This window comes from Pteronotus mesoamericanus, unplaced genomic scaffold (genome assembly GCF_021234165.1).
Source record: "Pteronotus mesoamericanus isolate MK-2021 breed Mesoamerican mustached bat unplaced genomic scaffold, CSHL_Meso_final contig_56, whole genome shotgun sequence".
Classification (NCBI taxonomy): Eukaryota; Metazoa; Chordata; class Mammalia; order Chiroptera; family Mormoopidae; genus Pteronotus; species Pteronotus mesoamericanus.
This window is the reverse complement of record NW_026555201.1, coordinates 31018129-31306486: the sequence shown is the minus strand read 5'-3', so window position 1 is coordinate 31306486 and position 288358 is coordinate 31018129. Positions and strand designations below refer to the sequence as shown.

General features: G+C 37.2%; 2 protein-coding genes across 3 annotated transcripts; one reads left to right on the top strand and one right to left on the bottom strand.

Annotated features, from left to right (window-relative positions):
- Positions 1-80057: 80057 nt before the first annotated feature.
- EEA1 (early endosome antigen 1) lies at positions 80058-208267 on the top strand. Of its 2 annotated transcripts, XM_054580197.1 has the most exons (30): positions 80058-80350; positions 109979-110071; positions 117040-117165; positions 123654-123781; positions 129283-129337; positions 129431-129496; positions 131363-131402; positions 132278-132391; positions 133008-133129; positions 134069-134224; positions 141149-141265; positions 149121-149459; positions 155002-155151; positions 155614-155733; positions 161835-162038; positions 165580-165780; positions 167172-167285; positions 169415-169570; positions 171282-171421; positions 175308-175638; positions 176731-176832; positions 178560-178754; positions 191705-191887; positions 198517-198702; positions 199969-200100; positions 201493-201678; positions 202576-202814; positions 203095-203215; positions 203800-203898; positions 204586-208267. In XM_054580197.1, exons 1-30 carry the CDS (start codon positions 80327-80329, stop codon positions 204706-204708), a joined length of 4362 nt encoding a protein of 1453 aa, XP_054436172.1. In that variant the 5' UTR covers positions 80058-80326; the 3' UTR covers positions 204709-208267. The 2 variants fall into 2 exon arrangements, with proteins under 2 accessions (XP_054436172.1, XP_054436173.1); XM_054580198.1 differs by lacking the exon at positions 117040-117165.
- Positions 208268-210505: 2238 nt separating this feature from the next.
- On the bottom strand, positions 210506-251270 carry PLEKHG7 (pleckstrin homology and RhoGEF domain containing G7). The gene is made up of 15 exons (XM_054579849.1): positions 251144-251270; positions 245190-245317; positions 242279-242319; positions 237822-237920; positions 236972-237115; positions 233653-233748; positions 232986-233087; positions 229685-229798; positions 224395-224569; positions 222758-222873; positions 222314-222407; positions 217224-217303; positions 215152-215305; positions 212085-212182; positions 210506-211093 (listed from the first exon to the last, which is right to left on the bottom strand). Exons 1-15 carry the CDS (start codon positions 251266-251268, stop codon positions 210986-210988), a joined length of 1674 nt encoding a protein of 557 aa, XP_054435824.1. The 5' UTR covers positions 251269-251270; the 3' UTR covers positions 210506-210985.
- Between the last annotated feature and the right edge of the window lie 37088 nt (positions 251271-288358).

Genomic DNA, 288358 nt, shown 5'->3' with positions numbered 1-288358 from the left:
TCTACCCCATGATTTCTTGTTACATGAGGTGGTAAATGTTCCTTATTGTTTATAATGGTGATTATAAATTGGTGGCTTTTTGTCCAGAATTTTTCTGAAGATGGACATTTAAATCTCCCTTTCCAGAAAGAAGTGATTCCAGAGAATGGAACAATATTCATTTGCAAGCACCTAGAAAAAGAAATAGTGAACAGTAGGATTTTCTTTCGATTTCATAAGGTCAAGTGTGTCAAGCTAAAATTATTTATTATTTTATAGAATTAGTAGATTACATTTTAGAGAAAGTCATGGACATCAAATATTTGATTTCAGCAAACATTGGATAAAATTGCTTATAATATTTTGGTCAACAAGATGGGAAAATATTGAAGAGAAGATACAAACGTTGAAGAAAGACAAGAGCTAGAAAAAGACAAGACTGGTCAGTTGGCAGATCATGGCACTTTAAAGCTACTATGTTAGAAAACAAACAGGTGATGGTATAGGCAAGCAGTCAGCATGAAAGTTGCTGACAAGTGTCCAGTACAAATGGTGGGGCACAATGAAAGGACAGCGTGCAGGGAATCAGGTGCAAATTAGAATCAGAAACCCAGGCAGGAAAGAATTGGCACCACAGAAAAATTGATAGGTGATAGGCTTTCATTTTTGTTTTGGAGTTTAGGTTAGGGAGGAGGGGAATCCTTATATGGAGATTTAGGGGAAATAGATAAAAAGACCACAAGTTTAACTACTTTTTAAAGATGGAAACACTCCAATCATAAAATGACAGGGATTAAAAAGCAGGTCATCGAGACAGTAATTTAAGAATGAGCCACATGGCAGAAGCCTAGTTGTTGCCCCTGGATAAGAGCCAGTTTTATTAGAAGGAAACATGACCCAATGCTGAGTTCTCCAGTTTTGGTCTGGAGACTTCAGATTCCTAGGATTGTTCTATATACAATGGGGAGGCCAACCTCAGTGATGGAAGTCAGGTGGCCTCAGCTATAGGGAGAACAGAGGTACCAAGGCAGGGAATCAGGAAGTGCCTTACCCAAAATTGTTTATTAATCAACAGATCCATATCAGCTTTGTGGAAAATCCCTTAATTATTTGTCTGAGACCTTTGTCCATGGCCCTGACCTCTTCAAATATTTTTATTATAAACTTGAATAAAAGCGAAGAAGATCTGAAAATCAAGTATGAGGACCACGGAAAGTTGGAAAAAGTGCTAATGTATCAGACTCCATAATCACAAAGTTGAGTGTGGTTTAACTTGTATCTGGTTATCAGCTCCTATTGTCGCTTTTTTCTAACTTCACAATAAAATGTCTATGAAAACAAACAAACAAAAAATCTCAAAAACTCATAGTATGGTATACTGGGACTATATCCAAGAGCTGGCCCATTGTGAGTACGTTGAAGAAAGTTCCATGAATTACAAGGCCAAGAGAAAGCAACTGAAGGGGGTTAAGTGATAAATCTCATATAGTCAGGGGCGGAGTCAACCTGCCAGAAAGACTCTGTCCCTCCTCTGCTTTTGGCTTTGGATCAGAAGCCCCAGATCAGTTCCAGCCAGAAACAGATGACTGCATGTTTTTGCTGTACGTGTGTGTGTGAGAGGGTTCTAATTTTTATCCTCTCTATATGGTGAGCCAATTTTCTCCACACCATCTACCAAACAACTGACCTTCTCCTTACTAAATTTAATGATGCCTCTTTCATAGATCAAGATCCTGGAGTCTATTTCTGGACTTTATTCCTTCCATTATTTTATTGTGGAGCTACCAAATTTATGTTTTTTAATTACCTAGGTTTTACAATATGTCTTAATATATGGTAGGAGAATTCCCATTCCCCCACTTTCTTCTCTATTTTTCCAAAAAACAAAAAACATTTATTGTCATGTAAATTGAGCAAATATTCCCTTACCTTCAAGTTTTACTGGAATTTTGGTAGGAAATGTATTTATATAAAGTCATAGACTACTTTAGAGAAAATAAGAATCTTTATAATTGTTAGGTTTTCCCTCATGAGCTTGCCTCATATTTTCATTTATTATTTAACTGCTTTAGTAATATACTACTCAGAAGTATGGTCCATGGACCAGCTGGCTACATGAGCCTCACTTGTGAGGTTTTGAAATGCCAACTCTTAGGCACTGCCCCAAAGCTACTGAATCAGAATCTGCATTTTAAACAAGGTTTTCAGGTGATCCGTATGTACATTAAAGTTGGAATAATACTACGTTAGTAGAATTTTAAAGATTTCTCTGAGACTTAATGCACATTTGCTAGGTTAATTCCTAGGCTAGCACAGTTGTCCCTCAGTATCTGCAGCAGATTGGCTCCAGAACACTGCTTGAGTAGCAAAATCCAAGGATGTTCAAGTCTCTTGTATAAAATGGAGTAGTGCCCTGAGTGGTGTGGCTCAGTTGGTTGGGTATCATCTGCTAAGTGAAAGGTTGCTGGGTAGATTTCCAGTCAGGGCCCACTCCTGGGTTTTGAGTTTGGTCCCAGGTAAGGGCATGTGTGAGAAGCAAATGATCGATGTTTCTCTCACATTGGTGTTTCTCTCCCTCTTTTCCTACCATCCTTCCCTTTTCTCTGAAAATAAATAAATAAAATCTTTTAAAGAAATGGAATTGTATTTGCACCTAACCTACACACAGCCTCCTATATACTTTAAATCATGCCTAGATTACTTATAATACCTAACACAATGTGAATGCTATGTAGATACTTGCTATACTGTTTGGTTTAGGGAATAATGACCAGGAAAAACAAGTCTGTACATGTTCAGTACAGGAGCAACCATTGTAGGCCTAGCTACATACATGGTACACGTCAGCCACAACATAATTTTTTTCGATCCAAGATTGGTTGAATCAGCTGATGCAGAACCCACTGACACAGAGGGCTTGGCTCTGCAGTCAGGAAGGAATCCAGACCCTTTGCTGAACTTCATTAACAATACAAAATAGTTTTTCTATCAAATCTCTTTGGAGTTTTCTGTAAAAAATGACAACCGAGCTTCTTGACTCTCTTCATTTCCCACCTTATACTTCTTTTCTTTTGATTTATTTTATTGGCCAAGACTTCCAATATCACATGGGGAATTAGAGGGAGAAAAAATATCTTGGTTTTATTCTCAACCTTAAAGAAAATACTTCTAATATTTCTTTAAAAAATACTAAATTTGTTGCTGAATTTTAGTGGATATATTTACCAGGTTATGAAACTTTTTCTCTATTCCTAGTTTTCTAAACACCTTTTTCAAAAGTTCACAATTGACTTAAACATAATTTTCTGCACATAGAAGATCTTATGATTTTTGTTCTTTGGTCCATTAACATGAATATTGCATGTAACTTTTTATGTTAATTAAATTATAGGCTTGAAAGTGTAGCTTAACTTAATTTTGCTGAAAAAATGATTTATTCTCATTCTCTGCCATTTTAATCTAAAAGAACATGGGCCAAAGCAGAAACATCTATCTTTTCAGGGACATAATTGTTCTTGTTTGTGACCTTTATAAATATTTGGGGTAAAGGAATTAATATAATTGTTGCTTTTTCTTGTAGTTTTTTTGTTTAATAAACTAGATGAACTTTGAAACTGATCTATAGAGATAAATTTCCTCACCATCCCTGACACATGGTTATTTCAGTTGAGGACAATTACCTGTGCAACAAACAAGTCCTCTTTGTTTTTTGAATCAAAAGTTGATGCTCTTAACTTCAATTACTGTCTCTGGGCAGATGTGGCACAGAAGACCCAGGCACAACTATTTAATATACTGCTTCTACAAGACCTTTTCTTTATAGCCCAAACTTCTGATTAATAAAGCCCAGTGTGGTTTACAGTTGTGCATGGAATAGACTGAGGCTTCCACTCCAAAGACACTCCATTGTTCATGAGTAACACACCAGGCCAGGACTGTCTATTCCTTTGAAGCCAAAGAGCTGACAAGGCCCTTGGAAGTCAAACACCTGTGGAATCTTCTCTGTTGACTGATTATAACTCCTCTGTTCACAGTTATGAATATCTACTTGGAGAAGAGGTTTTATTTATTTATTTTTATCCTCACCCAAGGATATTTTTTCATTGCTTTTTAGAGAGAGAGAAAGAGAGGGACATTGACGTGAGAGAGAAACATTGACTGGTTGCCTTCTCGTATGCACCCCAACTGGGGATCCAAAACCACAACCTGGGTATGTGTGCTGACTAGGAAACATACCCACAACCTTTCAGTCTATGCAGCGACACTCCAACCACACTGGCTAGGGCAAGCAGTGGAAAGATTCTTAACCTTTCAATAATCCACTGAAAGCTCTTTCCAGTAAAAAAAAAATGCCGCACATTATTTCCAGAAGTTCATAGCCCTGGTTTCAAAGGGGTCCATAGGCTATAGAGTAAAACCCCTGAGACAGAGCCAGAATATAAAAAAAAAAGGGCTGGAAGCACTACAGTATGGTTGGCTTTTAGTTTTAGTAGAGCCACTCAAAGGATTTGCTTATTTTCTTGACAGTTCCAGTTTTTTAGGTGAATAGTTCAGATAACAAAGAGCTAAACTGAGCAGTAGCTAACCAGGGATTTTGTGTTTGTAATATGGTTGGGCATAAGGAGTGCAGAGTTGCACAAGATACTATCAGGCCTTCAGGCCCTTAGAGAAATTCTGCTAACAGCCCAAAACATACAAACCTTTTACAGATTTACTTTTGTACAAGCTTCTAGAAAAAAGTGATCATGAAATACCTCTCGAAGACAGAACAAGGATGGTGGACAACTTTCAGAGCCTTCCCACTACTGGACATCGATTGTAACATCAGTTTCCTGATCATTTGTTACATCCTGGGATATGGCCATACTCATTCATCTGCTCACTTGTACAGTCATTTATTTACCAAATATTTAATTGATATCACCATAAATCCAACTAGGCTTGTTAATGGTAAATTTCTATCTTCTTCTTTACCAAAAATCATATAATAAAAAATCTATTGGGGTAAAGATAAGCTAAAGAGAAATGAATATTATTTTCACTTAACTGCACAGCGTGAGTCTTCCTTTGGAGGAGTAGACAAGCACTGTAGCAGAGAGCAGCATGGAAGATCTGCAGTTCACTCTTTATGTTTGATGTGATGTGGGGGGAAAAATAAAGTTACAGTGACATAGTGATTTTCCATCTTATCCTAATCTTAGATTTTAAATATTGAACAGTTGTTTAAATTTTAAACAAAGCCAAAAAGTACACAAAGGGAGAAAGGCACATTTTTATGTTTTCAGAGAAATGATAAGTGCCAAAACATACACCCTTAATTAGATTTTACTAAATCAAATTATACTTTAATCAAATCCATTTGTTGTTTCAAAGACCTGAAATAATTAAAACCATTGAATGTGTTATCCTATTATTTAAAACATAATGATTTATATTTTTAATTAACATAAGGGCATGTGGTTATTTTATTTGGGCTCTGAAGAGTTTCTGTACCTGGGATCTGAAGAAAAACACTACTAGAAAATCCCAGCAAGGTAAAAATCTAAGCCTTACTTTGATTTAATCTTGTTTTGTTTGTTTTAAAATTAAAACTACATATAATTTTTGAATTAAGATTAACTTTTTTTTTAAATTTTGGAAAGCTATTAGTAAGAGATTTTTCAGGGCCCAAGTATGAAGAAATATGGGAAAGGATGCATCTTTTTGTCATGCTCTGGATCTTTAAAAATGTAAGACCACGATATTACAGCTCCAGTTAAGGTATCCATGGCTACCAGTTACTAAAATGTAATACTGTTTCTGTTAAAATTCTGCAACCATAAAAAGTACTGACAAAAATAGTTCTTACCGTAAAAATAGAACATGTATATTACAACAACAAAACGTAGTATTTCCCTGGACCTGCTTTGTCCAATATTGAAGCCAATACTGTATGTGGCTATTGAGTGCTTGAAATGTGTCAGGAAGGAAAAAAATTTTCCTCTCTCCTCTTAGGTTCAGTAACTAGGGTCCTGCAAAATAAACTAACAAAATACAGCTTAACAGGAGAAAATGTACACAATTTTTATTTCTATTTATGTGCACAGATCACAAAAAGGAAGTGAAACTGAAAGAAGCGGTTAGAGCCCAGGGCTTCTATACCATTTGAACACAGGAAAGGGGTTTTGGACTTTAAGGGATGATAAATCATGGGCCATGACTAGGAAATACATGGAGGAAATGATTGGAAGTAGAGGCTTGTCTTAGGAAGTCTTGCTGATGCAAATTCATGAGTCTCCAAAGATGAGTTGCTCTTCTCTTCCTGATAAAGGGAGGGGGGCACCTTCACAAAGGCAAATGTATACCCTGCTTTTAAGCAGATAAGGGAAGGACAGAGAATCCCTGCATCTGTTGATTCTCATCAGAATTGAATTATTTTCATTTCCTTATAATCCGTATGCCAACATGGCTTATTTTGGGGTGGCATATCCTGATCCTCTTCAGTAGCAAGCCTGAATTTTAGATGTGCTGTAAGCATAAATTACACACCAGATTTTGAAGACTTAGTATTAATAAAAGAGAATGTGAAATAACTCCTTAATAATTTTTATATTGATTACCTGCTGAAATTATAATATTTTTGATATACTGGACTAAAGGAAATGTATTACTAGATTATTTCATGTTTCTATCTACTTATTTTTTTCAATGTGGGTACAACAACATTAAAAATGGCATGTGGCTTACATTATATGACTATGAGACAGTTGTTGTCTGGGAAATTGAATGACTCAAGCTGATGGTGAATTCAGTTTTTAATAGAGTGGCCTTCATTGCCAGGTGGACAGCAGATGTTAGCTAATTTACTAGAATGACAGCAGTTTAAAGTCAAAAGTGATTTAAACAATGGGAAGATTTCCTGGGATGCTCAGAACAGTAGAGAGCATTTCTTGTTGTTGTGTTTGTTGTTTTAAACTCAAAATAATATATGGGCAGTCCATTTGGGGTGACACTTCTCATGTCTACTTCAAAGGCAACCCTTGATTCTTTAGAATGCAATACAAGGACAACAGATACTGAGTTGAATGGTATGAACGATATCAAATTATACAGAAGGAGAATCTGATGAAATAAGTTAACTTAAGAGCATTCCCTGGTGGCCAATGTCCATACAAAGCATACGACCATGTATGCAAACATAATGTAGCAAACATTATCCACCAGGTCACATCAGCCTGACATAGAGTGAGGGTGTAAGAGAATAGTTATTAAAAGAAAAACTATTATTTCACACTGGCCCCCATCAGCTGCTCCCTGAAAATTTTCTGAATCTTTCTTGATTCATCAAGATGGCCACGAGGATGGCTGTGAGTGAAACCCAAGGAGTCTTTTTGTCCCATGTTTTCTCTTGGATTCTCCATCCTGATATAGCTTCCAATCATTTCCGGAGTCATATGGGATGAGAGAACACTACATCTATGATCCACCAGTTCTGTACCCGCTTCCTTGACATTAGTTGACCAGATGTCATTCCTCACAGTACTGCCTTCAGAAAACCATGCTGGCCTCTGTGCCCAGGGCCAGGCACCCTGAGTCTCTGCAACATCTTTTTCCTCTCCACAGGGAACCAGGACATTCTGAGCTTCTTTCCTTCCCTCTTTCCTCTAGGGAAAGTCAATCTTAGACTTGACTAGCCTGGGCCTAGAGTGATCCCACTCTCAGCCTTTGTTTATCTTGTGCTTGTGTTTGGACAATGTTGAAATTTACCGGAGGGTTAAGAAAGAACCTCATCCTCTTGTGTCCTGGAAAGTGGCTTACCACAAGAAACTGCCCCTCCCCATGTGACTTGCACAAGACTCACAAAGCATGCTTATCTATGAGAAGGCGGGACACAGACTCTTCAAATTCCTACTCTTTGTCTCCTAAATGATTAATTGAACTCCTTGTCTCTACTGATCAATCAGAACAAAGTGTTTGTCAACTAAACTTTGGTTAAGCTTCTCTCCTTGCCCCAGGCCCATGAACTTTGGCCCACTTTCAGCAGGAGCCTGTATGTAGTCCTTCCATGAAGGTCCTTAAAATAGGCTAGCTAGGCTCAGGGTAAACCTTCTCTGATACACTTTCTCATCAGCCACCTTTGCCTCTTACTTCCCAACACCCAGTTCTTTTTTTTTTTTCTTTTTCTTTTTTACTTTTTATTTATTTATTTATTTATTTATTTATTTATTTATATTGTTCAAATACATTTGTCTGCATTTTCCCACCTCCACCCCCAACTCCCACCCTCAACCCTTCCCCACTTTGGCTTTGTCCATTGGTCCTTTATACATGTTCCTTGACTTGACCCTTCCCCATCTTTTCCCTGTTAACCCCCTCCCTCATTCCTTCTCATTACTGTCAATTTGTTTTTTATTTCAGTGCTGCTGGTTGTATTTTTCTTACTTGTTTGTTTTGTTGATTAGGTACCACTTATAGGTGAGATCACATGGTATTTGACTTTCACCACCAGGCTTGTTTCACTTAGCATAATGCTCTCCTGTTCCATCCATGCTGTTGCAAAGGGTAGCAGCTCTTTCTTTCGTTCTGCTGCATAGTATTCCACTGTGTAAATGTACCATAGTTTTTTGGTCCCCTAATTTATTAATGGGCACTTATGTTGCTTCTAGCAATTGACTACTCTAAACTGTGCAGCTATGAATATTGGGATGCATAGGTTCTTTTGAATTCATGTTTCGGGATTCTGAGGGTATAATCGAGCAGTGGAATTGCTAAGTCAAAAAGCAGTTCCATTTTTTACCTTTTTAAGAAAATTCCAAACTATTTTCCACAGTGGCTGCACCAGTCTGCATTCCCACCAACAGTTTACTAGGGTTCTCCACAACCTTGCCAGCCCTTCTTTGTTGATTTGTTTCTTATGGCCAGTCTGACTGGTGTGAAGTCGTATCTCATTGTGATTTTAATTTGCATCTCTCTAATGACTAGTGATGCTGAACATCTCTTCATATGTCTCTGGGCCCTGTGTATCTCCTCCCTGGAGAAGTGTCTGTTCAGGTCCTTTGCCCATTTTTTAATTGGATTGTTTGTCTTCCTGGAGTGGAGTCAAGTGAGTTCCTTATATAATTTGGAACTCAAACCCTTGTCTGAGGTATCATTGGCAAATACATTTTCCCATACAGTTGGTTCCCTTTCCATTTTGCTATTGTTTTCTTTAGCTGTACAGAAGCTTCTTATTTTTATAAAGTTCCATTTGTTAATTCTTTCCTTTATGTCCCTTGCTCTAGGGGACATATTGGTGAAAATACTACTGCATAGAATATCCGAGGGTTTTGTGCCTATGTTCTCCTCTAAGACTTTTATGGTGTTGTGACTTATATTTAAGTCTTTTATCCATCTTGAGTTTATTTTTGTGTATGGTGTGAGTTGGTGGTCAAATTTCAATTTTTTTGCATATAGCTCTCCAGTTCTCCCAACACCATTTGTTGAAGAGGCTATTTTTACTCCATTTTAGGCTCCTGCCCCCTTTTTTGAATATTAATTGACCATAGAGACATGGGTTTACGTCTGGGCTCTCTATCCTGTTCCATTGTCTATGTGTCTGTTCTTATGCCAATATCAGACTGTTTTGATTACAGGGGCCTTGTAATATAGTTTGATGTCAGGTATTGCGATCCCTCCTACTTTGTTCTTTTTTCTCAAAATTACAGCAGATATTCGGGGTCATTTTATGGTTCCATATAAATTTTTGAAATGTTTGTTCTATGTCTGTGAAATGTGACATTAGTATTTTACCAGGGACTGTGTTGAATCTATAAATTGCTTTGAGTAGTATGGAGAATTTGATGATGTTAATTCTTCTAGTCCATGAACATGCTATATACTTCCATTTATTTGTGTCTTCCTTAATTTCTTTCTTTAGTGTTGTATAGTTTTCTGAGTGCACAATTTTACCTCCTTAGTTAGGTTTTTTTCTAGGTTACTTGTTTTTCTTGTTGCTATAGCAAATGGGATTTTTTTTCCTGATTTCTGATTCTGATATTTCATTGTTGGTGTATAAAAATGCCTTCAATTTCTGAATATTGACTTTGTATCCTGCTGCTTTGCCAAATTCACTTATTAGGTCAAGTAGTTTTTTGGCAGAGTCTATGGGGTTTTCTGTGTACACTATCATGTCATTTGTAGACAATGAGAGTTTTACTTCTTCCTTTCCAGTTTGGATGCCTTTTATTTCTTTTTATTGTCTGGTGGCTATGGTTAGGACTTCTAAAGCAATGTTGAATAGAAGTGGCACAAGTGGACACCCTTGTCTTGTACCTTATCTTAGTGGGAAAGTTTTTAGTTTTTGCCCTTTGGATATGATGTTGGCTGTAGGTTTTTCATATATGGCCTTTATTATGTTGAGGTATGCCCCATTTATTCCCACTTTGCTGAGTGTTTTTATCATGAATGGGTGCTGTACCTTATCAAATGCTTTTCCATATCTATTGTATGGTAATGTGATTTTTGTCTTTCTTTTTGTTTATGTGATGTATTACGTTTATTGACTTGCATATATTGAACCATCCTTGCATTCCTGGGATAAATCTCACTTTATCATGGTGGGTGATCTTTTTAATGTATTGCTGGATGCAGTTTGCCACTATTTTGATGAGGATTTTAGAATTTATATTCATCAGCATATTGGCCTTTATTTTTCTTTCTTGCTTGTGTCTTGATCTAGTTTTGGGATTAGGATAATGATGGCCTCATAAAAAGTTTGGGAGTCTTCCCTTTTCTTGGATTTTTTGGAATAGTCTGAGGACAGGGGTTAGCTCTTCCTTAAAAGTTTTGTCAAATTCTCCTGTGAAACCATCCAATCAGGCATTTATGTGCCAGGAGTTTTTTGATTACTGCTCCTATTTCACCAGCTGTGATCGGTCTGTTCAGGCTTTCTGCTTCTTTTTCATTCAGTGTTGGGAGGTTATATTTTTCTGGAAATTTGTCCATCTCATTGAGGTTTTTCACATTTTTTGGCATATAATTATTCAAAGTAATTTCTTAAAATTCTTTGTATTTCTGTGGTATCAGTTGTTATTTCTCCTCTCTCATTTATCGTATTATTTATTTGAGTCCTTTCTCTTTTTTTCTTGATGAGTCTGCTTAAAAGCTTGTCGATTTTGTTTATCTTTTCAAAGAATCAGCTCCTAGATTTATTGATCCTTTGGACTGTTCTTTTAATCTCTATGTCATTCATTTCTGCTCTGATCTTGATTATTTCCTTCCTTCTACTTGCTCTGGGCTTTGTTTGTTGTTGTTTCTTCCGTTCTTCAAAATGTAGACTTAGGTTGTTTATTTGAAATGTTTCTATCTTTTTTATGTAGGCCTGTATTGCTATGAACTTCCCTCTCAGGACTGCTTTCACTGTGTCCCATAGGTTTTGGACTATTGTGTGTTCATTTTCATTTGTTTCCCGAAACTTTCTGATTTCTTCTTTGATCTCATTATTAACCCATTCATTCTTTAATAGCATACCATTCAGTCTCCATGAGTTTGAATGTTTCTGAGTTTTTTTCTTTGAGGTTAGTTTCTAGTTTCAAGCCCTTGTTGTCTGAGAGAATGCTTTTTATGATTTTAATTTTCTTCAATTTGTTGACTCTTTTAACTGTACCTTATTGGGAGGCACTTTATCTGCCCTTCTATTCTAAATGATAGCTTTGCTGGATAGAGTAATCTTGGATGTAGGTCCTTGCCTTTCATGACTTTGAATACTTCTTGCCAGCCCCTTCTTGACTGCAAGATTGGGGAAGTTCCCCTATTATTTTTTCAAATGATTTTCCAATTTTTGCTTTCCTCTCCTCCTTCTGGCACCCTTATGATTTGGATGCTGGAATGTTTAAAGTTGTACCAGAGGTTCGTAAGTCTTTTCTCATTTTTTTTAAATATTTGTTTTTTTTTCATTCTGTTCTGGTTGAATGTTTATCTCTTCCTTCCACTCCCAATCATTGATCTGAGTCCCAGTTTCATTTTCTTTCCTGTTGGTCCCCTGTATACTTTTCTATATTTCACTCTGCATAGCCTTCATTTTTTCCTCCATTTTTCAACCATACTCAACGAATTCAATGAGCATCCAGATTACCAGTGTTTTGAACTGTGCATCTGATAGGTTGGCTATCTGTTCATCACTTAGTTCTATTTTAGAGCTTTGATCTGTTCTTTCACTTAGGCCATATTTCTTTCTCTCATCACACCTGTTATGTTGGAAGGGGTGGAGCCTTATGTATTCACCAAAGCGAGGCAACTCAGGTCATTGCATTGTGATACTGTATGTGTGGGAGGGGTCTGAGAGAGAACAATGCTGCTTGCTTGGCTCTTGGCCTGCTTTCAGTCACTTCTGCCGCTGCCCAAAGCAAAGTGAGCCCTTCTAGTTAGTGCTCATTCCCAGGCGGGTGGGTTTGTGTACATTCTATGATCCTGTGGGTCTCTCCAAAGGACTCTTCTGTGAGGCTGGAATTTCTCCCGCTGCCGAATCCCCCACAAGTTTTTACAATCAGAGGTTTTCGAGGCTTTCTTTTCCCCACACTGGAACCCTGGGTTGCACAGTCTGTCTTGCTCCCCAGCTGTTCCTCCACTTTATTTGCATGCAAATGTGGGACTGCCCAGGCTGCCAGCTGTGCCTCACCTACCTGGTCGTCCCTGGCCACTGCCTTGCTGCACGTCCTCTGTACCCTGGCTGCCTGTCTCTGCCCCTCCAACCAGTCTGGATGAATGTTTCTTCTTTAACTCCTTGGTTGTTAGACTTCATACAGTTAGATTTTCTGGCAGTTGTAGTTATTTTTCGTTTTTAAATTTGTCATTATCCTTCTTTTGGTTGTGCAAGGAGGCAAAGTGTACCTATGCTTACATCTTGTCTGGAATTCCTTTTTTTCCTTCTCCCCCACACCCAGTTCTTGTTTTCTCTCTATTAAGGGAAACCACTTTTTGACTGATTCTTGAGATACATGCAGAACTTATAGTCAGAGCTTTCTTTCTATTGCAGTAGGCCTGTTCTTCCCTTATTTTTGTGAGTTTACTGTTTATTTTTTTGTTTTTATTTTATTGTTCAAATACATTTGTCTCCATTTTCCTGACACTGCTTTCCTCTGTCCCACCCACTCCCACTTCCCACCCTCACACCTTCCCCCCTTTGGCTTTGTCCATGGGTCCTTTATACATGTTCCTTGACTTGACCCTTCCCCTTCTTTTCCCTGTTACCCCCTTGCAATAATCCTTTGGATTACCCCCTCTTTACTAAGTCTGGATTTGTTTTTTATTTGAGAGTTTTTACAGGCAGAGGCAAGGGTCCTCAGGAGGATCTCAGCCCCAAGCTTCACTCCCTTCAGAAATCCATGTACTTGACTTCATTTACCTCATGCTAAGTCAGATTGCCAGTGGATGAATTTTTAAGAACGAATTTTGTTATATTGGCATGCATTAAAAGGGCTTCATAGATGTAATCCACCCGCAGCACGTGTCAGTATCTAAGAATAGTATAGTCAAGAAATCTTGGGCTCTGGGCAGCACGTGCCTGTCTGTCACCTGCCACAGCTGTGCAACATTGGTGTCATAGTCTTTCTCACACTTATTTTCACCAGTTGCCAAATGGCTGTTAGTGGGCTGGGTTCAGCCTCATGATATTGAAAATAGTTCTATTCATTAGTTACCACTAATTTTTTTTTTTTGTTTAATCCGGAGACTTCATATAAGCCTTCTAACCTCTCTTAAAAAACTGGACTTGGAAACTTTGTTTGCACTCTCCCACCCCTTCAGGGCAGCTAGTCCTTATAACACTGACCTCTGCTCACTTACATTACTTATCTGGCCAATGTCCTTGACCTGTTAACCTTGATAATGGCATGGAGCTAACAATGTAGTTGTTTTGAGGTTGAAATAAGATAAGGTGTGCCTTGACCTGTGTGGCACATCACACAGGTTGGGTGTTATCCTGCAAAGTGAAAAGTCACTGGTTCGATTCCCAGTCAGGGCACATGACTGGGCTGCAGATTTAGTCCCCAGTCAGGATGCATACAGAGGCAACCAATCAATGTTCCTCTCTCACATTGATGCTTCACTCCTTCTCTTTCTCCCTCCCTTCCCTTCTCTCTAAAAATAAATAAATCTTGAAAAAAAAATAAGATAAGGTATAAAGTGACTCCCAGTAAGACCTTGATAATTGTTCCTCTCCTTCCTTACTTGATGGCATTAAGGCTTGTGAACTTACATTGCCTATTAATCATTTAAATAATTTTTGTACTTGAAATGCATGGCTAATTATTAAAAATAACAATGAAAGAAAGTTTAGAAGTGCATCTGAGGTTGAAGGAAGTCCTTAGGGGGAAAGAAGATAACTTCAGAATCTTGAAAATGTGTTTGAAAAATAAACTTTTTCTTTTTAAGGTTAAAATCTTAGATTGTGGTTGTGTCTTCAAAATGATCATTTAATCAATGAGATCGGTCGTTGCAAAATAAATGTCCCTCCTACACTATTCTTAAAAAAACTGACCCAACTGATTTTACAATTAAATTGAGGGAGGTGGGTGATTGTTTTTGCAGTCATTCCTTGCCGTATATTAATTTAGCCATTGAACATTAAAGTGACTAATCCACCTTGAACTTACAAAAGCAAGGACAGTCACCAATTGAAAGCACCACTGAGGGCAGACAAAAGTAAGTTTAATGTTGTGGGTATACAAAACACAGAATTTATTCCTGTATTATTATTTATTATTATATTATTTATTTGTATACAACTGTAAACTGATTTTGCCCAATCCTATGCAGTAAGATGTGTCACAGTTCCTATGGATTTTTGAGTCTAACTTTTTCTTGAAAATTTGCATGCATCTGATCCCTAAAATATGTAGGATTATGAACCTTTTCCTTGAGGTTAGCTCTAGACCATCAAAGCTGTCTATCTTAGAGGGCTCACAAGTTTTCACAAGAACTTCTTCCCAGGTTCCATTTCCTCTCTTGAAGATTTCTTTGCAGATCCAAATCTGAAGAGACTGCTTCCTCCTACCAGGTTCGTTTGTGGTCATTAAACAGACGGTGACCAACTACATATTTCAAACTTCTTGGGTGGCTTACCTCCCCCAAATGTTGCTGAACACTGAAACCCAGGGTCAGTTTCAAGAATGCTGTGCTCAGTTAGACAGCTGTCAGAAGTGTCCTCCCTCACCACAGAGCCTACAGGAGTCTCACACCAAGTCTTAATTCCCCATTTCCCAGCATGACGCGCAGTGTGGAATGTGGAAGAGGCTCACCAACCTCTCCTGTAGGACTTGCAACTCTGTCCTGCCTCAGGTTTATCTTTCTCAGTACAATATTCTCTACTTCTAAAAGCTTCTTATAGGTTTGCATTTAAAAAATGATGTCTCTTCTTTTCCTTAGGAAAGGTCTTAGAATGCTTCTGGCGTTTCCACAGGTTGCATTTTTATTTTCTTAAATTTTGGTATTGAAAAAAATGTGGCTAATCTAAACATTTTGATAGCTGTTACTAAACTGCTTCCCTGCTTGCTTTGTAAAATGAACTTTCTAGGACCCCATGAAGTTCAGGCACTTAGTTTTTGGAAGTGAACTAGCACCCTCTATAGGCCAATCTTGTTATGAGTGTAAGAAACCACTTCTTACATTCAGTGTTAAATCTCTAATGCCAGAGCCTAGGTGGCTGTTTAATGTTTCAGGTTTTCTTGCATTTCCCTAAATGCCTCTTCATTCTTTTTGAGTATTTTTTCATTTTCTTGCATTTGTCAAAATTATCCTTGAAAATTCTTGACATTATCAGACAGAATAAAAGCCAAGAATTAGCTCCTCTTCTCTTTTGATGTGACGGGTGCCTCTGTTTAGAGAAGGAATATTAGGTTAAATAAAGAGGTACTGTTTCTCAACCTTTATTTTTGTTTCGTCCACCTGCCCCCTTCCTTTGAGGAGTTTGTATCTCTTAGTTCCTACACAGTATATTCATTCAGCAACATTTATCAACTGTATACTACGTGCCGATCAGCATTATAAGTTTTCTTTTTTCATTTTTTAAATTTTCTTTTTAAATCATATTTATTATATTACAGTTGTCTCAATTTTTCCCCCTATGCCCTCTTTCACCCATCCCACCCCACACCCCGCTCAGCCAATTCCCACTTTGTTGTCCATGTCCATGGGTCATTCATACATGTTCTTTGTTTATCCCTTCTTTCCACCTTTGTCCTCCTTCCTTATCTCCTCTGGTCACTTTCAGTCTGCTCCATGTTTCCTTGCCTCTGATTTATTTTGTTTGTAAGTTTATTTTGTCGAATAGATTCCACTTATAGGTGAGATCATATAGTATTTGTCTCTCATTGACTGGTTTATTTCACTTAGCATAATATTCTCCAGTTCCATCCATGTTGTCGCGAAAGGTAGGAGTTCCTTCTTTCTTTCTTTCTTTAAATTTCTAAATTGATTTTTAAACAAATTTTAAAATCATCTTTATTCTATTACAGTTGTCTCAATTTTTCCCACTTTACCCCCTTTCTTTTTTAAAAAATGCAGATTGATTTTATTTGTTAGTTTTTTAAATGTCAAGATCCATTATAAAATATTAAAAAATTTAAATCCATTATAAAGTCTCAGCAGTTAAAACAACATGACACCAGTACACGAAAAATCAGGTAGATCAATGAAATAAAATGAGCATTCTAGAAACAAACACGTATATCTGCCTAACAATGTAATATATGATTAAACTGATATTTCAAATCAATGGGGAAAACAAGGCTTATTCAACAAATAAGGTGCATGGACCACTATTACTTGAAATAAAACAAATATAAAGCCATATTTCACACATTCTACAAAAAATATTCAGGTGAGTTAAAATCAATATGTAAAATCTAAGGAGTTTTAGGAGAAAATACAAAATAATGTTTTTCTTAACCTGAAGTAACATATTCAAACCCAGAAGCTATAAAATAAAATATTGGCAATATGACTATATTAAACATTTAAGACTATACAGTAATATACATATAAAAAATTAAAGGACAAGTAATAGAATAGGAAAGATTTGCAACACATCTAAAAGAGGGTTAATAGTTGTTTTTATTTTTTGTGGGGGGGGAATTTTACAAACCTTTCATCAAAAAATGGCTAAGAATACCAAAAAGTCATTTAAAGCTTCTTAAAAATAATAGAAATAGGCAAGAAATATACAAAAAGAGGTTTAGTTTCAACAAATAATAAAGGAACAATTAAAATAACATATCGTTCTCACAATCAGATTAATAAATATTAAAAATATTGATAATACCAAGTATTGGTGACTGTGAAAGGAACTGGGTATTCATAGACTCTTTTTCTTCATCTTCTTAAAGTAGTCCCTTTAGCTTATCTTGCAATGCTGGTTTAGTGGAGGTGTATTCTTTTAGCCTCCTTTTGTCTGGGAAACCCCTTATTTCGCCTTCCAATTTCACTGAGAGCTCTACTGGTTAGAGTAGCCTTGGTTGCAGGCCTTTGTTTTTCATGACTTGGAATATTTCTTGCCATTCCCTTCTGGCTTGTAGTGTTTCTGTTGAAGTCACCTGCTAGCTGTATCGGGGCTCCCTTATGTGTTACTACCTGTTCCTCCCTTGCTGCCTATAGGATTCTCTGTTTCTCGTTGATATTTGTCATTTTAATGATAATGCCTCCTGGCATGGGCCTCATTGGGTTCCTCTTGAATGGGACCCTCTGTGTTTCCTGGACTTGTGTGACTTTTTTCTCTCCTCCAATTAAGGAAGTTTTCCATCATTACTTTTTCAAACAGGTTCCCCATCCCTCTCTCCTTTTCTTCTCCTTCTGGTATCCCTATTATACGGATATTGTTATGGTTCAGGTTGTCTTGCATTTCCCTCAATGCCTCTTCTTTCTTTTTGAGTCCTTTTTCATTTTCTTGCTCTTTCTGGGAGCTTTCTTTCTACCTTGTCCTCCAGTTCGCTGATTCGATCCTTGGCTTCATTTAGCCTGCTTTTGATTCTTTCTACTGTGTTCTTCAATTAGAAATTATATTCTTCATTTCCTCTTGTCTCTTATTGATAGTTTCTATGTCCTTTTTCATGCTGACATAGTTTGCAGTAAGTTCCTCGAGTTTTCCTGTAGTTTTTAGTAATTCTCTCTGAGCTCACTGAGTTCATTGAGCTTCCTTAGAACCCTTGTTTTGAACTTAATATAATAGTTTACTTGCCTCTTTTTCATTTAACTCTCTTTTTGGGGATTCCTCCTTTCCCTACAACTGGGGGGTGTTCCTTTGTCTTCCCATTATTTGTGAGACTCTTCATTTTTGCTTCTGCTCCTTAAATTGATCTGTCTTGATTTCCTGACTTTGTGGTATGAACTTCTATGGTAGGAGACCACTGATTTTTTCTTTCTGGATCCGCATCTGATGTCAGATGTTGTCCCTGTCTGACCTTAGGCAATCTATTCGAGACCTCCAGCCACTGTATGTGGCTGTCTCCTTCAGCTGTTAATCTAGTCACTCTGTACTCAGCAGGCTGGCTTAGAGACACCACAGGGTCGGGCAGAGTCCCTCCTGAGGGCAGGGTCATTGGGTCCTTTCACGCTGCTGCTGCTCTGGGGAATGGTCTCTGCCTGAGCAAGATGGCTGCCGCTTTCTGGGGGATGAGTTAGCACCAGGATCCCGCTGGCTACTTTTTCAGTTCTCTCCCCAAAACTTCCTCCCTCAGTCTCTCCTCAGGCACCTCCAGCCCACCCTGCCCCTACCTCTGCTGAAGCCCAGGGTTAGTGGGTACAAATAAAAATGTATACATTGGCCCTTTAAATGGCTCTTTGCATCTCCAGCCTCCTGTGTCTGGCAGAGAGCAACCCTGCTGCTTTTCGCAGCTGGCTGTTATCTGTGTACTTTTTCGGCTCTGGTGCTGTAGGCTGGAGATCCCCACTTATGGTTTAGACCTCACTCTTCTCAGGGCGATGCAACTGGCCATTTCAATATCCTGGTGCTGCCACCCATGGTCGCCCCACCTTCTTTTTTGAGTCTCTACCACACTCTTTACCAGTTAAAGCTGTGCTAAAGCTGATTCTTCTGTCTGTCCACGGTTATAAGGCTCTTCTCTTGCTATTATCCAGTTGTTTGTTCCAGGTGATTTCTCCCAATTTAGTTGTATTTCCAGGTTGGTCCTGGGAGGAGGTCTGTGGTGACTTGTACTCACTCCTCTGCCATCTTGACTCCTTTCATAGCATTACAGGTTTTAACACAGAGTTACCCCTGCTTTCATGGAACTTATATTCTAATGAGGAGACAAGGGAGATTAACATCTAGATTTTGAAGAGATTCTTTTTCCAGAGAGTGGTAAGTGGTCTGAGAATTATAAAACAGGAGAGTGGCCGAGAGAGTGATGGGGCAGTGGGGCAATCTGTTTTAAATAGAGTAGTCATGGAGGGCCTCTAGCAGGAGGTGTCTTTGAATAGAATTTTGGATGAGGAGACAGGAATATAAGTTTGACGATTTTTACAAACTATGAAGTGAGCCATTAATATATCTGTTCCTTGAACACATAGCTCATATCTCTGAACTCAGAAGTTTGAGTTTGTTATTGAATTTCTTCTTCTGGTTTGTTGTATAGCCCTTCATTTAACTTAACACATTGTTAGTAACCTTAAACAGATTATTCTTATTTATTTTAAATCATAAGATGAAGTTAATGATTCTGAGCTGTTCTTATCTGAAAGAAGTAAGGGATGGGAGTTAAAAAACAATATGGGAATGCTATTTCGGGTCCAGCTTTGGGGTAAAACAGCAAGTCTTCCTTCCACAGTCTCTCAACCCCCATCCTCAGAACACTTCCACAAGGTAATGTCTAGCCTTTACCATTCTTCTCTAAGGAGGCTCTTCTAGGACAAGGTAACAATGCTGTTCTGACCCTGAAGAACCCAGGAAATAGGAGAAGTAGCAACCTATTGATGGTGATCATTTGCAGGTGTGTTCCAAATTGCGCCTCTCTAACAGTGATACACAGAACTCTCCAGCAGAGTGAGAATGATGATCCAGTCCCAAAGAGAAAAGTGACCAAAAGAAGAGAAAGTATTTCAGAGGGGAGGTGGAAGTAAAGCCATCAGACTGAGCATCAAGCCTAAAAGGAACTAGGATACTATTATAGGCACTGGGGATATTACAGTGAACAGGACCTAGTCCTGAACTGAAGATTCAGGGACTGTTCATGCAAAATGTTGTCAAGTCCATCAAGAGGGCTCTGTGATGCCACAGTCCTCAGTCCCATATTCCCTGCCCATAAGGCTGCTGTTAGGCTGCCAAGGCTCTCTTAGTTTGGAATGTACCCTAATTTAGACACCTCTTCATGTTACCATCTTCTACAACCAAACACTGGCAGGCAGAGAGAGCAGTTTAATGTTTGACAGCACAGGCTTTAGAATCTAAAGGTCTTTGTTTCAAGTTCTGACTGCCACTTACTGGATGCCTGACTTAAAGCTTTGTGTCTTAGTGTTCTTATCTTAACAATGGTGATTAAAAACAACTTATTCAAAGGACTTCCATGTAGACTAAATGAGATCATTTTGTACAGTACTGAGTCAACTATCTGGCACAGAGTGAGGGTGGTGGGCTGAAAAATGACCTCTAAAGATAGATACCCAGGTCAGAATCCCTGCCACTAATGACTGTTACATTATATGGTAAAAACATTTTGCAGATGTTGTTAAATTAAAGACCTTGAGATGGGGAGATTATCCTGGACTATCTCAGTGGATACCAGATAGAATCACAATGTCCTTATATGAGGAAGATAAAGGGAGATTTGACCACAAACGAGTCAGACAGAAGGCATTTGGATGATGGAAGCAAAGAGAGATTTAAAGATAATATGATAACAACTTTGAAGATAGAGGAAAGGGCCATAAGCCAGAGAATACAAGACATACAGCTGTAGAAGCTGGAAAAGTCATGAAAATAGATTCTCCCCTGGAGCCTCCAGAAGAAACCACCCTTGCCAGAATCCTGACTTTAGCACAGTAAAACTGATTTCAGACTTCTGGCCTCCAAAATGAAACAATTTCTGTTTCTGTTGATTTAAGCCACTAAATTTGTGGTAATTTGTTATAGCAGCAATAAGAAATTAATACAAAGAATACTCAGTGAATGGTAGGTATTCAACAAATTCTTATGAAAGGCAAACATGGCACATTGAAAATTTCAGTAACTACAAATTTTGGAAGAACTTATTATAGTCTTTGTTATAAGTACTCTAAGTACTCTACATAAACTAAGTCATTTAATCTTCAGAACAACACTTAATTAATTACTATTATTATTCTACCCCTCATTTTTTTAACTTTAATGTATCAATTGTTTCCTCTCTGCAGCATGTTTTAGTGTCCTATATAAAAACTCTTTACCTAACCTAATGTAACAAACATTTTATGTTATATTTTCTTCTAGGCATTTTAGAGTTTTACATTTTACATTAAAATTTATTGCCTGTTTTGAGATACTTTTGGCATAAAGTGTGAGATAAGGATTAAAGTTCATTTTTTTTTCCCACATGGAAGTTGTTATATATATAAATACCATTTGTTTAAAAGACTAATCCTTCTCCATTGAGTTGCCTTTGAGACTTTGGAATTAATAACCAGTTGACCACATTGTGTGGTTCTCTTTTTGAACCATCTCTTGTGTTATATTGCTGTATATGTCTTAGCATTTCATCATTATCACACTGTCTTCATTGTCTTGGCTTTATAGTCAGTTTTGAAATCAGGTAGTATATGAATCCTCCAACTTTTTCTCCCAAAATCATCTTGGCTATTCTGGTTATTTTGCCTGTCTATATAAATACTAGAAACTGTTGACATCTACAAAAAAAATTCTGTTGAGATTTTGATTGAGATTGTGTTGGATTTATAGATCACCCTTTTTAACACTTGAAGAAACTGAGTCATAGAGAGGTTAAGTAATCCACCCAAGATCACACTGCTGCAACCGTGAATGAGCTGCGGTATAATCACAAGCAGTCTGGGCCCCTCCACCTCTACTCCTAATCTCTCCCTGCTTACTGCCCCGACAAGTTGTATGTGGTGCTACACCACATGGATCCCATAAAATTAATTTAAAATGTTGCTACTGCCCAGCTTTAACTCCATTAAAAGACTTTGGAATTCATGAGAAAAAAATCTCATGAAATTTTGTGAATGGGGGACCACAATGGTGGTGATGGGGTGAGGGATTGCTGGCCTAGGTAAGGATATTTGCAGTTTGAGAAAGCGGTCTTTTCAGATCCTCCAAGTTCACAGATTTCTCTGCTCATGTAGAGTGGATCCTGTTGCCCACAGCATTATGTCTAAGCAAGGAAATTGGTTTTGTTTTATGCACATTTGATGCTGTCTCCCCTTTCCATTTAGCACTTACACTGAAGATAATGAGCAGCTTGGGAGAAAAATTCTGGTTATATTTCTAATAAAAGGAGGTCTTGTGTTTAAGTAATTAGGCAGGAGATTGAAAATGTCGTTTCCTCCTGACTGATTGCTGCAGAGAGTGATCTTTTGTGGACAACCTGACACACCTGTTCAAAAATGGGGCTGATCATGGAGGGAACACTCTCCTCTGTCTCTCCAAACCAGCTTCCGTTCTGATATTGTTGATCCTGTGACAGTGGCTTGGGGCAGTGTTTCAGAGAGAAGCCAGAGAGAAACAAACGGGGTAGTCACGGGAGCCCTTGACGTAGGGTGGGAAGAATGAGAAATAAACCATTTGACAGATCGAATCTGTCTCTTTGAGGGCTCACTATCCAGTTCAGAGTTGCCCATTGTAGTAATAAAATGAAATGATTGATCCCTGAAGTGAAATGGTTTCTGAAAAGATATAATGACAGCACAATACTTGATACATGGTATGTGACCAATAGTTAACAAAGAAATGTGTAAAGCAATTGGAATTAGAAATAGTATCTAAGTTATGTCATGCCATTTGTTTTAATTTTTTAATGGTACTCTGAAACTGCTTTTTGAATGATTGCATAGAGAGTCCTGCAGTGGGTTGTGACTGTGTATGATTGGAGGCAAAAACTGTGTTCTAAGACCCAAAGATGTTATCCAAGGCCTTAACTGTGTCTGTAGGGTTTGTTTTTTTTTTTTCTTCTACACTTGAAAACACATAGTGGAAGAGATTATTTTCTCTTGAGCTTCTGTCTTGCTTGATAACAACTACATTCCAAAGTACACAACATTCTGTAGACATTGATTTGGTAATTGATTGCTATTAATGAATTTAACATTTATAGTATGGAATAAATCATAGAATGGTATTTACCTGATCTATATATCTGTATTTATATCTATCTATCTATGTGTCTGCAAATCCTTGACTTTACTATGGAGTAACTTGTTTTCCTGATTTAAGTGTCCAGTTTTCTGGAGACATTCATGAGTATTTTTGGTCAATATTTGTATTTTTTCCCCAGGAACTGAACTGAACTTAAATTCTGGTTTTACATATTAAGAGCCTTGGTTAATATTTATAAGCAGATGATCTTAAATAAAATTTCTGAATGTCTGAGAAATATGAATAGTACTGTCACCATAAAAAATTGGCATATATTTCCATAAGAGAACTAAACCTACATTAGTCATAGCTTATTATCGCTTATAAACTAGAAAAAGGGTGTTTATGGAAGAAAGAAGAAAATATCCTTATGAAGCTATCTGAGAATGCCTTTACAGGTCTTTTTCCTTCCTTCCTTCCTTCCTTCCTTCCTTCCTTCCTTCCTTCCTTCCTTCCTTCCTTCCTTCCTTCCTTCCTTCCCTCTTTCTTTCTTTCTTTCTTTCTTTCTTTCTTTCTTTCTTTCTTTCTTTCTTTCTTTCTTTCTTTCTTTCTTTCTTTCTTTCTTTCTTTCTTTCTTTCTTTCTTTCTTTCTTTCTTTCTTTCTTTCTTTCTTTCTTTCTTTCTTTCTTTCTTTCTTTCTTTCTTTCTTTCTTTCTTTCTTTCTTTCTTTCTTTCTTTCTTTCTTTCTTTCTTTCTTTCTTTCTTTCTTTCTTTCTTTCTTTCTTTCTTTCTTTCTTTCTTTCTTTCTTTCTTTCTTTCTTTCTTTCTTTCTTTCTTTCTTTCTTTCTTTCTTTCTTTCTTTCTTTCTTTCTTTCTTTCTTTCTTTCTTTCTTTCTTTCTTTCTTTCTTTCTTTCTTTCTTTCTTTCTTTCTTTCTTTCTTTCTTTCTTTCTTTCTTTCTTTCTTTCTTTCTTTCTTTCTTTCTTTCTTTCTTTCTTTCTTTCTTTCTTTCTTTCTTTCTTTCTTTCTTTCTTTCTTTCTTTCTTTCTTTCTTTCTTTCTTTCTTTCTTTCTTTCTTTCTTTCTTTCTTTCTTTCTTTCTTTCTTTCTTTCTTTCTTTCTTTCTTTCTTTCTTTCTTTCTTTCTTTCTTTCTTTCTTTCTTTCTTTCTTTCTTTCTTTCTTTCTTTCTTTCTTTCTTTCCAATCCACCTAAACATGGGGTTTCCAGATAAAATATAGGACACTGAGTTAAATTTTAACTTCAAATAATCAACAAAAATATTTTTGGGGTATAAGTATGTGCCATACAGTATTTGAGACATATTTACAGTAAACATTATTTTGTTCCTTATCTAAAATTTAAATTTAACTGGGAATCCTGTATTGTATTTGCAAATTTGGCAACACTACTTTAAGACAACTCAGTTTACAATCCTAAAGGATCTTTTCATTTCAATACTGGGAAGAGATAGATCTCTTAGCAAGAATTGCTTGGTGTCCTCTGAGATCTGATCATCAGGTGGAAGCATCTGGGGCATGATCTGGGTCATACAGACAGTTCCACGTGCTGTTGTGGCAGTTATTTTGAACTGGCTCTCCAATATCTGCTCTCTTCTAAGTCTATATCAATAAAAGTTGTAGATGAGCACATGGCTTCCCATCTAGGGTCAGCTCTTCCCAGTCTCTGTGGCAACTAATTGGCTCTGTGACTAATTTCTTGTCAATGGGATGTGAATAGGTGTTGTATACCCCTTCTAGACCTCATTGAAGGGCATTCCCTTGGGACTGGACTCAGTTTATACAACTATGAACGTTTACTTACTCTCCTCCTCTAGGCCTGCTCTACCTGCTTCTGACACGTTGCATACCTGTGGCTGTCACCTCCCTCTTCTCAGTGGTTGCTTCAACCTCCCAGGCTCTGTTGCCTCCACAACTGGGAGGCATTTTTCACGTCCAGGTCCAAATAGGTGAGGCTCCCTGAAGGGGCAGTAACATGACTCAGGGATGTGGGCGAATAGTAACACCCCAAGGGATGAACTTGACCGTGAGCAACAACATTATCAGAAATTGCTGCCAGGTAAATTGCTATGCTCTGGTTCTCCTCCAGTGCTCTAACAGCTTGCCTACACTGCCTTCACACAGCAGCTTGTTAGAAGTGCAGAAACTCAGCTGAACCACAGACTATTAAATCAAATCTGTATTTTAACTGAGAGATTCATATGCATATTAACATTTGAAAAGACACAGCTGTTCAACCAACAACTAGCACCTATACACATTATAGGCAAACTACTGAAAACCAAAGATAAAAAAAATCTGTAAGGCAGATAGAGGAAAAAGACATATTCTGGTGGCATGCAGGTAAGAATTACAGCAGTATTCTTGTCAAAAGCTATGCAAGTCAGAATAGAGTGTGACATCTTTCATGTACCAAAAACAAAAAAAGTTACCAAAAATATCTTTCCAAATAAATACTTTTCCCAACAAAAACTGAGAAAATGAATTATAAGCAGTCCTGCACTCCTAGAAATATTAAAGGAATTTCTTCAGACAGAAGTAATGTTATATTAGATGGGAACTTGAAATGGCACAGAGAATGACATAAATAAAAGTAAATACAAAATTCTTTTTTAATTCTATTTTGTCTAAAAAGATAAATGATTTACTAAAGCAAAAATAGAATCACTATAGTATGTGTAGATAGAACATGTGAGGTAAAATGTGGCACAGCAGTAGCACAAAAGATGGGATGTAGAAATTGGGAGTATATTCTTGTAGGATATAATGTTATTTGAAGGTGGACTATAATTAATTCAAGAGCAATCAACTTAACTAACATTTGTAGAACACTTCACCACAAAAGGCAATAGAAAAATATGCCTTTGAGCCATAGCAGAAATAAACTAGACATTAACAACAGGAAGATATTTGGGAAAGCTTTAAATATTTGGAAATCAGACAACACACTTCCAAATAACCCATGAACCAACAAAAAATATCATGAGGGAAACAAGAAAATATTTTGAATTAAATGAAAATGAAAAATATTGATAACGTACAATCAGTGTTATAGAGAAATAATTAAACTATGAATCTAACCTATTATCTAAGCCCATCTGTTGGCATCTAGGTCATTTCCTAGGTGCTTCTTTGTTACGTAGAATCCAGGTGATAGCTAAATACACAAAGAAAACTAAAAAGTTCTAAGAGCTTCAGTTAACATCCATAAAAGTAAACTGAGGCACAACTGAAGGAAGATGTCAAGTAGATTTTTCTAAAGTAGAGAGATAAAGTGGAGAACATGATTTGTGGGCAAGACACTGAAAAGCACAAAGGAGAACTTGATGATAAGAAATGTATCTAAACCCTAAAATGTATATCAAGGAGTTTTGTTGTATACTAAAAATACACCCCAACTTTAATATTTTATCAAGACTGAGCAAAGATTTACATGTCTTCTGATTTTCTTTCTCTGAAGATGGCTGCATCTTTGAATGTGACTGAAAGACAGAGCCTATACAGCCAGAAACAGCCCTCTTCATTCTCTTTCCTTCCTCCATTTCATGGAAGAGTGCTTTCTTCTTTCACAGTCTCCTTGGGTTGCAGGTTGTTTTTTTCTAATTTATGCCTCTCTGGATATTTATTTTAATTTCTTTACTTTACAGGGATAAACATTTATGAGGAACAGGGCCCATGCACTCCCCTGCCCAGGAAGGATTAAATCCCCCAAGCTCTCTAGAGATGGCCCTTGACATCTCCCCTGTACTCTGAGAATATATAACCTTTTAGTCATAGTAAGTATCTGGATTACTCCAGCAACTTGAAGTCCCATACATCCTCCCTCCACCCCCACAGATAATGAACACATGACCCAAATTATGCCAGGAATTTGAATTCAGAACATAAAGACACACAGTGGAAAGGTGGCTGAGGCTGACTCATTGTGCGGGCAGCCTCCAAACTGCACTATTCCAGGAATTCCTGGTACTGAGGTTCCTGGAGCTGGTCTAGTCTGGTTCTCTCTGAGACTTTTTTTTCCCATTCAATTCTGCATTTTCTTGTATTACTCCCATCAGTTCTCTATTGCTTGAGTTAACCAGAATCTGCTTCTGTTTTTTGTAAGCAAAGGACCATAACTGAAACAAGTGATAACATAAAAATGGTACTGGGTGCTGTGCCAGATTCTTCTGAGCTGGGCCCGCTTGCGCTGATGTAGGCTGTGGGATGACTCAGGGCTCCCACATCTTTTTCTACTTATTTTGCCATGAACCTCTCATATTACAGTGGACAATATGCTGAGACATCATTTGTTTCTCACTTGGTACAAAAACATTATTTATTTTTTAAATTCACATTTGTTCCTATTAGTCCCTGTGCCAATTAGTGGTAGAATACTTGACGCAATAAGAAACCATCTGGACCATAAAAGTAAATAGCATCCCTCACTTATAAAATGACCATTCAAATGATCCAAAATATGTGTGTATTAATTTTTTGACATTATCATTGAAATGAAAGCACATCACTTAAAATACTTCAGAAAGTCTATTGTGGTAGAACTGACTTTATGTTGTATTACACAGACTTCTTCATTCTCCCTGCTACAACATTAGTGGTCAGGTTCAGCCTTGACAAATGTGTAATTGAGTACCATGAGCTTAGAAAGCTAAAATTCAAGGACACAAATAGAAAATTCACCAAAAAAGGAGCACAAATAGCCAATAAGCATATGAAAATGTGTTCAATGTCAGTAAGATCAAAGATGTTTACTGTACCAGTCATGATAGTCTGGGTAATGCTATAGTAACACTCAATACCAAATCTCAGGGGCTTAAAACAATAAAGGATCATTTCTTGTTCATCTCTGTCATGACTTAGCTGAAGGCTTTGTTTTACAGAATTGGTTAACATGGCATGTCCATGTTAATTGATTACAAGACCCAGGCCACTTTCTGGAATATTGCTGATAACCAATAGCCAAAGTGAGAGAGAGCTTTATAAGGGTCTTACACTGGAAATGAAATGCTCAGCCCAGAGTGACGCCTATCATTTTTATTCACAACTCAGTGACCAGAACAGGTCATCTGTCCCCATCTAACCTCAAAGGCCATGAAATTCAGTCCTGCTCTATGCTTGGTAGGTGGAAAATCGAAAGTATTTGGTGAACAACATTAAAGACTGGAACATGTAATCAAAACAATAATAAGCTATTATTTTTTCAACTATTAGATTGGCGACTTTATAAAGAGAAATTAAACCTGGCTCAGCAAGTTACAGGAATGTGGGGAAACAGGCATTTTTATACATCAGGAATGAAAGTTTGTACATTATTTCTTGGGGCAGTTTGACAATATACACAAATACACACACATGCACACATACATTCACTGTACATATACTTTGGCAGATAATTTCATCTCTAGGAATTTAACCTAAAGAGACAGCTATTCACAGTTGTGAAAAGATAGGATTATGAAAACATTCATTATAGCATTGTGTATAACAGTGGAAAATGGGAATAACCCATAAATGTAACAGGAGACTAATGGCTTATGTTAGATCTGTTTGATCAGATCTTATGGATCCATTAAAATTATGCTCTCAGAGAATTCATAACTAAGTAATATCTTTATTTTACAATGGTAAGCGACAAAGCAGACTATACATACCCAGTACAACTTCTTGCTGCACTCTGTAAATTCCCCTTCATTTCCCCTTCAAGTATCACAACTCCTTCATCAGAGCCTGAATATCTACTACTAGGGACCCCAGTGAATACTGGCCTTCCTTGGGTGAGTCTTATGCTATTTTATAGCTTAATTGTATAGCTTCTACAGAAGCTATGCTGGAAGTGGGATGGTGGGTGTTGTCAGAGTGGCTTCCATTTCCCCAAAGGCTCACTTGCACTCAGGACCAGGGAGGAGATGGAAGTACTGACACTACTCCCAGAGTCCTCATTGACTCTGCTCTCCAGGGATTAGCAGAGCCTCCCGATCTTCTCACTTGGGTCCTTCCTCCCTCCCTCCCTCCCTCCCTCCCTCCCTCCCTCCCTCCCTCCCTTCCTTCTTTCCTTCCTTCCTTCCTTCCTTCCTTCCTTCCTTCCTTCCTTCCTTCCTTCCTTCCTCTTTTCATATTTCCTGGAAAGAAACATTTATTGAGCAGTTTTAAGGTTCAGATGCTGTGTGCAGTACTGGGAACACCACTGTAAGCAAGATACTCTATCTGCCATGATGGAGCTTTCTATCTAACCATTGGAAAAGGGAGGCAATTGTAATATATCCCTGTGGTAGGCACTACTAAGATGCCCCAAAGAGCCCCCAACTCCTGGTATTCATTCCCTATCCTGAGCATTGGCTAGACTTAGTAACTTGCTTCTGACAAATAGAATATGGCAGAGCACCTTCCAAGATTAGGTAATAAAACAACTGGCTTCTGTCACAGGTCTCCACCATCACCTCCATGTCTTTCTCCTTCTTGCTCTGTGGGAAACAAGCTGCGATGTGCTTCACCAGTATGCTGCACAATTAGTGTCATTTGTCAGAAATAGAAGGCAATTGCAAAAATAATCACAAGAAAAGAAAAACAGAGCTGTTAGATCCTGACAGAACAAGATTGTCCACTGAAAACTCTGAATCTAAGACCTCCTTTTTCCTTCTCCCTGTGTCACTCTTAAGAAGAGAGGTGATAAAAACTTACTATCGAACTGAAATTTTTTCTTTGATGTGATCAGAAGGATTAAAGGGAATTGTATGGTTCTATTTTAGTTACTGTTGGTGTTGATCTCTTATTCATGAAGCACTTTGAAAACATTTCCCTACACTAACAACCCAAGACCCTTGGCCACAAATGTGGGTTAACACTGCTTAGCCAGGGAAAGCTGTTTTTTTAAAATATATATTTTATTGATTATGCTATTATAGTTGTCCCATTTTTTCTCTCCCCTTTATTCTACTCCATCCTGCACCACCCCTTCACCCAGCATTCCCTCCCCCTTAGTTCATGTCCATGGGTTATACATGTAAGTTCTTTGGCTTCTCCATTTCCTATACTATTCTTAACCTCTCCCTGCCTATTTTGTACCTACTACTTATGCTGCTATTTCTCTGTACCTTTTCCCCCATTCTTCCCCCTCCCCTGCCCCTCTGATCTCCATTTCTATGATTTTGTTCCTGTTCTAGCTGTTTGCTTAGTTTGTTTTCATTTTTGATTTTTTTTAGGTTCAGTTGTTGATAGTTGTGAGTTTGTTGTCCTTTTACTATTCATAGTTATTGACCTTCTTCTTTTTCTTAGATAAGTCCCTTTAACATTTCATATGATAAGGGCTTGGTGATGATAAACTTCTGTAACTTTACTTTATCTGGGAAACACTTTAACTGCCCTTCCATTCTAAATGATAGATTTGATGGATAGAGTAATTTTGGATGTAGGTCCTTGCCTTTCATGACTTAGAACTTCTTGCCAGCCCCTCTTGCCTTCAAGGTTTCTTTTGAGAAATCAGCTGATAGTCTTATGGGAAGTCTTTGGTAGGTAACTGTCTCCTTTTCTCTTGCTACCTTTAAGATTCTCTCCTTATCTTTAATCTTGGGTAATGCAATTATGATGTGCCTTGGTGTGTGCTTCCTTGAGTCAAACTTCTTTGGGACTCTCTGAGCCTCCTGGATCTCCTGGAAATCTATCTCCTTTGCCAGATTGGGGAAGTTCTCCTTCATTATTTTTTCAAATAATTTTTCAATTTCTTGCTCTTCCTCTTCTCGTTCTGGCACTCCTATCATTTGGATGTTGGAATGTTTTAAGTTGTCCCAGAGGTTCCTAAGCCTCTCCTCATTTTTCTGAATTCTTGTTTTTTCCTTCTGTTCTGGTTGAATGTTTATCCCTGCTTTCTGCTCCCAATCATTGATTTGAGTTCTGGTTTCCTTCCCTTTACTGTAGGTTCCCTGTATATTTTTCTTTATTTCACTTTGCATAGCCTTTACTTTTTCCTCCATTTTGCAAGGAAAATTGTTCAATCTATTCAGTGAGCATCCTAATTACCAGTGTTTTGAACAGTGCATCTGATATGTTCTCTATCTCTTCATTGCTTAATTGTATTTTTTCTGGAGTTTTGATCTGTTATTTCATTTGGGCCATATTTCTTTGTCTCAGTGTGCCTGTTATATTTGAAGGGGCAGAGCCTTAGGTATTCACCAGGGCAGGGCACCCCAGGTCACTGGTTGTGATGCTGTATGTGGGGAAGGGGTCAAAGAGGGAAGAACACTGCTTGCTTGGCTCTTGGCAGGCTTTTGATCACTTTCCCCGCTACACACAAGCAAATTGGGCCTTTCTGGTGCTGATTACTGGGTGGGTGAGTTTGTGTACATTATAGAACCCTGTGGGTCTCTCCAAAGGACTCTCCTGTGAGGCTGAGAGTTTCTCCAGCCACTGTAACCGCAACAGGTTTTTCCCTTGAGAAGCTTTGAAGCTTTATTTTCCCACACTGGAACCCTGGGTTGTGTGGTCTGTCTCACTCCCTAGCTATTCCTCATGGTTTGTCTGCATGCAAATGTGGGACCGCCCGGTCCTCCAGCTACTGCCTTGCTGCTCATCCTCTCCACTCCTGGCTGCCCATCCAACCCTCCTACCAGTCTGGATGAAAGTTTCTTCTTTAACTCCTTGGTTGTTAGACTTCCATACAGTTTGATTTTCTGACAGTTCTGGTTATTTTTTGGTTTTAAATTTATTGTTGTTCTTCTTTAGGTTGTGTGACAAGGCAAGTTGTATTTACCTACACCTCCATCTTGTGTGTGTGTGTGTGTGTGTGTGTGTGTGTTTATTTTTTTTAAAGCCAGACCTAAGGCAGTAGTTCTGCACCTGGGAGTGTGGCACAGTGGTATTTCATGAACTTTCATGATGTGTTACCAGATTTTGATCAATATATTAAAGTACTTTCCCCTTCCAGCTGAGGATATACATTTCTCTGTGTGTGTGACAGAGGTCTCTGAGGAGTGATTTAGCAATGTGTCTCCTACTCTCCATACCTAAGAAGCATCACTTCTCTATGGGAACAGTGAACTGGAACCATTGTCAGGGCTATAACCACTCAAAGGCAACATAGCAATAAAGAGTGACTCAGTGAATAGTACAATAACTCTAGAAACCTTTTCAATTTCCCAAAACTTACTCTTTAAAGACCATCAGTCACCTTTTAATAAGGCTTTTGAGCACAATGTCCAAACTCTTAGAATTCAAAAATAGACCTAACCTTCCCACTGTCGAGTTAAGACTATCAACCATAAAGTGTGAGAAATATCATAGTTTATAGGTTGGAGGAAGTCTTTTCCACTAGCAAGTTAAATTTCAGAATTCTTGCAATAAGGGTTTTGCTTTTATGGGAACAAATACTTCTTATTCATTTCCTGTCTCAAAGCAATACATTGTGACTAGTGATTTGCAGGGATAAAATTTCTGAAATGCTTCCTATCATGCAATGATTGCTTTTTTTCCTCTCTAAGATATATTATGAAAACACTTTGAGTTTGCAAATGATTTGTTCCAAGTGACAACAAAGAATAACACTTCCTAAAGGAACAGTGATTTCCTTTCTCAGAATTTTGGGATCTGCCTGATATTTTTCTGGATAGATGGGATCAAACAGTATAGTGAAGCCATGGAAATGCAAAGGTGAGGAAAGAGGATGCATGGCAGCAGTTGGGAGTATAGTTTCGTGGATAGAAACAGAAGAAGAAGGTACAGGGTGAGAGAACTGTTATTATTTCTCCTTCACTGCAGAACTGGGTCATGCCTGGGTGCCTGGAGTGAGCTTGGCAGAAAATCACTTGCTTTCTCATGCTGTTATGTTCCACAGGACTTTCTGTCCACATTACTGTCTTAGTGAATGGCCTATTTTGTAAACTAAATACCACAGTAGTTCCCATATCCAAGTCAGAAGAAATCTGCTGACCTAAAATATGAAAATCTACCGAGAGGTCAAACTTGATTCTTTTCTTGTTTAAATTTCAAAAGATACTTGCCTACCATCACAAAAATGGTTTTAAATAAGTATTTAACTGGGATTGAAATGTTTGAGTCCAAACTGGAAAAAATAAAAATAATTCATGAGAAGAGAATGAATACAGAGGGATCAAGTTCCACTTCCTTTCTTAAGAAAGATTTGTGACTCACCCATCACCATTTTCTTGTCTCTAAGGAGGAACATTGGCAGAAATAAAATGTTTTATTTGCTTAAAAGTTAAAATCAAGAGCAATTATATTTAATTGAAATCTTAAACATTAAGGGAAAAGGACAGATTGTCATATTCTAGAAGGCCGGCCTCAGAGCACGCAGGACCTTAGAGATTGGCTGTCTGGGAGGAGATGGAGGCTAGATTCAAGCTCAGGAACATGATATGGCTGTGGCTCTGATCCCCAAAAACACTGAGTGATGGTCCAGGCTGATGTTGGATAAACAATGCGATTGCATCCAATGCTGCTGATATCTAAGGTGGTCCATTTTATGTGTGGTGCATGTCACCAAAAGTCTCCACAGATAGGTGATGCTTCAAGTTAGCCGAGAACTAATGTTACACTTACAAATGGTTCAACTTTTGGTAGCCCTTGCCAGCAACTGGAAGATCAGTGGAGAGCCTTTAGTCCCCTAGGAAGAGGAATGGCAAAGCTCGCCAATGCTACAGCAGAGCAGAGCTGGTCTCTATTTCTCAGAGAAATTGAGGCAGAAGTCCAATCACATAAACTCGAGTGCATGATGAGAATTCAGGAAGTGTTACAACCCAGTGAACCCACAGCAGGCCTTATAGACACTGGTCTACAGAAAAACAGCTATTTCTAGAACCTGCCTACTTGCAAAAAGTGGGCTTCAGTGATGCTAAATTAGAAGGTAGGAACTGACATTAGTGTTGGAATACAAAGCAACTTTGCCATGGCAAGTAGGATCAGCAATACTCATGGAGGATATACTCTGGTGATAGCTTGGACTACATTTTAGGGAAAGGACATGTAAAGGAATTTATAGAATCCCATATGGCCAAAAAATGAAAGGTGCCCAACCTCATGGCAATCAGGGAAATGCAAATTAAAATCACAGTTGGTACCATTTCACACCTATTAGGTGTACATAAGAATGTTACTGCAGCATGGTAAAAAATAAAAAAGTTAAAATTACCTAAGTATTCACCAATAGTATGGATATTTGATTTAGTAACAAATATTTATGATAATTTGAGTTTTGTATTATATTTTGCAATAAAGATGCTATAAAAATACTATAAAACAGTGAACATAAATGAACATGAACTAGTGGAGAAAATTGAAGGCACATTCATGAAATACTTAAATAATATTTCTAGAACAACACATGCTTAGGTTATAGAGTATATCTAAATAGCTAAGTTACTGCAGAAAAGCATTTTGTCCCTTTTTCTAACATAACACTCTTCAGCTTCTTTTTTCCATTTTTATTTAGGTGTCCAGTAGCCTGATATAACAGTAAGTTCTTTGAAAGCAGGAACCAAGCAGACTTCCTTAACAGAGTAGGTGCTCAGTAATAAAAGTTAAATGAAATAGTAAGTGAACGAAGAGTTAAAGACCCAATTGTGTCTCTTGCTTAACTGTCATTATTTGGACCAAGGTCAAAGCCATCATTGTTAATCCTGGTTCCTGCTTTTCCTCCTGATCATCCTAACTTTTTTTTCTGGAACTCCTTACCTTCCCTCCTTACAGACTTGTTGGACCAGTCAGAGTAAATTGGGAGCAGATAATCAGTCCCCACCTATGTTTTTCATATCAGCTTGGACAGTTCGAGACTACCTCCAAGAACAATCAGATGCCTTTGAGGTGACCCTGAGAATACATGGTGCTTTCCCACAGTATGTATTCGTGTATGTGCATGTGTTCTCATATGAATGGGCATAAAATACCAGCATGGGCTGAATATTGAGCTTTTCCTTTGCATTATCAACCCTAATTTTAGGGATCCTCCAAAGACTCACACACAGAAAAGTACGTAAAACAAATGAAACATAAATACTGTGGTCGCTCTCAGGACACTTTGATGGGCCTTCACTACAAGAGGCCTTTCAGGGATACACCTAAAATAAATTGAAAGACTAGCGTGTGCCAGGAGGGACTGAAACCTTAAAAAATTCTAAAGTAGATAGTAACTAAAATAGTGTTCAGGTGTATTTTAAGTAGGAGAAATGAGATAAAAGGTAAACCCATTGCAAAGGGAACATGATGCAGTGTTAACAGATGTCAGAGAGAAAATGGAAAACTTTCACTACCATTTTGCTTTGATTTTCAAAAACAACATTTCCCAAAGTGGGTTCCACTAGATGTTAGTTCTTAAAGAGGTTTTGCAAGAAGAGTTGCATGACCAGATAATTTTGGGAGACATTGGGAAAATCCACAGAGTTCTTTATTGCAGGATTTTTCCTTTGCTTTAAGATGCTACAATGTTCTTTGAAAACCATTCACACTTATGTTCTACTTGACACCTTTTCTCTGGAAGCAACTGGTGGTACTAGTGTTCTGTGAAGCACATTTTGGAGAACACTCTTTAAAAACAAGGAGAATGTGTCTTTGAAAAAAATATGTAGAATAAATATGGTAAAGACCAAACTTCACTAGGAAACCGCAGTTTTGTCTTTGAGAAGAGGGAGGGAGAGAGAGAGAGAGAGAGAGAGAAACTATTTTCAAGGATCTCAAATGTTTTAGCCCAGGAAGTATATTCCAAACTACTATAAACAATTTTGAGAAGCAAAAGAAAATGTTAAAATTCCATCAGATTGGAAGTAAGCAAGTAACATATCCAAAGAAAGGTCTTAAAACTTGAGACCAAAATGCAATAACCATTTACGGCTAAAATGGATTTTTATTCCATTATGATTCTTCCATTGCAAGTGACAGAAACCAACACTGACAATTTTAAGGAAAAAATGAATGCACTGTTGGGACTTTTACTGCGAAGAAAATGAGAGTCTAGAGACTCAGGCTTGAAACCAGGGCACAAACCAGGAAAGCTGTAGACACCGGAGCCTGAAGTACATGCTTATCTTTTTAAACTACCTTGGCTGAAGTGAGATCCCTTAAATGCTTTTTCTCCTCTATTAATTACTCCACTGGGGACTCTTAAGTCCCAGGAGAGAAAGTCCAGTTGGAAAACTTGTTTCTCATACCTGCCTCTTGGCCAGTATGGGACGGCTGGGCACCAAGAATGCGCACAAAAGGGAGATGCATTACATAAAATAAAATGGAGGGGTGGGGGTGTTGGTGGAAAGGGAAAATGAGCTGAGAGTACCTGAATATCAACAAATTCCCACTAAGTGTTTCCTAAGAACAAGCTATATCAAATTAGTCTAATTGTGTGAGGTTGGTAAAACTCTGAAATAGCATAGAAGAACTGTATCATTGATTCATTGTTTATGTTTAATTCATCCATTTATTTGTAAATCTTCAATAGGCAGCAAGCAAACATAATACCCCATTGTACACAAATCACATTGGTATATTGCTAAAAGCCTTTAGAGGTATACACTTAGGATAAAGTACAAAATCCCTAATGTGGCCTGTAAGACCACATAGCCTATTGGCCTGTCCCTGTCCTTTCCCCATCCCCTTGCCCAGCCCACTCCAGCCCCAGTTCCCACGCACTGTGCGTTGATGGCACTCTTCTCACTTGAGCCTGAAAAACTCACATAACTTCTACTTTCTAGTCATTGCAGGCCTCAAGTTAAATGTTCGTTCCTCAGAGAAATTTTGCTAAACCCTCAGATCAATGATTTCTCTCCTGTTCTGGCCCCTGGAGGCCTGGCTTTTCTTTCATAAAACAGTTTGCCATCTCCTGTTTTTCCTGTTGATTTATGTAATGATTCTCTTCCTCAGAAGATGGCATTCTCCAAAATCCAAGGACCACATCTAGTTTGTTCAATTCTGAATGTGATGTCTTGACCAGCGTTGGCACTCAAGAAATACTGTTTAATGAGGTTTCAGAAATGAATAGGCACTCTGTTTATATGGAATCTGTCTTTTAGGAACAAGAAATTATGACAATAGCTGTGTTAAGTGCAGTACTAGAGGGTTGGAGGAGGTACCAAAAAAAAAATCCCGAAAGGAAGGGCAATTTCACAAGGTCTCCTTTCATGTCCCTGTGGATTTCTTCAAGAGGATGAAATAAGGGGTGGATGACAACACCAGGTAGCAAATGCACAGAAGGAAGCAGAAGGGAGGGGAAGTGCGAGGCATGCACCTTCGGGTGAGTGCCAAAGGGTCAGGGATGCGACCCCTTCTATAGCATTTGTATCCAAGGCTTGGGTGAAGACAGAATAATGATGCAGCTGGCACATGACACAGAATTGGGAAGAATGACTAATGCACTGGCTTGTTGAAAATTCTATTTCATCAGGTTTGTTTTAAACACAGATACTGCATTGTGTTCCTTAATGGGACATTTATTTTCTATTAATGAGTAGAGTCTTCGTGTTTAAATACGTTTTTGATTGAATTTAAATGACTTGGAAAATGGGCTTTTAAGAGAACAAGTCGATGACTTGATATTCTGTTAAAATGTTAAATATGTTACAAAGTTAATTCACGATGCCAGAGTTAAAAATGAAAACATCAAAACCAAACATTCAACATTCCTTTTTCAAACTCATGTGTTTTCAGCCTTTCAATGATCACCTTAACATGATTTTTATTAAACTTTTACTTTTCTTTCATTTGCAAAATTAGGTTTAAATTCAATATTTTACAACACCATGAAAGGACCATTAGTTAATTTATGGTTACTTGGTTGTTAAAATGAGGTAATAAAAACCAATTTCCTTTTCTTCCTTCCTCCCTTCCTCTCTCTTTTCCTTTCTTTCTCCCTTCCTCTTTCCATAAGCATTTATTAAGATTCTAGAGCTAGACCAGAGCTCTGCTAGGTGCACATATTTTGAATATATATAGTACTTGGATTCAGGTTTTATTTAACTAGCTACATCCAGAGTAAGATTAACATGACTCAATTGGCCCAAAGAGAGTATGTGTCCAGAAACATCTCATGCATATTTAAACTCCTTATTTCAGCCCAATATAACGGAACAGAGGTGGCCTTTCCCCTGACCTCACATTCGTCTGCAGATACTGATTCACCAACATATAGCTTTTGGTTAGTTTATCATTAGCTCCTACTGTAAGAGCAAAATAAAAAATGTACTTAGCTGAGTCTTTAGTGAGTCAGGAAGACTTTCCCTTTCCTAATTATACCTCTAGTTAATGCTGGAATAAGAAGTTCCCCACCTCAAAATTGTACTTAAATACATTAATATAAAAAATAGGCATAGACCATAACACATCAATTAAAATAGTTATAGATCGTATTTAATATAACATGAGGGTCAAACAAGTACATAGTTCTATGTATGACATATGAAACAAAACTGGATGATTTAATTTAGCTGATTAATCACTGTGGACCTGCTTCTTTGTCTTCTGTTATTTTTTAGAAATGTTTTCCTTTTCTTACTTTGTTGTTGTTGGTATTTAGTGGACTGCCCAGGTCTTCTTGAGTAGGTACAGAGGGCAAGAATTTGTTAGTGCCTTGACTGGTGTGGCGCAGTTGGTTGGGCATCATTCCACAGAGAGAAAGGTGCAATTCCCAGGCAGGTCACATGCCTGGGTTTCGGGTTCAGTCCCTGGCTGGGATGCTTACAAGAGGCAATCGATTGATGTTCCTCTCACATACTGATGTTCCTCTCCTTCTCTTTTTCCCTTCCTTTCCCTCTCTTTAAATATAAATAAATTAATAAGAATTTGGTAACATTGCACATGAAAGATATTCACCAATGTCCCCCTGACACATGAAAAAGTGTCCCAGAGAGTGCTATTTAAATTGAATTTTCTTTAACTTATTTATTTTTATTTGATTATTAAAAAATTTTGTTTATTGTTGTTCAAGTACAGTCGCTTCCATATTCCTGCTGCCACTTTCCCCTGCCCCACCCACACCCACCTCCCACCCTCAATCCTTCCCCACTTTGGCTTTGTCCATGGGTCCTTTATACATGTTCCTTGACTTGACCCTTCCCCTTCTTTCCCCCCCGTGATTCCCTCATTGCTCCCCTCTGGTTACTCTCAGTTTGTTTTTTACTTCAATGTTGCTGGTTATATTTTGCTTGCTTGTTTGTTTTGTTGATTAGGTTCCACTTACAAGTGAGATTATACGGTATTTGTCTTTCACCCCCTGGTTTATTTCACTTAGCATAATGCTCTCCAGTTCCATCCATGCTGTTGCAAAGGGTAGTAGTCCTTTCTTTCTTTCTGCTGCGTAGTATTCCATTGTGTAAATGTACCGTAGTTTTTTGGTCCTCTCATTTATTGATGGGCGCTTGGTTTGCTTCCAGCAATTGACTACTCTAAACTGTGCTGCTATGAATATTGGGGTGCATAGGTTCTTTTGAATTCGTGTTCTGGGATTCATAGGGCATAATCCCAGCAGTGGAATTGCTGGGTTAAGAGGCAGTTCCATCTTTAGTGTTTTGATGAAATTCCAAACTGTTTTCCACAATGGCTGCACCAGTCTGCATACTCACCAACAGTTTACTAGGGTTCCTTTTTCTCCAAAACCTCACTAGCACTTGTTGTTTGTTGATTTGTTTCTTATGGTCATTCTGACTGGTGTGAAGTGGTATCTCATTGTGGTTTTAATTTTCATCTCTCTGATGGCTAGTGATGCTGGGCATCCTTTCATATGTCTCTGGACCCTGTGTATGTCCTCCTTGGAGAAGTGTCTGCTCAGGTCCTTTACCCATTTTTTAATTGGATTGTTTTTCTTCCTGGAGTGGAGTCGTGTGAGCTCTTTATATATTTTGGAGATGAAACTCTTGTCCAAGGTATCATTGGCAAATATATTTTGCCATTTGATTGATTCCCTTCTTATTTTGCTGATGTTTTCATTAGCCATGTAGAAGCTTATTTTGATGAAGTCCCATTTGATAATTCTCTTCTTTATGTCTTTTGCTCTAGGTGACATATTAATGAAAATATGACTGTGTGGAATATCTGAGAGTTTCCTCAGATATGCTTATGTTCTCCTCTAGGAATTTTAGGGTGTCACGACATATATTTAAATCTTTTATCCATCTTGAATTTATTTTTGTGTATGGTGTAAGTTGGTGGTAAAATTTCATTTTTTTGCATGTAGCTGTCCAGATCTCTCAACATCATTTGTTGAAGAGACTATTTTTGTTCTATTTTATACTTCTGCCCCTTTGTCAAATATTAATTGACCATAGAGACATGGGTTTATCTTTGTGCTCTCTATTCTATTCCATTGCCTATGTGTCTGTTCTTATGCCAGTGCCAGACTGTTCTGATTATAGTGGCCTTTAATATAGTTTGATATTAGATATTGTGATTCCTCCTACTTTGTTCTTCTTTCTCAAAATTGCTGCAGCTATTCAGGGTCATTTATGATTCTATATATGTTTTTTAAATGTTTGTTCTATGTCTGTGAAATATGTCATTGGTATTTTAATAGGGATTGCATTGAATCTATAAATTACTTTGAGTAGTATGGACATTCTGATGATGTTAATTCCTCCAATTCATGAACACGGTACATGTTTCCACTTTTTTGTGTCTTCCTTAATTTCTTTCTTTAATGTTGTGCTGTTTTCTGAGTACAGGTCTTTCACCTCCTTGGTTAGGTTTATTCCTAGGTACTTGATTTTTCTTGTTGCTATAGCAAATGGGATTTTTTCCCTCATTTCTGATTCTGATATTTCATTGTTGATGTACAAAAAAATGCCTTCAATTTCTGAATATTGACTTTGTTTGCTGCTGTTTTGCCAAATTCACTTTTTAGGTTGAGTATTTTTTTGGTGGACCCTACAGAATTCTCTATGTACACTATCATGTCATCTGTAAACAATGACAGTTTTACTTCCTCCTTTCCAGTTCGGATGCCTTTTATTTCTTTTCCTTGTCTGATAGCTGTGGCTAGGACTTCCAATGCTATGTTAAATAGGAGTGGTAAAAGTGGACAATCTTGTCTTGTTCCTAATCCTAGTGGGAAAGCTTTTAGTTTTTGTCCTTTGAATATGATGTTGGCTGTAGGTTTCTCATGTATGGCCTTTATTATGTAGAGGTATGTCCCCTTTACTCCCATTTTGCTGAGTGTTTTTAAAATGAATGGGTACTGGACTTTATCAACTGCTTTTTCCACATCTATTGATATGATAATGTGATTTTTGCCTTTCCTTTTGTTTATGTGATCTATTATGTTTATTGATTTGAGAATATTGTACCATCCTTACATCCCTGGGATGAATCCCACTTGATCATAGTGGATGATCTTTGTAATGTATTGCTGGATGAGGTGTGCCAATATTTTGTTGAGGATTTTAGCATCTGTGTTCATCAGCAATATTGGCCTGTAGTTTTCTTTCTTGGTTGTGCCTTTACCTGGTTTTTGGTTTAGGATGATGCTGGCCTAAGAAAAGAGTTTGGGAGTCTTCCCTCTTCTTGGATTTTTTTCAGTAGTGAGAGGGACAGGGGTTAGCTCTTCCTTAAATGTTTTGTAAAATTCTCCTATAAAACCATCTAATCCAGGACTTTTGTGTGCCAAGAGTTTTTAATTACTGCTCCAGTTTCAGCAGCTGTTAGTCTATTCAGACTTTCTGCTTTGTCTTCATTCAGTGTTGGGAGGTTATATTTTTCTAGAAATTTACCCATTTCACCAAGGTTTTCAAATTTCTTGGCATATAGCTATTCATAGTAATTTCTCACAATCCTTTGTATTTCTGTGGTATCAGAAGTTATTTCTCCTCTTTCATTCCTGATACTATTTATTTTTGTTTTCTCCTTTTTTGTCTTGATGAGTCTGCTTAGAGGCTTGTTGATTTTGTTTATCTTTTCAAAGAACCAGCTTCTGGATTTATTGATCCTTTGAATTGTTCTTTTAGTCTCTATGTCATTCATTTCTGCTCTGATCTTGATTATTTCCTTCCTTCTACTCGCCCTGGGCTTTGTTTGTTGTTGTTTCTCCAGATGTAGAGGTAGGTTGTTTATTTGAAGTGTTTCTATCCTTTTTAGGTAGGCCTGTATTGCTATGAACTTCCCTCTCAGGACTGCCTTCACTGTGTCCCATAGGTTCTGGACTGTTATGTGTTCATTTTCATTTGTTTCCAGAAACTTTTTGATTTCTTCTTTGATCTCATTATTGAACCATTCATTGTTTAATAGTATGTTATTCAGTCTCCATGAGTTCGAGTATTTTTGATTTTTTTTTCCTTGATGTTGGTTTCTAGTTTCAAGCCTTTGTGGTCTGAGAGAATGCTTGTTATGATTTCAATTTTCTTGAAGTTGTTGAAGCTTGTTTTGTGTCCTATCATGTGGTCTATCTTTGAAAATGTTCCATGTTCATTTGAAAAGAATGCGTACTTTGCCTCTTTGAGATGAAAGGTTCTATATACGTCAGTTAAGTCCATTTGATTTAATGCGTCATTCAGTTCCAGAATATCTCTGTTGATGTTTTGTTTGGAAGATCTATCCATTGTTGACAGTGGTGTGTTAAAATCCCCTACTATCAGTGTGTTGCTGTCTAAATCTTTCTTGAAGTTCTCCAAGATTTTCCTTATGTATTTGGGTGCCCCTCTGTTGGATGCATATAGGTTTACAAATGTTTATGTCGTCTTGATGGATTCTTCCTTTTAGCATTATGAAGTTTCCTTCTAGGTCTCTTTTTATGACCTTTGTTTTGTAATCTATTTTGTCTGACACAAGCATTGCTAACCTGGCTTTTTCTTCTTTTCCATTTACTTGGGATATTTTTCCCAACCATTTATTTTCAGTCTGTGTAGGTCTTTTGTTCTGAGGAGGATCTCTTGTAGGCAGCATAAGTGTGGGTCATATTTTCTTATCCATTCAGCTACCCTATTTCTTTTTATTTGAGCATTTGACCCATTTACATTTAAACTTATTATTGATAGGTAGTTATTCATTTTTTCCCTTTGTACTTGTGTCCCTGTCTTTCTCACTCTTCTTCTTCATCTTCTTAAAACAGTCACTTTAGCATATCTTGCAATGCTGGTTTGGTGGAGGTGTATTATTCTAGCCCTCTTTGTCTAGGAAACTCCTTACTACACCTTCCATTTTAATTGAGAGCCTTGCTGGGTAGAGTAGTCTTGGTTGCAGTCCTTTTGTTTTCATGACTTGGAATATTTCTTGCCATTCCCTCCTGGCTTGTACTGTTTCTGTTGAGAAGTCTGTTGCTAGCCATATTGGGGTTCCCTTATATGTTACTACCCCTTTCTCCCTTGCTGTCTTTAAGATTCTCTATCTTTGATGTTCACCATTTTAATTATGATATGTCTTAGAGTGGGCCTTATTGAGTTACTCTTGCATGGGGCTCTCTGTGCTTCCTGGACTTGTGTAACTATTTCTCCCCTCCAGTTAGGGAAGTTTTCCATCATTACTTTTTCAAACAGATTTTCTATTCCTTCTCCTCTTCATCTCCTTCCGCTATCCCTATTGTATGGATATTATTACATTTTTTTAACTTAATTTAAAAAATTTTTTAAATATATATATTTTATTATGTTATTACAGTTGTCCCATTTTTTTCTCCCCTTTATTCACCTGTGCCCTGTATCCCCCACTCCCACAGGAATTCCCCCACCTTTAGTTCATGTCCATGGGTCATACATATAAGTTCTTTGGCTTTTTCATTTTCTATACTATTCTTAATCTCCCCCTATTTTGTACCTGCTATTTATGCTGCTTATGCCTTGTATCTTTTCCCCATTTCTCCCCACTCCCTTTCCCCTCTGAACTCCATTTCTGTGATTCTGTTCTTGTTCTAGTCGTTTGCTTAGTTTGTCTCAGTTTTTGTTTTTTTTTAAGGTTCAGTTGATTGTTGTGTGTTTGTTGTTATTTTATTACTCAGAGTTTTTGATCTTCTTTTTCTTAGATAAGTCCCTTTAACATTTCTTATAATAAGAGCTTGGTGCTGCTGAACTCTGTATCTGGGAGGCATTTTATCTGTCCTTCCATTCTTAATGATAGCTTTGCCAGATAAAGTAATCTTGGATGTAGGTCCTTGTCATTCATGACTTTCAATACCTCTTGCCAGCCCCTTCTTAACTGCAAGGTTTCTTTTGAGAAATCAGCTGATAGGTTCATGGAAACTCCTTTGTAGGTAACTGTCTCCTTTTCTCTTGCTGCCTTTAAGATTCTCTCCTTATCTTTAATCTTGGGTAATGTAATTATGATGTGCCTTGGTGTGTGCTTCCTTGGGTCCAACTTTTTTGGGATTCACTGAGTTTCCTGAATCTCCTAGAAGTCTATTTCATTGGCCATATTGGGAAGTTCTCCTTTATTATGTGTTCAAATAAGTTTTCAATTTCTTACTCTTCCTTCTCTCCTCCTGGCACTGGTATGATTCAGACATTGGAACACTTAAAGTCATCCCAGGGGATCCTTAGCCTCTCCTCATTTTTTTGAATTCTTGTTCCTTCATTCTCTTCTGCTTGAATATTTATCTCTTCCTTCTGCTCCAAATCACTGATTTGAGTCCTGGTTTCCTCCTCTTTATTTTTGGTTCCCTGTATATTATTCTTTATTTCACTTTGCATAGCCTTCACTTTGTCCCGTACTTTGTGAGCATACTCAACCATTCCTGTGAGCATCCAGATTAGAATCGCTTTGGACTGTTCATCAGATAGGTTGGCTATCTGTTCATTGCTTAGTTCTATTTTGGAGCTTTGATCAGTTCTTTCACTTGAGCCAATATCTTTGTTTCAGTGTACATGTTACATTAGAAGAGGCGGAGCCTTAAGTATTCACCAGGGCAGGACAACCCAGGTTGCTGTGTTGTGATGCTGTCTGTAGGAGAGGGGTCTGAGAGGGAACAGTGCCACTTGCCTGGCTCTTGGACAGCTTTCACTCACTTCCTCCAGTACCCATAAGCAAATTGGGCCCTTCTGGTGCTGATTCCCAGGTGAGTGGGTTAGTGTACTTTCTAGGACCCTGAGGGTCTCTCCAATAAACTCTCCTGTGAGGCTGGGAGTTTCTCCTGCTGCCACCTCCCCCACAGGTTATTGCTGCCAGAGGTTTTGAGGCTTTCTTTTCCTGCACAGGAACCTGGATTGCATGGTCTATCTTGTTCCCCAGCTCTTCCTCCTGGTTTACACGCACACTAATGTGGGACCTCCTGGTCTGCCAGCCACCGCCTTGCCATGCATCCTCTCCACCTGGCTGCCTGTGTCTGTCCCTCCTACCTGTTTGGATGAATGTTTCTTCTTTAACTCCTTGGTTGTAGGACTTCCATACTGTTTTATTTTCTGGCAGTTCTGGTTTTTTTGTTGCTGTGTTTTTAAATATGTTGTACTTCTTTTGGTCATGTGAGGAGGCAAAGTGTATCTGCCTATGCATCCATCTTGGCTGGAAGTCAGATATTATTACATTTCATGTTGTCCTTTACCTAAACACCGCTTCATTCTTTTTGTCTTTTTTCATTTTCTTGACCTTTTGGGGAGTTTTTTACTACCTTGTCCTCCAGGTTGCTAATTTGACCCTCTGCTTATCTAGCCTTCTTTTGGTTCCTTCTACTGTTTTCTTCAATTCAGAGATTGTATTCTTCATTTCTTTTGCTTCTTGTTGATAGTTGTTTATGTCTTTTTTCATGCTGATATAGTTTGCAATAAGTTCTTCATAGTTTTCCTGTTGTTTTTGGTAATTCTCACTGAGCTCAATGAGGATTCCTCCTTTCTTTTCAAATACGGGTTGTTTCTTTGTCTTCCCATTATTTGCGAGACTCTTCTTTTTTTCTTCTGCTTCTTAAATTACTTTGTCTTGACTTCCTGACTTTGTGGTGTGAACTTCTGTGGTAGAAGACCTGTGAGATTCAGTGGTGCAGTCTCCTTGATCTCCTGAACTAGCTACTCTTTGGATTACTTTATGCTGTTCATTTTGGCTCTCTGGAATTAATTTGTGTTTTTTTTTCAAATACATTTGTCTCCGCCTACCCCCCACCACTTCCCCTTGTCCCCTCCCTCCTTCCCTCCCTCAGCTCTTCCCCTTTGGTTTTGTCCATGAGTCCTTGCTATATGTTCCTTGACTTTCCACTTCCCTTCCTTTTCCCCGCCCCCCCCTTCCCTCTTGTCTCTGTTGATTTCTTTTCCTTTTAGTGTTGCTGGACTTATTTTCCTTGCATCTTTGTATTGTAGGTTAGGTTGCACTTATAGGTGAGATCATATGGTATTTGTCTTTCGCCCCCTGGCTGATTTCGCTTAGCATAATGCTCTCCAGTTCCATCCATGCTGTCGAGAAGTTTAGTAATTCTTTTTTTCTTTCTGCTGAGTAGTATTCCATTGTGTATATGTACCATGATTTTTTGATCCAATCATCTACTGATGGGCATTTAGGTTGCTTCCAACACTTGGCTATTGTAAATTGTGTTGCTATGAACATTGGGGTGCATAGGTTCTTTTGTATTGGCGTTTTGGTATTCTTAGGGTATAGTCCCAGCAGGGGAATCACTGGATCAAAAGGCAGTTCCATTTTCAGCTTTTTGAGGAAATTCCACATTGCCTTCCACAGTGGCTGCACCAGTCTGCATTCCCACCAACAGTGTACTAGGATTCCCTTTTCTCCACAGCCTCGCCAGCACCTGTTGTTTGTTGATGTGTTTATGATGGCCATTCTGACCGGTGTAAGGTGGTACCTCATGGTGGTTTTCATCTGCATTTCTTTGCTGGCTAGTGATGCTGAGCATCCTTTCAAATGCCTCTGGGCCCTCTGTATCTCCTCCTTGGAAAAGCGTCTGCCCAGGTCCTTTGCCCATTTTTTGATTGGGTCATTTGTTTTCTTGGAGTGGAGTCGAGTGAGTTCTTTATATACCTTGGAGATCAAAGCTCTATCTGATGTATCATTAGCGAGTATATTTTCCCATACGGTTGGCTCCCTTTTCATTTTGCTGACGTTTTCTTTAGCCGTGCAGAAGCTTCTTATTTTTATGAGGTCTCACTTGTTTATTCTTTCCTTTATGTCCCTTGCTTTAGGAGACATATCAGTGAAAAAATTGCTGCGTGGGATATCTGAGAGTTTCCTGCCAATGTTCTCCTCTAGGACTTTGATGGTGTTGCTACTTACATTTAAGTCTTTTATCCATCTTGAGTTTATTTTTGTGTATGGTGTCAGCTGATGATCCAGTTTCAAATTTTTGCATGTAGCCATCCAGCTCTCCCAACACCATTTGTTGAAGAGGCTATTATTGCTCCATTTTAGGCTTCTGCCCCCTTTGTCAAATATTAGATGCCCATAGAGACCTGGGCTTATTTCTGGGCTTTCTATTCTGATCCACTGGTCTATGGTTCTGTTCCTGTGCCAGTACCAGATTGTTTTGAGTATAGTGGCTTTGTAGTAGAGTTTGATGTCCGGTATTGTGATCCCTCCTACTTTGTTTTTCTTTCTCAAAATTGCTGCGGCTATTCGGGGTCGTTTATTGTTCCATATAAATTTTTGAAATGTCTGTTCTATTTCTGTGAAATACGTCATTGGTATCTTAATAGGGATTGTGTTGAATCTATAAATTGCTTTGGGTAGTATGGACATTTTGAGGATATTAATTCTTCCAATCCATGAGCACGGTATATGCTTCCATTTATTTGTGTCTTCCTTAATTTCTTTCTTCAATGTTGTATAGTTTTCTGCGTACAGGTCTTTTACCTCTTTGGTTAAATTTATTTCTAGGTACTTTATTTTTCTTCTTGCTATATTGAATGGTATTTTTTTCTGATTTCTTCTTCTTCTATTGCATTGCTGGTGTACAAAAATGCCTTTGATTTCTGAATGTTGACTTTGTATCCTGCTGTTTTGCCAAATTCACTTATTAGGTTGAAGAGTTTTTTGGTAGAGTCTACAGGGTTCTCTATGTACACTATCATGTCATCTGCAAACAATGATAGCTTTACTTCTTCCTTTCCTATTTGGATGGCTTTTATCTCTTTCTCTTGTCTGACCGCTGTGGCTAGGACTTCCAATATGATGTTGAAAAGAAGCGGTGAAAGTGGACATCCTTGTCGTGTTCTCGATCTTAGTGGGAAAGCTTTCAGTTTTTGCCCGTTGAGTATGATATTGGCTGTAGGTTTTTCATATATGGCCTTTATTACATTGAGGAATGCCCCATTTATTCCCATTTTGCTGAGTGTTTTGATCATAAATGGGTGCTGTACCTTATCGAATGCTTTTTCTGTGTCTATCGAGATGATCATGTGGTTTTTGTCTTTTCTTTTATTTATGTGATGTATCACATTTACTGATTTGCGTATATTGAACCATCCCTGCATCCCTGGGATGAATCCCACTTGATTGTGGTGGATAATCTTTTGAATGTATTGCTGGATGTGGTTTTCCAATATTTTGTTGAGGATTTTAGCATCTATATTCATCAGTGAAATTGGCCTGTAGTTTTCTTTCTTTGTAGGGTCTTTATCTGGTTTTGGGATCAGGGTGATGCTGGCCTCATAGAAAGAGTCTGGGAGTCTTCCCTCCTCTTGGATTTTTTGGAATAGTCTGAGAAAGACAGGGGTTACCTCTTCCTTAAATGTTTTGTAAAATTCTCCTGTGAAACCATCTGGCCCTGGGTTTTTGTGTGCCGGGAGTTTCTTGATGACTGCTTCCATTTCCCCAGCTGTTATTGGTCTGTTCAAGCTTTCTGTTTCTTCCTCCTTCAGTGTTGGAAGGTTATACTTTTCTAAAAATTTGTCCATTTCATCAAGATTTTCAAATTTCTTGGCATATAATTGTTCATAGTAGTTTCTGACGATCCTTTGTATTTCTGTGGTATCAGTTGTAATTTCTCCTCTTTCATTTCTGATATTATTAATTTGGGTCCTCTCCCTTTTATTCTTGATGAGTCTGCTGAAAGGCTTGTCAATTTTATTTATCTTTTCAAAGAACCAGCTTCTGGATTGGTTGATCCTCTGAATTGTTCTTTTTGTCTCTATGTCATTCAGTTCTGCTCTAATCTTGACTATTTCCTTCCTTCTACTTGCTCTGGGATTTATTTGTTGTTGTTTCTCCAGTTCTTGAAGTTGTAGTGGTAGGTCTTTTATTTGAAATGTTTTATCTTTTTTAGGTAAGCCTGTATTGCTATGAACTTCCCTCTCAGGACCGCCTTTGCTGTGTCCTATAGGTTTTGGACTGTTGTCTGTTCATTTTCCTTTGTTTCCAGAAATTTTTGATTTCTTCTATTATCTCATTATTGACCCATTCATTGTTTAATAGTCTACTGTTCAGTCTCCATGAGTTTGCAAGTTTTTGAAGTTTCTCTTTGAGGTTGATTTCAAGTTTCAAGGTCTTGTGGTCTGAGAAAAAGTTTGGTATTATTTCAACTTTCCTGAATTTGCTGAGGTTTGCTTTGTGTTCTATCATGTGGTCTATCTTTGAAAAAGTTCCATGAGCATTTGAAAAGAATGTGTATTTTTCTTCTTTGAGATGTAAAGTTCTATATATGTCAGTTAATTCTATTTGATTCAGTGTGTCATTCAGCGCCACAATATGTTTATTAATGTTTTGTTTGGAAGATCTGTCCATTTTTGACAGTGGGGTGTTGAAATCCCCTACTATCAGTGTGTTGCTGTCTATATCTTTTTTGAAGTCATCCAAAAATTTCCTTATACACTTAGGGGCTCCTATATTGGGAGCATATAAGTTTACAATGTTGATGTCTTCTTGATAGATTCTTCCTTTAAGTATTATAAAGTGCCCCTCTGGGTCTCTCTTTATGGCCTTTGTTTTGAAATCTACTTTGTCTGATACAAGTAGGGCAACCCCGGCCTTTTTCTCTTGCCCATTTGCTTGGAATATGTTTTTCTATCCCTTTACTTTCAATCCGTATAGGTCTGTTGCTCTGAGGTGGGTCTCTTGTAGGCAGCATATGTGTGGGTCATGTTTTCTTATCCATTCAGCTACCCTGTGTCTTTTGATTGGGGCATTTAGTCCATTCACATTGAGAGATATTACTGATAGAAACTTACTCATCTTTTCTCTTTGTACCTGTGTTCCTCTCTCTCTCATTCTTTTCCTTCATCTTCTTAAACCAGTCCCCTTAGCATATCTTGGAGTGCTGGTTTGGTAGAGATGTATTCTTTTAGCCTTCTCTTGTCTGGAAAATGAAATTAATCTGGTTTTGATTGTTTGGTCATTCTTTAGTGGGTCCTTCTCTCCAGCTGGTTGAATGAGGGTTGCTCTTCCCACCACATCTTGTGTGTTGTTGTGTGGGTGCTACCAAAACACAACCACAAAGCACTGGAAGGAAACCCACATCTGGAAAAATATCTCGCCCCTGCACTCCCTGTATCAACAGCAAGTGAACAAGTATTAATAAGGCTGAAAAGAGATTAAGACTGTTATATGAAAGGAAAAAATAAACTAGTATAAAATCGAATGACTTAATATGCACAAACTTGATGGACAAGAAATGAACTTTAAAAAGCTATGTAGTAAAAAAAATATTGCAAGTCATGGAGAAGACCGCAGTGGATTTTGTCCTGGTGGCCTCTAGTATTTACTGCTTTTTTTCTTTTTGCATTCACCTCTGGTGATGTCAGACATTGACCCCGACTGACCTTAGCTAGTGTGTTGGAGACTTCCAGGAATTTACTGTCTGTGGCTATCTCCTTCAGCTGTTAATCTAGGCACTCCACACTCAGCAGTCAGTTTTAAGCACCATAGGGTAGGACAGGATCCCTCCTGGGGTTGGGGCTCTTGTTTCCCCTCTGGCCCTTGGGCTGGTGCTGCTCAGAAGAGAGTAGTCTGCCTGAGCGTGCTGGCTGCTACCTATGGTAGATGTCTCAACACGAGGGTCCTAGCAGGTACTTTTTCAGTTCTCTCCCCAAAGCCTCTATCCCCAGTTTCTTCTGAACCATCTCTGGTCCATTCTCTTCCACCCCACCCCAGGGATCTACTGTCTGTGACTGCTACTCTGCACTCAGGAGACAGGCTTAAGCACTACTGGTCCAAGATAGAGTCCCTCCTGGTGGGGGGGGGGGGGGCGGGATATCGTGTCCTCTCATGCTGCTGCTGCTCAGGGAAGTGGTGTGCCTGAGCAAGATGGCTGCTTCTGTATAAGGGCTGACTCAGCACCAGAATCCTGCTGGCTACTCTCTCAGTTCTCTCCTCAAAGCCTCCTTCCCCAGTCTCTCCTCAGGAATCTCTAGCCTGCTCTGCCCCAGCCTTTGCCGGAGACCAAGGTAAGTGCCTGCAAATGAAAATTTATCCATTGGCCCTTTAGATGACTCTTTGTGTCTCCACCTGCCTGTCTCTGGCAGAGAGCAACTCTGCCACTTTTCACAGCTGGCTGTTATCTGTGTGCTTTTTGGGCTGTAGTGTGTAAGCTAGGAATCCCCACTTATGGTTTAGACCCCACTCTTCTAAGGGTGGTCCAAGTGGCTGCCTAAATAGCCCTCTGGCACTGCTACCCGTGGGTGCTCAGCCAGCTTTCTCAAGTCTCCACTGCACTCCTTACCAGTCAGGTTGTGCTGAAGCTGATTCTTCTGTCTGTCTGAGGTTATAAGACTTCTTTCTTGCTATTGTTCAATTGTATGTTCTGGGTGATTTCTCCACAATTTAGCTGTAATTCCAGATTGGTCCTCGGAGGAGGTCAGTGTGACTTCCATTCATTCCTCTGCCGTCTTGCCATATAAAACTTGGAACTTAGTCATTTTTAAATAATCTAGGAAATTCTGTATGTTTAACAGAATTACTTTACATAGTGAAGTCAAGAGTAGATCTAAGAGACTTGTATGGATGTCAACTTGGTAAGAATTTAAGATATAAACTCAGGTGTAGACAAGGGGTGAGAAGCAGCCCCACATTTTAAAGGGTCCTCAACACACATGCACAGGTTCTGCTATGAGATGAAAATCCAGGTCCACTAACCATCTCTCCCAACAGCCTCTAACAGAGAAAGTCAGAGATTCATTTGGGTAGATGTGTTTTTAGGGAGACTTCCCAAGAGGAGAGGGAACAGTGGTATTTTTTCTTTGTTCTTCATGGGCCATTGCTCCTCCTGCAGAGTAAAGGGGAGAGAGGCAGTGAGAGAGCCCCTTAGAATTGGGAGTGCTAGCCAGGAAGGGATATGGGAATTTCTTTCCCTGGCCATGTGTTTGCTGAGCTGGAGGAATGTGTATGTATCTTCTGTGCTGCTATAGAAGAGAAAGACAACCCAGTTTTAGGGAGACCAAAACAAGGGTCCCCTTGAGTTTGAGAGTTTAGGGAAATCTGCAGACTAGAGGCTGGCTGGAGCTGTCCCTAGTGGCTGGGCAAGAACAGAGGGTTGCAAGTTATACTTCCATCATTTGGGTGAGAAGGTCAATGTTTCCTATTGACTGGAGGAAAACTGCAGAGACTGTCTCTACCAAGTGGAGTGAAACGAGAGGACATGCTTGTGGCTGTAATAGGAGTGAAGGGGAAGGAGGGCGATTTGAAAAGGATGAGAAATTAAAATTTAATTTAGACTGTACTGAAATTTCCCATAGTTAAAAATGAGACTCTCTTCCCATCTGAGAGTGACCCCAAAGGTCTGAAATGTCATCGGGAACAGAGAAGTTGTACCTGCTTGCTTGGAGAAGAAAAACTAGTTTATTGATTATATTCACTGATTCAGCACACTGAATAAATCAATTACACAGTTTATTTTAAAAGTAAGCTATTTGACCACCTATGGAGTGTTCCTGCCAAAGAACTATTTTTTGAACCTGAATTTAATCAAGTCTCTTGAACTAACCACCAGCTTACAAGAAAGACAGGAGATGGAAGAACTTGTTAATGACACCAGGAGGACAGTGTCAGCCAAACCCAGAATGTAAGAAATTCTAAAGGACAAAGGCCCCTTTTTTAATTCAACAAACATATAACATAGGAAAAAAGGGGAGAAATGTCATGAGTTAAAAGAAACTTAAGAGAATATCTTACGAAATCATGACATACGTGATGTAGGCATTGTGTTTGGATTTTTATTATAACAAAGATATTTTTGAGACAATCAAGAAAGATTGAACTTAGATCAAATATTAAATATATTAAAAAATTATTATTGATTTGGGGAATATGATGTTATTTTCTTTTCTTTTACACTCTCATGCACTAGAAAAACACACTGAAGTATTTAAAAGTAAAGAGGTGATTTCTGGGGTTTGTTTTTAAATATCCCTGGGTAAATTAATAAAAAATAAATTGAAGGTTTTAAAATATAAAATAAAATCTCCAGGATAAAAGGATATGTAGTGTCAATTTGGGAAAAGTATTTACTTTTAAAAAGTGGTAAATTGGGGATAATTGTTAAATCTAAGTAATGGATACATGAGGCTTTATTATACAATCCTTCTATTTTTATATGTGTGAAATTTTTCATAATAATGTGTTAAAATTAAAAATAAAATTAAAAAGCTCTTTAAATAGATAATATTTTTATTTTTATTATTTAAGTTCTGACTGAGGTATAGCATAATGATGAGCTCAAATGTTGAAATAAAACTTCGTTTGGAATGCTGGCCACAACTATTACAAGTCATGTGACCTTAGGCAAGACACTTAGCTTTATGGTTCCATTTTCTCCATATGTAAATGAGAATAATAATAATGCCTATTATTATTATGACAAGGATTTAATGAGAGAATATCTGTAGAATGTTAACAGAGAGTTGCTGCAAGTATTAGAATAAAGAGTAATCTCTTCAAGTAGATACAGAGCAAGGGCAAGTATTAGCCTAGTCAGGTTTAACTGTTACTTCGATTTCTGTTTCTGTTTTAAGCTACTAACTTTGATGTCATAGTTGTCTTGTTACCTTAAGTCTGAGAACTGTAATGCAAAAGTGAAAATGTGCTTAGACAGAAATCCTCAGGGGCGGAGAACCGATTTTGTGCTTCCTCACCTTGAAATGTATCCAGACATGATCTTGAGCAGTTAGAGTTCTGTGACTGCAAGTCACACAAACCAATTCTGAACAATTTAAGGAAAAAAGTGTTAAAAAGTCCAGGGAAAGTCTGGATCTGGGGAGGCAAACTCAGGAATCAGAAAAACTCTAGACCTCTAAGTAGCATGAAGCCATGATGTTTAGCTTTTTTAGGTCACCACAATCAGGATGAATGAACTTCAGTTATTTTAAATCTCTTTATCACTTTGCTCATCATTTCAGTTTCAGAGAGAGGGGGTCTCAGTAGCCCAGTTTGAGTCACAGGCCCACCTCTTGGTTGGAATGGAGAGGTGAATTAGGTTCCTGTAATGATAGCCCTACTCAGACTGTCTCAACAGATACAGAGATTGTTGTCTCTGTTGGGCTACTAGTTTTCCTTCTTCCATAATAATAGTGTTTTAGCTGGCCAAATATCTGCCAGATAAAGACTGCATTTCCCAGCCTCCCTAGAAGCTCTGCATAGCCATGTGACTAAGTTATGACCATGGACTATAAGCAGAAGTAATATGTGACATGTCCAGGTTCTGTTCTCAATAGAATTGTATGTATGCTCCTTCAGTCTTTTCAATTCTCCTTATTCCCTTCCTATGTCTGAGAGGAGGCTAAATCTCTCTCTCTCTCTCACACTCTCTCTCTTTCTGTCTCTCTCTCTCACACACACACACACACACACACACACACACACACACACACAGAAGTGCTATTGTTCTTTCCATCTCTACTAGGAAAGAAGCTAAGTCTTAGAAAGATTAAGTAACTTGCTAGCTTTTCAGTATTTACATAGGTGGCATTTCTAAAATTTAAATGTTTCCTAAACTCCTCATTCTTAACCACTGTGCTATACTTAATGTATGCATACACTATTAATTAACCATCAAGTATTAGGTACTAAATTAGAAACTGTAAGTACAATAGTCAATAATAGTGAACAACAGAGAAGTAGAGATAGGAAAGTAGCCGATTATATAACGCCATATGTTGTCTAAAAGACACATACCTAAAACCAGCAGGGTACCAGAGCTGCCTTGTATTGGTTCTTACCAGCTTGTAGAAGCTTACTGTTACAGCAACATTATTCATAATAGCCCCAAAGTGGAAATAACCCAATGCCCATCAACTGATAAATGGATTAATAAATGTGATCTATCCATACAGTGAAATATTATTATTTAGAAAAAGAAATGAAGAATTGATACATGCTACAATATATATAGACCTTGAAAACATGCTAAATGAAAGAAGATAGTCACAAACAAACACAAATTGTATGATTCAGTTTAATGACATGTCTAGAAGAGGTAAACTTATAAAGACAAAAAGTAAATTAGTGGTTGTCTATTAGGAATGGGGCAGGGGATGGTAAGAGGTTAATGGCTGTTAATGAGTCTTTTCAGGGTTGTAAAAATATTTTAAAGTTGGTTGTGGTGCTGGTTATTGCACAAGTCTTGAATATATTAAAACTATTGAATTGTACATTTAAGTGAGTGAATTATATGATATATGAACTATATCTCAATAAATTTATTTTAAAAACAAAGAGGTGTGAACATCTTCCAACTTTGCATTCAATGGCATTATGTTGATTGAAGTGGAGTTGCTAGATTTAGCATGTAAAATACAAGACAACTAGTTATATTTGAATTTCATATAAATAGAAAATACTTTTTAAATATGTGTATTCTGTGAAATATTTGGGACATACTTATACTAAAAATTATCCCTGTTTACCGGCAATTTCAATTTAACTGGGCATGCTGCATGATATCTGGCAATCCCAGGTGGAAGTATTTATACAACAGGAATCAGTAAGATCTACAAATCAAACTGCCTCCCAGGAGCTCCCCAGAGAGATGGTTGTTAAACACTTGGCAGCCAAGCCATTGTATAAGCCATTAAAACAAAGAAAAAGACTAAAAGTCAAAGACTGTAAAAGGATATAGTACTTATCAAATACTAACCAAAATAAAGGCAGTATGACTTAATCCGTATCAGACAAAATAAATGTTAAATTAAAAAATTATGCAGTAAGGATAAAGGCATTGATAGTAGAGTCACTTCATTGAGATTTAAAAATTCAAGATTTGTATGGGCCTCATAGCACAACTTTAAAACATGTAAAATAAAAGTTGCCAGAACTATATGAACAAGCCACAAATCTACCACCATAGTGGGAGATCTTGCTATATCTCTATCAATAATTAATGAACCAATCATAAAAGGTATCAGTAGGACTATAGATTTCAAAAAGCTTAATTTCAAAAAATTAAAAAGCTTGATCTAATAGGCATAAGTAGACCCATACCCCTGACAACTAGATTATACACATTCTTGTCAGGTGCCCATAAAACATTTATGTGAAAGCTGTCCAGAGATATGGCTAAAGAGCATGTTTGAATAGCATTTTTAAGAACAGGTATATGCAAACCATATTTTCTAAATACAATGTGATTGAATTAGAAATACACTTTAAAATATTGTATGCTTGGAAAAATTAAAATGTAGAAATATATGTCTCACAGAAGAAATTATAATGAAAAATTTTAAAATAAAATAGGTTGGTAATAAAATTACATATCAAAAATTTTGGAAAGGAATTCTTAGAGGAAAATGCATAGTTCTCAGCGCTTATATTAGAAAGGAAAATGTACCTAAAAGCTAATGAGCTAAGCTTCAAATCTAAGAGATAGGAAGAGAGAAAAAAGAATAAAACCAAAGGTAGTGAAAAAACAGAAATAATGATAAACAGAAATTAAAAGGAGAGAATACACAAATCAACAAGTTTAGGAAAACTATAAAAAATTGAATTGGTATTTTAAAATCTTCCCATGCATATAAGAAAAACCCACCAGGCCCAGGCAATTTTACAGGTAAGTTCTAACATACTTTCAAGGAATAGAAAATGAGGAAAATCATAACTTGACTCATTTTTCAAAGTTGGGTTTAATGGTGATATCAAAAACAGACAAGTTCAGTGTAAGAAATGCAATTTATAGGCCTTCTCACTTATGAATATGGATACTGAAATCTTAAAACAAAATATTGGTAAACAGAATACCATAAGATATAGAAAAAGACCATTCTGCTTTATAAAATTGATTTGAAGGATGCAGGATTGGTTCAACATTAGAAAATCAATAGTGACATTTGCTGCATCAAGATGTGAAAGGCAATATGATCACCTCAAGATACTTTAAAAAAATCAATAAATTCAGCAGAAATTCATGGTTTAAAAAGCAATCATAACTTGATAATACATACCTGAAGAAAAAGGCATAGATCAAAACAACATATATTTTTTAAGTTTTTATTTTTAAATCATGTTTATTCTATTAGAGTTGTCTCAATTTTTCCCCTTTTTCCCTCCTCCACCCATCCCCTCCACCACTCCCACAGTCAATTCCCACTCTCTTGTCTATGTCTGTGGATCATTCATGCATATTTTTCGTCTAGTCCTTTCTTCTTTCCACCATTGTCTTCCTTCCCTATCCCTTCTGGTCACTTTCAGTCTGCTCCATGTTTCCATGCCTGTGATTTATTTTGTTCGTTATTTCATTGAGTAGATTCCATTTATAGGTGAGATCATATGGTATTTCTTTTTCACCAACTGGCTTATTTCACTTAGCATAATACTTTCCAGTTCCATCCATGTTGTTGCAAAAGGTAGGAGTTTCTTTTTCTTTCTTTCTTTCTTTCTTTCTTTCTTTCTTTCTTTCTTTCTTTCTTTCTTTCTTTCTTTCTTTCTTTCTCTCTTCTTTCTTTTAAATGCAGACTGACTTTATTTAATTACTTATTCTAATGTCAAGATACATTATAAAATATTAAAAAATTTAAATCTATCATAAAGTCTCAGCGATTAAAACAGCATGACACCAGCAGAGAAATAATTAAGTAGGTCAATGAAATAAAATAAGCATTCTATAAACAAACATATATATCTGTCTAACAATGTAATATTAAATTAATATTTCAAATCAATGGTAAAATAAGGCTTATTCAACAAATAAGGTGCATGAACCACTGTTACTTGAAATAAATATAAAGACCTATTTCACACATTTATAAAAAAAATATTCAGATGAGTTAAAAATCAATATGTAAAACCTAAGGAGTTTTAGGAAAAATACAAACTAATGTTTTTCTTACCCTGAAGTAACATATTCAAACCCAGAAGCTATAAAATAAAATATTGACAATATGACTATATTAAACATTTAAGACTATACAGTAATATACATATAAAAAGAATTAAAGTTCAAGTAATAAAATAGGAAAGGATTTGCAACACATCTAAAAGAGGGTTAATAGTTCTTTTTAGGGAAAAAATTCCACAAAGCTTTCATCAAAAATGGCTAAGAATGCCAAAAAGTCATTTAAAGCTTTTTAAAAATAATAGAAATAGGCAAGTAATATACAAAAACAGGTTTAGTTTCAACAAATAATAAAGGAATAATTAAAATACATCATTCTCACAATCAGATTAATGAATATTAAAAATGTTGGTAATATCAAGTATTGGTGACTGTGAAAGGAACTGGGTATTCATAGACTCTTTTTCTTCATCTTCTTAAAGCAGTCCCCTTAGCATATTTTGCAATCCTGGTTTGTTGGAGGAGTATTCTTTTAGCTTTCTTTTGTCTGGGAAACTCCTTATTTTGCTTTCCGTTTTAATTGAGAGCCTTGCTGGGTAGAGCAGTCTCGGTTGCAGGCCTTTGCTTTTCATGACTTGGAATATTTCTTGCCATTCCCTTCTGGCTTGTAGCATTTTTGTTGAGAAGTCAGCTGCTAGCTGTACCAGGGCTCCTTTGTATGTTACTACCTGTTTCTCCCTTGCTGCCTTTAGGATTCTCTGTCTTTGATATTTGCCATTTTGATTATGATGTGTCTTGGAGGGGGCTTCATTGGGTTCCTCTTGAATGGGACCCTCCGTGCTTCCTGGACTTGTAGGACTTTTTCTCTCCTCCAATTAGGGAAGTTTTCCATCATTATTTTTTCAAACAGGTTCTCTATCCCTTCCTCCTCTTCTTCTCTTTCTGGTGTCCCTATTTTACAGCTATTATTACATTTCAGGTTGTCCTGCATTTCCCTCAATTCCTCTTCGTGCTTTTTTGACTCTTTTTTATGTTCTTGCTCTTTCTGGGAGCATTTTTCCACCTTGTCCTGCAGCTCGCTGATTCAATCCTCAGCTTCATTTCACCTGCTTTTGATTCCTTTCACTGTGTTCTTCAATTCAGAAATTGTATTTTTCATTTCCTCTTGTCTCGTGTTGATAGTTTATATGTCCTTTTACATGCTAATACAGATCACAATAAGTTCCTTGTAGTTTCCCTGTAGTTTTTTGCAATTCTCTCTGAGCACGCTGAGCTCATTGAGCTTCCTTACAACTGTTGTTTCAAACTCAGTATCTCAGAGTTTACTTACCTCTATTTCATTTAGTTCTCTTTCTGGGGAGTCCTCCTTTCCCTACGACTGGGGGGTGTTTCTTTGTCTTCCCATTATTTGTGAGACTCTTTTTGTTTGCTTCTGTTTCTTAAATTGATCTGTCTTGATATTGTGACTTTGTGGTGTAAACTTCTATGGGAGGAGACGACTGTGTTTTCTCTCTGGATCTGCCTCTGATGATGTCAGATGTTGACCCCATCTGATCTTAGGCAGTGTGTTTGAGACTTCCAGGAATCTACTGTCTGTAGCTGTTTCCTTCAGCCGTTAATCTAGTCACTCTGTATTCAGTAGGCTGGCTTAGGCAGCACAGGGTGGGCAGAGTCTCTCCTGAGGGTGGGGTTATTGTGTACTCTCATGCTGCTGCTGCCCAGGGGAGTGGTCTGCCTGAGCCAGATGGGTGGTGCTGTATGGGGGAGGAGTCAGCACCAGGATCCCACTGACTAGTTTCTCTGTTCTCTCCCTAAAGCCTTTGTCTCCAGTGTCTCCTCAAGTGTCTCTAGATTGCTCTGTTCCCCCTTTAGCCAGGGATCTACTATCTGTGGCTATCACTCTGTACTCTACCATCAAGCTTTAGCACTACCAGGCCAGGGCAGAGTTTCCCCTGAGGGTGGAGCTATTGTGTCTTCTCACTCTGCTGACGTTCCAGGGAGTGGCCTACCTGAGCAAGATGGCTGCTGCCATATGAAGGATGAGTCAGCACTGGGATTCTTCCAGCTACTCTCTCAGTTCTCTCCCCAAAGCCTCCTTCCCCAGTCTCTCCTCAGGCATCTCTAGCCCACTCTGTCCCCGCCTTTGCTGGAGTCCAGGGTAAGTGGCAGTTAGGTTGTACTAAAGATTATTCTTCTGTCTATCTGAGGTTATAAGGCTTCTCTCTCGTTATTGTGCAGTTGTTTGTTCCAGGTGATTTTTCCACAAAATTTAGTTGTAATTCCAGATTGGTCCTAGGAGGAGGTCAGTGTGACTTCCATTCACTTCTCTGCCATCCTGGTTTTCCCCAAAACAACATATTTTAATAGTGACATTAAAGTCATAGTTTTAAAATCAGGAGCAAAAACCAGGATGCTTGTTATCACCACTTCTATGTAACATTGAAATGAAGGTCTTACCCAAAAACAATCACAGGTAAAGAAAAAAATGACTGAAAATAAAATTTTAAACACTGCCATTATTCACAAAGGAAATGATAGCATTCAAGAAAAACACAACTGCATATATTGATTTCTTATTGGAAATAAAGTAGCGTTAACCGGATCATTAGATTCAAGATCAAATAGAAAAAGGTAATTAAATTTTGATACAGCAGCTAAAGTCAAAAAATGCAACAAAATATATTTAGGAATAAGTTTAACCAAAGATGTATAAGGCCTTTTTGTAATAAACTGTAAGACTTTACTAAATGGGATTAAAGAGGATTGAAGTAAATGAAGTATTGGAAGATTCAATAATTTGAAGATTTAGTTCAAATCAATTTCTGTTAAAATCTCAACAGGATTTTTTAGGAATTTATCAAAATATTTCTAAAATTTACATTAAGAGCAAAGGGCCAAAAAAATTAGACTAAAACAACAAGCTGATTTCAAGACTTATTACAAAGCTATAGTGATTAAGATAACATGTAACTGTCAGACAGACAAATAAACCAATATAACAGAATAGAAGATAATCTACTCAAATGACATATATGTTTATGTAAAAAGTTGATATCCAATAAAGCTGGAAATGCACAGCTATGAGAGAAAGGAGAAACTATTTAATAAATAATACAGGTACAACAGTTACTCCTATGGAAAACAAAATTGAAAATTGGATTTCTAGTTTATATCATGCATAAAATCAATTTTAGATGGATTAAATAAATAGAAAAGACAAAGCCATACAGCTTTTAGAAGATCATATAATATCTTATAACTTAAGGATAAAAAAAGATTTCTCATGCACATAAAGGAGGATATTAATACATTTAAATTCATTAACATTAAGACATTTATTTATTAAAAAATAGAGTAAAATGACATGTCACGACCTGAGAGAAGATATTTTTGGAACACATGACAAAAATACTAATATCCAAAATATGGAAATGGGCAAAAAACATAAATAGCGATTTCACAGAAGAAACTCAGATATCAAATAATATATGAAAGAATGCTCGATCTCCCTAGAAAGTGCAAACTAAAACCACACCAGTCCCCCCTTGACCTGGCTCTACATATACCATCCAAAGTAGGAAGATTCAGACTTTTGGGGGCCACATGAGCCATTCATTGTCACATTGGCAAACGCTGGAAGCACCAGGAAGTCATGGTAATGCTGGTGTAATGCCTCATCTCAATGAGTGTTATGACTTATCAGTGAGCCGTCAAAGGTAAAATGCTACCAAAATAAGATGGAAATTGCCCCTACTATTGATTTGCTGTAATCAGACTATTGCTAAGTTCTGGAGAAAGCAAAGCAACTAATGCCGTAGCCGTAGTAAAGATAAACCCAATTAGCAGAAGAGTTCAGGAGACTAAAGAAGCATGTGTCCTGATGATGGTGTGAGGTCACACTGGTAGGTTCATGAATTGTTACACATATGCACACATACAAATTCAAAAATTTAAATTCCATTTCAAAACATCTCATCGGCAAAAAGATTAAAACGGCTTACAGTATCAAGTATTGGTAAAGATACACAGCAAAGATAATTTATTTACACTGCTGGTGGAAACATAAATAGAAACAACTGCTTTGGAAAATGATTTGGTATTACCTAGTAAAATTATAGATGTGCATTCCAAGTAGAAATGGAAATTATGAAGATCATATAGTTATAGGGGATGAAAAATTATGAGACTGTTTTAAAAATATATAGTGTTGAAAGATAAACTGATGTGAATAAAATTTTTTAAGCAAAATCCATTTGAATCTGGCAATGCCAAACCAGTTGGTTAACAGTACTCCACCAGTAGAAGCTAGGGGAAAGTATTTTACAGAGGAGGTGCAGAAGCAAAGCAAAGTAATTATTTGATTGGCTTAAGCATTTGCCTTATTTGGAAAAGTCTAGTTGATTGTTTGTGATTGGTTGGCTTTTAGGTTTTGATTTCTTAACCTTGGGACATTTCAGGCTTCAGTTTTGGTTTGCTTAGATAGGCTGCAAAGGCATTGAAGCTACCTCATCAATGGCCTGCCTGTTTAATTAATTTAGCAGTAGATAAGTAAAACATTTAAGCTCCTAGAATAATATTACCTATTTTACTGTGTTTTTTTCCCACCGGTCCACTGGGCATTCAAGTGTTTGCAATCATTAACTGTATAGGCTCTGGAGTCAGACTTCCTGGCTTCAAATCTTGGCTCAACCAATTTTTGGTTTGGGCAAGTTATTTAATCTCTCTAAACCTCAGTACCATCTATCCCAAGATTATTTTGAAGAATAAATGAAATAGTGTAAGCAAGACGTTCCAAACAATGCTAGTAAGTGCATAATACATGTTAACTACAGGTTTTTGTTTGATTATTTTGTCCTTGCAATGAAAAGTTACAATATATATGAAGTAATGTAGAGAAATTTCATATCATTATGTAAATTACTTTAAAAACAATACACAATGTTTGCAATGTTCAATTGAATAACATTTCTCAATATTGAAACATTCTACTTAGTGGAGCTTTTTTCAAATAAATATGGATTCTTATCCACTAAGTCTTATATCTCATCTGTATTTTATCAAATAAGAGAATATTTTATAACCATGAATAAATTTTGTTCTCTAGTCAAACCTAGGTCTCAACAAATAGCATTTCTTTTGCTTGGAAAAGAAACTTCCTAAACTAACTGTTGTTTGAGTAAGCAACTGACAATACACACATATACACACACATAAAGATCTGGCAAATATTTATTTAGATGATTTATCAGATTGATTGTTGTTATAAGAAATCCACTTCTCCCAAACTTTAGCAGTTAATAATTTTCCAAAGAACAGAAACAAGCCAAAAAATTAAATACAATGAAATAAAACAAAACAAAAATAGATATGGTTTTCTGCCCTGACGAGGTGGCTAACTCAGTTGGAGTGTAGTCCTGTACACAAAAAAAAGATTGTGGGTTCCATCCCAGTCAGTGCACATACTTAGATTGCAAGTTTGACTCCTGGTTTCTCTCTCTCTGTCTCTCTCCCCCAACCCCTAAAATCAATGGACATATACTTGGGTGAGGATTGAAAAAGATAAGTATGGTTTTCTTTAAACTGTTGTCACAGTTACTGAAGCCAACTTCCTAATCAGGGTCAGCAAATACTATGCATATGTAAAAATATGGCTTGATCTTTCCAAATGGTGTGGGTGAGGAAGAAACTTTCCTCTACCCTCCTAGGTTAGGTTGATTGGACACGAACAATTAGGACATGACCAAAACATGATATATGGCAGTCTGAACTAAGGATGAGCTAAGGAACACTGGGATTTCAGAAGGGGGTAAGGTCACTCACAGGGTTAAATATTTGTACTACCCTATAGATAGGTCATAAAATGTTATCTCTGGTAATGTAACTCTTAACTATGTGCAAGCCTTAATTAAGGGAGAATTAAAAGTTTCCCACAAGACTGCAGGGTCTCAATTGCTTTCAGCTCAAAATAATTTACATGCTAAAGTGGCACATCTTGAGGAGGCTTGTTCTGAGCTCCTTTAATGGCTTGATCTTTCCAAGTATCTTCAACTATCAAAGTCAGAGTAGAAAGTACCACAGATTCCTTTATTCTATTCTACCTCACAGTAGTTAAAATTTCCTAAGATTGTCAACACTGGGAGACAGAAATATTAATTTATCTAACAATTCCTTTAACTTATCAACCTAAAATTACTTCACTAAGTTGGTTATATGCTATATTAGAATTATTTTTGGAATACAAAGGGATTTAGAGATGACTTTGTCACTCATTTCTCACTGCAAGACTTAATTATTTATTATTATCTTTAAACATCATCTTACAAACATATAATTCAATTTCAAAATATGTAAAAATTTTTATACCTTATTGTTTAGGCACTAATGACAATAAAACAGTCTGTACATGTTCAGTACACATGCAACTGTCATGGTCCTAACTACATAGTACATTTTTTTCCGAATATTTTTTTCAGCTCATGTCTGTTTGTTTGCTTGTTTGCTTTTTCCTTTTCATTCATCCCCAAACCTCCTCCCTTTTGGAAACCATCAACTTGCTCTTGGCATCTATGGGTCTGTTCCTGTCTTGTTTTGTTTCATAATTTGAGGTTTTTGTTCTTTTTTTTTATTCTACATGTGAGTGAAATCTTATGGTATTTGTCTTTCTCTGTCTGACTTATTTCACTTAACATAGTACTGTCTAGTTTCATCCTTGTAGCTAACGGCAAGATTTCATTCTTACGTTTTTATCTTAGCTTTTCAGATTTTATTTATTGTATTATTTTATTTTTTATTGTTGTTCAATTACAGGTGTCTCCATTTCTCCCCCATTACTCTCCCCTCCCCTACCCACCACCTACCTCCCACATTCAATCTTCCGCACCTGTTTTCTTTGCACATGGGTCCTTTATATATGTTCCTTAACTTAACCCTTCCCCTTCTTTTTATTGCTGAGTAATATTATCAGTGTGTGTGTGTGTGTCCATGCACCTGTGTGTGCTACATTTTCTTTCTTTATTCAACTATCGATGAAACACCTAGGCTGCTTCCACATCTTGGCTATTGTAAATAATGCTGCAGTGAACATAGGGTGCATATATCTTTTTTAATTAGTGTTTTTGCTTTCTTCTGATAAATACCCAGGTGTGATATTGCTGGGTTGTTTGGTAGTTCTGTTTTTAAGTTTCCTAGGAATTTACATCCTGTTTTCCATAGTGACTGCACCAATTTACCAGCCCTTTGACAGAGCATGAAGGTTTCCCTTTCTTTACATACTCACCAACACTTGTTAATGATTTTTTTTTTATGACAGCCATTCTGACAGGTGTGAGGTGGTATCTCAGTGTGGTTTTGATTTGCATTTATGTGGTGATTAATGAAGTTGGGTATCTTTTTACATGTCTGTAGACCATCTGTATGTCCTCTTTGGAGAAATGTCTATTCAGGTCCTCTCCTCAATTTTTAATCAGATTGTTTGCTTCTTATACGTTAAACTGTATGAATTCCCTGTATATTTTGGATATTAACTCCTTATGGGATGTATCATTGGTGAATAACTCTCCAACTCAGTAGGTTGTTTTTTTGTTTGTTGATAGTTTCTTTCGATGAGCAGAAACTTTTTAGTTTTATACAGTCCATTTGTTTTTTTTTTCTTTTTTGCTCAATCCCTCCCTCCCCCACCCAACACCTCACCTCCTGACAGCTGTCAGCCTGCTCTCTACCAATGAGTCTATCTGTATTTTGCTTGTTAGCTCATTAAATTCCACATGAGAGTATAGGAGTGAAATCATATGGTGCTTGTCTCTCTCTTAGTGGCTTATCTCATTTAGCATTGTGCTTTACAGGTCCATCCATGTTCTTGCAAAGAATAAGATTTCCTTCTTTTTTTTTTTACATCTGAATAGTATCCACTGTGTAAGTTTAATACATCTTTTTTATCCACTCATCTACTGATGTACAATTGGGTTGTTCCAAATCTTGGCTATTGTAAATAATGCTGCAATGAACATATGGGTGCATATATTCTTTCAAATTATTGTTTTGTGTTCCTTTGGATAAGTTCCCAGAAGTGAAATCCCTGGGTCAAAAGGAGTTCCATTCTTAATTTTTTAGGTAACTTCCTACAGCTTTCTTCAGTGGCTGTACCAGTCTGCATTCCCACCAACAATGCACTAGGGTTCCCTTTTCTGCACAGGCTCCCAACACTTGTTGTTTGTTGATTTATTAATGACAACCATCTGACAGGTATGAGGTGTGGTTTCGATTTGCAGATTTCTGAAGATTAGTGACATTGAGCATCGTTTTATGTCTATTAGTCATCTGTATGTCGTCTTTGGAGAAACGCCTATTCAGGTCATTTGTCCATTTTTTAAATTGGATTGTTTATTGTTTTGGTTTGAGCTTTTGAAATTCTTTATAAATTTTGGATATTAGCCCCTTATCAGATGTATCAGTGAATGTGTTCTCCCATTCAGTGGGCCATCTTTTCATTTTGTTGATGGTTTCCTTTGCTGTGCAAAAACTTTTTAGTTTGATGTAGACCCATTAGTTTATTTTTTTCTTTTATTTCCCTTGCCCAAAGAGATATCTAAGAAAAAAAAAAATTGCTATGAGAAATGTCTGAGATTTTATTACCTATGTTTTCTTCTTAGGTTTTTATGATTTTGAGTCTTACATTTAAGTCTTTAACCCATTTTGAGTTTATTCTTGTGTATTTTGTAAGAAGGTGGTTTAGTTTAAATTTTTTTTTCATGTATCTCTTTAATATTTCTAACACCATCTATTGAATAGGCTATCTTTATCCTATTGTATGTTCTTGCCTCCTTTGTCAAATATTAATAAACTATAAATGTGTGAGTTTCTGGGCTCTGTAGTACATTCCTTTGATTGATATGTCTGCTTTTATGCCAGTACCATGCTGTTTTTATTATTATGTCCTTGTAGTATAGTTTGCTATTGGGTAGTTTGCTGACAGTTCCTCCAACTTTTTTCTTTTTTCTCAATATCACTGTTGCTATTTTGGATCTTTTGTAATTTTGTGTAAATTTTTGGAATATTTGTTCTAGTTTTGTGAAATGCACTATTGGTATCTTGATAGGAATTGTGTTGAATCTGTAGATTGTTTTGGGTAGTATGTACATTTTTTAAAAGATTTTATTTATTTTTTGAGAGAGGAAAAGGGAGAGAGAGAGTGAGGGAGAGAAACATTGATGTGTGAGAGAAACTTTGGTTACCCCTTGCATGTGCCCCAACAAGGAACTGAGCCCACAAATCAGGCATGTGCCCTGAATGGGAATTGAACTGCCCTGCTGGACAACGCTCAACCAACTGAGCCACTGCCCCTGAGGGTCGGGGCAGTAATATGTATATTTTAATGATGTTAATTCTTCCTATCCATGAACATGATATATGCGTCCACTTATTTGTATCTTCTTCAATTTCTTCCTTTAGTATCTTATAATTTTCCAAGTATAGGTCTTTTCAATCCTTGGTTAAATTTATTCCTAGGTATTTTACTTTTTTTGAAGTACTTCTGAATGGGATTGTTTTTTTAGTTCCCTTTTCTGATAGTTCATTATGGGCATATAGAAATAACTGATTTCTAGATATTTATTTTGTATCCTGCAACTTTGCTAAATTCATTCAGTTCTAGTATTTTTTTTTTTTTTGGTGGAATCTTTAGGGTTTTCTATATACAGTATCAAGTCATTAGCAAATAATGACAGTTTTACTTCTGCCTTTCCAATTTGGCTATGCCTTTTATTTCTTCTTCATGTGTGATTGCGGTGGTTGCAACTTCCAGTCCTATGTTGAATAAGAGTGTTGAAAGCAAACATCCATGTCTTGTTCCTGATCTTAAGGGAGACCCTTGTAGTTTTTGCCTATTGAGTATGATGTTGGCTGTGGTTTGTCATATATGGCCTTTATTATGTTGAGGTGTGTTACCTCAATTCCCACTTTGCTGAGAGTTTTTATTATAAATGAGCTAGATTTTATCAAAAGCTTTTTCTGCATCTATTTTTCTGCACGTGATTTTTATCCTTCATTTTGTTTATGTTGTGTATCATGTTTATTGATTTGTGGCTATTGTACCAATCCTGCATCCCTAGAATAAATCCTGTTTGATCATGGTGTATGATCTTTTTAATGTATTGCTGGATCTGGGGTAGTCCCATTTGTTAACTTTTTCTTTTATTTTCCCTGCCCAAGGAGACATATCCAAAACGATATTGCTAAGACTGATGTCAAATAATTTACAGCCTATGTTTTCTTCCAGGGGTTTTGTGGTTTCAAGTCTTACATTTTAGTCTTTAATCCATTTTGAGTTAATTTTGCATTTGGTATAAGAAAGTGGTCTAATTTAATTTTTTTTACATATATTCCATTTTCCCTACACCACCTATTGAAGAGACTCTCTTTACCTATTGTACACACTTACCTCCTTTGTTGTAATTATTGATCATATAAGCAAAGATTTATTTCTTGACCATCTATTCTATTCCATTGATGTATATATTTGTTTTTATGGTAGTATTATACTGTCGTGATTATAACAGCTTTACAGTTTAGTTTGAAATCAGGGCGCATAGCTCCCATTTTATTCTTCTCATGGTTTTTTTTGGCTTTGTGGGGTCTTTTGTGGTTCCATATAAATTCTGGATCAGGTGTCTTAGTCCTCAGAAGAATGCCATTGGTATTTCATGTATTTATTTATTTAATTATTTGGAAACCCACCTGGGAAGATTTTTAAAAAATTTTAAAGTATGTTTTATTGAGTATGCTATTACAGTTGTCCCGATTTTTTCCTCTTTGCCTCTCTCCACCCTGTACCCCCATTCCTTCCAGCAGTCCCCTCCTTTAGTTTATATCCATGGGCCATGCATATAAGTTCTTTGGCTTCTCCATTTCTTATACCATTCTTTATACCTTCCTATCTATTTTGTATCTATCAATTATGCTTCTTAATCCCTCTACCTTTCCCCCCATTCTCCTCCTTCCCCCTCCTGGCTGATAACCCTCCAGATGATCTCCATATCTATGATTCTGTTCCTGTTCTTGTTGATTGCTTAGTTTATTTTTGTTTTTTAGATTTAGTTGTTGCTAGTTGTGAGTTTGCTGTCATTTTATTATTCATAGTTTTGATCTTTTTCTTCTTCTTAGATAAGTCCCTTTAACATTTTGTATAATAAGGGCATGGTGATGATGAATTCCTTCAGCTTTACCTTGTCTGGGAAGCACTTTATCTGCCCTTCCATTTTAAATGATAGCTTTGATGGCTAGGGTAATCTTGTTTGTAGGTCCTTGCTTTTCATCTTTTTGCATACTTCTTTCCAGTCCCTTCTTGCATGCAATGTATCTTTTGAGAAACCAGCTGATAGTATGGGAATGCCTTCATAGGATATTCTCTGCTTTTCTCTTGCTGTATTTAAGATTCTTTTTCATTAACCCTTGGCAATTTAATCATGATATGTCTTGGTGTGGTCCTCTTTGGGTCCAACTTGCTTGGGACTCTCTGTGCTTCCTGGACTTGTGTGTCAATTTCCTTCACTAAATTAGGGAAGTTTTCTTTCATTATTTTTCAAATAAGTTTTCAATTTCTTGCTCTTCCTCTTCCCCTTGTGGCATCCCTAGGATTCGATGTTGGTCCTTTTGGAGATGTCCCAGCGTCTTCTTAAATTCTCTTCTTTTTTTTGAATTCTTGTTTCTTCATTCTGTTCTGGTTGATTATTTCTTCCTTATGTTCCAAATTGTTGATTTGAACCCTCACTTCCCTCCGTTCCCTGTTGGTTCCCTGTGGATTTTTCTTTATTTCACTTACTGTAGCCTTCATTTCTTCCATTACGCTTTTGCCATATTCATCAAGATCTGTAAACATCCTTATCACCAGTGTTTTAAACTCTGCATCTGATGGGTTGGCTATCTCCATTTCACTTAGTTCTTTCACTGGGATTTTATTCTGTTCTTTCATTTGAGCCATATTTCTTTGTCTCCTCAATTGGGCAGCCTCCCTGTGTTTGTTTCTGTGTATTAGGCTGAGCTACTTTGACTTCCTGTCTTGGCACACCTGTGACATTGTATGGGACAGAGCCCCTTAAGCAATCACCAGGGCAGGGGCAGCCTGCTTCACCACTTGTGGCTTTGTATGTGGGAGAAGAGTCAGAGAGGGGGCAATACTGCTGCTTGGCTGCTGGAGGCTTGTTTAGCACTTGCCCTGCTTCTAGTCACTTATGTGACTGATGCTCCTCTAGCTGTTGCCCTGGTGGTGATTCCCAGAGGGGGTGAGTTTGCATATCTTCTAGGACCCTGTGGGCCCTTTAAACAGACTCTCCTGAGAGACCAGCAGTTTCTTCTGCCACCCCAAACTGCACTGTTTTTTACAGCTAAGAGTTATGAGGCTTTATTTTCCCAGCCCTGGAACCCTGGGCTGTGCAGTCTGGCCTGGGGCTCGCTGCCCAGATGCCCCTAATGTGAGACCCAGGAAGTTTACTACCAACAACTGATCTGAAATTTATTTTTTTCTTTCTCTCTTTTCTATCTTTCCTTCCTTCCTTCCAAAACTCATTTACAGATGTTGTTTACACGCTGTGTCACCATCAATAAACTCCACATTCAATGCATATATTGCTCATTGAAGAGGTTTGGTTTTTTTTGTTTTTTTTTTTAAACAACACAAATCACATAGTTCTGGGGGCCAGAAGACTGCAATCAGTTTCATTAATCTTAAGCTAAGGTGTCTTCAGGGACTGGTTCCTCCTGGAGACATGGGGGAAGCTGTTTCCTTGCCTTTTCTAGCTTTTGCAGGCTACTTGTGTTCCTTGGTTCCTGGTTCTTTACATCATTCCAACCTCTTGCTTTCATCTTATACCTCCTCTTCTCTATCATATTTCAATCTCTTTCTTTTTTAAAAAATGCAGTAAAATATAACAACAAAAGTTATCATTTTAATCATTTTTAAGTGTGCATTTCAGAGGCATTAAGTACATTCTCGTTATTGTACAATCATCCCCACTATCTGTTTTTGGAAGCTTTTAAATGAAAAGAGGATGTGCTGGGGCACAGTAAACAAGGGTAAGGTTTTTCTGCAGGTATAAGTCATTGCCTTCTCTACTGATAAGAGTTTCCAGAGACTGAATCTTCCTTCTCTTGCTACAGAGACGGAGATACCTTTATCAATGAAGATTTCCCTTTTATACATAAATGTGTCTTGCACAGGGTAACTTCTACAGTACTTGGTTTTTAGAGCTTTTGCTATATCTACTCTTTCTTAAAAATGACCAGTCTAAAATTACTCTTATGCTGAAGTCATAATTTGGGGTGGCAAATTTTGCTCCCATCTAGTTCCATTTCTACAATTTATCCACACTGCCCTTGATGACCTAATACATTTGATTGGCTGTTCAGCTAGGGGGTCCACGGGTTGTCTCAGAAGGCTGATAAGAATGATAATATGATTTGATTTAGCATCAATTTCAGTTTGATTTACTAATGATTCTTCCTTTTCTCCTCCTCCTCCTTCATCTTCTCCTTCATCCTCCACCCTCTCCTCCTCTTCTTCTTCTTTGGAAACAGGCAATGTAAAGATATTTGCAAGATCAAAAAGATGAGTTACGCTAGATCCCCATTGCCTTCATACTTCCCAAAATGTGTGGTTTAGAAAACCCACCTGCAATGAGAAGTCTACCAGGTCAGTAAGTCCCAACTTTCTGAACTTTCTGAACTTTCTGTATGTGACTAGGGGAGCCACATCAGTGCTTAAGAATTCCAGCCTATTATCATAGGTGGAAATTTATGTGCCATCTTTACATGATTCCATAGTCTATTTTGTACTCCACCAACTTGTGGTTTAAATGCAGTAGGCTTAGTCGTGGTCTATCACATATATATTAGGAACATTATTTTTAATATATCCTAAAACATAACCATTATTTTGGATTTTCCCTAAACCTGCCTCTAAAGAAATTCAGTGGAGACCTGATACTTTTTTCGAGGTCAAGCAAGTCAACTAGAGCATGAAGAAAAACCAGCAGGGATATTTGGAGAATTCCTCTATCTCTTCACTCCTTTGAAGTCTTGGCCTTTGCCTCTCCACTCGTCCTGCCCTCAAGGGCTGAAAGAAACACAAACTGGTACTAGGCTTCAGGTAGTTAGTTCAATAACACTAACACAATTTGTTAAAAGGTAATACTTAATTAAGAAAAAAAAATCTGCTTGATGCCAAAGAGTTGCTTAGTAGTCCTGTGTATGTTTGTTAGAATCCCTAAATTATTTTTGCCCTACTTATACAGACCCACCATATGCACTTTGCTTGTTTTATTGTGATTTTTTTATTGGTTTGCTTCTACCTGCAAATGAATTATTTGGCTGCCACACAAGAAATGAACAAGAAGAAAAATGTTCTAATCTACAGAAGGTTGGGAATAAGTTGTTTCCTATAGACTGGGAAAATTTGAATAGTCAAACATACATATTATCCCAAAATAGAAAAGAATATCAAACTGTATCAAAAAACTATAAAAAAAATTTCTCTCAAGATTGTTGGATTTGACCACATCTTCACAAGTAGGAAGATATTAGTTTGAGGAAGCCTCTAAGGCAACTCTTATAGGAATAATTATTTGCTTCCTGTTTTAGTCAATTTGAGTGACAATAACAAAATTCCACAGACTGGATGGCAGAAATTTATTGCTCACAGTTCTGGAGGCTGGCGATCAGAGTACCAGCATGGTCAGTGAAGGTTTTCTTCTGGGTTGCAAACTTCTTGTATTCTCACATGGAGGAAGGAACTAGAGGATGCTCTATGGTCTCTTTTAAAAGAACAGTAATTCCACTCATAAAGGCCTCACCCTCATGAACTAATCACTTCCCAAAGGACCCACCTACTAAAAGTATCATCTTTGAGAGTTAGGATTTCAACATATGAAATTTGAATTAACACAAACATTCAAGCCACAGCGCCTTTGTTCCTTTCTTCTTTCCTTTCTTTATTCATTCTTTAACAAATATTTATTACTCACCATGGGTTGAGCTCTATTTTAATATTGAGGATACAGCAGTGAACAAGAGTTAAGATCCTTGTATGCAGGGACTTTACATTCTTGTTGGGGAGACATAAAAAGGCAAAAAAGAGTCAGAAGTGGTAATTTCCTGTGCTATGTAGAAAATAAAAATGGGGGATATGATAGATTTGAGGTCACTTTATTTTTTTATTTTTCAATTACAGTTAACATTCAATATTATTTTGTATTAGTTTCAGGTGTCCAGCATAGTGGTAAGATAATCCCCTTATGAAGTATTTCCCCTGAGGTTTCCAGTAGGCACCTGGCTTTGTACATAGTTATTACAATATTATTAACTATATTTCCTATAGTACTATAGTACTTCCTGTACTTTACATTCTTGTGACTACTTTGTGACCACAAATTTGTGCTTCTTAATCTCTTCTTCTTTTTCACCCAGCCCCCAACCTTCTTTCCCTCTGGCAACCATTAGTCTAATCTATATCTATGAGTCTGTTTCTATTTTGTTTATTTTGCAATTGGAGTCTTCTTCAGATGAGGTGATCCTTGAAGATATCTCTGAGGAGGTGACTTTTAAGGTGCAGTGTGAATGCCACAAAATTAACCACAAGATCTCAAGGTTAAAACATTTCCTAAATAGGAATTGGTTGGTGCAGAGGCAGAAATAAGAGTTGTGTAATTATGGTATAAAAGTTCAGGAAGGTTGGATCATACTAAGCCAAGGAAAGAACATTGTAACTGGAAGGCAGAGAAGAGGGCAGGGTCAGATAAACAGGATGCGTGAGCCACAATAAGGTATTTGGATATTGTGATTTTGATGGCATTTTGTGATTTTTGATGAGAAAGCTACAAACAAGGAGGATAATGACGTTACTTGATTTGCATATTTAAAAGTTGTTCCTAGATGCTGTATAGTCAATGGATTATAGGGAAACCAAAGTAAAAGCAGGGAGATCAACCAGGAAACTATTATAGTAGCCTAGACAGGAGGTGAAGGTGCTATGGACTAGAGTGGTAATGGAAAGAAGGAACAGATTAAAGGTATGTTTTGGAGGTAGACCTGTCAGGGTTTTCTGAAGGATTGGCTGGGGGCAGGGGGAGTGATGAGACTAAAGAGAAAACTCAAAGATAACTCTAAGAATTTTGGTTTGATTCCTCTAAGTACCTAACAGTGGAACATACTGAGACAGGAAAACTGGTGAAGAAGCAGTTTTAAAGATAAAAATGAGAGTTTTGTCTGGGCCGTAAGTTTGAGATGCTCATTAGACATCCAAGAAGAAACATGAAGTAGATGGTTTGTTATGCAAGTTTGGAAATCTAGGGAGAGGTAGCGTTAAAGGTATAGACTTGGGAGTCTTGGGTAAACTGATAAAATTTAAAATCAGAAGCCTGGCTGAGATCGCTCGTAGGCTGTGTGTGATAGATAATATGAATGGTCTTAGAATAGAGTGGGGGCACCTAACACTAAGATACATAGTAGACAAGATTGAGTGCATTCAGGGTCAAAGTATATAAAAAATTCAAAGAACTCAATAACAAAAAAACAGGCAGAAGACTTGACCAGACACTTCTCCCAAGAAGACATACAAATGGCCAACATATATAAAAAGATGCTCAACTTTACCAGCTGTTAGGGAAAGGCAAATCAAAACTATAATGAGATACCACCTCACACCTTTTAGAATGGCTACTGTCAGCAAGACAAGTAATACTAATTATTGGAGATGTTGTGGAGAAAAACAAACTCTTATTCACTGCTGTTGGGAATATAAACTGGTACAGCCACTATGAAAAACAGCATGGAGCTTCCTCAAAAAAATTAAGAATAAAATTATCATATGGCCCAGCAACCTTTCTTCTGGATATCTACCTAAAAAATTTGAAAGCATTTATTTGCAAATACATATGCACCCCTATGTTCATTGCAGCACTATTCATGGTGGCCAAGACATGGAAACAACCAAAGTGTCCTTCCATAGATGATTGAGTAAAGGAAATGTGGTGCATATATACAGTGCAATATCACTCAGCCGTAAGAAAAGTTGCAATGCTGCCATTTGCGACAACATGGATGGACCTTGAGAATATCATGTAAGTGAAAGAGAAATCAGAAAGATGGAAGTGAAATAAGTCAGACAGAAAAAGTAAAGAACCATATGATTTCACTCATATGTGGGATATAAAATTGAAAGCAACAATGAACAAACAAGACAAACAAACAAAAACTCATAGACACAAACATCAGTATGGTGTTTACCAGAGGAAATGGAGGATGAGGGGTAGTAGAGAATAAAGAGGGCCAAATACATGGTGATGGGAGATTTGACTTTGAGTGGTAAAAACACAATGCAATATGCAGGTGATATATTATAGAATTCACACTTAAAAGCTATATAATTTTTTTAACCAATGTCACCCCAATAAATTTAGGAAAAAAGTAAGTGGAGAAATTATCAAATGAGTCTGGGAAGGAATGGTCATTGAGGAGAAAAACCAGAACGTGAATTGTCAGGGAAGCCAAGAGAATAAAATAATTCAAGGAGAGAGTGCTCAACTGTTTTGAAAATAAATGAGAGCCAAAATTAAAAACAATAAAGTTGTCACTGGATTAGGCAACATGTAGGTCACTTGTAATCTTAACATAAGCAGTCTCATTGAAGTAGATGAAAAGGAGGCTTGACTGGAGTGGGTTAAGAAAATGCAAGAGTGGAAAAACTGCAGGTGTGAAAGCCATTTTGACGATTGCAAGAAAGAAGACAGGAGGAGAGTGTAACAGGACTGCTGTTAGACTGTTTTGAGTTTCTACCTGAGGTCTGTGGCTACAATGTAAAATGAGCCCAATAGCCCCAGTTGTATATCGTATCTCTACAGCGGCTCCTTTGCAGCACAGAGTAAGTGGATAGTTGGGTTTGGCTTCTGCTAGATAAAAATGGGGATGAGAGGTGAAGCAGTTAAATATATTTGCAAAGGTCAGGGTGAGTATAAAGTTGGATCATGGACAGCTGGGTTTTGATGGAAATGGGGACTCCAGGGAAATGGCTGACAGTAAGAAAGTAAGAGAGGCCAGTGGACTGTAGGTTTTGGTGGATTCAAAGAACTGATGGATATTAAGATTGCTTAATAGTAGGAATTAGCCAGATAGGGTAAGCAGAACTGTTATGTGTGGAAGCTGCTAGGTTAGTGAAGGGTATTTTTACATGTTTATGTCTCACCCACTGCTTATTTTCTTTTGCAGTAATCAAGTTCTCTAGTGTATTATTCTAGTGACAAAGTTACCGTAAACTGCAGGGGAGCACACAGATTTTTGAATAACCCATCTGCTAAGCAGCAGAATTCCAATAAAGATGGCCTAAGCATGTGACATTATAAGCAACATTAAGCAAATTAGTTTTTAAAATTTATTTATTTATTTTTAATACTCACCTAAGGACATTTTCATTTGCCTTTGAGAGAGAGAGAGATGAAGGGAGAAATATTAATGCAAGAGAAGCATTGAATGGTTGTCTCTGTGTGCACCCAGACTGGGGATCTGCACAGGGATCTGGGACCAAGGATGGTAGACGTCCAGACCGGAGGGCCACACACTCCCCTGCCTGGACCAAGGATGAACTCACAACCTAGGCACATATCCTGACTGGGAATTGGACCTGCAACCTTTTGGTTATGGGATGACGCTCCAACCAGTAAGCCACACCAGCCAGGGCTAAACAAAATTAACGTTTTGAAAAACAAAAAAGAGAAACAAATATCACTTTAAATGGAAACGTGTTTCCTTTCTCTACTTTTAACACTTCTGACGCCAAATGAGTGGGGTTTTATTCTGCCTCAAGCAATTCTCCAGTTTTCTGGACACCAATTCAGTTTGGTTCTAGTACTAACTACTCAGAGTTAGCATAGAGCCCACAGGGTAAGAGGCTTAGTCCTACAAGAATACCTCTCATTTCAGATGGCAGTTTGTTACAGATATAGTCCCAGGTTGTCACCTTTTCTCATACCAACTGGCTATAATTTGGGGGTTCCCCTAATACCAAACTCAGGTTCAATAATTTGTTACAACAGCTCACAGAACTCAGGAAAACACTTCACTTACTATTTACCAGTTTATTATAAAGGACACAACACAGGGACAGCTAAATGGAAGAGATGCATAGGGCCAGGTATGAGGGAAGGGGTGCAGTGCTGCCACGTTCTTTCCAGGTTCATCATTCTCCCAGCACCCTGATGTGTTCACCATCCCAGAAGCTCTCCAAACCTCATTGTTGAGGATTTTTTAAAATGGAGGATTTTTTAAAATGGAGGATTTTTTAAAATGGAGGATTTTTAATATGCATGATTGATTGGCCATTGGTGATGAACTCCTCCAGCCCCTCTTCCTTCCTGTATGTGGAGTGGTGTGGGTCTGAGAATTTCAATCTTCTAAGCATGCCTTGGTCTTTCTAGAGATCAACCCCAATCCTAAAGCTATTTAGGGAGTCCCAACCACCAGTGATCTCATTAGCATAAAAAGACACTTATCACTCTGGGGATTCCAATGATCTTAGAAGCTCTGGTGTCAGAAACCAAGGTCAAAGTTCAAACATTAAAACAAGATATTCCTAGCACTCTAATACTCAAGAAATTATTGGGTTGGCCAAAAAGTTTGTTCAGTTTTTCCGGTAAGATGGGTCTAGTAGTGCTTAGTTGTCTTTAAATTCATTCAAAACAATTTTGTTAGACTGTGACAGCTGTCATATCAGGGTGCATTAAAAAAAAACTTATCCAAATTGAATTTTTGTGTAGCCATTTTAATATTGAAGATGGAAGAATATACACATTTTCAGCATATATGATGACTTATTTCAAGAAAGGTAAAAATGCAACTGAAACACAAAAAAAATTCATGCAGTGTTTAGGGATGGTGCTGGGACTGAACAAACGTGTCAAAAAGTATTTTGTGAAGTTTAGTGCTGAAGATTTCTTGCTAGACAACTTGCTCCACTGTTGGGTAGACCAATAGAAGTTGAGCATGCCCAAAATGAGACATTAACTGAGAACAATCAATGTTATACCACACGGGAGATAGCTAACATACTCACAATAGCCAAATCAATAAAGTTATTGGTGAAAATGAAAAATGTGTCCCTTATTTTACAAAAACAAAACAAACAAAAACAAACCATATGGACTTTTTGGACAACCCACTACAAGGGTTTTAGAAACTCTGTGCCTGGAACTTGGGGCAGAGACCAAGCATATATTTATTATGTCACACAGTTGTATCACCCTAGTCCATGTGTGTCCAACCTTTTGGTGTCTCTGGGCCACACTGGAAGAAGAGTTGTCTTGGGCCACACATTAAATACATAAACACTAACAAAAACTGATGAGCAAAAAAAGGTTTTAAGTAAATTTACACTTCTGTGTTGGGCTGCATTAATAGCTATCCTGGGCTGCATGTGGCCTACAGGCCGTCTGTTGGACACCCCTGCTAGTTGATGAAAATACTTCCCATATTGCCTGAAAATAATGCACTTGTGTCCGGAAAGATGGAAAAGTGTGAACTTTGCTATGTTTGCCTGGAAGTATTTAAGTGTCCTATTATCAATACTGATTAATAATGTATTGTAGGCAAGGCTGTTTTGCAGCACTATAGGGACACATGGTAAAAATAGAATGTTTGGAACAGAAAAAGTATATTACATAATATTTTACACCTTACAAAACACTTTTACATTAACTCATTTGAGAATAATATTTGCTGTATCTTTTCAAAAGATCTGTAAGTACTTTCCAATAAACACTCCATTCATTGCTCCATAGGTTTCAGTCCCACCCATGCCACCCAAAATTAGTTGCATTATTCTCTCTAGTTCCCTATTTAAACAATATTAAAGGCTTTTCTCGTCTTCTCAGGATAAAAGTCAAACCTCTTGGACTGTGAATAGTAGCAGAATGGCAGGACTCTGAAGCTGTGATTTTTGAGTTTAAATAAGACATTGTTTCCGTTCTAAGTCCACGTCTTTGTTTTGGCACGCTGTTTACCCGTGACCTCACCATTTCTCTTAATCTAAAAAACAGACGCATTAGTGCTAATTTATTTCATATATCTATTCAAATTCCTTAGACTGGGCCAAACACAGACTTTAGAAAGATAAAGCACAACATGTTAGCTACGTGAGTCGATGAAATAATGTTGCTATAGTCCAAAAGACAACCCTTAACTTCTCTGCTAATTACAATTTCAGTTTCTTCCGACCCTTTCTTCTAATTTACTTTCTGTGTGGCTGAAATTGGAAGCAGGAAGAGATTGGGGATAAGAAATCAGGAGTCAGACAGGGCGCCGAAGCCCAACAGACCGGTTAATCGTATCTGCGTTTCTCTCCTTTGCCTTCACTCAGGGGCTAACCGCTTCCAGCAGAAATGATGATCCAGTCCAGACTCAGTCCAGAACAGGATCACACTGACAAATGCTACAGAGCTGCCTGAGGTGCTATAGCAGGTTACCCATCCCGGAGCCCCCTCTTCGGGTCACGGTCAGGGACACCCCCAAGCACGCCTCGGGGTTCCTAACCACCTCCCCGGCAGGCACGAGGTCTGCGCGCGGGAGTGGCCTCTGACGGAGCGCCAGCATGCTCTCCTCGGCCACCGTTTTGCCCCGACCGCCGGAAGGAGCGGCGGAGCCAGTATCCAGCCGCCTGCCCATCACGTAGTCGCCCACGCTATGCCGCTTCCGATTGGTGCTGGGCCTGGCCAGGCCCCTTTCAGCCCCGCCCTCCGCGGATGGACAGGCTGGATGGGCGGGGTGGCGCAGGGCGGCCCGCCCAGCTGTCAGTTACAGGGGCGGCCCGGCGGGCGGCGGGCGGGCGGACCTCCCTGGCTACCTTGTCGCTGGCTGGCGCGCGCTCCCTCTCGCTGCCTGTGGGGAAGTCCGGGCCGCTCCAGCGGTCACCGCTACCATCTCGCCCCGACCTCTTCCTTTGGTCACCTCCTGGCTCAGTCCCTTCCTCCCGCGCACCCTTGAGTAGTCAGTGGCCCGGCGTAGGGTTCGGAGAGTCACCGCGGCGGCGCCGGGCGGTGTTTAAACCATGTTTAGGAGGATTTTGCAGAGGGTAAGAGAGTGAAACCGTCTTTCCAGCAGCACGTGAGCGGGAGAGCCCGAGTCCGGGGCTCTAGCGCGGGCGTCCCGTCTTCTCCGAGGGCTCCTTCCTTCTCTAGGCCCTGCTGCCCGGGAGGAGATTAGGCCGCGGTTGTCCGCCCCGGGGTCGGGCTGTGGGGGCGGGGAGAGCGGCTGGGGCGGTGGTGGGGCGACAGGCCCGAGCCCCGGGCCTGGAGCCCAGCCTTTGGTCCCGTGCGCCCAGGCCCGCCGCCCAGCTCCGGTGCGGTGCGGGGCTGTCAGGGAGAGAGGGCGGCGGGGCGGGAGGGTGTGGTACCAGCGCGTTCCTCCCAGATCCTTGAATGGCAGTGTAAATGGGGAGTTAGTGCCTGCTGGACGGGCGGCCGCTGCCTGCCGGACTGGAGAGTGCCCCGTGGGAGATCGCGAGACGCTTGCTGAGCTCTAACCCCACTCTTCGCACCCACGGTGCCCCCAACTTAGACCTCACGCACCTGCTATACAGGCTTCAGTTTCTCCTCTGGACAAGGTTGGCCTAGCATGGGCCCAATCGTGGTACCGACACTTACTGGCAAAGTCAGCTGAGAAAGAAGATATTACTCATGGTTGGAAACTTTTTTTCCAATTAAAAATACGTTTCCCCTCCAAGTCAGGCCCTTTTTTGAGCTGTCCAAGACTAAATCTGCAGTAAGCTTTATCCAATGGTATACGTTTACTCTTCCATTTTCTGCCAGTTCTATCTGTGTATGAATCTGGAAAAAAACCCTTAAGATATAAAGATTAGGGCGTTGGAAAGCTGTAGTTGTTCAGGAATCAGTTCCTATAATACATAAAATCTATTTTTTTATGAGTTACTGTACTAAGTTTTTGTTTTGAGTTGCTTTTTTATATTTGAGGCTACTAGGGTGCAACAAAATGTAAATGACTGTGTAGTTGGTGCCAAACCCATTAGTTGGTTATTGAGTGAGTTGGATAATTAATTCAAAGACAGAAGAAATTAGTGAATTTGTGATATTCAGCCAGTGTGCCAAAGACTTGAGTCAAAGAACAGTACAAATAAAGGAAGTGTTCTTGCTTTTGTATAGCTTTTATGAAATGTTCAGGTCATGAGAAACTTGGTCATATATCAGGTGTACGAATAGTTAACTTCTATATCTGCCATCCTTTATTGACATTTGATGGTTTTTTTGTAGTGGTTTTGTCAGAGGCTTTTTTAAATTTAATCTTAATAAGCTGGTGATTTTGTCAGTGGCAAGGGCATGCCCTTTGCTCTTGCCATCCATGGGTCCCTGTGTTCAACAGTAAAGACATCTGTGCATGATAGATATACTTGTAGTACTTAGAGATTTTTCTTTCATCTGTCCTGGAGGAATGGATTACCTTATGCTTCAATTTTTTTTTGACATAGATCCATAATTGAAAATTAGTTTGCCTGTGGCTTCTTTTAAAGTTTAGTTTTCAGAAATATGGGATGCCTTCCAGTACTCTTAATGTTGTTAAGCATTACAATTACATAAAGATAATTTTTAGTGTTGGTGCATACATGTCAACTGTTACAGAAGTTTCAGTTGAAACTAGAAAATTTGAATTTTTTCTGGTTATAGCTGAGATGAGAACCATCACATATGAATAAGTTAATTGACATTTGAGTTCCTTGACCATGGTACTGTTGATATTTGTGAATGGATAATTCTTTGTTTTGGGGGGGCTGTTCTTTGCACTGTAAGATATTTAGCAGGATCCCTGTCTTCTACTCATTTGATGCCAGTAGCAACCCCCTTCCCTCCCCATATCCCCTTCCCCTTATGTGACAACCAAGACTTTACCAAATGTCTTATAGGGGCTAAGTTGCCCCTTGTTGAGAGCCGCTGTGTCAAATGTACATACTCTTTTATAGGAAAGTTTGAATTGTTTCCCACAGTTAACTACTTAACTTTTTTTCCATTGTACTTATATTGAGTGTCAGTAAATGCCAGTTATCTAAGGGCTGGGAAACAGTGAAATTAAGGTATGAGCCTTCCATTTAGAACTTACAACTTGTTTGTTTCAAGTGGACATTTGAAAGTAATTTCAGTACTATGTAATAATAGAAGAATGAAGAGTGCCTGGGAGCCACTGTGTAGGAGGGTGTTGGGGCAGTCATGAAAAACTTCAGGAAGGAGGACATATTCGAAGATCAAAAGAGGGAATGGCATATCTGGCAGAGGGAACAGCAAATGCCAAGATAAGGAGACATAAAAGGGTGGGTAATACTAGGGGGAACATCAACAATCAAGTTTAGGAAGTGAAATGTCTAGGGATTGGTGGGTGATGAGGCTACAGAGGTAGCTACACCAGATCAGCAGAGTCCTGGAGTGCCTACCAGAGTTCAGTTTTATCTTGTTGATGGGTCAGTGTTAATGTTCAGCATTTAATAGGGGCATTTTGATAAAAGCCTTAAAGAAATCTTGTGCTTTTATTAATAGTTTAGAACCTAGACTATGTATTTAATTCCACAGGTGATATTTACTAACAAGTATAACTGGAATCCCTAAATTATGTAACGTAGTAACCATTTTATTTTATCCCACCCTAGTAATCTTTTCAGCAGAAGTATTAAGATGTAAGATAAAAACTTACATCTTAAGTTTTTAAGATAAAAAGATAAAGTTGCTGATTTAGAGATTTGTTTGAAATGGTCTTCGTGCTTTGAAATTATATTGTATTCCTTAAATATTATGTTTTTAGATGACCTTTTCATTTTAACTCTTGTAATTTTCTTTTGAATAGTGCCCTTTAAATAGCATTTTTGAAAGAAGGAGCAGACAATGTGCTTATAATCCATTATAAATCAGAGCCTTGAGCATCATCAGGTCCCAGGGTACTTAACAGAAATTTTTTTCTGATTCCTTTCCTCCTGCTCCTCCTCCTCCTCTTTCTAAAGGGTGTCTCTCAGAGGTTTGAAAGAGTCTGTAAAAAAAATTTGAGGTGGCTCCACTATGTGTGTATTGATTATTTTGCTTAATAGTCCTTTGAAGAGAAATGTGAATTTTAAGTGCTGGATGGCCAGAAAGTTGATCAGCAGTTAGTAGTTTAGGCAATTTATAAACTTTGTTGCAATTTCTTAAGTAACTTACTGTGACTTAACAGCTTATTTGATGTATTTTTACTGGTACATATCAATAATATTGCTAGAGAAAAAAGGATTTAATTGTCCTAGAATTGTAGAAATAGGAGGCTTCCAAATGTCAGCAGGCCTATCTCTCTGATTTAAAAAAATGAGGAAGTAGAAGCAGAGAGATTCAGTGATTTATCTGAGGCAACACAGTTAGTAGATGTAAAAACAGACTACAGTCAGATTTTTCAACTCCCAATCTATTTCTCATATTTTGGCATCTTTTTGCCTTGGCCCCCCTCCCCTACCCCTACCCCCACACCATCAACTGATATGGTTAACACTATACTAGTCACTGTGGAAGATACAGGAAAAATATTAGATCAAACTTCTCCCACAAGGAACTTATATGATCAAGTGTCAAAGTAAATGATACAGCCTATGAAGATTATAGTAGCACAGAGGCGGAAAGATCAGAAATGAACCCGTGTGAGTGGGAAGTCTCCTTGGAGAATATAGGCATGTGAAAATGGGTTTTGAAGAGTGTGTGTGATTAGAAGAGGAAAAGAAAAGTTTCCTTCTAGGAAGGAGTTACAGTATAAGCAAAGACTCAGAGATGAGAATGCGTACATTCTCCCTGCCCACCCTTCTTCCTTTGCATATTGCCTTTCAATAAACAAATAGTTATAACACTTGCTATGTGCTAGATATTAGGGATACAATCAAGACCAGATCCCTACCCTTAGGAAGCTTAAAACCAAATGACTTAGAGAGAGGGGTATGTTTAGAGTACAAAGAAATTGAGAGACAAATTTATAGAAATAGTGTAATACCTCATTTTGGAGATACTTGTCTAGTCCAGCCCTTTCCAATTCAGATGAGTCACATCTGAGAAGTTCCTAGTAGCCACATTTTTAAAAATTAGAAAGAGGTAAAATTAATTTTAAAAATATATTTTCTTTGACCTAATAGATCTAAAGTTTTCACATGTAATCTATAAAAATTATTAATGAGATACCGTTCATTCTTTTTTATACTAAGTTTTTGAAATCTGGTGTATTTTTTGCACTAACAGCATATATTGATTTGGATTAATTATATTTCAGCTGTTCAACAGCCTCATGTAGTTAGTAGCTACTGTAATGGGTAGTGCAGGTTTAGTTGAATACATGTACATTTTAAACTTTTTATTTAGAACTAACTTAAAGCTTACACAAAATTTCAAGAATAAAACATTGGGCTGGCCAAAAAGTCCGGAATTTTTTTTTAGAGAAATAAAAGACACATTTTTCATTTTCACCAATTACTTCATTGGTTTGGATATTTTGAATACGTTGGCTATCTCCTGCATGGTATAACATTCATTGTTCTTGTCTAGATTTGGTACTGTTAGCTTCAACTGGTCTACCTGACCGTGGAGCATCTTCCGGTGAGAAATCTCCAGTGCAAAACCTCACAAACTACTTTTGACATGTTTAGTCAGTCCTAGCACTGTCTCCATACACTGCGTGAATCTTTTTTTGTGTTTCAGTTGCGTTTTTACCTTTCTTGAAATAATAAGTCATAATATATGCTGAAAATGTTGCCTGTTTTTTCCATCTTCAATATTAAAGTGGCTACCAAAAATTCACCAATTTTGATGTTTTTTTTAAATGTGTGCTGATATGACAGCTTTCACAATACAGTCTAACAAAATTGTTTTGAGTGAAGTTAAAGGCAACTAAGCATTATGAGAGCCACCTTATGGAAAAAACAAGCAAACAAACAAACAATCTTTTTGGCCAACCCAATAATACAAGGAATACCTGTATATGCTTCATCCAGATTTACCTATTATTTAACATTTTATCCTGTTTGTTTTATCATTTGCTCAGTTCTTCTCTTCCCTTTATGATTCTCCTCCCTTCCCTTTCCCCTTTTCCCTTTTTTCCTCCTCTTCCTCTTCTGTGATGTTGGTGTTCTTCCTCCTTCTTCTGTCACTGTCTCTCTCTGTAATTTTTTTTTTCTGAATCATATCAGAATCAGTTATAGTCCTTTACCTCTTAATACTTCAGTGAAGATTAAGGATATTTTCTTACATAACCACAGTATAGTTATCAACTACATAAGTTTACATCGATTCATTTTATTATCTATAATTTCAATTTTGTCAACTGATCCGATAATGTCCTTTGTAGCATTTTCCCTCTCTGGTATAAGGTCCAGTTAGGATTGGATATATTTCATTGTCATGCATTTCCATAGCATTTCTTTGCAATTTATGACATTTGTGAAGAATACAGAGTCCCCCCTTGCTTCCCCCTGCCACCCCCAGTATGTTCCTTATATTGTGTTTGTAGTTTTCTTGTGATTAGATTGGGCTTATACATTCTTGGCCAGAATGTTTCTAGAATATGTTGTGTCCTCAGGTTATCACATCAGGAGGCCCATGATGTCTTTTTGTCTTTCTTAGGTGGTATTAACTTTAATAACTTTGTCAAAGGTCAAGGTGTAGCCCAATCTTTTGACTGGGTAATAATTTTTCTTTTTTTGCATCTAATAGGCAGATATTTATAAAACCATGCAAATATTCTACTCCATATCAAAATTTTCCCTAGATTTAACTTCTGTTGATTAATATCTGATTTAGTCTTTACCATAGTGACTGTAAAATGACTATTTCCCCACTCCAGCATTCCCTCCGCATTTACTGTTTGGTACTTGGCTCCTTCCCCCTCCTTCCCTTCCAGTTCCCGTCCATCATAGTCCTACTTCCCTTCCCTAGAAGTTCCCTTCCTTCTCAGATTTATCTCCCCACCCTTTCTCCCTCCCTCCCTTCCTTATTCATTTGCTATTGGTTTGAACTCATAATTTTAATTTTTTCATGGTTTATACTCATCACTGTATTTAATTATTTTACTGTCCAAATTGTCTCACATTTGAACAGTGGCAGCCCCTTTCAATATGCTTCCTGTGTCCTTTGACATGCCCCTATCTTTTTTTTTTTTGAGCTCTTTCTTAATTTCTGGCATAACAAGGTATTCCAGTCTTATCCTTTATCTACCTTTCCCAGATGGTTCTGAAACTAACCATCTGTCTGAGGAGCCCTTTTTCTTTTAGTGGGGAATGGTTTTAGAAACCAAGGTTTGGGGTGACTTTCCTTCTTGTTTCTTTCAGCAGACAAATCTAACTGAAATTTTGAACTTTATTCTGTAGGCATTAGGAAATCAGTAAGATTTTATTAAACAGTGAAATATATTTAGCATTAAGGGGAGGAAAAATTATCTACCTTCTTTGGGTTTTGGCTGGACCTAAGAATTAAACTGAAATAAAACATATTAACAGGAGAAAAGCATACAAATTTTATTAAGTTTTTACATGTACATGGGAGCCTTCACAAGAGAAGACCCAAAGAAATGAGCAGAGCAGAAAGTGTTTATTTATACCTTTTAGACAAAGAAAAAACACATTTCTAAAGAGTTGACAAGACAAAGGGCTTTGGGGTAGGGGTAGTAAATGGTGAAGAAATAACTAGGAAGATAAAGATGAGTTTAACAAGGTTTGTCTGTATAGTCCTAAGTTCTCCGTCTCTGGTGATAAGGGTGCCTTCTACCTTGTTGGTACAGGAAGGGTACCTTTCACATGGGAGTTTTACCTCCTGCTTCCAGGAAGAAAAAAGAGGGCCAGAGTGTTCTTTTTGCATATCTTATTTCTTAAGTGCTTTTAATTAAAAACGATCAATGTGCCAAAGGGCTTATTTTTGGGGTGACATATTCTGGTTTCCTTCAGGCACATAGTAGGAGTTATTAATATTTTCTGAAATGCATATTACAAGGAATGTTTTGGGAAAATTAACTTGCCAGTGTTGCATGTGTTGTATTAAAACTATGGGAGAGTATAGGCAGAGATCAGATGGGAGTGATTTCATATTTTAGGTATAAATAATTATGATTTATATTTGGATGATGACTATGTGAACAGAAAAAATAGTGATGAATAGGGAAGACATTTTGAACTTATCTATTCCCCAGACATCTATTATGGGCCTATTATGTACTGTGGACACATTGGTGAGTAAAACAGATATGAACCCCTGAGGAGCTTAGTGTCCAGGGGAGGAAAGAGGAGCTGTTCAAATTATCACATAAATATATGGTTATATTCTTGGGTGCTAGGAGGAAAACCACAGGGAGCCCCAAGAACACACAGCAAGAGGGCCCTAAGCTAAACTAAGATGCTAGGGAAAGTGTCCCAGATTAGTTACACCTTTGAGTTTCATTAAATTATAACTCATTTATTGAAGTGTATTTTAAAAAGTAGGATTAATTTTTGCTTTATAGATTTATTTTCAGTGTTTTAAGAATAAAGAAAGGATTATCAGGGCTAGAGTTAAATTTTCTCTTCTAATCTTGATGGTCTTTTGCTTGGGTTAGAGACAATATACTTAGTGGTTAAGAATGATCTGTAGAGCCTTACTACTTGGAGTGGTATCCACACCTCATTTACTAGATGAATAGCTTTTTTTATAAGTTACTCAATGTCTTTGTATCTCATTAAAATGGTCATAATACTACAATAGTACCTTTCTCATTGTGTTGTTGTGAGGACTAAATGAATTAATACATGTAAATATATCTGGCACGCAGTAAACTCTCTGTGTTAACTGCTGCTGATATTGATATTGTTATATACTCTAAATTTCTTAAAGGAACACCTTCCTTATCATTCCTTTGCTTTATCTTAAAAAAATCTGTGTGGGTGTGTGTGTATGAATGTGTGTGTATGTGGACATTAATTCGTCATGCTGTTGAATGTTCATTTTGTGCTAATTGCAGTGCTGGGCTTAGGGATAAAAAAACTCTTGGTTTTAATGGGAGAGGCAGATACTTAAATAATTACAGAGCAATGTGATAAGTGTTAATAGATACATAGAGGAAGTTTTTGAGTACAAAAGAAAAAGTAATTTTTGTATCAGAAGGGTGAGGGAGAATTGGGGCAGAGACAGGGAATGGAGATTGTTGAAGGCTTTGCAGAAGCTGGAAGAATGGCTAAGGCAAGGAAGAGCCATGGAGAGAAGGCATTTTAGAGATAGGAATGAGGTAAATGCAAAAGTGTGTATGCATGGGGATAGGGATAGTTATCAGAGATGAGACTGGAAACGGTTTTGGATTTAATGCTATAGAAAATAAGGAGCCATGAAAACTTTTTAAATGATCGAGTTTGTAATAAGGAAAACCTTCAGACATGCTTTTCCCAGGTAATCTTTATAAAAAGTAAGTCAGGTTAATGAATCACTCTCTGTCTAAAGTCTGTTAGTAACTACTTAGTGCCCATAGGAGATGTACAAATTCTTTACCTTGGGACACATGCACATAATGCATTGGTCCCTTTAACACATTTCAGGCTCATTCCACACATCTCTGTACACCTGACCTTGCTATTCTCATTAATTACATTTCCCACAACTTACCCTGTTCTCTCATCCCATCATACTTCTGTAGAGCTCTTTATTCTGCTCAGTGTCCTACAATCACTTGTCCAGTTTAAATTGATTTTTCAAGAGAGTTAAGGGATAGAATTGATAGGAGGTAAATGAAGTACTTGCATCCTCCCACAACATCAAATTCACAACTAAACTACAGAACAACTATCATTTAGAACTTCCTGAAATCTAGGTGAATGGAAGTCCTACAATTAAGGATGTAAAGAAGAAGCTACATCAAGACAGCTGTGTGTGTAGGGGGGCGGAGGCATGGAATGTGCTGGTCCCGCACCCACATGTGGTGGATAAAAATTGTGAGGGATATATCAGCCACAGAGGTTCCCCTTGAGGAGCAAGGGGTCCCGGCCCCATACCAAGCCCCTGAGTCTAGTGCTTCAGTGCCAGGAAGAGCCATCCCTGTAACTTGTGGCTGTGAAAACCAGCTGGGATTGTGGTTCAGTGAGAGGGAGGGCTTCTGAAGTCCCAGGCAGTTCCTCTAAAAGGGCCCATGCACAGAGTTATTCAGACTCCCTCCCTCCAAATGCTGGGGCAGCAGTTTGAAAGGCACCAGGAATATATGGGGAGGAACTATATGGGGAGGAACTATGTGGGGAGGAACTGTACTGTTTGACATCAGGGCGAGAGTTGGAGAGGCAGCTTTCTCCTAGACAGGAGTGCTGGCAGGAGCCATTGTTCTTTTTCTGAGCCTGGGAGGCAGGTGCCATAGCTGATACTCTTATCAGCCTGCCTTATACTGTTTGCCCCACCCTCGTGATTTCCTCAGGCCACGCTCCAACCAACTTTCAAGCCCATCTAAACTGTTTCCAGAGGGGTTTCCATAAGAATTGACTGTTTGGCTCATGTTTCATATATTCCTAAAATGTCTCAAATAAGCAGAATCTGGCTTTGGCATGCTAGAAGCCTTTTGCTAAGTGGCACCAGGCCCAGCACTAGCAGCAGCCATCCTGGATTCACAGCTTGGCCTTGCCTGGGCACCTCCAAGACCAGTACAAGTAGCAACCACCTATAGTTAGCTTTGTAGCTTATGGCAGGTGGTTTTGGGCAGAACAGAGGCAGCAGCTGACCTTGGCCTGGGTCACCCCAGAGCCAGAGGACTCAGTGGACAGCTTTAGACCACTTTGAAGCACCATCACCAAACCACCTTCACAAGTGATGCACTCAAGGAGTGAACTCAGCGAGCATCAGAGCCCCACTGAAGTTAAGTCTTGCTCTGTGGAGTGGGCCTGTGCATAGCTGATCTTCCACAGTGGTCAGTGGTCACAGCCAGTCCTTGCAGCTGGTTGGCCTGTGGGGTAAGTGCCTCCCATTGATGTACCAATGGCAAGCAGTGCTCAACTACAACAGGAGGGTATACACAGCATACACAGAGGTAGGAGGAGGGCGCCCCTAGAGTGCCCAGCTCAGATGAAAGAGGAGGCTGTGCCACTAGATCCTTCAGGAAACCTACTTCATTAGACCACTCTACCAAGTCAAAAGATACAGCAGGTGTACCTAATATATAGAAACAAACACAGAGAGCCTGCCAAATTGAGGAGACAAAGACATGGTGCAAATGAAATAACAGAACAAAACTCCAGAAAAATGGAGACAAGCAATCCACTAGATGCAGAGTTCAAAACAGAGGTTATAAGGATGCTCAATGAACTTAGAACGTCAACAGCATAAAAAAGGACCAGTCAGAAATGAAGGATACACAAATTGAAATGGAGAATAATTTACAGGGAATCAACAGTAGAGTAGATGAAACTGAGAATCAAAACAACGATTTGGAATATAAGGAAGCACAAAACACCCAGTCACTGCAGCAAAAAGAAAAAAATAACTACCTCCACACCCACAAAATGAGGAAAGTGTAAGGAGGCTCTGGAACAACTTCAAACAGACCAACATTTTCATCATGGGGGCACTGAAAGGATAAGAGAGAGCAAGAAATTGAAAACCTATTTGAAAAAATAATGACAGAAAACTTTCTTAACCTGGTGTAGGAAATAGACGTACAAGTCTAGGAAGTGCACAAAGTCCCAGACAAGATGAATCCAAAGAGGTCCACACAAACACATCATAATTAAAATGCCAAAGATTAAAGACAGAGTATTTTTTTAAAAAAGATTTTATTTATTTTTAGAGAGGGGAAGAGAGGGAGAAAGAGAGGGAGATAAACATCAATTTGTGAGAGAAACATAAATTGGTTGCCTTTTCATGCACCCAACTGGGACTGGCTTACAACCCAGGCATGTTCCCTGGCTGGGAATTGAACCAGCAACGTTTTGGTTTGCACCCATCCAACTGAGCCACACTGGTCAAGGCCAAAGAGAGAATCCTAAAAGCAGCAAGCGAAAAGCAGCTAGTTACTTATGAGGGAGCTCTCATGAGACTGTCAACTGATTTCTCAACAGAAACTTTGCAGGCCAGAGGAGATTGGCAAGAAATACTAAAAGTGATGAAAAACAAGGACCTGGAACCAAGACTACTCCACCCAGAAGAGCTATTATTTAGAACTGAAGGACATGTAAAGAGCTTTCAATGAGATATAGGTTTTAGAGCTTCTGGCCAAGATGGAGGTATAGGGAGATACCCTTCGCTTGCTTGCACAACCAAAAGAAGGATTACAACCAATTTAAAATAGACAACCAGAACTGCCAGATAATTGAACTCTATGGAAGTCTGACAACCAGGGAGTTAAAGAAGAAACATTTATCCAGACTGGTAGGAGGGGTGGAGATGGGCAGATAGGTTTGAGAAGATGTGTGGCAAGGTGGCTGGAGGACTGGGTGATCCCATATTCATGTGCAGGTAAGCCAGGAGGCACAACTGGGAAGTGAGACAGAGTGTGCAATCCAGGGTTCCAGCATGGCAAACCAAAGCCTCAAAATCTCTGGCTGTAAAAACCTGTGGGGGTTGTGGTGGCAGGATAAACTCCCAGTCTCACAGGAGAGTCCACTGGAGGAATCCATGGGGTCCTAGAATGTACACAAACCCACCCACACACAAATCAGCATCTGAAAGGGCTCACTTCCCTTGTGGGTAGCTGGGGAAGTGACTGAAAGCAGGTGTAGAGCCAAGCAAGTGACATTGTTCCCTCTCTGAGCCCTCCCCGACGTACAGTGCCACAACACAACAAAGTATGTTGCCCTGCCCTAGTGAATACCTAAGGCTCTGCCCCTTACAACATACCAGATGCACCTAGACAAAGAAATATAGCCCAAATGAAAGAACAGATCAAAACTCCAGACAAGGAACTAAGTGATGAGGGGGTAGCCAACCTATCAGATGCAGAGTTCAAAACACTGGTAATCAGGATGCTCACGGAAATGATTGACTGTGGATGCAAAATAAAGGAAGCAGTGAAGACTACACAATATGAAATAAAAATATACAGGGAATCAACAGGAAAAGGAAGGAAACTGGGACTCAAAGCAATGATTTGGCACAGAAGGAAGAAATAAACGTTCAACTGGAACAGAATGAAGAAACAAGAATTCAAAAAAATGAGTAGAGGCTTAGGGACCTCTGGGATAACTTTAAACATTCCAACATCTGAATCATAGGGGTGTCAGAAGGAGAAGAAGAGCAAGAAATTGAAAACTTATTTGAAAAAACAATGAAGGAAAAGTTCTCCAATCTGGTGAAGGAAATAGATATCCAGGAGATCCGGGAAGCTCAGAGAGTCCCAAAGAAGTTGGATCAAAGGAGAGGCACACCAAGACACATCATAATTAAATTACCCAAGATTAAAGATAAGGAGAGAATCATAAAAGCAGCAAGAGAAAAGGAGTTACCTACAAAGGAGTTCCCATAAGACTATCAGCACATTTCTCAAAACAAACCTTACAGGCAAGAAGGTGCTGGAAAGAAATTCAAAATCATGAAAGGCAAGCACCTACATCGAAGATTACCCCATCCAGCAAAGCTATCATTTAGAATGGAAAGACAGATCAAATGTTTTCCAGATAAGGTGAAGTTAAAGGATTTCATCATCACCAAGCACTTATTATATGAACTGTTAAAGGGACTTATCAAAGAAAAAGAGGAAAATCAAAACTATGAACACTAAAATGACAACAAACTCACGACTATCAACATCTGATCCTAAAGAGCAAAAACAAAAACTAAGCAAACAACTAGAACAGGAACAGAATCACAGGAATGGAGATCACATGGAGGGTTATCAGCGGGGAAGGGGAGGGGGAAGAATTGGGGAAAAAGGTACAGGGAATAACATGCATAATTGACAGGCACAAAATGGACAGTGGGAGGTTAAGAAGAGTATAGGAAATGAAGAAGCCAAAGAACTTAATTGTATGACCAATGGACATGAACTAAGAGGAGTGGAATGGTAGGAGGTGCAGGGTAGAGGGGGATAAAGGGAAGAAAAAAAAAGGGGAAAACTGTAGTAGCATAATCAATAAAATGTACTTAGAAGTTTTTTAAAAAACTTTTCCATGAGAGCAAAAAGCTAAAGAAGTTTATCACCACAAATCAATATTACATGCAATGTTAAAGGGTCTTCTTTAAGAAGAAAAAAAGATAAAAAATATGAACAATACAATGGCAATAAATACATATCTATCAATAATTAAATCTAAAACACCAAGTAAATGAAGAAGCAGGGCAGAAACAGACTCAGAAAATAGAGAATATTTAATAGATGACAGATGAAAGTGCTTGGGGGTATGGGTGGAAAAGGTGAAGGGGTTAGTAAGCAAAATTTGATTGTTACAGTATAGTCATGGGGTTGTAAAGTACAGCATAGGGAATCTAGTCTATAATATTCCAATAATTATGTATTGTGTCAGATAAATATGAGATCTATGGAGATGCTCACTTAGTAAGTTTTACAATATCTAATTAGTGGAATGCACCAGAAACAATTGCAATAACATAATATTGTATGTCAACTCAAATTGGAAAATAAAAAATGATTTAACTTGTAAAAAAAGATAAAATTGATAGGATTTGTTGGCTTGTGAGTAGTTTGGGTAGCTGAGAGGGTGGTGGAATTAGCTAAGATATCGAATAGAGCAGGAAGAACAGGTTTGGGAAGGGAGGTGAGTTTTAACCAGAGGTGTAGACATCTCAGTAGAAAGGTTCACTAGGCAAGTGGAAATATAGGTTCAGCACTCAGGTGACAAGTGGAGGCAAGTATGTTTGAATGCTGGAGAAAACTCAAGTCAAATAAGGACTGAGAAGTGTCCCATGAATGGAACAGGTAGATCATACCTACTTCAGTTTCAGGAGAAATAATTGTGTGGGAAGTAAGGAAATACATTTTAAAAATATAAAAAATAGTAAAAATAAGTAAAAACGTAGCACAGAATACCTGTCTAAGAAAAATGGAGGAGAAGAAACAAATAGTAATTAAGTATTAAATGCATGAACATAATCTGCCATCAGTGGACAACATTCCAATAAATTCTTTTTTTCAAGGATTACAAATTTTATCAAATCAGTTTAAGTTGAAAGGGGTATTTATTGCAGGGTTTCAATGTGATAGTAGAATAAGATTTCCTGTACCTTTGGGTCTCTAGAGGGTAGGACCTAGAATGGAGTCAGAGGCAGCTCTTCCCTCTGTCTCAAACTCTCTCGTGGACCACTGATTTTATCTTTATGTCTGCATGCATCCTCTTTGTTGCTGCTTAGTTAGTGTCTCAAAACCTCAAATTGCCATCTTTTTATCAAATTACCACATGATTCTATTTACTTGTCACCTATCTTTACATAACCAACTGGCCCAATGCCTCAATTTCCAAATCCTAAGAAAAGAATCTGAAATGTCCTCCTCATCTTTTCTTGTGGGTCATGCATTGGTCTCTAGTTGGCCAACAGAGCTGCTTTCTCTGGGTCAGGTGTCCATTGCTGGTTTAGTCATCTGAGGTTGGGAGTAGAGAGGGATAATGTGATATTTAAGATTCTTCCTTCTAGGAGTTGTGGCACCATGAAACACATCTTTTACAGATGATTTTAGAAATAAGCTTTGTCATAGCTCTGAAATAGTAATAATAATTATTAATAGGTTTATTACTTTCTAGGAATAAAGGGTCCATCAGGTTAGCTCAAAAATGGAATAATGGTGGATGCACTTAGCAATAAGAAAGATGGAATTCATGGAAATTCAAAACCAAAAATTTAATATGGAGCTCAGTCTCTGAGATATTTTTATTGAAAGTATTTGAAGGATCCAAGGCCTCCATGGAGGTACTGTTCAGTACCTTCATAATAGGACTTTATAGGTTTTTGACTAAGAGATCTGCTGTTAAAGGTCTTACTGATTTCTTCATATATATGTGTCCTCTGTGCAATGGGGGCAGGGGGACGGCGAGTCATGTCCAAAAAGCTCAGAATTTATTTATAAAAAATTACGTATTTATTTTTACATGTTTAAACTTCAGTCACCTTCCAAGTACACTCCATTTGATATAATACACCTATCAAGACTTTTTTCCATTGCTCAAAACAGTTTTTGAACTCTTTCATTTTAATGGCTTTTAGTGTGTCTGCCATTTTTTGTTTCACCTCTTCCACATTGGCAAATGTGTCCTTCCTGAAATGGACAAACACATTGAAAGTCTTCAAAAAAAGTTCACTGAAGCTGAACACAGCCTCTCACAGCACTGCCAGCTGGTACACTGATACAGAGGGGTTCCTAGAATGCTCACCTAGTGGGGGAAGCCTGTATTATAAGGGGACCACCCACCATATTTAATTCTGGTATTTTTTTGGGTCCACTCTCATATACTTTTGTTTCTATCAGCTAATTTTCTTACCATCTATTTTAATTGTTTTCATCATACCTTCTGCATACTCAGAGTCTGTGGTCTTTGAAACTTTGCCTGGGTTATAATTTTGATTTGCTCAAGTCCCTCATGTACTCTTACTTTACATCATGCCTGCACTGCATATCTGTTTAGTGCCAGATTGTGAAGCTAATTAATCATTTGTCTTCATAGTTTACAATTCAAAGCCTAAGCATGGGACTCAGCAGTAGTTCTTGGCATTTCTTTTTTCTATTGAATCTTTTTATTGGCGCTATCTAGCTTATGAATAATTGCTGTTAGGTATAGGTAATCACATCTGGTCAATTGGCAATAGATATGGGGTCATGTAACCAGGCTGTCTTGAATTGTATTCTCACCGTGGGCCATGATAGGGTAACTTACTTTAGGGTGGATCCAGGCCCATTACAGGCACTGTGATTGATTGGAATATTTTTGCAATGATATATAAACCATATTTTTCCCTCATCTCAGTTTTTAATATCAGATGATGGTTAAGTTTTACATAAGAATGCTAATTTTAAAGTTTATACAAAGTCTAAGTGATACTTTATTTGGATTTTATTAGCTAAATAATATTTGGAAAATGACTTCAGAATTTCTGTCTTTACTCAGTGCTGTGCCGAATGCATTGTGGTGTGGTATGGATTAAGTGATAAATCATATTGAGTTAGATTTATGATAAAGAAGTATGATTTTACTTTGCTCTGTAAGGTATTTATTTTTCTGATATAACCTTGTATTTTCAACATCATTTTTTTCCTTTGACAACTATTTATTTTATTTTTAATTATATTTTATTGATTATGCCATTACAGTTGTCCCAATTTTTTTTTTTTGTTCAAATACATTTGTCTCCATTTTCCTGCCACCACTTTCCCCTGCCCCACCCACCCCCACCCCCACCGCCCACCCTCAATCCTTTCCCACTTTGTTTTTGCCCATGGGTCCGTTATACATGTTCCTTGATTTGACTCTTCCCCTTCTTTTCCCCATTACCCTCCTCTCTTCTTCCCTCTTGTTACTGATGGTTTGTTTTTTCTATCAGGTTGCTGGTGATATTTTTCTGGCTTGTTTGTTTTGTTGATTACATTCCACTGATAGGTGAGATCATATGGTATTTGTCTTCCCCCCCTGGCTTATTTCGCTTACATAATACTCTTCAGTTCTATCCATGCTGTTGCGAAGGGTAGTAGCCCTTCCTTTCTTTCTACTGCGCAGTATTCCATTGTGTAAATGTACCATAGTTTTTTGGTCCTCTATTTCTTGATGGGCACTTAGGTTGCTTCCAGGACTTGGCTATTATAAATTGTGCTGCTATGAACATTGGGGTGCATAGGTTCTTTTGAATTCGTGTTTCAGGATTCTTAGGGTATAATACCAGCAGTGCAATTGCTCGGTTAATAGGCAGTTCCATTTTTAGCTTTTTGAGAAAATTCCAAACTGTTTTCCACAGTGACTGTAACAGTCTGCATTCTCACCAACAGTGTACTAGGGTTCCCATTTCTCCACAGCCTCTCCAGTACTTGTTGGTTGATTTGTTTATGATGGCCATTCTGACCAGTGTGAAGTGGTATCTCATTGTGGTTTTAATTTGTATTTTTCTGGTGGCTAGTGATGCTGAGCATCCTTTCATATGCCTCTGGGCCCTGTGTATGTCTTCCTTGGAGAAGTGTCTGTTCAGGTCCTTTGCCCATTTTTTAATTGGATTGTTTGTCTTCCTTGAGTGGAGTCATGTGAGTTCTTTATATATTTTGGATATCAAACCCTTGTCCGAAGTATCATTGGCAAATATATTTTCCCATATGGTTGGTTCCCTTTTCATTTTGCTGATGTTTTCTTTAGCCATGCAGAACTTATTTTGATGAAGTCCCATTTATTTATTCTTTCCTCTATGTCCCTTGTTCTAGGGGACATAGCGGTGAAAATACTGCTATGTGGAATATCTGAGAGTTTTCTGCCTATGTTCTCCTCTAGGATTTTGATGATGTTGTGACTTATATTTAAGTCTTTCATCCATCTTGAATTTACTTTTATGTATTGTGTCAGTTGGTGGTCAAATGTCAACTTTTTGCATGTAGCTCTCCAGCTCTCCCCACACTATTTGTTGAAGAGGCTATTTTTACTCCATTTTATGCTTCTGCCCCCTTTGTTGAGTATTAATTGACCATAGAGATATGGGCTTATTTCTGGACTCTATTCTGTTCCATTGATCTATGTGTCTCTTCTTATGCCAGTACCAGACTGTTTTGATTACAGTGGCCTTTAATATAGTCTGATGTCAGTTATTGTGATCCCTCATACTTTGTTGTTCTTTCTCAAAATTGCTGCAGCTATTCAGGGTCATTTATGGTTCCATATATGTTTTTGAAATGTTTGTTCTATGCCTGTGAAATATGTCATTAGTATTTTAATAGGGATTGCATTGAATCTATACATTTCTTTTGGTAGTATGGACATTTTGATGATGTTATTCTTTCCATCCATGAACATGGTACATGGTTTCATTTATTTGTGTCTTCTTTAATTTCTTTCTTTAGTGTTGTATAGTTTTCTGAGTATAGGTCTTTAACCTCCTTGGTTAAGTTTATTCCTAGGTACTTTATTTTTCTTGTTGTTATAGCAAATGGGATTTTTTTCCTGATTTCTGATTCTGATATTTCATTGTTGGTGTACAAAAATGCCTTCAATTTCTGAATATTGACTTTGTATGCCAATACACTTTTGGCAAAGTGTTTTGCCAGATTCACTTTTCGGGTTGAGTATTTTTTTGGTGGATCCTATGCGATTTTCTGTGTACACTATCATGTCATCTGCAAAGAATCACTTCTTCCTTTCCAGTTTGGATGCCTTTTATTTCTCTTGTCTGATCGCTGTGGCTAAGACTTCCAATACTATGTTGAATAGGAGTGGTGAAAGTGGACAGCCTTGTCTTGTTCCTGATCCTAGTGGGAAAGCTTTTAGTTTTTGCCCATTGAGTGTGATGTTGGCTGTAGGTTTCTCATATATGGCCTTTATTATGTTGATGTATGCCCCCTTTATTCCCATTTTGCTGAGTGTTTTTTTTTTATCATAAATGGATGCTGTACCTTATCAAATTCTTTTTCTGCATCTATTGATATGATCATGTGCTTTTTCTCTTTCCTTTTGTTTATGTGATGTGTTACGTTTATTGACTTGCAAATAGTGAACCATTCTTGATCCCGGGGATTAATTCCATTTGATCATGGTGGATGATCTTTATAATGTATTGCTGGGTGCGGTTTGCCAATATTTTGTTGAGGATTTTAGCATTTATGTTCATCAGTGATATTGGCTTGTAATTTTCTTTCTTTATTGTGTCTTCATCTGGTCATGGGACTAGGATGATACTGTCCTCATAAACAGAGTTTGGGAGTCTTCCCTCTCCTTGGATTTTTTGGAATAGTCTGAGAAGGACAGGAGTTAGCTCTTCCTTAAATGTTTTGTAATATTCTCCTGTGAAACCATCTGGTCCAAGGCTTTTGTGCACCAGGAGTTTTTTGATTAGTGCTTCAATTTCACCAGCTGTTATCAATCTGTTCTGGTTTTCTGCTTCTTCATTCAGTGTTGGGAGGTTATATTTTTCTAGAAATTTCTCCATTTCACCCAGGTTTTCAAATTTCTTGGCATATAATTGTTCATAGTAATTTCTTACAATCCTTTGTATTTTTGTGGTATTAGATGTTATTTCTCCTATTTCAGTTCTGCTATTATTTATTTGGGTCCTCTCCCTTTTTTTTGTGATGAGTCTGCTTAAAGCTTGTTGACTTTGTTTATCTTTTCAAGGAACCAGCTGCTAGATTTGTTGATCTTTTGAATTGTTCTTTTAGTCTCTATGTCATTCATTTCTGCTCTGATCTTGATTATTTCCTTCCTTCTACTCACTCTGGGCTTCGTTGTTGTTTCTCCCATTTTTTGAAGATGTAGGGTTAGGTTGTTTATTTGAAATGTTTCTGTCTTTTTTAGGTAGGCCTGTATTGCTATGAACTTCCCTCTCAGGACTGCCTTCACTGTGTCCCATAGGTTCTGGACTGTTGTGTGTTCATTTTCATTTGTTTCTATAAACTTTTTGATTTTTTTCTTTGGTCTCATTATTGACCCATTCATTGTTTAATAGCATGCTGTCAGTCTCCATGACTTTGAATGTTTTTGAGTTTTTTCCTTGAGGTTAGTTTCTAGTTTCGAGTCCTTGTGGTCTGAGAAAATGCTTGTTATGATTTCAATTTTCTTGAAGTTGTTGAGGCTTGTTTTGTGTCCTGTCATGTGGCTTATCTTTGAACGTGGGCCATGTGCATTTGAAAAGAATGTGTATTTTGCTTCTTTGGGATGAAAGGTTCTATGTATGTCAGTTAAGTGCATTTGAGCTCATGTTTCGTTCAGTTCTAGAATATCCTTGTTGATATTTTGTTTGGAAGATATGTCCATTGTTGACAGTGGGCTCTTAAAATCTTCTACTATCAGTGTGTTGATGTCTATATCTTTCTTGAAGTTCTTCAAGTTTTTCTTTATATATTTGGGTGCCCCTCTGTTGGATGCATATAGGTTTACAATGTTTATGTTTTCTTGATGTATTCTTCCTTTCAGTATTATGAATTGTCCTTCTTATTCTCTTTTTATGGCCTTTGTTTTGAAGTTTATTTTGTCTGATATAAATATTGCTACCTTGGCTTTTTTTCCTTCTCCATTTGCTTGGAATATGTTTTTCCAACCCTTTACTTTCAATCTGTGTAGGTCTTTTGTTTTGAGATGGGTCTCTTGTAGGCAGCATATGTGCAGGTCTTGTTTTCTTATCCATTCGGCTACCCTATGTCTTTTTATTGGAGCATTTAATCCATTTACATTTAAAGTTATTATTTATAGGTAGTTATTCATTTTTTCCCTTTGTACTTATGCCCCTGTCTTTCTCACTCTTTTTCTTCATCTTCGTAAAACAGTCCGTTTAACATATCTTGCAATGCTGGTTTGGTGGAGGTGTATTAGTTTAGCCTTCTTTTGTCTGAGAAACTCCTTATTTCACCTTCATTTTAATTGAGAGCCTTGCTAGGTAGAGCAGTCTTGGTTGCAGGCCTTTGCTTTTCATGACTTGGAATATTTCTTGCCATTCCCTTCTGGCTTGTAGTGTTTCTGTTGAGAAGTCAGCTGCTAGGTGTATTGGGGCTCCCTTGTCTGTTACTACCTATTTCTCCCTTGTTGCCTTTAGGATTCTCTCTTTGTCTTTGATATTTGTCATTTTAATGATGATATGTCTTGTAGTGGGCCTCATTGGGTTCCTCTTGAATGGGACCCTTGTGCTTCCTGGACTTGTGTGACTTTTTCTCTCCTTCAATTAGGGAAGTTTTCCATCATTACTTTTTCAAACATGTTTTCTATACCTTCCTTCTCTTCTCCTTTTGGTATCCCTATTATATGGATATTATTATGTATCAGGTTATGCTGCATTTCCCTCAGCGCCTCTTCATTCTTTTTGAGTCTTTTTTCATGTTCTTGCTCTTTCTGGGAGCATTTTTCTACCTTATCATCCAGCTCGCTGATTCTGTCCTCTGCTTCCTCTAGCCTGCTTTTGATTCTTTCTACTGTGTTCTTCAATTCAGAAATTGTATTCTTCATTTCCTCTTGCCTCTTGTTGATGTGGAATCAATTATGTGGAAAGGGAAAAGTTTCTATGTCCCTTTTTCATGCTGATATAGTTTACAGTAATTTTCCTCATAGTTTACTTGTAGTTTTTTTTGTAATTCCTTCTTAGCACACTGAGCTCATTGAGCTTCCTTAGAACAGTTGTTTTGAACTCAATATCTGATAGTTTACTTTATTTAATTTAGTTCTTTTTCTGGGGATTCCTCCTTTCCCTACAACTGGGCGGTGTTTCTTTGTCTTCCTATTATTTGTGAGACTCGTCTTTTTTGCTTCTGCTCCTTAAATTGATCTGCCTTGATTTCCTGACTTTGTGGTGGGAACTTCTGTTGTAGGAGACCTGTGGTTTCAGTGGTGCAGTCTTCTTGATCTTCTGAACTTGCTGCTCTTTGGATTAATTTTATGCTGTTTTTGTTGGCTCTCTGGAAGTAATTTGGTGTTGATTGCTGTTTGGTTAGTCTTTGGTGGATCCTTCCCTTTAGCTGTTTGACTGAGGGTCACTCCGCCCACCATGTCTTGTGTGTTTTTGTGCAGGTGCTGCCAGAACAAAACCACAATGCCCAGGAAAGAAGCCCACACCCACAAATTAACTTCCCCCTTTAATCCCACTATCAACAGCAAAGGAACCAGTGTTAATATGGCTGTAAAGAGAGTAAGACTATAGGAAAGGAGAGAAATAAACTATTATTATAAAATTTAATAACTTGCTATGCACAAATCTGATGGACCCGAAATGGACGCTAAGGGGCCATGTAGTAAAGAAAATATTGCAAATCATGGAGAAGTCCATAGTGTATTTCATCCCAGTAACCTCTAGTATTTACTGCTGTTTTTTCTTTCTTGATCTGCCTCTGATGATGTGAGATGGTGACCCCGTCTGACCTTAGGCAGTGTGTTGGAGACTTCCAGGAACCTACTATCTGTGGCTGTGTCCTTCAGTTGTTAATCTAGTCACTCTGCACTCAGTTGTCAGGCTTAGGTACCACAGGGTCAGGGCAATAGCTCCTGAGAGCAGGGCTATTGTTTCCTCTCATCTGCTGCTGCTTAGGGGAGTGGTCTGCCTGAGCCAGATGGCTGCTGCTGTAAGGAGGAGGAGTCAGCATTGGGATTCCGCTGGCCACTCTCTCAGTTCTCTCCCCAAAGCCTCTATCTCCAGTCCCTCCTCAAGTGTCTCTAGTCTACTCTGCACCCCCTTACCCAGGGATCTACTGTTTGTGGATGCCACTCTGTACTTAGCAGTCAGGCTTAAGCACCACAGTGCCAGGGCAGAGTCCCTCCTGGGGGTGGGACTATTGTGTTCTCTCACAGTTGCCGCCACTCTGGGGAGTGGTCTGCCTGATCAAGATAGCTGTTGCTTTTGGGGGGCTGACTCAGCAGCGAGGTCCAGCCAGATACTTTCTCAGTTCTTCCCCCCAAATCTCTGTCCCCTGTCTCTCCTCAGGTGACTCTAGCCCACTCTGTCCCTGCCTCAGCTGGAGCCCTGGGTAAGTGGCTGCAAATAAATGTTTATGCGTTTGCCCTTTAAATGGCTGTTTGCATCTACAGCCTCCTGTCTCTGGCAGAGAGCAACCTTGCTGCTTTTCGCAGCTGGTTGTTATCCATGTACTTCTTGGGGTCTGTTGCTGTATGCTAGGGATTGCCGCTTATGGTTTAGAACCCACTCTTCTCAGGGCGATCCATTTAAATATCCCTATGGAGCTGCCGTCCGTGGGCGGCCCACCCACCTTCTGGAGTCTCTCCTGCAGTCCTTACCAGTTAGGTTTTGCTAAAGATGATTCTTCTGTCTGTCTGAGGTTTTAAGGCTTCTTTCTTACTATTGTTTAGTTGTTTGTTTCAGGTGATTTCTCCACAATTGATCTGTAATTTTAGATTGGCCTGGTAGGAGGTCAGTGTGACTTCATGCACTCCTCCACTATTTTGAGCAAGCTGAATTTTGAGATCTTACAGAACCATCACTTTCAGAACTACCTCTTATTATTGTTAATAACCGCATTATATTCAATTGTGTGGATTACCGACATTTAATGAATCTCCTACTGAAGGCCACTTAGTTTGTTGAAAGCTTTGCTGTTACAGAGAAGACTGCAGTGAATATGCTTGTACACATATAGGTGGTACTTTTGTGAATTTGTCCATTGGGTAATCTCCTAGCAGTGAGTTAGAGAGTATATACATTTTTTGTGTTTAGTTAGCCTCCCACTAACAATGTTTGAAAATGCTGGTTTTCCAACACTCTTTCCCCCAATGTGTATTGTGAAAGGATGAAAACATCTCTATTTTACTCAAATATCCTGAAAACCAGATCATCAGATTGACATTTAGTTTTCCATTTTCTTTTAATTTAAAAAGTTAGAAAAGAAAAATGGAAAATAGAATGATGTAAATTTTGGAGTAGTTACATTAAGCCTTTTTCAATGTATAAAACCTATTGTGTTTGGTTAAATTCAGGTGGACACTTTTATTGTGTTCTTACTAGAAATTATGAAATATCTTACTCTGTATAGGGATCCTGTCCTCCAAAAAGTTTTGTTTTCTCTTTGTAGAGAATATATGACATCACATTTACTATATTTATGGTATCTATTGCTGCATAACAAACCACCCCCAAACTTTTGCTTTGGCTTAAAACAACCATCATTTTATTTGTTCTAGATTCTGTAGGCCAACAATTTGTGCTAAGCTTAGCTGAGTGGTTCTTCTGTTGGTCTCTCTTGAAGTTACTCATACAGCTGGAGGTATCTGTTTGATTGTGATGCATAGTCTAAGGTGCTCTCATTCAGATTGCTGATTGTATTATTTAGGCCGTATGTGTCCATGGCTAACCTGGGCTTATAGAGTGGCAGAATAGTTTCCAGCAACAAGAGGGCAAATCTCATCTTGCCAGCACTTTCCAAGTCTCTGTTTGTATCTTGTTTGCTACTCTGCCGTCAGCCAAGTCAAGTCTCATGGCCAGTCCAGAGTCCATGTGGGAAAGGATTACACAAGAGAATCACAAGGGTGTTAAAATATAGGTGTGACTCATTGAGGGTTATTACTGTAGCAATCTACAATAGACACCACTTTCTTTTCCCTAAATGTTACAAGAAAAGTATAAGTAAGAGATAGTAGAATTTAAGGGACAGAAAGTTTTCTTATCTGAGGGGGGAGATTCAGGGAAGGTTTTATGTCATTTAAGTTGGAAAAACTAATCTTATTAAAAGTTACAAAATGGTGATTTTCTAAAGTTTTCATTCCTTCTACATACATTGACATTTTTCTGTAAAGAACTTTTCATCATTAACCAAGGCTATTTCGTTATCATGAATTTCAGTGCATACTGGAAAGTCAGGATGAATGCTTAATTCTTTTTATTTACTTATTAGTTTTCAGAATAAGTGTTGGTACACTACTTTAGTAGTGATCAATGAGGCTTATTTGTTTTTTGACTTCCTCTTTCCTTGAGGAAAGAGAACTTACGGATTTTTCTTATATACTATTTTATGAACTCATGAATTCATAGACGTTTCATGGCTTTTAATCAGTTGAGGTCAATGTGGATTTTGATTTGCAAATTGTCTCAGCTTTAGCTAGTATTAGGGCCTCCAAGGTGTCTTTTGCCATTTTGACAGGACCTCATTAATATTTGATAGCTTCCTTACTTTTTTGGCACATGATGCCGTAGGTTTATCTTGTAAAATTTCTCCTCCAGGCCTGGAATCATCCATTTTTCCAAAAAGTCCTGGTTCCTTATCAGCTGTTTAGATATCACTGTCTGGACATTTAAGGTGTTCATTGCCTTTGGGTTATTATTGCTTTCAAGTAATGAGAACTAAGATATATTTATGTTTAAATATCATTTGGTAAGATTTTAGCAATAGAATTAAGACAAGTATATCTTTATATGTAAATGTGTAAATGTAAATACACGTTTAAAGATAAATGAAAGCAAACAAAATGAGGTCAAATTTAAGAATATAAAATGGTTTTTAGTTCTTTGGTTTTTGCTTTTGTTTATTTTACATTTTATTTATTTTATTTTTAGCGAGAGGGGGAGGGAGGGGAAAAGGGAGAGGGAAAGAAACATCAATGTGAGAGAGAGACATCGATTGGATTGCCTTTTATAAGTGCCCCGACCAGGGACCAAACCCGCAATCCAGTATGTGTCCTGACTGGGAATTGAACCAGTGACCTTTGGCTCTTTGTAGGACAATGTCCAACCAACTGAGCAACACTGGTCAGGGCTGATTTTGTATTTCTATCTTTTTTAACTTACACTGAATTTCTTGTTTTGTAATATTTGCATAATTTTTTTTCTAAAAACACATAAAATAGCTTTAAAACAACAATATTACTATTATTGTTTAGATTACAGAATGATTTTTACTTTTTTAGCAGGTTTTTTTTCCTCATACTATTCAATATACCTCACTAAGGCTATGTAGTTAAAGTGCTGTGTTCTTAAATCACTTGGGATAATTATTATAACCACCAATTTTAGATTCTGTTAGGTTTAATTCTTTTTTAATTTTAAAACTGTGATAGCATAAAATTTACCATTTTACCTATTTGAAGTATACCATTAATATTGTGCCAGCGTGACAACCATCTGTCTTTATAGTGTTTTCACCATCTCAAACTGAAACTCTGTGCCATTAAATAGTTGCTCACAATCCCCCTATCCCTAGCCTCTGGGTACCCTCTATAAATTTGATTATTCTAGGTACCTCTATAAATTTGATTATTCTAGGTACCTCATACAAGTAGAGTTTTATACGTATTGGTCCTTTCGTGTCTGGCTTATATCATTTAGCATAATGCTTCCTAAGTTCATCTATGTTGTAGCATGTTTTAGAATTTCCTTTCTTTTAAAGACTGAATAATATTCTATTATATGTGTTTACCAAATTTTGTTTATTCATTCACCCATCAGCGGACATTTGGGTTGTTTTCATGTTTTAGCTTTTGTGAATAATGCTATGAAAATTGGAGAACAAATATCCATATTAGACTTTAACTGACATTTTTAATAAATGCAGATTTTTATTAACTTAAATTAGAGACCATAGGAGGAAAAGCAAAATTTTCCCCTGGAATGGTAAAAGGTTGAATAAAGGAAGGGTTTGATTTTGGACATGATTCATTTCAGGTGATTTGGGAAATCAAATTAGGAAACAATTGGAAATGTGGGTTTAGGGTATGGGGTGCTAAAGTAGATCTTTTATAGTTGGGTGAGAGATGATGGCACCTTGAACTAAGGTAGTGGCAAAGGATATGGACAAAGGATAGATTCATAATTCATATAGGCAATTGAATTAACTTGGTGTTTGGATATGAAGGTTAAGGTAGAGAGGTAATGCTTTGGATTTAGGCAAGACAAGTATATGGTATTTCTGTAATTTTAGAGAGAATACAGATGGGTGGAAGGTTTGTTAAGAAAAGATAATGACTTTGGTTTTGAGTAAGCTGATTTTGGGGTGCTTTCCAGGCATTGAGGTAGAGATATTTAGCAGGACAGGAAAAGAGGAAATTGAAGTTCAGCATAGCTCTGGATTAGATTTAAAGTTTTATTATTGTCCACATTGGGGGGTAATTAAAATTGAGGGAGTAAGTGTGATCACTTAAAGTATATGATAAGAGGTCAAGCATGAAAACTCCCTGAGAAGCCCTGGGATGCTTCCCATGAAATTAAAAAAAAAATTCTCCATGAAATAGTACTTGTCATTTGCATGTATACATTTTTACTCTATCTGTTATGCAGTAAGTTCTTAGCTTTCAATAGTAGAAAAGGGGTAGTAAGGGCCTTAAAAAATCTTTGATTATCCATTTATGTACAGTAAAAGGAACAGATAATACAGTTAAAGCTCCCTTTTTAAGGTCTGAATATAGTAGAAAGCTTTTCAAACTTTTTGAATTTGAAAATCTAACAGGTTTTTACAGTGGACTGAGGATGAAATAGAATAATAAGATCAGTGCTGAAAGTTACATTTTATAGAAAATCTGTATGGATATCTTATAAATCCCTAAGTTTTGAGGTTGTATGTCATTTAATTTCTAATACTTGTATTCTTTCCAGATTCAGAAATAATTTTGTCAAGTACAAAGTATGTATAGTATCCTACAACGATTATTTGAAAGAATTTTGCAAAGCAAAAATTTATTTTTAGTTAACTCCCCCTTTTCTGGAAGTTAATTCATTATCAACTCTCCTTTGGCTGGTGGGCCTTGTTTGATATCTAGTTTCAGCTAGAGTGGTATGGGTTGTGCATTTGTCTATTATGGCTCTTCTGTGTGCATAGACTATTCTAGTTTTCATTTTGGTGAGCTTTAGGGTTTTGGAGGTAGATAAGATTTAGAGATGAGGTTCATTATCTTTAGTAGCAATTAGGTTGTGAAACTGAGTAATTTTCTCAGTGAAATTTTTGCCCTCTTTTTGCTTGTTCTCCTCCAGAGTGAAGTCATTTGTAGAGTTGGGGATGAGGGGAGATGTTGAGGATTTGGTATCACTGACTCAGTGTGTCACCAATTTATTAGAAAAAAACTTTTGGTATTCATATATAAATATTTGTTTTTTTAATGCTATTAAATATTTGTTTTCTGTTCTTTTTTCCTCTACTATTAGATTTAGTGATTGAATTGCAGGACACAGCTATTGGTTACTTTGGAATACAGCAGTGCATTTGTAGATTATTTAATTATATTCAATATACAATTAATCTGGATAGGTAAATTATGTATTTCAAAGAAACTTCATGTTGTTAAAACCTCTATTATAGTGATATTTTCTTTCAAGGTACAGTAAAAATGATAACTTGCATTGTGCTTTTTAAAATTTTTTGCCCAGTAAAGTGCTGTTCTTTCTTCAAAAACTTATATTTGATTTTTTGATAGCAGTTTTTGCAGAGTTTAATGCTGCTTTCTATTGATTATATAGTTGCTGATAGTATGAATCTGCTTTTATATTGCCAACAATCTGGACTAACCTACCTTTTGCAGGTATCTTCTCATTTGGTTGAAGTAAATACCTCGAATACCTCTTGGGCTTATTCAGGTTTGTTTATTGTGATTATTTTAGGCAAATTTTCAAAAGGGTATTTTTGGTGATGGTAATAGAATTCTTAAAAGATTTTTGTTTGCTGAGGCAAATGTGTAATGAATTGTTCTAGATCTTGGGTGCTTGAAGTGGATCTCAGTGAGTATGTCCTTTAGAGAATAAAAGCCAGACTGCTCGAGCTAAAAATCCTTTATTCCATTTATCAGCCATGTGATTTTGGGCAAGTTACTTAGCCTGTAGCTTGGTTTTCTCTAGTGTAAAGTGGGAATGATAGAATTTTTTTGAAATAAGGATTATTAGTCAGTCCTTGTGTTCTGAATATTTTGCTCAGTGTTTTAATAGAGTTCCAATTCCGTTAAGATAACTCTTAGATATTAATGAATGATAATGTTAGATGGTAAAGGTTACAGGATAAAAAAATAACTTTAACTTTACAAACTATATCTTCGGTGGTGGAATGTCAGGTATTGGAGACATATGGTATGGTTGGAAGGTGGATGGTTGACTAGAAAATGTGAACTGTGTTGATCTTTTGAGCACCTTTCAAGTGATTGTAGTTTAGTTGGTATGGCAGACAGAGCAATGCAAGAGGAATCAGATCAGCATTTTATTCCTGCTTCTTTTTAAAATTTCTTGATTTTTGTTCAATAAAATCCTGAGAAGTCCTTTAGCTGTTTTAAATCTGTCTTCTCATATAGAGATAACATTTGTCCTACTCACAGAGATATCATTATGATTAAATTAGACGTTCTGTGAAAGTGAGTTGGAACTATAAAGCACTATATCCAAAAATAACATTTTTATTAATTTAAAAAGACTTAAGATAATGTATATAGAGATCTTGATACAGTATTAGGTACAGTCAGTTTTCAGTAAAGAATAGTTGCTCGTACTGTTTGTTATTATTGTGAACATCTATTTATGAGGGGAGACTCCCAAAAAACTGGAATTTATTTATAAAAAAATGTGTATTTATTCTTACATGTTTAAGCTTCAGTCACCTTCAAAGTACTCCCCATTTGATGCAATACACCCATCAAGACTTTTTTCCATCATTCAAAACAGTTTTTGAACTCATTGATTTTGATGCCTTGTAGTGCTCCTGCCATTTTTTATTTCATCTCCTCCACATTGGCAAAATGTTTCCCATTGAGGACTTTTTTCATCCAGGAAACAGGAAAAAAGGTCTCTTACGGTGAGATCCAGTGAATACAGGGTGTGGGGCATGGGTGTCATGCCATTTTTGGTTAAAAACTGCTGACCACTCATCCTGGTATGGGCAGACGCACTTGTAAATTACCCATCATGAAATGGACAAACGCATTGAGAGTCTTCAAATAGTCATTGAAAACGAATGCAGCCTCTCACAACGATGCCAGCTGGTACACTGATGCAGATGGGTTCCTAGATCACTCACCTAGCAGCAGAAGCCTGTACTACAAGGGGCTTGCTCTCTAGAAGATAATTTGTTTTTTTGGGAGGGGTTCCCCCTTGTATATGTAAGCCTAGACCTGATCACTATTTAGGTTATTTAATAGTTTATGAATATATTGTTAATATATGCTTTGTTTTCCCCCCTTCTGTTTATGTTTCAGACTCCTGGGAGAGTTGGCTCTCAAGGTTCTGATTTAGATTCTTCAGCAACTCCTGTTAACACAGTGGATGTCAATAATGAAAGCTCTTCAGAGGTATGAAAAATAATAATTTGATAAGATTTAATATTTCAGAGGAAATGACAAATATTTGGAGTAATGATTGGTAATTTGAAGTTTCATAGGAAGAGTTATTATATCTTTCTTACAAAGGAATGCAACTTTTGAATCATACTTGTAGATGTATACTGGTGCTTAGTTGTGAGAATAGGAAATGGATATTAAGACTGAAAATGGTATTGCCAATATGTCTTTAATGCTAATGCCATTTCAACTTAATGAAGATTTACAATCTGTTGATAAAAAATTCTCAGTTAATAAGTACCTATTTATGTGTTTGTACTATCATGAACTGCTGAGCTAAGGAAAAATTGGTTATCTTTAAAATTTACACAGTATTTGCTGTCTTCAGTTATGATTTCACAAAATCTTTTATTTTACCTTTGATGATTAAAAATTAACAAATAAAGTAAATAAATTTAAAAAAGAAATAATTTAAATTTTGAAAAGTACTTTAATTATTTTTTAAACAATATTTGCATATTATAGAAAACAGAGATAAGAAAAGAGAAGAACATAAAACCACTCATAATACTGTCCCTAAGAGATCTACACACATTCTGCTCTGATAGTTGTCCCTTTGTGGGTCCAAAAGTATCACCTACCTACTCCCCTTTTCTCTGTTCTCCTTTCTTATCTCTTGGTTAATGAGTCTTTCACGTGTGTTTTTGGGTATATTTTTCTGTCTAACCATTCATCTTTCTGTTGTTTTCTCTCCAACCACTTGTTTTTTCATTCATCTGTCTTCATGTATGTGTACATTAACCATAATATTTTATAAGATTGTGAGAACCAGAAGAAAAGCATCAGATGAGCTTCATTAAGAATAAGTTTAAGGAATTGTCTTTAAAAAAATATCCCAAACTGCGTTCATGATATGATGAACTTAAAGTGCTCAGCTGTAACCCTGGAAAGAAATCTATTAATAATGATTGATCTCTGTCACAGCAAAAGGAAAATCTCCAATGGGTAGTGAATAGTGCCTGGTAATCATGCTATGTTTTCTTAATAGGGTCATTTTCCTTCTCTGTGAGCTAGTTGTTCTCTCTTCTCTATTCTCAAATCTCTCATGTGTCTTGTCCTATTCCCACCTTCCTCAGTTACCTTCTCTATCATTGGGAAAATAGGAACCATTAGATGAAATGTTCTTGTTTTGTCATCAAACTTATGCTTGGACCTGTGTTCTCTTTTTTACTTTAGTACTTTAGTCCTTTCTCTTCTACGCTTGAATCCATTCTCTGTCCCATTCTTAGTTTATCTTCTTTTTGTTTTTTACCTGTGTCATGAATTATTCCCATCAGCATATATATGCTCTAGAGGTCCCACTAACTTGGGATTCCCTTAAATTAAGTTCTGTGCTTAAAATTCTTCAGACTACACAATAACATAAATTCGGACTACTAACCTAACTGAGGGTTATTGGTGATTTTGAATTCTCAGGGGAAATTTTTTTTCCATGGGCCTAGTGCTAATGTACAGACTTGTCCAGGTCACTTTTGATATCTCTCTCTCTCTCTTTTTCAATCTCTCTTTCTCAATCTCTCATTTTCTCTCTCTGGTTTGTTTCCCTTTTACTCTGATACTGGCTTCCCACTTGGAACAAACTCTAGGTTTTAACATTTTGCCTGTTGCAATCATCTAGATGGAATTTGAAATATCATGGTCTCCAGAAATACTAAGAATTAAAGCAATGGCTTGCTTTGGTTCTTATTTACATTGTTTTATATTTTATTGTATATAATGTATGTAATGTATTATTCATTATTGGCTATTCTAACAAAAGTACCATAAACTGAGTGGCTTAAACAACAGACATTTATTTCTCACAATTGTGGAGTTTGGGAAGTCCAGGATCAAAAGTCCAGAAAATTTTATGTCTGGTGAGGGCCTGCTTCCTGGTTCACAGGTGGCTATCTCACATGGCAGAAGGGGTGAGAGAGCTTTCAGGCCTCTTTTATAAGGGCACTAATCCCATTCATGAGGGCTCCACCCTTATGGTCTAATCGCCTCCCAAAGGCCCCACCTCCTAACACCATCATATTGTGGGTTAGAATTTCAACATATGAATTTTCGGGTACAGACACACTCAGTTCGTAACAAATGTATATGTACAATTACATAATGTAATAGTGATATTTTATATCATTTAGTTGTTATCAGGATAGTTGTTCACACTACATAGTATATTGTATTGCCAGAAGCAAATGTCTTTATTTACTCTTTATCCCTTTCCAATCAGACTTCCATCCTTAATACCCATTGAAACTGCTTACTACTAATCTACTCATATATTGCACACAATGCAATATATAGGTCATGTATCATAGTAATGTACACTTGAAATTTATGTGACCCTATTAACCAATCCCACTTCAATATATTTAATTTAAAAAAAGTAAAACATACATAATGCCAAACATGATTTTCATTTTCCTGGTTCTTTGGCTAGAGAGAGCAGGTTTTTCTTAGGGCTTTTTGTAAGTGCCCACTGAATTTCCAGGTTGCCGGCTTCTCTCGTGTCTAGTCTAGATTATATGAGGCAAAAAGAAAATCCAGCCCTGGCTGGTGTGGTTTAGTGGATTGAGTGCCGGCCTGTGAACCAAAGGGTCACTTGTTCAATTCCAGTTTAGGGCACATGCCTGAGTTCTGGGCCAGGTCCCCAGCTAGGGGCACGAGAGAGGCAACCACACACTGATGTTTCTCTCCTTCTCTTTCTCCCTCCCTTCCCCTCTCTAAAAATAAATAAATAAAATATTTAAAAAAATACGGAGAACTCACCACTGTGACAGTCTTTGGGTCTTGAAATTTTTAGCTGGTCTGCCTTACTCTGTTTACTTTGCAGAGTCTTTTTTTTTTTCCTTTTTTAAAAAAATTTTATTTTAATTTATTTTTTCAAATTCATTTGTCTCGCAGAGTCTTCTGATGTTTATTTTATATGTAATATCTAGGGATTTTTACTTAGCAGGGGGAATAGGAAAAAGTGCATCTATTCCATTTTGTCGAGCTGGAAATCTCCCCATTTAAAAATTGGATTTATCTTTTTACTATCAAATTGTGAGAGCTCTTTATCTATTCTGGGTACAAGTCCTTTTGTCAGTGTATTAATTGACTTCTCTTCACCCTATTGAGGGTTATGGTGATGGCTGAACACGTAATCCACCTAACACGCACCAGATGAAATCAAGAGTAATTTGTTAGTCACATATATTCACAGGGGAGGAGGACATTGCATGCCATACAGGGCTACATGCGGGTTGCACTTAGGAACAAAATGAACAACCAGGGGCTGTGAGAGGCCGGCTTTATAGTGTCAAGAGAGTGATGCGCCCTGTGGTTCCTACAGGAGGATTTGAATGGCTTGTTTGAATAACTCCATGGATGGTGGGGAACTGAAACACACTACTTAGGGACAATAATGAGGCCCTCTGCCTGTTTCCTGTGGAAAAGAGGGAGGGTTATTTGACTGGAGGGCCTCATCTGCAGGAGAAGAGTGGGAAGGGTAACTTAACAGTTAAGTTGTTTGAAAACTCTCGGTTTCACCACTTGTCAAGGCAGGACATAATACTAGGCCTTAATTTTAGGTCTTACACCTCTGTCAGATATATGTGATGTGGATATTTTCTCTCAGTCTGTGGCTTGTTTTTCATTCTGTTAGTGGTATTTTCAAGGAGAAATTTTTAATTTTGGGGAAGGTCAATTTATCAGCCTTTATTTTTAAAGGTTAATGCTTTTTGAGTTCTTCTATGAATTTCTTTTTTTTTGCCTACCCCCAAGATTACAAAGACATTCTCTTATGCTTTCTTCTGATTTAAAAAAAAAAAATCATTTAAGGTTATACATGTAATTCTATGATTTATTTAAAATTCTTTATTTTTCATTTTTTTTATACATTTTATTGATTTTGCTATTACAGGTGTCCCAGTTTTCCTCCTTTGACCGCCTCTACCCAATATCCCCATTCCCTCCAGCACTCCCCTCTCTCAGTTCATGTCCATGGGTCATGCGTATAACTTCTTTGGCTACTTCATTTCCTGTACTGTTCTTAACATCCCCCTGTCTATTTTTTACCTAACAATTTGTACTGCTTATGGTGTGAGATAGTGTTTGAAGTTCATTTTTTTCCAGATGGATGTGGAAACCACATTTTTTCCATAAGGTTGTTTTAGTACCATTTGTTGAAAATATTACCTTTTCCCACTGAATTACATTTTTGCTTTTGTGAGAATTCAATTGACCTTATATGTGTGGCTCTATTTCCATTATCTTTATTCTGTTTCATTGGTCTTTATGTATATCTGTATGTTTATGTCAATATTGCCTTAATTACTATAGTTTCTTAGTAAGTCTTCAGAATCAGATAGTTTAAGTTCCCCAATTTTGTTGTTCTTTCAAAGTTTGTTTTTTCTCTTATGTAATAGGTTCTTTGCACTTCTATATATATACTTGAGAAAAGTTCTGCTAGGATTTTGATTAGGATTATATATAATCTACAGATTAATTTGGGGGAGAGAGGCCATCTTAATGTTGAATCTTCTAGTTCTTGCACACAATATAATTCCATTTCTTTAATTTTACGCAGCCGTTTTGTAGTTTTCACAGTAGAAATCTTACATATCTTTTTAAAAAATTTTATTTATTTTTTAGAGAAGGGAAGTGAGGGAGAAAGAGAAGAGAAACATCAATGTGCAAGAGAAACATTGATTGGTTGCCTCTTGCAGGCCCCCAACTGGGAACCTGGCTTGCAACTCAGGCATGTGCCCTGGCTGCGTGATAAATCTTTTGACCTTTTGGTTCTCAGGCTGGTGCTCAACTGGCTGAGTCACACCAGCCAGGGCCTTATATATCTTTTATTAAATTTATTTATTGGTAATTTATCTTTTTTCATGCTAGTGTAAATAATATTACTTCTAATTTTATTCTCCATTTGTTTCTGTGATACAGAAGTACAATTGACTTTTCTATAACTATCTTTTATTTTACAACCTGGCTAAATTCATTTATGCATTCTAACAGGTTTTTTGGGGAGAGATATATTAGGGTTCTTTAGGGAGAAACAACCAATAGATTCATATGTATGCGTGTTCTCAGCACTATAGCATAATGGACAGGGTATAGTAATCATACTCAGTAAATATTTTTGAATGAATAATTGTATGATTTTATGTGGAAATGTACAGTAAATAAACCAGCGTAAAGTGAAAGGTATAAAGCTGTGATAGGAAAAAAAAATTTGATGATGCCTTTTTTAAAAGAAGTATTATTTTGTGGTTCTAGCACTTGGGGCTGTGATTGTCTGAAAGATAGCCCTTTTGTTATTAGAAAAACAAAAACAAATTTGAATTCATGTCCCTCACTTTCATCTTCTGGCTAATCTCCTTTAAGTGTTGGTTAACAAAAGGAATAATGATATTAATGATGGCCAACATTTATTAATGTTTTCTTTGTTCCGGTGCTTTGATAAGCACTTTACATGTATTATGTCATTTAATTCTCATGAGATCCATAAGTAGTTTATTATTGTTATCTTATTTAACAGATGAGGAAACTGAAGGTCATAAAATCTACTAAGAGTAATGTGAATACATGATTCAAACCCAAGCCTAGCTCCTAACTGCTACTCTGTCTTGCTTCCCACTTTGGACCCTTGTGTACAGTCTTCCTTGTCTTCCTTGCTTTTTTCCTAAGTGGCATAAGTGACTCGAGGAACATGCTAATCTCTCAGTTCTTAATGTTATCAATGCCAATGGCCTTTATTACCACTCTTCTAGCTACTCAGGCTAAGGCAGTACCTTCTCTGCCTTATTATCAGGCAGAATAATTTTACATGAAATGTTAAAACATTATCTCCCATTTCTTACCATAACTGCCTATCCCCTCAAGAACTTCATCATATTTCCACTACTTGATTTTGGGCTTGCTGAATATTTCACATTTTTTATTTCCTATTTTTTCTTTTATTCTTTAACCTTACCGGCCTGCATTTTCTTTCCTTTTTAACCGTAAATTTAATGACAGTTGCTATTAGGGAATACTTAACCATGTCTTAGGCACCATACTAAGCATTTTATGTATTGTACTATACAATAACACTAGGAAGATAGTTGCTAGTATCAGACCCATTTTATAGGTGAAGAAACTAGCAGCAAGTAAATTGATTTTCTTGGTCTTACATAGTCAGCATAGGTTGAGACTCAAATTCACATCTATTTTAAAACCCACACTCATGGCATTATAACTTTTAGAACCTGTTGTTCTTTCACCACTATCCTTTTGTTTACTTTTCCCCTGATACTGTTAATTCCTCTAGTCTCTTGTCTTCTACTATTCCTATCTGGCAAAATTCCAAACCATAGCTCAGTGTAACAGTTCACATATTAAAATACAGATATTGTTAGGTATAGGGAATTGGAAAGATTGTTTTAAAATGATATTATTTGGCTCAGAAAAGTAGAATAAAGGGTCAGCTACTGACAGTTTTGAGTGTGGGCAAGGAAGGTATCTCAGGCTATGCGAGCGTGATGAAGACTAAAATTGCTTTCATTATAAGAAATTTTGTTTAGAATAATGTATTGCATAGAGATATTTGCTATCCCTACTAGACATTTCTTGATCTTAAAGTAAAAGCTAACTTGCTAATAATAGCTTTCAGATAAGTAAGGATAAAGTGTCATAAACAAAACTCTAACTAATAATAAGCACCTGGTTATTATAATTTAAAAAAAATGAACCAATGGCAATTTACAACATAAGATGGGGATTAATTTTAGAAGTCCTACTTTGTATAGATCTTTCACATTTTGTGCCGTTACTACCCAAAACTTTCCTTTTCGTATTCTAAAAAGAGATAATCCTAATTGTTTTCTGTTATGTCTATTTCCATTGCCTGTATTTTGTTTTATAAATAACTTTTTATGTAAATCCTCCTAAAAGTTGTTATTTCACAGGGTTTCATCTGTCCATTATGTATGAAAAGATGTATAACTGCTATTGATTTGTCGGAGCATTACCAGAAAGTGCACGCTGAAAATGAAACAAGAGGACAGGAACTTCTTAATGACTCCAGTGTTACTGTGGGTCCTGTATATTTTGTTTTAGCAGCTTGGTTATGGGATGCTCAAAATAGCTTCATTTTTCCTTGGCTTGGTGTTGCTTAACGTTTTATGCTACGAGGGAATATGGGGTTGCTTTAATTATGCATGCTTTAAAGAAAATTCAGTAAGGAGAAGAGGCTCCTGGGAGGTTGGCTTGGTTTCTCTTACTCTTTGCAGCTATCTTTTGGTGAATCTGCAAACAAGTATAAAAGTTTAATTTAGTATCTTTGCATAAATTTTATCGTGAAATTTGAATTATAATGTGAATGATATTTTATTTCAACATTTAAGCTATATCTTTATAGGTATTGCTTTAGTAATGAATGTATTAAAAATGCTTTACTCTTACACAGAAAGAGGATTTCACATGTGAGCAGTTACTGTCTTTATCTGGGTAAATAATACAGCATTAGATCCTGGGTCTATTCACAATCTTTCTTTTGACTCTCCAGACCTGAGGGAGATGACAGAATGACACATACCCAAATGTTTCTCAATAGTGGGTAACACTGGTGCATATTTAAGGCTGGGAGTAGGATCCAGTGAGGGAAAGTGTTGCCCATTTTTAGGCTGGAAAAAGTTTCCCGGATGATCCTGATATATCTCTCCTTTGAAAATTACTACAGTGTTCTAAAAAAAGAGAAACATAACTTTTTGCTTCTTTTATAAATCTTACAAAAGAATGAAAATTCTTATACTAGGAAAGACAAAAATATCAGACTTGCTTTTTGCTTTTTTTTCTGTGAGGCAATTACACAAATAAGGGCAAGATCTCACCAAACAATCCTTTATTTAACATATAAATGTAGCTCTTCGTTGCCAGGTATCTTCCTAGGTAAAGGAGACCAAAAGGTAAGTAACATATGATTTCTACCCCAGGGAGTTTCTATGATAGATTTTATTAGCAAAAAGAGTACAGTGGCTCATTCATCTTGAGGGGAAACTGGAAAAATTTCACTGGGAAACAATTAAAATGGATATTCTGTAGGGTGATGGGGAAAATGGTGCATATAGGACATTAGTGAAACTCGCAGGAGCCGTGCTAGCAAAGACAGAGGTCTAAGTGATTCTTGGAGCTCTGCTTAGCATTTTATTAGTTGTCTTCTCTTCAGGATGTTTGGGTTAACCATTCTTAGTTGTGGCTCTCGAAATCAAAAGGGACAATCTCACCTACAGGTCACTTAGATAAGAACTTGCCTTTTAATTCAAACGACATTTGGTATAATAGCGATACTACAAGTATCAAGTTAAGTTCTTAGCTGTAGGGAATCTGAGAAAGGATCACAGATAACTGAGTATAAGAGTAAGGAATTTATTGTTTTTAATCCCACGTAAACTGTGTGTGGGTTATTTTTTGAAGTTGGTGAGAATTTGGAATAATTAAGGGTAATGAATGTAGATGGCTATTTTTAGTGTTTTATTGTTTGCTAATAGTACTTTTGTGGAAGTTATCTATCTAACAACCTCAATCCTCTTGAAAATAGTTTAGAAAAAAAAGATAAATAGAGGTAGAGTCTCTTAATGTCTAGAAATAGTATCACAAAATCCTTGAGCTAAAAAGATCAGGCACTCTATTCATAGGATATCACTCAGGCACTCATTCTGAGCCTATTTTACTTTTATTTTAAACGAGTGATATGGTTTTAATAAACTTTTCCTTAATATAACATTCCTGTTGATAGCTGGCTAACATTGTTAGAAATAACATGCAAATAATTTTGAGAAATGATTGTTGAAAGACAAGACAGGATGTGGGAAAAACTGTAAAATGTTGTACAGGTATTAAGGCGTCTTGCCAGAATTAATAGAGTGGATGACACCCAAATCAGCAATTAATAATTTGTGCCTCTGAGACATCAAGCAAAGGTTTAGTATCCTCTACTTAAGAAGGTGAGGAAGTATATGTATTTTAGATTTATTTTTATTGTTAATTTATCAAAATTGGAGATTTATTTAAACACGCAAGCTCTAATCACATGGAAAATTCACATAGGTGTAATATTTTAATAATTATATATTACTGAATTTCTAAAATTTCTCTTTAGGGATGAATCAGTTCTTTCTGAACTAGTAACTGGATACTATTTAGAAGCCTTTATGAATGTATGGCATAACTTAATGTGATTATTAGCTTTCTGGGATCCTTAGGTTCCTGGAGCCAAAAGTTGGAAGTAGAGACAATAGTCAGTCAAAACTGTGAAGACTGGTGTCATAGGGATGTGGATTCTCTGAGAGACACTCTGTAATTTGCCTTCTCTATCCTAGTAGAAGATGAGACACAAAAGAGACATGACAGGCTGAATATTATAGGGTTCATGTGTTGCACTAAAAGCATGCCAGCTAGTATGGTATAATAGTTACTGGGCAGAAGTTAAATAAGAATGCCACATTAAGCATAATGTGGAGCCATTATGAAACATGGTGGTAGGTATGAGACAGTTTTAAAGACAAAGAGTGTAACACCAGCCAGATTAACACACAAACTAGGAGCATTCATTCATTCAAAAGACAGTGCTGAGTACCAAATATCTCTGGGGACTAATGGCACATCTGATGTCCAAAGGCACATCCTCAGTACTACTGTCTTTGCTTATTTCAGGAGTTTTGTATGAGATTCCTGCATTCATTCACCCGTTGTGCCCCTGCCCTTCACTCTGGCTCTGGGATCTTAACACACCTCTGTTTCCCAAACACAGCAGGAGTGTCTTTTATGCCTCTTCCTGCATCTTTGCTGATGCTCCGCTATTTGCTTAGAATGTCTTTCTTTTACTACCGACAAGCAAATGTTACTCATTCTATAGTAACTAATTCCAATGTCTCATTAATATATGTACATGTATGTATGTATGTGCATCTCTCTCTCTTTTTTTTTAAGTATTAAGTGCTTCCACAGGCCGAGGTGGATATGTCTTCTCTGTTTCCATAGTTTTTCACACATGTGTTATAGCATTATCCAGCCATGTATGTCTATGTCTACATATCAGTATCTCCAATACTCAATGAGCCTTGATTTTGCCATATAATGTGCATAAATGATAAGTGAGGATATGCTATATGCATGACATCTAACAGAGGAGCACAATTTTTATTTCTTTTTTGTTTTTACTAAAAATAGTACATAGTGTTCAGAGTACTTACTGCTTAGCTCAGTCTTTCCCTTGAAAGGTTTGATAATCTGTAAGCTGTTAAGTCTTGTGTTTTTTTTTCCCCACCAAATTCTGCACTATTAGGTTCATTCATATTTCATTTAGTAAATATGCAATGTAGAAAACATATAGTATGTTCAAAATTCTACGTTAGCCGTTAGGGAGACATAGATGAAAAGCTCCAATGGTTGTGTATTAAGTGAATGTAGTAATGAGCATAGTGCTGGAGGAAAAAGCAGCATATGCGGAGGCACAGAGTGTGAAGTACCATGATGTGTTCAGGGCCCCACAGACACCCCGCTCTGGGACTATTCCTCAGGAGGCCCAGTGGCCCCTTTGGAGCCCTCCTCTGACATGGCAGCCCTCAGTCCTCTGACCTGCAGTGGGCCTCAGGAGCAGGGCACAGAACTGGGCAGTCCCCACACAGAAGGTTTGGCACCTGCAGGCATGGCCCCCGCCTCATATCACCTCATGGGCCCGTATCTCCGACTGCCTCCTTCCAGCGCCTGGTCTGTTCCACCCCCAAGGCAAGCCACTTGCCTGGATCCCCACTGTCAGCTCTGTCTACTGGCACCTCTTCCTCCTCTGCAGAGGGTGACCAGGCTGAGGCTACCATCTGCTCCAGTGGGGCAGCGGTGCCCACCAACTGTATGACCACCAGCATAGCACCCTTCAAGATGCCCCTCCACTCGGCATTTACCAGCACAGTGGCTTTCGACTTGCCCGCCAGCTCAAAGTCTCATATAATACCCACTAATATGCCCACCAGTCTAGTACCATCCAAATTGCCTATCAATACAATACATGCTGGCACAGTACCACCAAAGGTACTTACTGGCTTGGTGGCTGACCACAGGTTGCCCAAGAGCTTGGTGCCCAGGAAGGGGCCTTCCAACGCAGCACCCACCATCAGGAGCGGCAAGACACCTGCAGGGGAGTCACTGGTGTCTCCAGCACCGACAGGTGCCACTGCTGGAGACAGCTCATCCTATGAGGACAGAAGCTCTGACAGCTGGCACCCAGGGCCAGAGCCGAGCAAACCAGGCAGGCTGTCTTCCCAGCGAAGCCAGCTGTTCTCCGGCTGCTCCGTGGACTTTGCCATCAACCCCGACTCCTTGGTCCCAGAACCTGACAATGCCCCAGAGGAGAATGAGTGCGTGTTGGTGAATGGCTTGAGCATCCACATGGCTGAGGGTCCCAGCACTGACCTCCTGGTGGGCAACCCAGGCTGCATGCTGCCCCCCAGCTGAGGGCAAAGGAGGAGGAGGAAGAGTCCCTGCTTGCTTGGGCAGCACCATGGGCTCCATGGCCTGCAGTGGCTGTTGCTGGGATGTTCTTGGCCACATTCCTGGCTGTGCTATACCAGCAGCGCCTACTCCAGTGAGACCCCTCTGTCATCCCCACAATGCATCTGCTCCCTTCTCCGTACATTTGACCTGAGCCATGGAGCTGTTTTCTTTCACCTTGCCCCTTTCTTGGGGCTGGCAGAGGCTGGGTCAGAGGGGACTGGGGACTGGGGACTGGGGCCTGGGGCCCAGAGCCCTGGGTGGAGGCTGTGCCATTCCCAACTGAGTCCTGGAGGCAACATTTACGTCCCAGCTGGTGTGCTCTGCAGCTCCCTTAACCATCCTTGGATTTCTGGGCTCAGGGCTGCCCCATGCTCTCCAGACCTGCCACTTGGCAATCTGGGCTGTTGCCCTTGTCCTCTGGAGGAGATGCCTCCACCCAGGCCTTACTTCTGTTTACCCAAGCCCACGGATCAGGAGGTGCCACTGAAGAGTGCAAGGGAAGGGGTTGGCAACACCCCCACCCCCATCCTAACCCCAGTTGTGCCCTAGTCCCTGGCATCTGACAGCAGATGTCTGGGAAGGGGGATCCACAGAACCTCACTCCTGGCCCTCAGCAGCCCAGCCTAGGGCAGTTGCCCTTGAGGGCACCCTAGAGAACATTGGAGCTGCTTCCCATCCTCCACTCATACCAGGCACGGGTGGGGGAAAGGTCTGGAAGTTCCCATGGACCCTTGGATTGCCTGAGACAGCTGCTAGGCCTGAGGATACCATCTGAAACCCCTTTCCAGTTTTCACACCCTCCTTCTCCTCTTTCCCTTCCTCCTGGTCCCCATCTCCATGCAGATTGGGGAGGGGCCCTTTGGGTTTGGGAGAGGATCTTCTGAGCAGAGTGCAGGTCAAAGTTTGGACTTCAGCTTCACCCCTTCTGGGCTGTGTGGCCTGGGTAGATGATCAGACTTCTCTGGTTTTGCTTCCCCAAAAAACTGTATCCTGGCTCATCCTTCACTGGGTTCTAATGAGATTGAAACATACAGGTGTTTGTCAAGTGCCTGTCCCAGAGCAGCTAGCCACGAAATGCTTCTCTCACCTTTCCCCTGCCCACCCTAGTAGAGATGATGGCAGGAGAGGCAGAGTGCCCAACTGGTAAGGGTGCAGTTCTACAATATAGGGTAGGCTAGGCCTGAATCCTGCTCTGCCTCTCATCTCCGTGCTCTTGGGCAAGGTGTTAACCTCTGTGCCTCTGTTTTCTTAGCTGTGAAAGGGGGATGAATAGTTAAATAATAATAATAATAATAAGTAAATAAGTATATATAAAAAAGGTACTTTAGTATTTTAGTATTGTTGGTACTTTAGTTTTGTTGAAGCATGCTGTCTATAGGGCGAGAGGTGTCGAGATCATTGGGAGGATTGTCATGCAGCATTGTGTATGCCATAACAATTTAATAACGTGGGCATTATTTATAAGTTTTTCCTATTCTGTGGGACTATATATTAATTTTAGGCTTTTGCAGTGTTTATCTTAGAGTAGCAGGAAGATTTACTTCTCAACCGTTGTAGATAGTCTGGTAATTGAGTCATATATTATATTATATTATCCTTTTCCTCATTCAGTGATCAGAATGCTTCATGTTCTTAATTTTATCATTCTCATTCCTATGAAGTAGATTGGAGCCGAGATTAATATACTAATGGAGATGTCTAGAGAGAGGGAGGATATAATGGCATATCTTCTCTCCTAGACTTCTGTATTAGAACAAATTTCTCAAATTAGAATTGTATACTCTAGCCATTCATTTATTCAACTTAAAAGATGGTTGTAAGGGGTTTCTTTATATTTTATAAACTCCAACCAGAATAGACAGTGATGTACCTGTGTACAGAACTGGAATTTGGGATTAATACCATAAATTATAATTTACTTATTGGCACCATTGTGTGAATAAGACACTTGATTATGTTTCATTATATACAAATAATTATTTTGTAATAATAAACACAATTTTGAAATACTTTTTTCTGCCTTTTTCTATAGGGTTTCATATGTCCCCAGTGTATGAAGTCTCTTGGATCTGCTGATGAACTTTTCAAACACTATGAGGCAGTTCATGATGCTGGCAATGATTCCGGTCATGGAGGGGAGGCTAATCTTGCTCTGAAGAGGTAGGTAGAGTATAGTAGTTTTGAAGTATAATGTTAGGGATGTGTGTAATATCATTGTTTAATCATAAATAATCAGTTTGTGAAAATAACAGTATTTTTACATTATTTAATTTAAGTCTGTCCTCAGTTAGCGGCCTTTCCTCTTTATTGTTATAACCTCTTCTGTCCTTGCCCAGCAATTATCTATGTTAGCATCCACATCATGGTCCAGAAGTTATATATTTAATGAAGATTGTGAGTTATAACAAGAAGGTTAAAGTATATTTATCATATTTTATTTAATAAAGAATGATATGCTTTGTTTAGAAGATTTTATAGTAAGTTCTTAATAAATTTAGCCAAGAATTAAAATTTAAGAATTATTTAAAAAAATTTCTCTCATAGTCACCAATATAACAGTAAACACACATACACCTTGTGTTTCTTGGCAATTTTGCCTGACTATTTTAAAAAATAAATAAAATATAATTACTTAGAATAACATTTAGCAATATAACTTTGCTTTTCTTTTGCTCTTGGTGAGAACTCTTGTGTTATACCCCCACTAAGGAAAAAAGCTTGATTTCATTCTACTTGTAAAAATTTTTTTCATGCTTCTCTTAAAAAAAAACCAAAAAACTTCTTGCTTAATCTGCTGTAACACAAAGAACATTACATAAAGAAAAAACATTATGATCACATAACTGTGGTTGAGAGATAATACAGAACTATAAAATAGTACTGTTTTAACTTATTAAAATATCTGGGAAAACCAGTGCTTTTCTGAAGTATGAATCTTCCCTTTTACCTGACTGCTAATGTTCTTCAGTATTTTTATGTGTGAGTTAATAATTTTGAGTAAAATTTTTGTCATTTATTAGGAAATAAATATAAAAAATGTACTTAAAGCACATTATACATTTTTTAATATTTAATATCAATTTAACAGTTACTTTTTCAGCTGTGAATTAGACAGGGCCTAATATATTAACTTTCAACATTAAATTATCCACAGTCTATCCTTATTTTTGCTTTTTCTAAAAATAGATTTTATTTATTTATATATAGAGAGAAGGGAAGGGAGGGATAAAGAGAGGGAGAGAAACATTGATGTGTGATTGGTTGCCTCTTGCACGCCCCCTCCTGGGGACCTGGTCCACAACCCAGCATGTGTCTTGACTGGGAATTGAACTGGCGACCTTTAGGTTCGCAGGATGACATGCAATCCACTGAGTTACACCAGTCAGAGCTATTTTTGCTTCTTAACTGTCATTTAATGTTTAGCAAATCAAGGCCTGGATTCTGCCCTACCATTCTCCTGAAACTGCTCCTTCAAAGACTAATAGTAACTTGGATTATTTTCAGTTCTTATTGTGTATGTGGGAGAAATTTTCCTTTACTTTCCTAGGTTGTTTTGGCTGGTCTAATAATTAAATCAACTTCAGGCATATTAACAAGAGAAAATAACCACATTTAATTACATATGCACTTATGGGAACCCTACATACATAAAAGAGGTAGACACCGCATGTGCATCAGAGGTTCAAAGACAGAAAGGTAAAAATGAGTATGTATGACATTCTGAGCTAAGAAATGAAATGAGGAACCTTAAGGTTTCAGAGGGAGGAAGGTCATTCCTAGGATAAAAAGAGCAGATTGTATAATTAGAAGCTTGCCCTGCCCTAGGTCCTAAAAACTTATTTCTGGTGATAACTTCCGTGGACAAATCCTCAATTTAAATTCTTTAAGGGAAAGGTTCAGTTTCTCTTGAGCCTGTAGGATCTCCATTGCCTTCAGCTCAAAATAATTCCCATATCAAAGTAGCACATCTGGGGGAGGCCTATTCTGAATCCCTTTGATATCTTACTTGACTTCTATTTTGGTTCTCCATTACCTTGTAACAACTCACTCAAAATTTAGTGGTTTAAAACTATAACAATTTATTATTTATAACTCTTTGGGGTTGATGGGTGGTTCTTCTGCTTTAAGTGATGTAGACTGAGGTGCTGGGAAAGCCAAAAGATACAAAATGACCTTAAATTCATTGCTGGGAGTTGATGTTGGATGCTGGCCAGAAGCTCAGTTGGGGCTACATGTCAGGGGGCCTTAGTTCTCCTACTTATGGGCTTCTTCACATGGCTGCTTGGATTTAACAGATCAGCAATTATGTTCTGAGAAAGAGCATTTCAAGATGAGAGAAGCAGAAGCTGCTTGTTTTCTTAGGGCTCAGCTTCAGAAATGTCAGAGCCTCACTTATGCCACATTCTATTGGTTAAAGTAGCCACAGGGCTACTCTGGAACCTGAGGGCTAGCTCAGTTTCAAGAGGTCAAGAAGTAAACTGTCAGTAGAGAAGTGGCTTCTCCAAATATGAGGGGAAGAACTTGATGGCAGCCATCTTTGTAGACTGTCTACCACAATCTCTGCAAAATTTGGCTTTGCTGGTGTTCTTCCTCCTACTCACCTGAGATAACATACAGTTGTGACCATTCTTTCTTGATCTGTTTTGTGTGCTCCTCTTGCTCTATATCCACATCCCTGACTTCCTCCTAACTTACATCTCCAACCTACAAGTATTTCCCAGATGCCTAGTAGGTGTCTTCTCATAAATGTTCCCCCCAAAATCTCACTATTGACATTTTGTAAAAACGGTTTATTAAATTTGCTTTAAACCTACTCATTCTCTACTTCTTCTGGTGAATGGCAATATTGTCTTTCTGCTTAATTACTAAAGCCAGAAAATTGAATTTGCTTCTTTTTACACTCCTGCCTCTGCTTCCCTATCTGATCTGTCATAAAGTGTAGTTAATTTTATCTCCTGGAGGGGTACTAGGTTTTTTGAGGTGATCACTTTATAAGGTAAATAAATGTCTAATCACTATATAGTACACTTGAAACTAATAAAATATTGTATATCAACTGTAATTGAAAAATTGAAAAATTCTATCTCCTGAAGAGCTCTCATAATCTTTTCCGTATTTAGTGCTACAGCTTATTTTAGGCTTCATCATCTCTCACTCAAAAATATATTTTTCAGTATCTACAGTTGGCTCTCTTCCTTCAGTCTTGCACCTCTCCAATGAACTCTATATTGCTTCCAAGGAAATAATCTTAAGGTGCAAATTTGATTGCTGTTGCTCTAAGTAGTAATTTTCACTAGCTTTTCTCTTATTATATCTGTTCTCATTTTTCTATACCTCACCAGTTTCTGACAATTAATCCTGTCCCTCGCTAACATAGTAGATAACATGTGACTATGGGCACCATATGTTTTTTAGATCAAAAGCACACATGATTTGGGTGGGTTATTAAACCTTTTTGCTTTAAATAAAGCTCTCTATCACTTTACATGAGAATTTTATTGACATCGATCACATACTTGAAACCTGATGCATTAGTAGTTTTGTGGGGACCAGATTTTTAAAGTGTATGTACAGATAGTATGTGTAGAATGCAAAATTCCAATGATTCAAGAAGTTATATGGTAAAAATTGATTCCTTGCCATTCCTTTCTCTAGCCTCTTACTGTTTATCAGTTTTTGCATATACTTTCAGAGATAGGCTATGCATATATATGTATATGCTTCCATCTGTGTACATAGAAACATTTACATTTCTGTAATTACATAAAAAAGCAGTTCTACAGTGTTTTTATTTCTCTGAGTATCTTATGAATTGTTTCATATCAATGCAGATAAAGCTATTTCACTCTTTTCAATGACAGCATGGAATTTTATCATTCTTTTATTGATGAACATTTAAGGTATTTCCAGTGTTTTGCAGTTACAAATGATGTGATACATACCCTTGTGGATGTATCATTTGTATATGGATGAGCATCTCGAAGTGGAATTTTTGGACAAAGTTTCCCTTTAAAATTTTAATAGATGTTGCCAGTTATCTTTTGTAAATATCATGAGTTGTTTTATGTTATATATTAAAAGATCTTCTATTGCAGGCAAATTACTTTCACAAATTTGTTGAAGTGGCACTTTAAAAAAGATTAATTGGAGCAACTGAGGCTACCAAGTTAGAAGTTGAATTGGAATTATCTTCTGTGGAATTTCATTACATTTTACTTGAGCTCTTTAAGTATTTTGTTATTATTTTCTTTCTTTGTCATTTTAGTTTATATATAGAGTTGGAAGATTACTTAATAGTGGAGAAAACTTAAAACACACCCACACTTTTCCACATACATGTGAAGATTAAGTGTCCTACATTGGTAGGTCATTTCTACAATTTAGATTAGTTGATAGGGCCAGATGGCAGAGAAGGAGGTGTGGGGACACACACACACGCACCAGAAATTAAGGCTAATGAAGATTTTACAAGAAACACATTTTAAGAGTCAACAAAACCAGGAATCTATTATTGAACTTTACTTTTGTATTCAGTAGATTATAGACTTTATCTCAGAATTTATCTTCATCATGAAGCCCATCTAGGTAGAAGTTGCCACTATCTTTTTGTCTGTTTTCATTTCTATTATAGAACTGATGATAGTCTGTTGCTCCTATTTATTTACATGTTCATTTCTCCCATTACATTAACAACTTGAGAGTCTAGAAGAGACAAGTGTCTGTTAAATAATGAATGAATTCCTTACTTAAGAATGGCTATAAAAGGTAGAAGACTTATTTCTCCATCTTTTATATTTCTCTTAGCTGGCAATTTCCTTTTTTTAATTATTAACCCTTTTCACAGATCAAGCTGACTCTGTCTTGTTATTCTTTATCTCTGCCCTCGTTCTAGAGAATTCTCCCATCAATATATTTCATTGTCTTTTACCTTGCTGATAATTGCTTGTGCTGATGTGGACTTGGTCTTCTCATTAAAAATGATCCTCTTCTCCTTTTCCCTTCCTCCTAAAGTCAGTTCATTTGAGGATTCGTAATGAACTCATTTCAGTTCTTGTGTCTTCTACCATGGCAGCCATTAGTAATGGCAAGGAATGAGGAGAGTGTGTGTGTGTGTGTGTGTGTGTGTGTGTGTGTGTGTGTGAGATTTACAATCCAAAAAAGGAAAATATGTCCAAACATCTAGAAGGATAATCCAAAAGTACTTTATCATGGAATCTTTCTTGCATTAGGTCCTAGGGTAGACCTTGGCTCACCATTCTTTGTCCTAGGGTAGACCTTGGCTCACCATTCTTTGTCATACTGACTCTTAGGTGAGGGAAAAAATATGAGAAGTTTCCACAGGAAACAGCATGTCAGACTCAAGGAACAGAGCTAAATGACTGAGGGGGAGAGTGATAAGGCAGGGGTTAGATGGTGCAGATATTTTAGTCATTGTTATGAGTTTAGATTTTATGCTAACTGCAATAGGAAGCCATTGATGCTTATTGTTTTAAATTAATCCACTATACATAAAATACACAAGAGTTTTAATTTTTTTAATTGAGAAAACTAGAATATGTAATATATAGTCACTGGCCATGATTTGAAGAGAGCAGGTTGTTAATTAAGGAATATTAACTATTAATTCTCCATTCCCCCACCCCCACCCCAAATATGTTTAGAGACGATGTAACACTACTTAGACAAGAGGTCCAAGACCTACAAGCTTCACTTAAGGTAAGGTTAAAAAGGATTATATTTGTTTATTCTGAGTGTTTCAGGTAATAAATCTTCTAAAATTTGCTAATTAAAAATCTTTTTTCCCCTTAGGAAGAAAAATGGTATTCAGAAGAATTAAAGAAAGAATTAGAAAAATTTCAAGGGCTGCAGCAGCAAGTAATTGTTTTTAAATACTTGAAGTGTGTTTATTAATTGATTGTTGTCATTGTTGAAAATTAAGCATAACACTTTTTTTTGTAAGCAGGTGGCCTGATATAAACAACTTCCTGATTTGTTTCCTGTGCTTAATAGCCTACAGGGTATATCCTTTGTAATCTTAAGGAACGCAGACACATGTATGGGAATCTAAGATGTAACTTCTTAAAGGTGTTCTATAAAAAATCAGTTACCTGTGGATTGTTTTTTTTATACCAGGCTACATTATTCCATTCTAACAATGTATCTAAATGATAAAAAAAAAAACAGGTTTAAACAGCAGTGAAACTCTTTAAAGCATTTGTGGTTGTGACAAGTTGGAAATGACTAAAATGTCTATTAATAAGGAAATAACTCTTATTAATTGTTATAGTGAAGGGTGTTTGAAAATGTGGGAAAACTTGTATTAACAATATTAGGTTTCAAAAACAATAAATATATTTATGTATGTATGCACATACACACAAACATGTATATATTATATGACTTTAACTACATAAAAGTAATACATAGAAAGAACAGGAAAATCACAGTGCTGTCAAAAGTGGTTATCTCCAAGTAATATTCTTTTAATATCCAGATTCTTTATAGTTTAGTGTATTTTCTAAGTAAATATCTTAACCAATTATGATTTTTATACTAAAATTATATTGACTTCTGTACTAAAATTAAATTACATAAAGAATTGTAGAATAATTAATTTTACCAAATTCATACATAGTTTTCACTTACAAGAATAAAATGAATACTCTTCAACAATAGTTTTAATATTTTTATAAAGTAGTGATCCCTTTGCACGTTTTCTTAGCATATTGTGATGTTCAGTCCGTCTTTTTGCTTTAGTTTTTTCACCAAAAATTGTCATTTAGATTAGAAAAGACAAAAACAAGTAAGTGGATAACAGCATATCAGTCTTGTTACTATTCAGCCTCTGTAACAGGTTGCATTAAAGAGGTTATTAATAATCTAAAATATTGATACATCAATTACTCATCTTGTGCATGGATGCCATTAACAACTAATAATGATCTGTATTATTGTCTGTACTTGAAAACAGAGGAAGTTCCTAACTACATTTGAGATGACTATTTTACATTTAATAAATTAAATCAATTTTCCACAGTGCAAGGTGTTAATTGGCTTGTTAGGAGATTTACCTTTGGGGAAAAATGTATTTGAAATATTGACGATTCTTAGCAATCACAATGTCCAAATCCAATGAGTAGGAAGAAGTCAGATGTATTATGAGATACTTTATTAAACACTATCAGATGTGAATAATTCTTTAGTATATGAAAATAATGATGAAGCAGTATATTATTTTCTAATGCACATGATAAATTAAACCTTATGGAATATATTCTTTATTTTTGCTCCTTTTAAAGATGATTTATAATCCTGAATTAAAAATTTATGCTTTTAAAGCCATTGTTTTAGTAGTAATAGTTCCATGACATACTTATCTTATGTTCATTTTCAAATATTATAGGATTGAATCTTGCCTGTTAACTTAAGTATTTGGTTTAGAATCAATATAATTGTAATAATTTATATTTATTTATTATTGAATTTATGGAACTTAAGATGCCACCTCTTGCAAGAAACATAGTAAGTTCTTATATGTTAGCATAAAAACATTCTTAGAACCAGTGAGCTGCAGTTAAATTATGATGCCAGTGTGCCTAGTGTTATCTGAGAGATTTGGAAGGCTGTGAGCAGGCCAAAATTTAACTTTTATCAAAATCTTCTTACTTACCTGACAGAATGTATCTTTCAGAGATACTTTTTTTAACATTGTAATTGTTTATGTCTTATGTTTTCTTTGAGGAGTCTAAACCTGATGGATTGGTGGCTGATTCGTCAGCAGGTAACTTCACTTAAAGCAGCTATTTCATTTGTCTTTTACTTCTTTCGCATCCTCCTTTCTTACTTTTTTCCTTGCTCTTATGCCTGCTTTATGGATCTTGCTATGTGGTTGTATTTTATGGCTCTAAAATAGTGAAGATATCAGCAATATTCTAGGTTTGCAGTGCTTGTTACCTGTGGACTTTATAATTTAATCAGTTTGGTAAAATCTTAGTGTTTTGTTTATTATATTATGAAATTATAAACTTCTGGAATATTACATCATTTGGTTGTTTAATGAAAAGTTAAATCTATTATCAGAGAGGGATGTACTCTTTTTCTCTTAAAATGTTGATACTAGCATCTTTGTAACTGGCTTTAATTGGAGGAATGCTGAATGAATAATCAGAATTATTTTTGAGGTTTATTATGTCTGTATTTAATTTCCCTTTGAAATCTTTTCTTTATGAGAATGAAGTATCAGGCCTCGATGGCCTATTTTAATTGATTACTTAAGACCTCAATTATTTTTAAACCATTTCTCATGTTATTTCACATTATTACAATTTTTTTTGCGGATAAGCAGAATATATATGTTCCTTTTTAGTCAGTTGAAAGATACAGGAAAATAACTATGAAATATGAAATCAAAATAATTTTTAAAGAAACATTTATAGATTATTTGGGTGTAATGCTAAATAGTCCTTTCACTTTTTTTTTACACTTGTAAATTATGACTTGTGCCATAAGTGAAACATATATGCTGAATTCTTAATATATAAAGACACTCATAAGGGTAATAGACATGTTAATGGTTTTTAACTAGTGCAGTGACTATGATATGTTAACAAATATAAATAACATTGTATTCAAATAAATGCTATGCTTTTTTTGTAGAACTTCACTCTTTAGAACAACAGTTAGAAGAAGCCCAAACAGAAAATTTTAATATTAAGCAAATGAAAGACTTATTTGAACAGAAAGCAGCACAACTTGCCACTGAAATTGCAGGTAAATTGAATAATTATTTTTTAGCTAATATATTAGTTTCATTTCTTTCTTGCCATTATATATCCTAGAAATAAAAATTGTATTTAGTGATGAAGTATATGTTACAGACTGTGGTGGCTGCTACTGCAATTTAATAATAGAATTGCTATATAAATTATTTTGTCTGTCTTCCCATCTGCTCCCCTCAAAGGATTTTGAATTCCTTTGGATTTTGATTTTCTCTGTTGAATTCTTCTTGAATTTGGAGGGGCGTATCTTAAAGTTTAACAAGTAACATTTTGAAGATGTTAAATAACATAGTATGAATTTAACCTTTGGTTATACTAGTATTTACATGAATATTTTTTACTATGTACTTTTAGGTAAAATATATGTGATTAAATATACACTAAAATTCTATTTAGTAGAATATTATATACTTAAAAACATACTATTTTTAAGTTCATTTAATATAGTCAGAAGTATACTTTTAGGTTATCTAAGGAATGTGAATTTAAATTAAGTGATATATAGATATGCACTGCAATGTACAGGAATTTCTAAAACTTCTAGAGTTAATATTATGAAACATATATGTGTATATATACACACACACACATATATAATCTTTGATTAGATATAAAGTCAAAATATGATGAAGAAAGGAGTCTTCGAGAAGCTGCTGAGCAAGAAGTGTCACACTTGACAGAAGAATTAAACAAAGAGGCAACTATAATTCAAGATCTGAAGACTGAATTGGTAATTTACAATCCATTTATTAGAATGTACTTTTGTAGTCTCCTAAATTAAAAATGAAATACCTACTGTGATGAAAAATTTTAGAAAATAAAGCTTGAGTAAAATGGAGGAAATAAAATTTCCTGTCGTTCTTCTTCCACCTTCATATATACTATATATGATTTTTAAAATCAAAATGGAATTTTACGATACCTAATTTATTACCTTAACATTCCTGTTGTTCCTATTTCAATATCATCTGTCTTTTTAGTAGTTTAGTAGTTTTAGTAGTATCTGTATCTCTGATCCTAGCTTTCCCTTGCACTTCAGTTTTATAAACTCACCTACTTTAGGATACTTCTAGTTGCATTTCTAGCTTTTATTCCAAATTCAATTAAGTATAACATCAAGCAATTGTATTTCCTCCATACCTGTATTTCTGTCATTGGTGCTGTACATCTTTGACACTCTCTCCAGGCTTAATGGTCTTGGATCTTTTCTTTACTCCTTTCTGTTCTTTCTTTAACACTCAGTAAATATATAAATGAATGAATCAGCTACATTCAACGTGCAACAAACCATAATTATGCTTACATCTGTTCGTTCTTCATTTTTATTACCAGTTTCTTAGGATAGAAAATGAAGGAATATAAGCATTTATCAAAAGATCGTTATAACCAAGGGGTGTAGTTTGTGAAAAGAAAGGAAAGCAAGGAAAGCCCTAGGGATAATTGTGAACTTGCTATTTTGCATCTTGAGTGTTAATATTATTAAATATGAGATAGAGTGGCAAGAGGAGAGTCTTGCTGTGGGAAGAAATCAGTGAGCGATGTTTATAGTTTAGTAATTGATATTAAAGATGGTTTTCATTTTGATTTCTTTGTAGTGGAACCATTTAAAATGTTTATTATGTTAGTTTTTCACTATAATTTTTAATTAGTATGTGTTGTTGCTTCACAGCTTCAGAGGCCTGGTATAGAAGATGTTGCTGTGTTAAAGAAAGAACTGGTTCAAGTTCAAACACTAATGGATAACATGACTTTGGAACGTGAGAGAGAATCTGAAAAACTCAAAGATGAGTGCAAAAAGTTACAAGCAGATTATGCTAACTCAGAGGTAATGAAGTTTGGTGTTCTTAAATGTGATTGACATTAACTTGTTTATACAGTTGAGAGAATCAGGATTTTAGATTTTTCTGAGTGACCTATCAAAGTAGTATTTGCCTTTCTTTCATTTACACTGAGTAATATTTGTATATAGTCAGTATGGTCTGAGAGTTAATGTTTTTGTCTCTGCTTTATGTAGCTAGACACTTTGAGAAGAATGTTTGCCTAAAAGTTTATTGTGCTATTTAATAAATGATGTATGTTGTGTAGAGATAATATTTAAAATTAAATGTGCTCCTGGCTAGTCAGTAAGTGGTAATTGAGTTCATTTCAATTAGTTAGGGGTAAAGGAATCATCTCTGATAACTGATTTACTACTCTTGCGATATGGTGTAGGTGTTCATATTTCTTCAAAAGTTAGTCATTCCATTGAGTTCCCTGTAACTTACATGCACTGGTTCCAGTTCTCCTGAGGAATTACACAGAATAAATCCTTCTTCTTTTCCTCATGAAGGATTTGAAGGCTTTTCATTTTTTAAAAGATTTTATTTGTGTGTTTGTTTATTTATTTATGTACGTACTTACTTACTTAGAGGAAAGGAGGGAGAGAGAGAGAAACACCCATTGGTTGCCTCTCACAGGGCCCCAACCAGGACCAGGTCCACAACCCAAAAATTGTGGGATTATGTGTTTGTTATTGGGGTACAAAAATCACTTCTGGGAAATCTGTACCTGAAATTCCCCTTTCCTGTTCATGGTCAGATGCCCTGACCATGAATCCTGAATTGAACCGTTGACCTTTCACTTTGCCGGATGATGTCAGCTCAACCAACTGAGCTATGCTGGTCAGGGCAAGGCTGTTCCTGTTTACTTTGAGTTTTTTCTCTTACAGGATAAACATTCTCAGTTCCTTCTGTCATTTCTCACATGACATTGCTTTGGCCTGTAAATTCCTTATATAATTATGTCAGCTCTAGGATAAGCTCTAGGATATGCTCTAGGATATGTAAAAACATATTTGCATAAAAATACTGGCTTTTATCCTTTTTACTGCATTATAGGAGATACTGTTATGATACTATTATTTGTAGTTCTTATGAGGGGAAAAGGAAGAAAAAGTAGGAATAATTGTAATAGCATAAACAAAAAAATAAACAAAAAATTAGAGAAAGTAAATTATAATGATCTTTAAATTTATATCTCTGTCTTAAGAGTTTTTAAGTTGGTGATCTAAAAGCCACTCTATTCATATTTAGTAATATATCAGTGAGCTATGGAGTATAAAAATCAGTAATTCCTGTCATCTTTTACTTCTTCCTATATCTTATCAATGGGGGAATGGCAAAAGTTTATGCATACAACATGCATAGGCATATGAGGCTTTATGATACTAAATGCTTCAGATTTTAAACTTTATGAATTTCAGGTACAAATTTCCCAAGAGTGATTTTTGTACCCCAATAACAAACACATAATCCCACAATTTTTTCTTCAATTCAGGGAGTTCGTGAGCTTATCAAAGATGGTTAAAAGCTCCTAATAAAGGAGAGGCTGAATCAAACACCTCTCATGAGGAAAATCCTATTTAGATAATGTTAAATTAGAAATACTTGAACCTGGGTGAATCGTCATTTACCTCTGTGCTTCAGGAGGAATTATTTTTTATTATATTTGCCTGCCTACTAGAATTTCTCAAAATTAAAAAATTACACTCTTTTGATTAAAAATTCCTTTAGTGTTATTTTAAATTTCAAAACAAATGAAATAGGGTGACTAAAATTGAATTACAGTAATGGCAGCTTTAGAATATGTCTATTTTAAAGTGCAATTCTTTCTGACCTTTTCCAGTGGAGAATTATGGCGTTATAGTTGTTACACAAGTAGAATTTGAACAAGGAAAAGAAATGTGTGTGTGTGTGTGTGTGTGTGTGTGTGTGTGTGTGTGTACACATACTTACCTGCATTTGGGGAAAATATATGTGGAAAATATTTTTGAGTAATATTTTACTTAAGAATTACACTAAGTTTAATATGGAAGATTTTTATAAAGTTATATATTTATATAGATTAAAATACCTTTATATGTAATGAGAAGAACTTATTTAAGATGATAAAGTTATAACTACAGTTATAAAAGATTGGGGAGAGAAGGATTTAGTGTCTTCTCACATTGTCTCCTTTCAACGGGGGAACAACAATTTTTTTTTGTTTGTTTTGATTTGTGTTTTCTCTAGAAAAGATGTTTCTGGGAAAGAAGAAAAATGGCTTCAAAATCCATTATTTACATCTTACCTTCTTTCAAGTTTTTATATAAAACACTTGTGTTTTGAAGTAAATTTTAAAATAAAGGGATTTATTCTTGATGAATGGTGATTTGATATTTCATTATATTGTTAGTAAAATGTGGATAATATTTATTCCTGTCTTAGTTACTTAACAGTTATATAATTATTGAGACCTCAGATTGTTTTTGGAATATTTTTTAACAACTTTAGGAAATGATACCGTAAGAGAGCAATATTATTATTAGAAACAAAATCTTAATTTTTCACTGCCATTAGTTTTGGATATTATGCTAGGTGCTTTAAATATGTGGTCCCATTTGTTTCTTTTGACCCTGTGAGTTAAGTACTATTTTAACTTTGTTTTATATGTTCAGAATCTGAGGCTCAGTGAGGTTACATGACTTGTTCAAGGCTGTGCACCCTACAATAGGAAGCTAGCATTAGAATCTGGGTCTTAACCAAAGCCTGTGTTCTTTTTGTACCATGTTATCTTCTATTTCAGGTGGTCTGATGATTTGCCTTAAAAGTAAATTTGTGCTGTTAATCTTGACCTAATACTTATTATTTTTTATATATTGCCATATTGTATGTTGTAATATTTATATTGAGTATAACTTAAAATTACTTTTGAGTTGTGCTTCATATTATTTTTATATTAAAAAAATTACTAAATACTCCATCTCATTTATTCGTTTATAACTACATTTGTTTTTAGCTTCTGCTTACTCTTTAAATAGATGACATGTATTTTATTAACTTATTAAAATTCAGTTCTATCTATTCTTAGTTAAACGTATTGGTCAATTATAGCACTTAAAGAATTTATTAGAAAAAATTATTTTATATATTAACTACTTTCCTGAACCTAAATATTGGCACAAGAAACAAAACACCTTAAAAGAAAATAAAGAAGCTAAAAAATACAATGGTCTATTTGGTATTCCTAGTTGAAGCTGAAGATATATAACTTCATGTGCATTGTTAAATATGTCCTTTTGTTTTTATTACTTTCATTAAATGTATACCTTATGAATTCATTGACAGTTTTTTCGGGTGTTTCTAGATATTTTAGATGGCATATATATAAATAACATTTTAGAATTTAAAAGTACTTTATATATACTAAGTGGCTATTTTATAGATCAGAAATTGAGGATTTAAAGCTTAAGAAAGTGTTATTTCTAAAGATCTACATTATTGAAAATATCAAAGTTGTAATCTACTTATAGTTAGTGTGGTCTTTAATGGAAATTATTTTTTTAAGAATTTTATTTGTATTCCAAATAAGCTTATTTGAATTTTAGTTTTAAGAACTAAAATGTTGATAAAGATATGGCATAAGTATGATTATATTCAGCATAATTTTAAAAGAGAGTATTTAAATGCCTTTTAAAAGTATGCTAATATAAGAGATCAGAATTAACAGTATGTTTTTGACATTTTTATTGTGTGTTCAATGTGTACTTTTGTCAGTCTTGTTTTCCACCTTTCATCCATCATTTTATTATTTTTTTTCTGCTTTCTAATGGAGATGCTTAAACTTGAGGTAATGTGTTTTTGGAAGGCTTTTAATAATAATACTTTTAATATAATACCTTTATCTTCGTATGGCAATTTTGTGTTTTAAGGCAATCTCGGATCTTCAAAGATATGCTCATTTTTGTTTTTATTAATCATGCAGATTTTTAACCATCTTTAAATGATTATTTGCTGAGAGTAGTAGACGATTGGGACAATAATTATAATTTTAAACTATTAGCATGCTATTTGCTTGAAATATCTTAGTTATTTTGTAATTTAAAGACTTTTAGTAAAAGTTCAATGTTGAATTCAATAACATGGCTTTGAGGAATACAAACTATTTATAAAATCTGATATACTGTTTCCATGGAAACATATCTATTAACTCCTTGGAGATAGAACCACTCATGTTTGGTGAGTATTTTTTGAATGCCTAAGTGTCAGTAGTTAGGAGTAGGGGATATAACAGTGAATAAGACAGTGCCTGCCCTCATAAAGCTTGTATTCCTTTGTGGAAGCCAAACAATACATGTATAAGCCATTATAGAAAGTCAATTAATGCTAAGTGCTGTAAAGAAAAATAAAGCAGGGTATGCAGTAGGGGAGCTGACAGTAGTGTGGGACAATTTTAGACAGAATGATCAGGGCAAGTCTCCTCAAGGAGCATATGTGTGAGAAGAATAAAGTAAGAAGGAATCAGGTTAAAGAATTGGGAGCAGGAAGAGGAGTGCTCAACCCTTCTAGGTACAGGTGAGCTTGGGCCTGTTAAATGGGGTGGAAAGGTAGTGTGGCTAAAGCATAGAACCTTCTTTGTTTGAATTTCACCATAGTGATAGCTGTACAGGGGATGTATTTATTTATTTGGAAATTTTGCCTTTAATTTTTCTTTTTCCCAAATATAAACATAATACTTGCTAATTGTAAAAGATATATAATGTGCAGTAGAGGAAGTGAAAATTCCTGTAATTCACTACCTTCCCTCCCCCCCCATTATTAAAGTGCACCTTTTGCTGTATACTCTTTCCACATCTTTCTTTTTATCCCTTGATTAAATTTAAAAACTTAAATGCTTGCTTTTTTATTTTCAAAAACTGTAGTTTTAAAAAAGATACATTCTTTGTGTTCAAAGGATAAATCATACACCTGATGTTCAGTTCTTTAGATGTTAACATAACAAAATCATTTATAAAAACATGTCTAGAAACTATAAAATAAAACTCATATTTTTTGGATATATTTTCTTTATATATTAGATACAATATCTTTTGTGATAAGTTGGTATTTGTGCTTTATGATTAAGACAGTAATTTAAAGTAGCTGAATTATCGTAATATTTCTTTTTTAAAATTTTTTTAAATTCATTTGTCTCTGCCTACCCCCACCACTTATCCTAATATTTCTATTAACATCTAAAATGTTACTAACAGAAAATGATTCTGAGATTTTAAGTTGTTAGAAATAACAATTTGAAATAAACTCCCAAAACCTATGTCCATGTCAAGGCTACGTGATCAGTTTAAGACAGAAGTTGTTAGGATATGCCTTTAATTTGAACACAGTTATGAATGCATGAATAGTTAAACATTTCCTTCTTTGAAATTTTATATATATATATATATAAAAATATAATTTCATTCATGTATATATTCATTTTGTGTATATGTTTTATATATATATAGTTGTTATATATTATATTGAAATACCCTGTATAAGGTGTAACTATAAAGTAATGTGACAAATTACCTTTCATGTATCAAAATTGGTTCATTTACATGAATATTTGTCTTAAAAGGTAGTTTATAAACATAGCTTAGTCATGCTGCCATTTCTAAAAAACATTTTTGAAACTTCTTTGAATTGATTTTAAACCAGTTTGGAAAACACTCAGAAATGTAGTTTCATTAATTTATGGTTATTAAAATAAAATAAAATGCCTATTTTTGATCATTCAGCTCAGTCACTTAACTCATGTACTTGGTGGTTTCCAAAACTTAAAACCAAAGCTACTGTAAATAGATGAAGATACACCACTAGTGAGAATGCTTTAAAAAGAAAAAGTGCCACACATTCTGAAAGAGTTTCCAAAAGAAGAATAGCAAAAGGTCTCTTGGCATTTTTGTCACAATAAATTAGTAGCCGTCAGGGGATAGGTGGGATAACAGGGGACTAAATGGTAATGGAAAAAAAATACAAGAAAAAAATATGAATTAAAAATTTGTAGCCTTCTAACTTTTCTTCTTTGAAGATGCAAGTACTTATTTATAATACATGATGTAGGTAACTACTGATGGTGTTTTTTAAGAAAAATTTTGAAATTTGTCTTATATTATAAAGTTTATATACTAATAAAGAATATAGACAGTGAAAATAATTGTAACTTTAGGAATGTAAAAAATAAAAGGTAAATTCTATACGCAATATGAGAAACACTTTAAGTTCTTTTGTTAATGTCACTTATAGGAAACCATACATAAAATGCAGTTCTTGGTCTTTCTCTCTAGTGGTTAAGCTTTCATGTATAGGAAGTTTGTATTTCCAAGATCTGCTTACCTTTCTCCTATATTATTTTTAAATGATCAAACCATTGTGTTGAAAATAGAAGTTAATTCTCATTATAAATATTAAAATATATTTATAACTTCCATTTGATAACTTACTTCTTTGGACAGATAGTTTCCATTACAGTCAAAAAGGTGATTCATGTGATTCTGTGTTGTATGTTTGCATTTAAACATGCTTTTAAAATAAAAATAAAAGGCTATGTTAATAGGAATTGGGAGAAAATATACGTGTAACTTGCATATTCTTTTTAAACTAAGAAGGATTAAAGTACAGAGTTTTAAAGTCAGTAAATTCAAGTTTGCAGCATAAAGTAGGATGTCAGCTTTTCATTTTATGTATTATTAAGTAAATGAAATTACACATTTTGGATAAATTTTGAAAATTATTTTTAGGCAAAAGCAATGTGGGATTGCAGTAGGGTGACAAGGTAAAGAAACAATTTGAAACTTACAAAGATTATTTCAATTTAAAAACAACAACAAAAGTCTATGTAATCTTAAAACCTTTGGATGCTTCCATTTCCTTTTTTATATTAGTTTGCTGTTTTTGTTTGTTTGTTTTTTTAGGCTACAATAAGCCAGCTAAGGTGTGAACTTGCCAAAGGTCCCCAAGAAGTTGCTGTGTATGTGCAAGAACTACAAAAACTTAAAAGTTCTGTTAATGAATTAACACAGAAAAATCAGGTGAGAATTTAAACACTACATACCATGGTGAATTTGTTTTATATATCTTAAATTTTAATCCTGTGTATGTTTTTTACATATGGGCACAGTACGATGTGATATATCCTGTATTTTTTTAAAGATTTTATTTATTTTTAGAGAGAGGGGAAGAGAGGGAGAAAAAGAGAGAGAAACATCAATGTGTGGTTACCTCTCATGCGCCCCTGACCAGGGACCTGCCCTGCAACCCAGGCATGTGCCCTGACTAGGAATCGAACCAGTGACCCTTTGCTTCGCAGTCTGGCCCTGAGTCTACTGAGCCACACCAGCTAGGCCTGTTTTTTGTTTTTTTGTTTTTTTGAAGGGATAAGTACATTTGTTTTTATACACCCAGTCTCCAGAACTCTTACCATCTTGCAAAGCTGAAACTATACTAAGTAAACAACTCCACATTCACAGATGCTCCCTGAATCACCATTCTTTCTATATGTATGAATTTACTATCTTTAACTTATAAGTGTAATCATACAGTATCTGTCCTTTTGTGCCTGACTTATTTCACTTAGCATAATATCCTCAAGGTTCATATAAAGTGTAACATGTGTCAGAATTTTCCTTCCTTTTCAAAAGGCTGAGTAATATTCTATTAAATATATATATCATATTATCTCTTCATCTGTTGATGGACACTTGGATTGCTACAATCTTTTGGTATTGTGAATAGTACTGCTATGAATGTGCGTATGCAAACATCTCTTTAAAACTCTGCTTTCAATTCTTTTGGGTATATACACAGAAGCAGAGTTGCTGGATCATCTGGTAATTTTGCTTTCAAGTTTTTGAAAAAGTCACCATAAACAGTGCATTGGGATTCTCATAAGTTATGCAGAAGGATTCCATAATTTCTCCACATTTTTGCCAACATTTGTTTCCCTCCCTCCCCCTCTCTCCCCCTCGTGTGTGTGTGTGTCTGTGTGTGTGGGGGGGTGTGTTTATAGTCACCATCCTAATGAGTGTAAGCTGGTATTTCATCATGGTTGATTTGCATTTTCCTCTTGGTCTATTGGTTAGGATGTTGAGCATCTTTCCATGTGCTTTTTGGCCATATAATGATAATTGGGTTGTTTCTTTGTTGTTGAGTTGTAGGAGTTCTTTATGTGTTTTGAATATTTTCTCTTATTTCTTAGGTTGCCTTTTCACTCTGTTGTTTCTTTTTGTTAAAGAAAAACACTCCTCCTGTATGTCTCCTCTACTCTTAATAAATACTCTGACATCAGATATGTGGGTGCTCCACACATCAGCAGTTCTGCAACATAAGCTGGGTGTCCTACAATTTGCCTCAATTCTGAAACTACTTATGTGGAGATAGCATCACACGTTATGGTTCCCACACATTAAGGGTTCAGTCCCACAAGACTGACACCTCCCTTCAGACATCAGTTGGATAGCTTGTTATCTTATCATCTGACAAATTGGCTATAAATGGGGGGGGTTCCCACATCCCTCTCCTGGGGTTCAACTAATTTGCTAGAACGACTAACAGAAGTCCAGAAAATATTTTACTTACTAGATTTCTGGTTTATTATAAAGGACTATAGAACTCAAGAATAGCCAGATGGAAGAGATGCATAGGGCAAGATATGTGGAAAGGGCAGAGAGCTTTCATGGTCTCTCTGTGTTCTCCCTATGTGTTCACTAACCTGGAATCTCTCCAATCCTGTCCTTTTGGGCTTCATTACATAGGCATATTGATTAATTCAGTCTCCAGCCCCTCTCCCCAGCCTGGAGTTGGGAGGGTGGGACTGAAAGTTTTAACACTTTATTTATGATTGGTTCCTCTGGCAACAACCCCCCCCAACCCCCATCCTTAGGGGCTTTCTAAACAAATCACATCATTAACATAAACTCAGAGGTGGTTGAAAGGCACTTGTAATGAATAACAAAAGATATCTTTATTGTTCTTATCATATAGAAGATTGCAAGGGTTTTAATCTGTTCCAGAAATGAGGATGAAAACCAAATGTATATTTCTTATTATAAATCACAGTATCACATTCTTTGATACATAGAAGCTTTTAATTTGATGTAATTTATCTATTTTTACTTTTGTTGCCTGTACTTTTGGTTTTATATACAAGAAGTCATTTCCAAATCCAATGTTATCAAGCTTTGTTGTGACTACTGCAACTTATAATAAGTTTTGAAATAAGGAAGTGTGAGACCTTCAACTTTGCTCCATATTTTGTATTTTGTAATGTTAATATTTTCTGCTTTGTTTCTTTATAGATGAACAACAGATAACATTTAGTTTGGGGGCAGGGCAGGTAATAATACTATTACATTTTCCCTATATCTTTACTTTTTTGGTGGTGAGGGAGTAACAAATTATTAAACCCTTATATTCAAAGGTGTGGTGAATTTGTTGGCTTTACTGTTAACTTGGACCTAATATTTTGGGGAAATGAAACAAGGGAAAAATAAAGAAAGAAAAGAATGTAGTAGAAGGGAACAAAGAGGATTGACTCCATTAAAGAAGCCATAAGCCTGAGTCTATAGGACCCTGGCAGGGCTGTTGAGGACAGGACACTGTGGACATCACTCATTTACAGGGTCTCAGGAGTAAGAGCTGACTCAGGTGCACATAGCTCACATAATTGGCTGTAAATGGTAAGTCTTTGCCAATAGCCACGTGAACTAGCTTGGATGTGGATCCTCCAGCTCATGTCAAATCTTCAAAGACTGCAGCTCTGGCTCACAGTTTACTACAGTCTCAAGAGACACTGACCCTAAAGTGGAACCACCCAGCTAAGCCACTTCTGGATTCCTGACTCTTAGAAGCTGTGTGAAATAATAGATATAATTTTACATTGCTAAGTTTTTGGCTAATTTGTTCCTTGTGCCTTGGCCAACAGTTCTCAAACTTCTTGATCTCAGGACTGCTTTACATTCTCAAAGTTGTTATGAACCCCAAAAAGCTTTTGTTCTTCTGAGTTATACCTATGGATACTTCTCATATTAGAAATTAAAACAAAATTTAATATATTTATTAATTTATTTAAAAACAGCAGTTAAATATTAACATAAATACTATTTCTTATGAAAAAAGTGGCTTTTTTCCAAAACAAAGAATAGTGGTAGCGGTCTGCATTTTTGCAAGCCTCTTAAATATTTAGCTTACTGCAGGACAAGTGGATTCTCAGTCAGCTTTTACATTTAATCTGTTAGATATGGTTGAAGTATATGAAGAAAATAAGTCTCATACAGATATGTAATTGGGAAAGGCAGGGATATCTTAATAGGCTTTTTAGATAATTGTAACTATTTTAATTTGATACTATACTGAAACTAGGTAAGGTATAGTTTCTCAAAAATTATAGTGTAGAATCTGAACCATATCAATGCAGTTTTTGTACTTTGTAACATTAAAATTCATCCCTTTATCTTGGCTTTTGAGTCTATCTTTACTATGCATGACTTTGTAACATTGAGTATTAGTCATGTGGAAAATGTGGTTCATTGACAATGCAAACGTCCCAAATATTGACACATTTCATTGTACAATATAAAAACATTTGTCAATATCATCATCCATCATTCTCAGCTTAGGCTTTAAGGACGAGGAAGTATCAAGCTCATGGTGCTGGATACAAGTTTTCCAAAATTCTAAGTTTCATTTGAAAACTTCAGTTTTATCATTGACAGCAAATACAATCAGTTCTCTTCTTTGAAGTGACATGTTCTCTTCCTCTTCAAGTTTGAATAATCATAGTTTGTCTTTTATTATTTCCAGTAAAAATTATGTTTCATGAAAAAACCAAGTAAGTTTATAACTTAAAACACAAAAAATTGCTTTTCCATGTGATTAATGATATTATTCTTTGTAAGGCACCAGAAGTAATCCATATTTACTTCCTATTTTTTCAGTTTTTTTCCTTTGCTATTACAAATATTGCAACTATGAATATTCACATGTAAATCCCATGCATTTATTCAAGAAATTTTCTGTTATATATTCCTAAGTGAATTTTTTATAGACTACATACATGCTCAAATTTACTAGGTGAGCCCAAACTATTTTCCAAAATAATTATATCACTTCACCAGGGTTGGCGGTCTACCTCTTAGAAACTGACCAGAATGTGTACATGCAGTGGATGTTTATGCTCAGTGTAATTTATTATGTGTTTCTGGTATATTATACTGTTAATAAAGGACATGTTTTGACAGTGATAGCCTGAGGTATATGGTCAAATAATGAAGCACAGATTGTGTGTGTGTATGTGTATGTATATTCATTATATATTTTATATATATATTCATTATATATTATATATACACATACACACATATATACATATACATTAAAGGAAGTACTATGGCTATTTTATGAATAATACATGGAATGGACATGGTTTAGTCCAGTAAAATTAGAATATTTTTGATTAGAGACTATGATCTTCCACTGACTTTAATAATCTTTGTGTAAGCCTTCACAATTTTTTCAAAGTATTTTCCTATTTAGAATTTGCTCACCAGTAAGAGCAAGCAGAGATGCATTTACCTTTTCTTTTTTTAAATCTTTACCTGAGGATATATTTATTAGTGATTTTAGAGACAGACAGAAAGACAGAGAGAGACATTGATTGGTTGCCTCTTGTATGTGCCCCGACCAGGGATCAAACCCACAACCTAGTTATGTGCCCTGACCAGCAATGGACCCTGCATACTTTTGGTGTACGGGACAGTGTTCCAGCCAACTGAGCCACCAGGTCAAGGCTGCATTTACCTTTTCTTATGATCCTTGCTATCTGCCTCCTCCATTCCTCTTTCCTCCATGTCCATGGCAAACCATAATTGTTGACAGTAGTGATATCCAAGTGTTTTGGATTTGGAAATCTCTGTATCTGGTCTCTTGAAGGCTATTATGCATAAAATGCCTTGGGCACCTTTTGTGGATCACAGGCAGCCACAAGGTGGATAGGTAACATTATACTATATAATCAATGGAAAAATAATTGTTTTGGGCTAATGTCAAGGTTTTCAGTATTAAATCAATGTTTTGTAATTACTGGCTTTGAAAACTTAAAAACAAAAGGGGGATATTGAAGAAACTACTATTTAGTTTTTAATAAAAATCATATTCTGACATTTAAACAAATTCTGCAGCTTGATTTTAATTAACTATTTCCATATAAATTTTGAGCAAAATCATATGCTTAAAGTTACCAGTATAATATTGGTTATTTTAACAGACTGCGTTATTTTTGGAGTCTCATCCTCTCACCCCTTTTCCATCCTTCTTTGCTTTTCTCTTTCTAACACTCCCAGTATTAAGGTGCTCCTGGGCCAAATCAGGCGCCAGATGTGGCAAGAAGTTATATTGTTTTGTATTACCACTGTATTGCAAAGTGGTATATTGATGTAAACAGTACAGTAATCAAAGGCATGTTCAAATCTCAGCTTCGCTACTGACTGGCTGTGACACTCAACCTGAGTCTTTCCTCTTCTGCTAAGAAGTACTGTTAATACCCATTTGCCTCTTAGGATTGATATGAGTATTAAAAACATTAATAGTGATTAGACAGGTTTCTGGTGTTTAGTAAGTGCCTCAGTGAATGTTTTTGTTTTTATTTGGTAAGTGTTGTGATACAAGATTGGGTCAGGACCAAGGTGGAAGTTTTCCTAACTTATTGCCTACCAAGTCAGGAAAAGCTTGTGTAGAAGGCATAACTGTTTGGATTAGTCTGTAAGGATTCTAAGGATCATTTTACATGGCAGAGGGGTAAACAACATTTTATTTTGAGAGCTAGATATACAAGAGACATGGGAATATGTTAGAGCACAAAATATAAGATGTATGAGATTCTTTTGAAGAAAATATAATTATCTCCCACATGTATAATAAAGCAGATAGATTTTGAATAATTTTTTTTTTTTAGGACAAGTGAATTTTAAACAGTCAATGGTTGTTACATGTTTTTGCTTCTTAAAGAGTGAAGCTGTCTGAGAGGTCATTGATTTACAGTACTGGTGGGATTACGTGGTCACTTTATATAAGTAAGCCCGTGGAAAAGAAGACTAATTTATTACTAGCCCTTATTTTTTCTAGCATGTTTTAAAATTGTATCTTACCCAAGTTCTCAGTATTTGTGAGCATGGTAGCATTCATGAAGTTCCATATCTTAGAATTTTCTTTTAAAAAAAGATCGAACACTCTTATAGATCAATGAGTGAACTTAGCCTACAAATTCCAAAATAAATGTTATTTTCTTAAAAGAAAAAAAGTGTAAAATAATGGCAAGAGAAATTACCAGTTACTAACTAGTAAAATGAAATATTTTATAAAAGGAATTTTCCTAACATGTCATTTAACTTAAAAGTATATATTTTTTCAGTTGTCTTTTGGCTCTTCTACCTCTTGTTTCTATTTCTGCTGATCGGTCAAGGCACACATCTCTTGGCCAATTTTGCTGTGAACTTCTGGTTGTTATTCCTTTAAGTTTTTCTTCCATCTTGTCTCTTTTGTATATGCTTCTGTCATCTTTCTGGACACTGCTTTTTTCCTATAGTGTATTACTACTTGATAATTTACATTATGGTACTGTTTCTCAGATAAATTACTGCTGCCTTTCCTTCTTTGGTGCCTAGATTTATTACTCCTCTTGAAGTAATAGTGCTTGCTCTTTCCTCACATTCAACTTGTTTGTCTGTGCCACTCTTTCTTTTTATATGTTTGTGATTTTTTTTTTTTCGCATAGAGCAGATGGCATGAGTTATGTATACCTATTCCTTAACTCTTCACACTTTATGAAGCCCAAACTATTTTTTACATGATTTAACTTACTAGTTAGCTCCACCTGACTTTGCTCATTTTATTTAAAAAGAAATTTATACTTCAGGAATTTGACATAGGTTTTGTATTAATTCATTTTTGTATGCTCATTATGTTTTAACTTTTTTGGAAAAGGTTTTATTTTTTTTAATGTGTGTGTTTCATTTAGATTATAATCTGTTTAAAGGTCATAGCTTTGAATCTCCTCTACCATTTCTGTATTATTTCCTTCTAGCACACCGCATATAAAAACTAAGTAAAAAACAATGTCAATGGACAGATTCGCCAGGTGCTTATAGTGGCTTCTTATTCTGGCTGTCTTTCTTACATAACTGAGTCAGAGTTCTGATTCATATTTCATGTGTAAATGTGTTGACTTAAAATGTTCCATATGAATTGTAACAACTCCACTGAGTGTGGACTTTGACACTTTGATTGGTGGTATCATTTTTTGTATTTTGTACTTGGAAGAATTAAATAAAGCAATGAAATATAAAACAGGTAAATGATATTTTTAGATCACTACTTTTTATAATTAGAAAGAAATTTGAATTAGTCTGAAACTTGTGACTTTTAAAAATGGACTTTTATCAAGAACAAAAATAAGGAATGAATAGGATCCGCATACTAAAGCAGTGCATGCATGGTATTGCTATGCTAAAGCACTGACAACCATGATATTGTAAAGCCAGAAATCAGAATTGCAACAGCATAGTTAATCAAAATAATTTCTTGTTCCAGGGTAGGATATAATATAAATATTCTTATTCTAAAGAATGTAGTAGATATTAGGGTTTTCATTTTATGTCAAAACTTTATTGGTAATTCCTAAATTATATTAAAGAGTTTAGTCAAGTGGACCAATAATAAAATCATGTTATTATGTAATACTTTAATTCTTGACTAGAATAGTTTCACTGTTTTTATATTATATTATTAATTAAAATATTTAGTAGGAGGTGGTACTGCTGTATAAATTATTTGAATAATTAGGATAATTAAAAACATTAGAAAAGGAAATAAATTGTTAAATTGATATTTCAGAACTTGACTGAAAAGTTGCTAAAGAAAGAACTTGACTATGCTCAGTTAGAAGAGAAACATAATGATGAATGTGCGAGTAAAAAGAATATACAAGCAAGCCTTCATCAAAAAGACCTAGATTGTCAACAGCTTCAGTCAAGATTATCTGCGTCTGAAACCTCACTGCAGAGAATACAGGGGGAATTAGGTGAAAAGGGAGAAGCTAATCAGAAGCTCAAAGAAGAATTATCAGAAGTAGAAACCAAGTACCAGCATCTTAAGGCAGAGTTTAAACAACTACAACAACAAAGAGAAGAAAAGGAGCAGCATGGGTTACAACTCCAAAGTGAAATTAATCAGGTAAGAGATGTTACTTTTATTTATTGTAGTTTCCCCTATGGTTTCTTCTTAGAGTACCTGATGGTTATTTGATCAAAATATAGTTCATTAAAAAATTGTCATTTGAACAAATTAACTTTTAATTTTCACAACTGTAGTATTGAGTCAGATCTCATTTCCTTTCATTTTAGTTTTTCTTAAAAGGAGAAAAAATGATATTATTTATCATGTAGTAATGTTGTGAAGTGTTTATGACTTCATACATATAATTGCTTAGGGATGGTGCCCGGCTCACGGTAGGTACTCTGAGTAGGTATTAGCTTTTGCAATTAATTCAGATTGTTGACCAGTCTTTGGTTTAAAAACTTGTTTCTTTTCTTCCTTACTACATTTTCAAAATATAATTATTTTTAAACCAATAATATAAAAATTAGGTATTTTAAAAGAAAATGTTTTAGTTCTAACAGCTATTTCTTATAGATAAATAATGTCTCTCAGATGACACTATTGCAAGTTTTTTGCAGTTTAATGAAAGTTTTGACTTTGCCATTATTTTAATTGTTACATTATATATTCTAGTTATTCTTTATAGATAACATTAAAAGTTGATTGAACAATGGAAATTTGGGAAAGAATAAAGTCCTCAGCTAGTTTTTTGATAATATTCAACTATTTTCACTTAAATGGTAGTGATACTTCCTTGTGTGGCATTAATTCTTCTGTCTTTCTATTCCTCTTCTACTTGATAAATAGTGCTTATTTAACTTGTTACATTTCTAGAAGTCCCTTTCTGAACAGTGCCAGTTCTAATCTCCCCGCAGAGATAACTTAAGCTTTACATATCTTGATTGTTTTACTTAACACAGTATAGTTATATTACCATATGTCTTTCTTTTCACAACTCTGAACCCTTTGGGTACAAGAACATCTCTTACTCATTTTTTATCAGCACTACCTGGCACATTGCATGTTTATCAGCAGATGTTTTAGTGAGTAAGTGAATAAATGCAGGCATTCATAATGGAAGGAAACAGAGGCTTGGAGATAGCAGTGAGTAACTTAAAAATAACTTAGATATTTGGCTTTTAGTTCAGATAAACAAATTAGGCATTTATGGTTCCTAAAATACACCATGCCTTATTGTTAGGACATACAGAAATGAAAAAGGACACCGTACTTACCTTAAATCATTATGTAAATGTCATTGAGGATGAGGCAAGTACTGTCCTATATTAAAGAACATGGAATTACAATAAAATGATCCCAAGTACTGTGAGAATTTGGAAGAGTTTGTCTCCTGTCCCTTCCACCCCCCATTGTACTTCATATTGTATAATTATTTCGTCCAGTTATGTGTTACGTGATCAGGAAAAGCTTTGTGTAAGAGAGGTGGTGCTTGAAACTGTGAATGCTAGATAGGTTTAGGCAAGTAGCAATTTGAGGCAGGAGGGGCTTCCAGACAGAAAGATTAGTGAGAGTAAACTGGTGGAAGGAAAGTTATAAGAACTGGGAGGTGGGGCGGGGGGGGGGGGGCGAGCGGGCACTGATTTGCTCTTAGAATAGGATATATGGGATAGGAGTGGACTATTGCGAAAGAGCATTTGGAATTTTTATGTAAGGTCTTGAATGACAGGCTGGGGAATTTGGGCTTTATTTTGTTGTCAGTAGATGGAAGGGCATTAGAAATTTTTAAGAACCTACTCAAACATTTTTATACAAAAACTTGAACATGTGACCGTTGGATATAATCACAGTGCTATACAAAATAAAGAGGTCATACTTAGGACCTTGAAGTGATACCATTTATCTTCTTTCTTTCAGCATGCTGTCTGGATTCTACCATCAAAGTATGTTTCAAATCTGTCCCCTTCTTTTCACCTATACTGCTACCACCCTTAACCTCAGTCTCCACCACTGCTGACCTGGGCTACTGTATTAGCCTTCTTACAAGTTCCCCTTCTTCTAGTGGCCTCCTTGATCTGGTCTCCATACAGAAGTCAGAGACATCTTTTTAAAACATGAAGGATATCTCTTTCTCTGCTTAACACTGCTTAAAGTGGCTTTCCATTGAAACCAAATGTCTTAATTTGGTATGTAAGCCTCTGTATGTAATATGGCCTGCACTGTGTCTTCAAACTGACCTTCTACCACTGGGAAGCCATGCTGGTCTCCTTTCAGTTCCTCAAACACACCAGCACTTCAGGTGCTTTCCTGCCATAGGCCCTCTGCCTGTGTTTTCTTCTTAGTGTGCCCTTGACTTCAGTTCTTCACACCACTGGCTCAAGTGTCATTTCCGCAATAAAGCCTTCTAGGACCACTCTATTTAAACAGCTCATTTTTCACATAGTTTGACCTCTTCTTTATTTCGGCAAGCTTCTTCTTTCTTGTTCTGTATAACAGTTTATATTGTATATTAGTTTTTTGTTTCCTTTCATATTGTCTACAATTTCAATTGGACTGTGAGCGCCCTAATGTGAGGAATTTGTTTTATTCTATACTCTCTCAGCCTCTATACTTAGGGCTTTCAGTAAATATTTGTTGGAAGAATGGAAGTGAATCTCACCTTAAACCTTTTGTCCAATATCCTTAAAGTGTATAGGCATGAACTGGGTTTGTTTTGCTCTCCAGCGTATCATACCCAGCATTCATTTCAGTGATGACAAAATGATACAGCTGAGGATTGTCTACAAAGGACTTAAACTACGTTCTTCATATTTATGTTTATGAGCACTTCTAAAATTGCCACAGATGTACAGATGATGATTTATGAATTAAAAAAATGGATGTCATTAATTTTACTTTTAAAAATTGTCTAACATGCTTTTTTGAATAGCATAGTGGTTTATCTGTGGATTTAGGAACCAACTGTCAAGGTTCCAGCTCTCTGGCCTACAAACTGATCTTGGGCAAGTTATTTAATTTGTGCCTCAGTTTGCCCATCTATAAAATGAGGATAATAACGAAACTGTCTTTATAAGGTTATTATAAAGATTAAATTAGTTACTACTTGTGAAGCATGTAGAATAAGGCCTGGCACATAGTAAACATTTTTGGGAATATAATAAATTATATATGTTCTTTAGGAAACTCAGTATAAGTTTACAAAACTGAATTTCCTAAAGAATGTGTACATATATGTATATATCTCAAAATGTGACTTTAAAGTAGGCCATTCTAATAACAATTTTGTTGTGTCATTTTTATTTTTAATTTTGTAAATAGAGTCATTGTGGTGACATTGGTTGATAAAATTATACAGGTTTCAGGTATAGTTATATAATACATCATTTATATATTGTATTGTGTGTTTATCACCCCAAATCAAGTCTTCTTCCATACTATTTATCCCCCTTTCCCCTTTTTCTACTCCTCCCACCCTCTTCCCTCTGGCAATCACCATACTATTTTATGTGTCCATGAAATGGTATGTGCGTCCTTTCCTTTTCTTTTCTTTGCTTAATTTCTTCACCCTTGTCATCTAGTCCCCAATCCCCTTTCCTCTGGCAGCTATCAGTCTGTTCTCTTTTTTACTATTAATTTAACCTCATTTTCTTTAACATGTTTACTCTAATAGCATCATTATGTAAGTGGTTTTGGACTGCTTTCACTCTGGGGCACCTTCGATTGGAGATTCATTTTTTTATTAAAGTTCAGGGATTTCTCAGGAATCATACAGTAATGAATGACAAAGTTATAAACATACATATCTTTTTTCCTCCTGCCTTTAGTTACTTTAGGGCAATAGTTATCTTTAATTGGGTAGCTCTCAACTCTATCTGCACATCAGAATCACCTGGGGAAATTTAAAAAATTACTAATATCAAGGGCTCCCACTTGATCCAATTAAACCACTCTCTCTGGCATATGCCTGGACATTGGTATATTTAAACATTTCCTCTGTGATTGTACTGGGAAGTTGAGATTGAAAACTACTGCTTTTAAATATTTTAGGGAGAGAGGAAGGGCGGGGAGAGGGGTGGGGGAAAGAGAGAAGGAGAGGGAGAGAGAGAGAGAGAGAAACATTGATTTGTTGTTCCACTTATTTATACAAATGTTGATTGATTCTTGTGTGTGCTCTGACCACGGATCAAACCCACGACCTTGGTATATTGGGATGATGCCCTAACCAAGAGACCTACCTGGCCAGGGCCAAAAACTACTGCTTTTTCAAGTGTTGTTTTTGGCAAGTGATTTCTGAACTCTCTTGAATGTAAATATCATAAGTCTAAACTTCCAGGGAAGAAGTCTGATTATCTGTGTATTAACAATGCTAGCAGGAGATTCTTACTGAGCAAGTTTAAGAACTAGACATGAGTGATGCCTATTTGTAAGAGATTGAGCACTTATATGCTTGAGATATGAATTTACTTTGAATGCCTTCTTTGCTCTTGCCTATCAGGATTGGCCCTAGTTTTTTTTTTTAGTGAGAAGGAGACTTGGGTAGTTATTATAGTGCTAACTTACTTCATTTTAATAAGAAGAATAAAAAGGAGACAGATGTTAGGGTGCTAAGGACAAAGATAAAATAAATTCATTCTCTTTAACTGTTATTGATTCCTGTTTTAATTTGATAGGAACATGTTTTAGAAATTAACTTTTAAAAAAAATTAAGGATAGGATGTATTTTGATAGCCACAGTTTGTTTCATTGCATAAGAAAATAGTATCTACTTTTCTTACAGAATTTTATTTTTTCCTTGCCATATTATTAATTTTTAAATTTTGCTGAGGCATATGCATGTATTTTGAATTTTGAGGCTGGTGTGTCAGAGTATTCTCAGTGTATAAGCCTTCCCAGATGTCCTGCATTCTAATCTCCATGCAACTTTTCTTTGTTCTACACTCCCAGCACTTGGGCAGTAATTCATCTGAAATTAATACAAACTTCTATTTTTTTTTTTAATGGAACTGCCACCCCTGCCCCTTGTAAATAATCTTGTAAATAAGAGTTACAAGAAAAAGTAACTCTTATTTTCTTTGGTGTTAGAAAAAATAATGAACTTGAGAAAGTGATAGTTCTTAGCTCCAGGTCAAATTTCTCCTTTAGTTTTAACTGGGTGGCAATTTTAGAGTTAGTGAATGATCATCACCTAATATTTAAAAAAAAATTCTTTGCTCTATTTTATTTAGAAATTATGTGCCATTTTGAGGACTTGGGAATGCTTTGTGCTCTTTAATACCCAATGTAAGAAGTCACTTGTGGTGGTATATAATTATGGAAAAACAAGAATCATTGTAATATTGAAAAAATATGGTGGAATGGTCTGAGTGTGCCCTGTCTTAATTTAACTCTCCCTTTATTGCTTTAAATTCTTTAAGTGATTCCAATACTTACATCTGAACAAGATACTCTGGTTCACTGCATTTTTTAAGAGAGCAAGAAAAGCAGAAACTGTGATGTTTAATCACAATTTTATGTGATTCATCATAATTCAATTGTCATGAAAATTATGATATGATACTTATATTGGTGAAAAATAAAACATTGTTTGGAAACTAGGTGGTGGTAGTGATGGTGGTTTGCATGTTTATACATATGTGTATACCTTTTTTCTCTTTTAAAGTTACATGGCAAACTTCTGGAGACAGAGCGCCAACTAGGGGAAGCTCATGGCAGGCTGAAGGAACAAAGACAGCTTTCAAGTGAAAAGTTGATGGATAAAGAACAGCAAGTGGCTGATTTACAACTCAAACTTTCTCGTTTAGAAGAACAGGTATGCTAGCATTTCAAAGGAGTTTATGTTAGCAAATTTGTTGATAGATTTGAGACTTCTTGAATATTGTTATAATTCCTTCTTTTCAATAAGTGATAATTATGATTCTTATAGAAAAATAAAACAAATATTGACACTGTGGTTTAGATTATTTTTACAAAAAACTGTATGCAATTAATTCCTTGACCATATTGAGATGTAGAATACAATAATAAAATAAATGAAAACCTGGAAAAAGAATTGTATTTTTCTCAGGATGAGAGTCTATTCCTAAAGAATAGTTTCTTAATCATGTTATATAGATTCTTTAGTAATGAAATACTACTTTTAAGGTTGATTTTATATATTGTCTGAATTTAGTTTTCAGACTTCAGAATTGTGAGATTTGAAGTAATGCCAGTTATTTATGAAAGATAGCCCTATGCCTTTAAGTTGTCAACTGACAGTCTACATTTTTTTAAGTTGAAGGAAAAAGTAACAAATTCCACAGAACTGCAGCATCAGTTAGAGAAAACAAAGCAACAGCATCAAGAACAACAAGCCCTTCAGCAAAACACTACAGCAAAACTTCGGGAAGCTCAGGTACATATTATTTGAATTATTAGCCTTTTAAACAAAATTAGCCAAATCATTATTCTTTTGTTGTAGTAAAATGAGATGATACAAAATACTTGATTATGAAGGATTTAGATAATTTTCAGTATCTGGATAATCAAAAAATCTTTTTATTTTGATTTCTATATTGAAAATTAAAAAAAATATTTTAAGTAAGTTTATTTATGTTAAAATATTTAATATTACATTTCTTTATTAACTAAATGTATATTATACTTATTTAAATAGAATATATATTATTTAAATTATTTTTACATATAATATTATTATTTAGTATGGTTTATTATTATTTATTTATTTATTTTCCAGTTACTGTTGACATATATTATGTTAGTTTCAGGCATATTTCAATAACTTATTTGAAACATAAAAATATAAGAATAAAATTTTCTGGTATATTTAGTTAGCCCAGTAAAAAAAAGAACATTTTGTGTTTCCTACAGTAGAACGTAGTGTTTGTGGTCATGCCTTTTTCTGCTTCAGAACTATCATATGAACATTGGCACTGACCGGTGGGGGTCAGTGAATTGTGCATTTTCCTGCAACCAAAAGGTTGCCTGTTGGTCGGGGCACATGCCTGGGTTGTGGGCCAGGTCCCCAGCTGGGCATGTGTGAGAGGCAACCGATCTCTGTTTCTCTCCTTCTCTCTCTCTCCTTTCCCCTTTCTCTAACAATAAACTAATAAAATCTTTTAAAACAAGAAAAGAACTATCATATGAACATTGGAATTGTTGGTTTAGAAAATGTAAGTGATTGGTTAAATTTATACAGATTCTAAAGAATAGCTTAGAAGATTAAAAGAAGTTAAATTTTTGTCTTGTTATGGTGAAGAGAAGAGGGCACCCAAATGTTTGAAATGATTTCGACTTTGACATTCACTTATTCCTTTGTTTTTTTACTAATTAATTGAATATTTGTGGGCACTGTATGTCAGGTCCTATGGTACACACTGAAAACAAAGAGATGAGTAAGACACAGTGCTGCCTTCTGGGAAATGACAACCTAACGTGCACACAGAAACAATGCTGGAGTTTAAAAGAGGTAGTAATATGCCTCCATTTCCCTTCTAAATTTGGAGAGTGGCTTGGGAGTCACATGGACAGGGATCAAAATTCAGTCAACAAATACGGGTTAATGTCTGCTCTGAGCCAAGGAAGCAATTTTGTGGATATGACAGTGAAGAAAACAGATAAAAATGCCTGCTCGCATGGAGCTGAGTGAGGGACAAACTGTAGCCAAGGTAAATACGCAAAATATATAATGTGTTAAATGGCGATAAGTGCTAGAGATCGTAGAAGGGATGGGGAGTAGGAAGTATCTGTGAGCTGGAAGTCAGTGACTGCAGTGTTAGGTAGCATTGCTAGGGAAGGCCTCTCTCCGAAGATGAAAGTCATAAAGGAGAGGAGGGTGTAAGCCGTCTAAACATCAGAGAGGAGAGGATCAGTATATTAAAAAGCCGTGAGGCAGGAACATATGTAAGGAACATCAGGAAGCCAGGCGTTGGAGTGGTGTGAACGATGAGAAGTATTAGAAGGGGACACAATTAGAGAGATCATAGAGGGTCAGAACATGCTGAAGTCCCTTAGGTAATTTCAAGGATTTTACTCTGAGATGAGAAACCATTGGAGGGTTCAGAGCAAAGGAGTGACATGATCCGACTTGTAATTTCACAGGATTACTCTGGCTGCTGTGTTGAGAGTAGACAGTAGAAACATATGAAATTGATTAAGAGACTACTAAAATAATCCAGATAAGAAATGGTATTTAATTTTATTAACCAATGTCATCCCAATAAATTCAATAAAAATTAAAAAAAATAATGATACAAGTTGGAAAAAGCACAGGTAATGAGAAGTGGTCAGATCTGAGCTATATTTCAGAGAGAAAGCTGACAGCCTTACTGATAGATTGATGTGGGGCATTGAGAAAGAAGTCAAGGATGATTCCAAGGATTTTGGTCTGGATGGTCAGAAGGATGGAGGTCAAGGAAGATGAAGACTTGAGAATCCTAGTAGATCTGGCAACATGGAGGTCACTGCTGATATTGATAAGCACAAGTTGGAAAGAGAAGGAGGACTGAAAGGCAGATGGAGAGAGTTCCTAGAGAAAATAGGAAGATCAAATGAATATGGATAACTGTAGGAGTTTTACTGTGAAGAATAGTAAAGAAGTAGGGTAGTAAAGCCAAGATAGAGAATTTCATGCAGGTCTGCTGCAAGTGGGCGTTCATATACTGTACCCTGCAATTAAATTTGTTCATTCAGTCATCAGATTGTCTCTCAACACTGAGGGGAAACAAGGGGCTAAGTTTAATGTGCTTGGTCTTTTATCCAAACTTTCCAATTAGTTAAATTCTTATTCCCTGGGAAGGAATAATGAAAGAATGGCAAAGAGGCCATGCAAAGTCTCTCATTATGAAAACATGAAGAGTCCTAAAAACTAATTAAAGAAATGTAATGAGCTTAACTCCAGGTGTGTGTATATATATACTGTGGTAGAATAGAAGGCAGATCTAACTTTGATAGAGTCTGGAGAGAGTAGTCATTAAAAAGTTCTTAGAAGTGGCAACCTGGGTTGCAAAGGATACATAAATGTTTCTAGGTTGCAAGGATGATGATAGTGAGGAGTATACTGCAAGGAGAAGTTACAAGCACAGGGATACTGAAGCTGGTGTGAGTGAAGCTTTTACGTTTAGCTGGAGCTTTTAATATAGTTGAGTGGTTAGTTAGAGAAGAGGTTAGAGTATTAGACATGTGCAAGTTTATGAAGGGCCTTGTGTGACATTTATTCTTGAAGACAGAAAAGTGTGGAAGGTCTTAAGATAAAATTCCATAGCCAGATTTGATTTTTAAATAGGTTATTCTTTTGGTTGTGTGAAAGATGGATTTTGGAGAAAATAATCTGAAACAAGAGATCAATTAAAAGATCAATAAATACAGTATTTTAGATGAAAAACAATAATCTTAGTTCAAGCAATTGTTTAAAAATATCATAGGGACAAAAATAAGTACTACTTTTGAGGTAAAATAAATAGGACTTGTTGACTTAATAGTTATAGAGAATGAGAGAGAAAGGGAATAATTTCTTTATTGATAACATTGAGGGCATGGTAAATGGAGGTGTCATTAATCGTGTCAGTAAACATGGGACAAATGGCCATCTCATTTTATAGGGGCATGTGATGAGTGCAGTTTGGACATGTCCTGAAGCACCTATGAGACTATATTAATTTAAAGCCTATAAATGTTAGCTATGAGAGACATCAGTATTATATGGGGCTAAGTGGAATTATTAGACTAGATGTGGTCAGCCAGTGAAAAGAGTATAATGAGGAAAATAGATAACCAGTACCACAAGAGACCAGGAAACACCAGTGCTTAAAGGATGGCTGAGTAGAGGAAGAGCAGCCCAAAGAGAGAATAATCAGAATAATTAGGAGAATCTACAGAGTGGAAGCTAAAGGACTGCAAAGTTGGGTGTATGGTAAGTCAGTGTGATGAATGACAAATGTCCATTAGATTGAGCAGTTAAGTAAATTCGTGACCTTGTCAAATGTAATTTAAATAAAATGATGTAGTTGAAAGTCTCGTTTTTGATTGATAAGTAAATGAGTGATGAGGGAGTTAGGAATGTAAATATGTATTGCTTTTGAAATTTAAACATGAATTGCATAAAGATTGGGCAGAAACTGGACTGGAGCTTGGTTCAGGAAGTGTTTGGGAGAATAAGAGGCATCTGACAATGTTTATAGTTTAGCACAAAGAGACTGATGGAAAGGGAGTAATTGAGGATGTTAAAGGAGAGATGACTAAAGGAATAAGGTATTGAGAAAAAGCTATGATGTCATTGCTACAATGGGTGGTGGTAAATTTGAATTTATCCTCTGCAGAATATCCTTTGAAACTTGAAAAAAAGTAGAGGTAAATTGGATTATATAATTTTATGGGTAAGGAGATGGAAAATCAAGGTAGATATTCCTGAAGATCCACCCGTCACCTCTCTTGGATAAAGTTGGAGATAACAGATGAATGTCAAGCAGGCAGAGACTAAGAATTTGAGAGAATATTGAAGCTTTCACATAGTTATTGAGGGAAGTGTTTCAGGGTGATGAGAACCTCACTAAGTGAAAGGATTGACAAGATAATTCTGAACACGTAATGGAGATTGGAGTCTAGAAATTCGTAGTGGCACAATGTGGGATTTTGTAATTTCTGCTCTAATGGTGCTTAGAAATTTAGGGGTGAAGGAAGCCGATTGCAATATTGACCTAAATTTGGGCTTTTTTGGGGGTGTGTGTGGCTGTACTAGACATTTGGGGGCAAAAGGAAATGGATAATGGAGTTGAAAGAAGAGTTAAGGTTAGTTCATGTCTATATGAGGTTTGGTAAGAGAAGCTAGGCTTATACTAAATAAGCTAGAAGAAAATTGAGGTAAATGTCTCTGCATTGAAGAGCAGAAATGAGGTCATGCATTTGGAACATGGTCAGGAAGTTGTGGTCACAGAGTAGGAGAAATGAAACTTTTCATCTAGAACAATTGCAGGTGATTTACAAGATTCCACATGTGAGTGGTTGAATAGAATGAATAAGGTATAGGAATTAAGGTGATATGAATATTGAAGCTGTGCTTTTAATTCTCTATGTATTTTGTATTTCCCAGGAAATTGAAAGAAATTGGGACTGAGAGAAAGACTAAATCAGGTCTCAAGTCTTCAGTGAATGAGGTAGGGATTTATAGATGATAGCAACACAGAATAGAGGGTAGAATGAATGAATTACATAGTCTCCAAAGCAGCATGAAACTTTACATAGGGAAAGAGTAGTGGCGGTGAGTAACCAGGAAAGCGTCAACCTCTCCTGCTTTCCAGAGGACTAAGCATTAGTATCGGAGAGGGTTAAGGGGCAGAATCTGTAAGGGGAGAACCACATATTAATTATGCCTTGGAAGTGGAGTGACTGGAAAAAAGCTTAGGCCTGTGGTTCTAGAAGATTAGTGGAATGTGGAGAAGAAGGGTCATTAGCGGCAGGAAAAAGGATGAGAATAGAGAGGTTAGGTTTCTTTCACTATTTAATGATTAAACATAGAGGAATGAGAAGCACATTTAAAAGTGACTGACCTGAAATATTTTAATACTGGCACAAATTATTGAGTATACCAGGTGGTTGCTGGCTCGGTCTCACAAAATGGTGTGGGCTATGATAAGGTTTGCAGAGGGATTTGTTAGGGTCTTGTTTTGTGTAGAGGCTCTCTGGCTTTTAAAACTATTGAGGCAAAGGCTGTGGGTGGCAACTTGAAAATGTTAGCGGGCATTGTTTTGGATGTGGGCTGTTGCATTGTGCTCTGTTTAACGTTACTTTGGTAAAGTGGAAGATGGATCCATCAAAGTACTGATAGAAGAGTCCTTTTGTGGTATTGAAGTAACTGAGTCTTCTAGAGTGTCTCTGTTAGAATGCAGCCATTTATTTTTCTGTTCATTCAACAAATAGAGCATATGTATCTCAGGTATGTGAATGAATAAAACAGACAAAATCCTCCTGTTTGTGGAGCATAGATATAAGTGCCATGGAAGGAAAAAAATATTCTGGAGAGGGGATATTGCGAAAGGCTGCAATTTTAAATGTATTGGTTAGGGTAGGCCTGATGGAGAAGGTGACATTTGAACAAACATTTGAAGGAGAGGGGATAAGCCAGAACTGTGAGAGAAGTATTCCAGGCAGAAGAAACAATTGGTGCAAAGGCTTTGAGGTAGGCATGTGCCTGCTGTGATTAATGAATATTAAGGAGTCCCAAGTGTCTCAAATGGATTAACGAGAAGAGTAGTAGGTGGTGATGTCAGAGTGTTACACGGAGAATATGGTTAATTGAAGGCTTTTTCTGGTTAACTTTCAGTTTATCATTAATAATATAGATTTATATTAGATCTATATTACTAATTATTTAATTAGTCATGTTAAAATGTAATGATTAGTAAAACAAAGTTTGAATTATAAAATTTATTAATTATTTTATGTTTAAGAAATAACTTTTTAAGTTCTCTATCCTTAAGGTTAGTTTCCAATTTTTTACAGAATGATTTGGAACAAGTACTACGCCAAATTGGTGATAAGGACCAAAAGATCCAGAACCTTGAAGCCTTATTACAGAAGAGTAAAGAAAATATTTCCTTACTAGAAAAGGAAAGAGAAGATCTTTATGCAAAAATTCAAGCTGGTGAAGGGGAGACTGCTGTTCTTAACCAGTTACAAGAAAAAAACCATATATTACAGGAACAAGTAAGCTTGTCAAATCTATTTCTAAAATTTACTGTTATCTCTCTAAATCTTAAGTGCTTTATTTAAATGATTTTTCATTATGGTTAGTTTTAGTACTTTTTAATATTCTATATTTTTGACAAATATCTTCTCATTTACCTTAAAGGTGGGTTGCTATTGTAATGAAAGTAAGTTAACATGATTTGAGAAAGGAAACCTCAGTTCATGTCCCAGGGATGTAATTTATTACCTATGTGACCACGAGCAAACCATTTCACCATGTTAGATCATTGGAAAAATAGAGATATTATTGATAATTGTAATTGCCTTGTGACATTTTGTTATGTTTTGATAAAAGAATGAATAATAAAATATATTCATAAACTCAAAGTACTAATCAAGTGTTAGTTGTTACTCTGTATTGGTTAGCATACAGACTTAGTGGTTACTTATATTATGATACTGTCTTTGGAATATATAACTAATAATAATTTTGATGTTACCTTAACATTTGTATGTAGTTTAAGAGAAACTTATAAAATTCAGTTTAATACATTTTCAAACTGAGAAGAATTTACAGTCGTTTTTTTGGGAAGAATTGGCCAATGAAAGAATTATAGTTATCTAAATGAGAAAGCAGTAAAGTAATAGTAGGTCATATCACTTTGCTAATTTGGGTACTAGATTACAAGGGGGACCCACAAGAAAAGGAATTATCTTCTGTGGGGCAGGCCCCTTGTAGTACAGGCTTCCCCGCTAGGTGAGTGTTCTAGGAACCCATCTGTATCAGTGTACCAGCTGGCTTTGTTGTGACAGACTGTGTTCGGCTTCAGTGAATTTTTTTTGAAGATTCTTTCAATGTGTTTGCCCATTTCATGATGGGTGACTTATGAGCGCACCTGCCCACACCGTGCTGAGTGTTCAGCAGTTTTTGACCAAAAGTGGCATGATCCTCCCTATTCACCTGATCTTGCCCCTAGTGACTTTCTTTTTGTTGTTTCCTTGGGTGAAAAAAGTTCTCATAGGAAAAAGTTTTGCTGATGTGGAAGAGGTGAAGCAAAAAATGGCAGAACCACTGCAAGGCATCGAAGTCAACAAGTTCCAAAACTGTTTTGAGCAATGCAAAAATTGTCTCAATAGGTATATTACATCAAATGGAGAGTACTTTGAAGGTGGCTGACACTTAAACATTAAGAATAAATGCACAATTTTTTGTAAATAAGTTCTAGTTTTTTTTGGGTCCCCCCTCGTATAGTAGAATTTTTTTCTCAAATTTCAAAGTTAGCCTTGGTTACCAGTTTTTATGAAAAATTTTTTAGACTAGTTTTTAGTTGTGACTCACATGCAACTTGACATTGCTTATCATATAAATATGACCAGAATAGCCTGTGCTTTTTTAAATAAAAGAAAAAACAAAATCTATGTACTTCTGCTTCTGGACATGGAGGAGCTGATACTTCTTTAATCCTCCCACCATAAACAACTAGAAAATTGGGGAAAAAATGTGTAAAACGACTGCCTTTAGACATTGTACAACAAGAAGTACAATGAAAGAAGAGAAATAAATGATGTAAATCTTTCAGCTACTTTGACTTGGAACATGGAGACATTTTCCAGACTGTGGTGCAGATTGGGGAGATCTAAGGAAAGAGTAGTGGTCTCACTGAATTGAGGAATGAGAGATAGACGTTTAGGAAAGTTGAGGCAGCTCAGATTTTCCGGGCAGAACACCAGAGAGGAGAGAACATGGAGAGAAATCTTCACTGGGATCCACTTGAGCCTTTGGCTGAGTGTTAATCTTTGTGCTCACAAGATGGGATTCTATGAGGCCAGGCAGTGAATACCTATTAGGAGCTGCAGGCTGAAAAATTATCAGATTCGCAGGCCTGGATGATGTTCAAGTTCTGCCAGAGAATAAAGATGTGGGTGAATGCTTGGGGGCATTCAGTTGAAACCACAGAGATGTCACAACTTAGAAGTAACGTTAAACTAGCCCTAGAGTAAAAAGCTAGTGCATATGTAATCTGACAGAGCATAAATACAAGACTCAAAAGGATCAAGCTGAACCATGAGTACATTAACTGTCTGCTGGAACAAAATTCAACCGTTTTTGAAAGAAGACAGGAAAATCCGGAGCTGTCACAGTAAATATTAAAAAAAAAAATCAAAAAATTACTAGTCATATAAAGAGGCAGAAAATGTGAGCTATAAGCAGAACAATCATTCAATGGAAAGAGACCCTGAAATGAGAGATGATGGCGTCATCAGACAAGTACTTTAAAAAGTTCTTAAAATGTACTTACGGATATAAAAGAAAAGCTATAATAATAGAAGTAGAAATGGAACCCATAAAACAGAACCAAATAGAGCTTTTAGAGCAGCGATTTTCAACTGGTGTGCTATGGAAAGCACACTAGTGTGCACAAGAATTTTTAAAATGTGCAATACATGACTGTTTACTAAGGGACATGATCTCTTTTCCCTTAGATTGACAAATAAAAATGACAACAGCCACCCCAACAATAGCCATCCAGTGTGAATGAATCAAACTATACCTATATTTTTGTCAGATCAGTAAAAATATATAATTTCTGATGTGCCACAGAATTGTAGTAATTAATTTATGTGTGCCATGAGATGAAAAAGGTTGAAAATTGCTGTTCAAGAGATTTTTAAAAAGATCTGAAATGAAAATTTCATTGGGTGGGATTAATAGATTAAGCAAGTAAAAAACAGTATCAGTGAATGTAGAGAAAAGGTAATTGAAACTGTTTGAAATGAAGCAGAGAGAAAGAAAAGGCTAGATAAAAATGAACAGTGCCTCATTATTATTAAATTTGACCTGTGGGATAGTATCATGTAGTCTAGCACCCATATAATTAGTATCACAGAAGAATGGGCAGGAGGAAAATAGTAATAGAAATAATGGTTGAAAAAGTTAAATTTGATTAAAAATATGAATCTACATAATGAAACTCAGTGAACTCCAAGCAGGGTATCCCCTCCCCCACAAAAAAATCAGATGAATTGGATTTCATCTAAATTTATAAAGTATACTCTTCAAAAGATACTATTGTGAAAATAAAAGCCAAGACATAGACTAGGAGAAGATATTTGCAATACATACCTGACAATATAGACCTATCCAGACTGTGTAAGGAACTCTTATTACTTAGATCAATGATTGGGGCTAGAGATGAGTGGAGGGTACTGACTGCAAAGGGACATAAGGAAACTTTTTTTGGATAATCGAAATGTTCTCTATCTTGCTTTGAGTGATGGTTAAATGAGTGTATTTATTTATCGAATCTCAAACTATATAATTCATTTGGGTTAATTTTATTTCATGTAAATTATAGATCAATAGAGATGGTTTTAAAATAGTAGGAATCTCTGAATTTTATGTTATTTATTGTGGTTTTGAGATACTGTGTTTACTAATTTTTGGAAAGATGTGAATGAGTCTTGAAAAGGTTTTGAGATAACCTATCACAATTTGGGTTTCTTAGTTCTTCTTATATCATTTGTGACCTTCATAATTAGACTCTTGCTGATGTGGTAGGTAACTCAACTAACAGAGAAGCTGAAGAATCAGTCAGAAAGCCATAAACAAGCCCAGGAGGATTTGCATGACCAGGTGCAAGAGCAAAAGGCACATCTGAGAGCTGCACAAGATCGTGTCCTTTCCCTAGAAACCAGTGTCAATGAATTAAGTAGTCAATTAAATGAAAGCAAGGAGAAGGTCTCTCAGCTTGACATGCAGGTAATATTAAATTATGCAATTTAATATGTTTTTATGAATAAAATACTAATTTTAGGCCACAAAAGTTTTATTTATTTTTTATAATCCTTACCTGAGGATGTGTTATTGGGTTTGCGGTGGGGGAGAGAGAGATTGAGAGATTGAGATTGAGAGATTGAGAGAGAGATTGATGTGGGAAGCAAACATCAATCAGTTGCCTCTTCTCTGTGCCCTGACTGGGGATCCAACCTGCAACCTAGTCATGTGCCCTGACTGAGAATCGAACCCACAACCTTTTGCTTTGTGGGCTGATGCTCCAACCAACTTGATGCTCCAACAAACTGAGCCACCAAGCCAGGGCCATCAAATGTTTTAAATTCTTTTCCATTTCCCTCTCTTGTCCCTCAACCCCAACTCCTTTGCCACCCCAAATCTCTCTCTCATTAATGGAAAAAAATTAGGAATAGGAATTAAACAAAGATTGTATTTAGACACTTGGTTAAGCTTTCCTGTTTGCCTTTCTTTCCTCTCTGTACTGGCAAACTATATTTCCTGAAACTACTGATCTTTTCATTTTTTTCCCCTTGAAGTTCTTCTTGTTATTTTTGAAGTTCAAAGTAGTTTGATATTATACCATTAGATTTCCGGGTTAAATGTGTTTTTGGCTTTTTAAAAAACATTTATTTTAAAGGCATGATTTAAAAAAATACTTTCATATAGTACCGTTGTTTTTAACTATATATTCTTTCAGAGGCCAGTATAGAAGTTTTCCTCAATGAATCAGTTATGGAGTGAGAATTAAAACATATTTCTTTCTCCAGTCTCATCATTGGTTTTTTGTTTTTTTCTGTTGCAGAGAAAGTTATAGAAACACTTGTAAGCATTGGTTTTCTTTATTTTAGGAGACTAACTCCATTGAAAATAAGAAATAATATCACAGCTTGGAATATAAGGATACACATTTCTTTCTTTAAAAAATATAATCATTTGTCAGATGAGTTGTGTGATAGTAAGTGGATGTCCAATTTAGGAGAGGGAGAGGTCTTTTGGTGGCATATAGGGACATCTTTTCATCATTTATCCAAACACCATTAGGAATCTTTTCCCCTACCCATTTCTGTTTGGGGGATTATCATATACTAATTTTTCAGTACTTAAATCCTTATTTTTTTTTTGCCAAAGGACTTAAGTTTTTTAAAATTATTTAGTGACAAAAGCAATATATATTCAAGCAAGAGGAAGTCAAGGACTTGCCATGATTGCTCTGGCTCAGTTGGTAGGGCGTCATCCTGCAAAGCAAAAGGAAATCAAGGATTTCCTTGATTAAATGACTTATGGATTTAATGACTTGGATTAAATGACTTATAAATTTTGTTCCAGATGGATTAAATGACTTATAAATTTTGTTCCAGATTAAAGCCAAAACTGAATTATTGTTGTCAGCAGAAGCAGCAAAAATTGCACAAAGAGCAGATCTTCAAAATCATTTGGACACAGCCCAAAATGCATTGCAAGATAAACAGCAGGTAGGGGGTGACCTGATGCATTTCATACCATAACGTAATGGTCTGGTAGATAAATTAATTACAAAGATGTATAAAGATGACACTAAGTTTTATATAATGTTGGGATTGACTTGCTTATTTTTTAAAATTTCTTTCTGAGTTCAGAACCATTTGGAGTGGTAGATGCAGGAGTCAAATAGATGAAGATAAAGATATACTTTTTGTTTGTGATTAGTTCAGCTGGAATTCAGCTGTGGTTGGACTTCTTAATGTTCTATTTCTCCCCTGGTCTAGAACTTGGTGTGGAACTGAAATATTCACTCCTATGAGTGCTTCCTCCCATCAAGTGCTAATGACTGGGAAAGAGAGACAGACTTGCCCACATGTTTTTAGTACACAATCAGGGCCATAAACCAGATATACTTACACTTGGAAGCAGAAAAGAGCGACATGTTTTCCATCTCAATAATAAGAGTTATTATCTTTTCTTGGGAGTAAAAATCAGTGGGGCTGGAGGGGATATAGAAGTTACTGTCCTAATACTTCTGATAAAGTAAAAGCTTCCTTCTTAAGGCCAAGGTCAAAATGCTGGTAGATTATTCTTACTTTTTGCTAGGTAGGCATTTTTAAAATTTACATTTTATTTAAGAAGTAATACTGGTTGTTGGCCTAATTTTTAAACACAATACAGTAGCATATCAAGTTAATAAAACAAAATTGTTTTCTATATTTACCCTTAATTCCAATTCTTAGATGGGATGTTTACTATTAAATTTGGTATGGAATACACACACATAGATATTTTCCTTTTATGCACATAGAATCATTATATATGTTATTCTGCAACTTGCTTTTTACTTGTATTGTTGCTAAACACATCTGGAAAGTATTTTCTAAGCACAAGATCAGTGCCAGAAACTCTAATGGAAAACATAGTTATAAGAATAACCACATAGAAGTTTACAATTTATCTGCCAAAGATATTACTAATCAAATCCTAAATCCATTAGTAAAAGAACTATTTTCTGAAGTATGTCTGATGAAAGGTTTATAGCCTATATGTTTAAAACACTTTTACATAATAAATAAGTGAACCTATTGGAAAGTAAGTGATCAAAACTATATTCTCAAATGTTAAAGTTCATTAAGAATCAGTTGCAAATTAAGAGAACAATGGAATATGCCTTATGAGGTAAAATGTGTATCTGTGTGTTTAATTAACACTTGAAGGATTAGAGATGGTGTAGAACAAGAAGCCACTTTCATACATTGCTGGTAGGTTGTATAAATTAGTTCTATGTTTTGATGGTGGTAGGGGAAACTGTGGCAGTCAAGAACTTTAGGATTTTTCATATAGTCTAGCTCACTGTTAGCTCTTTAAGGGAATTACAATAGCTTTAAGGATGATTTTGTATCTCTGCTACTAAACTTTCTGCATTTATTAACAATCTAAGAATCTAAAATAGGACATTTGGATAAAAAATGTCAGTAAGATGGAAATTTATGCAGTCAAGTATGATATTTTAGAAAATGTCACAGTTTTATGATACATTGTTATGTAACAACAAAGGTGGTTATAGTACAACTGTATGTAAAGTGAGATCCTGTTTATTATAAAAGTACAAATTAAAAAATAGAAACTAACATGCTGAAAAGACAGGAAGACAAGTTATCGAAACATTAGTAGTGATTATCTATGGGTGGTGGATTTAGTGGCAGTAATTTTTATTGTGTTCTTTCTGTGTAACTAGATATTCCAAATGAATTGAACAATTATTGTGGATGTAATCATTTATTTTTAAAATGTTATTTTAGAAGATGGAGTCTTGAACATTGAAAACATTTAATTATAAAAGCATTGTTTTATTATTAGCTTGGTTAGCATTCTTTTGCATCTTTTGGCTTCCTAGAAAAAGTTACTTAGCTGTTAGGCATATAAACTTAGTACCTCACAGTATACACAAGTTCACTTCAGATCCTTTATATTGGTAGATAAATTTGACCACTGAATTATCATTAGACTTACCTGTGATCTTACTCCAACTATTTCTTAAATAAAACTAGAATTTTAATTTTACTTTGAGCAAACATTTGCATACTACAATAAAGTAAACCTTACCAAAGTTTTCTTCAATTGTATTTCTCTATAGGAGTTAAGTAAGATCGCTACTCAGTTGGATCAGGTCACTGCAAAGTTTCAGGATAAGCAAGAACATTGCAATCAGCTGGAAAGTAATCTTAAAGAATATAAAGAGAAACACCTGTCTTTAGAACAGAAAACTGAAGAATTAGAAGGTCAAATTAAGGTTTGTATAAAAGAAATTCAACTTAGCTGTATTTTCTACTGCTGTAGCAATGGAAACTGATAATGTGGATGGAATCAAGTATTTTAGTTTTGCAAACGAAGGGGAAGTTGTGATGTAAAATTTTAAAAATTTACTTGTAGTTTTTATGGATTAATTTTGAATTCCACCTTTACTTTCATTTTCTTTATTAATGGGTGGCCTTCACAAATGACAGTTAAGATATATACTGGTTCCATTGTAATGTGTTACTAGGATTTTAAAGAGACAGTCAACCAGGGATCTACCTTGTAAGGAACTTATCATTTTTTTGTTGTTGTGAAGTCTCTTTTGCTCTATCAGTTCCATGTCCTTAACTCCTTATTCCAATATAATGTTGCAATATAGTAGAGATCTTCCTTTTCTTAACTTCACATTTATACCCTTTGGATTTTGTTTCTAATTTAATAATAAATTTATTCTATGGTACCCTGCTTCTTACTTCAACACAACTCCAAGTGAAAGCATTTTATTTTTACTAAAGATAATAAATTAAAAGACATCAGAGAAGAAATTGACCTGAGTCGTTTGTTCTTTTAATTGGAACTATCAGTTAAACAAAAATTTCTCAAGTTTATAAATCAATCAACTGTCACAATCAAATGAGGCACTTCTGAACGATTATACAATCATGGGATGTGTATATGTATATATGTACAGCCACACCAATATATATTACATAGGAAAAATTACATTTACAATTCTGCTTATGGGTTTCTTTTTTTTTTTCTTTATGGCCAATGGTAATAATAATGACAAATTTATGTAATGGTTGAAAGAACAGAAAAAACTGTGTCTCTGAAAAATAGCTAATAAGAATTCTATTTGGGTATCTTTTAAAAATAGTTTTTTAGAGTCAGTAGTGTCTATTGCATGAAGGTTTTTAACATTTTGTAATTATTATTTTATAAAGTATTCCATATGTTCTATATCAATATATTGTTATAGAATTAATGTTAGTTACATCGAATATCCAATAAAAGTGTCAAATAAGAGCCACAGGTACCTAGATTAGTTTATAAAATAGAGTGCAAGATTGTTACAACTATATAAGAAAATGCATAGATATTCAGCCTGTATACTTAACAGTTTAATTTTGGAAACTTGAAAAAAATACACAGTTATATGGTTATGTCTGAGACAAACTACACTATGAGGTACAGTCTGTAGACCAAGAGACTAGAGAAGCAAAATCAGGAATTTAATTGGCTTTATATTTAGGGTCAATAGGTGTTCATGAGAAGGATGACATAAGAGCTTCATTTTAGCTTTGAACACCCATAATAACGTCAATGTTGTTAACTGAATACAGAAGATAACATATTTTAAGTGGGCCTATAAGTGAACTTTTTACTTATTTTTTCATACTTGAATTAGTAATTTTTATTTATTAAGAATATAATTGTTTAAAGTTTAGTCTCTTATTCAGGTAATTTTAAAAGTAATAACTTAGTGACTATCATGTGTAAAGCCCGCTGCTAGCTCCTTTGAAAGATTTCAAGGTAAATGGCTCCTTTACTGAGTTTTGGTCAGAATGTACTTTTTATTTAAACAAGTATCTTATGGCTCTTTTTGTGTGATATGTCAACACCAATTTGAGTATAAAACAAAAACATTATAATATTTAAAATAATTTTTGACATTAAAATGGTTACTATATTATTTTTTTCCATAGAAACTAGAAGCTGATATTCTTGAAGTTAAAGCAAGCAAGGAGCAAGCTTTGCAGGATCTGCAACAGCAAAGACAGCTGAACACAGATTTAGAGCTTAGAGGCACAGAATTGACTAAACAACTAGCAATGGAGAAAGAAATGTAAGCTTAACTACTTAAGGGGGAGGATTATAACTGAATATTACAACTTTTTAAATTTTAATTTTGTTAACACGGTGCTTAAAGATTTAGTAAATATTTGCATTGATTCTATAAACAGCTGATATTAATGTGAATGAAAAAAATAAAACCATCATAATATGGTTAAATTTACCTTCACTAGAAAGGACTGAAAATTTGAGTTATCAACAGTAATGTGGTACTAATTTCTTTGGGTTAAAAACCATTGTTTTGCGTTGTTCACCAACTTATAAAAGTTAATGTAAATTAAAAAATAGAGGGGTGTTTAGATATAATCACCTAAGAGCAATCAGGTTGCTATTAAAAAAGGCTATTAAGAAAGAGCAATATTTTACATCCTTGGTTAAATTTATTCTTAGACATTTAATTTTTCTTTGAAGCAATTGTGAATGGGATTTTTTTCTTAATTTCCCTTTCTGATAGTTCATTATTGGTAGATAAAAATGTAACTGATTTCTGGATATTTATTTTGTAACCTGCTGCTTTATTGAATTCATTTATCAGTTCTTAGTTTTTTGGTGGAACTTTAGGGTTCCTATATATAGCATCATGTTGTCTGCAAATAATGAGTTTTACTTCTTCCTTGATGGAGGGGACCCCGTCCCACGAAGTCCCCCATGGGTCGCCACCGATGAGAAAATAAATTGTTCTAGACACTCTTGGTCTGCCAGGAAAAGGGGGTGGCAATTCCCTCTAGTGGAGAATGCCCTGAGCCTTTCTCTTGAAGTGGCTTTTATTGAAAACAATATGCGCAGGGGTATACAGCATGCATGCAAAGATCATCAATCTATGTCAAAAGGTTATGATTGAAGGAACACAGAGATTTGCCTCAGGTCAGGGTCTGGTAGATAGCGTGGCGCCCATTCAGCCCTGAAACCTGGGAAACTGATCACATTCTATGCTCAGACCCCAAACATCAGTACTTATTAACTTGAGGGCATTCTTAGCAAAGTAAGTTTCATAGGTTTTAATACATTCCTTTTCCAGGCCGAAATGTCCCCAGGAACCACCTGATCCAGTTTAGGGCTGTACCTGCCTTTAGTATTGTTTCACCGACCGGGTCAGGTGGTGGGCAGAGCAGCCAAGAGATAAGGAGACTGCTTTCAGATAGAATGAGGACTCCAGCCATGACAAAACCGAGGGTTGAGGGTCTTTTGCCCTTTCTCCATGTCCCCCAAGTCCTTCCCTGATGGCCCCCATGCTACTGTGCCTGTCCTAGGTTGCCCCCGCCATCGAGGGGTCTTACCCGTCATTGACTAACCAGCCATCCTCTGGAGCCAGACAGGGTGATGTGAGGGAGGCAGAGGCAAAGCCCGCACCAGGGAGACCAGTTTTGTCCCCTCAGTGGCCCATTTTCCTAAGGCCTCCTTGCTTAGGTCCAGCCTTGGGGCCCTTTCGCCTGTCAGCAAGGCTGCAGTCCCTGAAACCAGGCACTTCCTTTCTAATTTGGATGCCTTTTATTTCTTCTTTTTTTCTGATTCCTGTGGCTAGAACTTCCAGTATTTTGTTGGATAAGAGTAATGAAATTGAACATCCCTTTCTTGTTCCTGATCTTAAGGGAAAGCTTGAAGGTTTTGACCATTGAGTATGATGTTGGCTGTGGGTTGAAAAATTTCTTGTTCTCACATCTAAATTGGGTCCTGAAAGTTTGAATTTGAGGACATAGCTACATTTTGTGCCTCATATAGTGTTTCTTCTCACTGTTAGCATCATAGTTTCCAATGCCATGGTATTTGGGGAACACATCTGATCCTATATATCACTAGGTGAATAGTTCTTTACTCCTGGAACCCAGTCATTGGTTTGTGGAGATCACCTCTGTTTTGGTTCTTGCTTCTCTTTCCCAACACCCCGTGGGCCTATAGTTTCTTTTCCTTTTTAGTGTGCTCAGTGGAAATGGACACATTTCCATTCTGTGTTCTATTCTCATGGTTCAGAACTCAGTTAGAGGCTTCTACATCATATTGCGGTAGGAAAACATTTTAGTACTGAAATAATTTTTGCCTATGTACTTTATATAAACATTTCTTATGTGTAGAGTACTAGAAATGGAGAGCTGGATAAATATATCTGGGATTTGACCAAATCTCCCTCCTGATCCCAGGGCTCATCCTAAATAATCAGGTCCAGGGCTTCCCTTTCTCAAAACCCATCAGCATCTACATACCCAGCTCTTTCTCTTCAGCTCACATTGTACACAATATATTTTTGTTACAGTGTAGTTTAATGTATTTTCTAATATCCTTTGTGATTTCTTCTTTTATGCTTGGGTGATTTAGACATATATTTGTTTTTTACTTTCTAATATTAGAGTTTATTTTCTTATGTTATTGATTTCTAATAGTATGTAAATTTGAGACTTTTCAAACTGTTTTACTTATGGCCCAATATATGGTTTGTCTTGGATAATTTTCATGCGCACATATGTGTACTCTGTTTTTGGGTAAAGTGTTCTGTAAATCTCAGTTGGGTCAAGGTGGTTGATAATGCTCTTCTAATCTTCTATCATCTTGCCAGTTTTTTTCCTCTGGTTATTCTATCAGTTTCTAAGGAAAGGGTGTTAAAGTTTCCACCAATGATTGTAGATTTATTTATTAAAAAGAAATGAACAGTTTTACAATGACTGTAAGCCTTCATGTCTCTTTACCTTATTTTTTTTAATATAATCTTATTTTATAATAATTATTTATGGAAAAGTTCAGTAGCATAGTAAATAAATATGTCTCAACTCCTAATTTTACAGGTTTTTTTAAATTGAGATTTTTAACTTTATTAAAATGGTTAAATAATATTACTATAATGACTTTTCTATTTTGATCTTTAAAATCAGTGAGGTGCAATATCCTATAAGTATACTTAACTTCATCATTAGCTTTTTTAAGAAAGTAAAAGTAAGTTTCTGGGACTAAATGTTGGAAAAGTTCAAGGTTCTGGTATTGTATCCATACCCCACTTCACCTCAAATATGTGGCTAGTACATCTTTTACAATCTCTCTTTAACATAGTATTCAGTTTATAATGATTATAAAGTACATTGGAAATAGTCTGCATTCAAAAAATATTACTGGGCATTTCGTTTTATTTTCATTTTAGAGAATTGTTGATATTTAATATGTGTATTTTGGTGCATAGTGTGTGTGTATGTGTGTGTATGTGTATAAAATTCATTTCTTTTATCAAAATAAGTCTTTAATTTTCCTAAAGTTGTATCTGCATTTCCTCATTATTGTAGTTTATTTAATCAGGGGTAGAAAACTTACGTTAAGGGACAAATGATAACATCTCTTGTATAATCTGCTAAACGCTACAATTAAAGTGCATCTTTTGTCTTTCCTCTTTGTTTAAAATGAAATATTTGTTTTTTTAATTTATTTTTTCCTGGGTTAACCTTAAGTGTTTTGAAGTTTAAGGACTATCAAACACATTATATGTTTTATGTTTTAAAGGAAAGAAGCAAAGTTCTCTATGTACTTGCAGGATAATACAATAAATAGGTTCTTAAGGGTGCATGGAAAAACTTTTCCAGATATTTTATACTAGAGGGTCTGTTACATGCAGGTGTTTTCTTTGGATCGGTTGTGGTGGACAAGACTGAATTAAGTCAGGAGGCTTAGATGTTCTTGGCTTTACCTACCGTCTTGTTTGACTTGAGGAAAATCATCTTTATCTGTCCAGTGGTCACATTTTGATTGTGTGGCTTTATGACATTAAATTGCTCTTTTCTTTGTTACTTCTTAACTACAAAAGAAAGTTTTAAAACCCAATAATAACTTATTAATTTTGAGTGGTAAATTAGGGATGGTAAATTATGCATTATTTTTAAAAATGTTTTCTTTTGACTATTTAGAGTATCTAGTACAAAGTTGGACCTACAGAAAAAATCTGAAGCCCTTGAAAATATTAAGCAAATGCTTACCAAGGAAGAGGAAGAAAAAGTAATTCTTAAAAAAGAAATTGAAAATTTGAGTCAAGATTCAAAGATGCAGCACAAGGAATTGAGTAACAAAATTCAAACAGCAGTAACAGAACTACAAAAAGTGAAGATGGAGAAAGAAACTCTAATGGTAGAGCTTTCTGAAACAAAAGATAAATTATCAAAAGTTTCTGATTCTTTGAAGAACTCCAAAATTGAATTTGAAAAGGAAAATCAGAAAGGACTGGCTGCCGTATCAGATTTGGTTCGTTGTTTATATTTACTTTCTTAGGTAGAAGTGATTTTTAATTAAAATGTAATGATTTTTCTACTTAATTCACTGTTGCCTTTTAATCCTACATTTAAATAACTTGAATAGTCCTTCTGAGGAAAGGAATTGGGATTGCTTAACTGAAAAAGATATTGGCATGTGCATGTGTAATTTGCCAGAGACCCAGGGAATTTTTAGTTGAATATACCATCTTACCCGGTTGGTAGTGTGATGTGAGGTTTGGGAGAGACTGCAGCAGGTTTTTCTCAGGGACATTTCCACAGACAGTGTAGCTACTAGTTGAAATGTTATTCACATGTCTGAGAAAGAGAAAAGAAAGAAATCTAGAAAGATCTTGATGACTCTATTAATTCTGGTACTATAAACTTTCTAATATTTATTGAATATTCTAAAATTCTTGCTAATCCATGTCTTAGAGATACCATAAAACCTATGTAAACTACAGATTTAAAAAGTCTTACAGTCTCAAAATGCTTAAAGAGGAATGTATTCTCAGAAATATTTTAACTCAGCATAACAAAGTAACAGTGAAAGTAAAATCCTTTGGTTCTCAGTACTAAGGTAAGGAAAAGTATTTAGTAGTATAAAGAAGATATAATGTTAGTATGTTACCTATACATTCCTTTCTGTTTGGTAAAAACATCTTTTATCAGTACAGTTTCCCTCTTAAATTGTGATTATTTTTTATTTATTATTTAAATACTTTCTGTTAAAAAAAATCTCTTGCTTCCATTTTTGAAGTCCATTATTCTACTTCTAAAATTGCATGACAAGTTAATTATAATTAATTTTGTGACATGAAAGTCTTCTAAAATATTGTCTAAATATTATCTAAAATACTTACTGTGACTGTTGGTTGATAATAGAAACTCAGCCTTTTCCTGTCTCTCCCTTTACTGCTATAATATTTGCTTGTTTTTGTAATTGAAGTGAAAGATTCTATCCCATCTCAAACCATCAGTGATTTTAGTTTATTTCTTTGTGTGAATCTTTCTAAGTTTATAAACCAAACTTCTTAAACTTACTACAAATATTTTCTGCATAATGTAGTTTTCATTTTTTTAGGAAAAAACTTGCAAAGAATTGAAACACCAATTCCAAGTCCAGATGGAAAGCACACTTAAGGAACAGAATGAACTGAAAAAGTCACTTGAAAAAGAGAAGGAGGTAATATTTTTTTATAATATAAAATATGTAAAGTATAAAAGGTATTTATATTTTAAAAATATTTTCACACTGATGCTTAAGTCAAAGGAAGTTTTATTTCTCTGAAATATAATGAACCATATATACATATTTTCAAACTATAATTTATGTTCTACCTAATACTAAAAAAACTTTAGTATATAATAAAAGGCCCAACATTGAGGATTACAATGAATAAAGATGGCAAATTGAGTCAACTAACTATTGATTTATCATTAGATAATCTAAATTAAGGAACATTATTGTGGTTGGAAATATCTTTATAGACTTTCCATAGAAATGACCTTTTAAAGGCTCTTTATTTCACGGACATTTGTATTAATGATATATTTGTTAATGGTTGAATAACGATCAAGAGATTTTTTTATATGGTTAATGCTTCAGTTGCTCTCTGTCAAGAACAAACAAGCAAATGAATAAATAAAAAGTTTTAATATATAGTTCTTATATTCTGAAGACACACCTCTAGCAACTAGCATTCAGACATGCAGCTTTCTAGAGATCCGACTTGATAATGCAGCAAGACCTATTGCTGACAAGTCTTTAATATGAAATTATGTTGGCTTGGTGGCCAAGTCCTGAGTCCAGATTGTCCAGAAATATTTACTGGCTATGCCAGTTATTAGCCATGCTCTCTTGCCTTGTTTTAGGCAGGTTACTTAAATCTCTCTTTGCTCCAGTTTCCTCAGCAGTACAGTGGGGCTAATAATAGAATCTGTGTCATGGGGTTATTGAGAGAAATAAGTGGTTTAATATATTTTAAAGTACTTAGAACAAAATAAATGCTCAATGTTAGCTATTATTTTATTATTGTTTATCATAGTATAGTCATTATTGTTACATTACCTGACTTCTGTTTAACACAGAAAATGTTTTCCTTTGTGATGGAAATAGCTGAAGCATCTGTCCGTAGTACTGAGACCTTTTAAAAAAAGTATTGTAACTTTGAATATGTTCAAATGCTCAAATTAGGTTCTTAATGAAATATACATAGAACATGAAAACACGACTTTGGTTAGAAGGGTGGGAGATAGCGGTAGTTCACTTTGGCCACAGAGGAACCTCAGTATGACTTCTGTATATCTAATTTTGAATAGAAATATATGCTAGTAATTTGTAAAAGCAAGGTAGTAGCAAAATGTGTCCCACTCCTCTAAATAAGGAAATTATTGAATGGTATAGTTTAGTGTCATCAGGCAGATACTCAACATATTTGCCAAAGGTGATTTTAGTTTCTATCATAGTTAGTATAGAGTTATTCTTTCTGATTAACCATGGACAGCAGTCTCAGTTAGCATTTTGAGAATATTCTAGAAAGACATTAGACATTCTAGCAATCTAAAGATTGATGTTGATGTTTTTATTTTCTATGACACAGGGGAATGCTAGTCTAGTTCATTTCAAGCTCTATCCAAATACATAATCATAAATTTAAAAGAAAGTTAGGATTAAACAAATATTGAAGATTAATCCAGTATGTCATCTAATAGGGAACAGGGTCAATTATGTAAGTTCCAAGGAAGTAGGGATTTTGTTTTGCTTTTGTTTTGTTTTGTTTTGTTTTACTACTGATTACCTGTGGCTGATAGGCTCAGTAGTTTCTACCTAGAATAGTGGCTGGCATGTTGTACTCAGTAAATGTATGTTTGATGAATAAAATGAATGCTAAACATTTTATTTTGTTTTAGACTTCTCATCAGTTGAAGGTGGAAGTCAATTCAATGCAGGGACAACTCATACAGGCCCAGAATAATTTAAAACAAAAGGAAAAAGAAGAACAACAACTTCAGGAGACCATAAATGAGCTAAAGCAATTGACTGAACAGAAGAAAAAGCAAATTGAAGCACTCAAAGGAGAAGTTAAAACTGCTCTTTCACAGAAGGTAGTGATATGTTTGTTTACTTTTATGGGAAGAAAAACTTTATAATTAAGATAATATAATAATTAAACAAATGAGCTGCAACAAAGAAAATTTGTATATGCTTAATGTATTTCTAAGTTAAATATATAAAAGTACTTAATGATATGTTTAAATATCTAAGTCCATCTTTTTTATGGCCAAGTAGTATCCCATTATGTAAATGTACCACAACTTTTTTATTTACTTACCTACTGATGGCTGCTTGGGCTGATTCCAAATCTTGACTATTGTAAATAACACCGCAATGAACAGAGGGGTGCGTATATTCTTTCAAATTAGTGTTTTGGGTTTCTTCAGATATATTCCAAGGTGGGGAATCTCTGGGTCATAAGGCAGTTCCACTTTTAATTTTTTGACGTAACTCCACACGGACAACAGTATGGTGATTACCAGAGGGAAAAGGAGTGGGGGATATAGAGATGGTATCGGGGGTTAAATGTTGATAGAAGGAGACTTGACTTGTGGTAGTAAATACACCATACAATATACAGATGATGTATTATAGAATTGTACACTTGAAACCTATATAATTTTATTAATCAATGTCACTCCAATAAGTTCAAGAAAAAAGAAAAATGGAAAAAAAAATCTAAGTCCAGATTCTCACTTGCTATAACCATTTTCAGATAATTCTTATTTGAAATTCTAGAACTAGTCATTTGTCTAATAGACATAAAATGATCTTTTTGTAAAATAACATATAACTCTTATTAAGGAAATGCTTAATACAACATTTCTAATGTATTAGAACACTTTAGGCTGTGAGGGCAATCTGGCTGTGACATCTGTCACCCCATTGATTGCCAGGGTTGATTATGCTGATCTGGCTTGCTAGGTGGGTGTCCCCGTCCTGCCTCGCTGATCCATGTGCATCCCTCCTGAAGCTGCATGCTTGGTCGAAGAGGGTGACCTTCCCAACTAGAGGAGAGCACCAGTCTTCGGTCAAGGGTATATGAGTAGCTGCACTCCCTGCTAGAACTTCCAAACAAGCTCTCAAGGTCTAATATATTATACCATTTTAAAGGAATTTTTTATTAAGGGAAAATAAGAACAAATATCACAAAATTGGATATTTTAAAGAACTCAGTAGTGTAGAGTTTATGTAGTTATAAATTATTTGATATCTTAAACTGTCATCTTTTCATTTCTAAACCTATTCTAATTTATTATTAAGCCTCTATTTTCATTTTAAATGTTTTAATACCTGTCCAGATCAAGAGATGATAAAAATGGACCATACCTGATATTTGAACAAAGTGAATGTTTCCCCACTTTTGGTATATGCATATTAAGTGTTCCATGGAGAATAGAGAAGTAAAGTTCCTACTATGTAGAACAAACAAAATATGTCATGTCATTAAGAAATAGTTGTGATAAAAATATGAATTCTATAAATATATATTTTACATTGATTACCATTTTTATAATTATTATTATTATGCCACTTTATAAAAGAGTAATTTTCTAGTAATACGAACAAGAGTAGACAAATTTTTCTATCCTTTTTGTGTGTTGTTATATATAGTCACAGGTCAGGATGTAATTATCACAATACATATTTTGTCGCACGCTTTGATATCTTGGTCATTTTTTTTTCAAAATCTATTATACTCATATCCAAGTGTTCCCCAGATCTTCATTTTTATAGAATCATAACTGATTAATTTAAAAAACACTTTTAGCATGCTTTCTTTTTACATTAAATTATTGGTTATAATAAAATTTTTTTCATATTTATGGTGAAAGTATATTGCCTATATTTTGCATGGTTTTACTAGATCAATAGGAAATATTCTTATTGGTAGTTGTTTTAGTTCAGACTGCTATGGCAAAAATACCACAGACTGGGTGGCTTGAACACTAAACCTTTATTTCTCACAGTTCTGGAGGCTGGGGAGTCCAAAACAAATATGACATACCCAGTTTCTGGTGAAGGCCCATATTCTGATTTGTCTCAACAGCCTTCTCACTATAACCTCAATATGGGGGGGGGGTGTGGAGAGAGAGGGAGAAAGAGAGAGAGAATGAGAATGAATATCTCTCTTATGTTTCTTTTTATGAAGACCATGAGGGCTCCACTCTCATGACCTAGCGACCTCTCAAAGGCACCGCCTCCAAATACCATCATACTAGGGATTAGTGTTTCAACATACGAATTTGGGAGTGGCAAACATTCAGCCATAGCAGTAGTTCACTTATGTTAGTGTATGGATGCCAGAATAAGGAACACACTTTTTAACTTTGGGAAGGACAGTATTTTGGGGAGTATTGGGTGGATAGTTAGTCTCTGGAAATTAGACTTTGAATTTAGAATAACTGGAGAATCATTGAAAGGCAAGAATTAGTCAGGTTTTATTGAGGAGGAATGTACTGTCATGGAAAGAAGGTAAATTTTGGAGCTAGGCAAAACTGAATTTAAATTTTATGTAACATACATTAGGTTTATGCTCACAGGAAAGTGATTTGTTTTTCTGAGTTGAATAAAATGGGGTCATAGAATTGTTGCAATGATTGAGATAATGTATTCAAAGCACCTAATACTGTGCCCAGTGCAATATGGGAGCAAAATAGTTGTTGGATATTACATGGAAGTTTAGCAAACTATGACCTCAGAGTATCAGTGAGCATGGTAGGTTAGTGTGATGCTCTGTGACAAAGTTATCACTGGTCCACAGTGAAATAGGAAAACCAAGGATAATGTTTAAATGGGTGTAGGTGTATATTGTATATATGTACACATACATAAAACACATACACACATATATTTTATATGTATATATTTATATCTAATCCTATTTTTGATTTACATATAATTATTACATAATCACACACATACCTAAATTTATATGTAATCATATATATATATATGATTGTTTGGGAGCCATCGATCAAGGATCCAGTAAGCCGGTTGTAAGTCAGCAGTTACTGTACCCACTTTATGCAAAACCTAATGTGGGAACACAGAATGAATAGGATATGACCTCCTACTCTCAACTAATTTAGTGAGGAAGCAGGTATGTAAAGAAAAAACTGTAATAAATGAGAATGAAACAATAACTTAGGGAGAAATATAAGAAAAGTTGGAATTTAGTAAAAATTTTGACTGCCTTTCTAATGGAGCTAGCATTAGAGCTAGGCCTTTAAAAACAATTATTATAATTTTGGAAGGTTTAAAAAAGTGGAAGTCAGGCATTTCAAAAACAGGAACTAATACTAACAAAGTTTGCAAAACTTGAAAAATGTCGTTTAGAACATTAGCTATTGGAGTGCATGGTAAGTGGAGAGGTGAGGAGAGATAAAGCCAAAAATTAGATGAAATTAGATCACAGTTGATATATATAATTGTTGCCACTTCACATTTTTAATATAGGAGGACAAAAGGTTTTTAATAAAGGAGAAATGTGTTCAGACCTAAAAACACATTCAGAAAGTGTGGGGGTTTTTTAGAGAAAAAACTTACAGTTTGGGAAGAATAAATTATAAATGACTAACCCTTCTGCATTCTCTTTTGGGGCTTTGGGTTTACTGCTATTAAAGCAATTTTCAAACTGTTCTCTTGAGCTGTTTAAAAAAATTTTTTTATCCTCATCAGAGGACATGCTCACAGATCCTAGAGAGGGAAAGGGAGGGAGGGAAACATTGATACAAGAGAAATACTGATCAGTTGCCTCTCTTATGTGCCCCAACCAGCATCCAAACCCACAATCTAGGCGTGTGCCTTGAGTGGAAATTGAACCTGCAGCTTTTAGGTGTATGAGACCGACGCTCCAACCAACTGAGCCACACTGTCCAGGGTGTTTCTTAAAATTTTTTATTTTTAATAATTTAACTATCCCACTGACAGATTTGAGTTCCTCAGAGTTAGAGAACTGTGTCTCTTCACAAATAAGCTACCACACAATTTTTAAAAAATGAATTAATGAATCATTCTGTCAGAGTAAAGATAATGAAGCCCCAAATAAGCCTGAAGGACCATTGTAGTCATTGTTGAGACTTTGCAGAGGCTTAGTTGAGAGCCATAAAAGTTATTAAAGAGAAAGAACACTAGATATATGTATACATATGCATATATAGCCTTCAACATAAAAAAAGATGTTGAGAAATTCTTCACCATAAAAAAAATCTAAATTACAGGAAATAAAAGAGAGGTAACATGGGATGTTACCTGTTAATGGGTGGGGAGATCAACCCATTTTTCTCCATAGCCAGTCAGCACTGCCTTCTGGCCGTCTGCCTCCTTGTTCTCTATCCATCCTCTTTTAATATCCCACTGCCACAGTCTTAGTCCAGGATTTCTTTTTCTCTTATTTGGGCCATCACGAAAGCCTCTTAATAAACATTGAGGCTTTTCCACCTCAAATCTATTTGTCATTCATTTACTCAAGAAATATTACTAGGCACCTATTTTATGCCATCGCACAATTCTGGGTGTTGGACATACAGACATGAACAGACAAGGAACCTGTTCTCATAGAGCTTACACTTCTTGGGGAAACATACTAAACAGGGTGATGTGAATGACAGGGATGGACAGAGTCTTACTAAAGATTGGGCATTGAAGAAGCCTCTCTGAAGAGATTTGTGCTGATTCATGGAGTACAAGAGCTGTCCATACAAAGGTCAGGGGAGACAACTTGTGCAAAGACTTTAAGGCTAGAGCAGCTTGGTATTTTCAAAAAAGAGAAGACCAGTAGAGGTTAAGTATAGTGGGAGAGAAGAAACATAATATGAGATGAGCTCAGAGAAGTAGACAGGAATCAAAGCATATAGATGTAAACTGGTAGATTATAATATAACAAAGAATGATATATTTTGTTTGACGAACATTTAGAATAGATTGGAGACTTTTGAGCAGAGAGTGGTACAAGTCTGACTAAAGGGAGATAAATGAACAAGCAAGGAAAGCATTGAAAAACTACTGCAGTAGTTTGGACAGTACGTGATGATGGCATGAACTAAAGAGTTAGAAGTGGATGGTTTTGTATGATTTTCTGATGTTGAACTTTATAAGTTCTTTATATATGTTGGATATTAACACCTTATCAGATAAATCTGTGAATATCTTCTCCCATTCAATGGGTTGTCTCTTAATTTTGTTGATGGTTTCCTTTGCCATACAAATTTTTTTTAGTTTGATGTAGTCCCATAATATTTTTTTTTTGTATTTCCCCTGCCTGTGGAGATATATCAGAAAAAAATACTGCTTCAAGCAATGTCCAAGAATTTACTGCCTATGTTTGTTTTTAGGAATTTTATGATTTGGGGTCTAACATTTAAGTCTTTAGCCACTTTGAATTTATTCTTGTGTGTGTGGTGAAAGAAGCTGGCCTAGTTTCATTTTTCTGCATGTATCTGCCCAACTTTCCCAGTACCATTTATTGGGCAAACTATATTTAGCCCATTGTATGTGCTTGCTTCCTCTGTCAAATATTAATTGACTATAGAAGTATATTAATTGACTATAGAAGTATGAGTTTATTCCTGGGCTCTCTATCCTGTTCCATTGATCTGTGTGTCTGTTTTTATGCCAGTACCATGCTGCTTTGATTACTATGGCCTTATAGTATCCTGGTAATTTGATATTAGGTAGCATGATTCCTCTGACTTTATTCTTTCTCAGGGTCGCTGTTCCTATTCAGGGCCTTTTGTGGTTCCATACAAATTTTTGAAATACCGGTTTGGCCAAAAAGTCCATTTAGTTTTTCCCATAAAGTAAAAGACACATTTTTATTTTCACCAATAACTTCATTGATTTGGGTATTTTGATATATTATTTGGATAATGTTGGCTATGTCCCACTATTGGCTTCTAGTGGGTGGGGGCCAGCGGTGCTACTAAACATCTTTCAATGCATAAGACAGCCCCACAGCAGAGAATTATTTGGCCAAAATGTCACTAATACCAAGAAACTTTGCAAACCACTTTTGGCATGTTCTATCAGTCAGAGCACCTTCTCCATGCACTGTACAAATCTTTTTTGTGCATCTCAGTTGCAGTTTTACCTTTCTTGACATAATAAAGCATAATATGCCAAAAATCTTGTGTTATCTTCTTCCATCTTCAGTAATAAAATGGCTGCACATTCAATTTTTTTGAATCAACTATAATCTTTACTGTATTTTTTCCTATTATTATTTAGTTGCCTTATAATCCCCCAACAATCACCACACTGTTGTCCATGTCTTTGAATCCTTCTTCATTTCTGATCAGTCCTCTACCCCCTTACTGCCCCCCTCCCACCAGCTGTCATCCTGTTCTTCATCTGTGAGTCTGTCCCATTTCCCTTGTTCATTCAGTTTGCTCATTAGATTTCACGTATGAGTGAAATCATATGGTATTTGTCTTTCTCTGACTGGCTGATTTCACTTAGCATAACGTTCTCCAGGTCCATTCATATTGTTACAAAGGGTAAAACTTTCTTCTCTCTTATGGCTGAGTGGTAGTCCATTGTGTGAAAGTCCCATAGTTGTTTTATCCGCTCATCTACTGATGGGCACTTGGGCTGCTTCCACATTTTGGTGATTGCAAATAACGCTCCAATGACATAGGGGTGCTTATGATCTTCCAAATTAGTCTTTTGGCTTCCTTCAGATATATTCCCAGAAGTGGGATCACTGAGTCAAAGGCAGATCCATTTTTAATTTTTTGAGGTATCTCCATATTGCTTGCCACTGTGGCTGCACCAATCTGCATTCCCAACAGCAGTGCAAAAGGGTTCCCCTTTCTCCACATTCTTACTGGCACTAGCACTTGTCGTTTGTTGATTATTGACAATAGCCATTGTGATAGGTGTAAGATGATGTCTCATTGTGGTTTTAATTTGCATTTCTCTGATTAGTGACATTGAGCATCTTGACATATGTCTATTGGCCATCTGTATGTCCTCTTTGGAGAAGTGCCTGTTTAGGTACTCTGACCATTTTTTAATTTTTTTTTGTGTTGATTTTTGTAAGTTCTGTATACATTTCTGATATTAACCCCTTACCAGATGTATCAGTGAATATGTTCTGCCATTCAGTGGTTGTCTTTTTATTTTGTTGATGATTTCCATTGCTGTCAAAAAACTTTTTAGTTTGATATAGTCCCATTTTTAATTTTTTCTTTTATTTCTCTTTCCTGGGGAGAGATATCCAATAAAAAGTTTCTATGGGAAATGTCCAAGATTTTACTGCCTATGTTCTCTTCTATGATTTTTATGGTTTTGGACCTGATCCATTTTGAATTTACTCTTGTGCATGGTGTAAAAAGGTCATCTAGATTCATTTTCCTGCATGTATCTATCCAGTTCTCTCAGCGCCATTTATTGAATAAACTATCTTTAGTCCATTGTTTTTGTTTGCATCATCTGTAGAATATTAATTGACTATAAATGTGTGGGTATATTTCTGGGATTTCTATTCTGTTCCATTGATCTTTGTGTCTGTTTTTAATACCAGTACCATGCTGTTTGATCACTATGGCTATATAGTATAGTTTGGTAACAGGCAGCATGATTCCTCCAATTTGTTCTTCTTCCTCAGATTGCTGTTGCTATGTGGAACCTTTGTGGTTCCATATAAAGTTTTGAAATATTTGTTCTAGTTCTGTGAAATATGTTATTGGAATCTTAATTGGAATTGCATTGAATCTATAGATTGCTTTGGATATTGCATTTTAATGATGTTAATTCTTCCTATCCATGAACACAGTATGTGCTTCCACTTATTTTTATCTTCTTCTTTTTCTTCAGTGTCTTATAATTTTCTTGTACAGGTCTTTTACATCCTTAATTAGGATTATTCCTAGATATTTTATTCTTTTTATAGCAATTGTGAACAGGATTGTTTTCTTAATTTCCCTTTCTGTTAGTTCGTTATTGGCATATAATAATGAAATTAATTTCTGGACATTAATTTCATATTCTGCTGTTTTGCTGAATTCATTTATCAGTTCTAGTAGTTTCTTGGTGGAATCATTGGGATTTTCTATGTACAGTATTATGTCATCTGCAAATAATGACAGTTTTACTTCTTCCTTTCCTATTTGGATGCCTTTATTTCTTCTTCCTGTCTGATTGCTGGTGCTAGGACTTCTGGTACTATGTTGAATAAGAGAAGTACAACAGACATGCCTGTCTTGTTTCTTACTTAAGGGGAATGCTTATAGTTTTTGTCCATTTAGTATGATGCTGGCAGTGGGTTTGTCATATATGTGCTTTATTATGTGGAGTTATGTTCCCTCTATTCCCACTTTGCTGAGTTTTTATCATAAATATGTGCTGGATTCTATCAAATGCTTTTTCTACCTCTATGATATGATCATGTGGTTTTTACCCTTCATTGTGTTTATGTGGTGAATCACATTTATTGATTTGCGAATGTTGTACCAACCTTGCATTCCCAGAATAAATCCCACTTGATCATGGTGTATGATCTTCTTGGTGCATTGATGTATTCGATTTGCTAATATTTTGTTGAAGGTTTTAGTGTAATATGTTCATCAGGGATATTGGCCTATAATTTTATTTCGTTGTAGTCTTTATCTGGTTTTGGAATTAAGATGATGCTGGCCTCAGAAAATGAATTTGGAAACCTTCTATTCTCTTGAATTTTATGTAATAGTTTGAGAAGCAGAGGTGTTAGTTCTTCTTTGAATGTTTGGTAAAATTCACCTGTGAAGCCATCTGGTCCAGGGCTTTGTTTGTTGGGAGGTTTTTGATTACTGCTTCAATTTCACTAGATGTAATCTGTCTATTCAGATTCATTGATTCTTCCAGATTTAGTTTGGGAAGATTGTATGTTTCTAGAAATTTATCCATTTTGTCCAGGTTGTCTGGTTTGTTGGCATATAGTTTTCCATAATATTTTCTTACAATCCTTTGTATTTCTTTGATATCAGTTGTAATTTCCCCTCTTTCATTTCTATTTTAATTACTTGGGTCCTTTCTCTTTTTTTCTTGATGAGTTTGGTTAAAGGTTTGTCAATCTTCTTTATCTTTTCAAAGAACCAGCTCTTGGATTCACTGATCTTTTATATGTTTTTTTTTTACGCTATATTTTTCATTTCTACTCTAATAATATTATTTCCTTTTTCTACTCACTTTAGGCCTTGTTGTTCTTATTCAAGTTCCTTTAAGTTTGAAGTTGGAGTATTTATTTGAGCTTTTTCTTGTTTTTATTTTTTGTTTTTTTTAGATAGGCCTGTATTGCTATAAATTTCCCTCATAGGTGTGCTTTCCCAGTGTCCCACAGATTTTGGATTGTTGTGTCTTCATTTTCATTTGTTTAAGGTATCTTTTGATTTCTTCCCTGACCTCCTTGTAGACCCATTTATTGTTTAATAACATGTTATTTAACTTCCATGTCTTTGCGTGTTTTTCAGTGTTCTTCTTGTGATTGATTTCTAGTTTCATAGCATTGTGGTTAGAGAAGATGCTTTAATGATTTCAATCTTAAATTTATTGAGACTTGGTTTATGTCCTAACATGTGAACTATCTTAAAAAATGTTCCATGTGCACTTAAAAGTGTGTATATTCTGATGCTTTGGAGTGCAATGCTCTTGAATGAAATATTAAATTCATTTGATCTAGGGTGTCATTTAAGGCTTTTATCTCCTTGTTGATTTTCTGTCTGGAAGATCTATCCATTGAAATCAATGGGGTGTTAAAATCCCCAACTACGCCTGTATTTCTGTCAGTCTCTCCCTTTATGTCTGTCAAGATTTGCCTCACATATTCAAGTGGTCCTATTTTGGTTGTGTAAAGATTTACTAGGGTTATATCCTCTTGTTGGATTGTTCCCTGAATCATTATGTAGTGTCCTTTGTCTCTTACTATAGCCTTGGTTTTAAAGTCAGTTTTGTTGGACACAAGTACTAGTACCCTGGCTTTTTTTCCCCTTTCCATTTGCATGGAATATTTTTTTCCATCCCTTTACTTTTAGTCTGTGTGTATCTTTCAAAATAAGATGGGTGTGATGGAGGAAGCATAAAAATGGGTCTTGTTTTCTTATCCATTCAGCTACCCAGTTTATTTCGACTGGAGCATTTAAGCCATTTACATTTGAGGTGATTATTTATAGATACATATTTAGTGCCATTTTATTGTTATATGATTTTCCTCTGTTTTTTTTTTTTCTTTCTTTTCTTCTAAAGAAAGCCCTTTAACATTTGTTGCAGTACAGGTTTGGTGTTAACAAACTCCTTAAATTTTTTTCTTGCCTGGGAAGGTCCTTATTTCTTTTGATTTTAAAGGATAGTCTTGCTGGGTAAAGTAGTCTTGGTTTTAGGTTCTTGCTTTTCATCATCGTCAGTATTTCATGCCACTCCCCTCTGGCCTGAAATGTTTCTGTTGAGAAATCAGATGACAGCCTAATTGGTGCTCCCTTGTAGGTAACTACCTCCTTCTCTCTTGTGGTTTTTAGGATCCTCTCCTTGTCTTAAGCCTTGTAATTTTAATTATGTTGTGTCTTCATGTGGGTCTCTTTGGGTCCATCTTGTCTGGGACTCTGAGCTTCCTGGACGTGTGTTTTTTTCCTTCACCAGATTAAGGAAGTTTTCAGTCATTATTTCTTCAAATAGTTTCTCAATCCTTGCTCTCACTTTCTTTTCCTTCTTGTATTTCCATGATGCAGATGTTGTTATGCTTCATGTTGTCCATATTGTCCCTTAAGCTCTCTTCATTTTTCTCAATTCTTTTTTCTTTTTCCTGCTATGCCTGGGTGTTTTTTTGGTACTTTGTCTTTCAAATCACTGATTCAATCTTCTGCTTCATCAAACCTACTATTTATTCATTCCAGACTATTATTATTTCAGATATTGTATTATTTATTTCTAACTGGTCCTTTTTTATAATTTCTGTGTTTTTTTTCATGCTGTTGAGTATCCCAATAATCATTACTCTAAACTATCTGATAAATTACTTGCCTCCATTTCATCTAGTTCTTCTTCTGGAGAATTCTCTTGTTCTTTCATTTGGGGTCTGTTTCTTTGTCTTCCCATTTTGGCTGCTTCTTTGTATTTTCTGCCTTAGCTGTTAAACTAATCAATGATATAGCCTTAAACTGTAACCAGTAGCCCAGCTTAAACACCACAGGGTGGGGCAGAGTAATTCCTGTGGGTGAGGCTGTTGCTTTCCCTCAGGCTGATGCCACTTAGAGGGGAGTGCTCTGCCTGAGAGAGATGCCTTCTGTGGTAGGGATAATGACTCAGCACAGGAATCCTGGTGGTTGTTCCTTCAGTCCTCTCCCCAGAGCCACCAACCCCAGACTCTCCTCAAGTACCTCTAGTCCACTCTGCCCTACCTGTGCCAGAGTGCAAGGTAAGTGGCTGTAAATAAAATTTTGTGCATTGGCCCTTTAAGGGGGTCTCTGCATCTTTAGCTATCTTTCCCTAGTAGACAGAAACCCTGCTGTTTTTCACAGCTGGATGTTATCTGGCTCTGGTGCTGTAGGCTGAGGAGCCCAGCTTCTTGTTTAGTCCTCACACTTTTTAGGGGGAGCTCCCTAGCTGCTGAAATATCCTTCCAGAACTTCAGCTGCCACCCATGGGAGCCCACACCACCCTCTTGAGCCCTCTCTACACTCCTTACCAGTCCCATTGTGATGAAGTGGTTTCTTCTGTCTGTCCTTAGTTATAAGGCTTCTCTCCAGTGAGTGTTCAGTTGGTTATTCAGAATGATTTCTCCACAATTTAGTTGTAATTCCAGATTGGTCCTGGGAGGAGGTTAGTGTAGCTTTCACTTACTCATCCATCATCTTGGGTCCCCACCAATTTTGATAAGTGTTTTTTAGATGCATGCAGATATGACAGCTGTCATGATGCAGTCTAACAAAATTGTTTCAAATGAAGTGAAAGAAAACTAAGCTCTACTGTAGCCATCTTACATAAGAAAACAAATGTATATTTTGGCCAACCCAATAATTTCAGGAGTCAGTTGTAAATAATTGATATTTAAAGCCTTGAGTCTAGTTGAGATCTTCTAGAGAGGGACTTTATATAGAATAGAAGACCAGGGACAGAAACTTGAGGCTCTATAACTTTGAGAAATCAAACAGAAGAAGAGAATGTAGTAAAAGATTTTAAGAAGGAGTGACCAGTAAAGTAGGAGAACCTAAAACATAAGGTGCCTGGAAAGCAGGTTGAAAAAATGTTTCTAGGAGACGTCATCAACTATGATGATGTCTAGGGGATGTCATCAACTAATTCATGTACTGCTGGGAGGTCAAATATAACGTGAACAAGGACATAATTATTGGATTTTGCAAACAGGTGGTTGCAGTTTCATTGAAGTCATATATTTAAAATAAGTGTTTATTTTTATCCTGTATATACATGTATTTTAATAATGTCAAAATTTTTATATAGTTCCTGAATTTTCTTAAAGACTAAAGACAAGTTTAGAGTTTAAAAGAGGTGAACCTTTGAAAGATTTTCTTTTTCTGTCTTAATGTTAATAAAGATGACCTGAAGAAATTTCCTTAGTTATTTTTTAATTTCAAGGAGAAAAAAATAATAATTTTAACACAGTAATGACTTTCTAATTTCACATACAAATTTCCCTTAGTTTAACTTGCAGCTGCTACCATTTTCTACAGCCTGTCTCACAATGTCTTCCATCAGACTGTGGTTGTTACCCTCAAGTCTCCTGAGACCTTGATACTTAGGGCTTCCCATTAAAATGCTTTTTTCTTTATTTAACTGCTTTTCATTGTCTTGGTTTTGAAATTTGAACTTGTTGGATTTTGTAATTCTTTAACTTTGTAACTATATGGTTAATATGTTGCTCTTTATTAAAGTAGAAAAAAAATATAGGGCTTGGATGCCAGTTCACTTTGTTGTTCTCAGGAATCTTCTTAGTTGTGTGGATTTCAGTTTGTATTTGTAACTGCTTTTCGGTTTTCATACTGTTTTAAATAATGGTTGTATGTTTCAGACAGAGCTTGAGAATAAACTACAGCAGCAGTCAACCCAAGCAGCACAGGAACTTGAAACAGAGAAGGGGAAAATGTCCGTGTTACAAAACACCTATGAAAAAAGTCAGGAAAATCTAAAACAGCTTCAGTCTGATTTCTATGGAAAAGAATCTGAACTTCTTGCCACAAGGCAAGATCTTAAGGTATAGTAAACTATATTTTTTTAATAAAAAATAGTAAGTTGTTTATTGACCTTCATTAAATGATTGATTTCAATGTAAGTTGGCAAGGGAATGCTAACATTTGTGGAATATCATGCTTCCTTTCTTTTTTTAATTATATTTTATTGATTATGCTATTACACTTGTCCCATTTTTTCCTTCCCCTTTACCCCCTCCGCCCTGTACCCTCCCTCTCCAACATGCCTCCCAGCTTTGTTCTTGTCCATGGGTCATATATATAAATTCTTTGGCTTCTCCATTTCCTATACTGTTCTTAATCCCCCCTTTGTCTATTTTCTACTTACCAATTATGCTTCTTATTTCCTGTACCTTTCCCCCGTTCTCACTCCACCCCCTCCCCACTGATAACCTTCATGTAAACTCAATTCCTGTGATTCTGTTCCTTTTCTAGTTGTTTGTCTAGTTTGTTTTTGTTTTTTCTTTTAGGTTCAGTTGTGGATAGTTGTGAGTTGTCATTTTACTGTTCAGTTTTGATCTCCTTCTTTTTCTTAGATAAGTCCCTTTAACATTTCATATAATAAGGGCTTGGTGATAATGAACTCCTTTAACTTGACTTTATCTGGGAAGCACTTTATCTGCCCTTCCATTCTAAACTATAGCTTTGCTGGATAGAGTCATCTTGGATGTAGGTCCTTGCTTTTCATGATTTTGAATACTTGCCAGCCCCTTCTTGTCTGTAAGGCTTCTTCTGAGAAATCAACTGATAGTCTTATGGGCACTCCTTTGTAGGTCACTGTCTCCTTTTCTTTTGCTGCTTTTAAGATTCTCTCCTTATCTTTAATCTTGAGTAATTTAATTACGATGTGTCTTGGTGTGCCTCTCTTTTGATCCAACTTCTTTGGGACTCTCTGAGCTTCTGGATCTCCTAGATGTCTATTTCCTTCACCAGATTGGGGAAGTTTTCCTTCATTGTTTTTTCAAATAAGTTTTCAATTTCTTGCTCTTCTTCTTCTCATTCTGGCACCCCTATGATTCAGATGTTGGAACATTTAAAGTTGTCCCAGAGGTTCCTAAGCCTCTTCTCATTTCTTTGAATTCTTGTTTCTTCATTCTGTTCTGGTTGAGTGTTATTTCTTCCTTCTGTTCCAAATCATTGATTTGAGTTTCAGTTTCCTTCCCTTCACTATTGGTTCCCTGTATATTTTTCTTTATTCTCTTTGTATAGCCTTCACTTCTTCTTTTATTTTGTGTCTGTACTCAGTCATTTCTGTGAGCATCCTGATTACCAGTGTTTTGGACTCTGCATCTGATAGGTTGGCTACCTCCTCATCACTTAGTTCTTTTTCTGGAGTTTTGATCTGTTCTTTCATTTGGGCCATATTTCTTTGTCTAGGTGCACCTGTTATGTTGAAAGGGGTGGAGCCTTAGTAATCACAGGACCAGGCTGTGTTGTGATACTGTATGTGGGGTAGGGGTCAGAGAGAGAACAATGCCACTTGTTCAGCTTTGGTCACTTTCAGTCACTTCTCACCCCATTTTTGGTCACTTCTCCCACTACCCACAAGTGAATTGGGTCCTTCTGGTGCTGATTCCCAGGTGGGTGGGTTTGTGTACATTCTGTGGGTCCCTCCAATGGACTCTCCTGTGAGTCTGAGAATTTTTCCTTCCTGCTTCAACCCCCACAGGTTTTTACCACCAGAGGTTTTGAGGCTTTATTTCCCTCCACTGGAACCCTGGGTTGTGTGATCTGTTCCCCACAGTTGTTCCTCCTGGTTTATCTGCACATGAATGTGGGATCACCTGGTCCATCAGCCACTGCCTTGCCCTGTATCCTCTCTGCCCTCGCTGCCGATCTTCACCCCTCCTGCCAGTCTGAATGAATGTTTCTTTTTTAACTCTTTGGTTGTTGGACTTCCATACAGTTTGATTTTCTGGCTATTCTAGTTGTTTTTTATTTTTAAATTTGTTGTTATCCTTATTTTAGTTGTGCAAGGAAGCAAGGCATATCTCCTTTGCCTCCATCTTGTCCAGAAGTCAAAAGCAGTTTTATTGTTACTTATCAGGCAATATTGACTTTAGTTTTATATATTTGTTACCTTCCCAAGACTCCCTGAATTAAAATTAGGAAATTATAGCTCAAAGTAAATTTACCCTTAATTATCTAAACATATGGAATATGATTTGATTAAAGTATCATGTTTATTAAAATGAAAGATATGGACAAAGAGTAAATAAGTTATGTAGTATTACGTTATTAGTTTTCTAAGGGAAATGCAATATTTATATTCTCTCATAGAAGATTAAGTCAGTTCTGTCTTTCTGTCTCTTGTTCTTTTTTTTTCTTTTTTGGTTAAATATAATTTTTTTGTTTAAATTTTTGTTTCTTTAGAGTTCGTTATTGAAAAATTCTGAAAAATCATAGGATATTTATATATGTTATATATATAAATATTATATATAAATATACTAAGTCTACATTTTATTCATAGGCTGCTGCTATAGGGAAGGCTTTAAAAAGAACATAGGATTGGACCAGGTCCTTAAGAATACATGGAATTTGAATACACAGAATGTCTTGAGAAAGATCATTTCACTCAGAGGCTCATTTGAGAAAAGTTGCTGTAGATAGAATGAGAAAAGCCAGGAGACAGTTAACATGCTTGTCTTGCTAGAGTGCTGATTGTGTTTGGAAGCTAATATTTAAAAGTTTGGGATCAAATTGTGAAGTATCTTAGATGCCTAGCAAGGATGATATTTAGGAAAATGAAGAGTCTACACAGGGAAGTAAAACGAAGAAAATAGTATTTTAGGCATCTTAACCTGGAAGTGACTTGGATTGGACCTGTGATAAACTAGCATTAGGGAGATTAGTTTAAAGGCTCTCTCCCTTCTTTACTCCACACATTGCAATAATCATGGTGTGAGTTGATTATAACTAAGCTTAAGGTTAAAGAGAATGGGACAGAAAAGATTTATGAGAGAGACGAGATAAACAGAAGGGCTGAATATATACAGGCTGCAAGGACTCATTATGACTAATGAGTCCTTGCAGCCTGTATTTCTGTTTGACACAGAAATAGAAAATAGGGTAAAATAATTTCTGTAGTGGCAACAAGCAGACTTTATATCCATATGTATATCAATCTATCCAAAATTAGTAAGAGTTATAAAAAAAAAATACCACCAGAAATATAGAAAATGTCTTATTTCTGTGCTAAGTAGCTTTAAGTTATTATTACCTTTTCTTTACAACATGGTTGAAAGTCAGGGAAGTGTTTGTAGACGAGTTTGGACTTTATTTTAAAGGCAGTAGGGAACCAATGAAGATTTGTTCAGATTTGTATTTTAGGCCAATGACTGGCTATAGGACAAGGGATGGATTATAGAGACTAGAGAGGAGACTTTGTACTAGTCCAATTGCAGATGATGGTAGCTTGGGCTAGAAATAGTAAGGATGGAAAATATGGTTGAATTTGAAGGGTATTTAGATGATAGAAAAGATGAAACTTGACTCCTCATAGATATCGTATAGAAATCATACTATTTTTTTCAGATGAATATATTTTACCCAAGAATATAACATAGTAATAGGACTTAGATCTCTTAAATCAATATTCTTTCATTAAGCCAACAACCATTTTTATCATGACTGAAAGCTACATCATGTACTAAAATCTTTATACATGAAAGAATCATTCAAATGTAAATATGGTCACAGAGTGAAAGGCAGAGGGCTAAGTGTGCTGTGGAGTTTTACCACCATTAAGAGACAATGGGTAGGTCATCTCTTCCAAAGCTTCCTTGTGTAGACCGACACCAGCTTGGTTTGTGACAGGTCTAGTGTTGCACAATAACAGAACCATGATTAGATCTCTTATTCTGATTCATAGCCTTTTAAATATTCTTCTATCATAACGTCAATAGAATTTTTAAATAAAATAGAATACTGATAAATTCTATATTAATGCTTCCAAAATGAGAGGTATCTGAACTACTTAGGAAGTTAATTTTTTTAAAAAGAAGCAAATTCCTAGGGATGTTCAAATGATATTATTGGCCAGAATAAGAGATAGTTATCAGTCACTGCTTTTCTTTTGCTTCAGTGATGTTCTATGATCTTGTATGTAAGAGAGCGAAAGGGAGAGGTTCAGAGCCTTATAACGTGACACAGACCTAAGGCAAGGCTGCCATCTGTGGGCTGAGTGTGTACACCAAGACACCAGTAGAAAGGATGATGATTTGGCCTTATCTATGCCTGTAGCCCCATCTGCTGGATTACTTGTGCAATACTTAAGTTTGTTAACTATATTTCAAATTGGCTGTGCTATGTGCTATTCTTTGTTATTGAGGAAAGATAAAAGTGGAATGTAACTGTAAATTTCACACCCTGAGTGAAGTGAAAATTCTAGGCTAAGTTCAGAATTAATATAAGTCTTCTTAGAGTAGTACTCTTCCTATGTCATTTTATCAGTCATCAAGAAAGTAATAACTAAAATTTTTAAAGTTTTATTTTGAAAGAAAAAGAAAAAAAATGTTGAATGAACAACAACAAAAACAACAACAACAACAACAAAAAAAAAACCCACAACAGCTATCACAGAGCACTTCAGAAATTCTTTTTTAGGTACAATACTATAATGTGATTGGTGTATTCATTTGGAGTCAAGTTTGGTAGTTGATATACTCAGGGATTTGCCTCTTCCCGGGAGAATGGATGGCTTAAAGATAGCCCCAACTAAACCATTGAATGGAAGAGAGGAGTTTCTTAAGGGAAGAGATGCTGAGCAGATGAAAATAACATGGTCTGTAATAAGAAACCAATGGAATACTTAAAATATATGGCAATATACCACTGAATGACAGATGAATATATAGAGGCAAGGTAGAGCAATACATATTGACATCTTCAGAAAAAGAGTAGTCAGATTTTGAATTTGACTTTAAAGATTTTTTCACTGGGTTTTTGTGAGTTTAAAAATTTTACAGGCTTTTTTAAACCATAAGCATTTTGGAATTTTTGTGGTCAAAGATTGGGGGTACTGTTACTTTCAGGCTCTAGCAAGCCTTGGTATTCTTTAGCCTCTATTACCTAATTACGATTGCTATAGACTGTATGGATTAGGCATTGTCAAATTTTATTCTTTTTATCTGAAATCACTCAATCCTTTACACTGAGTCTTCTGTAAAAACACCCTACAGAAAGCTCTCACATATGTTGTTTTTCTGTGCATTTAGCACATAGCAAATTCTCTACTACCTTGTTCAGCTTCTGTTTTACATTTTAGTTCTGTTTTTCAGGCTGCAAAGTCATCTCCTTTAGTCAAGGACCATCTTATACCCCTTGGTCTATTCCAGTAATAAACTTAACTAATGGTTAGCTGCTTGATTAATAAAGGACTAGGTAACTTTAGGTCTTTCCTGAGAAAAGAAGCTTTGGGGTTGGTTTTTTGTGTTCCACTGGAAGCCATTGAAAATAGAAATTTAATTTACATCAGCAAGACTTCTGAGCTGAACTATTTGTAAGGAATAAACTTTTGTCTTTTAGGAAACTTAAGAAGTCCCTTAAATAAGGTCTTCATTTATTTATCTTCATCTATTTTTTTAATTATTGAATGCTTATTTTAGCGAAGTCTAACCAGCAGGGATCCTACCTGAATTATATCTTCTGCTTCCTTTTCAAGGGAACTACATCTCTAGAATAAGAAAGGTGAACTTCTTCTAGATAGCAGAAGAGTAATTTTGAGTTAGCTCCCTTCTCTGCTGATTCTTAGGATTCACAGCTGAGAGTGGCAATGCTCCTGCGAGTTCTACTATCCACCTGTTACCATCTCTGCCCTTAAATGAAACCGAATAGGTCCAAAGGCTTACCCTTTTCCGCATCATCAGCTTCTCAAAATATGTGGGCCTTAGAACAGTCAGTAACTATGAACTGTGTTAACTGACAACACTGCTTCTGCTCTGCGGGTGGGAGGTTAAGAGGAGGGGGTGATGGCCTTGTCAGAAATGGAGCCTCGGATGTCCGGTGGACTTTCCTCTTTTAGTTCACTAGATCAGGTTGGCAGATGTCAAATACAGTTTTGTTCTGATACTTTTTATTTATTAGAGGTTTTAGCATGTCAAGGGACATCACAGATCCTATAAAACGTATGCAAAACAGTTTATTCTTGTATTATTATTTATTAATTATTGTATTATTTTTCATATGAACAACTGTACACCTACATTTACCCTACCTTATATGTACACATAATGTAGAGTTTAACTGTATCTTTTTTTAGTGTTTTTTTCATGTCTCTCTATATCTTCTCTCTAATCACATGCATATTCTCTGAGTGTGTTTGATACGGTTCCTACTTAGTTGATATTCCTTCATATCACTTCATATCCAGTAAAATCTTATAGATTATTTCTAGAGGTTTTGGAATTACTTCAGCTTTATTAAGTATTTTGTGCTATAAATGTTTTCTACAGGCAAAGAGTTAATTATATAGCATTTTTCTTTTATACGATTTTACTGAAGGACATAACATACTATCTTTTTATAGTTTCTTTCTTTCATCTATGCCTATGTTAACTGTTATGTTTCTGTTGAAATTTGCAAAGACAACGGCATGTAATAATTTGGGGAAATTGATTTTTTTCTTTATAAGTCTGTAGAAGAGAAGCTTTCTTTAGCACAGGAGGACTTGATTTCAAACAGAAACCAAATTGGAAACCAAAATAAATTGATTCAAGAACTGAAGACTGCCAAGGTGACTTTGGAGCAGGATGTAGCAAAGAAAGAACAGCAACTAAAGGAGCAGTGCGCAGCACTACAAGATGTTCAGAAAGAAAAGGTATTTCATTTTCTGACTAAATCTAGAGTCTTAGGGTTGCCGTTGCCTTGGAGACCATCCAGTCACACCTCTGAGCCTCAGTGCAGGCGTCCCTTTATTTTCAACAGCTCTCTTAGGTGGACTTCTCGCTCTTGATAAAACAGTTTTGGTAATTGGAATTTAAATTTTAGGAAATATTCTTAATAATTCCCTTTCATTTCCATCCATTTTTAATACTGCTGTTTTTAGTTTTACAAACTAATCTATTTTTCATAGCACAGATCCCTGGTTACTCAAAAACATACATTATAGCCCCTCAATTGTTTGTCATATAATATGCTGTTCTCTAGTTGTGGGAATGAGATAATAAAAGGTCTAGAAATAATTCTTAAGCTTGTTAGGAATTCCTAAAATTAAGAACCAGCTTTTTCTAAGGGAAAGTATGGGTGTATTTTAAGTAAATGATGCTGTTATGAAATTTAAAACATTATATGACCAGTATATTTAAAAATCAGTTAAAGTTTTATGGAAAGAGAAATTCAGATTCTAGGGAACACTTTTTTGGTTTCATAATTGAAATCCTCTATTTCCGTCAGCTGACAGGATACTGTCCTAAAGTGTACAATTCCTGAAGTGCTTGGTATGTGTAAATTGTACAATTCCTGAACTTCTCTTAATTAAAAAAAAGATGGGTGATATTTTTGTGGGGGTGAGGCTGGTAAAGCTGGAATGAATTCATGATTTGTGCTTCATGTTTAGAAAATTATGACAGAACTATCGTTTCTAGGCCTTTAATTGCAAGGGCTGTAATTTAGTTAAACCTTGTTTTAGTTTTACCTCTAATACGTTATTAAAGTTCTCTAAAGCTTTGTTCGTTTACCTATAAAATGAAGATTTAAAAAGAGCTACCTGGTATAGAGATTAAATCAGATAATATATAATACTCCTAGCTTAGGTGTCTTTTATGAAGATAACAATAGTAATGGTAATAATAATAACAGGATTAATAAGCGTAAGAAAAGTAGTTTTGGCTAAATTTTATAGTATTCTTACCTGGCTAGTCACTATTCATTTTACATTAACTCTAACTATTTAATTCTTCTAACGATCTCATTGTTCATATTGTATAAATAAGGACATAGAGGCAAGAGAACGTAAGTAACTCACTCCTGTTAACTTAGGTAGAAAGGGGTCGAGACAGTGTCATAAGTGGTAGCAGTCATTTTGATTACATTATCGGTTAAGTATTTAATTTAAAAGTATTTTTAATATATCTTTTTTACACAGTCATTGAAAGAAAAAGAACTAGTAAATGAAAAATCTAAATTGGCAGAAATAGAAGAAATTAAGTGTAAACAAGAAAAAGAAATTTCTAAACTGAGTGAAGAACTCAAGTCTCACAAGCAAGAAAGCATAAAGGTATATTAAGATAATCATTGTTCTTCCTTCAACACTATTATTTTTGTTTAAATTTAAATATATATATATATATATATATGTTTGTTGTTTTTGACAAACTCTTTTGCTCTCAAGAGTACTCTTGTATTGCATGATATCTATATACATATTGAAAATATGTTACATTTGTTTTCAGATTACTGAATAAAACAAAATAACCTTAAAACCTTGGATTTTGTTGAAATGATAATCAGGAGAGCTACTGATTTACAAAATTTGGCTTGTAGATAGTAAGCTTCAAGATATGTAAGAGTTTAGAATTAAGATTTTTTTAAAAAAGATTTTATTTATTTATTTTTAGAGAGGGGAAGAGAGGGAAAAAGAGAAGGGGAGAAACATCAGTGTGTGGTTGCCTCTTGAGCACCTCCTGCTGGGGGCCTGGCCCGCAACCCAGGCATGTGCCCTGACTGGGAATCTAACTGGTGACCTTTGGTTTACAGGCCGGCACTCAATCCACTGAGCCACACCAACCAGGGCAGAATTAAGATTTTTAAGGAATTATGTTTCTTCAGCTGTCTTCTTCCTAAAGTCCTTTAATAATCTCTTGAATATTTTTCCTGTCAGAAGCAAAGCTAGGGCACTATTTAAAGAAATTAATTGTTTGTAATTTGCTCTGGAAAATGTTATTCATTTTCTTAGAAATTGAGTGTTCTTATACTACCTGTTATGTCTATCAGTATAGTTACAATTTTGCTTTTTAATTAATTATCTATATAGTATGTCATTAGGTTCTTCCAACCTGACTTCCTTAAAGCAGTGAATGTACATAGTTCATCTTTGTGTAAATCCTCAGAACCTAACACAGTGTGTGATGCTTAAATGGTGACCATTAAACACTTGCTAAGTGAATAAATGGAAATAGAGGGTAGAAATTTTTCTGTCAAAACATATGTATGCACAGAACCTCTTGCATTTACATAACTGTTGGGCAGGAAATAAGTAATCTTACATTGTTTTATTTATATTTATTTTTCTTTTAAAAAAATCTGTTGACACTGTTACAGATGTCCTCCATTTCTCCCCCACATTGCCCCCTCCATCCAGCCCTCACCAGCTCCCCCTTCCCCAGCCCTCACCACGTTGTTGTCTGTGTGCATGGGCTATGCATATATATGCATATATGTTCTTCGGCTAATTTCTTCCTATCCTTCCCACCCCCTTCCCTTTGCGATCTGTCAGTCTGTTTCATATATCCATATGTATTCATGCCATCTTGCACCTTTTTAAACAATTGTTTGAAATACTGAACTTTAAGAATTAGAGAAGAGAATAAAACTCACGTTGTGTATATTTCAGCTGTATTTTGAAATATTAACTATAAAGGATGGTTTATTTTGGGTCTTTTTAAAATAGGAATTAACAAATCTCAAGGATGCCAAACAGCTTCTGATTCAGCAGAAATTAGAGCTTCAAGGAAAAGTAGATTCCCTGAAGGCAACCCTTGAACAGGAGAAGAGGAATCAGCAGATGCTAAAAGAGCAGGTGAAAACGGAAGAAGATGAGCTGAAGAAACAATTTATTGAGAAGGAAGCTAAACTGGTCAGTAAGTTAATAGTGGGAAGTGTGTTTTGTAGTTGATTTTGTGAATCAACCCACAAGAGATGATTTTCCTACCTAGAATGTTCAGCTAACATTTTAATTTTTGTTTTAAGAGACCTGATTGGTTTAAATGACTGAGGTATTATTGGAAATATATATTTTGGTTATATAGATGAAAATCCAATAAAATATTTTAAAAAATACTAAAACCATTTTTAGTGCCAGAAAAGCCCACACCTCTGTAGACTGAGGTAAATGGGATTAATGCTAATTGTGTTCAACTCAGTTGCTTGATCAAAGTGAATGTTGATAAAGGGGAGTGTAAACTTATGTTTAAGATTGTGATGACCAAAGTACATGTTTTCATTCCCTAAGCTGTGGATACCAAATGGGGAGCACCTGGCTTTCCTTTGTTGAATTAAGTCCAAATATCCTCAGGTAACTTGATCACTGAATGTTTTAGCTGAAGAATTACAATTTCAAATTCACAGTTATGTGAAGGGTTTGTGTTGGTTTTGGGCAGGCTGACTGAGACAAAAGGATTTATGTGGAATTTGAGACATAATAAAATGCTGGCTTTGTCTCTAGGGCACTTTGCCACCCCTCGCTACGTGTTCTTCTGCTCTGGTGGAAAAAAGGAAAATCTCAAATTGCTCTCCTTTAGCTTGCTCTTACAAGAGATTTGCTGACCATCATGTCAGCATTATGGCCTTTGAACCAATTCAAATTAAACAGATATCTGTGGAATCAATTTTATTATTAGTGTATAATGAAATATAGTCTCTGCCTGCTTTCCTGAAGAAGTAGTATCTTGCCAGTATTTTAAATTGAATAATTAGAATTTATGTTGCACTCTCTTGTAATAGGGTTTTTCCTCATTGTTTTCCCTTTTCTCAGCATTCTGAAATAAAAGAAAAAGAAGTAGACATGAAGAAGCATGAAGAAAACGAAGCCAAACTCGCCATGCAGATTACAGCATTAAACGAAAACCTGGGCACTGTGAAGAAGGAGTGGCAGTCCAGCCAGCGGCGAGTCAGCGAGCTGGAGAAGCAGACGGATGACCTGCGGGGTGAAATTGCGGTGCTGGAGGCGACGGTGCAGAATAATCAAGACGAGAGGAGAGCACTGCTAGAACGGTGATTGATGTCTAGTAAAATTAGTTTATTTTAATTCTAAGTGATAACAAGGTCGTCACATTCCACATTTTTTTAAAAATAGAAGAGTAGTCTTAAGAAAAGTGCATAGCTTCTGCAGGAATTTAAGTAGCCATTTAGTAAAAACTCATTCTTAAAACAATCAGATTGTTGAAATTAATGTATTCTATTTAAAGTTACTAAAGTAATTAATTATCCATGTTCTTGAAGGGGACTTTAATGACTTTTAAAAAATTAATTACCTCTTTACAATTTATTCCAGATGTCTTAAAGGAGAAGGTGAAATAGAAAAGCTTCAAACCAAAGTACTAGAAGTGCAAAGAAAGCTGGATAATACAACTGCAGCAGTGCAGGAGCTGGGCAGAGAAAATCAGTCCCTTCAAGTAAGTCACCTGGTGAGGGGAGGCAGTTTTGTAGTCTCGCTTTTACCTCAGTGAAAAGCATATTTTCAACCCTTTTACAGACATCTCATATATTTAAGAAATACTTTTTAATAAAATACTGCTGCCTATGTAGCAGTATTAATGGTGTTATGAGTAATTAAATATGAGAGAAGGAACTTGTCTGAGAGACCTCAGGGATGGAGTGGTGTCATTCATGGATTGTCAGTAACAGAAAAATTTGAGAGCACCAAGGAATAGAGGAGTTGCTGCTGTGTGTTGAAGAAGTGGTCTGAGTATGTGCTCAGAGTTTCAAGGAAGGATTGATCATTAGAGTTAGAATGGATGAGAAATCACCAAAGGTTAGAGAATAAAATTTGATTTACTTTATCTATCTATCATCATACAGACTTAAGAATATAGCAACTTTTGATAATGGAAGTTGACCAAAGTATTTCTGATTATTAAAATGTTATCCCACGGTGCATATAGTCAAAACTTTATAAAATTCAGGCACCAAATTAGAAAATATCCATCATTCTTTAAAAAGTTGATATTACAGTGTATCGAAACTTTGTTTTTAATAGATCAAACATACGCAAGCCTTGAATAGAAAGTGGGCTGAAGACAATGAAGTACAAAACTGTATGGCCTGTGGGAAAAGCTTCTCAGTGACAGTGAGACGGGTAAATGCTTTTGATCACTTTTCTATGGTTCTGGATTTTATTCCTCAGTTACAATCAGTTTTGACGGGTTGAAACAAATTTCGTTTTTGTGGGGTTTTTTTTTTTTTGGTTAATGTACAACTGCATAGAATAATTACATTTAGTTTCTGGTTAGCATGTATGTTTCAGTTTTAGTTTTCAGTTCAGTCATTGCCTTCTTACTGAGTTACTCTGTGTAATAATCATTTTCTGAATCAGTGCACCAGTATTAAACTCATGTTTTAGTCATTGTTCAATTCTTTTAAAGGAAGAAAAAGCAGAGAAAAAAATTTTTTCTAAACAGTACCATTATGTGATGTTTCAAGTTTATATTCCAATTGAAGAAATACCTGAAACATTTGGCAAATATTGTAGTAATAGTTTTTCACCTAGTAGAGTGGTTTATTAACACTTTGAAAAGCTTCCTGTTTCTTTTGAGAATTCCATGAAAGTTCATATGAAGTGTTTAGTGTACTATCTAGTAAGTAGGAAGCATCCAATTTAACCAGGAAGTTAAATTGACATAATAAAATATTATGTTATTAAATAATATACTAATCACTTGAAAGTTAATACCTTCATAGTGCAGTTTGCAGTATTTTTGTTAGTTTCATAATGCGTATGGTGTAGTTTCTGTGCTTAAAATTGTTTCATTTTTGTCATCGACAGCATCACTGCAGACACTGTGGAAATATCTTCTGTGCTGAGTGTTCAGCCAAAAATGCCTTAACTCCTTCTTCCAAGAAGCCTGTTCGTGTCTGTGATGCATGTTTCAATGACTTGCAAGGATAATGGGTTAGCGCAAACTTCAGAGTAATATTACACTAACATTAGATTTTTAATAAATGTACTTAATAGAGGTCTTGGACTGCTATTTGATTTGGACAGTGGTTGCAATACTAAACCGAATTAGAATTCGTATATTTTGGAATGCTATCAATATCAAGTAAAACTCCTCTATTTTTGTGAGACTTGGGCTCATATTTCATTACTTTTTTCCATTTAACCCCTGGAACAGCTTTCACACCAAGTTTAGAATTAGCTAATGAAATGTAAATAAACTTTGGACAGAAAATAGCAATGTATTTTTTTAAATATAATTTCGTTGTTCACAAATGACATGGAAATACTTCGATAACTTCTTTCTCCCAAATTTAGTGTACAGAGATGTACATGGACAATATGACATTACATATGTTGCACAATAACACATTAAATATATTAAGTATTCTCTTTGTGAAGTCACGCACAGAACTATAAAACTTTCTCTTTTTTTATACATAGTTCTATACCTTAGTTACATTGTTGTGTTATAAATTTACTACTTAAGTGTTCTAAACACATTTTGTGCTGAAATATGTATTAACCATGAATTCAAAATTGTTTTTGCTTTAATGATACTTATTAGAATCTCTTGGATAGATTTTATGAAAACCTCTGTAAAATCAATTTGCTTACTTAATGATTATCCTGGGGTTGTCTTTTAAAGATAAGGTTTAATATTTCTTTTTCTTTGTCATTTTTAAACTCCAAATTATTTTCCATTAAGAATACTACAAAGCTTCCCACTCTCACTCCATTTGGAAGATGAATGATAGAAATTGTCTGATGGTCCTATTCCCATTTTCTTGTAGGTGGGAAGTTTTCTGAGATTAGCCTTCATATTATCCCCTCATTTTGTGTCTCCAGCATCTTCAGGAATGAGTTTGTTTTTTCAGTGGATCTCTTTTTTTACCTTTATTTGGTTTAACCATCTCAAGTATAGCTCAGCTTCACTGTAATTGTTTTATAATTTTTGCATCTTAAAGCCAGTTGCTGATGTTGCTAGAGTCTTATTATATTTGTGAAAACAAAATGCAAAATGGTAAGGAGACATTAAATATTCTATTTTATATTTTCTTCTTACGTAATAGGGAAGAATATCTTTTTAAATCAAGAACTTAAATTTAAAATGGCTCTAAACGTGGGCTCCATATTAACTGGTAAATCTTTTTTATTTTGCAAAAATAATGCTGTGAAATTACCTTGAAGTAATAGCTGGAGAATAGAGTTTCACTAGAAAGCAATGTATTTAAGAATCCCCGAGTTGCAATCAGAACTGAAAAAGAATGGCTAATTTAGGATAATTAAAAATTAGCTTATTCGTATGCTGAACAATTGAATTAAAATTTAAATTATCATAGCCGTATTAATTTGGAAAATTGGAAAACATCTGAAGAGAGAAGTCATTAATATTGGTTTATTACTCTTTCTAGAGAAGAAGTGTAAAGTTATACATTTGTTCAGTGCAGTTATTTGGTAGTAATAACAGGAAAGGATGAGAGTTAATATTTCATTTATAATAAATAGTTTATAATATGTACTTGCTTTCAAGTACCATGCTGAAGCAAAATGTTTATTCTTTCTCTCTCTCTATATATAAACTTAAAGAGAGTGCCACATATTTGTTTAATTATTTAAAAACCCCATTTAAGTAAACCCTATTGTCAGTAGCTATTAAGGACCCTGATTGAAGCCCTGGACTTGGATAAACATATAACATTTAGCATATATGATGAAGAAATATGATGGCTCTTCATTAAAAATAATACTTGGGTAATATAATTGAGCTAAAATTATTTATTTATTTTCATATACTTATAAATCCTTTCAAGCAATCTTAATTCTGTACTTTTACAAATAAGGGATTTAATAAATGTGTTGGAAAAAATAGATAATTACAGTACCACTGTTTATTTTTTTAAGATAATAAAACTTCATGGGAATTATTCTGGGTTAGAATATTTGTTAACTTCATCTCCTAACTGTGTATACTGAAGGCCTTTTCCCCCTTATTCCCCTACCCACAATATTCACCAAAAAACAACAAAACAAAACACAACTGTAAGGACAACAAACAAAATTGTATCTGAGTGATTTTCTAGTTTTCATTTAGCTAATTTCATTTCCTAGGTCCTGAGTAATTTACTGTAGACTATTGAATTAATAATAATACAAATTAAAACTAATATTTTTGTTGTTAACTCTCACCAATTTAAGGTATTTGGAAACAAAAGTGAGAGGGTTTTTTCTTTCTTTTAATTGAAAAAGTCACCTTCTCCTCTCCAAGTACTAACCAGGCCTGATCCTGCTTATCTTCAGAGATTAGACGGTATCGGGTACATTCAGGGTGGAATGGCTGTAGACAAAAAAATCATCTTCTCAGTCCTTATTGGATCTACATTTTAGATGTCTGCTGGTACTATTTGTTAGTGAGTTAGAGCATGTGGGGAATCTCAGCTCTCGGCTCTAATGCAAAGCATATTAGCATCACGTGTTAGTAAAATCCAACCCCAGCACAGAAATGTGAGCTAAAATCAAGTCTTGCTGGGTTAGCGTATAGTAAACTGTACGTATGGAATTTTTTTTTTAATAGAAAGAAGACAAAGCTTTGTTCACTTTGAAGAAAAAAGAGGGAAACAAACACAAAAACCTCAAAGCAGTGTACAAATAACCTTTTGTTCAACTACCTCTTAATGTGGAATTAGCTAGTTTAATAGTTTCCTCACAATAACGTTAAATAGTAATTGCCAAATTTGTTAGTTTCCCATATCCCTTTAAAAAGGCTTTATGATTATTTTATAGTTTGGAGAACTTTAAATCCACTTTTTTTAACCTTGCATTTGCATAAAAATATTCAGCTTTTAAGTGGAGAGCAAATTATGATCATATATTTTGATATTCATGATCTATTTGACTATAGCAATTTTTTTTAATGCACTTTGGCTATAAAACCATGGATGACTTGATCCATAAGATTTAAATGTGCCGTCAATTTAGTATTCCTAGACATGAGCGTGATGAATGCTATTCGATAATTATAATGTGCCACACATTAGCGTGTCTTAATTGCCCTTTGCCTGAATTTCAATGATCAATTTGTTATTGTTACAGATGTGAATATTGTGCATAAACTTACTAAATTTATGTAAAATTGTGTAAAATAGAATCGGAAATAGCTAAGTTTTTCCAGTGTAGGAGTAATGAATTTATTGTAACATGATACAGTTATGTATATGACATTCTGTACTTCTTTGAACTGGATCATATATTCATATCTTATGTAGATACTTTCGCATGAATATTTTCTTGTTTAGTTTTTGGATTCATTATTTGTATTGTGTTTACTACTTGTGATCATGTTGTTGTGCCTTATTTTGTGAGAGAGTTTAGCTCAGTAAATACTGTAATTTCTAAACTCAGTGATTGGAAGGTTATTGATTACCAATGTAACTGATGAATTACATGATAGCATTTAAATCTGTATAAAGATCAATGGAAGGATCCTTATTGAATTGTTGTTTTTGTTTTTTTAATATGTTAAAGATGATATTAAAAACATTTCTTTCTAGTAGATGTATTCTGTGACTACAAATTATTTTGTCTATTTAAAAAAGATAGCAAAATATTAACCATTTTGCATTCATTTATTTACAGAATGCTAGAACTTTGCGCTTGGCTATAGAGAGTGGGTATGCTTTAATGCTCAACTTAGAATAGTAATCAAGTTTATAATTTCAAGAGAAATTACTAATGCCATTTTGTTTGAGACATTCCCTTTTCATTTCACTTATTATTGTGAAGAATTAACAAAACTAAAACAAAATACTAAACAAAATTAAATTAATATCTTCTTTCATTTTGTATCTAAGTTTAACACCCAGGTCACCGTTTAAAAACACTGTTGTAAAGGCTTAATGTACCATTGCTTTTTACTGTTTCTTTTTTATCCCTTTCCTCTACCCCCCAGGAACCAAAGTTCCAGAATGTTTTTTCATTTTACTCTAATAAGCTTCTCTCTGAAGAATTTACTGTGTATATCTTCTAGCACTTAATATATTCTGTATTAGACATATTCTTTTCTGAGCTTTATAGAATTTCAGTTTAAGTATATAGTGTATTCTTGTTTTAAATTTTATTTTACTGTCATAAGAGCAGCTAACATGAGATCTGTCCTCATGACATCTTTTTAAGTGTACAGAAGATTGCTAGGGCTTACTCATCTTGCTTAACTGAAACTTTAGACATTGATTAGTACCTACTCATTTCCTCCCCTATTTCACGGGCAACTACCATTTCATGCTTTGAGTCTATGACTTTGACTATTATAGATACATAAGTGCAATCAGACAGTATTTGTGTTTCTGTGACTAGATTATTTCACTTAGCATATAATGTCCTCAAGGTTCATCCATGTTATGTTGCAGAATTTCCTTCTTTTTAAAGGCTGAGTAGTATTCCATCCTATACATAAATACCACGTTTTCTTTATCCATTCACCTGTCAATGGACATTAAGGTTTTTTTCACATCTTGGCTATTGTGAATAGTGCTGCAGTAAACATAGGAGTGCTCATATTTCTTTGTATATAAACTATTTTACATTCTTGATGTTAATTTAGTCAGTTTTTTTTCTAATGACATTTTAGGGAGAAACTAGTCCTTTATGCATGTCAATATATGGTTACTGAACCCATGTGACTAAAGGAACCTTGAGAGATTGCCTTGCCGTAGTCCGTCACCCTCCTCCTAAATCAGGTTATGTCTAAAAATCCCTGCAAGATTATTGTTAATTTCTTTTTCTAAATATGTGTGCGTGTATGATTTTTGGCCATATGTTTTTCTCCTACATCTTGTGTTAGTCTGTATTGTCTTCTGAACATAAATTCCTTTCAATCTCACCCACGTCCCATCTCTAGGAATTCACTTGACGTCTCTTCTCCCCTTTGTCTTTTTTTTCTCATTTATTTTTAGCCTTTAACAGTAGTTATTGCTTTCCAGGTTTTCCTTTTATTTTCACTTACTTCTACAAATGTCTCACATCATCACGCGAAGACAGTGGCTGTCCATTACAGCAGTGCTTGGCCTTTGCACGGGAGCCTTTGTGCTACCCTTGTCTGCACTGCCTGGCTAGTATGGTGAAATTTGGGTTTTCCTCCAAGAATTCACTGTTCCACACGACTTCTGAGCATCATACCATCCTCAACTTTAGAGAGACTGGTTAAGTGAATCATTTTTCTGGCAGCCCAAGTTGATCAATTTAGTATTTTCACTTTGGAAATCACATAAGACATGTGGCTAAAAGTGAAATTTGTGGATTTCCATTTGATATAATCTGACCATAGACCTGTTACCTTAAATGCAATTATTGGTATGTTCTACCGAGACAATATAATAATTCAGGCTGCCTTTCTTCATAGAAATTCTAAGGAAATTTCAGGTTGCCCAGTAAAGTTCAGTGGCTGTGCTGTGGTAAAACACTCACACAACCCCATCCTGTTCAGAACCAGAATATTTTCTATGACAAACTCCATTATTCAAAAAACTAGATTTAGAGAAAGGTAACTTATTATTCCTAAGAAAATTTGCCATGTGAAGCATTAACTTGTGAAACTAGAACAGGTAGATACTTGCTTTCCCTTTCTTAAAATAATAGAAGTTAGTCTTTGGAATTTTCTATTTTTAAGTTAGAGTATTATGAAGTATACCTGAGATAAGTGAACTGTTGGAGAATAGGAATTTAAAAACTATTAAAATGTAGCCCCTATTTATTGCTTAGTATATTAAGAGAACAATCAAACTTTGTATCAAATGAATTATCATTGTGTGTGAGGTAGGACTATAAAGCAGTAAGACCGATTTACAAGCCATGTATGTAGGGAAGTTGGTTTCATTGCAGATAACACACAAAGATGGTAGAACTCGCACTGGACACAAATGTTCCTTTCCTCCTGGTGCTCCATGCATCTGATAACTCACCCTTTACAAATCATGACAGCACCGTACCTCACTCACACCTCTTGTCAGCCAGACTGAAGCATTGTAAGGCAGTCTGAATATCAGTATATACTTGACAAGAAATTCTTCCATTCAAATTTGTTGCAGTCATTATTCCTCTGAACTGAGGATTTTCTTAGCTCGAATTCTGGAATTCCTTTAAAAGGCACATTTCTTTCTAGCTCATCACTAAGTGTTAAAAAAATTTGAAAGCATACCCTCATCCCTCACTTCTCAAAAGGTGGTTTTAGGTCCTAAATTTCAGAGGATTCAGCAGGCGATGGGAATAAAGATATTTTCTTGGTTTCCTGACTCTTGGTGAAGCAAGAGATTGCTGCTGTTATTTGTGCCATCCATGTTTTCTGTAAATAAAATACATATATCCACACATGCGCGCGTGCACACACACACACACACACACGGGGGAGGGGGGAGAGAGAGAGAAGAATGTTATCTTGACAATTTTTTCACAATTGGATTAATATTTTCCTTTATTGTTATTTAAAACTGAAAACTAATAAAACATTTGCATATGGTTCCCATTTTCTTTCTTACATCTAATATATCATCAATATCTCTGCAAATGGATTACACTATTATGATATGCAAGTGGGATAAACAGGAGTAATCAAAGAACCATAATAATCAATGGTGACTAATTAGATTATAAATACTTTGAACATTGACTTTCTGTTTTGTGTGGAAATAGAAATCCTTAATCAATGGTATAATTTGAAAAACAGACTCAGGGAGATGACTCAGGAAATTGAGTCCTGAAGAAGAATGCAATATTGCATTTATTGTCTGGTTACCTTGTTGCTATGATGAAAGCCTACCAGAAGAAAGACAAAAATGGAAACTTCTAAGATAGAGAAACCAGGGTCAGGCAGCTGATTTTCAACTCCATTGTTCCAAAAACAGTGGTCTAATTTCAAAGGTTGGAGAGCAGACTTGACATGGTTCATTACTGCAGCAGCCCCTCACTTAAGTGGACATCATATTATTTGCTTACTGAGACTTTGGAAATTGATTGGAGCACCTTAATGCCAATCATGCAACCCAAAGCAGTTCTTCCCCCATTTCATACAGAAACTGTAGACCACAGAAGCCATCCTCGAGCTTCTGCCGCAGGAGAAAGTGAGGGAGGCTGTATTGACTCTGCGAGTGTGAGGAAATTGTCACCTTGAGGTTTCTGAGCGCAAGACAGACTAGATGTCCATGTTCCTCCCCACCTCCCAACACTTGCCCTTCCCAAAGCAGGTGAGAGAAACAAAGCTTTCCATTCACCTTTGGATGAGATTTTTCCTTACGTCAAGTTTGAAGAATCAAAACCTACAAAATTGAAATACATACCTTGATGTTTTCCGTTTGGGCTTGTAACAAGAATGCTGCTATACACTGTCGATACCGGTTTTCATGTTGAATAAGGAAGGCATTTCTCAGCCCACAGACTAGAAAAAGATTACAAAGACAAACAGCCAAATTATTTAATATGAAATCCAAACAGTGTCTCAGTTCTTCAGCAAGAACCTAGAGTTTGTGTTTGTTTTTAAATATCGTTGGGAGGTTTATGCTGATAAAGTCTGATCCCAAGACCAAAACTTGGACAATTACTGTGCCCAAATGGAGTCCACTTAAATCAGAAACCCCTTTCTCATTTAGCTAACAACTCCTGGAGCTTGATTAGATGCACTTAGGGCTTGTGATGGAAAATGGGCTCCTCCTCACAGAAGTTTAGCATGTTGAGCAGATTTTGTGTGTGTAAAATACAGATAATAAAAACATGGAAAACAATGGAATTATTGTTTCTTTTTAGATCCCCACCACTTCTTTTAAAAACGTTTTATTTATTTTTGTATTTAAAAGGAAGCCACATCAAAACAAAGGTTATAAACAAATTAAGGTGTGGCAAAAATACAAAACTACCTGAATGCTCTACAACAGGGTAAGAAAAGAAAAAAAATAGATTCAAATAAAATCTAACATCCACCAAAGTATGTGAAATGTAGAACAAAACAAAAAGAAACAAATGTTGGCATGGTTTCTGTGTTTGCAAACGAACAGTCTGTTCTGTCATTTCCTGGCTGGTCTCTTAAAGAAATGACAGGAGGGAGTGGAAGAGCAGACTCATATACCTATATATTAGCAGGAGCTGTTAAAATAAAAGCTTCTTCTGAATTATTAATACAACACCGAGAATAAAATTCTACAGCCTATACATCCTTCCTATAATTGACTAATACTTAGAAACAAACCAAATCACTGAACCAGGGTGTGTCCTGGTCATGTCAGATAGGTGAGAAAGGTCCTAGAAGAGCGCTTTTTTCCTGGTTGATCATTTAAGCGGATGCTTATCCACCGTCATTTTTTCTATTTTTTGGAGTTTGTAGGTTTAACTCAGACTCATTGAGGCAGGTTGGGCCTCACTTCAGAGTCGAAGCAATTGCCAGACTTTTTTATTTTCTTAACTGCAGGAACTATTCCAGTATCACAGATTATACTCATAATAGTCTCTCATAATTCCTAAATCCTACTTCAACAAAGTCTGTTAAGGTCATGAAATTGCTCAGCTTCTCTGAGGCGAGAAGACTTAAACCTATTAAAATGACTGTCTGGAAAAAGAGATTTGTGTTTGTTTTACTCCCTCATTTTTCTCCTTATAAATTCCCTGTAGCAAGTGAGGCTTTAAAGATCAGGTTGTTTCCCTTGGCTAGCTTTTGGAATCCATGTTCCCCAAGACTGTAACTGTTCTCAGTCATTGAAGGCGCCCCTCACTTACTTGGTTTGCAATGCGGGTACGAGGGAGTTTCTGAGCAAGAGGACCTGGTATGGTTAGGCTTGTAAAATAAAATGATGTAATATGTGGTCAGGAATAGTTCTCTTTCCCCCTGACATTCTAATTTAATAATTAATAATAATGAATATAATAATTGACACCATTTACAAGCAGGTATTTTGTACTGAGCACCATGCTGTCTCTCTCTCTCTCTCTCTTTGGTGCTTCCCCCCTCCCTTTTTTTTTTTTTTTTTTTTTTTTTTTTTTTTTTTTGCCATTTAAACCTACAGCAACCACATAAGATAGGTCAGATGATTCCCATGTACAGATTTAGATTAACTTTTCCAAGATCCCACAGTAAGTCATAGAGCCAGGGTTTGAAATCCCATCTCGGTCACTCCAAAGCTCAATCTCTTCTCTTTTCACCCTTTGCTCTTTCTCACTCGACAGCTATTCTGCCTCAGGAACTGTATCTGAACAGTCAAAATAAGAGGCCAGAGGAATGAGGAAAATATTTTTAAAAAGAAACAAGAGGTGGTAGTGACATCAAAAAGTAATAAAATGGTAGGAGTATAGTTTTAAAAAGGTGTTTTTATCGCTTAAAAAAGAAAAAACCTTAGTTATATACTGTAACAATATAAATGTTTGCTATTAACTGTCCATTTGTGTATTCATCCATTCATTCATTCACCATGTAATGCTGCTCCGTATGGATAGGTCCTCCTATGCTAGTCTTTGATGCTTTGGGCTTGGCTGCAGGGATGGGAATTGAGGGGAATGGTTAGTGCTCCCTCTTTTCCTGCTCCTTCCTTGGAGCAGAAAGGCAACCCCCTCCTGCCTGGCTTCAGCTGGTCTCCTAGGAGCCTATATCCAGGGCAGAGTGACCATCTGCTTCCTCCCGAACACTACCCAGCACTGAAGAGGCTGAAATGTCCTCTAAGTCCCTTGAGTGTCAGGGCTTTCATGACAGGATTTACTGATCTTTGTGGTTCATTGTTCTGAGAGATCCCCAAGGAAAAGGGCTGTTTCTTATTCATCTCTGTAACTCCAGGGCACTCAACAGAGTGCCTGGTTCTCTGTAGACACTCAGGAAATGCTTTAAACGTGAGTAAAAATAATATACATATATTTCTGACACATGACATATGAAAACATTATTTCGGGCATCTTTCTTTTTATATAGCTATTGTAACAGAATATCTTGGTCTTTCATAGTGTGTTGTGGTATACTAGTGATTTATCAATAGCAAGAGTACCAATAATGATAATATCATAATACTGAAAATAGCTGTCATTTATTGAGTGCTTTACATGCATTGTTTCATTTAATTCTCATGACAATCCACTAATGAAGATTTCATTATCCCTATTTTACCAAGAGGAATCTGTGGTATAGAAAATGTCATTTCCTTGCCTTTGCTCACATAGCTAGCAAGTGGCAGAGTGGGTCATCTAAGCACTGGAGACCAAGTCCAACACTCTTTCATGACTAATTTGTAGAGTGAGTGATATACAGCTACATAGGAAGCCAGTATCTTCTTTTATGAAGACTTAAATTGGATTTATGTGCTGTCACCAAAAAAGGCCAATACACAACTCTGCAATGGAAAACAGATGAATTGAATGATGAAAATTGACCCATACCTGACACGTGGAGTGGATCGATGCTTTTGACTACCAGTCTATCCAGTGGGATGGGCTGGTCTAGTACGGTGCATGAACCGCCCTCTTTTATTACTGTTTGTAGCTCAGGAGTAAGTGACGGACACATGACACCCGTGTCCGAGCCTCCAGCTTTCTGAAATTAAGGAGAAAAATAACGCAATAAAGAAGAAATAAATATTGGTGCACATCCTTCAATTGATTTTTAGAAACAATTCCTTGAAATCCAGCTTACTATTTTTTGAAAAGCATTTCCCCAAGGTACGTAGTGATTGAAAGCATAGTGTTTCTGAAACCCAAGTTTAATTACCTGAATAAATAATGTGTGATGTCTATAATTGGGAAACATTTTAATCACATAATTGTCAATGGGAGGCTCTTCCTTTCCAGTATCTCCCTATAGCCCTGATTGAGATGATGAGAAAGGGGGGGCCTCATTCGGGCCAGCTCTGTCCACGGGATCTAATACTAAACTCTAAGTAGATTTTATAATTTATAATTTGTAAATAATCAAAATTGTTTTGAATACATGTTGAATTTTTTTTAAAAGGGTGCCAAAGATTGTGGTTTGCATGACATATAATGTTCATCAAATTGCAAAGAGGAATATAAAACATAATAGTTCTATTCTTTTTTCCAAAGAAAAAAAGTGAAGCCCGATGTTTTCTCTGGGTGGTTATCTTTGTGTCTATGAAGTCAATGAAGTCAATAAACTCTCTTAAACTTATTAGACAGAGGAATTTAAAAAGGAATTTAAAGCAGATAACATTCCTTATTTTGGAATCAAGTTGTGAAGCATGAAACCAGAATATTACCTTATAAATACAATCAATCTGGCTGCCACTAATGTGTGTACTCAGATTTGAGCCATTATTTGATATGAAGGTAAGCTGCGCTTAGTGTCAGGTTTTTGATGGCAATAGAGATTTTTCAGAGTTTGTCTTGTTCCAACATGCCTTTTCTGGGTAATTTAAGAGAGAAGGCCATCCAACTTTCAAAACTTTCGTTCTTAATACTATCCAATATCCACTTTCTCCTCAACGACCATTCAACTATTCATAGATTGATAAATCGATCACTGTCTATTATTTTTAAAGATCCTTAGATTATTTAGCTCAACCAACGAATATGATATCTAGAAGCTTATGTTCTTAAAATCTGAGATATCTAAGTGCCATGATCTTCCATCTGTGTAAGGCCAGTCATCTGGTAAAGGAGTAAATCAAACAACAGATATAGCTGATGGCCTACAGCGCTGCAGCTCCTCCGCACCCCGACTAGGAGCAGATGACTAGGGGCCTTAGAGGAGGTCCCCTTAGTAACATCATTCACACCATTCAGGGGACAGACTGTGACATGGGAGATTAGACAGAAAGCCTTTAGTGGACCATGATACTCATGGCCTAATTAGTAACAACAATAATAGTGACCATTAATAATACAGTAGTGGGAAAAATCCCCATTCTTGAAAGAGATTTTGTGGCTTTAACCCCCAGTTGACTCCGATCTATGATGCCAGCTATACATTTGTTTCGCTCCTGCAGCTCTTATATGCAGGTAGAGACCAAGAGATCAAGGCTCCCTCCCACCGCAGCCTCCAAGTCACAAATTTCCAGTCATGATGTGAGCTTTGAAACCAGAATGAGTGATGGCTATCGCCTCAGCACATGGCAGCAGACATTTTCGAGAGAGCCCCCACTCTGGCAGCTTTCACTGTGACAACTTGGGTGATGAAAGGGCCAAATGGACAAAAGCATTTGAGTTTTCATTGGCTGAGATAGGTCAGGAATAAAGTCCTGTGGCTTCTGGGACTTACCCCAAAAGTATGCAGACTAAGTTATTCCATAAATGTACACATTCCTTTGACATCCTTAAGAAATGTAATTTGCTTTTGTTATTATTATTTTTTAGTTCAGAACTATCTTTTATAATGTTTACGTTTTTTAGAGTGTGAATCCAATTTGATTTATTAAAATATTTTATATTTTAATACAACTTATTTGGAAATATTTCTAAACTTATTCAGCAGACATTTAGAAATAGCAGCATTTTACCTTTTTGTTGCGCTTAGTTTTCGTAACTAAGAGGAAATCATCAAAGAGAAACAGATAAACATCTAGGAATCTTGTACTTTCTGAGGAAAGAAAGAAGGTGAAATTGGGGCTGGAAGTAGTAAGCAGAAGGTTTTTTTGTTTTTTAAGCCAAAACATCCTCTAGAGAACAAATGCAGCTGGGCACCTTGGCACACCAGGCCAGCTCAGGGCGCGCCAGTCACCTGGGTCAGAAAACTGCGTGGCTGTTGGGCTGATTTCTTCTTAAAGCAGGGACTTTGGGAAGCTCACAGTTTTAAAGACATTGTGTTTGTGGTGCATTTCACATGTATCTAAGATAGCTTGGATGATGTTAGTAATAGTTTCAACTAAGCCTCAGACACATCTGTCAGCTACTGAACTTTCAGCATTTTGGCCTCTTGACTCATCTGGGTGGACATTGGCAAAGGTACGCATTACCAGGAAAAAAGGGCATTTTGTCATTGCTGTGGACTAAATTGTGCCCCTGCCCCTCACCTCCAGCCCCCGTTCATATGTTGAGGTCCTCGTCCCCAGTGTGGCTGCTTTTGGAATAAGGAAGTAATTAATAAAGGAAGGCATGAGGGTGGAGCCCTGATCCAGAGGATGAGTGTCATCAGAGGAGACCCCAGAGGGAGAGCCGCGGCTGCACTGGAGAAGGAGGCCACCCGCAAGCCCGAGAGAGCGCTCCCGCCCGAACACGAGTTAGCCTGGCAGCTTCATCTCGGGCTTCCCGCCTCCAGAACTGTGAGATTGAAGCGTCTGTTGTTTTAGCCACCCAGTATATGGTATGTTGTTATGGTGGCCCTCACTGATTAAGACAGGCATTAACAGTACTTGTCTTTCAAGTACTCATGCAGCTTTTTACTTACAAACTTCTCTGATATAATTTTTGATAGTAGCTTAGGCTTTTCTACTTATCTCTAGGCTGGGTCTAATGGTAGAAGAGAAATTAAATATTAGAATAAGGTATGCTCCCCTCTAACCTTATAGGTTAGAAGTTAGAAGAAAAAATAGTTAACGTGATTTCAGAGGAAAGGCAGTCTGTTCAGAGAGGAATGTGACAGATACTTAAAGTAAATATTTAAAAAATCAGTAAATATTTTTATTATCTTATTTATTTTATTGATATCATTCTAGAAGTCCTTTCTCATATACTTTTATTCCTGGAAACTAGGTGGCTAAGATGAAATTATCAGATAAAATATTATGAATTCATTTCTATTTCCTTCTCTTATTTAAGTTTAAAAGGAAGATTCTTTCCATATTTGCATAGAAGAGAAATCAGATATTTTACTCGATTTTGAATTGTCCTTGAATATTTTTTAAAAATTGTATTCCATCACTACTAAAACTTTTTTTTTTTTTCAAAATCAGGCTATTTTCAAAGACTGCTGATTGTCCTTCAAAAGCCTTCCCCTTCTTTTGTAGTAAGGGAATTTCTGAGTTTTAGTGGGTACGTGTTCACTGCAAATAAATACTACATCTGCCAGCCTCCTTTGTAGTTTCATATGACCAAGTGACTACATTCTGGCCAATAGAATATGAGAAAACATGTGCAACTCATGAGTCAGAGCCTTAAATAGCCCGCCTGTTCCCCTGTCCCTCCCGCCAGCTATACACCTTGGAGACTCTTCTGGGACCACACAGAAGAAAGCAGTACCCCAGGGATGGACGAAGAGAGACCAAAGAAACCTGGGTCCCTAAACACACCATGGAGAAAAGCTGTCACTGAGCTCTGGATTTTATAGGAGAGAGAAATAAACTTGTCCTTTGAAGTGTTTTTTTTAATCTCTCTCTGTCTCCAATGGCTGAACAACTATCTTAACTAATATACACACAGCTCTAGGAATGAGACATTGGACAACATTAGACCCGTTAAGTGTTGTTTTCCCCACCATGTACTATTCATATATAAAAGGTCGGTGAACATTGTCAAAATGAAATAGCTTTCTTCTCTTGCTAACTTTAACTATTTTATTTTAACAAGCAGGCAGTGAGCTAGGCCCTACAATTTGTTTTAGAAAATGATGATTATTTTAGCTATTTATTGAGGCCTTCGTGTCCCACCGAGCAGTCATCAGATAGTGACTGCCTACAGTGCATCAATGCCTAAGACAGAATCTCTGCCTTCAAGGAGTTTTATTTCCATTGAGAGCAGACACATAATAAATACATAAACAAGACTTAAAATAAGATAAATCGGAAATTGATAGTTCTAAAAAATAGATACGGTAATATAAAAGAACATGACTAAGGAGGAAGATTGTAAGCATAAAATCAGGCTGCTCACATTTATTACTCAAGGTGTATGAAGCTATCGCAACCCAGTGAAACACTTTAACCAAGTTATTTCTTGAAACTTAATTAATGAACATCGTGATTCTGAAAAATCTTAGCTAAGAGCTATACAACCAGATCTGAGGCTTACAAATTTTTGCAGTTCTGTGTTGACTACGTCTTTATTTTTTTCTTATAGAGTCTGGACCGTGGCTTTCATTGCACCATTCGAGAATGGAGCAGCATCATGGACTTACTCCAGTTGGGCAGCAGCTTGAACAACATGTGTTCTTTAATGTTGCCGCTGTCAGACGATCATATTTGTCTGCACCTCAGTTCGTTTTTCTATTTAGAAATACCAGTCTATGGGGAGAAACACGTTTGTGAAGGGTGTTCTGGCTTGACTTCCAATGGGAAGGTGCTTATGCTCTAAAAGTTATGAAAACTTATACTCTCTGGGAATGTGAAAATAAAATATACTTATTTGGTTACAACAGTACAGACTTTAAAGGGGAAAGAAATTTGGGAACAAAATTTATGTGCTGGGTGGCACCATCATCACCGTCACCATCACCCTCATCGCCGTCATCACCATCAACGTTTACAGAAGAAATGAAGACAATTTATATAATTTTACCCAAAATTATTTGGTTCTCCTGATTCTTAGTCCACTGCTTTTCCCATTCAAAATGATGCCCTGTTCCTTCTTCCACGATCACCCCCGCCCACGCCCCATCTCCATGAAAACTCTGAGTCCAAGTCCCAGTGACTTTAAACTTGGTAAGTTGCCGCTACTACATGGTGCCATCCCTTTGATGGAATCTGATGAACCCAGCACATGCCATTAAACAGTTGCCTGGTGTTGGTGATGTTTATGTGGTTCATCTTTATTCCACTACATTTGACTCTACAGGAAACTTTTCTGAAAAGTTGGATCTATTTATAAAGACTCCTTCTTAAGCCAGTCTCCCACCCATACTTTCGTGAGAAGCACCCCAAAGCCACCTGACATGTGAATGCACATCTAATATAGCTTTTCACTGAGAGATGGTCATTATCATGTTCATCCAACTTCCACGTGGCTTCTCATCCTGCCCTAAAATTGCCTCCTTAACCCATTCCCTCTGCCACCCTGAGTGTGATCAACCCACCTTCCAAGCACATGGATTAGAACACTTGAAGGCACCCGCTCATTTCCTCTTCAACTATTTTTACCAATCATAGAGTCCCCTTATTTTTGCCTTTGAAATACTTCTCATATTTATCCTTTTCTATTCATGTTCATTTCTAATATTTTAGGATAGGCCAGTACATCTCACAGTGTTGGAAAGTTGGTAGATAGAGGGAAGTGAGGAATCAAAATCTCTGATAATTCCAGGTGGAAACCAATTTTGGAGGGAGAGGCTTGTGTTTGAACACAAAGCTGTGTTTTGCTTCATTACTTTGATTTGATTTTGTCACAGTATATAATTATTTTTGAAATTGTAAATAACATCAAAGAAAATTTATAATTGTTATCTTTCCAAATGAAAGTGGAGAAGGGATGGATGGTCTCTAGAGGTTGAGAATGGTTGAGAAACAGGCTCGGGGCCTTCTTGCTGCACCCTGCTTCACTACAGAGCTTGAGGGCTGGTGTCTCTGTTGTGGTCTCCCCCTCTAGTCCATTCTGTGCATAGCTTCTGATGACTCTTTCTTCAACACCCATTTAAAGCTGTCACTTGTTGTTAGCAATTTCCTGACTGAGTTCCTCTTTTTGGAAGCCTAGTAGGCTGCGGCTTCCTGGACTCTGCAGTTAACCTCCAGGTGACCTTGAGCATGATTCAGAAGCTCCCCGAGCCTCATATTTCTCACCTATAACTTAGGAGTAAATATAACTTCTCTGAATAACACACGGGAAAGAGGAAATGTGTGAAAAAGCCCTTTGATATAAAATGTCAGGCGTGTCTACTTTCTCTAGCTGACAGGTGCCAGGTAGGGGTTACATCGCAACCACACATCTAGAACTAAAATACAGCAGATTCTCCACAAATGTCTATCAAATCAAGAGTTATTGCCTGGCACTCCCCGCCAGATCTCACAATGCTATCAATAGGCAACCACATATCCCACAGGGCTTCTCACGCAATTGGTGCCCAATTGAGATTTTCTGCAGAAACAAATAAGTGAACTAATGCAAATCCTATGGGACGTCCTCCCTCCTGTCCCTCCAGTGATTTCCATCTTTCTCTCCTCCCAAGCTCACCTCTAGTCCCATGGAACACATGAAATCTTTCCTGGGTACTCCAGCTTCACAGCCTCTCTTCTTTTCTGAACTTATGCTGCAGGCTTGCTTATTGCAGTACAGCTTCCCAACTAGAAGAGGAGGATTATATCTTCCAGTGATGCCTACCTACTACAACACATGTTACAAAACAGGTTCTCAATCAACACTGATAGGATGATTGCCCAGTTCATTGGTGGAGTAAAATGATGGTAACAGCTGATGTACAGTGTTTATTATGTTTCCAGCCTCCGGTTAAGATCTTCATGTAGTGATTTCATTTTAACAACAGTCTTATGAGATAGATATAGTTATCCCTTTTTACAGAGAGAAAATGCAGAGCATGAAGCTAGTTATGTTAGGAAGCCTTTGATCAAGCCGGCACCTGCGTGAGTCCACAGCATGTTCTCTGACTCACATCTTCTTTGGCCTTGGCCATGGACAAACACAATTCTTCCTACCCTTTAATTAACAACAATTGGACAAGTTACATGGTAGCAAAGATGTTGGTTTTTTCAAAGAAAAACTTATTTACCTGCAAGGGTTAATTTTCCCTCATAGAGAAGGTGTCTGTTGGTTGGTGACAGGATGTTTTCCGCCATGTGTTCTTTAAAAATGTGTTTCAGGCTCTTGCAAAACAAGGAAGAAAATCAAAGAGAGCTGGTTAGTGGTTGGAAGAAAGCATGTTCCTGGAGCTGAGGCGCTGCACTTTGTCCATAAAGTTTAAGACATGTAGAAATGTCAGTAGATGGACACAGGAATGGGAAAGCAGGGGAAAGATCACTCAGAAGGACCAGCCCAAGAATGGTGGGATGACGTCAGCCTCCCCACATGCAGACAATCCCATCCCCTGTGGGTGAAGTCTGTGCTTCTTGCTCATAAAACTAGATTTAATATTCAAGTGGACAGCTGGGGACTTTGTAAACTAATGTATTCCAACTGAATGCCAACCCGAAGTCCTAATGGATCCTCTTCTTACCTCTGGAATGAAAAACCTTTTGTCTCTCTCCCACAATGGAGGCCACACTACAATCTCCTGTAGATGTCTAAGTTTTTGAAAATTGTCAAGCCACTTCACTTTTCCTTCAAGATCTCCTGAAAGGCAAGATACATTCAATATATTTTTAAATTTATGTGACATTACAGCACAAATTTTAACCAAGATGTACCATAATAACTTAGAGACACTGCCCCTGGAGGCAAACCATATCTTAGCTTCTTTTAACATATTACTTGCAGTTTAATGTCTTAGAAAAACTTCCTAATTTGAAATCAGCCTCTTGCTGAGAAAAATGAAGCTTACATAATTTAATTCTGTAAGTTGGAAATATATTGTGCATTTTTACTTAAATAATACAAATGAAGTCTTTAACAGCTTTCTCTAATCTCTTATACCATAGAACCTATAATTAGAGGAAGACAAAAAAAAAATCAGACTAATAGGAACAAACATATATTTTTGTCCTAATTATAAAACATACATTTGCTTAATGATAAAGATAATTATTTCTCTTTGGTAAAAACTGATTTTTTTCCTTTTGAAGGTTTGTATTAATTTCCCAACATTTTCTAATAACATTGTTATTGAGGTTTTGAAATGATTTGAGGGAACCTGGAGGGCAAATCCCAGACCCATAGAATCACACGGTTAGGCAGTCCTTGAGAATTCACTATCTTTAAGCTCATAGACTGAAGGTAAGGCCACAGAGATCTGTTCTCCCAGCAATGAAAATCCTTATTTTATTGAGAAATCCCCAGAAGAGATGCTATAAGCTTCTTCACCAAGCTATCAAAATGAGTCATCATCTTCAAAATTACATGAAAAGTTTTAAAAAGTCTGTTTTTAATTGAAGTTTTTTCTTATTCACTTGATAAGCTTAATTCTAGTTCCTTGGGTTATTTTTAAAAAAGGAAAATTTAAAAAAGGAAAAACTCCCATTGAATGGTCACTTTACATTTAAGTTTGCAGATATATATGTCATTTCTGTGCAGCTGATAGTCATAAATTTGAATTGCTCCCTTTGACACTCCCAGGAAATCTCAGTTTATAGGGCATATATCATGGTCTTCTTTATTTGAATTTAATTATACAGAGCTACTACTCAAATAAGCTTAAGTCATCAAAAGGCTTGTTCTGTTCCGATTCTCCAATTTCAGTTCTAAGGATTGCAGTTGGCATTATTTTAGCTTGGCCCTGGATTTCAGTGACCTAAAAAAGTAATGAACAGTAATTTATCCATCGGAAAGGCCTCCCATGGTGTTTATTCCCATTTGCTTTGTTTGGGCTCAGGATGGATGTTCAAAACAAAGCCTTTAATCGTCTGGGAAGTAGACTTTTCCTGCCTGGACTCACATGTGACAGCCTTGGAGGCAGCCACGTCCTGCATAAACCTGCCGGTAGAGTTCCTGCAGGGTTCGCCAGCATGTGACTGGAGCCCATTGTTTTGTGTGTGTTTGATTTCTCAGAGCTATGACCTCAAGTCAGTGGAACTCCCTTCTAGAATGAAGCCTAGATCTTCCCCAGGAGCCAGAGCCTCCTACCTGAGCCCCGCCCCCTCCCCAACCCTCTGATTAACCTTCCACTGGAGCTCTGAGTCGTTTGTCCCATGGACTTACGGACTGACTTTTCCACCTTTTCCTGGATGGAGTAGATCATGATCTTCTCCGTGGCATCTGTGCTCCTTTTCCAGATATTTTTCAGCAACAAGGGGTATCGAGTCAGCCTGTGCAGTGGAGCCACGAGCAGCTCAGGCAGGTGGAGCCGTCTGCACTGTTCATTTTGCTCACACCACTGGGGAAGGCAAAAGCAGACACAATCAGAATATCCCTTCTATCAAGGTTCTGAGAAGCCTGGATATGAGAAACTCTTAGAGATTTTGCTTAGAAACCACATGACACAACTGTGAGCTTCTTGGGGGAGTTTATGAACCACAGGCTAGATTTTGCTTTTGAAAATTCTATATTAAAGTGTCTTTAGCAAATTCACAGTCTGAACTGGGTTTCTTAGATGTAGTTAAGAGGTATTACTGAATATGACTGACTTAACATTATTACTTTCCAATTAAAGAAATAAGAGAATCCTGCTTCGGCTCTCTTGCCTTCCCAGTAATGGTGATGAAGGCCGCACATACCATTATGTATAACATCACCTCTCAATCCTCCTAAATGGGGAGATGTGTCAAGACAGAGAGGCACAGGAAAAGTTTCACGTTTCTTAAGTCCCCTCAAGAATACATGTTCCCTCTGTGGCAGTGATAAAATGTATTAATGTATAAGTTCCTGCCTTGTTTACCCTTCTCACTTGAGTTCAATTGGCCCATTGGTTTCTGCTTCTCCCTGGCCCTCGCAGGAGATTACTGGTTTTCCCAGCTCTGTTCCCACCCTTATTGTGAGGCACAGTTAGGAGACAACACTTGGAGGGAAAAGGAAAGATTTTTGCTTGTTGGCTCAGTTCCTCAACTCCCCTTTCTTGGAAGGAATCAGGATAATATGAGAAAATGAAAAGAGAAGTCAAAGAGGCAAAATTGAGCTACATGCTATGTGGAAGACAGGGAGAGGAAAAGGATAAAGAGACAGACCATTTTCAACAGGGAGAGTTTGACAAAGAGGAGGCTGCAGGATGTGCAAAGCACTGGAAAAGCGGGAGAAAGAACTCTAGTAAGTAAGTCAACACAGGGGAGCTCCATAACTGGTATCGAGAAACACAAGTATACATGAGAATAGCTCATAAATCTGTTTCATCTGCTGGGTTGTTTCTTTAAATGTGATGCAGTCTTGAACCTGAGGGGCCCCAGCTTTTGTGCAGCTGCCACACGACACATGGAATCAGGTCTCTGGCTACTACGCATGTAGGTACATCAAAAATATTACTATCCTTCTTCTTCTCTTCTCCCACCTACTCCTCCCTCACACCTTAGTTCAGCTCTGAAGGCGTCCTGCCCTTTCACTAAATATTTTTCTTGCTGTGGACTGGCAATTTTTTGTTGTTATCTTTCATGCTCAGCCCAGGGCCATGTTATCCCCTCTGCCTTGTGACCAGACACTTCGCGGCCAGCTTCAGGTGTACACTCTGGAAGGCTCCCTCTGCTTTCATACGTCTTTATGCCCAGGTGTCAGCCTTTGCATTTTGGAACTCTAGGTACAATTGGCTCCAACTCCCACCGAATCCAAAGCCCTCCCTTAGATATTTACAAACCCACTGAGAAACTGAGGATTCTTATGGCTTCCTCTGGCTCCCGGCCTCCTGCTTGCACATACACTTTCTTGCCTGAACAGCGTGGGCCAACTGATGGCAAACTTAGCCCCTTGGTTGGTTTCCTATGCTGGTTTCCACTGTAATCCCACTCATACCAAATGTTATTGAGAGTGAACATATTTATTTTACTGAAGATCTGGGGTTGTGGGGAGGGATCAAATACATAGCTCACAGTACCTCCTCCCCATTTTGATCACACCATTTTCTTTTTTGGAAGGACAGTTCTTCCTTTTACTTTCCCCCTCCAGCTCCTAGTCTCGCGCTTAGCAATTTGCACTTGTCTTTCATAGCTTGACCATATATCCTCAGGTGTTTCACCCTCTCCCGCTAGGAACTTTATCAAAGTATTTCTTCTGAAAACATCCAGGGTTCTTCCTCACAGGAATTCTGCTGGACACGATCTTTTCTACTCCCCTATGTGTAAGAGGCAGGCCAGGAAAGTGAGCACAGGGTGCATGGCACGGGGGAGGCGGGAGGGGGGACCAGCTTGAGGAACCAGGCTTCAAGGCTTTCTGCGGGGCCACCTTCCCTTCTCCGTACTTCAGACCCCTCATAGTGGGAGGTACTAGATTACCTCCAAGTTCTCATCTGGCTCAGAATGGCCAGATTCTCACTGACGACTTTGCAAGGGATGGAGAAGAACGCAGGAACTGCAGATGTGGAAAGGTCAGGGGTGGTAACAAGTGGAACAAAGAAGTGCGGAGGGGCCTCAGTCTGCGGCCTGAGTGGCTGACTTCGTGCTGACCCACTGGCAGCAGCATTCCAGCTCGGGTGCCCGGGAGCTCCAGTAACTGATTTCTCAGAAGCGGTTAGGTATTTCCTCAAAACACAGCTCCAGCCACTGCTCTAAACTTCCACACCGCAGAAAGCAGCTCTGGCTGCCAGCACCCAGAGGAAATGTGAAAACACCCAATCTACCCCAGACATCAATCGAGGAAGAAGCAACTGTGGTAAATAATTGAGACAAAGATCCAGGCAGGGAGAGTGGAAGCTTTTAGTGTTTCAGCTGGCCTCAGAAGAGAGAAAAGAGATACTCGATGATTCTAAAAGTAGATATAAGTTTTTCTTTCATCTCTCTATTGGCTCGATTTTTCAGATCCATTAGGGGAAAAAAGAAAATCTCAGTCAAGAGAGATTGGACATAAAAGGTCTTTTTATGGATGGGTCTAGATCAATGGAGAAGGCTTCTGTTTTATAATATACATCCACTATGTTCAGGGCAACAGTAAAAGCAATTTAGGGGCCCATGTGAAAACATCCTCCTCATAAGTCTGTCTCGGTGGTGTTCAACAGTGGGCTGGGGCATCCAGCATTCTTGGAGTTTTGGGAAATTTACTTAAGCTCTCTATACCTCATCTGTGAGATGTGGATAACAAGAATAACTACCTCAGTTGCTTGGTGAAAGGGTTTCATGAGATAATCCACACAAAGTGCCTGGAACAGTGCCTGCCTGGCATGTTTCAAACACTCAGTCTGAGGTAGGTAGAGCTCTGATTGTTAGCAGACCTCATAAAGAGACCTGGTACAAAGTTCCAGTCTCTTTCCCTGCATTATTTTAATTTCCTCTGAAAGAGCAGGGAGAATTCCACTCCCATCACTTTGCCCCAATATAATGTACAGACATTCATAAAGCCCAGCCTCATGTGATATTGAGGTAAATTCATCCCAGTGATTCATAGCCCAGTTCCAGGTAGCCCTTAACACGGCCCAGATTTAAGTTCTCCAACAATGTTGTTTATGTCCGTACATAGTAGGAGGAGTGTCAGCTACAGACAGGTTTGAATGGAATCCTACCTCTGCCCCCAACAACTGTGTCTTTCAGCTGTTTGTCTAATTTGTCTGAGCACTTGAAAAATGGGGATAATATCATATTCCACAGGATTACTGTGTAGGCAAAGTGATCGTAAATGACCAGCAAGCAATGCAGTGGCTGGGCATAGCAAGAGCTTGAGAACCAGTCACCTTTATTATTATTATTTACTGTATATTACAATTATTATGAGTTATAATTATAATCATATTTATCATATATTATAATTAAATTATTAATTATTTGTGATGATGCTTTTGTTCTGTATAATGGAGCTGTGGAAGGCAGATTTACCTTAATTCCTCCAAAGCCTCTCCTTAATTCCTCACCTTTGTTTCATGATGCTAACAGTTTCCACCATGGGAAACAGCGCTGAGGAGCTGGGAATAGTTTTGGTGGAAAGAGCATTTTTTTCCCCTGAAGACCTTTATCCAGGTTCCTTTTTGCCATCTATTGGCCACGTGACCTTGCAGAAGTCATGTAACTTCTGTGAGCCTCAGGGACACATGGGAACAATGCAATCAACTTCATAGTTTTGTGCCAAGGATTAAAAAATATACTTGATAAAGTGCCCAGAAAAGCATTATGCATTAAAAAAAGTATTGTATGTTATCATTACAATGTTGAACCCTCTATTCCCTTTCCTTAAGTATCTTTGGAGGTGATGTATATTTCATATAAAAATGTAGACTAACCTTCCAGGTCACAACTGATTTGGGATTTTCCCCAGTTATTTGAAAATGGTGGCTGAGCCTTGCTGAATTAATCTTTGCCCTGGCTTGAAAGAGAGAGACAAGGAACTGGATTCTCTTGACTTTGGGGGCCAGGCTGGGAGTCTGATCCATCAGCTTCCAGGAAAACTTTTGAAATAGGATTATTTATATATTTGGAAATCTGATGAGCTTTCAGTTTTTACTTTGAGTAACAAAGAAAACACTGAAAGTTTGAAGCTACAAAAATAGGACCAAGTCTGCCCCCCAAGATTGTTCCTCCTTTCTCAGCCACGCCACACCCAAGCTTCCTGGCACGGCCAGGCCACAGGTGCACTGATTCACAGCTAAGTCTGGGAACTGTGGCAGCCTTTCCTCCCACGCCTCTGAGGCGATGCTCTGCCAAGGGCTTTTCACAGCTGCAGGAAGCGCTAGTTTTCTGAAAAGGCGTGGACTATTTTCTCTGGATCTTACAAAAGGGCTCTGGCATAATACTGAAAAGGTACAGTTCATACCAGAGAATGTCAAGAGGGGTCAACGGAATTGGAGAAGTCAAGGAAAATTCTTTCCATGTCAGCTTACTAGCAAATGCTGAAGGTCCTTAGCAGAAATTCCTTGCTCTAATGCTTTGGGACCCATAGCTGCCATGTTGCACAATTTCAGGGGCAACATTTACATTGAGCTCTATGACGTACTCCAGGGGGCGCCATTCGCATAGAGTACAATGTAAATGGTTCCTCAAGTTTGTGTGCAATAGATTCTTGCTGGGACCAAATTCTACAAGAGCCAAACATCTAGTCACAATCCAAGCCTCAGTTCTTAGTCTAGCTTTCTCCTTACAACACACCAATTTCATCTACAAACACACCAATGAACAAATGAAACATTTTAAAGCCTCAGCCAGAATTTCAGGAGGGACATTAGATGACAGAATGTTTCCAGATGTGAACTATTTAAAATTCTACAGTGTGCAGTGGAAGACGTATTTATGAGGAAATCAGATTTGTGATTAAAATGTATTGCTGGTATTTTATTTTTCTTCTTTCCCACTTAATTTGAGTATAATAATTCCTAGTACCTGTTATACCCCAAAGAGTCTCAGGAAAAATATAAACAAAAATATTACTTTACTTTTAAATAAATTCCAAAGTCATCCCTCTGCTTCAGGCTCTCCAGATAAAAGACAGCGGCTGAGTAATTCAGGCAGTAGGTCTGGTGGCTCTGACAGAGGCTCCCTCGGAAATACTGCAAGAGGAGAAGAGAGCAGAAGGAGAGTGCAGACAAACATCTTTCTCTTCACTTTCATCACTAACTAGAACAGGAAAAAGTGGAGGAGTCAGCATGATCAAGCAGGAATTAGGGCTGTGTGGCTGGAAACAGGTAATCCTGTTTTTTTAAAAGAATAAGCATTCTTTTAAAAAATGCCGTTCCCATTATAAACAGTTAACTCCTCAATAAATCACCTTTTAAAAAAATCATACTTAAAGAAAATTCTAAAGGGCACCTTGATTGAATTCACCCATCCATTTATGCCTTGTTGAGGCCTCCACTCCCTATGGTACCGGGTAATAAATATTGCCTTTGATTTCAGGGGTTATATTGGTTGACGTTAAACCTGTGTTTGGTGGCAAGCGGTTAAAGTAACTACATTTAACTTTTCAAACAACTCTTCCTCAAAAATATCCATAAACTTAATTCTTCTGTGGGCTTCTCAAACTGTAGAGTCAAATCTGAGGACCTCTACTGAGTGTATGTATATAGCTATCAAGTCACTCTGAGCATACCGCACAATGTGCGCCATCTCGGTTAAATGTCTTTCTTGGGAATGAGTTATTCTTTTCTCTTCACCAAAGCTCTGTCTCCTTGCTGGCAGGCATTCTCTTCAGGATTTCACAGTGTCTATCAGGTTGCTTAGCCTATGTCATCCTTGATAGATTCATTGATTAACATAATAAGTAATAGGTTCCATTAATGGATTTCTAGTAGTGTCATCAGGTGGTGGAATGAGAGAAGGAAGACACACTTGTTGATAATGTTATAACCACATTTAATAGAGAAAAAAGTCACTTGAGGAGGTGACAGAAATGGTAGAAAAAATAATGAAAACCTCTAAAAATATTTTGTTGTAGGACAGGGGAGAAAGTAATTTCTCCTCTGGGGAAAAATGTCAAGTTTTGGCTCCAGAAAGAAGTATTTTGAAAGATGATGTGAATTTATTTTCGAGGGAGTGAGGGGACATTTTTGGATGGCTTGGAGATAAAGGACATTGAGATGCTTGAGACACTTCATTAGTAAGAAGGCAACTCTGAAGACCATGTATGGGTCAGGTTTAGAAATCTGGCTCCACAACTTAATCAGCTCTATGACCTTGGCCAGCTGATCTAACCTCACAAGGCTCAGTTTCCTTTTCAGTGACGTGCTCACATGGCTCATGTGTGAATAACACAATGTTCCATTCTTTGATCTCGTGAACTTCTTGTGAGGCTATATTACTCTTCATCTATTTTCCCTTCCCAGGGAGTATTATGTAGACTCCATCTGTTGAAGGTAAGCATGGTCATATGACTTTCTTGGCTCATGAAATGTGAACAGACGTGCCATGCGCTGCTTTAGGCAGAACTTGAAGAGTCAGTGAGTGCTCTGCCCAGTCTCCTATGTCTTTGCCATGGCAACTGGTAATGTTCCAGGTTGTGCCTGCTCCCTCAGCATGGGCCCCAGAGACAGGACAGTGACAAAATATAATAAAAGAAGAGCATAGGGAGATAGTCACCAAGCTATTGCAGTTTGGGGATTGTTACTCTGGTACAACTAAATCGAACCTGACTGGTAAAGGACCTTTTTTCAATTTAGGAAAAACTCATATAGCCCATCTTCGCACACCTGTCATGTAAAGCATTCATATGTGGGCTGTGTTCCAGACCTTTAGTAAAGAGTCTATTAACACCCCAGGCTTCAGTAGGCTATGGGTGCACTCACATGATGGTGCAAATGTTTGTGTCCCCCTCAAACTAGTATGTTGAATCCTAACCCCCAAAGTGATGGCATTAGGCGCTGAGGCCATCAGGGAATGGTTCATTCATGAAGTTGGAGTCCTCGTGAATGACATAAATGTCCTTATAAAGAAGTTCCAGAGACCTCTCTGGCCCCTTCCACCATGTGAAGGACATAGTGAGAATCTCACCTAATCTCAGGCTTCCACCCTACAGAACTGTGAAAAATAAATGTGTTATTTGTAAACCACCCAGTCTATAATATTTTGTTATAGGAGCCTGAGCTGACTAAGACAACTTACGTGTTTTAATGTGTTTTAATGAGAAGTTAGTATTTCTCCAGGCTATTTACTTAAAACTTAATTTAAACATTTTCTGACTCTAAATAAATTGAGAGCCCAAGACTTCAACGACTTCCCAATACTTTACATTCCTTTGTTTCTCGAAGTATTTCTTTGTTCAAATCTGTTTTCAAAATTTACATAAAGATCTCCCTACTTTACACCTAGTTTTCTGCTTGTTTATGCCATGATAAACTACTCTTCCTTCTTCATGTCTCCCCTCAAACATCTTTGCCCTAGGAAGAATTTCCTGTCTGGAACACCCTTACCCCCTGCCTCAACGAAGCTCTCCTTCATAATATCCATGTTCTTTTTCTCCTTAGTATTGATATCAATTTGGTTATATAATTACCCCTGTTATTAGTGAATTAATGTCTCCCTTGCTAGACTGAAAACGAACAGGAGTGTGTCTGGTTTTGCACATTATCATGTACAGGGTATCAGCCCCTCATATAAGCACTTAGTAAGTGCTCAATAAATCTCAATCTATGCTTTTTTAAGTGGATTGTAAGAAGTCAAATCTTGCTAAATGAGAATAGATAGAAACTGGTTTTAAAAGCTGAAAGTAAAAAAGTGTAGGGAGAAGCTCAAATCTCTACTCAAGAAATAAATAACATTTATTAATCCAGGGCTACAGGTTTTCCTTGTTTCTACTTTTATTTGTGGAAGTCCTGTTTAAGGTGCTGATGGATTTGAAGGTTTATTATTATTATTATTATTATTATTATTATTTTTGTCTGAAAGGCTGGCGCTTTTGTTAGAAGAACAACTGAACTATGTAATTAGCCTACACAAACTATTGCCATGAATATTGCTTTAAATTGAAGTCATTTAAAAAACAGACCTGGAAATGGCTTTCCCATGTGTGCAATTTCTGTGTTAATAAAACCCACACAGCGGAGGTGACAATGGGAAAACAGAATCTGCAAGTTATTTTTGAAAGCTTTGATTGTCAGAGAAAAGGATGGTTCTCTTGTGGGAGGGTGAGGTGGAACTTTCCCACGACATACAACAAAACAAAAAGTCAAGTAGGTGTTAACAATTATCCTGGGAGAAGGTGAATTTATTGCAAGAAGCTGAAATCTCCTGGAAGGATTTTACCTTTGTGAGCACGGGAATGAAATCCATGGACGGTGAAGTCTCAGAAGCTTCAAAGTAGTCTTTGATGATGGCAAAAAGGCTGCTCACAAATCCAAAGCTTGTCTATGGGCAGAGAGAAAGATAATGAGAGTAGACACCCACCCAGAGGGAAGGAATGAATAGCCGATGAACGTCAAATATCCTACAGGTGTTTTTACATTTCAAATTTAGCTCCTGGCAAAATTCGGATTTATTTTCCATTTAAATGTATATCTTATTATACTCTTACATGTTTTCTTTTATAAATAAATTCTTTTTAGAACCTCTCTTCCTTTTTGCAGGAAAGATATTTATTTATAATATGTGAGAAAAGGACATTCATTTGAGAATAAATATTTATGAAGGTTAAGGAGGTCTTAGGAATATGTTTACTTTCTTAAAGAGCCAAGAGAAGAAGAACAATGCTACTGAAGGCTGATATCTATGATCTATTGGCAAGATGTCAATAAATGTTTAGGTTTGCTTCTTATTAACCTGACATCTTGTCTATAAGGTTATGTGAGGGAACAAACCATATTCCATATTCCAGAGTGGAATACAAGCCACAGGAATGTAACAAACATACATTTTCATGACTCCTCTGGCAAATTTTAAAACATGTCTTCTGACATCTTCTACTTTGGCTCACCTGACTTAACTCCTCCAGGTTTGCAAAAAGTCTCCATAAATCCACATCCAGGAGATATTCATAAGTTTGTAGATACTTTAGTGTGTTCATGAAGATCTTTAAAAAAAAATAAATGCACGTTACTTTCTGATTTTCAGTTTTGAAACTTGCCCTTTTCCAGAATATTAAACATAAACCTTCTGAGTACAACTTCACAAAACAGTTTAGAAATCATTATTTTCAAAGTTTAAGAATTTTCTGAAATACGAATGATGACATTTAAGCTCCACAGAACACATGGGAAATGCGCTCTTCTGTATGATGTCGTTGTTGCTAATATGCACTCTAACAACGTTCCTGTTGAACATAATCTGTTCAAATGGGCTTGCTCTGCCCCCTGGAGTCAAAGAAATCCCACAGGCTCTCTTATTGCCAACAGCACTGAGACTCAAACAACATTCACGCTGCGTTCTCACTTGTACATTTCTCTGCAAAAGATCCAAGTGTCTTTTACTTTCAGGAAATTAAAAATAGAAAACTAACGGGTTAATATTTGATAACTTGTAAGATATTTAGATTTGGACAAAGGCATTAAATATTAATGAAAACATTAAGGGAAGTTTTATGCTATTGTTAATTGATTTGATGCTTTCATACAGAGGGAGATTGCTCTATAGCAAGAAAGAACTACAATCCTTGCAGATAACCTTGCTCTGATCCTATAAACTAAAGAAAGATCAATTTATTGAAATAGGAATGCTTTGAATACATATGATGAAGCATTCAAAGGGAACAATTATCTCCAGAATTTTTAGGTGTAAAAAAAGAGTAGACTTTAGATGCCAAAGTTCTCCAATTCCATTTCCATATCCCTTGATTTATGCAGCGAATGGTTCTTGAACCTGCCTCAGGATCACCTAGAGGCCTTGCTAAACCAGAGATTAGGCTCCTCTTCCAGAGTTTCTGATTCAGCAGGTCTTTGATGGAGCCTGGGAATCTGCATTTCTAACAAGTTTCCAGGTGGTTCTGATGCTGTTGGTCTAGGGAGCCCACTTTGGGAACCACTAACTAAGACCTTCCTCAAATCCATATTGTATTGGTTGTCTGGAAATCTGTCAGTACCCAAGTATTGAAAACATGTAACTGTAAGAAACAGTACTCATTACTACGGATATATTTGGAAGACTTAGAAAAACAATCTTTTTCTATAAGATGCTCTGCTCTACTGAAAATTTTGCCACTAAAAAAAATATATCAAGTGCTCCAGTATATTCATTTTACTACATGAATTTACTAATTGCAAATTCTAATTTACAAGAGCTTTGGGAAACTAATATTGCTTGTATAAAGGGAAAACTATGTATATTTTAAACATACTAAGACACTGGCAGATAAATAAATTCAAAAAAAGTTTTTTAAACAGAAAAGTTTGAAAAGCTTGTGCAGGTAACAGCGCGACAGAAAGTTCTGTGCTATTTATGAGAGCCAGGGAAGTAGGGCTCAGGGGGCTCTGCCCTGCAGTGAACAGCTGTTGGTTGAGACCCAGTTCAATGCTCCTCTTCGCTGACCTCATCCTGGTTTTCGTCTCAATATGTGCTCTCCCGCAGGCCTTGATGTGCCATGTGGCAAGCAGACCTTACTCCCAGGGGTGGGCCTCGATCACCTTTTCAGAGTAGTCCAATGAGAATGAAATTCAAGCCTTTGCAATGAATGTGGAAAGGAGATCCTGTCTCTTTCTCTTTTTTCTGTCTTTTCTTCCATGGGCTTAAGGAAAACAGCTATTCTGTGACTACATCAGAAACCAGCCATGAGGCTGATGCCTTGGAGGGCAGAAATGACAGATGGAAAAAATCTGTCTTTGGTTTTAAGCTCCCTGATCAAACCAACCTTGAAATCTTTTCCAACTCTGGACTTTATATGGGCCAATAAAATCCTGGATTACTTAAGCTAGTTCTCCATATTCTAATGATACACTCCTTAAGTTTTCATTTTGAGTGTCTTTGAGGTTTAGATTTTGTTGGTAAAGTACTCAGTGCTGTGACTGACAACAAACATTACTTACAGAAAATAATAACTGACATTTGTATGTCATTTGATAGATTTCAGAGAAGACTAATCTAATGATCATAGTACTCAGAGGTTATGAGACAGTCTGAAATGGTATTGCCATCCTTCTTTCATAGCTTAGGACAGGGATCACCAAATGATAGCCCGTGTGATAAATAAAGGCTGCTACCCTTTCTTGTAAATAATGTTTTATTGTAACACAGCTATGCACATTCCTTTATAAATCACCCAGGACTTCTTTTGTTTTGCAAGAGAAGAGCTGAATAGTTGTTATAAAGACCACATGGCCTGAAAAGCCCAAAATACAGATTGGGGCAAAGGTAGGTTTACAGTTTTGAGTACGTGAAACACAGAATTTATTCATATATTATTATTTATTGAATATTGTATTATTTTCCATACAAACAACTGTAAAAAAGTTGTATTTTTGCCCCATCTTGTATTTACTATCTGGACCTCTATAGAACATGTTTGCCAACACTTGGTTTAGGAAATGGAGGACTAGACTCTTCTAAAGTCACATGGCAAGTCAGAAGTGGATCCAGGACTTGAACTTAGGTCTCCCTATGTGCTTTTTTTAACACAACACTTTTTCCTGTGTCAGAGAGTAGGCAGGATTCAAAAGTGCTTAGGCAGAGGCAAGCTTAGGAGCGATAGGGCTCTTCCTCCCCTGCGGTGTTGGAAGGCAATCGCTCCCTTGCCCTCCTTTGCCTTGTGGTTCTATAAGGAATCCTCCGCTCGGAGCCTCACCAGGTCAGGGTTGCAGCACTGCACAACCTGGGACAGCGTTGACTTGGCAGACATCATGAATATACCATGTCATCCAACCCCACCGCAATACATGCGGATGGCTGCCTGGGAACCTGCGGCTGCGGCCCTGCAGCTGACGGAAAGCATTCTCCTGGCACTGCTCAATGGGGAGCAAGAGCTCACAAAGTGGAAGCTGACCAGCGCTGGAATGGGTGCCTGGAGTGCGGCTGTGAGCTCCCTGACGCCAGGAGTGTGTGAACACAGAGTGAGAATAGGCAGGGGAGACTCGGACATCAGATGGAGAACTGGGCAGTCAGATCTCCTCAGTCCTGAGAGGCTATGTTTAAGAAAAGAATGAAGAGAGAACCAAGTTGTAGGTAAACAATAGGTAAAATTTTCTTAAGATCTCCGAAAGAAGCAGGCCCCCACCACCCCAACTTTTTTCAGTGTGGAAGAGGAAAATGAATGCCTCCAAATCAATTTAATACTTTCCATTTACTGTAAAAATTAAGCCCAGCCTTACCATCTTAAGAACTAATAAATGGTCCAAGAAATAAGTGCATTCACTTGTGAAAAGTTCCCACACAGCCTCTTGCTGCTTCCTCAAGTCCAACTGATCGGTAGGAAGTTTTTGATGTGTTTCAATGACTTCACTCCATGTCTTACTCTGCTCATGGGAGGAGAAAAGAACAAAACATTTCCACCTCAATGGGTTGGCTTGTTCACCATTCACTCCCACTTGCCCTGAATATGGCAAGAACAAGCAAATGTTCCTGAAATTGTGGTTTCCTACTCAGGCCTCACGTCCCTCTTGGTAGAGGCTTCTCCAGCCTCCCAAACCACAGTTCTATGTGACTTTGGGATGCAAGGCATGCACTATTTTTAGTTTAAACAAAAAAGAATTTAAATTGATGTTGTTCTGCATTATGCTTGAGAATTTCATGAGCCTTTTTCAGTTTATTGCAAAAAAACCCCTAAAAGAACCGCAGACCCAGAACTGGGAAGTCGGATCCAGGCTTCCCTGCTAAATATTTTTGAAATTAATTACATGAAATGAGAGTTTTAAAATCTACAGAGAATTTTGGAAACGGTCTTATCGAAAGCCAGCTATTTTTCAAATGAGGAAATTGAGGCCCTGAGGTGAGTAGGAGTGGCCACAGTTAACATTTGCACAGGGCCTCTGGTATCCATTATTTTCGCTAAGATGACATGACTTTCCCGAGGTTTCGCTGTGCATAAGGGAGCAGTCCTGATTCCGCCCCGCTCTGTGCTCCTCTCCTGCTCTTGGCTGTTATATGAACAAAGGCAATAAAATAATGACTAAACCAGGGGAAAAAAAAGCTATCTCACTTAGTAAGAAATTTGTGAGATACCTTAAAGCTGTGGAACTCATAGGTCCTGAAGTCTGTAATCTTCACAGAGGAGAGGAAGTTTTCCAGATCAGATATGTGCTTGTGTCTGTCCTTGCCCTGCTTAAAGATGGGGAGAAACAGAACTTTCAAACAGGAATTCTTCCACCACAGGACTTTGGTAGCCTCAGCATCTTCCTGCTTTCATTCTCCAACATGCAGAACAGACGGCACATTTTGTCTAGAAGCCACGGGCAGTTGAAAAGCTATTTCCCAGCAGTAGTCTGACCCACAAGACCACAGAAGGTCAAATCTGGAGGACAGGGGCTAGTGAGGATGTCTGACCAAGCTCTTATTTTACTAAGGAAAAAAAAAATAATCCAAGGCTTGGAACAGTTATATAGTAAATAGGTGGGACTCCATGTATTGCTCCCACCCTGTGGGGTGATAGTATGTCCTTCACAGTTCTAACTTTGCCAAACACAGGATTACAGGACTTCGAACACCAGAAGGTACCTATGATACCTTAGTTCCACCCCTTGGTGGGCAAGTGACCAGGGAAAGCCCAGTGTTGAAGGGACTGGCTAACATGACAATTCACTGCTAAAGAATACTAGAAGGTGCTACAAACTAGCTTCCTTGGAATGAAACCACACACTTATTTTTGTTATCATTTTTACTTTCAATAGTATTAGTTTTAAAAATCGGATTGCAAAGGTAATATAGGGTTATTGCAGAAAATTTGAGAAACAAAGAAAATCAAAGTTACCTATAATCTTTATTCCCAGATAACCACTGAAAACGTTTTTCCAATTGTATTTATAATTTTTAATGGTGTCATATTTGCACATCCTTTGGTAACTTGCTTTCTAATTTAACATATTGTGACTTCTTTTTGACTGGTTCAGTACACTGTTGCAACATTGTAAATTATCCCCTTAAAAAGTTCATTTTGCCACCTATACAAGGAAGAAGTTATCAAATAAAGTGTAAGGCCTCCTAAAGTAAACTTGGCTGCATTTCAAATGAATATTTATTGCAAATAATTTTTTAAATTTGCTCTACTGCCTCAGGCTCATGATGTTTGGCTTAGATGGATCTAAGATGTTTGGTGGGAGCTATTCAACTTTATGTTAACGAGCAAGAGGACACAGCGGGTTATCTGCTGCAGGTTCCTCCCTGCGCGCCCCTGTAATCCGTTCAGAATGTGCTGAAGGGCTGTGGCTGGTTTCTCTGGTAGCATTATGGCATTGAAAGACAAAACCTATTAGAGACTCATTAGCTCCACAGTAACAAAGAAATCTTGGAGGGGGTTGGGGACCACCTACAGCAATTGGGACATATGCCTTTTGTTGATGTCTGAAACCATAGTGACTGCATGTTGTGGAAATAAAAATCAGCAGCCTGTTGGGAAATGAAGACACTGAGACAATGGGAGCAGCATTAGAGCTGTGGGAAAGCGGGCGCCGGCCTGCACCGAAGGGCGCTCACTGCGGCTTTCTGTGGGTCTGCCCGACCTCTTGACCAAAGTACTTGGTGGGTAGACCCGTGGGAAGGGAGCAGACAGTCCTCTCAGAGACCACATTAACCCCTTAGACAGTAACAGACCAGAAGCCTGCTTGCTTCCAATGTGGAGACATTGGCAAGGAGAGGCAATGAAAAGAATTTGAAGGCTATTTGAGAGGATAAGGAGCATGAAGGAGAATAGGAACCAAGTTACCTTCTGGTGTCTCAAAGTTAGTAACTAAGAGGTGGGTGGAATGGAAGTTTATAGTAGGCGCTAGTGATATGGAACTGGAGCAAAATGAACATATGTGAATGTGAACATATACAGTTTAGAGTGGTTGATAAAGAGATGGCATTGAGTCTGTGAGAACAGACAAGATCTTTGTATGATCTGATGAGATAAAGGAGGCAGGACTGTCCAGCCCCACATTTGGCGGAATGATTCAATGTTGGGACTAAAAAAAACTCAGAGCCAGAGGGACTCCTGGGCACCAATCCTGACTCTGCTGCTGATAAGCAATGTGAACACAGGCAAGCTATTCAACCTCTCTGAACCTCAGTTTGTCCATTGCAAGATAGGGATAGTAATATTACCTACTTGTAGGATTGTTCTGAGAATTATGAGTTAACATATGTGAACTACAACATACATGAATAGGAACACATGTAAACAGAAACAGCACCTGATTGCATGGTAAACGTCTGTTTGCTTTTATTACTAATATTTATTAGAAAAGAGAGAAAACAGGTTAAAAAAGGAAAAACCATGTAATAGATTGGGAAAAATACATTATAATATAGCAGTGTGTTTGTTTTATTTATGTGGATTATTATTTATATAGATATGGATTACATGATACATAAGGTAAAAAGGATGAAAGAGCAAGTAGATACTCATTTGAAGGAGACCAGATACTATGTCCTTATAAAAAGGAACCTTCAAGATATGAGTTTCCCTTCATTACTGAGGACATTTGCTAAAACATTTTATCATCCCACTAATTACTCTGTCTTTGTGTATCTCCACCACCGCCTACCTACCTCCAACATTGTGCAAGCCATTTACCACAACTTTCCCCCTAATTTACATGTCAGTTTGACCTCGATTTTGAGCTGAAAATGGGCATCTTGACATCTTAGATATCTAGCCTAGTGTCGGCACATATAGTCATTCGACAAGTGGAACAAATTGTTTCTTTATGGGGAAAAAATACATTGATGACAACAACTTGCAAGAGCATCCCTTCCTCAGGTAAGTCCCTGCTTCTGGAAGCATATTCTACCTCCCCAGCAGCCCTAGAAACTTCCTGCTCCAGAGGATCCCCCAGGAGAGCTGGTGGGAGATTCTCCTTCTCCTGAGATTCAGGCCTGACAGTAACTGGCCCTGCCTCCATTGACAAGCCCAGAAAAGCTTGCACCACAGGCCTCATACCTGCCAGGAAACCAATGAAATCAGGTCCCTAAAAAGGCGCAAATGAACATGAATGATGAGAAACAGCCTTAGTGACCATGGGTTAACATTTTACGTTGAAGCTTGTGATGTTAGACTTGAGGTTTGTAATGTTAGACTGTCTTTATGGCTCAATGTTTCTGCCATCCTCACCCTCAATTCATATGTTAAAGCCCTAACCCCTCAGTGTGATGGTATTTGGAGACAGGTCCTTGAGAAGTAAATAGGTTTAGATGAGGTCATGAGGGCTTAGAAGTACACTAATCCCATTTATGAGGTAAGTGAAGAGGAGGAGACAGCAGAGCTCTGTCTCTGTTTTATGAGGACGCAGAGAGAAGGTAACCATCTACCTGCTAGGAAGAGAGCCCTCACCAGAACTCCTGGACATGCTGACCCCCAGATCTTGGGCTTCCTAGCCTCCAGAACTGTGAGAAGTAATTATTGGTTGTTTAAGCCCCCCAGTCTGTGGTATTTTGCTATAGCAGCCTGAGCTGACTAAGACATTCATACAAATTTTTTATGCTTGGAAAAATAATGTGAAAGTCACTCATATACTTTTTTATGAAAATAGTTTTCCAAACTCTAATTACAAATAAAACTATCAATGATATGACCAATATTGATTGGTTGTTTGCGGTGTGGTAGCTCTGGGGTAAGCTCCATATGCATTATTTAATTTACTCATCACAGCCACCCTAGACGTTGGTCCTATCACCATCCAGCTTTTACAGGGAAGGACCTGAAGCTGAGGGAGGTTGATTCATTGGTCAAGGTCACAGAATAGTAAGTGGAGCAGCTGGGGTCGGAACTTCAGTGAGCTTTTAATTTAGCTATACTACTTAAAACTGGTATTGCAACCGGTATTGTTGGGACAACACAGTCAGTCCTTCCCCTTCCTGCAAAAAGAGGAGTGAGGAGTCAGGTTGTGGGCAGGAATGCTCCGGCCCTCCAGCCCCAGTGTGCCTGAAGGGACGTCTGCCCCCTGGCCGCTCCTTGTCGAGACAGAGAAGAATCAGGGACCACTGATGTCGATTTGGGATGTTCATAACTGATGGTACCAAGAATGAATTACACACACACACACAGACTAATCCAACTGGTTTTCCCAGAAATAGAAGTGTATTTGTAGAATGTGTTTCTGTAATAGCTCATCAATTTTTCAATGTTCCCAATATGCACAGGACTGACTGCAAACTGGGGCATACACTTGTGCAGGTTGACTTTATCGAGTAAGCTATTTCTGAAGCTGCATCGAGTTATAAATTTAGACTTGTAAAGCATCACAATATTACGATTGCTTTGTTTTTTGCAGAGCTCGTTAACCGCTGGCAATTAGCACTCTTGTGCTGCACAAAATGGCCTCATTTGGCATGGTCTGCAGCCATTACTATGAATTTGATGATATAATTTAAACTTCACGTGCCATCTGCCATCATGCAAAGATAAAGGGGCTCTTCAGCCATTTCTTACGTTCTTATCTACAAGAGGCTTAATTAAAACAAAAATGACAATGCACAGCACTCACCACTCCTCTCCTGGAGAAAGGCCATCTTGGCTTTTTGGATTCTGGTGGGTGAAATTAAAGAAAATATATTAGGACTCTGAGTGACTGGTGACAGCATTGCAGTCCTTTAGAAAACCTGCTTTTTCAAATGAGCCAAACAGAATTCACACTGTTTTAACTCTCCATTTCTGGAGAATGCACAGAATGGATATTTATATTTATTCAGGTGAGCGAAAGAAGCAATGTTGCAGCCTGAAAGTTAGTATTCCTTTGCTACCTCAAGGTAATAATGTTCTTTTCCTTTATCATTCAGGGAAAAAAACCTACAAAATGTAATAAAGATGTTGAATAATTTGTTTAAGAGGGAGTCAGAGGACTTTGGGGCTGAAAGAACTTCATTTTTAACCTGTTTCACTAGAAATTCTCTCAGCATGTACCACTTCCATGACCTCATCAAACTTGAAACTTGGGACTGCATCAACCAGAGAATCCTCAGGTGTGGTTAAACACAGCCTCCCAAACTAGGGAAACATCAGCACTTCATCAATCTTTATGACGGAGGCTTATTGCTGCTATTAGCCACCACCTAAGCGGTCCTTAGGAGTTGCTTTGAGTTGAGAAGGAAGTCACTGTTCAACAGCACATTCTTTTTGATGATCAGGAAGCAAAGAGAGGAGATTCTGGTCTCTTGATTTTTATGTCATGGCATCAATTTGTAATATTACCCAGAAAATGCTGGGAATTGTCTCTTAGGTTTAGGTGAAGTGCTCTGCTGACTCGGTATAGAAAAGAGATGACTTCTAGGTCTATACCTTTGCTTCATCAAGGGTCTCTGCACAATACTTTAATCAGATGGAGGCATTTACAGAGCAGCATTTACTGCAAAGGGTGTGCTCGAGAACTTTTCCTATGGGGACCTTGAAAGGCACCTGTTCTACTGATTATCTTGCTCACTCTGACCACCTTATTAATGTTTTAAAAGGGGAGGTTGGGTGGAATCTGCTTTAGGGACAAATAGGCCTCACCGCTCTTAGCCCTCAAGTGCCTGGTGGTCCAATCTGAACTACAATAATTGGGGTCTCTAGTCTTAACAAATTTCTTTCCTCTGCTTTTCTTACTCTGGGGGCAATTTTAGGTACTTGGGAAAGCTTCAAAAATATTCAGAACAAGATTGAAATGGGTCTTTATTGCATCCGCAATCTTGTAATATCTGTGTTAAATATTCAATTTTGCCAGCTCAGAATCTCTAATTCAACACTACGTGTGGATTACTCACATGCACGCCAAAGCGTAAGCAACACTGCATTAGATTAGACCATGATCTGGGGATAGGAGAGCTCTATCCTGAACTCCCTGAGAAGAAGACAGGGAGGGTTTGGTGGAGAATGTTACATAACTTTTACTATGTGATGTCTGCTGTGGTGCTAAGCACATCACCAAGAACAATGAGTTGATTTAGAATCATCATGTAAAAGTTATGTCCTATATCCTAGCAGGGTGGTTTTCAAACTTCAGCTGGCATCCGAATCACCTGCAGGGCTTATTATAAAACAGATTCCTGGGCCCTACCCCAGAATTTCTCATTCAGAAAGTCTGGAGCAAGGCCCCGGAATCCATGTTTCTGATAATTTCCCAGGGTAATGCTGAAGCTGCTGGTCTGGGACCTGCTTTTGGGAAGCACTGCTTCAGTTGCTAACCAGTTAAAGCATTTGCAAAGTATGATAGAACAAGTACTAATTTCTATTAAACTTATGCTGTGTTCAGAGCTTGCTCTAATTTCTAGGGTCTGGTCCTTGAGTAGATCACTTAGTCCTTGGTTTGTTCATTTGAATGACTGTGTCATATGAGAAAGTAGATGTTCATGAGGATGATTGTTTCATATAAGACAGTAGATGAGAAAGGGATATATAAAGAGTGAAGAACTACACAAATGTTAGGTATGATGTATTTACTGGTGGCTTCTGGCTTCTGGGTTCCCTATCATGGCTGGTTGCTGCAGGCTGGTAGAGAGTGTGCAGGACAGGCAGGCAGGAACCTAGATTCCATGCCTCTGACACAGACCAGCTGACACCACATCTGGGTCGCTTCTCCTTTCTGGGTCTTACTTTGCACACATGTGAATGAGGAATGAGTTGGGTGGTTTTCCAACTGAATTTCCCAATGTCGTGGGTTCCTGGGGGTGCCTTGGAGGTAAGGCTTTGGAACCCACCCCACTTTCAAACATTGCAAATCTGCCTGGATCTGTTTTATATGCTGGATTTCCAAATGAGCGTTCTTATGCCAAGAGGGCTCTGTTAAGAACAAAACCAGTTTAACAACTACCAAGATGGATAATCATGGATGTTTCTTAAGTCTCCTTTTAACTCTCAAAGGCTACCCTCAGAATCATGGGGGCCTGCTCTTTTCTTTCCCAACTAAATTCAAAATGCAGGAGGTTTGCTCTTAAGGCTGATTTTCTCTAATCTCCTCTCACAGCAATCTGCTGTCACCAGGACCTCTGTCTCCCCAGGGCACCGCGCTAGATGGAAGGTACTGGGGTGGGGCTGAGAGCCAGGGCTGGGGTGGGGGTGCGCTAGGACAGCAATGACAGGGAAGCTGCTCACCAGCCCAGAGAAAACATTAAGCTCCCTGATGGTGACTGTCACTGGTGTACCTTTTTCAGCTCCTGGACCTGGGACACATTATTTGACAAAGAGGACCTTTTCAGAGAAGGCACATACCTGATCCATCTCTGTAAGTGGAACAGCCAATACCAGAGTGGTACTCAACTGGTCGTTCATGGCTGATGCCTGTCCTAATTTGGTGAGAGATTTGTTTTAACTTGTCATTGCACATGTTGCACTGGTCATTAAATAGTTTTAAAATGCCCCCTGCTTGTTGCAATATCCTTCCCATAGCAGCCAAGTAATATAAGTATGCTGAATGACGGTACCTGAATTCAGCAGCAGAAGTGGGTGGCACAGGTAATGAGCAGCTCCATCGGACACCAGAAGGTCCCCGGGGAACACCTCAAGTCCAGGCAAGTTTAGCACCACAGAACTCCGTCTGTGCTCGTAGAACCTGTGCTCAAAAGGCAGAAGGAGAGAGCTTAGAGCCGGCACACAGCAGGTCATCATTCAGACCACCTCTGCGCATCTGGGAGTGACTGTTACAAGCTGAATTAATACCTGTGTCTGTAGGAAGGATTTGGAGGCTACCCCAGGCTCCAGGCATAGGCGGGCCAGGATGACGCACAACCTCCACACCTTTTTTGAGCCTCATTGACCATTTATGGTTCTGACTAATGCAATACAGAACAGCTCTCTCAAAAATGTCAGCACAAACATACCAACATGTTCTGATTCAGGACACTAGGAGAAAGCCCTCACACACAAAAGTCTTGTAAATTATTCACAGGGACCCAGAAGGAAGCAGGATGTGCGGTATGGCTGCCAGCATCTCTAGAGATCCAAGGCTGGTTGTTTAAAGTCACTACTTTTATTTTTCCCAGAGAAAAATGAGAATTGTGGTTGGTAAAGCTTAGCAAACAGGCCTATTTGCCTTCTCCTTTTCTCTACTCCATTTCATGAAACCTCCTCTCTGCTGGATAGTCACAAAATAAATGGTTGACATTTCAGACACAGTGGGCCACTGACATATGCTCAGAGATCTCCAAGGAGCAAAGCGGTAAGGGCTCTGTCTCCTGGGAACTTGCTGGTTAGCATCGAATTGTAGGGATTGTCACAGCTTCCTCATCAAAACTGTTCAGATATTCCTTTGGTCTATTCTGAGGGATGAGAGATGAAATTCTTTCTACTATTGACCAATGTAATCTCTACATTCTCTTTTTTAATCGATAAATAGTTTAGTATATAGGGTACTTTATATCCAGAGCAATTTCATCTCAATTTACCAACAGAAGCATAGCTATAGAGTAGCCTTGGAAGTTGAGTCTGGGCCTGTTATACTTTGGATATTGGGATTTGGTCTATTACTCCCTCCCCACACAGCAGCCATACCTGGAGCCCCATTAATCTCTCCAGCACAGCTATTGCGCTGCTGCTCCCACTTTCCCACCTGCCTGCTGCTTGAGTCCTCCAGGCTTTGTAGCCAAGCTCTACACTTCTGACCCTCTGCAAAAGTGTTGGCCTTTCTGCCTATGCTTTCATCTCTTGCCTCTAAATAGTATATTCTTGGACCTCATGCCCCCTTTCTTCTTAAAATATCTGGTGCCAGGGTCCTGGTTATGTCCTGCCAGGCCTATCATGCAGTTGACCAAAGCCTGGTACATATTAGAACACCTGTCGAATTTATTATAATCAGAATCCCTCAAGATTCTGATCAGGGTGGTCTGAAGCTGGGCCTCTGAATCCGTAGTTTTCCCAGCTCCCTAGATATTCACCAGAGTTAGAGAGCAACTGATTTTGAGGATACAAGTACCTTGACGTAGAGTTTTCCTACCTTTAGATTTTAAGCATTATTTCAAATTTTAAGCCTTTTGTCAAAAGCATTTCTGGATCATTTTACTTATGAATAGCAGAATAAATTGCTTAGGAATTTCTACTAATGAATATAGCCTATGTCTCATAAACTCCCCCAAAATATATGAAATAGGGCTGCCTCAGACTTTGCAGATAGATACTGTAGGCATAAAAGAAAGCTAATTTTTAGTAATAAAAGGCTGCTTCCCCCAATAAGTCTCCTCTGATTGCTCAAATAATTACTTTCTCATATTTGTGCACTGCTCTTCATCCTCACTAGTTCAAGCCCTTGGCATATTCAATCTGCATTAATACAGTTGCCTCTTAACTTATTTCTTCATCTTTAGCTTTATCTTCTTGATTCCATTCTAAACCTAGTCACTAAGTAGGAGTTATTCAAAATACAAGTCTGACTTAGCCCCTCCTGGCCTCAGGCCCTTCAGAGGCTTTTCATTCTGTACCAGAAAAATATCTTTTTAAAACACATACACAAACCTTCTATAATCTGGCCCCTGATATTTCTTACTTTGTAATTTATTGTCCAGAAATAAGGAATGGATTGTAATAACCATCACAAAAGGTTTCTTACTTCAACATTTTAGCTGGGAATGTTTTGCTCTCATTTTGCCCTCTCCAAGACTTTCTAATCCCTACTTGCTCCATTAGATTTAGAGCCATGGATTATCTGAGTAACTTAAAAAGAAAATACTTATAAAATTGCCTTGGCTTTATTCAATTAGCTGTATTTCCTGGGGCTTTAAAATCTGTTTTGACTGCCCTTTCTTGCTCATCTCTGTCTTCCTCTCTTTTTGTAATTAAGAAACTTTAGGTTAATTTTGCATATACTGCTAGCTTCCAAACCAATGTGCATGCTCTTCATTTACTTGGGATGAGTGGCATGTGCTGAGATAATACAGTGATTTGCTCTGACTCCCTTGCAGCTAGCAGAGATCCTGTGACCAAATATGGCCAATGAGATTTAATTAGAAATTGCAGGGTGTGCATTCTGGGAAACAGTTTCAAAGTGGAAAAGGTAACTTTTCCTTTTACCTGTTGCACCTTGACCTTCTTATTGTCTTGAATATAGCTTGACACCTGAAAGTATGCTAATAATCTTGCAAAAATAACAGCAGAACAGGAAAACAGAAGAAGCTTGGGAGGTGGCTGACATCTGCTCTGGCCTGGGCTCTGATTATGTACTAGAGAAATGCCCTTTATTTGCTTAGGTTTTTCTAGCTGGGTTCTGTTACATGCAGACAAGTGTTATCCTGACTGACACAAATTGCCTCATCCTGGATTTCCTTCTCCAAGATTAAGGTCATCTTTTGGCTTTCTACACTCCTGTAGTATTGTTTTTATAAGATCATTAGAATTTCAATTCAACTTCTTACAACTCTCTCCTTTTTGTTATTTGCCAACCTAACATCCATGGTGGTTTAATTAGGTAGGAGCTGAAAAAGTTACAGTAATTTGAGTGGGAAATATAATTCTAGTTTCATTGTCTTGGATACAGGACTTTGGAACTGACACATTATGCATTACCAGTACACAAATCCAGCCAGGAGTCTTCAAAGTGCTATTCAAAAGGTATTATGTAACATAAAATGCTGGGAACCCACAATAAAAAAGTCCTCTTAAAAAAATATTAGAAGCTTTCTTGTATACTTCATACTTTTCTTGATAAAGACCCTAGAAACATACAATGAGATTTGATATTTATGGGGATAGAGGGGATTGGAAAATTTACAGTAATTTGAATGAGAAATGTAGCCTAGGTGAACTTTGGGGGAAAAATTTAGTCTTTTGAGCTTTAACTCTAGATCTTACACAATCTGTTAAGTATAATGGGTTTGGTAGCTTCCTACGACTCTACTGGAGAGAAATCTCTGGAGAACTCAGAGAGGACCTAAATACCAGTGAAGTGGGAGGATTAGTATTCCCCCATCACCTCTAGGCTGGCTTATATGTTTCTCTTCCACACTTCTATAGTTCTCTGGAGTGATGGTTAAGAACAAGAAGTCAATTCTTATTCTTAGCCTGGGTTTTATCCTTGGCTGAGTGACCTTGACCAAGCAAATTAGTAACTTCTCTGGCCCTGACTTTGCCTTTTGTGAAATGCAGACAGTAATCATATCTACTTATTGTGTGAGGATGGACAAAGCTAATCAATATAAAGCACTTAGATCAGTGTCTGGAACTTGGTAGTCTGTTAATAAAGGCTATTATGCTTATTACTGAATACATTATAATATAATATTCTGTTTACATGTCTGTTTACTCCACTAGACTGCCAGCTCAGTCAGTGCAAGAAATACATCTTGTTATCATTTATGTTGGTGGGTGCTCATTTAGTGCTCAATCCATTGTTTTAGATAAACACCAATGAATGAAATACTCTTCTACTGTTGTCCTCCCTCATGGAAAGTATCTTACTTTATAAGGTAGTTCTGCAGAATCATGTCTTATCGCCCCTCTTACCCTAAACTTCTAGCTTCTGGTCTAAATCCATGTGTTTAGTAAGAGCTCAGTAAATATTTGAGTGTAAATTGGGGACCCCCAACTTCCAGGACACAGACAGGTACTGGTCCTGGCTTGTTAGGAACAGGACTGTACAGCAGGAGGTGAGCTTGAATATAATGCTCTTGAATCATCCCCAAACCATCCCCCCAACACATGTCCATGGAAAAATTGTCTACCATGAAACCAGTTTCTGGTTCCAAAAAGGTTGGGGACTGTTGGTGTAGATGAAACCATTACCAAACCTGTATCACCCAGAGTCATCACTGCCGTTTCCTGACACAAACTTCTGCAGGACATGCACTCCAGTAGTAGCTAGCCGCTCTCTATTCTTTACACCTACCCTGCACTTCAAGCCTCCACACCTGGGCTCACATAGTTCCCATCTGCCTGCCTATCTCTACTTTATCTGCCTGGCAAACTCATACTCATCTCTAAATTGCAGCTTAGGCCTCCCTGTCTCCAGCAGTGTTTTCCTGATCTGCTCAGGGAGAGCCAATTCTTTTTTCTATGCATCTCTCCCTCTTCTTTGTGTTTTTATAATGACTTCATCGAAAGCTCATGCTGTGTCTTAAATATCATATAATCTAAGCATTAACACAGAACTTGACAAAGAGAAGGTATTTAAATAAGCTTATTGAATAAATAGGTATGTTGACCTATGGAATGATATGTACACATTCCTCAAATGAATTTGCTTTTCTATTTTGGAACATTTTAGAAATAATCATATGCATGTACAATAGCAAAATGCAGTTTGAGTCCTCTATTAAAGGCGGTTAAATTACCCCTCTCCATTTTTCCCTTGACTAGGGTAACTTTTGACATAAGGAATCCATTTTGGAACACATAGGCCAGGTTTTGGAGTTCAATTTGCCTATATGGAGCAAAGCTAAGACAACTGGCTTACACAGGGCTCGGTTGTGACCTCGGCTTTGTTGTTGTGGTGTTCAAAACCCAAGATGTTCATTCTGGAAAGGTGGGCATGTCTCTGGAAGGGCATAACAGAATCTCCATATACATGACATTTTTATGTTCATCACAAGAGGATGTGGGTTAATAAAAATATCGAAATTACCATTGCAACCATGTGGAGACCTAGGAAAACAATAAGAAAGAATATCTGCACATAGTAACATGAATCAAAAGACATGAATCGGTGGAGAAAACCTGTCCCTGTATTACCCGGGTCTGGCAATGGACTTGATTTCTTGGACTTCAGTAAAAGGACCCCATGTCTCTGTCAACTGGGATTACTCAGATCACTGGATTAATGATATTAATGTAAATAGTTGCAATGAATTCAGAATGACTTTGAATTTAGGTTTCTACAAGGGAGAGGTGTTGGTGACTCCCAAACACCAAATTTGTATCTTCTTTTTGCTATTTCAAATATTAAAATTGCTTCTTATAAAATGGTTTGCATGCAGTATCATCATATGCAGCTAGTTCTAGATTGAATATCTACTGGAAGCAATCATTGCAATAAATTCAGAATTTTTATCTATCTCACTCAAACAAAATGGTGTATGTGGGGTATAAGGTGGGAAAAGAATTTTTTGATTTCCTTAGAGGGCTATTAAGCTAGGAAATGAACTAATAATAAATGCAAAATGTTTGGGGTGTGGCTGGCAAACCACTGTCACTGTGTAAGTGCAGTATAGCTTCACTCTGACCTTTGTTTGGGAAAACACAACTAAACAAACATCCTTGAGCAATGCCTTTTTTTTTTTTTTTTTTTTGCTTGATGTTGTTTGGTTATTCTGGTTCTTTGCTTTAGTAGAAAACTTTGGACCCAGGCGGTTGTATAACTGGGTGCCTGACCCAGACTTCACAACCCACAGGCTTACCAGCCGCCTCCCCCGACCCCTGCATTCAGAAACCCCCAAATGGCCACACTTTCACTAACCCTGAGTTGCGTGTCCCCAGGCTGGTCATATCCGAAGGGACTAGTCCCATGGTCTTTGGAATAATCTTGTCTGCCTTCTGGTACGTCTCCTTATTCTGTCCTCTGCTGAAGATCTGAAGATCCATGGTGTGGGCTGGGATGGCAGCAATTCAGAGAATTCAGAGAATTCTCTCCCACTGCTGAGCAGGCCACACGCCCATGAGTCAACATTCAACAATGAGCCTGCTCTTGCATGTCAGTGCCAGAAAAGTTTCTGGTTGGAGGAAATGTGTCCCCAGTGGACCTCAAATGCATACACTTTGAATAGATTGGTCTTTGTGGATGTTATTCTAATTTAAAATCAAGTGGTATTACCGAGCACCAACTTTTACTTGACACCCTGTTGAATGGTTTACATGCATTATAATGATGTTCACAAGCACCCTATGAAATGGAAACTGAGGCTTAAAGAGATAGTTAAGGAATCCACCTAAGGTCATGCTGTTAATGAAAGAGCCAGAATTCAAAATTCAGATACACAAATCTAACTCCTAGGACACTTGTAAATGGAAAAACAGAAAAAGGTAATGAATATATTATGATATAATATTCTACTTACAAGTCTGTTTACTCCACTAGACTGCCAGCTCCTTCAGTGAAAGTAACACATTGTGTTATGTTGGTGGGTGCTCATTTAGTGCTCAATCCATTGTTTTAGATAAACACCAATGAATGAAATACTCCTCTACTGCTGTTCTCCCTCATGGAAAGTGTCTTACTTTACAAGGTAGTTTTGCTGAATCCTGTCTTATCTCCCCTCTTACCCTAAACTCCTAGCTTCTGGTTTAAATTCCTGTGTTTAGTAAGAGCTCAGTAAACATTTGTTGTGTGAATGGAACCTTAACCAAACCTACATCACCCAGAGTCATCACTGCCATTTCCCGATACAAACTTCTGCAGGACGTGCACCCAGTAGTAGCTAGCCGCTCTCTATTCTTGACACTTACCCTGCACTTTATGTCTCTACGCCTTGGCTCAGGTAGTTCCCATCTGCCTGTTTATCTCTACTTTATCTGCCAGGCAAACTCATACTCATCTCTAAATTCCAGCTTAGACTCCTTTTCTCCAGCAGTGTTTTCCTGATCTGCTCAGGAAGAGCCAGGAACTCTCTTTCCCTCCTGCCACTCCCTCCACTTTGTGTTTTTATAATGACTTTATTGAAAGCTCATGCTTTCAATATCATATTGAAATATCATATAATCTAAGCATTAAAACAGAACTTGACATAGAGAAGGTTTTTAAACAAGCTTGTTGAATAAATAGGTATGTTGACCTATGGAATGATATGTACACATTCCTCAAATGAATTTGCTTTTCTATTTTGGAATAAGAATAAATAATCATATGCATGAAGCATTTTAAATAATTGATATAATGATGGCCCTGTCAGGGTGGCTCAGTTGGTTGGAGCATCAACCCATACACAAAAAAGTTGTGGGTTCGATTCCCATTCAGAGTACATACCTAGGTTGCGGGTTTGAGATCCAGTCGTGGTCTATAGAGGAGGCAATTGATCAGTGTTTTCTTGCTCACATGGATGTTTCTTTTTCTCTCTTTGCCCTACTTCCTCTCTCTCTAAAAATCATATGTATCTTCAGGTGAGGATTTAAAAAATAAACAGGGTAGTTGCTAGAAGCTGTCTAGAACTTTTAATGTCTTTCTAGCTTAATATCTTTTCTGGACAAGAGTCAAAATACTGCCCAGATGGATCAAACAATACTTATATAAATACCCACCAACCCAAGGGACATTCAAGAGGTAAACACAAAACAGATTAGGAGGGTGGGGGAGGCTGAAAGGAGCTGTATGGAGTCAAATAAGTAGCTGGAGGAGAAAGTTCGCAAAACTAAACAGGAACATACCAGGCTTATCCTAATCTAAGAAACTCATTGACTTCCTTTTTTCTTCCTTAAACGTTTATCAAATATGCATTATGTGCCAGGCAGTGTTCTAGGCACTAGGGTTACCACGATAAACAAAACAGACAAAACCCGTGATTTCCTGGAGCTTGCATCTAGAGGAGCTGATGCTCGTGGAAGAATAACACATGGTTCCTGATGTGAAGAAAGCTGCCAGTCCACACCCTACTCTCCAGCCACGCCCAGGTCCGGAAGGTCTCCCTCACTCCCTCAGGCTGCATTCTTCTCTTGTGACTGATTAATAATCTCCCATCTATCTGATCACAAGGGGGAAAAAGTGTAACTATGTCAGGTAATTATAGTAACTAAACTTAATGTGGTGACCATTTTGTTTTATATATATATCAAATCATTATGCTGTGTACCTTGAACTTACACAATGTTTTATGTCAATTATATCTCAATAAATGTGTATGTGGGAGGGAGAAAGTAATATAATAAAATACAATTTTACAGAGTGCAGAAATTAAAACAATGGTATGCCATCTATTAATCTCTAGTTAACAACACCCCCTAATGGGCTCTTAAGTTCCATGAGTGCTGGGACAGAGTCTTCTCTGTCTCTGATATTTCCCAAAGTTTGCAGGCAGTGCTAGGTATATAACAGTTTTCAAATAAAAGTCTGTAGGAGATGTAATAGTGTATTGAATCTAATTTTCAGGCACATTGAGTTAGTGCCGTGTGAACAATGTGCACTCAGAATATTTTAGAAAGAATAAATCAATGACTTGCACATAGAAAGTGCGTAATGAGTAAATGAATGAATAAATAAATGAATGGTTTCTTAAAAAAATAACACCACCTAATGTTTTAATGATGATACTTCATCCTATCAAAAGCTGTATTAGATGGATACTATTTGTATCGCCCCTTCATGGATGATGACTTGGAGGTTTCAAATTGTTAGAGAACTTCCCTAAGGTCACGTTGCCAGTGAAACGTAGAGATAGGATTCAAACCCAGAGTTTGATTCCAATAGCTCTTAATACCACGTTATGCTGCCCACTAAGGGTAACTCCAGCCAACTTTGGGGGATGTTTTACTGGCATTCAATGTTTTTGTCTGGTTTCTTCCTGGCAATAGACTTTCAAATACTTTTTCATTTAGTTTTCATGCTAATGTTGCCTCAGTTGCTAATTTGGATGTATTCAGCATTTTTTAAATTTCCTTTTGAACACTGGAAAGTTAGTCTTTGTTCTCATAGATGTAGTATGTAGGTTTTCCTTCTCAGCTTCAGGGCTGACCAGAAAATTAGGTGTGACAGACAGCCTTCTGTGAACATAAACTTTAAGGGGTGCCAGCAAGGTCTTCCTAACTCCCAAACCTCCCTCATTTGCTTCCTGATGGTTTAAAATCCCACCAACAGTTTCATTGTTTGGCTTCAAGTCTTGTTCTCTCAAAACACAATACATCTGAGAGAGACAAGTAATATTCTAAACCAAGAAGTCCATCAGCTAGACTGTGTTCCTTTTCCCCTCTATCGCTTCCCTCAGTGAATGTTTGAGGAGGTAGGTTTTTAGCTGGGTACTGAGTGCTAGAAGTTTAAGGATAAATAAGTGGCCTCTGGCTTTAGGAAGATCTTGAAGCAGATGAGTATAGAAGAAATGCAATACAGCATTTTAATGCTATAATGAGGTACTTATAATGGGTAGGGAAACCTAAAGGGAAGGGTTTCACTGCTCTTGGAGAGGTAAGTGTAGGTAACTCTTAAGCTTAAAGTCCTTCACATTTTAGTAAGAATGAAATGTAAGGATTCATTTTTCAGGAGGTACATTTTGGTGATGGGAGAAGAAGGTTTAGAAAGAACATGAATTCACTGAAATGTTATGGAGAAAGTGAGGAAATGACAGTGAGAAAAAAGGTTACAAAGAAAAATCTGAAATCAGTCATAATACTGAGCTGATTTCAGAACTAAGAATAGATTGGGTCCTTCTCATTGACACAAGTTGCCTAGTTGTCAGCTATGGGTTAAAACACTATAGTGAAAAAAAAATCAGTACTTCTGAAAACTGGTTTTATACCTGAAATCCTACAAGGCAAAACGTTTGTTGTGATTGACTTACAACCACGAAAGCAAGCACTTCTTAAAATACCAGGGGTCAGCAAACCTTTTCTATAAAGTACAAGATAGTAAATGCTGTAGGCTTCCTGGGCCATACGGTCTCTTTCATTGCACAGCCATAAAGACAGCCACAGACGGTATTTAAATGAATGGGTGTGGCTGTACTTCAATAAAACTTTATCTGTAAAAACAAGGGGTAGGCTAAATTTGGGCCATAGGCTGTTGTTTGCCAGCCCCTGGTTTATACCATTTAATAGGCATATTAAAGCCCTCAGTTAAGTAAGTTTAAATGAGGTTTTTGAGGTGAGGCCCCTGGCTCCTGGGTGGACAGCAAGGCCTCAGGCAGAGCTCTGTTCCTGACATAGCATGACTAAGCCTGGTGAGCTACCTGAAGGCTGTAGCCCTTCAAAGGGCAGCTGTGGGAAAGACTGCAGAGACATGACAAAGAGAGGGAGGGAGTAAAAGATGGACAGAGGATCTTTGTGCTATAGATGGTTAGCTTTTTACCAAAGATTCATGCGTAAGGTCAACTTTTTGATTTAAAAAAATATGTAGATTGAATAGCCTATGGGTGAAGGAAAAATTAGTTCTTTATGAGTAGTCATAGATGAATATTTTATATTAGATAACATAGATAACATTAATTTATAGATTATAGTTACTTAGTCTTCTATTTATTCATTCAAAAAATCTTTCTGTCTACATGCCAAGTGTTGTACTAAATACTGGAGAAGCAATATTTAGTACTTCAGGGTCATCACTAGATACCAAGATTTTCTGTAACCTTCCACTTGACAGTATGTGATTGTGACATATTAAATAAACTTCACAGAGCTTTTTTATGGCCTCAAGCCCTTTGACCAAGTTGTTCCTTTGAGTTTACCCATACCATTTGTTATTGGCTCACAAAGATTCTGAATGTCAATAAAAACTACCTTCATGTTATCTTTCACAAATGGCTTAATGTTTCCCATCACTTAGCCTTTATGTCTACTAACTCCAATTTATAATCAAAGCTGGACACAGACTCCATCTGCTCTGGGAAGCATTCTTTGATTAAAGACCTGCAGATAGATAATCTATCCATCTATCTGTCTATCTTTCTAGATGTGTGTGTGTGTGTGTGTGTGTGTGTGTGTGTGTGTATCTCCATCCTGATACCTTCTCTAATCAAGTATCTACTTAAAATCTCTACTTACATATTCTATCATTCTTCTATCTCAGCATATCCAGACTTGAAGTCAAGACCTATAGCTTATGGTCTATAATTCACAAAGTCTAGATGACGGTAGCTCTTAAATAGCTCAATGTGACTTCTTTCAAACTCCCCTGCCTTCAACAACAGAGCCTAACCTATCAGCTTCTCATATCTGAATATTCTAATTGTTCTGCTGGAGTCCACTCTCACCTAAACCTCATGCCTGCACTAGATCCATCTAATCACATCAATTCATTCAATGGTTTCACACTGCTTTTTGGGTAAGAAACAAATCCCTAAATATTCTGCTAGACTCTGCATGATCGACTCTTAATCTTTCACACTACTCTCTTTTTCTCTTTCTCTAACACATCTGAATTAGGTGTCATTTTAGAGTTTTATTCTTGTTTGCACCTGTAGAAGATTTACATGAATGGCCCCCTTCTTCACCAACTCCTGTACCCATACTATTTGTCATGTATCATTTCAGTGCTCTCCCACTGTTGTTGACACATAATTTACTGTCCCTGAGTTGCCCCATGTGACTTGTTTTGGTCAATAGAATTAGGCAAGATACAGAGCCCAGGCTCCAAGAGGCCTTGACCATTTCTGCCTGTTGTCTTGACTCTCCTTTCGCCGAAAGAAAAAGAAACATGCCTAGGGGAGACCTTTGGTTCCATGAAAAGGATGAGGGACATGGGGAGTAGAGCTACCCAGCTGAGTACAGCCTAGATCAACCGACTCTCAGAAGATACATTGATTTAAAAGAAAGAAACAATAAGTGGTTATTGTCTTAAGCCACTGAGATTTGAGATGGTTTGTTAGGTAGCAATAGCTAACTGGTACACTAACACAACAGTGTGCATGTTCCTGTGGCTTTGTAAATATCCTCTACCTTTGTCCATATATTTTGGACAACTGGGGTTAAAATCAATAATGATTGCAGAGATGGACCTCATCTTTTCTATTTTGAATAGAAACTCTTGCCTGGAGATTGAGGGCCAGTAATAAAACAATGGCTAATTCCTTAAGTATTCCTCCATGACTTTCCAAATGAAATGTGGGCTTTCCCTCCAATCCCACAGATTGGCTGGATGAAATTGGACATGGATCATTTCCTCGCAGCCAGGGAAGCTCTTCTTCCCTGGGAGAGATGGCAATTCCACTGTCACAACCTGAGGACCAAGCTGCAAGTTCAGGGCTGGTTTCCGAGGTGATGCAATCCACCTGCTTTCTAGATAAAGGAACAGTCTGTCACAGCAGACATTTTAAAGGCTGTACTAGATTTATACAGTACATCTTGTTGCCTTTATCTTTGTCTTCTGAATTTCTCTTTGAAAAACTGTTGAATATTTCTGTCCTTCCCATTTTCTCTACCTGACCAAACCTATTATTAAGGGGATGTTGATGAAACCACAGGGCCAATTCATTGACAATTCAAAATGAAAACCATGACTGCATGCGGCTGTCATACCTGGCCCCCAAAAGCCACAGCAAAATGCTGTACTCTTAAAGGAGATTCTTGAAATTAAGACTCTTTCTTGTAAATGTGAAGAGTGACTTGGGGGCTGTAAAACAAAGTGCCCTGCTTAGTAAGCCATCAGGTTTGCTTCTTCAGAACAGGAAAACAGATGTAAAAGTAAACAGTCGACAGATTTCACAACTTTAGAGAAAAAGAAATACATACACACCTGGATTGATGTACTTCTTCTCCCTGAAATAAATTTTAAAAATATATGTTTTAGTTTTGCTTACATCACCCAAAATTCCAAAGCAGATAACTTGAAAGGAGAAACAATTAACTTGACTAAGTAAAATGTTTTCAGTTTTTCTCCTTTCGGAAGGGAGAAGATTAGAAATTTGAATAATTTTTTTCCTTCTTCTCTTTTAAACTGGCCACACAATGTCGTCTTTGAATTGTGTGTACCTGCAAGAGGGCCACTTTTAATACTCAATGCCCAATGGACCATCTCTTCTAGCCTGACCTTGGTGGTCCTTTCTGAAAGTGCCTTCAAGGATATAGAAGATGAAAGTGCGCTGAACCTCCATTCTCCTTCTTCCCCAAACTGCCGCTCCCCTTTTACCTGAGAGTCAGCATGTCCAAAAGAGTGTGTGTCCCCTTAGCTGTGATTCCTGTCCTGTCTCCCATCACAAAACCCTTTGGCCTTTGAGGTAATGTGGAAACTCCAAGGCCTATTGTGTCCACTAAATGAGAGGCAGGAGGCTTAGGGCTGTGTTACCTGAGGCCTGGGAGGTTGTGCAGCAGGGCTGGGAGGTAAGTGGCTTCCTCTCCTTGAAAAAGAGGTCTGGGCAGGAAACCCCCCTGGGACAGGCAAAGACACCGGAAGGGTTGCCTCATCTGTGTGCCCGGCTTGGAGCTTCAATGAGTCTGTGGCATCGAGGACACTTGTGGGATCCAGAGGCAATCCTGAGCGGAGTCTGGATGATAAGGAATGTGAGTTTTTGGGGCTTCCAGGTAGACTCTTGGAAAGGTAACATGCGGAGCCTGCTGGCTCCTTCCAGCCTCCCCAGGTGGGCCCTTCCAAGGCCTCTTGCTGAGGCAGGGAGTGCTTCATCCCACAGCCATTGCCCCTTAACCTCCTCAAAGTGGGAGAGGTGGAAATTCTGCCTGGGGCTTGCCGGTCAAAGTGGAGAAGACTCCCCTGGTTCTCACAGTGCTTCTCTGACGGGCTCCTCAGGGGGTGCAGATCAGAGACCCTGAGGCTTTGGGGCTGCTCCTCTGGGTGGGATGACTCTGTCTTCCCCATGCAGCTAAGAGGCTGTGTGGCTGGAAGCTTCCAGGGGACACCTTCAGAGTTGCTGTTCTCTGGACCACACTGGGGTTGTTCAGTTTCCACCTCCAAGTGCCACCCTTCCTCTAGGATGCCCTTGTCCTTTTCCAGAGGATAATTACAGGCAGGTTGTTGCATCTTTAAGGGTGAAGATCAGAGTGTGGAATCTGTCACAAATGAGGGACACTGAGGTGAGAAAAAAGGTGTCTGAAATTTCACATGAAACTTCTAATTCATCATTGGAGATGGGGATAGCTCAGTTAATATCGGCTTCCTTTGTTTGGAAGATAACTAACATAAGTGAGTCCAGCCTTCCCGTCTGAATAGCCTGTATGTGGAAATTTGTTTGCTATTTACTTGATATCTCTTCCAGGTTCAAACAAAAAAGCTTTAAAAAATTGTAGTGACCTAAGAGTCTTCTTGAAATTCAGATAGCTCCTCATCGTTTGATTATTCCTTTTTAAGAGAATCAAATATATATTAATTTTTAATTACTTTATTTACATATGTGTATTTGTATGTATGTATATGTCTTTGGATGTAAGGATGTAAGAATAAGGGAAATAAGGCTCCTTCCTTCAAAGTTTCAATTACAGAATGAGACAAGGTTACAAAAATACTATCGTAAAGTATTTGGCAAAAGATATTCAAGACTATATCTATCCCAAAGTTTTGGAAAATCGACTTGTGAGTGTGAATAGAAAAATCCAGATGTCACCCAGCTGTCCTACAACTTGTGATTAAGGGTGTTTTCTAGGATTCACTAATGCAAACTTACCTCCTAGTTAATTAAGCCCTTCTCTTGCTCAGGCAAAGCTGATCTACCTTGTGACAATCTGATTCATGTTGACATGGAAATGACTTATTGCTGCTCTGTTATTCTGTAGTTACCCACATGAAGAAAGTAGTTACGTGTGGGAAGATATCTTCCCTTGCCATGGGCAATGTGGAAGATGGTTTCAGACTCTGCATGGCTTGTTTATAGATGGAACATTAGTATTGACCACACATTTTTGGGATCTCCAATAACATACCGTATTTTGCTATGCATAATGCACACTTGTTTGCCCAAATTTTTGAGAGAAAAATAAGGATGCGCATTATACATGGGTAGCACTAATTCCATATCTATATAAATGTTTTTAATTCTTTATGTTTATGCATTAAAAGTGTTAACTTGAGAAAGCAATAATGATTTCTGTATGCAAAAAAAATACTCTGGAATACAATAATTGGTTTTGTTTCTAAATATAAATAAATAAAAAATTGATATAAAAATTAAAATGAAAGATTTTTTTCCCTGAAAGTTTGGGCCAAAAACGTGGGTGTGTGTCATACATGGCAAAATACAGGAATTTTAGCAAGTCTATAATTCAACAGCAAAGCTCAGCAAGCTGGAACACTTTAACAAAGAACACATTTGGATAGCCAAATTTTAAGGACAGCTAATAATTTACTTTTTTAGTGCTGTAAAATTTTAATTGCTTTGACAACCCTTTTTAGTAAAGCTTTTTCTACAATGTATTATTTTTCTCCTCACCTTGGTAACAGAGAACACTAAACGCCAATACACCTTTTCTTGATGACCTGGCCTTCTTATGTTCATTATAGTACTCATAGTACTACCTGAAATATAATTAATATAATCTACATTTATTGTAGTTCTTTGAGGAATGCAATATTTGTTACAGCTTTTACAGCATATGGTCACTTACCCCACACTAAATGACCTCACATTGATGTACTCCCTAATTTTTATTCATTGTTTCTCATTATAGTTTGTGTGCTAGACTATGGCAGCTGCCCTCCCCTTTAATTTGTTTCTTCTAATCTGTTTCAAGCATACAAATTCAAAAACTCTTGTGTTGAGAAAATTAGTAGGTTCTTAGATTTATTCTTATCAGCAAAGAGGAGGAGCACAATGTCATGACGTTGTCATGACAATGCTGCGACATTGATCTTGGGGACTTTCCGTTCTCTTACATTTACTCCCTAGTTCTCATCTGGTTGAAGGCCAAGTGAAACTAACAGTTAATGAATTTTAGATCGAGAGTTGTTTGAGAAACTACTTAGATACCGACTAAAGTTAATTCAGCTTTTATTTGCAAAAGAAATCTGCAGTCCTTAATGCCTGGTTTGCTTTAAGATTTTGAGCTAAGGACTCGAGTATACAGAACTTTACAAGTAGAATAAAAATGCACAAGGTACTCTTCTTTGGGGTGCCTGGGGAGACGGTAATACCAGTTAGGAAACTTACAGCTCAGTGAACTGGTTTTGTTTTTAGATGGATAATTTCCGAGTGCTGCTTTCACGGCTGACACCAGCTTTGCTGGAGAAGAATGAAAAAGCCCATCTTGACCCTTGATGAGAACAGATAGGTTAGATTTTTTTTTCAGGTCTTAACTGGAGGGTCAGTTTCTCATTCTCTCAACAAACAGGTGGCTGAGCTGAGTTGCAGGCACTTTCACACAAGTACACACCCAGAGCAGTTTTGAACCTTCTTTATAGCAGGGTGGGAGTCCTAGGCAGCCACACCCTTAGGGGAATTCACTCTGTTTACACAGGCTGCCTGCAGAATAACGCCATCAGAAACTTAGCCCTTGGGTTTCCCCTCTGTCCTAGTGTTTTTCTTCTCCTTTGAGGGCCTGGTACACTGCTTTGGATTTCCTTTCAAGTCATCTGTCTCAAGGTTATTATGTCCGATAGCAATTAAGGATCATTAAGTATTATTTATTGGCCAGTGTCTCAAATATTGAAACCAAGCACTAGTAACTGCTGACATACAGAGAAACTTTAAATACAGCAGGGCTTTGGGAAGTTCTGGACCGCCTGTTTGCTCTCCCCTCCTCACCTTGAGGCCAGCTAGTCTGTGACCTAGGACAAGCCATTCCCCTCTGTTTGCCTCCAGGCCGCATTGTGAAGAGGCATGCAAGTACCTCCCTCCCAGGTCTGGCGCAGAAGTTAAAAGAGGCAATGGCGGAGGGTCCTGGGAAGCCTTCCCTAAATGATGTTCTCTATGAACATGGGAAGGAGTCATTACCAGAAGAATTCAGGCTAACTCTTTTTTCCATCCTCTAAAATACTAAATCAATAGATGATCATTATAAAGAAAATTCACCAGCTTTTGACTTTCTAAGCTTCAAGAACCCAGCAAATACCACCCACGCTGTTGGGAAGCAATCTCAGTATCCTGGAAATTAAACTGTACACCCATTCTTCTAGACCTGGAGAAGCCAGCACGACAGGACCAAGAGAAGCTGGTAGGATCAGGATCTGAACAAGTGGAAAGTGCAAGAGGAAAACCCAGGTAGCAGCTAAAGGTCACCTCTAATACCTGTACGTGCGTGGTCTGTCTCTGAAGGTGACATTGTCCAGGTGGGTTCTGACGAGGCAGTCAGCAGAACCACAAAGGCAGCTGCCAGGCGAGGAGGGCCGGGAAGAACAGGTTCCACACCTGTAACAATGGATCCGCCTCAAACCTGATGCAAGTTGAAATGAGGAACTAGTCTCTCCCCTCCTTAGAGACTTTTCAGTTATTTGTTTATGAAAAAGCCTAAAGGGAAGCAAGTTCAGAATCTAAGATCACCTCAGAAAAAGACAGGTGATTTGTTTCTACTGAACAATTGTTGATCCAATGCAGAAATAATGCAAATGTGCCTTTTTTACTTCCCTTCAATAATAGGCATTGAGAGTTCAGTAAGGCACTACTAGGTTTCTAGCGTGTTTATTTTCTTAAAGGTTGTGAGACTCATTCCTTTTGACCTTAATTTGCTCGCATTTTAAAACATTCTGTGTGGATCTATTTAATTAGTGGACCGTTTGATAGGCAATGAATGGCAGAGGAACTAATCACTGTGCTTGGGAACAAATTTGTGAATTAATTTTCACATAATTAAAATAAAATGGAAGGCATTTGTATTTACTGGCATTCTCATTAGAACGGTATCCTGAAGAATCTTAATTAGCGTCTAGGTGGAGATATTGCATACATTCCCAAGAATGCATACAGTATTTTTTTAAAAGATTTTATTTATTTATTTTTAGACAGAGGGGAAGGGAAGGAGAAGAGAGAGAAAGAAACATCAATGTGTGGTTGCCTTTCAGGAGCCCCTACTGGGGATCTGGCCCGCACCCCAGGCACGTGCCCTGACTGGGAATTGAAATGGCAACTCTGGTTTGCAGGCCGGTTTTGAATCCACTGAGCCAAACCAGCCAGGGACATACAGTATTAAAAGAATATTTCTACAGACTCTTTACAAAAACAAATTCAAATGAATTCTTAAGTGTAATTTACTGAAGGTTTCAGCACTTAGAATCATTACATACTAGTTGTGAAGGTTTCTTTAGGCCAGTGGTTCTCCAAGCAGGGTCCCTGCACCAGCAGCATCAGCATCACTTGGAACTCATTTGCAGGTCAGTTCTGGCCCTTCTTCACCTCCTGGTTCTGAAACTCTGGGCGTGAGGCCCGATGTCTGTGTTTCAACAAGCCCTCTCAGTGATTCTTATACATGTTAAAAATTTGAGAACTGCTGCCTTAGGTAGAAAAAAAAAGGTTTAACTTACAGGTATCAGTCTTGTGATAATCATTGTGTTAGTCTCTAATGCTCTCATATTAGCCTTATTCGAACATTATTTACTTAGAACATTGAAAAATGACTTAACTCCTCCCTTCACCACTGTAGCCACCATCACTGCCACCAACCAGAAAAGAGTGCCAAGGGCATTTCTCTATTTTGCCAGCGTGAAGCCAGCATAGAAGAGTCTGAGCTCGGGTCAAGGTTGTCTGGAAATAACATTTTCACGCTAGAAAGAGAGAAAATTATATAAAGTATTTTAGCTTTTTGATTGTGGAACGAAGTTTCTCTTACACATCTGCGACTGTAAAACTGTCTCTCCCAGAGGATAATAATAACAGGATACTTGATTTCCATCCCCAAATTTCCAACCTCTGGTTGTAACTTAAATAATAAAATAAAGAGTCTACAAAAATGTCACAAAGCATTATGGAGGAAAAACCACTGCATCTGTAAGCAGAAAGAGGACAGAAAGGCCTTTTGGATGGGGAACGGACGCCCTGGAGGAAAAGCAATTCGGAGAGTCAGCGTCTCCTTCCAGGTCCTGGGGTAAACTTAATGAAAGGCAAGGTGGTTCCCGGTCGCTCAGTGTGACACACCCCGTTCCTCTCCAGTACTGTGGAGGGGGCGGCTTGCCTCATGCTTTTTACCTCCTGCCCAGACTACTCGATATGGAGGAGTTTTGGGTCAGGAAAAAGCCATCTGGGATGTGCCCCATGCAAAGTCTACAGCCTGACAACCTGTTTTTGTGTCACAAATATCCAGATCTCTGGCTGCGAACCGTGGAATTCTGATGGGCCTTTCAGCTTAGAAAAAAAGTTAATCCAACATTAAAAATTAGGAGATTGTATAGAAAGATTTAGATTGCAAGCTTTTTTAAAAAATTAAGTGATCTGGCAACATTACATTCTTATTCCCACATTTTCATATCTATAAGAGAGAGAGACCCCAAAACCCAGAATTTATGTATTAAAAAATTGTGTATTTATTCTTACATGTTTAAACTTCAGTCACTTTCAAAGTACTCTCCATTTGATGTAATGCACCTATTGAGATGTTTTTTCCACTGCTCAATAGTTTTTAAACTTGTTGATTTTGATGCATGATAGTGCTTCTGCTGTTTTACGTTTCACCTCTTTCACATCAGCAAAATATTTCCCTTTGAGTTTGAAGACTTTTTTCATCCAGGAAAACAAAAACAAGTCACTTAGGGAGAGATCAGGTGAATAGGGAGGGTGGGGCACAAGGGTCATGCCATTTTGGGTTAAAAATTGCATGGTGTGGGCAAGTGTGCTGGTAAATCACCCATCATGAAATGGACAAACACATTGAAAGAGTCTTCAGTGAAAAAGATTCACTGAAATCTAACTTGGCCTCTCAGGATAAGGCCAGCTAGTACACTGACACAGATGGGTTCCTAGAACACTCACCTAGCAGGGGAAGCCTGTACTACAAGGGGCCCTACCTCCAGAAAGTAATCCCAGTTTTTTGGGGGGGTTCCCCCTCATATGCTTATATAAAATGACTGGAACTGAGGACAGGCTGCCTGTTTTTGACAGGAAAAGCTGTGTCCAGTTCACCACACTGCCATTCTCTACTGTTGACCTGAAGTAGGCTAATGGTAGATGTTATTTATCACTGTGCTTGTAGAGTTTTGTTTCTCTAGGCTCTTGAATCATGTTGAAATACAGATTACTATGTTATGAACTGGATATGTGATGAACTCAACTGCACACTTGTGATTACAATTAAAGTCAAAGATTCCTGAGTCAGATAATTTTTAATTTTTTTCCTTCTTGAAATAACTCTATTTCAAAGAAAGATAGTTCTACTGGGCCATCTTAGTAATCTTTACTTTATTCTTATACCCTGTAGACTATTTTACTGAACTCTGTAGTTATTCTATTTGATATTCATACAGTGGGATATATTTAATTTGCTTGGTGTTGATTTATGGCCAGGAAAGTTTTGGACTGGGTTCTGACAGTGTGTGGGTTTATGACAGAATATCTCGAATAGAATTTGTTTTGAAAGAAGAAATAAGAAAAATACAATTAAATCACCAGAGAGCTTGCCCACTGGTTTGGAAGCCTGAGGGGCACATGCAAGGACCTGGAGCCACAACTGCAGTCATGACCCGCACTTGGCTCTTTGTTCCACTGAACAAATGCAGGACAGAACAGCTCCTGGTCGGGCCCAGAGCTCTGCTGAGACTTTTAATCGGGAACAAAGTCTGAAGCCTTCCCACACTGCTACTGCCAAAGCCCTGGTGCTTTTTTCCAGCTGAAATGAGAAGGTCCTATAGGCTGGGATTCCCAATGAGTTTTCAATGCCCTCCTCCCTTCTAACTCTCAGGACAGCGTTAACCTTACCTCTTTAAATTGGAGCTTTAGTAGACATTAGTTGGTAACTTCTCTGGATCTGTGACCCACCTCACTTTCCAAAGCTTCGTGATTTCCATTTAGGTTTTGTGTGTTTCCATATTGCCTGGCTTGTTGGACGGAACACATGACCTTGGCTGAGCCAAATATGAATTCTAATCGCTTGGCTGCTTATAAGGATTGGCTTATAAGATGGGCATGTGAGCTAAGCCAGTCCGGTCAATGTGACTCTCAGGAATTTGCTGGAAATACTATAACAAAAGCTCTCTTTCCTGGTGGATGTAAAAGAGGAAACATGCAGCACCGGGAACTGTTGGGAGTCATCTTGAGACAATAAGTGTGGAGGAGCCAGTCTTCGGCTATATCTGATACCATGGCATGGAGAGTGGAGTTCAAAACAAAACAACTGAGCTTAGTGACATCATTGAGCAGCTGAATTAGTCCCCGTCAGGCTCCAGAAAGACATTTCTCTACACTTATGTTTCCCCATTGTTAATTTTTTAAAAAGTCATTTTAAGCTATGCTTTCTTTGCTTGCATTGAAATGAATCCTCACTGATATAGAGGTGTTGGGGTGAGGGTCTCCTCCTCTTCCTACTTTCTAGAGACATTGCTCTCAGGAAGGAGGGCAGCTTTCACTGTCTTCTTTTGATCTGCACTGCTTGGACTGTATCTGAAAATAAACCCCTGTAGATTTCTGGTCTGTAGGCAGCACCAGTCCTTGATTTCCAGTGGCCATGAGGTTCCAGTGTGAATATTTTGTTGGTCACTATATTAGTTTTCTATTACTGCCTTAAAAAACTACAATAAATTTAGCAGCTCAAAAACACACACTGTGTATCTCCAAGTTACTATGAATTGGGAGTCTGGGCACAACCTATCTGAGTCTTCCGCTCACTGTCTCATAGGCTATAATCATGGTGTTGGCTGGGCTGCATTCCTTTCTGGAGTTTGGGGGTCTTCTTCTAATCTCTCATGGTTGTTGGAAGAATTCAGTTCCTTGTGGTCATAGGTCTGAGGCTCTCAGGTTCTGGATACCACCTGCAGTTCTTGGTTACATGCTTCTCTCCATGGATGGTTCTCATCATTCTTACTTCTTCAAGGCCATCCTTCAAAGCCAACAGGACAGTCTTTCCCTCCAGTCTGGTAAAATGGAGTCTAACAGATATATTGTAGCATAATCCCAGGAGCAGCATTCCATCACCGTTGCCATATTCTATAGATTAGAAGCATACAGGACCCAGCCACACTTGAATGGAAAGAGTTATAGAAGAATGTGATTTGGGGTCATATTAGGCTGTGTCCACCACAGTCATTTCAATAGTAATTCAGTTTCCTTAAAATTGGTGTGTGGCTAGGCTATATCCCCAGCCTCTCACATCATACCTTAATTTTTAACAGCAGGTTGGTCTGAAGGGTGGTTTGAGTGTTTCTTAAGAATAAACCAGTGTGGAAAAGGGGAAGTAAACCTCACATGATCAAAACCCAAGAAGTAGGCACGGCTAAAATTAAATAACTCCTTAGGCTGCCCCTGGCTTTATACCAGCCCATTTGTATTTGCCAAAACCCAACAGAGATATTGTGTGGTTTATTTCTTCTTTTTAATCTGAGTGTTGGCTGCTTTGAACTTTACTTGATGTTCAACAGGGGCTTATAGTAATGCTTAGACTTACGTGAATGAATGTGTTCTGAAGTTGGCTGAACCAGCAACAAATCGCCTATCTTGGAAAGTGTGGAGATGAGATTTAGGTGCGAAATTTATTTCTGAATTGTGCTGAAGTGCTAAAATGCTGTTGACGTGTCCAGCATATTTATTCCAGCTCAACTCAAGCAATTTTTAGTGATGACATTTTTGACGTGACCAACTTTGCCTCCCTTGTCATAATTCTGACTGTGAAGAAATTAATGACTGCAATAACAACCCTGGAAATGAGTTTCCAAAGCCCAGTAGGAAGTAAAACAAGCCTGTGAATTTTCTTTTTAAGTGTAGTAAAGCTAGAACAGATAATTTGGCTGAAAATTATCCTGTTTCTGTTTTTTGCGTGTGTATGATTTAGGGCCCATTGTTAGATTTCATTCACTTCCCTAGGATGTCTGTCCTCAAGTAATAATTCTAGCATGATTATGTCAAAATTATCTCTCCAGTAGCCAACTGTGGTGTTACAAACAGAGAATTAAGACTTTAGGTGGTGAATAAGCAGAAGCAGCAGGAGCCCTAGAAACAGAGAGGCATAAACCTTCTGTTCTCCTGAAATTGTTCCTGAGGATGGCAAAGGAGTGGGGAGGAAAGAGAGAGAACATGGTTTGTTACATAAGCCACAATAATTTCTAAATTGAAGAAAGGGGGATTCGATTTTCTTCAGGGACACTCATAAATCTTTCTCAAGCAAAGAGACACTGTGAGAAGAGTCATATTCCTGTCATATTATGTATGGATGTGAAGTTGTTTCAAAATGCAATATACATTATTTCTTATACAATCTACAGTCATATGAAGATAGAGTCATTTTGAAACTTTTATAAGCAAAAAGAGCTCTGCCTAATTTTATTTTTTTATTTACTTTGCATGTAGGACTATTTCTCTGGTTATTGTTTAAGGGAATTATATGATCAGAAACTGATTTGTGCATGTAATAGCCTGGTAAGCACATTTACTGGGGAGATGATCGGTGTTCATGGCTTATTATAGTACATTAGAGAGTTAAATAATCACTTGCAATTAATTGGCTTTATTTTTGTATTTGGCAGAAGTTGCCATATTCCATGGCTATGCATTTTGTTGAAACCCTGGAGTGCCCTATGTGCATCATTTAAAACTCAAAATCTCACAGTGTCAATCAAATTAACTCAGAAAAAAGTCACTGGGCCCACATGGCCCTGCCTGAAAAAGGATGCTTTATATTCTTATTTTCTGTATTTCATAGATAGAAAGAATTTTTATATGTAGCATGCACTACTTCTAACACTGTATCTAACAAATATTCTCCTGCTATCTTTCTGGCCAAGGTGGGGAAGTATGGGCTCAACCAGGGTTCAGGTAGGTTAATGAGGAGCAACTGTAGTCCAAAAGAGCTCATGGTGGTAAGTGTGGAGAGCAGGCTATAGAGAAGGACCACAAATTTCTGCCTTTGGTCTGTGTTGATCAATATTTAGTCAGTGTCTGTATGATGGAATAAAAGTCCTGTTTACCAGATTTCTGGATGCCGCAGTGATAGAGCGTGTGGTCAATGAAAAGAACAAATGATTCAGAATTACACAAGACAACTTCCATCATTGATAGGAAGAACGAGAGAAATCCAGGAAGGTGGTATATGACTGGTATACACATTGAAAGGGATTTAAGTTTTTCTTTATTTTATTGAAATTTTAGGTAGTAAAAACCTTAAAAAATCATACAAAAAAGAAAATAAGAATGTCTCATGTACTTATTTTCTAACTGCTAACGTTGTGACATGTTTTCTTACAGATTTTTAAAAACTATGTGTGTGTGCATTCTCATACAAATACTTACATTTATATATTTTGGATGTGTACAAGTAATATAAAACATGTTTTCCTGGGAAAAATATTACAGGTATTATTAAATTTTGCTATGATCTGGATATGTCCTCCATAAATTCATGTGTTGAATTCTATCTGCCAAAGGTGATAGTGTCAGGAGGTGAGGCCTTGGGTGGTGATTGAGTCATGACCCTCATGGATGGGATTAGTGCTCCTATAAAAGAGGCTCCAGAGTGATCCCGTGCCCCCTTGTGTCCCCTTTAATATATGAGGGCAAAATGAAAAGGAGACAGCTATGGACTAGGAAGTGAGCCCTCACCAAACATCAGGTCTGCCATTGTCTTGATGTTGGATTTTTCAGCCTCCAGAACTGTGAGAAATAAATTCCTGTTGTTTATAAGCTACCCCATCTGCAGTTTTCTGTTATTGCAACATGAATGGACAAAGAGAAATCCTCCTTGACTTCCTTCCTGATTCTTCACTTCCTACCTAATTCCCAGGGTTTATTTTGTACCTTAAGATCTTTAAAAAACACGTATTGTTTTGCTTGTTTAAAAATGTATAGGAATGGCAGCATGTTGTACAGTCATTATTTTGTATCTTATGCTTTTCACTCATCAGTATTTTTCAGATATAAGCATGTTGATACATTCCTTCTAACTCAGAGGAAAAGCCCAAGTCCTCTTATAGTGTATGGGTCCCTCTGTTGCTTCTAGGTCTCATCTCCTGCTACATTTTCCCTCCTTCCACACTGGCCTTCTTGCTGCTCCTTGAACACGTTAGATGTGTTTCATCTCAGTGCCTTTGCACTTGCTGTTTGGGCTGCTCTTCTATTAGTATACATATGTATGCCTAACCCACAATTTTCAAGCTTTTGCTCCAATGCCACTACTCACCAAGGCCTCCATAACTCAGACTAAACTGTTTAACATCATAAACCTGTTTCCACTCTACTGTTTTTCGCATAACAGTTGTTATTTTTCTAACATACTAAATAGTATTAATTATACTTATTGTCTTTATTTTTGTCTCAGTTTATTAGGATATAGGCTTTATATGGGAAGGGATCTGTCTGCATCTAAGGTTGTTTTAACATTAAAAATTAATATAGTTTATGTAAGTAACAACATTAACAATAAAGAAAATCATATGATGTTATACAATTGTTGCCAGTGTTGTTCGTGTTCCATTATCTCTCTCTCTGCTTCTTCTCCAAAGCCAGTTACATGTTCTGACTGTGTCCCACACGTCTTTTATATACAGTTCTGTTATTTCCATCTTTCTCTTCCCACTTCCTTTTTTAAAAATCCTCACCCTAGGATATGTTTATTGATTTTTAGGGAGTGAGGAAAGGGAGGTGGGGAGAGAGCGAGAGAGAGAGAGAGAGAGAGAGGGACAGAGAGAGAAAGATGTCTGAGAGAGAGAAACATCCATTGGTTGCCTCCTGCATGCGCCCCAACCAGTGCCTCCTGATGCGCTCCCACTGCGGATCTAACCCACAGCCTAGGCATGTGCCATGACTAGAGGTCAAACCTGCAGCCTTTCGGTATGTGGGACACGGGATGATTTTCCAACTAACTGAGTCACCTGGCCATAGGTCCCTCCTTTTTATTGGTTTAGAGCTTCAGTTTGGAAATTTTTATTGAACCATTTTTGATTTCATTAATTCTGCCTTCAACTTCCGGTCTACTGTCAAACTCATCCATGAGTTCTTAATTTCAGATATTTTATTTGTTCAGTTGTAGGACTTCCATTTCTATTTTCTTATTGATTGTAATTCTGTGTTATCTTTTTCATTTTCCCTGTCTTTCTCTTATTTTCATGGGAGAAATAATAAATATAATAATAAAAACTTACTGTATTTATCATAGGTATTTTAAAGTTTTTGTCTGCTAACTCCAATGTATGGGTCATATGTGGTAGGCCTAATTCTTTTGTCTCTTTTTTCTCTTGATTATGAGCCACTTTTTTTCATGACCGGTCTTAAAATGCTTTGTAGGTTTTGACTGGGTGTCACATACACAGTATTTATAAAAGAAGCAAAATTATTGCTAGGGTGTTCTTACCCTTTCCTTTGTTTGGTAGCTAGATTAAAGTGTTACTCACCTTCATCTAATCAAATTTCTATGTAAGGGCTGAGTAGTAGCTGTGGTTAAATTCAGTCAACTTCTCATAGAAGTCTCAAGATCCATGGTGTTATCGTTACAGAACTCTCCCTCTAGTGGAATTTTGCTGCCTAAGCATTGTAGAGTGAGAAATTGCACTTTGTCTTTCCAGCCCACCCCAGCCTTCTGCTGCCTCAGCACTTAGTAAATGCCTTAAGGCAAAAATGATCATGCATTTGGGGCTCCTCTGCATTTCATCTGTCATGGCAATGCATGAAACTATCAAAAGATTCCTAGCTTTTCTTGTCTCCAAGCAGTGTTCCTCTGGTTAAGTCAAGTCATTCCTCAGCTCACACCTGGTTTAGCATATGTCCTCAAGGAAGAAGAAAGCTAACAATCTTAGTTCACATGGGAAAGTCTCTCTATTTTTTCTAGTATTGCAGCTGGAATGATGGCTTGCTGTTACTACCATTCTTCTACCTGGATAAAAGAGGTATCTTGGCTCCAGTAATTCATAGCAGCTTTGCCCAACCACCTCTACTCTGAATTTGCACAGGGGCAACATATTTAAACTTCTCTGTTACTTGAAACAAACAAATGGATATGCAAACAACTTTTTGACACTTTTTTTTAATATCCCAGGACCATGTGCATGTAAGTTATAAAAATAATAACCAGCACCACAACACCAAGTTAATAATTTATTGAGCATGTGTTATATTTTTGGTGTTGTTCTAAGTCTTTTCTCAAAAATTACATAAGGAGGGAGTACATTATTATGTCCTGTTTAACAAATACAGAAATTGAAGTTCCAATAATTAAAGTTCATTGTCCAAAGTCACTCATTTCTCAGCTAACAAGTGGGAGAGCTGTAAGTCAAACCAGGTCTACCTGACTTCTCTTACTCTTAATCAAGATACTATAAACACTTGTCAAAAGAAGGATGCTAGAAGTTATGTTAGATGGCATAATCATGGTGCCTTTGTTATACATAACAAACCTGTTCACACTGAAAAATAGATGTATGACAGTGACCATTCGCTACCGTATATAAATTTTATTTAAAGTCAGACTGTGAATACAATATGAATAATGTCTTGATATTCACCAGGAAAGACTTTGTTATTTATTTCCAGTATTATTTCAAATGAACTCTTGCTATTCCTTCAAATGATTAGACTTCAAAATGTTAAAGGGCCAATATTTAAGCACCAATTTGATTTTTGTCACAATTTCTCATCTACAGAACCATGTATGTTGGAATTTGAGGAAAGACATGAAAGCAATTGATTTCACAGTGTCCATTGAGTAAGGCTAGCTTTGTTAAATTTTTGCTTAAGCTTTGTTTCTTACTATTCTTTCCTGATATTAACACTACCCAGAGATTAGGGAAATAGAAACACCCCTCCCTCATTGTTCCTGCATGTTTTCCTCCATTCTAAATGTGGTTTTACTCCATTGTTTTTCGGACACAATTATCTCATTTGAAGGCCCATTCCTGTGCTATCCTGGGCTTGTTATATATTTTTTTCTCACATTTTTATTTTTAAGCTTTTCGATGTCCTTGTTTAAAACTCCCATGAGTGCTCCCTTCCTTTCTCATGGTTCCTGTGGCAGCAAATCAGTCTCAGAAATTTCCAAGTCACAGAGAACAAAAAGAAAGTCACAGAAAATATGGACAGTGACAATATCTACTCCTGCTGGCACAAGCTTCTCAGGGGAACTAACTTCTTAGGTTTCACACAATGCAGAGAATTGAAAACTGGGAAGATTATACAGAGTCCCCAGCCCAAAGCCCTTCATTTTTCAGCCACAGAAACAAAGCCCAGAGAGATTAAACAATGTGCCCAAGATAATTTACTCTGATGCAGGAATTCTGACTTCTGGTTCAGTGCCCTCCCCAGAGCCTGCCATGGGCCAAGCCCTTGTTTTAAAGTCATTCAAAATGTTTTATAACTTAGTCCTTCATAGATTAACATGTCAGGCACTCTTGTCTTGACCTGTGTCAGGTCAAGGCAAGACATCCAAGAACCTTATCACCATTGTCTGTGATACCAAAGAACTTAAGGATAAAATTTGTTCTACCAGCTTGGTCTTTGACCATTTTTAAAGAATGTTATATCACATGGAGGTCTGAGCCAAAAAAGAAGGACCATTCTAATCAGTACTAGAGAGTTCTCTGAGCATCCAGCCAGGTAAAAGTAGTGAGAAATAGAGGCTTTTGGTGTGTGAGAAGCAAAATGAGTGTGCAGTCATAAATATCTATAATTTATTGATTTACTTATTAAATGCTTATCTTTACTGTTTATTATTTACTTATTTTATGAATGTACTTATCATTTTTAATTTGATCTTCTCCCCCAATTCCTTCATTATTTCTGAGATTTGGTTCCACTGAACTCACTAGAGTTTGTTCTCATTCTAATATTTGGCTCAATAGCTACAGTAGTTTCTGATCAAGTCATGCTCCTAACGCATATCAGTAAAAGCATATTTAAAAGCACATTTAGTTTATGTTTTGCCTATCTGACATACCCTTTTCATTACGTTCCAGTGTTACAAAAGAATTCCACATTGGAGGTAAGGTTGTATCGAGGTCAACATATAAATTTACCAGTTAAGTTTAACAAACATTTAAATAACAATGCAAGCAATAACAACAACAATCGAAGTGTTCTTATTTTGTGCCAGGCTTTAGAAGCCAAGGACGCATGACATTGTCCTTGTAAATTTGCCATCCCCTCAGGGCAAGCCTGGCTCCCAATTTTCTTCTTTGGTCTCTGTCTCTCAGCATCTGACCCAGTTCGTGTTTACAGCAGAATTGAGATTTGGCTATGGCGAGAGGAGGCAGAAGCGCTTTCCAATGAAACTTGGAGCTGACTACGAATGAAGGGTGCTGGGAAAGGAGGCGGGTATGGGGCAGTGGCTGGACAGAGGGGTTCTGCTGCCAGGGACAGTTTAACAGAGGTGGTGGGCTCCGGCATCTCTCTTCATTGACAAGGCCAGGAAGGGGCAGCACTCTGAGGTGACAAATGTCAGGATCCTGATGCCCAGGAAGCACAATAGGAGAGGCAGGCATGGCATTTCAGCACAACTCCCCCAGCATCTTGGAGTAAAAAGAATAAGATGATGATGATGATGATGATGATGATGATGATGATGGTAGTTTTTATTTATTGAGCATTTAATGTATGCCAGACACTTTTCATATGTCATTTTTTAAAATCTGTTTAACAGAGCCTCTTTACTTTTCAGCTTTTTAATAATATAGTTGTAGACAGGTATTTAGTGAATTATTTTAACAATTGGCACTGGAATAACTCTTAGGGAGGAAGACACACTGACTTTGATAAGGTACTTATAGGAAAAGATGGTGCTGTCTTCAGCAGGAGCAAAGAGAACGAAGGTGACGGTTATGCTCCTCTGAAATAGACAATGAGATGAACCTCTTTATGTTTTTGAGAAAAAAAAATGGAGAGAGAAGAGTGTGTGTCTGTCTGTATGTGCAGGTAGAAAGAAGCCAGCCAGATGTATGGTATGGCTGGGGTGACTCAGGGGTGAAGTAGCCACTCAAAGAGCCTGGATGCTTGGTTGGCTAAAAGATGTCTTAAAAACAGAGAAATCTCATGTCTACCCTGAACCTGCAGTTCAATTTGAAGTGGAATGCACCACTAGCGCTTAACCTCTCCTTTGTAAACCTTCAGTAAATTCAACTCTAACCAGAAATATTTTTGGTGTGTGGTCAGGTGCACATTTGGGTTTGTGTATGTTTGTGTAGATATAAGAAAAGGCTGAGTTTCAAGTTTCTGCTGCAGTGGTACCAAACTGAGTCAGCAGAGGCAACAAAGCAAGAGCCTGGGGCCAGACATGACCAAGCCAATGGCCCATTGGAATTGGCAGAAATCTTGGGATAGGCACTGAAGATAGGAAGGCAGCTTAAGTCAATCTTATTTAGATTGAAAGAGAGATTATTTCTGTATTTGTCTTATCTTACTTGTTAAATGACGTGCTCCTAGGAGGCAGAGCTCATACATATTTTCTTCATCTAAAAGATCTTATGGTGTAATATTAGTAATGATAACAAAAATTATGAAAATATGATACCATTGCATCATCACAGGTACATTATAGATTCCATCTACAGTGGAACCTCAGTTCTCAAACTTAATTCATTTCAGAAAACTGTTTGGGAAGTGATTTGTTTGAAAACCAAATTTCCTTTGTCGCCTGAGAATTGCGTTACTGATCCTACAGGTATCAACATAAAAGGGTTGTCAGATAGAGAACTGAGACCCAAAGTTTTGTTAGACAACCAAGACATTTTTTTCCAAGAACAACTTGGTCAAGGACCTAATAGTCCAAGAACCACAGTGTTCAAAACTGAGGTTTGACTGCACTTACAAATGATAAAAAGAGGCATGAACTCAAAAGTAAAAAAAAAAAAAAATCTAGATTGATTTTCAAAATTTCTATATTCTAGTTCTATAACAGTAGGCATTTTTTCTTTATGAACCTCTGTTTCACATATGCAACATGGAAAAATACCAACTCTAACTCATAGGCTTGCTGTGAAAATCGAACTTAGTTGTTTACTCAACAAGTATGTATTGAGTGCCTTCTATGTACAGAGTCTCCCTCTTCATTCTTTCTGGTCCTTTCTACTACAGCCACTCTGGGTTTTTTTCCTAACCTTGGGGTCATGCTTTCATCACTCTTGACCTCGCCTTGGATGAGTTGGTTGTCTTAGCTTGGTCCTACCTTATCTCTGTTCGACCTGTTGTTTCACAATGGTAGGGGTACTGGTTTTCACTTAAAAAAAGTATTAAAATGTATTTTGTTAAGTTTCCAAACCTAGTAAGCACACACTTTCTTGCTGTGCTCTTAAAGCTATGATATTTGTATTTTATCAACTGTTAGGACTTGATATAAAGTCTGGCTAAGCTAAGTGGAGAGAGAAGTTACAGGACACTAAGGTATTGAACTTAAAGCTCCAACCATCACTATCTGGTTTCCCTGGAACTGCTTGGAGCTCCTTTCTTACAGGGAGAATGCCTTCTGTGCCTAGTACAGAAGGTACAGAGAGGTTGGGGTATTTGTCCCTTCTTTGTCTGGGAGTCAGTCTTGGAGGCCAAATGCTAACATAACCTGCCATTGCTTTTGCATCTATGACGGTCTTTGGCATGCCTAATTCTGAAATCCACACTGAGAATAAGCTTCTTTTCAGGATCCTTGTTACACCTGGATGTTTTTTTTTTTTTCCTTCACAATAATCTCTATTGTCAGAGAGCAGTGGTGATTATAGGTTGGTCTCTGTTTTCCTTAGCAAACATTTATTGAACACTTATTTTTGTCCTGGACACTTTGCTAATATCTCAGTTAATTTTATAAAAACACTTTGAAATATTTGTTGTGCCTGTTATATACTGGGTGCAAATGAAACCTAAAGAAGTTAAGCTACTTGCCCAAGGTTACATAGCAGAGAACGGATTGAGAATTTGAGCCCAGGCGCTCTGACTCCAGAGCCCCTTAATCATTGTGCTGTTCTGCATGGGCCCCTGGGCTCTGGATCTTTATCCACAACTTCTCAGTGAGGGCTAGACATAGAGTGACCAGACTCAAGCACTTCACTGCTGTGAATGTCTCACCCTGGATTGTCTGGAACTCCATTATGTTTCAAGGAGTGTTCAGAGGAGCAGGATGAAATCTGGAACTTCTTGGGGACTCTGGGACAATCAGGCTAGGCCCTCATCACATGCACAGTTGCCTCGCTTGGACCTTTTTTTATGACCGTCTCTCCTCTTGGGTTTGTAGACCCCCAGTTCAAGTGCCTTGAATGTTGGGTCTGGGTCCAAGGGTTTGGGAGGCCCTTTGTGCCCATAGTAAAGTGGACAAGGCCAGGCTAACAGCTGTTCGAGGTGTGCAGAAAAGGAATGGCAGCGCTGACAAAACCTCTAGCTCACCTGCTTTGGCTGCACCCTTAGCAGCTGTGCATAAGCAAGGATGCACACAACTGCACTGCATCGCCTCTTCCATTGCCTCCTCATTAATGGTAACCTAGTTGGCTGTTTTTTCATCTCATTTGCAAAGGTGGCTCTAACGAGACTGAAATTGCACCAAGTGGAAGAACTGTGAAGAAAGCATCGATCTGGTAACATTTTTTATACACACTGCTTGTTTCTGAGGTGTGCGAATGTGAAGCATGTAAAGTATGAAAGCAGCACCCATTTGCCTATGAATCTGGATATTATACCTGCTCTCTCCTCTGGGGAAGTTAATGTTGTGTGCCCTGGGCATTACAGAGTCTGTCCAGCTTTGGAAAACAACCAGTGTATTTTAGGATGTCTTAAGCATCACCATAGTAATCAATGATACCCTGAGATCCAAATGCTTATCACTGTTTAAATACTAATTGGGAAAAAACATAGGTCTTTGGGAGAGGAGGGATTGTGTGTGTGTGCGTGTCTGTGTGAACAGGAATATACTGTTCTTCATTCCTAGTGGTCATCACTCTGACCCACCATGTAAGATTGGTTATTGCCTTTTTACAATCGGGTTAATTTAGAGAGGGTCCTTATATTCTCTTTTCTAGTGCCAAATGTGGTCATAAGCTTTTCAGAGTTTGAGTCAAATTTGGACAAATGGGAGAGAGGGAGTATTTCTCTGCAAAAAGTATTTCTTTATATGAAGAAAATAAAATTCATGGAGAAGCAATTATATTGGGGAAGTGACAGATGCTGAAAATAACTCTTAATGAGTGAATAACTCAATGATTTCTGTTTTCATATTCTGTTAGGAGAGAAATTATTATATGTGCTGCAAATCTGCTCCACCGCTTTTTAGTAGAGCAAAGCCAGTTTTGTTTCTGCTATAGCATTTAACACAATAACTCTGAAGTCTCTCTGAATAAAGACACATCTGTGTTAAGTACATTTTAATGCAATTCCCTTCGTTCATTCATATCACTGAGCTGACAGGTGTCAATATGACACCATGGATGTAATCACACCACCGCCACCCCCCAGGCTGTTGAAACCTTGTGTACTTTTCTTCCCATTTCAGTCACAGGAAAAGCACAAAAGAAGAAAGAGGGCTAGAATAACAAAAACTGGCCAGAGTTGGCCTGACCAAGATGGGGCTGAATCTGACCTCCAGGAGACCCTGAGTTCATTATACCCTGATTATAATACATTAGCATGCTAGCCAACACACCCACCTGTGCCGTGACAAATCCAACTTGGACCATGTAAGGGAAGAAGAGGGGTGGTCCCAATTCTGGGAAAAGATGGGCCCATTCCCGGAAAATTAACACGTATACCTCCTCCTTATTATGTTGTTCCCATGACTTCTCTAGACAAGAAGTTGATCCGTGAGTTTGACTCTGCTTCTCTGTTCTCTGGCCATTGAATAAAGCTTGTGCTGCTGAATGCCCAGCTTCAGTTTGGTTTTTGGCTCAGAGACACTGAATGGAGAAAAAGCCCTTGAAAAAAGAGAGGATTCTTCCTAGGGACCAGGTCCCCGCAATTGGGGCCTGAAGGATCAAAATGGGTAACAAATATTTAAGGAAAAATATTTTTATGTAGATATACAGGTTCAAGGAGCAGAAACACACACACCAAAAGATATTTCATAGTTTAGTAGAGGTCCTCAGATATGAAGATGAAAATATAAGACATTGATTCAGAAGAGGCAGGTGTTGGCTAGACAAAGAGCATATAAGGGCAGTAAAAACAACTCCTTATACTTAAAAATCTCAGGTGCTCAGCTCACCAAGCCCTGCTCACCATCATGCCAGGGACCACCAAAGTTCTACAATTCCTCCACAGATAACTATAGGGAGAGGAGCATTAAAAGGCGATTCTGTTAGAGGGATTTGAGGGCACTACTTGGTGTTCAACCATGGATTTGTTTTCTATTGGTTTAGTTATCTGTTGCTGCAGAACAAATTATCTCACAACCTAGTGATATACAGCAACAACTGTTTATTATGCCACAGTTTCTGTGGATCAAAAACCCAGGTGTAGCCAGTCTGGGAGCCTCTGACTCAGGCTTCTCAAGAGGCTGCAATCAAGGTGACCTGTGGTCACCTTATGGCTCTGTCAGAAGAGGATCTACTCGCACACTCACTCATGTGGCTGGTGGCGGCCTCAACTTCTCATTGGCTGTTGGCTAGAGACATTGATCAGTGCCTTGTTAAGCGGGCCTTTCCGTAGGGCTGCTCACAACACAGCAACTGGCTGGCTTCACTTAAGAGCGAGTGAAGCCTCCAAAAGAGAAGTCACAGACATATTATTACCTACTCTTGGATGTGGTGTCCATCCCTTTTGCTGTAATCTAGTCTCGGAAGTGAGTTACTAGGTCTAGCTCACTGAAGAAGGGAGGATTACACTGGGGCATGAATACAGTGCCAGGAGGTGGGGATGATTGGGGGCGTCTCAGAGACTACCTGCGGATGCACCTTTTGCTTAATGTGCTGAAGTAGGGTATTGGTCCTCAAAATCAGATACTGGGGGAGCTTAAGAGGGAACAAACACCCAGAACCCTTTTCAGTTCCTGCTTTGTGTTTGAAATATCTCCTAAGGCATTTCAAAGCTACTGAAAGGTTTTCCTAACCCCTGGGACACAGACGCACTAACCTGTAGATAACTTTATCTTATGGCCTATGTTGGCAGACAGAAAGGATTTCTTTAAAAATGAACTGATTCTTATGACGATCAGACCTTTGGATTTGCTTGCTGGAGCCAGGGTAAGGCAGTGTAGCTAAGAGGCTGAAAATGGTCTTCAGGATCAGAGTTGAATTTGAGCATTGGCTCATCAACTAGATAAATGTAAACAAGTCAACTAACCTCACAAAGTCCTACTTTTCTTACCAGCGAAATGGGGACCACATTAGCACTGCCCTCCCAGGGTTCATGTAAGCTTGGGCTTCATCTTTGATAATATGTCGAAAGGATTAGTCCATATTGCTGTAGTTATAATGATGATGACTGCGTGTGTACGAAATGCAGTCTCCACTCCTTATGTTTTCGTAGAGGACTAGGATTTTTACTACAATCCCCAGAAGCAAAAAGACCAGGAAGAAGACTTCAACCTTCTCTGTATCCCTTCGCTCCCTCCCTCTTAGCTGAGGAGCAGGCTCAGCTCCCTTCCACCTGCCTCTCCTGAGAGCTTACCTAGACAGATCCTGCCTTCTCAGGAGGGAGCCAAACCGTTTTGAGGGGTAAATTCTCTTTTATAGGGAGGGTATTCAGGAAGCCTACTGTGGCACATTCTCCAATCCAGCCATTATCAGCAGTCATAAAACTTCTAGTTTAATCTCTATCTATGTGTACTTTTTTCAATGAATTTCACACAGATAGGAGTGGTATCAATTCGCAGCTAGTGAAGGTAGAAATGAAGGTGACAGCATCCAATCATTTGGAACAATCTCAATCTTCCTTTGCTTCTCAAGAAATCTCTTGCACCTTTGTGGGCGATTCAGGCCAGAACTAGGGGGTTACATTACCCATAAGGTGCTTTTCTCCATTCTGGTTTGGAGTGATAGAGCAGGACTCCTGAAGGCAGGCAGTGTTACTGCAGGCACAGGGCCTTCCCTGCAGAGGCAGGTCTCCCAGGGTTGGGCAAGGGCAACGCATGCGTGGAGTGCAGCTGCGGACTCTGCCGAGGACAACTTCCCTCGGTGCCTCTGCTGTCAGGTGACCAGAGGGCCTTTAATACTCGATCATTCAATCTTCTAGCGGCTGGTTCTCAAATAAGAGTCCTTTGCATATTGAATCATCTGTAAACAAGCTGTCATTCCACTCCTGCTTTGTAGAATAGAATAAAGCATTTTCTAAAATTAATCATTTAAGCTTGTCATAATTGTAATTACAACATTACCAAAAAAATCCACACCTGACAGGACAGAGAATACTACACAGAGTTTTACTGGGGGCTTTAAAATACACCCCTCTCTTGTTGTAGTTGCTTTTATTTTCCTCTTCTTCTTTTAGGTAAAAGAGAAGAGAAAAACAAAACCAGTAAAATTAATTGCTAAGAATTTAAGATTGATGTTGGATGCCTTCACTATGTCTTTGTTAAAACCACATGAAAATTTATTTTCACCTGCAAGAGCCACTAAATTCAGAGAGACTGTTCTGAGGAAAAAAATGAGATACAATATGTGAAGCATTTAGTGTCAAGCACCTATAGCAAGTTATCATTAAATATTAACTACTACCACTAATTATAAACAACGATTATACTGTCAATAGCCTGAACATTTATAAATGCTACAAGGAAGGCAGGCTGAGGACTGTAGGAAATTTCAGTGACTAAGCTAGTCCTGCAGGAACCTGTGTTACTCCAATGATACATTTCAAGTACATAAACACCCTAGTAGACTGGATCCTAGTTTAAGCCTAGTCAGTGTTTCTCAAACTGGTGACCCAGAAAACAGTATTTTCAAGAAAATAGATGAAAATACTGTTGAAAATAGATGACTTTAAGAAAAAAAAAATCAAGATGTGGTTTATAATAGAATATGACTGGGCCATAAAAAGAATGAAATCTTGCCATTTGCAACACCATGGATGGACCTAGAGGTTACTGTGCTAAGTGAAACAAGTCAGACGGAGAAAGACAAATACCCTATAATTTCATTTTGTATCTAAAAAAATAAAACGAATGAAGAAACAAAACAGAAACAGACCCATAGATACAGAGAACAAGTTGATGGTTGCCAAAGAGTAGGTGGGTGAGGGATAGGCTAAAAAAAACAACAAAAAACCCAGAACTGAGAGGTGAATGACAGGTGGGGTGAGGGGCTGCCTCTCAGTGCCTGGCCTCCTTTGTTTTCATTATTAGATGAACCACCCTACACTGATGGAGAGAAAGAGCAGCTCATACAGAGAGTTAAGGCAGGGGTTCCCCACCATCCAAAATCAAAGAGGTTTATGGTAAAAAAATTTGTGGAAATCTGCATCCGAACTGCTTCTTTCCCTAGATTCACAATGCAAGTTTGGCTTCTATAGCTTCTTAGAAGTCCCATAAGAAAGAAAGCTTGATACCTTTGTTTAACTCCTTTTCCTAAACTAGAACACATCTTCCATTCTCTACACTGTTACCAGAAGAATCCTTTTTAAACACAAATAATCATCTCCCTGCTCATAGCCCTTCACTAACTCCCCATGGCTCTCAGGGTACATTAAAATCTCTTTAGCAAGGCCCATCAGGTTTGGTCTGTGCGTCCCGGTCCTGGGTCTTGAGCTTTGCCTCATACCACGTTGTCCTGTGCTCTGGGCATTGTTTCTCACTGACCACCTTTCAGATCCTTAAACATGACCTGAGTCTTCCCAGTTCAGGGTGTTTAGACAACACTTTCCTGTGTGGACAGTTTCCCTAGTCCCTCCCACATTCAGCCCTTACCCCTCCCACCTTTGTCTGCTTTGGCTTTCAGTCTCAACAGCACTGGTCCTTGCCTGCACTTCTGGTGTGTGTGTTCACTGAGGGACTATTTTACTCATTGATCTCTTCCACCCATTGCTGTAAGATCAATGAGGGCATCCTGCCGCCAAAATTTACTCTTTCAGACTAGTATGAGCTGCCTGCAGGGTCTGCATGTCAGGTGGGCTGGACCAGTGAAGTGCTGTTTCTGTTGTTATCATCTGTGTACTGTTATTGGACTCAATATTTCATCCTGGGAAACATTGGAATACAGAGTGGAATGTGAGAAGCCCCATTGGAGCTGTATAAAAAGCAGAGCTGTGGACCTATATGAGAAAGATATATTTCCAAGTTACCATGATAACCCATGTTTATCAGGTATTATCAGGTGAGCTAAGGACTTTTCAGGATTTACTTAATTTTCAGAGCAACTCAATGAGCTTTTACAAATGAGCTCAACCAAGGCAGAGGTGAGCTGCCTAATGGCATGCTTCTTGGGAAAGTATGGGCTGCGGCCTTAACCCAGGCAGCTTGATTCCAGAGCCTGTATAAATGACTCCGGTTGACAGTAGAAATGGCTTCCAGGAAAAGGTAGCCTTTTAGGTGGACCTTTAAAGTTAGGCAAGGTTTGGCTACTGGGAAAGGAGGATATTACAAGACAAAGGCTGAAGGTTGGGGAGAGACAGAACATAGGTTCCTGAGTTTGGTGGAAGTGCTGGGGTAGGAAGAAGAGTAGAAGGAAATCAGGTTGGGATGACAAGCTAGAGCGAGAGCCTTGAATGCTGTGTGAAGAAGTTCCAAACCTATAGGATGAGCAGCAATGAGTTAGTGAAGGCTTTTATTCCAGGCGGTACAATATCAGAATTCAGCTTTAGGAAGTTCAGTTTGTCAGAATCAGTGTGACCATAGACCAGGATCATACCTGTTTCCCGAATGTAGTTATGAATAGTGCCCTGTTTTGTTCTTTAAAAATGTCTTGATTTGGATGATAAATTAAATGGTCACCCTATAAAGGCAGTATTGAAGTTGGGAAAAGATCACAGGCTGGGAAAGGAGATTGCAATACCCAAGGGAGAAAGTGGTGATTTTGGGACTCAGGGAGTGCTTGTCGAAAGAGAGAGAAGAAGATAAATTCAAGAACTATGGCGGCCACAGAGTTATGGTATTTCACAAATATGTGAGTATTTAGGGGAAGAGAGACTGAGGAATCATAGGCAGCTTGGAGTTTTGGGTGGCTGATTGGTTGGATAGTAATCACAGTGCCTAAGTGAGGAGTATAGGGACAGGAGTTGGTATGGCGGATGGGTGGAGAATGGCTCTGGGGTCCCAGCATGATTACTCACAGGGGAGTCAGAGGGAGATGTTGATCAGTGTCTGAAGATGGGGCAAAGGCATAATGGCCATCAGAACAAGAAGGTGCCTTCAGATGGATAAATGACTCAGGGAGCTCCATGGAATATAATAGATCATAGGGTAATTTATCTACAGCAATGTAGGGTCAGAGCAGATGGATGACGAGCAGTTTTGTGCAAATTATTTTCTGTTAACAGATCCTTGTTACAATAATTTTTTTTTAATAGTATGACTCAGGTACTAATGATTGACAAGACAAAAAGACAAACGATTAAGTACGTGCTAGTGGCCATATCTCTGGGTAGTCTTGTTATGAATGATAGTTTATAATCTGTACTCTTACCAGCTTGATATTTATCTTGGTCATCATGCCATCCCACATTACTAATAGAAGTATTTATGTTTACATTTCATGGGACACAGATAACCATCAACCAGAAGGCTCTGATATGTATGCTGAGGACAGTGAGGGTATAAAAGGTCACAGCATGAAAGAAATCCGGGACACTGAGGTGAAATTGGCTTTGTTCATACCTACATGTATGCAACCAGAGAGCTGAGCCAGTAAACTGGATTGTGGCACAGAAGTCTTTGGAGTGAAGACTCAGGATTGGGGTTCTTTTCACAGAGATAATTAAGCCAGGAGAGTGTTTGAGATTAAGGCCAGTCTCACTTATGTACTTAGGTGTGTATTTATTTATTTATTCCTACTACTTAGAAAGATAGATTTGGGGTGGCTAAAACAACAAAGAGCAAAACTCTAATCATTCAAACTGGAAAGAAAAGATGAGTAATAAAAAAAAAGAGGGGAAAGGGAGTTTGCTGAGCTTGCTCAAAGCTTAGGAGGGAGAAAAGGGGCCAAGAATATGACATGCAGAAGTTCTTAAAGGGGAACCCCAGTAGCGTGTAGGGTGGAGGAGAAGCTAAATTTCTTGAACGCTCCTGTGCACCACCTGTCTCACTGCCATTTTTTTCTTTCTAACTCTGGAACTGCTCCCAGTTTGTCTCTTATGTTCCCCAATCTCTCTCTGGAATCTAGGCTCTAAGACAAGTTTGCCGAAGGCCCACTTTCCTACCTAGGACTCCTCTCTGATCTGTGATTCTGACCACAGTGCATCAAAGAGAGCTACTGGGAGTGGGGACAATGATGCCCCACAGCAAAGCACTTGGAGCGGCAGCCCTTGAAGGGCATTGTTTTTCATCTTTTAAATCTTACCCCGTGCCTGACTTTCAGCACTGCTTTCTCCTTTAATGATAGGCAATCACCTGTACTCTTTGTCAAGATGATTTTGAACTGCAGGATGATTTTCTTACAGTGTTGACAATAGGCAACTCTGCTAATTTGAAAACTTTTCTTGCTTTCCTGCTCCCCTGCCTCCTCTCTCCTCGCCTTCTCTTCCCTTCCCCATCTTTCCCTCTCTTCCCCAACCCTGTGAAAGAAACACGCTTTGATGAATTAGACCTTACACATCTGCTCACCTTCACTTCCTCCCTCCCCAGATTTAGAGAGTCTCCTCAAAGAAGAAATGTGTGGCCTACTTGAGAAGGTCATCATCATCTTCATGATTATATTGTTGAGGTTTTCTGGCTGTTTTCAGGCTGTGTTTGTGAACTGGCCAGTGCTTACAGGATCACCATCCCTGTGTGAGTCTGATGTTGCAAGTTCTGAAGTCTCTCTGGAGTTTTTGCAAAAGGGGTTAGATCCAGCCAAGATCTGCCAATGCATGTGGAAATGGAGTGCCAGCCCAAGTGCCAACTGGTGCCAAGTGCCAAGTGCTCAAGCTGGAGACTAGAGTTCCCGGTTTCTCTCCAAAGACTCTGGGTCTCAGGATCACCAGAGAGTAGTGGAGGTTCCATTTAAAAGAGCCCTCAGAGGGACTATGCTGCTCAAAGCCAAAGGTCAAAGCTCATTTTGATGCAATACTCGCCCCCCAACCTCTTCCAGGAATTGTTTGTCTTCTTGACTTAAAAAAAAAAAAATCTCTGTGTTAAAGGACATGCTATTCTTGACCTATATTTTCTCTTTCCAAATTTTTCTATTTTATTGGTTGGACTACTATGTTTGTAACCTACATGTAGATCATGTTGACAAAAGCAGAAGACAGCAGAGACTTCTGGAGCTCCAACTGACTGTAAAATCTATTCCCAGGACAAAGGATTGATTTTCACTTAACACAGGGATCCACAAATCAGCATCCTCCTCTGGCTCAGGGGTAATTTAAAGAAAAAAGAGAAGGCTTTCATTTCCTTCTACCACAAGAGTCCAAAGTGATAGTGGGAAAAATGCAGATGCTAATCTCAGCCAAGTTAAGTTGATTAAGGAGATTCAGGGAGCAGGGCCTTGTGATTTCCTTTGCAGCCACATCTTTTCTGAGCTCGCTCTCATCCATCAGCTGCTGTCAGCTGCATATGCTGGCTGGGAGTTAATTTCAGCCTTGCTGTTTCTTTCTAAAGGCTATCAGTTCTTCTGACACTTAATAATTGCATAATGCTGTTGCTTCCAAGGTCAAGGCTCATCAATATCCAAAAATATAGCACCAGGGGGTTATTAATAATAATGAAAACGATAATAGAAAAGTAGTAAAATATTCATTTGCCTGTAGTCTGGTTTCTTTTAGACTCTTTTTAATATTTTTCATAATTTAAGACCTGTTAACTTATGTTAACCTCAACATAAGTTGGGATACAACTTACTGTATTTGCAAGAGACCTGGAATTGAAGTCTTGAGATTGGATTCTAATGATAGAGGGACCTCAGGTAAGTTCATTCACCCAATGTTCCTCAGTTTCCTCATCAATACAGGGGGACATATTGTTTCCCAGACGTACTGCACAAGGTATTGAAGATAAAAAAAGATTTAGGCAGGTAAAACACACACATACACACACACACAAATGCATTGTACTAATGTTGTCGTTTCTTGTCTTTATTTTGAAAATTTAAAAAATTAATTTAAAAAGTTCATTCCAATATCAAATACAAGAAGAATTAGATTCTTATAGTAGGGGGGCAGGAATATAGAAAATACAGGGGTCTCTTAGACTTGAGGGTGCCAGCCTATGAGGAGGAGATGCTGAGTTTGTGGGAGGGGTCTCTACTGATGGTTGATGATTGACAGAAAAGCAATCAGGAAGAGAGGCCCCCTTTTAGATGGAAGGCTAACTACCATCTACCTGCAGTATGTCCTTTACACTTTTTTAGTACATTCTAACAATAATTATGTCAATATATTTGGTTTAAAAATTTTGAAAAGGCATCAATTTAAAGACTCTGTTCAAGTTGAGATAGCCTTTTTGTTCCAAACCAACTCTTCCTTCTGGTTTTGTCACTGCAAGTCATATCCTTGCCTCTGGACATATGTAAACAGAGGGTCTGCCTAGGAATGGATAGCAATGAAGAGACAGTGACCTTCCTCCAAATAGGAGGGCCTATGACACAAGTCATATGTAACCAAGGACAGCAAAATTCACTAGTCTAGGAGTTTCTGGAAAGCAGATGGTTACACTGTTCAAGTTCACCTTGTGGGGAGAGAAAACAGAGAACTAGAGATGGAAGGTGGATGGCAGAGGAGTGGAGATATGGCTTCAATAGGAAAAAAAAAGAGGTAGAAAGATATAAACACAGAGCTCAGATCCGCATGTGGAGTCACCCTCTGTGACCAGGGGTGGAGACTAGAAAGTGGAGAGGGAGGGATGCAGTGATTTGAGAGAATCATAGGCCAGGGAGAATGGAAAGTTATGTTTTAGAAAGTAATTATCCCTTGATTGTTATTTCAGCCAGATTTGATGAGTTGTTATAGAATTGCAGATTAGATCATTGAAATCACAGGCAAACAGCATATTCAAGACTCACAGATCCAGGTGCTCTGCT

Bases quoted from the DNA above. Each gene is read 5' to 3' on its own strand.
- EEA1 (XM_054580197.1), top strand. From the start codon at position 80,327: ATGTTTAGGAGGATTTTGCAGAGG. The intron at 134,225-141,148 runs GTAATGAAGTTT...TTGTTTTTTTAG, and splicing joins CAGATTATGCTAACTCAGAG to GCTACAATAAGCCAGCTAAG. The intron at 203,216-203,799 runs GTAAGTCACCTG...TGTTTTTAATAG, and splicing joins GAGAAAATCAGTCCCTTCAA to ATCAAACATACGCAAGCCTT.
- PLEKHG7 (XM_054579849.1), bottom strand. From the start codon at position 251,268: ATGGATCTTCAGATCTTCAGCAGAGGACAGAATAAGGAGACGTACCAG. The intron at 245,318-251,143 runs GTTAGTGAAAGT...TTTTGAGCACAG, and splicing joins CTGGGGACACGCAACTCAGG to GTTCTACGAGCACAGACGGA. The intron at 217,304-222,313 runs GTAAATAAGTTT...TTCTTTCCTCAG, and splicing joins GGGAAAATTAACCCTTGCAG to AAAGTACAAGATTCCTAGAT.